A 278,271-nucleotide genomic window follows, 5' to 3' on the forward strand; every position below is an offset into this window, starting at 1 on the left:
TGTGTAGAGATGCATCAAAGAAAACTCGTTTAGGGAGCAAAGTTGGCTCAAATCTGTTGCAGATGTGGTCAGGGTAACTTCAAAACAAAGTAGAAAATACATATGTCCAGCGTGATGGAGGTGTATGTTATAGCTGTAATAGAAGCTTGTCTTTCTTTTCCTTTGGAAACCCTGTGTCTTCACAGGAGTGGATTGTGAGAGAGGACACCTGCTTTTCATTTGAAAGTTGACAGGTCATCAAACATTAGTTGTTCTTTCTTCATTCTTTAACATTCTTTTCTTTGTTCCAATTTTATTTTCCTACTATGCTTTTCACTGTAAATTAATTTTTCAGAGACATGTCCCACGTAGGTTTTGTTTAAAAGTCTTCTAGTCTCTTACCTTTTTTTTGCGCTCATCTTTCCCTCTGTTGTTCAGTTATTCTACTGTCATTTTTTTTATTATTATTATTTTTTATTCCTCAGCTTTGGTCAGTCATGCACCACATACCACTCCCCGGCAGAGACACCACCAAATACAAAGTCAGTTTGGAATGTCTGCTCCTAACTATCAAGGAAAAAAAATATACAATTGAAAATAAGACTCATTATTTATGAGTGGAAGTAGGAGAGAAAAAGTATGCCTTTGTTTTTATATTTGCAGGCTTTCCTGGTTTTGACTCCAGCCTAGGGGTAGAAGATGACTGTCTCCAACAGAGAAGCAGGTTTTATATCCCTTAAACTGAAGGGGAATAACAGGAAATGGTTGTAACTAAGTATGGAAGGACTGATTTTTGCCCATTGTCGCAGTTTCACGGAAAAAAAAAATGCTGAAAAATAGCCCTTTCTCTAAAGTTTTGCAAATCAAATAATTTTATCCTTTCCCTTCTGTTAATTTCCAAAAAACATTGTGAACATGGTAGGCCAGGGCTAGGAAGAGTTCACTTTCTCTTGACATATCAAAATACAATTTCTTTCTTTCTTTTTAATTTCTAAACAGTTTTTCTCATCTATTTTTCCCTCTTCCTTCACATCATAGGATCCCAGAGAGGTTAAGTTACCTCAGGAACTCTTTCAAAACTGACAAATAAGCAAATACATGGAAATAAAGTTAACCACAGAAGTGGATGTTTGCTCAGAGCTGATTAAAGAAACAGAAATTTGATTCAAGGACTCTCCACTCTTCCAATTTGAGTTTGCCTTCAGCAATACAGATTTGACCTATTTCTCTCTTTTTTTTAATTAATGTTTTTAGCTCAGTGATCTGGGACAGCAACCACTTCAGAGCACGGGCAAGCTGTGCGGGGTTGTGGGGTGAGAGGTTTGTCTTCCAGGCTCAGACCAGCGGGGGCCATTCCTGCCTTAGGGACTGAGGGAAGGCACACTGTAATCATGCTGCAGACTCTGGTCAAGGTAAGCTGCTTTTTACCAAACATTCTTGGAAAATAAATCAATAATAGGACTCCTAAGAGGAATTTTTCTCAGCCTTTCAAGGGAATAACCTCTTTGCAGCCAGTCAAGTAGAGATGAAAATATCCAATATATAGAAAACTCTTCCTGCGTGTTGAGGAATACATTTAGGTAAAGAAAAGGCCAGGAAAAATCTGACTCAATTTCCTTACTGAGAAGAGTCACCAAAAGTCTGTACAGACACAAGATAATAAAGGCACAATGTAATAAATGGTGCATAGATTATTCCATGGTTATGTGTTGAACATTACTAAACTAGTCGTTTCTACTCTTCTCTTTTTTCATGACCAATTAATTATAAATCATACATTTGGCATGATGATATAATCACAGCTCGGTATATGACTGAAGCAAATTTTCATAAAACAATAATTTTGCCACCCACACATGGGTATTATATATTGCCTTCTATTAAAAATAAATCATGTTCAAAGCCAATCTTAATCCATGACCCATCCACTAATAGGTAGTGATCAACAAGCCTGTGCTCAATATCAGCTAGTGTATTTGATACTGGGCATGTCAGTATCCATTACAAATTATTCCAATTCTTAAGAAATTCAGAGTCAAGGAAAGGAAAATGACAATGGCACGGAACTGCAAAAGAGAATGCTTTATGATAAATACTTTTATGTACACAGAAACAGAACATCAGGATGCTGTTCAACAAAATTATTTAGGTAACCATTTGAGAGGGATAGTAAGAGTAGATGGGAGAAGGCTTTCTAGAGGAAGGGGCTTCTGAGTTGAGTGTTGAATAAAGAATACCAGGTGAGTCATGAGGTGGAGGGCACATGGGGTTTCATTGTGAACAGCATGTGCATACACACAGCTGACTATACAGTTTTGAAATTGCAAGAAGCTTGATTTGTAAGAAGGGGAGGCTCAGGAAGGGGTCACTGGGAGACACACAGCTAGTTCCGATGTGATCACAAGGGACCTTAGAAATGAAAGAGGGAAGCAGGAGTGAAAGTCAGAGTGATGCAAAGTGGGAACTCAACTACCATTTGGGGATTCAAAATGCAGGCAGGGGCCCGTGAGCTGAGACATACAGGTGAACCTGTGAAGCCGGAAAAGGCAAAGGAGCAGCCTCCAGAACGAACAGGGTCAGCCCACTCTGATTTCAGTCCTCTGAGACCTACTTCAGACTTCTGGCCTATAAAGCTGTAAGACATACATTTGTGCCTGTTTAAGCCATTAAATTTGTGATCATTTGTTACAGTAACAGAAAACTAGTAGAGTCAACAAATTTATTTGATTGGGGGCAGAATGCAGGGAAGGTGGAGTGGTGAGTCCAGTTCATCATGGCACATTCTGTCTCAGGAGGGTCTTGTTGTCGTCCTTAAGGAGCACGACACTTTCTTTATGGCCTGTGGACACTGATGAACTCTAACTAATTTATTTAACAAATTTCACAATTTTTATAAAGTTCTTCTTCATTAAAATCGTATCTTTTCCCATACTTATCTAAATACCTTGAAAGTGAGCAATCCTCTCCTAAATGTTTTTCCTCATTCTAACTTTGAATTGCCCAGCTTATCTTGCATCCTCAGACCTTCTACTCAAGCGTGTCACTCTACTCTTTACAATTCAGTGACTTCTCACTTCACTTCCCACATGATAAATTCAAAATTCTGCATCTGATCCTTGATGCTAACACAAATCCACCTCTTGAGCTGAATCATGTCTTGTGTTCTGACACCAAGTTGTTGAAGGAAAGGGGGGTGCATCATGTTCTTTCTCTGTGCTTTTGATCATCCTACCCCATTTCCTTGAGTGTCTCTTTTCTCCTGATTACCTGGCTAGGCCCTGCTGTTTTCCCCTCCATTCTTCACAAGAGTGGCATGGGGGTCTGCAAAATCCTCTAAGTTTGTGCCTCCTAAAGACTTTGGAAATACCATGCACCTCTTTGCACATCTTCAAGTTGGCATCTTAAAACTTTTCATTTCATGATCAAGTAGTTATAAAACATAATTTTCAAATATTAATATAATTTTCAGATATCAGTATTATACAACAGGAGTGAGCAAACTACTTATCTACTGCACCTGGCCCAAATGAGGCTCATCACCTACTTTTATAAATTAAGATTTATTTATTTATTTTTAAAGATAGCAATATACATCATTTAGATGTGGTCTTGTGCTAAATAAGCAGCCTTTAGTAGTACTACAGAGGACATATGGCCCACAAATTCTAAAATATTTCTGATTGAGTCCTACAGAAAACACTGGCAACACACTATTTTACAATAAAGCTCTTCCTTCTCTTTTTTAAAGTGATCAGATGTAATCTATACTTCATAATTGTTCATACCATTATCTATTTTTGAAATTACTAAACAAGCTTTTTTATAGTCAGAAATCATATATGGGTTCCTTTTCTTTTTGAATTAATAGCTCCGGTTAATTTTACCAGTGTTAGCGAGCATTCTCTAGAGAAACAGAACCAATACAAGGCAGGTACATATAAAGAGATTTATTATAAGAAATTGGCTCACAGAGGATGGTAAGTCTAAAATCTGCAGAACTGGCGTCATGCTAGCTTGGGACGAAATGTAGAACAGTAATGTCTATAGGGCTCCCCCAACAAATGAAGAGCAAACATCAGTTAGAAATCATACTTAGTTTTTGTTGAATCTTAACTGAATAAACATAAAATTCTCTTTAGTTGATGTCAATCTCCTGTAGACTTTTTGGTGCAAATAAAGGAACTGAATACTGATTCTTTTTTTTTTTTTAAACATCTTTAGTAGAGACTACTCTTAACATCCAGAGAGAGGAAAAGAATGTGATACAAGTAAGAAGCCTGGGCTTGAGCTTTTTGAGTTTTCTGTACTTTAATGATCAAAGCAGCTGAAACTTTAAACCTATTTCCTCACTCAGTGCTTATAAGTGAATGTCAATGTTTTGGAGGAGGAAGAATCTTGTTCAATTTAGAAATTCTTTTCCTGTGCAGGAAGCTGCCCCTCCCACTTCCCAGAGAACTGAGTTGTGTACAAACCCACCCAAGCCTTGTCTTATTATTTGTTAACTTTTCTTGCAGCCATCTGCATTTCTACTTCAGTATCAGCTGGGAAATCAATTGAGTTGGCTGATGTTGAAAAGGCTTGTCTCTTAACTTTCAGGTTTCTGCTACAGATGGTTAGTTCCTGTGGAACATCTACCCCATTTTAACCAAACACACCCACTGGAGATGACAGAGAGGCACAGTAAGATGCTCTCTTTGTGACCCAAAGCACCAGTCTCATCTTCCTTCCAGTATGAGTTATTTGTATTCATGGACAAAAAGAGAAAATATTTAGATTTCTATCAGACAAATCATATTGACACTTAAAAGTTTAGAGCATTGTGTTAGCTAAATAGACCCCAACTTGTCAGATTATCTGTAAATATTCTCTGGGCTGGAAAAGACTGATGAATAAAAAAAAAAATCAGTCTTAATTCACCAGAAATTATTACACAAAACTCAACAATATGAGAACACATGCTATAAATAACATATACCAGGTATTTTTTAGAAATATCTCATGGAGAAGGATGAAAAGATAATTATCAATATACCAAAACTATTTGAACACAAAATGTACACTACAAATTAAAATAACACTTAATTCCACGCAGATAATTTATGACCCCCCAAAATCTCAATTTGTATTTTTCATGTATGAGTAAAAAATTATTGACATATTTTAAATGATAAACAATATCCTATACTCCAAGATGTGCAGAGAAATAAATGCAACAAATATATTTTGATACAGAATTAAATATTTTTTAGTTTTCTTTGTAAATGATGTCCAGAAAGCTCTGAGTTATTTACAAAAGTCATCCAAAATAAAATTAGCCTATGAAGGTTTTGAAATAAAATAAACAAGGCTAGTTAAATAAATATTGATCAAAAAATAAGAAATTATATGCAACCATGTGTCATTGACACAGAAACCATTGCAATTACTGCTTGGGAAATTATACTTATATCATAAGTAATTTTTACCAATCATGAGAAACCTATCATTGATAATATTCCACATTTACACTTGAAAGAAATTGAGGCTCTGTATTAGTCCATTTTCTATTGCTATAATAAAATACCTGAAGCTATGTTACATATAAAGAAAAGAGGTTTATTTAGCTCATAGTTTTGGAGACTTAAATTCCAAGTCTGGGAAGCCCCATTTTTTCAGCCTCCGGAAAGGGCCACATGGTGGGATGACATCATGTTGGGGATGCATTTGAGAAGGTGAAAGCACATCAAGAGGCAGGGCGGCAGTTGGTTTGTAAAACAACTCAGTCTCCTGGGAACCTACGAGGGTCCTACAAATGTTATCTAATCCTTTCTGAGGGCAGATCCCCTTAACCATCTCCCACTAGGTACACCTAGGAATAAGCCTGAATGCATGAACCTTTAGGATGCAAGAAACATCCAAACCACAGCAGGCTCCAAAAGCAAAAATCAATGACTCTGGTTCATACAACGAGACATAGAAGTGCTGAACTTAAACCCCCATCTTCTGAATTTAGTGTATGACAGATCATTCTCATGAACAGGGTATAAAATATTTGTCTTAATGTTTAAATTTGGATCCCATGAGAACATGACAACATTAAATGTCCCATCGATACTTGATCTTTAACGACTGGCAATCTTTAAATTTTCTAATTCTCCCATTGATTTGCCCCATTCATTGCTTCATAAAATCATAGATCTAAGTCTCCTGTTGTTTATGAGAACATAGAGAAATATTTTTGTCCTAGGCAACCCAGGTAATTACTGGAAAATTTTAAATAGAATTCAGCATTTTCAATTCCCATTTTGGTGGTCTTCTCATTGTATCTCTAATTGGTCACATAATCATTCAAAAGTATCTACCGAGAATCTGTTCACAGAAGTGACACAAAGCTTGTTTCCTATTTTTGACTTGTGCTTCATAATTCAACTTGGAAAAAAAATAAAAGTATTAAATTCTTAATACAATATCATCAACCATGTTTTCATGGATAAACTTCAGAGCAAAGAGATTAATGCAGGCTGTGGTGGTAAATGAGGAAGAGGAGGGAAGTTGGGCCTTATTTAAACCTCCAGGAAGGATAAGATTTTGATGGGGGTGGGCAAAAGGGAATATTTTAGAAAAGGATCGCAGGATGACCCTAACCTGTTTGCCGTGAACTTTCTACTGATGCTTCATTAAGTCAAGAGTAATCGTTAAATTTATTATTTCTATAAAATACAGGCTTTATTGATGGCCTGTGGGTGGAATGTGGAGCTAAGCAGGGCCAGGTGGACCAGAAGCTGAAGAGTACATGAAGGGTGTAAGAGCATGGCTCAGTGTTGAGCTGACACCAGCACAGGTCGCTTTTGCTTCTCATACTTGTGAGAACTTTGCTTTGTGACGATAATAAAGGGAATAGCCAGGGAAAATAAATGTTTCCACATAAACAGTGGTGATGCACAAGACAGCTGAGTCCAAGAAGAAGCAAAGAGGTGAGAGTTTTTAGTAGCAACTAGTACTGACTCCGGTGGCAGTTTCTACAAGAGTTTGACTAATAATTTTTAATTGTTAAGACTAGCTTCAAAAACTAAAATGTTGCTGGTCTCCCAAGAATACCCATGGAGACTCTTAGGAGTGGGTTAAGAGAGGTTCATCTGTCTGAACCCAGTGGCCTGAATGGATGTGAAGAGTGTGTAGGGCAGAAACCATTTAACATTTTTGTCTATATTGTGATCATGATAAGAGATAATAATAGGAAATATGGGAAAGAAAGGGAATATAGGTACATGGGAGACAGATTTCTAAGTGCTAGAAGGTTAGACTTTGAGTGGGAATCAAAGGGATCCTGGTAATTAAGGCTCCATGAATGAAATTTTGTTTCATTAAAATATAACAATGAAGTTAAAGTGGGTTGGTAGATTCAAGTGGACCTTTCCTGTAACTATTTTATTGAAACTGGAACTTTTATCAAAGACAGTGACCTATCTTGCTTTGGCATGCAACTGCTGTTTAAGTTTCCTGATCTCTGTCTTCCAGCTTGCTGATTTTGAAAGAGGAAGAGAGAGAAAAGTGTGAAAAAGAGGATGTAAAGTATGGTTATTCATTCCCCTCCCCTATTTTTTGCATGTAACATTATTCCTGTCTTGGAGATCTACCAATACACTTCAAATGGAGAAAGAGTGGGGATGAAGGCAAGGCAGTGATCAGATTGCTTCAAAATATAATTTTAATTCAGAAGAAAACATTTAAAAGTTTGATTTCTTGAAACACTTTTCAGATGATTATTCTTGACTCTGCCTGAACCTGTATAGGATAAAATATATCAAGCAATTACCTCAGGTGCCTAAGACCATTCCTACAAATAGACGTGCCTGGTATAATCCAGTTTCCTGACCTACTGCTCCTACTATGTTAATGGGGTTATAAACATGAAAAAAAAAATACCTTGAAGTCCAGTATTTTTCACAAGCTATAGAAAACCAGGTAAATTTCAATCTAGACAAATAACTACCATCCTTTCCATTTTTAACTTCTGACTCTTCCAATTCTGTTGACTATCAGGTTGTCTGTGATAAAGTCAGGTTGCTAGGCAACAAGGGTCATCCACAATACTCAGGGGCACAAAAAGCTGCTGTTGTGCAAAAGCATTTTTAAAAACCTGTGTTTGTCTATAAATATCTTGTAGCTATCGCTGTCTACCTGTAAAGTAACACAAAAGATTATTATTAACTTATTAATAATGCTTAATAAATGAATCTTGGTTTTTGATGCAAAATAGACTTTTCAGATTACAAAGGTTTTTTTTTTCAGTCCACAACAAAGGTTAATCAATATAAATTCATAATCTAATTTCAGAAGGTCAAAAAATTTGCCTCTTTATATTAGAAATCATGCATAGAATAAAATGTTCAGATTTGACCAATTTAAAAATATTTATGTGATAGGATTTCTCCATTTGCCTACCTCAGGAAATGTATGCCAAGACAACTCAGAGTTGAAATTCTAAGTATTTTCAGCTAGTGTTTACCATTTTCTGACAGTGTTTTCCCACCACTCTGTAGCATTGGACTTTTCCTGCTATTTCAAGTTTGACTGTTATCTTGAACCATCTTCAAATATTTATGTTTTTGTATTAACAGATCAAATGTATTGTATCATTACTTCTTTTTTTATATCATCACTTCTCAAGTTGTGACTCCTACCAATTTTTGCCAATATAGATTATCTCTATTGTTTGAATATATTCATATTAAGAGATTTTTGAAAAACTTGTAAAAATTAAATTCAATATCCTTTATTTAATTAATTAAAGTACATTTTGTTTTAAGGTTTGCTTTTTGCTTTGTGAATATAATATCTAGGTTAGCTAGTTTGTTGTCTTCAGTCCAGGGCACATTATCATCACTGTTTTACCTGAGGCCATTATTTTTTCTACTTCTTGCTTCATGACTGACAGGAACTCAGTCTAATGTTTAATATATGGCTTCAGTATGCATATGTTCTTGAAATACTTATGGTTGTTAGTAGCATGTTATTTTCGTGGAAAATGGCTTTGTGTTATATATATATTTTTCTACCCAACATCATGTATTTAGGACCTACTGATAATGAGATTTAACCCATATATGCATGCACACAATGACATTATCATCTTCAGTGCTTCTGGTTGCTACCTACTCTACTGTGATTTATATTCACTATATAAACCTCTCTACCATCCAGAAAATACTCTAATGAACATACACATACATGTTTCCTCATGAACCTGTGAGAGACAGTCTCTGGGATATACTAAGAAAAGAAATTGGTGGATCAAAGGAAATAGGCTGTTGTTTTTCAGAAAGGCTGTACTTATTGACACACTCACTAGCAATTTATGAAAGTTTCTATTCCCCCTTATGTTTTTCAATACTTAATATTGAGCATCCACAAATTGACGTTTGTTTCTATGGAGAAAAGTAAGAGACTAGCATTTCTCTGATCACCTGAGCTGCCAATCCTGCTAATCCTTCGTTTACATCCTATTTTGTGATTTATCTGTGCATGTCCTTGGATCATTTTTCTGTTTTGTTGGCCTCAGTTTTCTTACTGCTTCATGATAATTTTTTTTGTTAATTATAGAGATTATTATCTTCTCAGATTTAGATGTTACTAATAACTTCTTCCAGTGAGTCCCCCTTTACTAGCTCTATGATATTCTTTATTTATTAGAATTGTTCATTTTGATATAATCAAATTGTATAAATTTGCCTGTATTATTTTGCCCTTTGCTTTGTGCTATTGCATTTTGTTAAAGAAATTTCTACTCCCAAATCACAAAAATATCTTATATTTTTTGTCTGCTTTATAATTTTATCTTTCCTGCTTAGATCTTTTTTAATTAATCTGGAATTCATTCTTCTATGCTGATTGAAAGAAGAGAATAACTTTATTTTTTTCATATATAAAAACCAATATTATTGTCAATTAATCAATTAAAAAATACATTTCTACACTTATCTGTGCTGTGATCACAATAAAATAACAATATCTAAATACAATCTGTTTCTGGGCTATTATTTTCCCTTGTTTCTGTCTCTTTATTGTACCAGTACCATACATTTTACATCTGTAGGAAATGTGCATTAAAAATTCATAAGATGAGACCTCCTCCTTGTTCTTATTTTTCAGAAATTTCCAGAAGGAAAGGAGATTTTTGGTCACATTTTTCTTTCAATAAAAAATGTGCTATATTTGAGCAATGTTGAAAAACAAATACATAAAAGTAATTACCTGATTGACCTGATTGGTCATACTTGAGAAGTAAATATTGCTGCCAGTATTCTAATATTTCATTTAAAACTCATGTCTTATGTCTTGAAGGTCAGTCAGCAACATATTTATTTTAATAGACTTTATAATTGTCCATCATTGTTTAAACTTTTTGTGAGAGTTTATAAACTTATGTCACGGTTTGGATGTGAGGTGTCCCCCCAAAGCTGACATGTGAGACAACGCAAGAGGTTTGCAGGAGAAATGACTGGGGTATAGCCTTAACCTAGTCAATGAATTAATCCCTGATGAGATTAACTGAGTAATAACTGGAGGCAGGTGGGATATGGATAAAGAAAGTGGCTCATTGGGGTATGGCTATCGGGTTGATATTTTGTATCTGGAGAGTAGAGTCTCTCTCTCTGCTTCTAAACATCATGTGAGCTGCTTCTGTCTGCCACACAATTGAATACAAATAAAGAATGTATATATTAACACATCATTATTATTCTAAGTCTGTAGTTTACATTAGGGCTCACTCCTACTGTTTATTCTATAGATTGGACACATGTATCAATCATGATTTTATCATATAGAGTACTTTCATTACCCTAAAAATCCTATGCTATTTCTTCATCTCTCTCCTCTCAACCACTGGCAACGTTTTGTTTTTTTTTTTTTTCATTTTCTCCTTATGTTTATCTTTTTCAAAACACTGGAATCTATACAGCAAGTAGGCTTTTGGGGTTGTTCGTTTTGTTTTTTCACTTGTGATATCTAAGTTTTGAATTTGTCCTTTTATGGCTTGATAGTTCAATTATTTGTTGCAGTGAATGATATTACATTATCTGGAGGTATTGCAATTTATTTATTCAATCATTTCAGAGAGCCCTCTTGGCTGCTTATAAGTTATGACAACTCCTCTGGATAAACATTAAGGAAAGCAGTTGCTGGATTTAAAAATAAATTTTATTTAATTACTTACTGTTTTTGATTATACATGACAGTACACTGTATTTTGACACATTATACAATATGGAGTATAACTTCCATTTTTTTTTTTGGTTGTACATGATGTGGAGTTACACTGGTCATATATTCATATATGAACAAAGGAAAGTTATATTCAATTCATTCTACTGTCCTTCTTGTTCCCATTCCCCTCCCTTCCCTTTATTCCCCTTTGTCTAATCCAATGAATTTCTATTCTCCCCCACCCCCACACACATTTATTGTGTGTTAGCATCCATATATCAGAACATTTGGCCTGATAGGCTCTAGTTCTACCATTTACTGTCAAATGCCATAATTCCATTCTTCTTTGTGGCTAATATTTCATTGTGTATATACACCACGTTTTCTTTATTTATTTATCAGGCGAAGGGCACCTAGTTTTGTTCCATAGCTTAGCTATTAAGAATTGAGCTGCTATAAACACTGATATGGTTGCATTACTATAGTATGCTGACTTTAAGCCCTTTTGGTATAAACCAAGGAATGGGGTAACTGATTCAAATGGTGGTTCCATTCCTAGATTTTTGAGGAATTTCCATAGTGCTTTCTATAGTGGTTACACCAATTTGAAGTCCCACTAGCAATGTATGAGGGTTTCTTTTTCCCCACATCCTCACCAACATTTGTTGTTACTTGTATTGTTGATAATTTTCATTCTAATTGGAGTAAAATGAAATTTCAGTGTAATCTAATTTGTATTTCTCTAATTGCTAGAGATGTTGAACATTTTTTCATATATTTGTTGACTGATTCTATTTCTTTTCCTCTGAGGTATCTTTTCAGTTCCTTTGCCCATTTATTGATGGGCTTATTTGTTTGTTTGGTTGGATTTTTTTATGTTAAGTTTTTTTTTAGTTCATTATATATGTTGGAGATTAAGGCTATTAACTGAGGTGCAAGTGGCAAATATTTTCTCCTATTCTGTAGGCTGTGTCTTCGTGTTCTTGATTGTTTCCTTTGCTGTAAAGAAGCATTTTAGTTTGATGTCATCCCATTTATTGATTCTTAATTCTTGATTTTATTTCTTGTTCTTTAGGAGTCTTGTTGAGGAACTCAGTTCCTAAGCTGACATGATAGACATTTGAGCCTAATTGTTCATCTAGTAGGCACAGGGTCTCTTGTCTAATGCCTAGGTCCTTGATCCACTTTGAGATGAGTTTTGTGCAGATCTTCTTAAATTTCTTTCTTTAGTATCTCTTATAGTTTTCTTCATGGGTGTCTTTCACCACTTTTGTTAAATTAATGCCCAAATATTTTATTTTTGAAGCTATTGTGAATGGAATAGTTTTCCTACTTTTCTCTTTCAGTTGATTCATCACTGATTTGTAGGAATGCAATTGATTTATGGGTGTGAATTTTATATCCTGCTACTTTGCTGAGTCCAGTTCTAAGTTCTAGAATTTTTCTGGTGGAGTTTTTTGGGTGTTCTATATAGAATCATGTCATCAGCAAATAAGAATAGTTGTAGTTTTTCTTTTCCTATTTATGTCCCTTCAAGTTCTTTCTTTTGTTTAATTGCTCTGGCTAGAGTTTCCAGGACTATATTGAATAGAAGTAATAAATAGGGCACCCCTGTTTGTTCAAGTTTTTAGAGGGAATGCTTTCATTTTTTCTCCATTTAGAATGATGTTGGCCTTGGGCTTGTTATATATATCATTTACAATGTTGAGGTATGTTCCTACTATCCCTAGTTTTTTGAGAATGAATTGATGCTGAATTTTGTCAAATGCCTTTTCTGCATCTATTGGGATGATCATGTGATTCTTATCTTTATGTCTATAGATGTGATAAATTATGTTTATTGATTTCTGTATGTTGGATCAACCTTGCATCCCTGCGATGAATTCCACTTGATCATGCATACTATCTTTTTAAAATGTTTTTGCATTCAATTTGCCAGTGTTTTATCAGGAATTTTTCCATGTATATTCATCATCAGGCATATTGGTCTGAAGTTTTCTTTCTTTGATGTGTCTTTGTCTGGTTTTGATATCAGAATGATACGACCTTCATAGGAGGGGTTTTAGAAATTTCAGCTTTTTTGTCTTTCTCTTTGTTAGCTTGAATAAGGGTTTATCAATTTTATTTATTTTTTCAAAGAACCAACTTTTTGTTTTCATTGATCTTTTGGATTTTGTATGTTTTTTTGTTTGTTTCAATTTCACTGATTTCACCTCTCATTTTGTTTATTTCCTGTCTTCTACTGTTTTTGGTATTGATTTGTTCTTCTTTGTCTAGAGCTTAAAGACATAATGTTAGGTTATTTATTTGCTGACTCTATTCTTTTCATGAATGAGCTCAATACAATTAACTTTCCTCTTAGAATTGCTTTTCTAGTGTCATGGAGTTTGATATGTTGTATTGCTAATCTAATTTACTCCTAAGATTTTTTTTATTTCATTCCTGATTTTTTGTGCTAGACATTGGTCATTCAATAACATATTATTTGGTCTCCAGGTGTTAGATTAGTTCTATTTTTACATTGTCATTTATTTCTAATTTCATTCCATTATGATCTTATAGAATGCAAAGTATTATCTCTATTTTTTTGTATTTTCTAAGAGTTGCTTTGTGACCTAAGATGTGGTCTATTTAGGGAAGGATCCATGTGTTGCTGTGAAGAAAGGGTATTCAGTCATTGATGGTTGAAATATTCTACATATATATCTGTGAAGTCTATATTATGAATTGTATTTTTTTAGTTCTATTGTATCTTTATTTAGCTTTAGTTGGGAGGACCTAAACAGTGCTGACAGAGGTGTGTTAAAGTCACCCGATATTATTGTGTTGTGGTCTATTCAAATCTTGAAACTGAGAGGGTTTGTTTGATGTACATAGATACTCCACTGTTTGGGGCAAAAATGTTTATGATTGTCATTTCTAGTTGTTGTGTGATTCCCTTAAGCAGTATGAAATGTCCTTCTTTGTCACTTCTGACTAACTTTTGCTTGAAGTCCACTTTAACTCATATGAAGATGGAAACCCCTGCTTATTTATAAGATCCATGTGAATGATATGTTTTTTCCCATCATTTTACCTTTGTTCTATGTGTTAGCTTATGAGGTGAGTCTCTTGGAGGTAGCACATTGTTAGGTCTTGTTTTTAATCCAATCTGCCAGTCTGTTTCTTGATTGATGAGTTTAGACCATTTACATTCAATGTTATTATTGAGAAATGATTTTCATTCCCTGGCATGTTGATTTATTTCTTAATTTTACTTTAGATTACTTTCTCCTTTCATTGACTATTGTTCTAGTGGAATTCCTCCCTTTATTGGTTTTCACTTTTCTTTTCCATTTCTTCTTCATAAAACATTTTATTGAGTATGTTTTGTAGTGCAGTCTTTCTTGTGAATTCTTTTAAATTTTATCATGGATAAACAAAAGGATTTTATTTCATCATGAATTTTGAAAAGTTTAAAAGATGTCTGCTTAATTTCTTTTCATAGGCTTTCTTTATTGAAGTTATCTTTCACCTCCTGAAATTTATCTCTGATTTCACTCCTTACATCATCCTTCATGTTGCGAATCAGTTTAACTATGCATATTCCAAACTCCTTCTCTGATATTTCTTCTACTGTGTTGTCAATGGAATCTACTATTGGAGCATCTTGGCTTGTTTATGGCACTTTTTTTCTCTTGTTTTTTCATGTTGTACACGTGTCTGCACATCTAGCATTGTGGATCTTTCTTGGCTCTGATGTCTGCTATATTTAAAACTAATATGGCTATGCATTGTTTTCATTTGATTAATGTTAGTATGTCATATCTTTCCCCATCATTTGCTTTAAATCTGTGTGTATGTGTGTGTGTGTGTGTGTGTGTGTATTTAAAGTGAATTTTCATATGAGCAACAGAAAATTTGGTCCTGTTATTTGATCCATTCTGATAAATTCTGTCTTTTAATTGATGTGTTTATCACATTGATAGTTAAAGTAATTATCAATAATTTTAAATTAACATCTACCATACATTTTCTACATATTGCCCTTGTTCTCTGTTACCTTCTAATTTTTATTATGTTCTCTGTTTTTAATTGAGCATTTTATGTAATTCTACTTTATTCCCCTTCTGTAATAGTAATTATTGTTTTTAAAAATCTTCTTTAGAGTTCCCTTAGATTTTCTAATATTCATGTACAATTAATCCAGGTCCACTTTCAAATAACACTATACTGCTTCATGGGTAATGAGAGTACCTTACAATAACAAAATAACTGTAATTCCTTCCTCCTGTCCCTCAATCATTGCTATCACTCATTTCACCCATATGTAAGCATATATATATATATATATATATATATATATATATATATATTATGCATGCATATATATGTATATATATTCATACATAATTGAATAAATTATTGCCAGTGCTATTTTAAGCTATTAATCTTAATTGATCAATTAAGAATATGAAAATTAAAAAAATTTATTTGACCTTTATATCTTCCCTTTTTGGTGTTCTTCCTTTCTCCACATAGATCTAAGTATTTTAGTGACATAATTTTCCTTTTCTATAAAGTGTTTCTTTTAACATTGTTTGCAAGACAGCTCTATAGACAACATATTTACTCAATTTTTTTTTTCTTGATCTGAGAATCTCTCTTTGTTCCTCACTTTTGAAGTATACTGAACTCTAGGTTGGTATTTTATTTCTCTAAATACTCCATTTTAATTTACTCTCTTTGTACTTCCTGGTTTCTGGAAAATAAATAGAAATTCTTATCTTTGTTCCCCCTTAGGTTGTTTTTCTCCATTTTGTATTATCAGAATTTTTATATATTTTAGTTTTGATTTTCTGTAGTTTTAATATTATATGCCTAGGTGTTATTTGTTTGCTTGTTTATTTGGCATTCTTCCTACTTGGCATTCTTTGAGATTTCTGGAACTATGGTTTGCTGCCTGATACTAATTATGGAAAAATCCTCAGTTGTTATTCTTTAAACTAGGCCTTCTGTTCTTTCTATCTTTTCCTCCTGTTATTCCTATTATACACTTGTTGCACCTTTTGTAGTGGCTCCAAAGTTCTTGGGTATTCTTTTCATTTTTTTTCACTCATTTTTTCCTTTTCTGATTTTTGGTTTTGAGAATTTTCATTTGAGATGTGTTATAGTTTGGATATGAGGTGTCCCATGAAAGTTTATGAGAAGATTATGAGTGCCATAACCTAATTGGTAAATTAATCCACTTGATAGATGAATAATTTGAAAGGACTACTGTATTTAGTGGCATATGTAGGCAGGTAGGATGTGACTGAAGAAGGTGTTTCACTGGGAGGGTGCCTTTGGGGATTATATCTTGTCCCACCAGCCCCCATCTCTCTCCACCCCTCACCCACTTTGCTTCCTGGCTACCATAAACTGAGCAGTTTTTATCTGCCATTCCCTTCTGCTATGATGTTCTGCCTTACCTTGGATTCAGAGCAATAGAATCAGTAGACTCTGGAATGAAACTACTGAAACTGCAAGCCCTAAATAAACTTTTTCTCCTCTAAATTGCTCTTGTTAGATGTTTTGTTCATAGCAACGAAAAGCTGACTAATACAAGATTGCTTCAAGCCTCAAAAATTCTTCCCTCAGTTTTGTCCAGTCTATTAATAAGTCCATCAAAGACAATCTTTATTTCTGTTACAGTGGTTTGACTATCTAGAATTTCTTTTCTGTCTTTCTTAAAATGTCTTCTCTGCTTGAATTACCTATCTGTTTTTGCATGTCATCTACTTTATCCATTAAAGCTTTTAGCTTATTAATTATAGTTGTTTTAAAATCAGTCTGATAATTCTAACATCTCTGCAATGTCTGCATCTGACTTTGATGACCTGTCTCTTCAATCTGTCATTTTTGGTCTTTTTGTACCTTGCATGATACACTGGGCGAGAGTTGAATATTTCCCTTCTCTCAAAGAAAGCTAAAGGGATTGAAATTACATAGTTTTCTTCCTCGAAATGGAATACTAAAGTTGACTAAAATTGGGTATTTCTCTTCCACAAGGTAGGTTGAACTCTGAAAAACTTAAATAGTTTGGTTTCTGATTCAATAGTTTATCCAAGGAGCAGACACTATTAAGAATAGACTACTCTAACTTCAGGATTGTTCTTTTTTCTCTTTTCCTTCCAGGAGCAGGAATAAATTTTTCTTTACTATTCACCATGAGAAATTGGTAGAACTCAAGAACAGAAGACTCACAGATGTGTGTGCCCCTAGCACCATAATGGGGTCCCTATGGAGATTTTATCTCTCAGACTTGTTCACACTGAGACCTTTGCAAATCGTCAACTGCAGTTCACATATTCCTATCCTGGCTTGTTTTCCTGTGGAGATTTCTATTCAGGTAAATTGCAATGCTCTGTCTTTACCTGTTTGGCTTTCCAATTTTAGGACATGGTTTTCCCTATGACCTTGCTTCTTCTAGGGCTCTAATTGACTGTGTGCTCATTTCCCAGTCTCTTCACCCTTCTACTTTCTGTTAAGACAAAATGTCACCAATCTCTTCAAGTGGTAGAACAGAAAGTAAACTGGAAGTCCAGAAATTTCCGAAATTTCTTTAATGCCCTATTTATTCTCCATGTTGGATATATATATATATATACACACACACACACTTTGTTTTTGAGATGGGGGTCTTCCTGTATCACCAGGCTGGGCTCAAACTCATAAACTCAAGTGATCTTTCTACCTTAGTCTTCTGAGTAGTGGGGACTACAGGCATGTGCCACCATGCCTGGACTATTGTTGGTCCTTCTTTAATTTTACCTCTGTCATCAAAAATTATATGAAAGAGTTTTATAAGTGTGAAGATTGTTATACATGTTGTATTTTCTAATATAAAAGAATTACTTATAAATATTCATCATAATAATAATATATACTTATGTTTTAATAGCAATTTATGCATGCATTTATAAAATAAGGCTTATATTCCTTCCTCAATTTTTATCATCAAGCTCTGACTTAAATAGAATTGTTATTATCCCAAATTATAAAAAGTATCTGAAGCTAGCATAGTACTCTTATTCTTCCTTGATCATATAGTTTAGTGAAAGACAGAGTCAGAATTAGACATCAGGTTTCTCCAGCTTCAATATGCTGAACCATGCTTCCCAAAACATGTGTTGGTGTTGGCAGAAATGTCTTGTCTACTCTAATATATGCCAGAGATGAGTATATCTGACTCCCTCTAGTTTGTTAAAACACCAGTACTTTGGGGTACAAAATGTAATCATGCACAATGTTTAAATGCTTGACTTATAAAATAATATATTATGGCCGTTAGGAAAAATGGATTCTGATAACAAGAACATTAATAACCCCTTATTGACAATATTGTTCTAATATTGCCAAGTATTCAAGTATTCACCCTCCTTCTTAAGTCATTCCCGGATGCTCAGCTTCTATTGTTATACATTTTCTGAGTTTTAACATTGCCATACTAAGTTGGAATTTATAAAAGCTTTCCTTTGCAGACAAAAGTTGGCAAGCACACACTTTAAAATGAAGGCAAGAGGTACTATGGCATTAGTGAGGCTCAGAATATATGAACCATATGATCACTGATGACAAACAGATTAAAAAAATACAAGAAATATGCACAACACACTTTTGATTTTCCAAGACCATGATGTGAGAAGATTGGAAAGTCTTGATTTGTTAACTCTATTATAAAGAATCTCATGAAGATGAAAATAGAGGAATTCAAGTTGCCTCTAAATATTTTAAATATTCATAAGAAAAAAATTATAGAACACATCTATTTTTTCTGTTCTTCTTGAAAAATTTATTTTTTAAATAAATATTTGGGATTACCTCTGCATTAAAAAAAAAATGAAAAGCTTATATTGCCTAAAATGTGCTATACACTTTATATGCATACAATTTAAAGGGGTAAGTAGATCTTACCACTTGTTTTTCATTTCTTTTTATGATTGTCTATAAATTAAGTGATCCATCAGAGATGAATAACTATAAACGATGACCTGTGCAACTTTGAGAGATAACCTTATAATTGTTTTTACTCGATTCAAATGAGCTGCATTAAACATCACTGGTATCTGGTGAAGATCAATATATTTTCAGGTTTTGGAAAATTATTAAAAGTTGAAACCATAGTTGTCTTTAAATGATTGCTTTTTCTTTTTTTAATCTCTAAATAAATAGATGACAAGTCCTAACTCCTATACCTCTGTAATTTTCATGTCTCCATTATTTCTGTCATTGCCTCAATAACTATTTCTCAGGAATAATCCTGTGCCCTACTAAAATAACAACATAGCCTCCTAAGAAATCTCACAAAACCTACAATCTATTTTGTACATTATGCTCATGTTAATTCTCATATAAAACAATTCCAATGAAAATTTTTCCTTACTAAATCAAAACTCACAAGCCTATAATGATAACCACAGGATTTTGTGTAGTCCAGATACTTTGACCATGCTACTCTGCCTGCTTTTTAGGCTATTTCTCAGTCTTGTGTGGATGGATTTTAATTTTCAGAGTAGTTTCCAAGCAATACAAGAGAAGGGTGTATTTCTAATTGTCTTTTCTAGTTACCATGTTTATTAAACATTGAATGCTTTATTTGTGTCCTCAAGGTTAATTCACATATATTACATCTAAAGTCAATTTGCTTCAAGTTTTATTATATTTAAATATCTAATAACAAGCCATTACTCATGCATAATGATGGAAAAATAAGAAATTTATAGGCATTCAAATCTTTTTATAATTTCTTATTTGCAGAAAATTCAGTTACTAGAATTAAGCAACATGAGCTTACCAATAGTACTACCCAAATTTCAACTATCACAGTATGTATCTGTAAGTAAGTTAATAAAACACTATTTTGCTTTGGATGTACTATGTCCCCTGAAAGCTCATCTTTGAGAAAATTCAGGTATATTCAGAGGTAAAATGACTAGATTATAAGAGCTATAATCTAATCAATGTATTAATCCATTAGATGGATTAATAATTTGAATGGATTAATTGGTGTTAATTGTAGGCAAGCAGGGTATGGCTGGAAAAAGTAGGTCGCTGCAGGGTGGGAGTGTAGGGTAACTTTGGGAATTATATTATTCCTGGCTCTTTATATTCAAGCTCTGAGCTTGAATATTCTCATCTGCCTTCCCTTGCCACATCTTCCATGATGATGTTTGGACTTACCTTAGACCCAGAATAATGTGGTCCACTGACTATGAACTGAACCCCTGAAATTGTGAGCCAACATAAAGTTTTCCTTCTCAGGTTGTTCTTTTTGGGTATATTGGTCAGCAACAACACAAAACTGACTAACACGGGTACAAATTTCAATGCTTTTGTTCACTCTACATTTCACTGTATAACTATCAGACATGCCTCATGATCAAGAAATAATCATGCTCTTCTTTCAATGTTGGCCAATGATTGATCACTGCACATCTGTAACTCAGTTTTCCTAGAGGCATACAACAATGTAGCTGCCTCAGCTCCTAGTTTTGTGGTGATAAACCCATGAGATATTTTATCAAAAAATGGATAATAAAAAGACACAACTTTCCAACAAAGATCAAAGTGCAGTAAATGGAAAAAAAAAACATGATAAAGCTCGAAGTAAAATTTGAATCACATGAAAATAGGTATATAGAATAAATAGCTGACTGTGGAAATGTTGACATGGCTAACATTGGAGAGAATCTAGAGGTTTATGGAAAGTAAACTTATTGACATGGATAAGACAGTGATGGCAACAAAAAGGATGGCATTGTCCCAGAGGAAGTGCTGCCAAAAAACCAGCACATTAAAAGACACTCAGAGATTTCACAGTATTGAAAACAACAAAAGATAAAATGTCATAAGCACATAGAAACTTAGAAGTGTGGCTATTCCAAGTCTTCAAAATGATGGTAGCTCTGATTCCTCTGTTAAGTTATAAGAAAGCATGTGATTTTCAAGCCACTCTTGACATTTTTTTTTTAGAAAGAAACACTTTAATTCTCAATGTTTCTGATGGTTTAAATTTAATGTATGTTATAAAAATAATGGTTTTATAAAATTTTTCATTGGTTATACATTTAAAACTGTCATTAAGGGAGTTTTTAATGTTTTGACAAATAGTTTATATGTAAGAGATAATTTTTAACTTTTCTTATTATCACTATCATTTTTCACAGTTTCAGATTGTGTGGACATTTTCACAGCCTTGCATTACTATACAAAATGAGGTCTGCCACTGTGTATGCACAGTACCCCCCACACACATATATATGAATGTGTGTGTGTGTGTGTGTACATATTCAATTAAATCACTCCCAGGAGATGAATATTGGGAATCTTTTCAACTGAAATTTATACATACAGTATTAGTAGTCATCTTAAAATAGCTAAGCCTGGATATAAATTACATCTGAATTATAAATTTCTAAACAAGAAATGTTATAAAATTCAATTTATTTTACAATATTTGTAGCATAATTATTTTATACAACCTTTGTTGGAGCTACTCACCAGCTTGTCTTTTTATTCGAATATTCTTCAAAATAATTTTAAGTTGCTTGCATAGGCAAGTCTTGGGTTCATAGAGCTAGTTTAGTTTAACCTCTCTGGTAGATATTCTCAATATTGAAGTATAGTAGTTAACACTTTCTGGCACCACCTGCCAAGAAGAATGTTAATTGTTTTCTGTGAAAGATGTAATTTAATTATTCATCAAAATGTCTTAAATGCAGTTGCTGTCTTCTGAGAAATAGGCCCTTAGCACATTTCAGCCCTCTAATTTTCTGGCTCATTTGTCCTTGTTTCTTAACATATGGAAAAATTACATTTAATAATGGAATATATATTTCAATACTTTACATAAAAAACATTCATTTTTTTTAATATTGAGATTTTGCAAAAATATACATATGACTCCCTTTATTTAAATAACAAGTTTTTCAAAATTTATTGACCTGAGTGACTATATACTATTTTAACAAACAAAACAACAAAATAGAACCTATCTTATGTTACACAAAAATTTGTGCACATATACTATGAACAGTCTTTGATGTATAGGTCAGGAAATGGGATATTCAAATTAATTCAATCTTCTTAATAACAGTTACTCTATATCTGCCTTCAAAGATTAGCATTTTTGCAGAAAATGGAGCCAATAATTGTCTTCAGTGTAATTCTAAAAAATTAGAAGATATTTTAAGTAATTCTTCATAAAGACTTATAATTGTATATCTCAAGAAATACAATGCTGGTTAATGAAGATTTCTAACTGAAAAGAAAAACTTGCCAGATTCCAGAATATACTGATTATAAACATTGTTCTTTAATTTTTAGTAACTGCTATTTGAGATTTGTGTAGATTAAGAGATTTTGTTGGACAATTATGAGAAAAAAGCAAAAATTATCCAACTAGCTGAGACTCATGCTTAGACCTTTAGGGGTTCCAGTGTGCTCTGAATAGGTTTCAATTGTCTCCCTTAAATCGTGTTTAAAAAGTTACATATTTCCACCCCAATTCCATTACCCCCTACTCACTCTTAATTAGCTGTCCTTAAAGTTGTTGACCCAAGCATGGCTGAATTTCACTCTGTTTCAACACCTGACTTTCAAGGAGATCCATCAATAGCTTTTCCCTTTATAAAGTGGATTTGAATTACTTCTACTTAATTTATTTTTTAAGGATCCAAGGGATAGATCCTTGTTCTCATATTCCCAGACTTGTTAAAGGAACTATCTGCTCTTTCCAAACCCTTCACAGTCTTACAAATAACAATCAGATCCCACCTAGTACTGTAACTGAAAAGCTCAGTCCCTGTTCCAATGCCAATCAATGCCAATGTAATAATGAGGACATGGTTTTGAGAAAAAGAAAAAAAAAAAAAAGTTGTTTTGCTTTGCTAGCAAAGGAGAAACACAGGGAACTCCTGTCCCAGAGTCTGTGACTCACCCAATCAGGAGGGATAAGGGTTTTTTAAAGGAATTTCAAGGGTTACATTCCAGGTGTTCTCTGGTCTAAGGCCCCAGGGTGCCTTGATGGTTTAGGATTCACTTGTTAATTTAGGAGCTATTCACTGTCCTGATCAGCTGGCATCTCCTTCCTGTGTGTGTTTAAGGGCAATTTACTGGGGGAAGAAAAGATAACACTGTCTCCCTGATCTTGTTAGGCATGGGGAGAGGTTTGAAGAGCGAGAGAAATTTTTTGTTTTTGTTGTTTAAATAAGCCTTAGAGCAATAAGGGCTACATTCAGGAGGGTAAGGTACCACAGTTACAATGCTTGTCTTAAAAAAAGCGATTTACTAAATTTAAGGTTTGACTATTGAAGATTATCTTCACAAACACTTATTTGTCATAACGCAATCAAGAAGTAATCATGAAAAAACAGGAGTCAGAAATCCTAAGTCCTTTGCTTAGAAGCAGCGTAATATTTGTAAAGTTCTCTAAACTCCAAGTTTAGTTAATTTTATTTGTAAAATGGCTATAGTAATTTAAAGTGCATAGTGCTATTGAAAGAATTAAATTAGATGAAATATATTATATTTAGACCATATGATCAACACTAAAATGTTGTCAGCTGTTACTAGAAAAACCATGTAATTTATTATCAAATTCTGTTCAGAAATTTTGTCTAGGACAAGTACTAAACTAAACAGGACATGAAGCTTAATATAGAATTTCCCCAGGAAAACCATAATTATGATGACCTTGTTTTTATGATTTTGTTGTGTATTTAGTTTTACTTAAGGCAAATGCAATTTACCTTCCTACCCATTCACACCATCTTGTATCTTTTGGTTTGTGTATCCCAACCTATCTACTATTAAAAGTATAGCATTATCAAGTGAAGTTGGGTGGCAATAATGTGTCCAAAGATCCCATAGACACCTGAGAATGCAGTCGATTGCTAGAGGAGTTCATCCCAGCAGCTTTAAGAACATAATGATGGCTGTAATGACCTGAGCTCTTCATTAGAAACACTCTTATCCTTTTCAAAGCCCTCATTATGTCCATTTACACAAATTTAGGGTAATGGAAGTTCAATTACAACTCACATTATTATGTGAATTCTATCTAATATATTATATACATTATACATTCATCCAAACTCAAAGGTTCTTGTGAAAGGAATGCTTCAGAGTGAAATAATTTCATTTTGCTCTTTGGAATAAATACTTTCTTTTCTTTTATAGTTACAGACTTTAGAAACACGATAGCATTTTTCTTCCTGCAGCTAGAGAGATATAATAAGATATCAAATATGTTTATGCGATGATGATGCTAGCAGCTGGGTTATGTCAAAATTCCTTCATTTATTACTTCAGATTTACCAACAATTATGAACATCTTTAAAACCAGCTTACAAAGTTTGAACATATTTTACTTCTATAACCAGAACATACTCCAAACATATGGATTAAGAAAATGAGAATATTCACTTATATATTACAGCTGGGGGCAATTGGGGGACAATGTAGAAGTTATTAAGGTTGCTTAAAATTTCCTCCTATGTACCAAGATTTTGAGTTATAGAAACATAAAAATCTATTATATTCTTCTGAGTCGTGGTAGAAGCAGTCTTCATTACTCTAACAGGCTAGTTTCAGACTGGGAGAAAGGAAACCTAATCATCATCTAGCATTGTCAATTAACCTCTCTGTATTTTAGTGTCTCCTTAAAATTTTTCAAGCATAGAAATTGTGATCCTATGCTTCTAGGGCTTCTTGCCAATTTAAAAGAAATGAGTCATACCTCTGGAACAAAAAAAGAAAAAAAGAAAAGAGATGACAACCATACAATTCTTCATGAATTGGTATGAAAGAAAATTAAAGGAAGAGAAACAAGATCACTTAAAAGAGCCAAATCCAGCCCTCTGTAATCATACAGCATACCCTTGATGGTGTGCCTATGTTTAGAAATATTTATGACAGCACCATAGGCATCTATTCTTATAAGGTCAACAGTGGCTTCAACGTGACACTTGTCCTGAGTGACTCTCAATTGCGTAGATTCTTTTGTGTGTGTACAGGAATTCTTTCAGAATCACTAGCAGTGATTTGTTTTTCAGTTTCATTTAAATAATATAATAAGAGTTTCTTATCACTCTACTTGTAAACTTTTGCCCAATGTTGTCCTCAGATTACTGAAGAATTTATTCATGCAATCATATCCTTCAGAGTACTATTCATTAGAATGGAGATTACATGTGTCTCACAACAGCAGAAAGGAGAGTCACTGCTTCCTCCTAGATGCTTCCCAAAGGTAAAGCGAAATAGGACCAAGCTGTACTAACCTCCAGGCCACAGAGATTCCGGGAGAGGTTACTCAGTGTCTGCCAAGAGTGGGGAGCTTCATCACGGGTCCCACTAGGAATGCTTGGAAATGAAGGAAACTTTAAAATGATTGTAGTCTCAGAACAAATATTTTTACTTCCAAGAATAATATGCTTTTTTGAGCGAACTGACATATTCTGGCCTGCTTTCTTGCATGAAGAAGCTCAAGTTTCAGTACATTAAATTTATGATGCCACTTGGGCCTTCCAAGGGAACTTAGGAAAGAGACACATGATGTTTTAAGCTGAAATCTTGTTTTTAAAACCAAACCTGGTTTGTATAAAACTCTTCTATGTCCTTTGGTTTAAAAAAAGAAAAGAAAACTCAACAATAACTACCCAACATTAACCCTTTTTTAGGATCAGAGAGCTTAAAGATCCTTTTATAATTATCTAAAAATATGTAATTTTATCCACTACAAGTTGGATTTCAAATTTTATAACCAATTAAAGGTTCCATTAAGCTTGATGTTCCATGAATTTGATCCCTTGTCTATTTCTTACTCTCTTGCCAACTATGGCAACCTTTAAATATTTCCCAATTATAAAACTGTGCTTTGCACAGTAATTCCCCAAAAAAGGCAAATATAAACTTGGCCAATAAGTTTTTTTTCTTTCTTTCTTTCTATCAATCACTTTGGTAAATCAATCACTTTGGTAAATTAATGAATTGGTAAATCAATCACTTTGGTAAATTAATGAATTTCATTTGGGTCCCACTACCAGTATGAGGCCCCAAGATAGGGAAACTTTTCCGGATATTTCTGAGGTACATTCTGTCAGGCTTCCTGGGATTCATATTCAGAAACAGAGGAATGCTTTCCACTTCTCATTGTGCCATCACAGGATCCTTAGGGTGAATAACTATGATGTACTGGGAAGGTGTAGGAGCTAGAAATTTTGCTAATGTGCAAGTTACAGGGCATGGAGGAAATAATGGTAACTGGTAGCTTGAAAAAAGTACTAAATAGAAAGTTCTCCTTTTTCTGGGAATTTGGAAGGATTAAGGTAGAAATACCAACATCACTGGGTAATGTATATACATCAATGCATGACAGGGCAGATGCTTGAGTATTATGTCAAGGGTCTAAACTGGAATTTTCCCCTGAAAACATACAAACAAACAAACAAAAAAGGAAACAATAAATAAATAAGAAAGCAAAAATCTTGACTCTCAGCCTTTGAAAATGAAGAATTGTATTGTTGTTTACTGTTAAGTAAGGACTTAGCATGGTGTCTGACATAGCAGTAAGTACCCTTAAAAAATGTGGAATGTATGACTGAATATACCAGTAGAGAAAAACATTGTAATTAAAAATAGTAACACTAATATTTCCAAGGTTTCCTTTATTCAATGCCCTGCCATCCAAGGTGGTGTCAGTTTTGCTCATTCATTGAAAAGTTCACAGCAACATTTCATTTAACGATTTACCATTCAGTGATGTCTATTTCCTGAGATGTTATTGAAAAGCATATTTTTTAGAGTTAAGAAGAACAATTTCTTGTTTTCTTGATAATTTCTACTGCAGTTATTAGCCAGAATTTCTTTGTATTATAAGTATCTTTTCATTCGTCTTTTTTTTTTAGCCATATGATTTATTTTTATTTTTTTTAGTCATACATGACAGCAGAATGTATTTTGATATATAATACATACATGGGATGTACATACATCAATCATAATGTCTGTTCTATTCTGCTGCCCTTCTTATACTTCCTACTCCTCCCCTCCTCTTCCATCCTTTCTCTCTATCCAATCTAATGTGACACACATTTTTTTTTTCTTTTTCTCATCACAACACCATGTATGTATTCTGTATAACAATGAGGTTCTCCTTCCATCTTCTGGTGCAACTCCCCTTCTCCCTCTTTTTCCCTCCCACTTCATTGGTCTTTTGTTTTTACCTCCAGCAGTCCCATTCTCTTTCAATTACTATGACTTTGTAATGTGTCTTTGTGTCTGGTAGGGACAACCTCACCTTTGCCATCTTTTTTTTTTTTTTTTTTTGGTGTTAGGGATTTACATTGGGTGTGCTTTACCAGTGAACCACATGATTCGTTCTTTTTCTTTTTCTTTCTTTATTTATTCATTTATTTTTGAGACAGAGTCTCACTAAATTTCTTAGGACCTTGCTGAATTATGAAAGCTGACCTTAAACTTGGAATCCTCCCTTTTCAGCCTCCTGAGCTATTGGGATTAAAGGAGTGCGCTACTTCCCCCCACCCCAACCCCTCGCCATTTTTTGCCCATGATCATATGAACTCATGGATATTATTCTTCAACATGCATTTTAGAATTAGTTTAAGTTTTTTCAAAATTCTAGTTGGATATTTCTTTGGAATTGCATGAGTGTACGGGCTTATTTGTGGAGAAATTATCCACATTATATTATAACACTAACTTGTTTCATTTTCTATTATCTCTCTCTCTCTGTGTATGTGTGTGTGGTGTTCTTTAATGACCTTTTAGTAGAATTTTAAATTTTGGTCATAAAGACCATGTGAATTCTCCATAAAGCTAATTTCTATATTTTATAGTTTTTGTCACTTTGTAGATTGTTTTGAAATATCAACTGTATTGTACTTATTAGTTAGAGATTATGTAAATTAGTAATTCTTAACTATGTAAAAATAAATCATTTGGTCAGCTTATACAAAATAATCATGCTCAGACCCTATTCCTGATAATTAAATCCAAATTGAGTCTACATTGGTGAAATACATACGGGTTTGTGATTGTCATTTCCCTTTGATGTACTGTCCATTTTAACAGTAATTATTATCCACACTGTCCTTTATGATGTTTTCAACTTTAACATCTACTTTTCCTTATGTTAAAAATTTTAACATTGACTTTTTTTTAATTTCCTGTGTTTCTGTTATAAGTCTTCAAAATTTGGCTTTCAAACTTTCTGATTCTTATTGTTCTAAATATTGATTTTGCAAGTGAGATGTTGTAGCTTTTTAAATAAATTGGAGAACTCTCTTTTGATTAATTTTATCATTCTTAAAACATTTACTCTTGCCCACTTATTGACTCTACACTTATGTCTGCCATCTCATTTTGTGATTTTTTTTTGTATATATGTGTGTATGTATGTCTGCAACTCTAAGCACTTGGATTTTGATGACCAACTAACACACACCACCTTAAGTTTATGAAATCATAGAGGAGTGCCAGATTTCTGACTGATGGCAGCTCCTAGATTGGTTCTTTGGGCAGTCTGAGAAAGAGAACAGAACATAACTAGAATGCTCTTTAACTTAGGCCACTTCAGTTGGTTATTTCCTTCCTATTTAGAGACCAGCTTTCTTTCTTATCTTTCTACAGTAGCTTTTAAGTATTCCTGTGAATGCCTTAGAACCAATCACCTCTATCCTTGCTATACATTATAACCATTGTGGGGCTAATTAAGAAATATCAATGTTTGAATGTTACCTGAAATTATTATCATTGGAAATTATACCATTTGGAAATTGGTATTTTTCTTCCTTTTAAAGCCCCATATCCTTCAGGGTTCTACTGGGCAGCCAGTGGCTAAACCCCATTGTATTATAAATAACCAACGTCCATGGTTCATAATGTTCACATACAAGATCTTGGTCCTGGGATTATGCTTTCCTGGAAAGTTTTGTAAGCCTCCTACATGGGGAAATCTGTTTGTTGGGTTCTGTGTATTCTGAATTCTGGACCTTCCTGACAAGTCTCATAGAACATTTGTGAGTGAGATAGAGAGTGCACTATCCCGCTCAGACCTTCCACCTAATTACTTCTGGATTAATCTTAACCAAGGTAATGTGGAGGGCTAGGAGCTTAGAATAAGACACAAGAAGAATTTTGTATCTGAAGCTTTGTTGTCTCTCCCAGGCCTTCTCTTGCTCTTCACTTCTATAGGCCCCCTACCCAGGGACTTAACCTCTATCTTTTTTAGGTTCCACATAGGACATTTTTGTTAGGTGTGCCATGAAGCTTTAAATGCTGTCAAAGTCTTTGTGTGTGCTCTGATGTTGAATGCTTGGTTTGGGAGCAGCATTTCCTCTGAGTTCTTTCTTCTGCGCACACTGCCATTGTTCTTCAGCTAGTGTTGATTTGAATGTTGATAATATCTTGTAGGCTACTTTGCCATCTTCCTGAGGACAAGGGCCTTCATCTCTGATAACTACTATTTCCTCTGGCCCCCCAAAAGGCTTTGCTTGGCCCTCAAAATCATCTTTATTCATTGCTGTTATCTTCAAATAGTGAGTTTTTCCTTCTTAAACAGCTTAGATTTTCTAAGTTTCAATGCAAATGTTGGAATTAATCTTGAACAATAGCATATGTATTAATTCAAAATGCAAGTAGACTGCTATTTAGTCATGTAATGAGATGTATGTGACTATGGTTTCAATTTTGGCATGATTCTTAGTAGTTTCAGTGAGTTTATAAATATCAGTTTATACTTAGCATGCCACATTTATTATGATTGATACAAATCAGTCTATTGTGTTTACTCTGAAAAAATAATATTTTATAGAGGACATAGACCTCTAATATATTTTAGTTTCCTGGTTTATTATTATCTAACATTTCTATAATATCTAAATTTTCCATGGCAAATAGTCTACAGGGAAAGTAAAATAGTAAAGGATATTTTATTACACCATGCAACACAGAAAGGGAAAACAGTTGCTAAATTTCTGGTAGCAAATAGAGTCTACAGAGAAAGTAAGATATTTAAGGGTATTTTATATACCATGCAACACAGAAAGGGAAAAACACACGTAAGTTCTGGAGTGAATAAATCAAGTGCAGGGCATACCCTGCAGCCTCAGGAAACAGGATGTGTTTGCAAAGAAGAAGGCAAGTTATGGTACAGGTGATAAAGGGCTCCAACAATCAGCCACAGAGTGGTCCTACAGAGAATTACATACCTAAGGACATGGATGTTGTCTTTATACAAAATCAGTCTGAGAGAAGAGTCTATCACAGTTAATGGAAAGGGAAAGAAGAAAACTCTAAATGGGTTATGAGCAATTTAGTGAAAGAATAAAACAAAAGGGGTAGGGGCAGGGAGAAATTGAGAGAGCGAGAGAAAGAGAGAGAGAGAGAGAGAGAGAGAGAGAGAGAGAGAGAGAGAGAGACAGAGAGACAGAGAGACAGAGAGTCAGAGAGACAGAGAGAGAGACAGAGAGAGAAATTGAGGGAGAGTAAAACAAGCATTTGGTACAACTAAATGAACAGATTGGGAGAGTTTTGTTTCTCCCTTTAAGAAAATGTCACAATTTAAATGGAATTTAATAATTTCTAAAACTTAATTTGTTTTCCTTTTATTATGGTCACCAACTTACCCAATATAGTTCACTTATTGTTATTTTTTATCTTTAATTATCAGTTTATCTGCTCAAATATTAAGGAATAACTTAGATATAAAATAATTATACTTTATAATATCAGTATGAAATATTAATCTCATTTTTTGGAAAGAATAAAAAATACTAATTTCTCATATCTATAATAACATATGCATCACTATATTGTGTTTGAAACATTAAATATCTTTTTAAATTCAAAGCAGACATTTAAATTGAATAAATTCTAAGTAAATTATTTACTCACTAATTTTCTTATAGGCAATGGAACATTTAGATTTAGAGTTCGTTTATGTAATAAAATTAAAATAAACTTTGCACACAATTTTAAAAGATTCAGAAACAGGACAATGGTATGTATCTGACTAGTGAATTGAATTAAAAGATTATGGGCAAAATCTGTACTAATATATTTAAAAAGGAAAATTCTGTGATAATTACCATGTCCTGCTTTCAGTTAATGAATGGAAAGCCTTACTGAAGATCTACAGACTCTTATTACAGAGGTTACATGGGAATACTAATTATTATTGTATTATTATCTAAAAAACATTGTCTTTAAATATGAAAAATTTGAATATTTTAAATAAATTCAAACACTGCCCATCTCTTGAAAAGTCATTGCAGTAGTTTTCCCCAGATTAAATACTCCACCATTTTGCGAACCAGGTATGTTTGGAGGTATCTAAGTGGCTGAAAATAACCAGATAGTCAACAAACATCTATAATCCTACCAAGACAGTTTACTGGTGATTCAGTAGTCTCTCAGTTCCTTGAATTGAAAAGCTAGGCATTTTTTTCCCCTCAGTTGATAGATGTGACTGCTTTCAAACTCAGATTTTGCTCAAAGCTCTTAAGTTGAAAAATAAGTGCACATACTTTATCAGACAAGCATGTTTGAAGTTTGAAGTTTTGGACTTAATTTGTTCTAAGACAATTAGAAATTTTCTTAATTACTGTTTTAGTCTTCTAAAAACTAATGAGAGCGAGCGAGCGAGAGAGAGAGTGTTTGTGTAAATATAACCACTGCTGTGTTTTCTTGAAATAATAGCCATATGTGAATTATTGATAAGTAACCCCATGGGTTATATTCATTGATCCCTTTTTCCTTTGGTGTGGATGCCATTATTTCTGATGTTTTTAAGATTGGTGCCAGGAGTGATACAGACTGAGGGAGCTGCTAGCACAAGCATGGTCTGTGCCCCTGAATGAGCACTTCACAGTCAGGCTGTAGTGTACTTAACTAAATTATTCCCAATAATTTAGACACATGAACTAGAATACAACCAAAATTTTCATCTAGATTCAAATGAAAATTAAGCTAACACTTTAGTGTGAAGATGTCAAAAATAAATTGTCTATTTGCATTCCTGTTCTGGTTTACCACATTTTCCAGTTTTGAATAGGATCAAACTAAAGGAATCTTCATAAATTAGCATGCTAACCCAAGAGAAAGCAATTATCCAGCATCATAAATCTCAAAATAAGAATTCTGCTGGTAACATTTTGTAAATCTCACTGATATATGAGGACCTTGGGCTATGTATTTGGGTAGGGCTTGCACTTAGCGATCATTGCAAAAAATAGAGGGAGAATTAAAACACCAGAAATATAAATTTAAAAAATCCTGAGATGTTTCTACTGTTTAAAGTGACTTTTATCTTTTGAGGGATACAGTAAGAAATCAGTTAATTAGTTAAAATCATTTATTTTTCTCATAATAACTATTTAATCACAATTCCATTTTTTTTTGTTGTTGTTCCAGAGAATGTGTGTCTTTTTATGCAAGACCCTCAGTTGGATCACCAGCACTAAAAAAGGTAAAAGCACAATACTTGCTATGAAAATTTTTCTTCCAATATTAAAGGTCCAATAACAAAAATATAAAAAGCATTAAAAATTCACAGATTTTCAAGGTAGAATATGGTGCATTGATATATACATTATAAAAATAAACAAACATATTTCTTAATAAATGAAACTCAACATAACTTGAGAAAATTGCAAATACATGCCAATAATAAGTTACTATAATAATTGACTACTGTAAACTATAAGTAGTATATATTTATGTACCATAGAGCTCTCCATACAGATATAACCACAGATATATACCATATGTAGCATACCACTGCATGTTAGGACCTAAGTATTTTAAAATCTAAATGATTAAGTATTTTATAATATACCACATTTTATTTTAATGAACCAATCTATACAAATGAATTAGAAGCAACATTTCTCCTACGTGCTTTCTCTAGCAATGTTTTCCTATGCTAGACTTGTTCCTTCAAAGAAAAGGTTTTCATCTCTTTATAATTTTGTTCTGAAAAATAATATTTTCCAGTGCTAGGTCTCCATCTATCATTTTACTCATGTAAGTGAGTAAATATCTTTTACCAAGACAAATGAAAATTCGTCTCCTTTTCGTCAGATCTTTAGCTTTCTTCCTCTCATATTGGAGAAATATATTTCTTCTCATGTTTTAGTTCCCTTTAAAAAATGTCCCTTTGAATAAGACCATCATTTGACCCAATGGTCCCACTCCTCAGTATGTAGCTGGAGGACTTAAAATTAGCATACTATAGCAACACAGCCACGTCAATGTTTATAGCAGCTCAATTCACAATAATTAAGTTGTGGAACCAACCTAGGTGCCCTTCAATAGATGAACAAAGAAAGAAAATGTGATTGATACACACACACACACACACACACACACACACAATAGATTACTCAGTCATAAAGAAGATTTAAATTATGGCATTTGCCAGTAAATGGATGGAACTGGAGACTATTGCTAAGTGAAATAAGCCAATATATATATATAAAAAAAAGGTTGAATGTTCTCTCTGATATGCCGATGCTAAAACACTATAAGGGAGAATTAGAAATTCATCAAATTAAACAAAAACAAATGAGAGTAAGGGAGCGGGGATGGGAATAGGAAAGACAGTAGAATGAATTGTACATAAGTTTCCTATGTTCATATATGAATACACAAGCAGCGTAACTCCACATCATGTACAACCACCAGAATGCAATCCTAATTAGAATAAGTTATGCTCCATGTATATGAAATATGTCAAAATACACTTTACTGTCATGTATATCTAAAGAGAACAAATTTTAAAAATGAAAAAAAAAAACAATTAAAAATGTCCCTTTGTATTGGTAGGTAATGTATTAACTTCTGATATTTTCTCAAGTACAGATGGTCACTTTGTTATTTCACTTTATAAAAGAAGGGTACAATCTCCTCTCCATTGTTTTTCCATTATTGTATGTATTTTCCATTAAAGAATCAGAGTGACGATGTTCCCATTTTTTATTCTGACACTTTGTTTTCCCTGAAGTTTCTAATCATTCTTTTCAATATACTATTTATAATAAATCTACCCTATATTTCTTTTATTAACCTATCCTTTCAACTGTTGTATTATTGTTATTGTTATTATTATTTTGGAAATCTTCATTCAGATTTCTTCTCTGCTTTGATCTAAATCAGTAGCTCTGTTTGTTACATTTCTTTCCTGTTCACTGAATTCTGTCTTTTTCCTTCTTTTGCTTACCTCTCACTGCCCCCACTTTTTAAAAAATAAATTCTGGTGTGCTGTAAAGCATGGAGATGATTCAAGGCAGAGCCAGAGATCCTGCCTTTCCCAGTGGTATAGCTGCCACTCCTCAAGGATGCACTCTGAGTAGCAGTGCTCTAGACTAGTGCTGTCCAATGTCCAATAGAAACAGAATGCAGGTTAAATATACTATTTTAATGTTTCCAGTAGTCATAAAGAAATAGGTGAAATTAAATTTAATAAAATACCTAACCCAATATATCTAAAATTTCAACTTATTGATATTTAAACTTATTCAAAAAGTATCTTCATAGTTTTTCATACTAAATCTTCAACATCTGGAACATATCCTGCACTTCACAGCAAATTTTGATTTGGACTAGCCACATTTTGAATGTTCCCCAGTCCCATGTAGCAAAGTATTGGTCAGTGCAGTCCTACAGAATCCCTTACATGTGTGCATAGGGATACATTTACAAAAAATGCTCAGTTACTGTACAAAATAGTGAAACAATGTGAAAGACAATCCTAAATGCCTGTTGCAAGAAAATTAACGAGTGGACTGTGATATAATAATATTTAATTATATTACCATGCAGAATTAAAACTATAACTTCATACCACAGGGGTGAATTTACAAACAAATTGGAGTAAAAAAAAGTAAATTGCATATAATTGCACTTACACAATTAAAAAAAACTAACCGTAAACACATGCACACACACACACATACACACAAACACATGATAGAGCACAAAAGCAATCCAGTGGAATAATAAAACTAAAGTCGTGGCCGGGGTTTCCTAACTGGCCTTGGGAGATACTGAAAGAACTGCTGGGAATAGAGAGTTGTCATGGGAGGGCATATAGGAAGCTCTGAGAGCTCTGAGTTTTGATAATAGACTAGCTGTTCTGTTGGCTGGTGCCGTCAAGGGTGTTGGATTTTATATAATTATACTGCAAGCCTCTTCACTTACTATATAATAAAATGAGTTTTCTCCAAGAAAACACAGCCCAAGACAATGGCTGAAATGCAGGTGTTTGCTTTGAGAAGTGGTTCCAGGAAACAGAACAAAGCATCTAGGGAGAAACAGGGAGGAAGAGAAGGCCTATAGTTATTGAAAACATCTGGAAGACAGCTGGAGCTAAAATCTGCCAGGACCTTCCATGGAACCAAATAGAATATATACCTCAGAATTTTGGCTCAAGGGGAAATGAGGTGCATTCATCACCAGCTCCTTAGTCCAGGCTGCCCCTGAGGTGCTTACTCTCTCCACCTCCAGGATGGGCAGGAAGGGTGCCAAGGTGGCTTCCACAGGCCTCCCACGCAAGGATTTCAGGGAAGCCTCAGGCTCAAGGTAAGAGGTCATCATTTAGCTGGGGCAAGATGGTTGTGACAGGTGTGACACAACGATAAAAGAAGTCCTAGAGGGTGTGTGACAGGACCAGACTGCATTACATATATTTTTAGGTAGGTGTCTAACATTTTTTAAATGATGTTAAAGGAAAAATTGTCTATATAATTGGCCCTCTGTATCTTCATGTTTCACATATCCAGATTCAACTACTACAGATTGAGAATATTAAAATATAACTGATTTGGTACTGAACATGTAGAGACTTTTTTCCTTGTCATTATTCCCTAAGCAGTGTAACAATTATTTACACAGAATTTACATTGTATTAGGTACTATAAGTATTATGTAATCCACAGATGACAAAGCACATGGGATGCTGAGTATAGAGTATATGCAAATAAATGTACCATTTTAGGTAAAAGAATATTCATAAATTTTGGTGTCTGTGAGAGATCCAGGAACCAATGCCCCACAGTTAGTAAAGGATGACTGCACTTTTCTTTTTCTCTAGGTAAAAATAATTTCAAGGGGATTTTGTACTTATTGGATACTGGAGTGACTCAAACATGACCTAAGGACCTTTCATGACCTTGCGTTGGTGACTTCTATAACATTGTTTTTAAATGCTCTCCCTGTTTTTTACAGCAACATGGAACAATTGACCTGATATTCTTTGAATTCACCAACTCTTGGAGTCATGGTAGGACCATCAGTGCCTTTGCGGGGTGGACCCCACTTCCCTATGGCTTTCCCTCCCTATGGTCTGTACTCATCTGTCAGCTGATGGGAGCAGAATTTCTTTACTGCCTTATCTTCACATGCACTCCCACTTTGCCCACTCATACGTCACTCTCTAGACCATGTGCTGCTTTTCTTTTTGTGGTATTTATCAATATCTAGCATTCCATTATACAAATACTTTTTGCCTGTCTCTCCTACTAAAGTAAAATTTTCATGAGAACAAGGATGCTTTTTGGCTCATGCCTTTACCCCAAGAGCCTAAGAAGTATTTAATGCCTAATAGATGCTCAATGAATATTTTTTGAATGATCTTTCACTCTTTCAATATTAAAAATCCTGCCCCTAGTTAGTTTTTCTTAAATTTTAGATTTATATACATCAAAGTACTTCACTCATTTAGTTTTAAATTTTTACAATTGTCTATCTGAATTTCTTTTGAAAGACTCAATCCAAAGCTAACAAAATATCACTTGCAATATTTTTCAAGAACTTAAATCCAAAGCAAGTGCTTGCAATATGTGGCCTCTGTAATCACTATGAATGTTATAAAAGCTAAGCAGACTGTTGAGTTTTAATGAAACCTGAAATTGAACAAATTCACACAACCTCAGAACTGAGTGCTCTGCATGGTAGTTGCAAGTACTATATGAAGTGGTCATCGGCACCTGCAAACAACACATATCCTGGGAAGGATATTTAAGTGTGAAGAGTGGTTCTGGGATAACTGAGGTGCCAGTCTATGTCTTTGTGAATGTAAATTATGGGAAAGAGAAACAGGCTTCACAGTTTAAATTTAATATAATACTAACATTTTTACATATTAATTTAGCCCTAGTTTACTGTTATAGTATTTTAGTTTCCACTTAGCAGTTTGGGTAGCACCTGGTTATATTTGGAGCTGTTTCTTTTATTGATAAACAGTACATTTAAAATCAACCAAAATCCATTTATATACAAGAATGCTTTCTATAGTATGTATCTGCTTATTTCACACATGGTCTTGCCCCCAAGGCATATGGGAATAAGACCTGGTCAGGGTATATGTATAAGTGTGTGTGGGGTGGGGGCAGGTGGAGAGAGTATAAATAACAATGAGGATTTTTTATACCAGGAAATTAAAATTTTGGAAAGTGGAAGGCAAATGAAACTTCAGAATTGGCACCCCGGACACCCCTCCAGTTGCTTTTGTACTGAATACACATCTATGGAGTCTTGCCTTTAACCTGGGATACACATCATGGGACTCTAAGGAAAAAGACCACTCACATGCAGGACTGGCAAAACTCTGCCTTAGGGCAGCATGAGTGGATCTCTATGTATTAAGACTTAATAAGGATCTGTGGATTGAGTTAATTAAATATCCAATAGCAACAATAAATTAGTTCCTAAAATAAAAGCGTAAATATAGCTTTTGTAGTGCAAATATTTTGTTGAAAAAAAATCTTTTCTTTTTAAGAAACTATACTGAGAGGTGTAAGGAGGTCTTTAACCCATACTCTCAGAAACAGTATCATTACTTAGCTTCAAACTAAAGATTAAAAATAAAAACAAAGAAAAAGTATTGTCAATTTTTTTGTTTCTACAAAATAGTTTGCTCCTTTGAGTTATTAACATGAGTGTGTATGTATGTGTGTGTATACAATTGAAAAATCTCTTAAGAATTTAGAAAATGACACCAAAATATAAACAGACTGAATCCTGAAAAATAATTTGAAGTTAAAAGTGTCTCTTCCCACTATTTCCCCACCATAATATATATATTTTTTCCCCACTGGATTGGTTTACTTTTGTGTTTGTTTGATTTTGGTTTTATATTTAATGAGTCAATACATGTAAGTTTTTCCAAAGTGTGCTGACTTAAAATGACACTTGCTTTTTCAATGGGGCTTTTCAATCATTGGAATGCTGTATTTATGTACATAGAAGAGAAAAAGAGGTACTACACTCTTTCTAATAGTTAATGTAACATTTTACCAAAGATTATAAGATAGAACTGAAGCAGACTGGTAAAATTTAGATTTTAAGTATTTTTAGCTTGCATTGCAGTATGGAGCCACACAACCCTCATTTCCATTGCTATTTCATGCCAAGTACTTTGGCTGCACCATGCTTAAATATCAATTTAGAAAAACATGTCTGTCAGCAGCTCATTATCCCATCAATTTAAGCTACTATATCATAAATTTATTGCAAACTGCAGATGGCCTCAAAGATTGTGTTGACTGTATAGAAAATATGCTGGATGCTTTCTAAATGTATAGCAAAATAAGAGGCTTTCTCTAAGCCAAGACTCTCTTATCTCTTTCAGTGAGCCAAGAAAATATTTGGATTATCATTCAAATTTTCTCTATCAGTCTTTTAGGAAGCAGTATGCTTTCCAATAAAAATGGGTGGAAAAAGAGTTCAGGAAAGATCTCCATGAAATAACAAAATGAAGTTAGAGTACTCTCATCCTCTGAGAGGATCTCTACTATGTGACTCATAATAAAGTTAACATATACAGACAATAAAAATTTGAAAATTTATTTTTCTGCCATGATAACAAGGTTTTAAAAGTTAATTCACTGAGTCACTTAATCAAATGCAGGAAAGAAATTTCAAAGCAATAAGGAAGCAAATCCCCATTTGAATAAGAATCAAAAAGGTACCAATATAATAATACCGTAGACCAAGGAACAACCAGTGGAACATTGACTTATTAATCACATTTTATCAGCTATCAGAATATTTACTACCACTATGCCTTCCATGACTTTAACAAAACTGAAAATTAAAAATTATATTGCCTTCAATACTTGTCAGTATTGTGTACTGCAATAAACAGTATAATAAATCTTATGAAGAGCCTGAAGTATTATATGTAAATATAAAGACTCTCCTTTAATAAAATTCTTAAGAAAGTTAATTTTGAAAATGCATTAACAGAGACAACTCTACATCAAGTTCTGTATGCTTCATCTGATTGAGAAGAAGAGAAAATAGTCTGCTGGACAATAAAATACATCGAAGTCTTCCAAAATATGAGCTCTACAGAATTCTGTTCAGAAGTAAACTTGTAGTTTAGAGGAGAAGCCTTAGGACTAGCAGCCAGTAGGGTGAATTCTCTTACTTGGTGCAATATTTTCAACAAGTCTTCAAACTTCTGTCAATTTCAGATTCTCATCTATGAATTGAAGACTTGAGACCAAATCATGCCTAAAAATCTATTAATAATGACATTCTGTGATTCTAGAGTGAAAACACACTCACTTAACCCAAATTCTTGAAACCTCATCATAATTAAGTTCTTTAAAATGATCTCTTGCATTTGTTAGTTATTATGTTTTTACTTTTAAGATATTTTATATGTAAAATTTTATGAATATTGATTATTTTTGGTTGAGGGGAGTATATGTATATATGTGTACATATGCTTGCACCTGAATGTAGTTTGAATAATTGTAATCAATTTGTATCTCCTAGATTTTTTGTACTGAGTTTTTACTCTTAATATTATTTCACAAAACCATTTTTAGATGTGAGAACTAACTGTGTTGCACACATGAAAATGTCTTGAAACCCTAACATGCATTTCTGAGTTTAGGGATTTTTCTCCATTCGAATGTGGGTCCCTCAAATTCTTTGTTGTTTCTTTGTCCCTCTTTGTTGTTTATCAGATTAATTGTTGCATATAGCAACAAGTTGCATACTGATAATAACACAAATAACTAGGCAAGCTAATATTTACTCAGAGGTGCTTTGTATATGTCATTTCATTTAGTAATGACAATTGAATTTTCAGAAAAACCCTATTGTCACCTAATTTTTAAAATGAGAAAAATGGGACTCAGAACTTACATAATTCTCTCAGTTGCTCAGCCTATAGCACTGGTTTTGAAATCCAACTGAATTTTTAACATCTTTACTATTCTTCAATGCAATTTTTTAAAAAATCTCTATGTGAAATGACATTCCATCCTTTTAATTGCCACTTTTTTTTTTGCCATTCTTTCATGGATAAAAAATTAGACTATTTTTAGGTTGTCAGCAGTATTTATAATGCTAATATAAAATACATATAAACTCTTTGTGTATGCATGTGTGGGTTATTTCTTTTACTTAACTATTCAAAATAATGGATAAACAAAATATGATACATATATATACACATGTATGTATGAGTGTATTTTTGTATATATGTACACACATATTGTCTATACATGTATAAAATATTCAGCTTTAAAAACCAAGGACATTCCAACACATGCTACAACATGAATGAAACTTGAGAACACTGTGCTAAGTGAAATAAGCCACTTACAAAAGAACAAATTCTGAATGATTCTGCCTCAACACGGTGTCTAGAATAGTCAAATTTATAGAAGGAGAAATTAGAATGGTTGCCATTAGGCACTGAATGAAGGAATAAAGAGGTAGTGCTTTATGGGCAGATAATTTCAGTTTAGACAGATGAAGACATTCTGGAAAACAGTGAAAGTATTGGTGGCTCAACAACATGAATGTGTGTGAATCCACTGAATTGTACACTTAAACATGGTTAAAATGGTAAATTTTATGTTATGTATATTTTACCATGACTTTAAAAATGAATCAAAACAACAAAAAAAGAAGCATATTCTTTTTTAAAAAGAACGGTTCTTTTCTATTTAGTAGCTTTCAACACTGTTTTTTTGTTTTGTTTGCTTTTTGTTTTGCAGTGCTAGAGATTGAACTCAGGGCTTCAGGCATGCAAGGTAAGCATTCTACCTCCAGGCAACATCTCTAACCCTCAAGACATTGTTTCTGAGAGGTTTCCCAGTATTACCTGAATGTTTCAAGATCACATGTACTAATGAGATATAACCTAAGTAAGTACAGCTCATAGATGCTTGCTACAGTCTGCCAGGATGATCTTGAAACATGATGAACCTCAGTGGCTTGAGCAATGATGTTTTGGAAGTGTAATGGGTGAGGAGAGACAGGGCCATACTAAATTTTGGTGCATTGATCTGACTGTAGGGATAGTTTCATAGTCAGTAATCAATAGACCATGGAGTTTCTAAAAAGACATAATGAATGAAGGCTTGCTTCAGGCCAGGATCAATACACAGAGAGCCAACCTAGTGGGGCAGCGTATCATCTTTTCAAAGAGTTGACAGGAAGGATGGGACAATCTCTGGGGCAGGAGCAGAAATTGGCAAGAACTCAAATGCTCAAATTTGTTGGGAAATTAAAATATACTCATATTCTTCTGAGTGCTGGATGGCCCAAAACAATTACAAGATACCTAGTTAGTATTCAGGGAAGATCAGTGGCAAAATGGACTCCAAATAGAAAGACTAACTTTGCATTTATTGAATTATTGTACAGTCATTTATTAACTTTTAAGCTTGGGATAGGGCTTTCTCAATAATTCAGTCTACAACTTGAAGATATCATTTTCGTAGACCAAAGGTAATGAAAAAGGAATTTTCCTTCTAATTAAGTGAATTAATTTCCTCCTAGGACCTTGAAATGTATTAAGATAGGTAATCTTTAGTAAATATTCAGCAGAAAAGACAAATTCACTTGCTAAAAATGCCTAGTTAAAAGGCAGAGTTTCTAACCAACTATAGCATCAGTTCCTTGAATATGTTAATCTTTGAAATAGTCTACTAGAGAAGACTTCTATATGTGGTAAACAAATTTAGCAGAGTAGAAGGGTACAAGATCAACCCAGAAAAATCAATAATTTTCTTAAACTCCAGAGCTAGAGTAACAAAAACAGCATGATATAGGCATAAAAACAGAAAGACCAATGAAACAGACTAGAAGACAGAAATAAATCCACATATATACATGTCATCTGATCCTTGACAAAATGCCAAAGCCTATGTAAAAGAAAAGGTAACTTTTTAAATAAATAGTTCTTTAATAGCTGAATATCCATATATAGAAGAATGAAACTAAGTCCCTACCTCTTACCCTGCACAAAAATCTACTCAAAATAAATCAAAGGCCTAGGAATTAGACCAGAAATAGTGAAGCTACTAGAAGAAAACATAGGGGTAACCCTCCAACATACTGGTGTGTGGGGTCTGACGTCCTTAAAAAAGCCCTTAAAGTCAAAAAATAAAACCAAGAATCAATAGATGAGATGGCATTAAATTAAAAAGTTTCTGCACAGCAATGGAAACAAAGGCATGAAGAAAGAAGCTAGAAATGAGAGAACATCTTTGCCAGCTACTTTTATGACAAGGGATTAATAACCTAATATATAAAGAACCCAAAAACTTAATACTGAAAAAGCTAATAAACTCCTTAATAAATGGGCCAAAGATCTAAATAGATATTTATCAAAAGAAGAAATAGAAATGGCCACCAAATATATTAAAAAAAAATTTTGTTCAACACTCTTAGCAATCAGGGAGATGAAAATCAAAAATACACCAGTTTCATCTCACCTCAGAGTGGAAATCAAGATAATTGCAGTAAGGATGCAGAAATATATGTACACTTATACATCAATGGTGGGACTTCAAATTAATATAATCATTTCAAAAGCAGAATGGAGATTCCTCAAAAGACTAAGAATGGAACCAACATATGACCCAGATCCTCCACTCCTTGGTATTTATTCAGAAGAACTGAGATCTGCATACTATAGTGATATGTGAATACCAATGTTTACAGTGGCCTAATTCGCAATAGCCAAGTTTTGGAACCAACATAGGTACACATTGATAGATGAATGGATAAAGAAACTGTAATATCTGTATGTACACATATGTATACACACACACACACACACACACACATATATATACACACACACATTTATACACACACACACATATATATATACACACACACATTTATACACACACATATATATATATATATACACACACACACATTTATATATATATATACACACACACACACACACACATTTATATATATATAAACACATACACATATACACTCACAATGGAGATCTACTCAGTCATAAGGAAGAATTATGTCATTTGCTGGTAAATAGTTGCAAGTGAAAAACATCATGCTAAGTGAAATAAGCCATACCCAGAGAGTCAAGGATTTTTTCTCATACATGAAAGCTAAAGGCAAAAAAGGAATGGAAAAAGGAGATCTTGCTAAAATAGAAGAATGATCAGTAGCATAAAGCAGGAGACCCAGGAGGTCTGAGGAGCGGGAGGCAAAAGGGAAGAACTGGGGAATTAAATTGAACGATTTATACTAGTGCATGCATGAAAATGAAACAATACATTCCAATTTTATATATAAATCATAATACATCAATTAAAAATAAATAAATAAATGAAAGACAATAGAATAGCATACATTCCAGTAGGAATCGTGTTTGAGAGAGGGAAATACATGCCATTTAAATTAGAACTATGAATTTTCTTGTATTTAGATTTTTTTATATTCAATATGAGATTTTTTACACTTGCTTTCTGATGTATTTATCATCATTTAAAAAATCACAGTTAAAATCTTTAGTACATACTCTGCATGATGACACATGCCTGTAATCCCAGCAGCTCTAGAGGTTGGGGCAGGAGGATCGAAGGCTCAAGGCCAGCCTCAGAAACTTGTTTAGGCCCTACGTAACTTAGTGAAACCCTGTCTCAAAATAAAAAGTAAAATGGGCTTGGGATGCAGCTCAGCGGTAAAGTACCCCTTGGATTCAATACCTAGTACCAACGCCCAAAATATTTCGTGCTTAAATTTTGTTTTTCTAAATTACTAGTGGTTTATGTTTGTAAAGAAAATTTATTTGAAATATGCAGGGATCGTTTTTCTTAATTAATTAAAATATTTCACATTCTAGTCATACTATTTGACATTTGAATAGCATTTATACTGTTAACTTGGCAAATATTCTTTTTAGACAATTTGATTCTTAATGTTAATATTTGTTAAATGAGCATTGTTTGCTTGTTGAATTATTATTTTGCCTTCCATCTCTGACATTACAAAATTGCAATAATGGCTCAAAATTGGTTTTAAAAACAGAAATAAAACAGTAACATTGCTATTACAAATGACAATATTGTCATAATTATGAACAATGAAAACATGTACTTCCTCCAGCTTCAATTTATTCTCTAAAAGTTCCCCTTCAGGAATCATCTTTCAGTGACCTTTCCTGAACCCATATCCCAGACTAAGTGCCTACAATCAGTGTTATTTTAGCATCCTGCATAAACATCAATTATTACATTTGTGTGTGTGTGCGTCCATGCGTGTGTGTGTGTGTGTGTGTGTGTGTGTGTGTGTGTGTGTGTGTATAAAATCTTTACTGGATTTCTTTCAGCAAGGACTGTGTCCACTCATCTCAGCTGCCTAGTGTTTATCACAGTTCCTGAAACATAGGTGAATTAAATTAAATGTGTTATAGAAAATGTCACATAAACCTTTCAGACCTCAGGGCTTTTTACACATATCCTTATGTTTTGAAAGAGGTGATGAAATTCTGGCTCCACTCAGGCCTTTCAAATGGCAAAAAAGGAAAAAAGAAATATACACCAAATTAATAATGCAATTTTATTTTCTCTTTCTGGCATTCCATTTCAATGTATGCCTATTTCTTTTCAATCTAGTTGGCATATTTTCTCTTCAATGCTTTTATTATTTTTTTAAAAATAACATCTGTTTTGCTGAGCTTTAAATGAAAGACAATATGTACTTGGTGAGTTTAATTATATAAAAGTATTATTGATGAAACTCTACTAAGACATTTTGTATGTGGTCAGAAACTTTATAAAGAGAATAACATTCGCTGGAAATGTAAAAGGCCTTTGAGGATGGATTGAGATGAAATTCTGTTTAACAAAAATAATTTGCAATTTAAAAAATCTTCCTATCATCTAAAGAAAAAAGGAATATGATAAACAAGAGAGAGACAGATAAAGGCAAAGACTTCTGTATAAAGGAAAAAAAATGATGCTGGAAGAAAGTTTCTGTTTACATTGATATTGAATAAATTTTCTGGTCAGCAAAGTTGCATTTGTTTATTTTTACCAATATTTTTTACTAATATGTTTTCCTGAAAGAGAATTCTCCTATCAAAACTATACTGTATAAATAAATAAATGGGTGTACATGTTTAAGACTTTGTTACAAACACTAAAAAGACTCAGATTTCTAGAAGTAAAACACATGCATCTTATTGTATGTCAAAAAGCAAACTCTAAGAAGAGATGGTCAGTAGTGGGCACAGAATGACAATATCAAATTGTTCCTACCTCTGATCCATCTTCCTCAAATAAATCCATTCCTCATGCCCAGTAAGCAATCTTAAGCCCATCACTTGCCATTTAGTCAAATCCTTTTTATCGTTTCTGTAATAATTAGGCTAGTGCTGCTATAATTTGAAACAATGGCTTCTGGAAGTCTTTTTTTTCACCTTATCTATATATAGGAGTTCTATGAGACACCTGGACAATGCTATCCTTTGATTTTTGAAGACCCAGGTGGAATCACAAAAGCAAGAGTAATTATTCCTCCTATGGCAAACTAAACACACTTATAACCCCTTTGCCACCACATTCCCTGATTGTTGATGTAAATGCATTAATCATTCTGCCAGGAACTGAATTGATATTCCAGTTTGCATAAGTGGATCATGACAAGCAAGGCATTTTATGTTTCAAGGCATCATATTTAATTAAGACTTTTTAACAGGTCTCTTTCCTTCATTGAAGGAAGAATTGAAAACATTTAAAATAATGTGATCTAGCTCTCTTCAATTTATAATAATTTGAGAAGATTTTTATAAAGTGTTACATTTACTTTTGAAATTTTTAGTTATTTTTCTAAAATATAAAGCAAAAAGATGAATTGGAATCACTCCCTCAAAGAAAACTGGTGATAGATTTCCATAACTAATACAATTTATTATTGCCAAATTTAATATTATTTTATTATGATTATAATTACTAATAAAAATTATAATGTATATTATTGATTCATGTACTTCATTACACATACAATTAGCAATATCTCAGATACACAATTAACAGGTACTACAATTATAAAGCTCTTGAAAGTAACATATATCTGTCAATACAGAACCAAAAACTGTATGTAAATTAAAAGTTTATATCTATGACACAGAGTATGCACAAATCTTATATATTGATCTATTGATTTTATGTTTTTGTTTTTTTGGTTTTTTTTTTTTTTTTTTTGTACCAAGGATTAAGCTCAAGGATGGTTAACCACTGAGCCACATTCCCAGCCATTTTTATTTTAGGTCAGTGTTTCACTAAGTTGCTTAGGAGCCTCATCAAATTGGTTAAGCTGGCTTTTAACTTGTGATCCTCCTACCTCAGCCTCCCAATCTGCTGGTATTACGGCTGTGTACCACCCCACCTGATCACTGTTAGATTTTTAAAGATACCTGTGGCTGCTCATAGAAATTCCAATCATTTAAAAAACATTAAGTAAATAATGCTCAGTTACAGACATATCTCCCTGTTAAATGTGTGTTTGTTTTTATGCACTAAAAGGGATGACTTGTACCTGATCACAATTGCTTATTTTTTTTTCCAGCATAAATGAGGGATTATACATAAAACCATCTGAGCTCATCCTAGAGAAAGTTACATGAGTATTTAAACTATGCCCCATGTGTCTGGGTTGGGTCCACAATGCTCTGTGAATTTAGAGAGGCAACAGTAATATTTGAAAATGGAAGCATTCATGTGCCTGGGCCTCTGGTAAAGCCTGAATGGTTAATGTATCCAGTCAGTGGGTCCAGTGGACTCATTCTTCTTCATCCAGTCGGGATGTCAGTCTGAAGAATCTAGTTACCTGTGTGTGGCCCCTCTGTAGATCACACAGTCGACAGCTTGGGCCTCTGTGCTTGTGAGTTCCAGCCAAATTTGCACATTTTTCTCTGTTTGTCTGCAGCCTGTCACTCCTGCCGGCCCCTGCACAGACTTTTGCCTATAACTATGGGACTTTTAACTGTGGCAGTTGTGAGATTCTGCTCTGAAAACCAGTACAATTAACATTTTAAAGACTCGGTTGACTTAAAAAGCAGAAAATAATAATCCGTCTCCTAAAATTTTAATTATTAAATGAAACCATAATGAATGTGTAGCTCCATACCTGGTACAATTGTCTTTCTTTTATCCTTTAACACAAATCATGGCTTTTGCACCATTCTGTTGAGTACTGTCTTATCAGAATTACCAGTTGTTTGTATGTCTGTGCCTAGACTGAGAATGAAAATCCAATATAAACTTGGGGAAACTGATTTTGGAAAACTCATATTTCCCTGCCTCACATTCATGAAACCTGGCACTGCCTTCCGCGCTCTGTCCACTCTGAGTCCTGCCTGCTGCCTCCCTGGATCCTTCCCTACCACTTCTTTCTTGCTTTCACCATTTCTCCACCTTTGAAATTGCTTCTCTTAGTCACAGCTCAAGTACCTTCTCTCTAAAATCATCACTGACACTTCAGGAAGACTTGAGTATCTCATTCCCCAAATCCTGTGTCTGTGTTTTTCAAGTTCTCTTCATGTGAACACTGTTTGATTCTTTTGTGAATTTAAGGAGACACCAGATTAATAACTGCTTGCTATGTTCTAATTCTCAGAAACATAAACATCTTCCTTTTTACAAGCACTATTAATGTCATAGATTTTTCATCAGGCACTTAAAACACGTATTTAAAAGGCTATGTTCCCATCTCAATTTGGATCAACACAAATTATTTTCTAGATGGTGCCAGTTTTCTTGACAATTGATCAAAATGATCACTTTAATCAATGTAAAGATAATTACTTTATATTCAGTCCTATGGTTCCTTTAATTCTTTTAGTTTTTCTATTTGTTCTTCTTGGTTTAGGCAGAAAGATCTAAAGTTTTAGGTTGATGATGACAAGTTTTTTGTTTGTTTGTTTTAATTTTTTTGGTACCAGGGATTAAACCCCAAGGACATTTTACCAGTGAACCACATCCCCAGCCCTTTTTATCATTTGTTTGTTTGTTTGTTTACATTGAAATAGTGTTTCCCTAAGTTACTTAGAGCTTCACTAATTTTCTGAGGCTGATTTTGAATGTTGGATCCTCCAGCCTTCAAGCTGCTGGGATTACATGTGTGTACCAGCACGCCTGGCTGATGAAGTGTTTTATGATAACCATAAGCAATAAAAATATAACATTTTAATATTTTAAAGTTGTAATTAGGTTACTGAAAATAATTTTTAATTCTGGAGAGGTTATTATCAGGGCCTCTTGGTGGTTGTCTAAGTAGCCGATTTATTCTTTAAATGCCACCTATGAATCCTTTGAGGACCTGGTATTGGACCTCAATAAAGGATGAATTCATCTATATGGTAAATATTAGACAATTTACTAGGCTCATTTAAAGTACTATGAGATTATTTGGACAAAATAATGACTACTTTTAAGAGCAATACTCCTTCCATATGTGCATTATTTTTCTTTATTATTGTTTCCTCACCTGTATCTAATCTGATAGCATTTTAAGTACCTTTCTTTCATTAAACCTGCACCAAGCCCTCAATATTTCACCAAGATAAAATAAAATAAACCTCTTCCAAAGCCATATATTATAGGATTTTATAAGACATAATTTATGCATAATTATACTATAAAAAATGCATAACCAACTTAGGGAACAAACGCAACTTCCTCTTGATAAGCATAACTGGTGGAAGAAAATAGATGTAGAGAAATGAAGATCAACATGCAGAGTGGTCACCAGTGTTCAGTGACCTGTGGAAACACTTGGCTAGGGTTTGCACAGGGAATAGGGTGTTTTATGTAGAACTGAGAATCCATTAATCGTACATACATAGAGTGAAAACATGTGTTAGTAATGAACTCACTTAATTACATAATGCCTGTAAGTCAACTTGAACAGTGCACAAACACTGAGTTCAGACGTGCTGCAAGAATATTAGTACAAATCATTCTGTTGAATGAACAAGTCCAAAGAGTATAAAGAATGACAGCTCTCTGATAGTATCTGATCCAGAAGGAAGAGGGATGGTGGAGAATAGCAGACTTGGAAGAAGGCCTGGATTCTAGTCCCCGTGTTACCAGCACAGGTCCAGTGATGGCTCTGAGCCCCTGTTGTGAAACAGGAATCACATCTGCCCTAACACCCAATTAAATAATGTGGTGAATATGGAAACCATATAAAAGCTGAAAGCTGTAATAAAATATATATGATTTATTTAACATATTATATTTAATCCATAAGAAAGCCAGCTTTTAAAATGGAAAAGGCCATTGGATGGTTTCAAATATATGTACTTATCAAAACCTTATTTCAAACATACTCTCATAGAAAGCCTAATACCCACAATAGATAATAGAAAAGCAATAAGAAATCTATCTGCTAAAGGAAACCTCAGTCTTTTTTACTGAGGTTTTCTCTTGTAGGCAGACCTTAGTGTATATTTGCTCAATTCTAAGGCTTTCAAAATATAGTTTAACTCTAGGCATGGTAGTGCACGCCTGTAATCCCAGTGGCTCGGGAGGCTGAAGCAGGAGGATCATGAGTTCAAGACCATCCTCAGCAAAAGCAAGGTGCTAAGCAACTCAGTGAGACCCTGTCCCTAAATAAATATAAAATAGGGCTGGAGATGTGGTTCAGTGGTCGAGTGTCCCTGAGTTCAATTCCCTGTACCTGCCTCCCACCCTCCAAAAATACAGTTTAACACAAGAGATCCAGTCTAGCTCTTACATTTTGCAGATAAAGAGTGTGAGGACCCGAAAGGCCAAATAACTGATCAGTGGAGACTTGGAGTCTTTTACTTATATTGTCAATAGTTTCTAGGTTCTGGAACTTTGCTCATGTAGTGTCTTCTAGTAAAGAGCTCTACTGAATGTGATCCTGTGTTTGCTGGTTCCTGAAAGGTTACTGGCAGTATCTTAACAGATGAAGAAAGCAATGTGTAGGCCAAAATAGAGCACATGCACAGTCATCACTACACCTAAGGCAACCATGCTGGGAGGTAGGTGGTTCATCCACTACACACCTTTTAACCATCCCCCATATGCCAATATTAAAACTATGCTGCTCAGCTATGTTTTTTAAATATCACTTCTGCTTATATAAAGTGACAAGATAATGTACTTTTTTAATGTTTCTACTGAAAATTTTTGGACTTCAAAGACAAAGGATATAATTTCTATCTATTTCATAGGTAGTACTGTGTAATTCCAGATATGAAGACAGTATCAGTCATTGTCTCTTTTCCATGCACACAGACACAAACATTTTTTGACCCAGACTTAAAACACCAGGGAAAATAAAGAAAATTTCTCAAATAGATACTATGGTTTGGTTATAGAAAAATTCCCTGAAAGCTCATGTGTGAGACAATGCAGGAATGTTCAGAGGTAAAGTGATTAGATTATGAGAGCTGTAACCTAATCAGTGGATTAATCCATTTGATGGATTGAAAGGACTACTATATTGGGTGGTAATTATAGGCAGACAGGGGATAGCTAGAGGAGAGAGTTCTTTTGGGGATTATGTCTTGACTCCTGCCTCCTGCCTCTCTCTACTTCCTTCCTATGAGTTGAGTAGTTTTACTCTACTATGCCCTTATTCCATGATGCACCATCTCACCTTGGACCCAGAGTGATGGAGTTGACCCACCAAGTACTGAAATTCTGACAGCATGAACCCAAAATAAACTTTTCTTACTTTAAATTGTTCTCACCAGGTATTTTGGTCACAGTGATGGAAAATGGACTAACACAATGGGTAAGGTAAAAATCCTGTATCAGAATATTATGCAGACTCAGATATCTTAGTTCTGAGCAATTAAAAACTACAAGTTCCAAACTAGACTTTCCACGTGCCTAACACAAGGCATTTGTATGTTTTTATTTTTCATGTTAGTGCATTTCAGTGTGAAAAGTATCACTTCTGTCCTAATAAATTAAATTATAAGTATCCAAATGTTTAGAATAATAAGAGCCAAATTAAGAATAAGTATTGCAAAATTATATGTCAAACTGCTCAACTTTGCTAAAAGAAAACAGTTCATTTTTTTTTAATGTGGGAAAAATTTGAGTAAAATAAGGAGAGTCCTAAGGGACTAAACTTAAATATGCCTGGAAATAATTCTTCAGGAAAAAAGGGGATATTTTGACCTAGTAGGATAAACTAGAATTTAATTTATGTTGCAAAAATATAAACCAAGGCTAGAGTCCAGTGTGGTTAACTAAGAAGTAACTCTAGAAAAAGAAATTAGCAGAGGAATCTTAAAGCACAAACAATGTGGTAAAGGGAACAATTCTAAGTATATGTTATAAAAATAAGCAAAAACTAAATGGAAAGAATAATTAAGAAACAAAAGAAAATAAACAATATTAAAGTCAATTAAAATTTTTCCAATGATTAAAAATGAGTTTGACAGTATGTGGGAGTCAGCGATTTTACCTTTCACAAACTTTGTTTAAAGAGCATATTTGCTCATTGTAATTGGAATTTTTTTAATGATGAAAAACTCCATTTTAAATGTTTCCTTTTATTTATAATTGAAATAGCGGCAGCTTCCTTCCTATTACTGGATATGATTAAAGTTCTCCAGTTCATAATTCTTTTTCAAACCTTTCAAGCAGTTCCACCAAAGAGGTATAATTACTTAATAATATTTTTCACACTTTCAAGTAAACTGTCCTGAAATTTCTCAAGTCAACCACATTTTTTAACTTTTTCACTTCTATTTCTCTTTGCTTTCCCCAGCATTTACTTTCTCTTTATTTAAGATACTGAACCTCAATTGAAATTTCTGTCTCATCCTGTTTTTCTAACTTTTTGCTTTAAATCAAAACAAGAAAGCACCCCAACTCAGCACACTTGAACACATCACACATCAGTGAGTAGCTGAATGACTTCCTTTTCATTGGAATACGTTCTAGACATCAGTTTCAATTTAGATGTATTTAATAATCACTTCTAATAAAGAATTAATGTCTCATTATAATGAACTAAGTCAACAGGACTCTAACTTGAGAACAATAATAATGTTTTATATCATACTTGTATTAATTCTCAATCAATATTTATTGAAAATCTACCTCTCAATTACTATGGCTGATGATGGAATCAGACATTCTATGAAAGGAGACAAATATATGTTCTCACACTGTGTTACAAAATAGAGACAAATTTTATAAGCTTGACCAGTTCTAGGAAAGAATCTTTGCTCCTTAAGCATGAATTTTTCTCACTTGTGCAACAGTCATTTGGTTGAGGCCTGTGTCTCTTCTACTGCTGACGGGTTCTCTTCACAGTGCCCCTTAGACAATGAAAAAATTACTGGGCTGGTAGTCTTCCAGATTCTTTCTCCCAGAGGCATTAGTAGCAGGGGGAGGAGAATCAAAAATTCTAGTATGTCTGATTTGCAGCCAGTGACCTCTGTTCTATAAAAACAGGGAAATACATAACCCTGAGATGCTTATTGCCCTTCTTCCTCTAAGTTATTCATGGGAAGAAATGTTTTCCTCTTTCATAATAGAAGAAAAGTTCATATCTCAAATGCTTTCTAACCACTATAGTTTTAGTACATAAAGGGTCATATTCCTAATTGAAGATAAAGTTGTTATGGTATGGGTTCTCATTTATCACATATTGATTTCATTTGTTTTATAATTAGAATAACACATGAGATTTTAGCAGTAGACACAGTCTGGTGATCATTCTTCATGACTTGGACCAGGATGAGAAGTGAGGAACACAAACTTTAAGGAGGTTGTGGAAAATATGGTAATCAAGACAAGGAATGTATAGTGCCATATCCATAACAATAAAAAATACCTTAAAAATCCATAATGAACAATTTTAAATAAAGAGAGCAGTGTGACCAGTTGTTCCTTTTGTCTTAAGCTATGGCTAAACATAGGACACATTTTCTCTAAATATTCAAATATAATGATTGATGTTGAACTGGTTATTCATTCAACATTCATTTATTGAGTTAATAACTTAGTAACAGAGAGATCTGCATTGGTACAGGTACTCAAGCAATTTTTTCAGCTTGCTCACAAATTTAGTTTATATTAAATTTATAGATTTGACATATTATTTTTATTATTTTAATTTGTTCTTTTGACATATTATTTTAATGAGAGTAGAATTCATGATTATTCTTTTATGTCCTTGCCAAATTTCCAACTCTCCATTTATGGTTGTTGTTGTTGTTTTTCCCCTTGTAATCTTATTTGTCATTTTGTCTTTCTCTTTTGGAGATTATTTTTATCATATATTGTAACAGATTTTTTAAATTGTTTTCCTGGTAAAACTATGCTTCTGTACATCTTTTTCATAAATTTGTATAATCACTGCAAAAAGCACAAAAATGATAAATCTAAAACTTTAAGTCCTGATTATAGACTTAAATTTATATTTTACCTAAATGATTTAATATCATTTCTATAATTTAATCTTCTTTATCACAAGAGACATATTAATTTGTTATTTCAAAATGATTGTAGCTTAGTGGTTAGAATTAAATATAGGAGGCTGTGAGAGGAATGGGAAAATAAACAAGGAGAGAAATGAATTACAGTAGATGGGGTAGAGAGAGAAGATGTGAGGGAAGGGGAGGGGGGAAAGTAGGGGATAGGAAAGGTAGTAGAATACAACAGTTACTAATAGGACGTTATGTAAAATTGTGGATGTGTAACCGACGTGATTCTGCAATCTGCATTTAGGGTAAAAATTGGGAGTTCATAACCCACTTCAATCTAATGTATGAAATATGATATGTCAAGAGTTTTGTAATGTTGTGAACAACCAATAAAAAAAAATTCCCTAATTGCTGGAGAGGTTGGACATTTTTTCATATATTTTTTGACCATTCATATATCTTCTACTGTGAAGTGTCTGTTCAGTTCCTTTGTCCATTTATTGATTGGATTATTTGTTTATTTGGTGTTAACTGTTTTGTGTTTTTGCATATCCTGGAGATTAATTCTCTAATCTGAGGAATGGTGGTGAAGATTTTTTTCCCATTCTATAGGCTCTCTGCTCACATTTTTTATTATTTCCTTTGCTGTGAAGAAGCTTTTTGTTTTGAAACCATCCCATTTATTGATTCTTGATTTTACTTTTTGCACTTTAGGAGTCTTATTGAGGAAGTCAATTCCTAAGCTGACATAATGGAGACTTGGACTTACTTTTTCTTCTAGTAGGTACAGGGTTTCTAGTTTAATTCCAAGATCCTTGATCCACTTCAAGCTGAGGTTTGTGCAGGGTGAGAATTAGGCATTAAATTTCATTTTTTTTTAATATATGGATTTCCAGTTTCCCCAGCACCATTTGTTGAAGAAGCTATCTTCTCTCCAATGTATGTTTACAACATCTTTGTCTAGTATGATGTAACTGTATTTATGTTTGTTTGTCTCTGTGCAATTGGTCTTCATGTCTGTTTTGGTGCCAATACCATGCTATTTTTGTTACTATAGCTCTATCGTACAACTTAAGTTCTGGTATTGTGATGCCTCCTGCTTCACTTTTGTTGCTGAGGATTACTTTGGCTATTCTGGGCCTCTTTTTTTCCCCCCAAATGAAGTTCATGATTACTTTTTGTATTTCTATAAAGAACATCATTAGAATTTTAATAGGTCTTGTTTTAAATCTGTATACCACTTATGGTAGCATGGACATTTTGACAATATTAATTCTGCCTATCCCAAAACATTGGAGATCTTTTAATTTTCTGAGGTCTAGTTGTATTTCTTTCTTTATTGTTCTGTAATTTTCATTATAAAGTTCTTTCACCTCTTTTGTTAGATTGACTCCCAAGTATTTTATTTTTTGAGGCTATTGTGAATGGGATAGTTTTCCTGATTTCTCATTCAGCTGATTTCTCATTGGCGTATAAGAAATGTTCAACATGTCTAGCAATCAGAGAAATGAAAATTAAAACTATACTGAAAGTCCATCTCACTCCAGTGAGAACAGCAATTATAAAAAAAATACAAGTAATAATAAGTGTTGAAAAGGATGTGGGAAACAAGATTTACTCATAAATTGTTGGTGGGACTGCAAGTCAGTGTAACCACTATGGAAAGCAGTATGAAGATTCCTCAAAAAACTAGAACAGAAACCACCATTTGATCCAGTTATCCCAGTCCTTGGTTTATACTCAGAGGACTTAAAATCAGCATACTACAGTGATGTAACCATGTCAATATTTATAGCAGCTCAATTCATAATAGCCAAACTATGGAACCAACCCAGTACCTTTCAACACATGAATGAATAAAGAAAATGTCATCTGTATACACAACGGAATATAGCTAAGCCATAAAGAAGAATTAAATTATGGCATTTGCCAGTAAATGGATTGAATTTGAGACTCTCATGTGGAGTGAAATAAGCCAGTCCCATAATACCAAAGGCTGAATGTCCTCTCTGATATGTGGATGCTAACACACAACAAAGGAGGGGAGGAAGAGGTGAAGATTATAAATCTATTGGATTAGACAAAGGAGAATGAAGGGAAGGTAGAGGGATGGGAATAGGAAAGACAGTAGAATGAATCAGACACAACTTTCCTACCTAATATATGAATACACAAACTTGGTAACTCTACATCATGTACAAGTACAAGAATAGGATTCTAATTAGAATAAGTTATACTCCATGCATATATTATATATCAAAATACACTCTACTTTCATGAGTATCTAAAAAGAACAAATTAAAAAAAAGAAAAATTCTCTCAGATTATACTGGCATTTATAATGCTAAACATTCCATTTCCCTTGACTCATCCTTAAAACTATAAATGAGTCAATGTCACCTAGCTCTAAACATCTAACATCATGCAATTTCAGATGGAGAGTAAGAACTTTTCTCTCTCAATTTCATTTCTCCTCCTCTGTGTTATTGTCATTTATGTATGCTATGAATGCAAAATACATTGCTACTATTTTTACATTAGATATATAATTTTTCTTTCAAGTATTAGAGATAACAAAAATGTCTATCATGATTACTTTCATTTAACCATTTCCAGAGGTCTCCATTTCTTTGTTTATACTTCATCTCTGTCTAGGATCATTGCTTCTATCTAAAGAACTTAATTTAAAATTTATTGTAGAGCTGTTCGGTTGACAATAGTTCTTATTTTTTATTTATCTGGAAAAGGCTTTATATCTACTTCATTTTGATAGATATTTTCTCTAACCACAGCATTTGAGATTCACATTTTTTTTGTTTCCATTATCTTTTTTATTTAGTTCCTTTTCTTGTCTCTTTTTTTCCTCTTAGCACTTTGAATATGTCTCTCCATTTAATTCTTTGTAGCTTCCATAACTTTTGTAAAAAAGTCTGCTGTAATTCCTATTTCAGTTCTTCTATAAGTAATGTGGGGTTGCCACTGGAGACCAACTGGTCTATCAAAGGGATTCCTTCAGTATTTATTCTTGACTCTTAGCATGACGGTAGAGGTTTAAACTCATTCCAAGATAAATAGAAAGAAAAAAAGAAATTAGATATTAGACCAATAAACTATTTGTCAAAAGAAAAAAAAAGAAGAAAAGACATAAAGCATGTGGAAGCTAGAGAAGAGGACAGAATATTTTGATAGCATATATCAAGACAGGAAAGAATATTTTGCATAACTTTTTAGAACACTGAAGGAAAAATAAACAATGTAAGATATGTTGATGAAATACATCACTGCTCTTCCATACTTTGGTCCTTTCAAAATCAAGAATGCGAATGTGAATATAGCAAATACAGTACCTCAAATGGTTTACAAAATGCTTACTCTTCTGTCACTTTGAATTAGGAAATTTTGGAAGCCCTTAGATAAATCCATAGTTTCCAGACATTTGATTTCTGACAAAGATGCAAGAACACATAACAGGTAAAGGATTGTTCCAATAAGCGATATTGGAAAATCTAAAGAGCTATACACAGAAAGGTGAAATGTGATCCAAAATTCATACTTAACATAGAAATCAACTCAAAATGAGTTAAAGATTCAAAGATAAGACTTGAAACTGTAAAACTAGCAGAAGAAAACCTAGGGGGAAGACTCTATAATGTTGCTCTGGGGAAAGTTTTTTTGGATGTGATTCTAAAAGCATGGGCAACAAAAGCAAACATAGACAAATAGGTTTACATCAAACTAAAATGCTTCTTCACGGAAAAGAATATAATCAACAGGCTAAATAGTCAACCCATGAAATGGAAGAAAATATTTGACAAACATATGTCTGATAAGGGGTTAATATCAAAATATATGTGGAAGTTAGTAGAAGAAAAAAATGCACCAATGACAAATTACTCAATTGAAAATAGTCAAATGATATGAATTAACATTTCTCAAAAGAAGATCTACAACTGGACAAGTATATGAAAAGTATTTAAAAATACCAATAATCAGGAAAATTCAAATTAAAACCACAATGAGTTATCACCTTAAACATGTTAAGAGGACTATTATCAAAAAGACAAGATAATAAGCATTGGCAATGATATAGAGAAGAGGGAACTCTTGTGCATTATTTGTGGTAATGTAAATTGTATAGCCATTATGGAAAACTATATGGAGGTTATTTAAAAAATTAAGAAAAAACTTCCATATGATCTAGTAATACTACTACTGGTTTTATATTCAAAGGAAATGAAATCAGTATATTAAGGAGACATCTGCATCCCTGCATTCATTGCAGCATTATTCACAATAATCAAGACATGGAATCAATCTCAGTGTCCATCAACAAATGAGTGCATTAACAAAATGTGGTACATTCACAGAGAAATAATACTCAGTTTAGTAAGGGAATCCTGTCATTTGTGACAGCATAGATGAGTCTGCAGGACATTGTGTTAAGAGAATTAAGCCAGATGCATCAAGACAAATACACAGGATGTCCTTACAAGTGCAATCTTACATTGAATTTAGAGAAGCAGAGAGTAAAGGATGATTTTCAGGGACTGTGGTTTGCCAGCAGTGTGGGGGAGATGTTGGTCCAAAGGTACAATATTTCAGTTAGATGGGAGGATAAATTCCAATGATTGTACAACATGTTGACTGAAGTTAAGAGAGTAGATTTTAAGCTGGGTGTGATGGCGCATGCTTGTAATCCCAGCAGCTCAGGAAGGCAAGGCAGGAGGATCTTGAGTTCAAAGCCAGCCTCAGTATGAGGCGCTAAGCAGCTCAGTGAGATCCTGTCTCTACAGGATACAGCCCTATACAAAATAGGGCTGGGAATGTGGCTCAGTGTTGAATGCCCCTGAGTTCAAACACTGGTACCAAAAAAAAAAAAAAAAAAAAGAGAGAGAGAGAGAAGAGAGAGAGAGAGAGAGAGAGAGAGAGAGAGAGAGAGAGAGAGAGAGAGAGAAACAATAAGCATGTGTGTATCTTAATTAGCTCTATTGAGCCATTATTTAGTGTATACATATTTCAAACATCAGTTGTATGCCACAAATATACACATTTTAAAAATTTGGGTTAATTTTAAAATATTAAAAAAACAACAAAAAAAATAAATTATGTAGTAAATTACCACCATCTCTTTACATCTCTCTATAACTTCACTTAGAACAGCAATGCTTTCTCAGGAAATGAAGTTAAATGCTGGTACCAATTGCCCTTCATGAAAATTCCACTCTTTGGAAAAAAATTTCTTTGTTTATAAATAATTTGTGTGAATTTTAAACTTTCTGCACTATTTTTAAATTTCTCTTTGATTATTTCAATCATATCCTTTAAGAAGAATTTATAAGCCATTTCTAGAAATATATATGACTGTTGCCACTTTACCTACTAGAAATATATGTGACTGATCAAGACAAAAAGAAACAAAACAAAACAAAAAAACATTAGAAAACTATTTCCATGAAAAAAGAAACCAACAATAACAAGATCAACTGTTACAAGTTTACAAGTTTGCAAGTTTACAAGAAAGACTGTTACAAGTTGTCCAAGTTTAGAATCTGTGGTCACTGAAATAATGAAGACCAATTAATACATATTTTGAAATTTACCTTTAATCTTTAAATTTTAAATATTTCTTAAAACTGCATTTTGATCATAAAAATTAGAAATTATAGATTAATACAAAGAGGAAAACAAAAATACCAGCAATCTCACTTCCAATGATTTATTGTACAATATGTTGACTGGAGAAGAGAGTAGATTTTAAGCTGGGTGTGATGGTGCACACCTGTTATGTATAATGTAGAATGTTGGGCTATGACTTTCCACACCCTTTCCTCTAGCTTTTTGAAGTATAGAGTGCATTAGGGTTATCTAGAGGCACCCCATCATGCATAGCAACCAAGACTCCTTGCTCCTGTTACTTTGCACCCATTCACTGGACTTCCCCCATCCCTCCCTGTCTATTCTCCCCAGCCTCTCTGAATATTTTTATCACTTCCCAGCTGAGCTAACCAGTGCCTTTCTCTCCTAATTCTCACCCTCCTGGTCAAGAAGAGTGAAAAGAATTTTTATAAAATGTAGTTCAGATCATGTATTCCGTTCAAGACTGGAGTGATTATGTCCTGGCTTGCTATGTAATTAGGATTCATTTGTTACCAATTGACTCCAAGAGATGAGATTCCAAACAAACACAGAAGTGTTTACTTTCTAATCATCCTAGTTCCAGTGACTTCCACTCTAATAGAACAAAATTGAAATTCCTTTTCATTCCCTAGATCATTGCATAACCTGTCCATCTACATCCACTCTGGCCATACATGCTTGTCATCCTTGACCCTGTGTTCCTTCAAACACAGACTATATTCTGGTACTTTGTTATTAATTATCTAATAATGAGTTCATTGTCTTCCTTTCACACCAGAATATAATCACCATGAGTTAGGAATTCACTTTAGGCATAATAGGTTTTTGGTGCCTAAAACCCTGACACATACATAGTTGAAGCTCAATAAATGTGTTAAATATATGAATAAATATTGGTAACTCTGACAATTAGTTCAACATAAATCAAATAAAAGGCTATAATCAACTCACTGTTTTTCATAAGTAGGTAAAAAAAAAAAAAAGACACAAAAACTCCAATCCAGAGGCATGCCCCATGTGTCTACTGGTTATAAGTAATCATATCAAAGCTTTCACTAGATTATGTAAACACTGCAAAGCTTTTCGTTGGCTCCATGATAGGTCAGATATTTTTCCTCAATGATTGGTGGAGAAAAAAACTGATGCTTCTAAATTTTCACTACTATTGTTCTGTCAACCAATTAAAATGTTTAGAAAAGACATTATAGTGTCATAAGGATGATAATTTATTCAAAGTTTTTATAACTTTTATAGGCAAATTTTTACAGTTAACTAGGTAATTCATTCACCTTCTCTACATGTCTTTTTTATAGATGAGAAGTTAGAAATGCAAAACGCAATTCTCAAATATGTTTTTAAGGTAGTCAAACTTATAATTTATCCATTTGGAATGTGTGAATATAAACATAAGGGAAATAATGTTGCAGAAAAAAGTTCTTAAATACCACTGCATCATTCATTATGACATTAAGTTGGAACAAGTAATATGGTTGTAATATTGAATATAAATAATGAAAAAACTAGGAAGATAGCATTGCTTAATCTATGTACAGTATGAGAACTGAAATATAAACACAAAGTAATTAATATTACATGGGGAGTATGATGGGTGTGTGTGTCTGTGTGTGTGTGTGTGTGTGTGTGTGTGTGTGTGTTTTCCAGACAATCTGTTAAAAATGATCTTTTGTGGTAGAGCAGATAATCACAGGCAGAAGTATTAGGCAATGAAAAACCATCTATAGAAACTTGCTCCTAAATGTTTCAATATTACTTTACATATATTTACATTAAATTCTAGCAGAGATGAAAACAGCACAAATCATCCCGTTTCACAGATGTGAATATAGAAGATGAAGTGTTTTTATAGCTAATGATTCTTGAAGTTTTATGGCACTGTGAAGGAAGTTCTATGTCTATAAACTAGTTTTATTGACTCATAATTAAGTGCTCCATTTCCTAGCCCATGTGTAAATTCAAGAATTAATGTGCTTTAATTGTGAGTTTTATGAACTATGTGATGCCATTTCAGTTTACATAGATTGATAAGATATAAAATAATATAGTCATCACTTAAGACAATACCTACTGACAACATTGGGCTTGTAGATGAGAGATTGACTTATAATGTAATTTCATTTTTCTGATTAAATAATTGATTTTTCACTTCCTTATAGATTAGGTGGCTAGATGAATATTGAGCTGCTTTTCTATTTTCTTCACTTGAGTTAATTCCACCCTTTGCATCATCTTTGAGTTCTCCTCATTCCTTTTTTGCTCACCAAAGCCTGCTGGGTATGGTTCTGAAATGTTGCCAACATATTTCCTTCCCCACTGCTACCCAAGTCAGGACCTCATTATTATATTGTTTTGCTGCTGAAATGCAATTATAAGTTTCAAAAGTTTTAGCTAAGTAAAAAATAAAATCAGATATACTTTCAAATATATTCCCAGCTTTCAAAATTTATAACCACTATTTTTTTTCCCATTAGTACAAGAATGACCAAGCATACAGAGACACACTGTTCTGTTAATTAAAGGGGAAAAATGAGGAATGGATAGGGCAAATCAGATTGCATGCACCTGCCCTTCCCACAAGGGACTCTGGGAAGCCTTCTTCCTGATAGGTGTTGGTGATGAAAGCCTGCCTCTAGTTCCATTCCATTCCATTACTTTTTTTTCTTTCCTTTATATTTTTCTCCTGAAGGTTATACTGTCAAGCCATCTCATTTGCTATTCCACCACTAGCCTCACACCCCAGATCATCACAAGAAAAGAAAGCTTCCTACCACCAATATTGCTTCCAGAAAATATTAGATAACACAGTTTATTTTTTCATATAAACCAATCACCCACATTCTCTGTTCAAAGTTTTAGAAGATGCTAATAATTTTAATTTATCTTAAAAATCTGTACACTACTTAATAATTAGAAAAGAGTACATGCCAGAGGGCTGTTAATCAAAACTGGAATTAAATCTCAGGGCAATTGTATGGATCTTAAATTTCCCACAACAGTAAAAAGATCAACATTTTTTTATTAAGCCACTGAAATGTAACTCAAAGTCAAAATCACCACATTTGGTTTAGGCCAGACCAGGAGAGAAGAGTAAAGGCAAATGAACCCTCAGAGGTAAAACAAAATCAACAAAAGGATCACTACAGTTTTCAGTTGAATACAATACTAGATTTGACTTCAAATACTCTCTCTCGAAATTCATACTGATTATTAAGTTTCAAAACTCATTTTCAAAACCTTGCAAAATCTGTCGAGATGAATGAAAAGAGGACAAGGAATAGAACTCATATAGATCTAGCAACTACAACCAGAAGTTTATCATTGGATTTCACAGAGTCACATCAGTTAGAAAATACTGGAATTCTAGCAGTGGCTTTCTAAAGTTATCTTAGAACTGAACATTTTTATGCAATGCACACAGTTCACCCAGTGCTTTCCCTCAGTAACTGGAGCTCTTTATTGGGTAAAATGTCTTCTACCACACCTAGAAAGAATAGCATACCATCAAGAAAAATCAATTCCATAAAAATTAAGGCCACCTCTTAAAATATATATTAATCTTGTATGTAATTAGACCAATTTCAAAATAGTTTTTGGCCTACTTGCATATATATTTTTTTTTCTGGGAAATTTTATTTTACTTTATTCTGCTAAGTACCCTTAATATAAGATCTACCCTCTTAACAATTTTCCTCCTCTTTAAAAATTGAATTTTAACTAATAACATGAAAAACAAAAAAAAAATCATGTATGTTAATGGGGTAATATGCAATGTTTTGATACATGTGTATATTATATATTTTAAAAGTCAGTTTAGGCATCTCTATTTTCTCACACACTTTTCATTTATTCATGGTCAAAACTTTCAAAATCTTTTCTTCAAGCTCTTTGAAATATGCATACAATTTTTTGTGTTTATTGTCATCCTACAGTGCAATAGCACACTAAATTTTTGCTATTGTGCTACCATAACTTAGTGCCCATCCTCAGCCTTTAACCGTTCCTTTCCCCACTACTGTCTCAGCCTCTACTGCCAACTTTCTAGAGGGGAGTATACACTGCTCACTATTGAAATGAGACTTTAATAAAAAGTCATGCCCATATGGACATAATTTTAACAATTTTGAAAGGTCAAATGCTGTAGTTTCATTTATTACAGAATGCTTAGGAATGAGTAGTTTAGGTTTTGACTTGATTTATACGTGTCAAAATTGTTTGAATTTTTAACATGGGGATTCATGATATTTGTAAATACAATAAAAAATGAAGCTATTTCTTTGGTAAAACAAATCTAAAATGAGAAATGTAGCATCTGTTTATAGCATTTGTTTACTATTTGAAACTTCTTTGGAATTATCCTTTGATTATGAAATCATAATATTTATATTTAAAGGCAATATTTTGTTTTATGGGTCATTGGTTCTTTTTAGTTATATATGGCAGCACAATCCATTTTGATATAATTATATAAGCTTGGAACATATCTTATTCTAATTAGAGTCCCATTTTTATGGATGTGCATGGTGGTGGGATTCACTGTGTTGTTTTCATATATGTATAAGATTCATTCCACTGTCTTGTCTTTGCTTATACCCCTCCCTGGCCTCCATCCTCTATTGTCCAATCTACTGCACTTCTATTCTTGCCCTCACCCCCAATTATTGTGGGTTAGGTTCACCTATTAGAGAAAACATTCAACCTTTGCTTTGGGGGGACTGGTTTACTTCACTTAGCATGATTATCTCCAGTTCCATCCATTTGCTTTCAAGTGTTAAAAAGTCATTCCTCTTTAAGGCTGAGTAATACTTCATTGTGTATAAATGCCACATTGTCCTTTTCTATTAATCTGTTAAAGGGCATCTAGGTTGGTTCCATATCTTAGCTATTGTGAATTGAGCTGCTATAAACATTGATGTGGCTGTATCACTGTAGTATGCTGATATTAATTCCTTTGAATATATATCAAGGATTGAGATAACTGGATGAAATGGGAGTTCTACTTCAAGCTTTCTGAGGAATCTTCATACTGCTTTCTAGAGTAGTTTCACCAATTTGCAACCCAACCAGAAATGTATGAGTGTAACTTTTTTTTTCCACATCCTTGTAAACATTTGGTGTTACCTGTATTTTTGATAATTGCCATTGTCACTGGAGTGATGGAATCTTGGTGTAAGGTTAATTTGCATTTCTCTAATTTCTAGAGATATTGAACATTTTTCATACATTTGTTGACCATTCATGTTTCTTTTTCTGTGAAGTGCCTGATCAGTCCCTTTGACCATTTATTGATTGGATTATTTGATTTTGGGAATAAGTTTTTTGAGTTCTTTGTATAACCTAGAGATTAATGCTCTGAGATGCAGGTGAAAAAGATTTTCTCCCATTTTGTAGTTTCTCTCTTCACGTTCTTGATTGTTTTTTAGTATTGATTATTGATTTTACTATTTGTGCTTTAGGAGTCTTTTTTTTTTATTGGTTGTTCACAACATTACAAAGCTCTTGACATATCATACTTCGAACAATAGTTTCAAGTGAGTTATGAACTCCCATTTTTACCCCAAATACAGATTGCAGAATCACATAGGTTACACATTCACATTTTTACATAATGCCATACTAGTGACTGATGTATTCTGCTACCTTTCCTATCCTCTACTATCCCCCTCGCCCCCATCTTCTCTTTCTATCCCATCTACTGTAATTCATTTCTCTCCTTATTTTTCTTCCAATTCCCCTCACAACCTCTTTTATGTAGTTTTTTATAACAATGAGGGTCTCTTTCCATTTCCATGCAATTCCACTTTTTCTCTCTCTTTCCCTCCCATCTCGTGCCTCTGTTTAATGTCAATCTTTTCTTCCTGCTCTTCCTCCCTACTCTATTCTTAGTTGCTCTCATTATATCAAAGAAGACATTTGGTATTTGTTTTTTAGGGATTGGCTAGCTTCACTGAGCATAATCTGCTCTAATGCCATCCATTTCCCTGCAAATTCCATGATTTTGTCATTTTTTAGTGCTGCGTAATACTCCATAGTGTATAAATGCCACATTTTTTTTAATACATTCATCCATTGAAGGGCATCTGGGTTGGTTCCACAGTCTAGCTATTGTGAATTGTGCTGCTGTGAACATCGATGTGGCAGTATCCCTGTAGTACACTCTTTTAAGGTCTTCAGGGAATAGACCAAGAAGGGCAATAACTGGGTCAAATGGTGATTCCATTCCTAGCTTTCCCAGGAATCTCCATACTGCTTTCCAAATTGGCCGAACCAATTTGCAGTCCCACCAGCAATGTATAAGAGTACCCTTTTCCCCACATCCTCTCCAGCACTTGTTATTATTTGACTTCATAATGGCTGCCAATCTTACTGGAGTGAGATGGTATCTTAGGGTAGTTTTGATTTGCATTTCTCTGACTGCTAGAGATGGTGAGCATTTTTTCATGTATCTGTTGATTGATTGTATGTCCTCCTCTGAGAAGTGTCTGTTCAGGTCCTTGGCCCATTTGTTGATTGGGTTATTTGTTGTCTTATTGTCTAATTTTTTGAGTTCTTTGTAAACTCTGGATATTAAGGCTCTATCTGAAGTGTGGGGGGTAAAAATTTGTTCCCATGATGTAGGCTCCCGATTTACTTCTCTTATTGTTTCTCTTGCTGTGAAAAAACTTTTTAGTTTAAGTAAGTCCCATTTGTTGATCCTTGCTATTAACTCTTGTGCTATGGGTGTCCTGTTAAGGAATTTGGAGCCTGATCCCACAATATGTAGATCGTAGCCAACTTTTTCTTCTATCATACGCAGAGTCTCTGATTTGATATCAAGGTCCTTGATCCATTTTGAGCTAATTTTTGTGCATGGTGAGAGGAGGGGATTCAGTTTCATTTTGTTGCATATGGATTTCCAGTTTTCCCAACACCATTTGTTGAAAATGCTATCCTTCCTCCATTGCATGCTTTTAGCCCCTTTATCAAATATAAGATAGTTGTAACTTTGTGGATTAGTCTCTGTATCCTCTATTCTGTACCATTGGTCTACCCGCCTGTTTTGGTACCAGTACCATGCTGTTTTTGTTACTATTGCTCTGTAGTATAGTTTGAAATCTGGTATTGCTATACCACCTGATTCACACTTCCTGCTTAGAATTGCTTTTGCTATTCTGGGTCTTTTATTTTTCCATATGAATTTCATGATTGCTTTATCTATTTCTACAAGAAATGCCGTTGGAATTTTGATTGGCATTGCAGTAAACCTATAGAGGACTTTTGGTAATATCGCCATTTTGATGATGTTAGTTCTGCCTATCCATGAACAGGGTATATCTTTCCATCTTCTAAGATCTTCTTCTACTTCTCTTTTTAGGGATCTGTAGTTTTCATTGTATAAATCTTTCACCTCTTTTGTTAGGTTGATTCCCAAGTATTTTATTTTTTTTGAGGATATTGTGAATGGAGTGGTTTTCCTTATTTCCATTTCAGAGGTTTTGTTGCTGATATACAGAAATGCCTTTGATTTGTGCGTGTTGATTTTATATCCTGCCACTTTGCTGAATTCATTTATTAGTTCTAGTAGTTTTTTTGTAGACCCTTTTGGGTCTTCTAGGTATAGAATCATGTCATCTGCAAATAGTGATAATTTAAGTTCTTCCTTACCAATTTTTATGCCTTTAATTTCTTTCGTTTGTCTAATTGCTCTGGCCAGTGTTTCGAGAACTATATTGAATAGAAGTGGTGATAGAGGGCATCCCTGTCTTGTTCCTGATTTTAAGGGGAATGCCTTCAATTTTTCTCCGTTCAGAATGATGCTAGCCTGGGGCTTAGCGTAAATAGCTTTTACAATATCAAGGTAAGTTCCTGTTATCCCTAGTTTTTCTAATGTTTTGAACATAAAGGGATGCTGTACTTTGTCGAATGCTTTTTCTGCGTCTATCGAGATGATCATATGGTTCTTATCTTTAAGTCTATTGATATGGTGAATAACATTTATTGATTTCGGTATATTGAACCATCCCTGCATCCCAGGGATGAATCCTACTTGATCATGGTGCACAATTTTTTTGATGTGTCTTTGTATCCGATTCGCCAGAATTTTATTGAGGATTTTTGCATCTAGGTTCATCAGAAATATTGGTCTGTAGTTTTCTTTCTTTGATGTGTCTTTGTCTGGTTTCGGAATCAATGTGATGTTGGCCTCATAGAATGAATTTGGAAGGACTCCCTCTTTTTCTATTTCCTGGAATAACTTGTAAAGTATTGGTATTAATTCTTCTTTAAAGGTTTTGTAAAATTCTGCTGTATATCCATCCTGTCCTGGGCTTTTCTGGGTTGGTAGTCTTTTGATTACTTCTTCAATTTCATCCATTGATATTGGTCTGTTCAAATCGTGTGTGTCCTCATATGTCTTAAGAAATTTATCGATGTCTTCACTATCTTCTATTTTATTGGAATATAGGTTTTCAAAATAGTTTCTAATTGTCTTCTGTATTTCTGTGGCGTCTGTTGTGATATTGCCTTTTTCATCCCTTATATTAGTAATTTGAGTTCTCTCTCTTCTTCTCTTGGAAGAAGGTTTGTCAATCTTGTTTATTTTTTCAAAGAACCAACTATTAGTTTTGTTAATTTTTTTGATAGTTTCTTTTGTTTCAATTTCATTGATTTCCGCTCTGATTTTAATTATTTCTTGCTTTCTGCTGCCTTTGCTATTTTTTTGCTCTTCCTTTTCTAGGGTTTTGAGATGAAGTGTGAGCTCATTTATTTGTTGGTTTTTCCTTTTTTTGAGGAATGACTTCCAGGCGATGAATTTCCCTCTTAAAACTGCTTTCATTGTGTCCCATAGATTCCGATAGGTTGTGTCTGCATTTTCATTTATCTCTAACAATTTTTTGATTTCCTCCTTTATGTCTTCTGTAACCCATTGATCATTCAATAACATATTGTTCATTTTCCATGTGATATTGGATTTTCCCTTCCTTCTTTTATCATTAATTTCCAGTTTCAATCCATTATGATCAGATAAAATGCATGGTATAATCTCTACCCCTTTATATTTATTGAGGGTTGCCCTATGGCATAATATATGGTCTATTTTTGAGAAGGATCCATGTGCTCCTGAGAAAAAAGTATATCCATTCGATGATGGTTGGTATATTCTATATATGTCAGTTAAGTCTAGGTTATTGATTGTGGTATTGAGGTCTATAGTTTCTTTATTCAACTTTTGCTTGGAGGATCTGTCCAATGGTGAGAGAGGTGTGTTGAAGTCACCCATATTTATTGTGTTGTGGTCTATTTGATTCTTGAACTTGAGGAGAATTTGTTTTATAAACTTCGAAGCGCCATTATTTGGTGCATAAATATTGATAATTGTTATGTCTTGTTGTTTAATGGTTCTTTTAACAGTATATAATGTCCTTCCTTATCCCTTTGGATTAACTTAGTCTTGAAGTCGATTTTATTCGATATGAGGATGGCCACTCCTGCTTGCTTGTGAGGAGCGTGTGCGTGGTATATTTTTTCCCAACCTTTCACCTTCAGCCTGTGTATGTCTTTTCCAGTCAGGTGAGTCTCCTGGAGACAGCATATTGTTGGATTTGTTTTTTTGATCCATGTTACCAGCCTATGTCGCTTTATTGGAGTGTTTAAACCATTAATGTTTAGAGTTACTATTGATATATGGTTTGTACTTCCAGCCATATTTGATTATTTATCTCGTTTTTTTTTTTTAATTGCGTTTGTTTCACCATGATTAGTTTTCCCTCCTCCGTCTGTTTTTACTGAGGTACTTCCCACTGTTGGCTTTGGTTATTGTTTTCCGTTTCTTCCTCGTGAAGTGTTTTGCTCAAGATGCTTTGCAACGCTGGTTTTCTGGCTGCAAATTCTTTTAGTTTTTGTTTATCGTGAAAGATTTTTATTTTGTTGTCGTATCTGAAGCTTAATTTTGCTGGGTACAGAATTCTTGGTTGGCATCCATTGTCTTTCAGTGTTTGAAATACGTTATTCCAGGATCTTCTCGCTTTCAGCGTCTGAGTTGAGAAGTCCGTTGTTAACCTTATTGGTTTACCCCTGAATGTAATCTTTCTCTTTTCTCTTGTAGCTTTTAATATTTTCTCTTTGTTCTGTATATTGGATATCTTCATACCAATGTGTCTTGGCGTTGGTCTACTGTGATTTTGTATGTTCGGTGTCCTGTATGCATCCACAATTTGTATATCTGTTTCCTTTTTTAATTCTGGAAAGTTTTCTGTGATTATTTCATCTAGTAGATTACTCATTCCCCTTGTTTGAATCTCTATCCCTTCCTCTATCCAATGACTCTTAAATTTGGTTTTTTTATATTATCACATATCTCTTGTATGCTTCTCTCATGATTTTTAACCAGCCTATCTGAGATGGCTAGCCTCTTTTCCAGATGATATATTTTGTCTTCATTATCTGATGTTCTAGCTTCTACTTGCTCCACTCTATTAATGATACTCTCATTTGAGTTTTTAATTGGGTTTATAGTTTCCTTCATTTCTAAGATTATGGTTTGATTCTTTTTTATAGTCTCTATCTCCTGATAAAGATGCTTAACTTCTTCCTTTATCTGTTTGTGTAATACATTCTCAATGTGTTCTTTCGCTGCTTGAATTTGCTGTCTTGTATCCTCTTTAAGGTTCCGTTCCATCTGTCTCAGGTGTTCCATGAGTTCTTTATATGACCATTTTTCTGGTGATTCTATATCCTCCTGAATATTTAGGCTGCCCTGCATTGTTTGCACTCCTTTTCTTCCTTGCTTCTTCATGCTGTTCATATTGTTTCTTGTTCTGTTTTACTGCTGAGTTACTGTTTACTCCTATAAATATATTTGAAGCTTGGGAGGAAAGGTATTAGAAGGGATGGGTAGAAGTCACTAAAGAGAATAAGAGTAAGCAGGTAGAATTCAAGGAAGGGGGAATAAGAAAATTAAAAAGAGATGTAAAGACAGGAGAAAAGAAGGATAGAAAAAAAATAGAAGATTAAAAGGGATTTAAAGAAAAATAATAATAGTAGAAATGGAAAATGAGATTTAAAAAATAGACTAAAATAAAATAAGATGGATTAAAAAACATTTAAAAAGACAGCAAAAAAAAAAAATTTATAAATGCAGTCCTAGAGTTCGATTAACTGCTCTTCCAGTGGGTGGAGCTATGCCCACCAGGCCAAGTTTCTCCTCTCAGTAGGCGGGATTCAATCACTGTGCAGCGGTACTTCCTCCCGGATTGGGCGGGTCTCCATTCCTGCTGTTCGCTGTGTGGGCGGGGCCTTTTGCAGAGCTGGTCAGGGGTCGCTTGCAGCACTGGGTTGGCAGGTGGAGGGTGGTCGTCTGCAGCTCCAAACCGCCAGAGGAGGTTCACAGAGTCGGGCCCTCAGGGCCGGGCAGGCAGCGCCTGCTCCCCCACTCACTGCAAGGGTGTAGGCAGTGGCCGCTTGGCGGTAGCCAGCGGCGGTTCATAGAGCTGGTCTGCGGGGGCCCAAGCAGCCAAGCAGGCAGCGCTGGCTCCCAAGTTCACTGCGCCGTGTGAGCAGCGGCTGGTTGAGGTTCACCAAGCCAGCACGGGGGAGGGGGGGGGACAGGAAGACAGCCAGCAAGTTCGATGTTACTTGTGGGCGGTTCACAAAGCCGGGCTGCGGGGACCCAGGCAGGCCACTCCTGCTCCTAAACTCGCTGCAGCGTGTGGGTGGCGGTTGGCTTGGGTTCACAGGGCCCGCCCGCGGGGGTCCAGGCAGGGAGCAATGGTTCCCAAGAACAATGCAGCGTGTGGCCTGCGCCGCCTGCGATTCACAGAGCCAGCTCGCGGGGACCCAGGCAGGCCACTCCTGCTCCTAAACTCGCTGCCGCGTGTGGGCGGCGGTCGGCTTGGGTTCACAGGGCCCGCCCGCGGGGATCCAGGCAGGCAGCAATGGTTCCCAAGAACAATGCAGCGTGTGGCCTGCGCCGGCTGCGATTCACAGAGCCAGCTCGCGGGGACCCAGGCAGGCAACGACCGTTCCCACGAATGCTGCAGCGTGTGGGCAGCGGTCGGCTTCGGTTCACAGAGCCCGCCCGCGGGGGTCCAGGCAGTTAGTGTCCGCTCCTATGCTCACTGTAATGTGTAGGCAGCGACCATTCGGCGGCCCCGGCGGGACTGTGCCCCTGCTCTCGGTTGCCAAGATTCAGTATTTTGTGACAATCTGACACCTCCTATTAAACTTTACTAGTTCCAGGAAGGTCTCCTTTCAGAGGAAATTTGCTTGAAGTTTCCCAGCAGGACACATGTGGGTGTATTAATGAGTCTCTCTGATCCCCTTACCACGGAGGCATTGTATGTGCTGACTCTTCGCTGGCAGCCATGTTCTTCTCCTAGGAGTCTTATTAAAGAAATCAGTTCCTGTGCCAAGATGGGGAGTGTGGGGTCTAGTTTTTCTTCTAGTATGTGCAGCATTTCAGATCTAACACCTTGATCCTTGATCCACTTTGACCTGAATTTTGTGCAGGGTGAGAGATAGGGGTTTAATTTTATTCTGCTCCATATGGATTTCCAGTTTTCTCAGAACCATTTGTTAAAAGGTCTCTTTTCTCCAATGTATGTTATTGGCGCCTTTGTCTAGGATGAGGTAACCACACTTTTGTGGGTTTGTCTCTGTGTCTTCTATTCTGTTCCACTGGTCTTCTTGCCTGTTTTGGTTGCAATATCAAGCTATTTTTGTTACAATTGCTTCATAGAATAATTTTAGGTCTGGTATAATGATGCCTCCTGCTTTGTTTTTGTTTTTGTTTTCACTAGGAATTGCTTTGGCTATTCTGGGTCTCTTGTTTTTCCAAGTGAATTTCATGACAGCTTTTTCTATATCTATGAAGAACATCATTGGAATTTTTATAGGAATTGCGATGAATCTGAATGGAGCTTTTGGTAGTATGCTCATTTTAAAAAATATTTTAATTTTTTTTAAATACAAGCCAGCAGTGGAATGCATTACAATTCTTTTACACATATAGAGCACATTTTTTCATATCTCCGTATATAAAGTATGTTCACACCAATTTATTCCTTTATACATATACTTTTTTGCATTATAATTCTTAATACATATATATACCACAATTTTTCATATCTCTGTTTGTATATAAAGTATGTTGACACCCAATTCAAGTCTTCATACATGAACTTTGGATAATGATGTCCATCACATTCCACCATCCTTGCTCCCTCCTTTTACCTGCCACCCCTCTTCCCTATCTAGAATTCATCTAATCCTCCCATGCTCTCCCTCCCTACCCCACTATGAGTCAACCTACTTATATCAGAGAAAACATTCAATATTTGTTTTTTGGGGATTGGCTAGCTTCACTTAGCATTATCTTCTCCAATGCCATCCATTTACCTGCAAATGCCATGATTTTGTTCTTTAGTATGTGCATTTTGACAATGTTAATTCTGCATATCCAAGAACATGGGAGGTCTTTCCGTTTTCTAATGTTTTCTTTAATTTCTCCTTAGTGTTCTGTTTTTTTCATTGTAGAGGTCTTTGACCTATTTTGACAGATTGATTCCCAGATACATTTTTTTTTTAATTTGAGGCTATTGTGAATGGGATTTTTTTTAATTTTAAAAATGATATTTTAAAAATATAAACAAATTTGTAAGAAACTAAAAATGCTGGCTAGAGCTACCATGCTTTCTAGTACAAATATGTGAGCCACAAATGTAATTTAAACTTGAGAGTTCTGTTAAAAAACATAAATAAACAGAAAAGCTTAATTTTAAAAAATATATTTTATTTCACCCAAATGATAATAACATTGTCATTTTAATGTGCAATAATTATAAAATTATTCACAAGATATTTTACATCTTCTATCAGTACTATCTTAGAAATTCAGTGGATATTTCACCATTGAGGAATATCTTAATTCATATTATCTATATTTCATATGCTTAATAGCCACATCTGTCCAGTGGCTAACTTATTAAAAAACAGAGAACCAAGAGTTAGAAAATTAAGCTTTTATAATAATTAATAGCAGGCTCCCAGCAGAAACTCTCAGGTTAAATGTTGTTTATGTAATAAATCGAGCATACACTTTTCTTTGTCAGTTTCAAAATTCCCCAGTGGCGTTGACACATTTCAACTTCAAAAAAAAAAAAAAAAATCTAACAAAGAATGTGGCTTTAATTGACATTTGAATTTTATATAAACTGAAAGAAATTATTCAAGGACAGCTGGTTCCAAAAAGCACTGGACTAGATAAGCTGAGTTACTTTCCTGTTACAATATGAACATGCTAAATAAATTGCAAGAAACACACTTTATAATGCAATGCTGAAAATAATGCAGCAAATCTTTAAGGCTAGTGAAGAGTAAATGTGAAATCAGTCAGCCTGAGGATAGTGGATACCAGCTCCGAGGCTTGGAGTCTCATAGCTTTAGGATTATCTCTCCATGGGAAGAGTAATCCTGAGACATTGTTAGGCCAAGATTCCTAAATTTCATCAATTTAGTCTCAATTTGGTAATGCTCTGTGGCTTCCAATGAAAGCAAATGGTTTCCCTTTGCAAAAAAGCATCTTATATTTGGGCTTTCAGGACATGGACAGATTAAGATTAACCAAATGTAAATTCACAATGAAAAAAGTTCAAAACTTAATCAAATAACAAATACTATGGTTTCATGACAGCTACAAAAATAGACAATTAATTTGAGGCTGAGGGACTTTAGATATTATTAAGATAGGTATTATTTGATTATTTGAATATCTAGAATGCATAAAATTTGATATTTCATAGGCAGGAGAAGAAAGCCTAACTTAAACCAAAGAAGCTAAAACGAAATCCACCCCAAGAAATAGTGAAACTGCAAAGTCAAAATCTTAAAATCATCCTGGAAAGAAGAAAGAGAAGATTGACAAACAACAATTATACTGGCCTCCAGCAAACTGACCAAGAACAATAGAAACTAGAAGACATTGAAATGACTTAAAGGATGTGATATGTAACAACTTTCAACTGGATACTCCCAAAGAAACTATCTTTCAAGATCCAGGATGAAATAAAGCAATGTTAAATCAAAGAAAAACTAAGTGAGGTTACCATCAGCAGATCTTTGCTCAAGTTCAAGGATCTTATACCTCAGAAAAAACTAAATTGACCTCATGCTGAAAGAGACTCATGCAAGCAAGAAAAGTGAACACAGAAACTGAATGACATAGATAAAGCTAGGTAAATGTTGCCCATACAAAATATTACGAAAAAACACTCTCTAGTTTCATGAAATTATGAAACTAAAACGTAGAAGAACAATGGCATTTAAATCAGGAAAAATAGATTTTCATCAAAATAGGAGGATAGATACAAAATTGCATTTATGATTCACCAGGTGTAATCTGCCTCTATATTTATATTTTTTAATCCAAGTTTGTATATGTATTTTCTAAGTCTACTGAAACAGTCAAAAAATAAAGATACCCAAGTGATGAAGGCCTCCTCATTCAGTGTTCAGATTGTGATTTCTATATATCCTTCCATATAAAATGAACCAAAGTTCTGAGAACAATGTGCGATTTTAGAATTGATTCTACTCTTCAGTGATCCACTGAATATTTACTTCCTCTTCCTCGCCTGAAACTTTATGGCTCCCCACCCAGTGAAACCTTTTCCTTTGTATTTAAAACAATGTTCTCCAAATTTCCTTTGCTTTTCTGCCACTGGGAACTTCTTTTCAATGTGCTTCTTTAAACCACTGTACTAATTAAATGAGTGCCTGGTAAATAATAAATTATACTTTCAGAAGTATGTGAATCACCAGTTATTTCCACATCCTCAGCTCCACTTACTTCTTAATCAACTGCAATCTGACTTATGAACTGAAATCTGAAAAATTGCCAGTGAGCCTCCTTTTTTTTGCAAGGCTCATTGAACTGTTTCTTGAAGTCTGTCCAACAGTTAATACTTTTCCTTGTAGTGTAAAGAACTCTTGCCTTTGATGACACTGGGATACTTTGTTTAGTTCTATCTATAACTCTATGAGTCTTTTGTGTTTGCATCCATCTATTTTTATATCCTGCAACTTTTTGTCTGTTTGTTTCAATTTGGATGTGAGGTGTCCCCCCAAACACTTACATGTAAGACAATGCAAGATGGTACCTAGGAGAAATGTTTGGGTTGTAAGAGTCTTAACCCAATCAGTGAATTAATCCTTGCATAGGGATTAACTGAGTCCTAACTGGATTAACTGGTAGGGTATGGCTGGAGGAGGTGGGAATTGGGGCATGGCCTTGGGGTATATTTGTATCTGGCAAGTGAAGACCTCTCTTGTGTTTTCTGATCATGATGAGAGCTGCTTCCCTCTGCCACACTCTCCCACCATGATGTTCAGCCTCTCCTCTAGCCCCAAGGAATGGAGCTGGCCTTCTATGGACTAAGACTTCTGAAACCATGAGCCATCAAATAAACTTTTCTGCTCTACAGTTGTTCTGGTTGGATTCTTTTGGTCACAGAAGTGGAAAAAACTGACTAAAATGTTTGGATAATTTCACTATCTTCAAATAGTGCTAATTTCTTATTTATAAATGATTTAGAATCAAATAATTAGAGGGAACACAACTTTGATCATTTTGTGCTAAATTTGCATCTATAAAGACTCTGTTAAAGAGACTGCCCAGTCTTTGGTTTGCTAGAGAGCATTTGTGATTTGCCAGTCCCTGTGCAGGTTAAGGACTCACTTAATAATCAAAATAGCTCTATGAAGTAGATGCTTAATTAATTTCCCCTTTCTAGAGCTGAGAAAACAGAAGCTTAGAATATATAAGTAGGTTATACAGCTTGTAAGGGTTGGTCTTTAGTAAAATGGCTCTACCTACTCTATATCTTTTCGTGCCTGAAAATCCTTCTCCTGAGGCCATCTTTCCCATTTTCAAATAATTTTTATCATTACACATTTATTTCCTATGTTAAAGTCTGTCCTCCTGTAGTTTCTAGTATTGGCACTAGCTGTGCCTCTGGAAGCATGCAGAGTATGGCTAATCCCTCTGTCACACTGCTGACTTTGAAGCACTATATGTGACGACAGCTATCACATTTCTTTTGATGGATTATCTTCTATTCTAGGTTAAATAGCATCTGAACCTTTATCACATGGTTTTCAATCACCTCGCCAACCTGGCTGCCTTCCTCTGTATATATTTCCAGTTGAACTTTTTCATTTGCCCATAATGGACTATATTGCTCCATGTGTGGTTTGGCAAACTAAGTCTAATTATTATGTTATTCCATCTGCCAACAATACTCTTTCCCTGAATTCAGCTGCTCCTACTGGACTCTTTTACAAATTCGAATGTGGTTCGTTTCAACCGAAGCTTATGTTGAGGCTTGTTCCCCCAAGTGACAGGGTTGGAAGGTGAGGCCTAGCAAGGATATTTAGGTCATAGAAGTGGAGCCCTCAAGAATGGGTTGATGCCTCCTTGCAAGAATGCCCTGATTATTATAGGACCAGATTCTTTATTGCATGTGTGCTTTGTTTAAAAGGCAAATTTGGCTTCCTTGGCTTTTTCTTCTTTCTCGTAAGTGTTTCTCATCTTCCACACATGCCTGCTTGCTCTTTCACTATCCACTGTGAGTGGAAATAGCATAAAACTCTCATTAGAAGGGAAGCAGATCATGTTCTTGAACTTCCCTGCCTCCAGAACCATGAACCAAAATAAACCTTGATTCTTTATAAATCACTCAGTCTCAGATATTTTGTAATAGCAACAGGACCTACACTGGTCCTTCAAATATATTTTTTAACTGTCAATGAAATAAATGTTGTCCCTGGAGCTGCAAATTCCCTCTAACTTCACTAATTTCTTTGAACACTTCACTTCTTTTCTGGCATTACCATGCTCTGTTTTGTACTGTACTTGCTATTAACATGTTTTACCTCTCCTATTAATTAGAAGCTCTTTAAGAAAAAAACCAAATCTTTATTTTCTATTTCCCATAGTACTGCATTGGATCTTTTATATAAGAGTTCTTATGTTATAATCAGTCTCAGCACATATTGTGGGTCAGGTTTTTGGCTCTTTGGCATGATGCCAATATCTGGCATATGGCATAACATTATAAAATGTTTAATCAGTTACAAAATAAAACTAATATTTTTATATTAAATATATTTAGGTGACACAAATTTAATATTTGAAAAATTCTGTTCCTCACAATAAACACTACATGTTTTACCAGAATGTATTTTAAGCCATCTGGATTTTCTCCCATGTTATTTAATAATTGTATACTTAGAAACATCTGATTGACTGAAATAGTTCCTTTACAACAGAATATTTTCTAAAGGAGAACATCAGGATTTCTATAATTACATACAAAACAAAATCTAATAAATTTTATATAGACATTTGGAAAATTCCTAAAACTAAGGGATATTTTCATGTTCAAAGAACTAAATTAAATATAAAAATAGACATTCTCAGCCATAGGGGTGGCATTCAGTCCTTAGCACTTACAAATACAGCCAGAATGTAGAAAAGAAACACTGCATTATTTAGGATTTAGATTTCTGCCTTTAAAGCAAATGGCAGAATCAAAATCTAGTTGTGTTGGTAAATTTTGTTGTGCTTCATTCCTATTTAAACAAAATTGAACGCTCTTAACATGGACAGCTTAGTACTAGAAGAAACACATGAAATTTAAAAGTTGCTGTCACAACCTTTCTCGGTACATTTTTCACCTAAAAAGATCGACAACTCAGAGGCCAAACCTGGCCTGGTTCTTTTGCTCTGTGTTTTTACCGTTTTCTGTTGTTACTGTTTAAACAGTGCATACTTTGTAAGCTGAGATGCTCGTTCCTCAGCACAGAGCTTTGCAGTAATATATAATTAGCTACATATTTTTGAGAACCCTAATGTTTACTTGGTTCACCAAAAGCCTTAGTCAGAGCTAGAATTAAACTCATTTGAGAGAGTCGAGAAAGGGAGGGGCACACACAGCAAAGAACTAAAACAAAACAAAACAAAAATCTAGCTCTGGAGTTTAGCTTTTGTTTGAAACAAAGGTCACTGGGAGTCAGTGAAATTGAAGTCCTGCCTTAGTGACCTGAGAGGCTTGTGCCTTGGCCTTGTGGGGAATGTTAACACATTGGACACAGCACACCATCAAGTGTAAAGAGCCCAGAAATGGAAGCCAGGGAATTTGCATATAGAGTGAAGATTTCCTTGTCTGAGTGACAGCCACTCTTGCTTTGCTTCAACTCCTGTCATCCTTAATCCAGCCAACCATTTACCCTCTCCCCACTATGTTAGTGTTGGCTAGGGAATGGCTCCTACAGAGATTTTCTTTCCGTTTACACTCTGGGGAAATGTGGGAGTTCACCAACTTGCCAGTTAAACAAGCCTGCTTCTCTTTCCAAGAAACCAGAGAGTGACTCCTGGACCACTGGGATACATGCAGCTCTGAGCCTGTCTGTTGCCAGGACCCAGATCATCAAGTGCAGCTCCCATATTTGGGGGTGGGGAGGAAAACAGTATTGGAGAAGAGGACAAAGTCAAAACTGTAGTAGGCGAGTGTGCTGTGCTACATTTGTTCCTTTGTAGACCAATGGGGTCTCATTGATTGTTTCAAATAGAATTCATTCCAGACTCATGCACTGTTATTTTACCCACCGCTTTCACCTACCAGGAGTGGGAAGATCTGTATTTCTAAAAGCCAAAAGGCAGCAGGTTTGTGAAATAACATGTTATGATTTCCATGACCTAAACGATTGACCTGAGTGCACATTATTGAATAGCACTGAATTAAACATGCACTTTCAGGTAACATGGGTTAGAACATGGATTTGGACACATTGGGATGATTTTCAGGTTTAAAAATGTAACGAAAATATGGGAGAGCTGCTCAGGTAGCCCATGCAAATCTTTCCCTTGTTTTGTTTGTTCACACTGTAAGATTTGTCTCCAGTTCCTGCCAATCAACCAAATAAAGCAACTGATGGAGAGCTAAATAGTTTCATCAAGAAGCAACTAATCTTAATCAAAAGGTCTTTCTTAAAATGAAAAGAAAAAAAATAATTTCACTCTTATATACAATTTATTTTTATTTTTACTGGTTACAAAAGTTAACACAGAGCTTAGACATGCATAAAGTGAAGGCGTTCAAATGTAATACAATTAAAAAGATTAAAACCAAAAAAGTGGGTTGGGTGGAGCTCAAGAAGTTTTCTAATGGACTGATAATATTCTGTGTCTTTATATGTGTGCTGTTATGTAGGTTTTCTCACTTTGTGAATATTCATCTTGTTGAGCATCTTATTTTTGTGCTATTTTTTACATATGTTCATCAATAAATTATTTTAAAAGTCAAAGTTTTGTACGTATCCTTTTCTTACCGCAAACATCACTCAAGAAGATTTCCATTACGGACATGATAGCATAGGTTCAATGCCTTTTCATTTTTCCTCTGGAATCACACCAAAGAAACAGGAAAACAAAACGCACCAATGGAAATAGTCACCTTCCAGCAAAACTATGAGATCAGCAGTATGAGGAATCATCGTGATTAAATATAAGAAAACAATCAAATTTATATTAGAAATTGAACTGGTTTACACAGGGGAAAACATACATGATGTGAAGAAGTTATAGCCCCTGATTTTAAGAACCATAGTAAGAGTCAGGCCTAGTAGAGCTGCCACCTGGCTAAGGATGTGCAGGATGGAGCACTAAGTGGAGGAGTGGAAGTCAGGGTGACCAGTGGTGATAAAACTTAAACAAACAAACAAAAAAGTGCCATCCAGCACCCATTACCCTCAATAACCCCCAGCCTGTCACCTCGAATCACCTCGTTTCCCTCCCTACTTTATTGTTGAGCACATCAGTTTGATCTGTTTTGGGGAGTATGTTGCATTCTTTTCTTTGGAATGTCCCACCCCAGATAACCATGTGACTACTTACTTTCATTTTTCATTAAGATTTTGACTTCAATATCATTGTGGCAATTTTTTTTTGACCATTCTAGATGAACTTTCAAAATTTCAGATTATGTCCTTATAGCTTTTGCACAGTTTTCTGTTACTTTACATTTAGCACTTCCTTTATATTCACACACATATACTCATACTCTAACATACATTTTTCAAGTAAATCTCATTTCTGTCTATTCACACATATCCACATCCATATCCATGTTTTTATCCACATCTATCTGCATTTTTTTTCTCACTGCTTCTCTTTCTACAGGTGAGTCAGATTAGATAAGTTTTTTTTTTTTTTTAACTTAAATCTGTATTAGAAGTCTTGTTTATTTTCTATCTCCTCCTACAATAAGAAGTCAGGGCTCGCTTTCTACTTTGTTTTCTTAGTTATCATTGGGTCCTAGAAAGGTTGCTGAAACTTAATCAATGCTCAGTGTATTTGTCAAATGATTTTCTGAAAGAAACCATGTACAAGCAATGATAACTAAAAATTACACTTAAGATAACCAAAAAATAAAAATAAAAAAATTAATAATTAACCAAATAAAAATGGAAAGATCTATATTAAAAAAATAAAACACAGATAATGAAACTTTAAAACATGACTGAAGAACAGAAAGGGAGATTTAATGGGTGATTTTATCTTTAATGGACACAATATCTTTATTTTATTTGTTTATCCTTATGCATTGCTGAGAATTGAACCCAGTGCCTCATACATATCAAATAAGCACTGTACCACTGAACTACAACCCCAGGCCCAACAGGTATTTTCTCATAAGCAGCATCAACAATTTAAATATCAGTTTTCCCTCTGCACAGCAATGAACTTAACACAGTACCCAACAGAAATATTGATAAGGTCTTTGGTAGTTGTTTCTTTTAGCAATATTGCAAATTTTATACAAAAAAAACAATAACAAGAGATGATATCAAGAATCATCATGAATAATGAATACTGATTGTCGTATCATATTAAATATAAAGCATCAGTTATTGATAGAGGTTTTCTATCAACTTTCCTTAGACTTAATTTCACTTCTAAATTATTAAAGAGTTTGAATTTTTCTTTGTGAGCTTTAAAATTAATTGAGGCATTTCCTTCCAGATCTGTTGTCTTTTTTCTAACATTTCTAGGGCAACTTTTTAATGTTGGATAATTAATTCCATATGTAATTTATTTGGCTTTTAAATTTAAAAGAAGGCATATAGTGATGTTTTTCTCCAAAATTCTTGCCAATTTGTCTGACTCCATTTGTCAATTCATAGGTTAACTTATGTACATCCTTTATATACATAAATTTCATATCTATGTAATCATCCACTGTTATCAATAGACATATGTATTTGCTTTCATTTCTTAACTTTTCACAGAAATCAGGAAGGTTTTTGATTGTGTATTCTGGACATATTTCCTTAAGAAAACCAATATGATGCTTTTTTATTTAGAGTAGTTTTATAATATTTTAAATATTTATGTCCCTTTTATTAGCTTTCTCTATATAAATTCTGACTGTTCCACACCATTGAGTTTAAAATATAATACCATTTTTATTAAATTATAGATAATAATTCATTTGTACTCTGATATGAAATAGTTGTAAACCTGAAAATGAGATTGATAGTCAATGTCTTTCGAGGTCTTTCTAACATCAATACTTCCATCTATAAAGAGCATGTTTTTCTTATTTGAAGCTTCATTTGCTCTCAATAAGACATTTTTCCTTTTATTATAGTTTTTTTATGTGTCTTATTAAGTTTATTTTTAGGTGTTTTAAGAATTTAGAAATTCATGGAGTTTTCATTTCAAATGTACATTGTAAATATTTACCAGGTTTTAAGATATTTGGTCTCATTTCAAAATTATAAATAATAATTTAATAATTCACTTTTACATTTTACAATAGTTATTCTACAAATTTCTGTTCCATACTTTACTATTGTAATTGTTGAAAGTTCTAGAAAATATACTTAAATCTCTGATGTGACTCTTCTGTTGCTCCTGAAATTAAAAGAAATTTTTATATTATCATGTAGTTTGAGGGATATTTTATATATCTTCTCTTAACTTGGTAATTTTTTAAAGATTAGTACTAGGGTTTATATTTTACCCACTCAATTTTCCATAATGAACCGATATGGTATATGTTTTTCTTAATTGAGTCACTGGTATATTATAGTTTATAACATTGAATCATTTTTGCTTTCTCATATAGACCTCCTTGCAAATGATAATGTTTAATAAACTATTGATTTTAATTTAATATTTATTCAATTAAATATATGTTTCAGTTAATAATTAATCAATATTTATTTACTAGCACTTTTGGATTTCATATATATATTCATAAGTGAAATTACTATGTATTATTATATGATATCCTGGTATAAAATATATGGTAATTTTATATTATAATTGGAAGATATTTTGAGTTTAAAGGAGTTAGACAATGACCCATATAGCTAATATTTGAGAACAATATTGTCTCATAAAATGATCTCTCATTTATGTTTATCTATTTATCTATTTTGGTACTGTGTATTGAACCCAGGGCTCTTAACCACTGAGCCACATCCTTAGCCCTTTTAAATATTTGATTTAGAGACAGGGTCTCAGTGAGTTGCTAAGAGCCTTACTAAGTTACTGAGGATAGCTTTTAACTCACAAACCCCCTGGCTAAGCCTCTGGAATTACAGGCGTGCACTGCCACGCCTGGTTATCATTTCATTTTTTGTTGAATACCATCCCATATTCCATTTCATTTCTTATTGACTACCATTCAGCTATTTCTCATTTCATTTTGGTATAGTACTGCTACGCTTAAGTGTTATTATTACTAGTTTTATGTGCATTCGATATTTAGTAATAATAAAAGCTGTAACAATAATAAAAGCTGTATGTAAGACTGAGTCTGACCTCAGTCTTACATACCCATAGGTTTTTAGGTAAATAACCTTATCATTTCATTTAATACACTTATTCAATGACTTTTCCTAACAAATAATGCTTAAAACCATGACAAAAGTGCCAAAAAAGCCAATGTTTCAAGTTTCAAAAGTAAATCTTGGATCTCAGACTATGTGAATACAAATGGAAATACATTCGAGGGTGTGTGTGTGTGTGTGTGTGTGTGTGTGTGTGTGTGTGTGCATGTGTGGAAGGAGAAAGAGAGAGAAAGAGAAGAAATGGAAATTCTAACTCCTCAGCTCCTATTTTACACTGTCTATTCTAATATTGTCTTTAGAGATTTATTGTACACACACTGACTCGTGTTTGGCAAGAAATGACTATGAGAGGAGAAGGTATGATAAATTATCTGAGGTCCAGAAAACTACAATTCATAGTGTAAAAGCACATTTATAGTTATTTTTCTGGGAAAGTTGCCCAATAAGGAATTTGCCTTGTAAGTTTAGAATAAGGTGATTTTACACTTTCTCTCTTTCTCTCTCTCTCTCTCTGTCTCTCTCTCTCTCTCTCACACACACACACAGACACATGCACACACACAAACACACACATAAACTATACGTGTGTGTGTGTGTGTGTGTGTGTGTATGTGTGAACAAGCAAAACCAAAAGGAGCTCCTAAAACAATGAAAGACAGAAAAGTGGATCTTTGCTTGATTGTTTCAGGAAAGAAAAAAAATCTCTTTAGTAGGATATCTTTATGTTTTAAAAAAAACTTCAGGATGACTGAACAAAAGACATTTGCTTTTCCCTCCTCTTAAATACTTGAGCCTGTAAGAGATGGACAGTTTAATGGCTTACTAATGAATTAATTTTTTTTCAATTATGAAATCACTTCATTTTCACTTGAGATAATTTATTAATTTTCCAGTTTATCAGTTTTCTATTCCTTTATAATAAACAATCTTAAACCATATTGGCTTAAGACAACAATTATTGCATTTGTTTATGATCTTCTAATGAGAATTTGGGCTGAGTTCAGTTGAGAGGTTCTTCTGCTAGTCTCATCTAAGTTCTCTTCTGTAGCCACAGTATTATTGCAGTTCAACTGGGACAGAATGGTATAGGAGGCCCTCACCCATTTGTGTGGCAGTTGATGCTGTCTGTCAATTGGTGACAGTGATTCCAGTGGACAAGCCTGAATTTCTTCACATGGAGGTGAAGTGTTCTTTCTTTTTTCAGTGTTCCAAAAAGCAAAGAGCAGAAGCTACAAAGTCTCTTCAGATCTCAACAGGGAAAGCGACAGAGTTGTGCCACGTTCTATTGCTCAACACAAGTCACAAGACCAGCACAGACTTAAAGCAAAGAAAGCAGGCACGTAGCAAAGAGTGAGTACAGGAATGAAAAGAATCAATACAACCTCTGCAGAAAATTTACCACAGTTATTATCAAGAAAGAAAATTCTCAAAACTTGTGGTATAACAGAGGTAACAATATGTTTAGCATGTGTATTAAATAAACTTCAAAATAATTTATTATATATTATATTATAATACATTTATTTATAAATTCTTATGAATACATTTTTATAATTTATTATTATTATATTATTACATCACTTTATAATTTATTTTCTCTTTATGTAGAATGTCAACCAGATCCTTTCAAATGCTTCTACGTGTGCATATGTGTGTCCTTGAAAGAGAGAGAGAAAGAGAATGTATGTGTGTTTGGTGATTTGGTTTAAAACCTACCATGAAATGATGCAACAAAACCTAAAATTTTAGCTGAAAAATCAATTTGGAACTTGCAGGCAGAGGTTGGGAGAGGAAGCAATCCGCCTTCATGAGTACTTGTAATATTAGCAAGTGTTTTTATTTATTAACTTGACAGTAATTAGTACATTGACTGAATAGTCCTTATTGGCAATTGTTTCTCATGCTAATAGCATTTCTCTTCAGTGTAGAATTATCTAGAAATGAGTCGTGTTTCTCTCTAACAATTAGATTGTGCATCGATCCAGTGACAACAGGGTAGAAAACAAGTCCTTAAAATAAGTTAAAATGTTAGGTAGTGAAACCTAAGTACTAAGTCCATCTTGACCTGTGATAATTAGAACATGTGAACAATGACAGAATTGTGTTTTTAGAATATTTGTGACTAGAAATCAAGCCTGGCTAAAGGAAAGCTGAGTATCTCACTATACAGTACCTGAGACTTTTCTTAGGTTTTTTTTTTTTTTTAAATAACTCTTGGGTGAAAAGAAATAATTATAAATGTTAAGCTACCACTAGTTATTACAAGTAATTTTTTTTTGTATCACAGACTTAATAGATAATGTCTCCTGTTTCACACCATCCCTATACTTTATGGATGAAGAGTTGATACTCAGTGCAGTTACGTGTCTTACTCACAGCCACTTGCTATTATTAGAAGAGGCTAAAAACCAGATACCCAACTACCCCTCAGTGCCCTGTTTCCTACTCTTTACTTCAATTATTCAAAATTCATAATGAATTATTTAATACTTACCTGATTACCTAATGGTCCAATTTTTCCCTCTTCTTCAAGGTATTTGGCCAATTCCACCACTCCTCTTTTGTTTTTGGGTTGTCATTTTATGTGGATAGACCAGATATTTGGGGCATTTAATGGCCATCTTAAAGAGCTCTCTTTATTAATAACATTTAAGTGACATTATAAAAATTAATTTACTTTGTTATATGTACAAATAACCACCTGATGTTAAATGTTTTTATTAAAATAATGTGTTTTATTCAAGTCGATTAATTTTGTGGCATCATTATACATTATCAAGGGACTGAGTCCGATATAATCTATGTGATATTAAACAGATCTTGATTAAAATGAAATGCTTCATTCTATCCAAATACCAGTTTCATTATCTTTATTATTAATCATTTGTAGCTCAGCCCTTTGAAAGTTGAAAAGGTCTTAAAATATTATTTAGGGCTAAATGGAAAATAATTTTCATGTGAGAAACAATTAAATAATTCATTTACAAGTTTTCTCTTTAGTGTATTTTGCAAATATTACATTTTTGTAGTTATTATAGATAAAGCACTTTTAGAGGGCATGTGCTTATTAGGATGAAATATGTCAAATTGTCATTTTGTAGCAATATTAGCAATTTCACATGATTTAATCTAATGTGCATGTTGGTTGTGCATTAGTCTTTATGATTTGAATAAACTCCTGTTCAATGTATATGCATTTCTAATAGTTAAATTTTCTTCAATATACATGAATCATTAATTCAACAAATATAAAGTGAAATGGATGAAATGAAGCTTTTAAAGGGGCAGATTGCTAGAAATGTGCATTTGACAGAAATATGCAATTTAAGTAATAAGAAAACTCATTCTTAAAAATTATTTATTGGTACAGAATAGAGGACACAGAAACCAACCCACAAAACTACAACTTTCTTATTTTTGATAAAGGGGCTAAAAGCATGCAATGGAGGAAGGATAGCATCTTCAACAAATGGTGCTGGGAAAACTGGAAATCCATATGCAACAAAATGAAACTGAATCCCTTTCTCTCGCCATGCACAAAAGTTAACTCAAAATGGATCAAGGAGCTTGATATCAAATCAGAGACACGGCATCTGATAGAAGAAAAAGTTGGCTACAACCTACATACTGTGGGGTCGGGCTCCAAATTCCTCAATAGGACACCCATAGCACAAGAGTTAATATCTAGAATCAACAAATGGGACTTACTCAAACTAAAAAGTTTTTTTCTCAGCAAAAGAAACAATTAGAGAGGTAAATAGGGTGCCTACATCATGGGAACAAATCTTTACTCCTCACACTTCAGTTAGAGCCCTAATACCCAGAGTATACAAAGAACTCAAAAAATTAGACAATAAGATAACAGATAACCCAATCAACAAATGGGCCAAGGACCTGAACAGACACTTCTCAGAGGAGGACATACAATCAATCAACAAGTACATGAAAAAATGCTCACCATCTCTAGCAGTCAGAGAAATGCAAATCAAAACCACCCTAAGATACCATCTCACTCCAGTAAGATTGGCAGCCATTATGAAGTCAAACAACAACAAGTGCTGGCGAGGATGTGGGGAAAAGGGTACACTTGTACATTGTTGGTGGGACTGCAAATTGGTACAGCCAATTTGGAAAGCAGTATGGAGATTTCATGGAAAGCTGGGAATGGAACCACCATTTGACCCAGCTATTCCCCTTCTCGGTCTATTCCCTAAAGACCTAAAAAGAGCATGCTACAGGGACACTGTTACATCGATGTTCATAGCAGCACAATTCACAATAGCAAGACTATGGAAGCAACCTAGATGCCCTTCAATAGATGAATGGATAAAAAAAAATGTGGCATTTATACACAATGGAGTGTATTACTCTGCATTAAAAAATGACAAAATCATAGAATTTGGAGGGAAATGGATGGCATAAGAGCATATTATGCTAAGTGAAGCTAGCCAATCCCTAAAAAACAAATGCCAAATGTCTTCTTTGATATAAGGAGAAAAACTAAGAACAGAGTAGGGAAGAAGAGCATGAGAAGAAGACTAACATTAAACAGGGATGAGAGGTGGGAGGGAAAGGGAGAGAGAAGGGAAATTGCATGGAAATGGAAGGAGACCCTCAGGGTTATACAAAATTACATACAAGAGGAAGTGAGGGGAAAGGGAATAATAATACAAGGGGGAGAAATGAATTACAATAGAGGGGGTAGAGAGAGAAGAGGAGAGGGGAGGGGAGGGGAGGGGGGATAGTAGAGGATAGGAAAGGCAACAGAATACAACAGACATGAGTATGTCAATATGTAAATCAATGGAAGTGTAACTGATGTGATTCTGCAATCTGTATACGGGGTAAAAATGGGAGTTCATAACCCACTTGAATCAAAGTGTGAAATATGATATATCAAGAACTATGTAATGTTTTGAACAACCAATAAAAAAAGAAAAAAAATTATTTATGATACTCAACTGCTTAGAGTAAAACAGCTTTGTTTTTCCTTAGTAGGTATAATTTTAAAAGTGAAATAAGAATTTGTGCAAAGGTAAAGAAATAAAACAAAACTGGAACATATACAAGAAATTGTGGTTAGAAGAGAAACATGGAAAAACTACTTTTTTACCAAGACTCCAAAGTAAAATTGGGCATATTGGGATATTACACACATTATTTAAAATTAAATTAGAAACAATGTACTGTCACATTTGCTGTATTCACAAAAATATACCAATTGAAAGACTGATCATGAAGAAATTCTAACAATCATTAAATCAAAACTACTTCTAAAACTGCCCGAGAGTCTTTAGAGATTTCACTTTTTTCCATCTCAATTTCAAGAATGTAATTTTCTACTCAAAGAATGTCCATTCGTTCAGTGCTACAACAAAATATTATGAAAATTAAAGATGTGACATAATATTTTGAAGAGTTTTTTTGCATCCCTAAACTCAGCTTTGAGAGTATATCTCCAGGAGTACAATGGCCCCATTTCTATTTTGTGTTTCTTTGGTGTGCTTATAGTTGTATTTGGTAGTAACTTGTGGTGGAGGCTTTTTTTTGTTTAGTTTTAGGAATAATAAAAATCTTATTTATATGTCCCTTGCCTTGTCTCTGCTATCAGATTATTATTTTTTTTCCTAAGGATTTGAGATGTCTGTTTTTTCCAGTCATTATTTCAATAAACCCTTAAAATTTAATGTGGTTTCAAAGCCCAGTGAATCACATGGGGATCATCTTGGGAAAAAAAAATCTACTAGAGAAATGTAGAGGATATGGACAGCATGGCCATGTAGAGAGAAGGACTCCTCCTATGTTCAATACTGGGTGGTCATCCAGCTGTCACCTTGTACCTAGAAGCACCAGAGGTCAATACATTTATCTTTCTTGATCTGTGGCTATTCATGTTTTAAAACTCTCCACTGAGCTTCCAAGAGTAAAGTTTCTATTCAATAAATGTTAGCCAGTATTATAATTATTATTATTATTATTATTATTATTATTATTATATCAAGGCTGTCTTCTAGAAACTGGTGATAATTGTAAATAAAAAGACATAGTTTCTACATTCATCAAAGAGGAAAAGTAACAAGTTATCCTGAATTTGGCATAAAAAGGATAAAATTTACATATTTTCAGTTAGTTGTTAGCTACTCAGGTTCAAGCTGGTGTGTGCAACTACATCATAAAGGGAAACTTTTACACAGATCTTAGCTAGGCTGTTGGAATTAAGATCATAGTCACCTTAAAGGCCTTTTCCCTCCTCTTCTTAGGTAACACTAACTTAATATCCTATCAAAAACACCACTCAATTTAGTTTTATTAGCTTTGAAAATCATCACTATAGTCCTATGAAACAAGCCTTATTATCTTTATTTATTGATGAAGAAAACTGAGACCCACAATGTTTCAATGTCTTGCCAAGACCACAAAGCAAGCATTCTGACCATAGGTCAAGTACACATTGAAGAAAGAAAGGAATCAGACAGTTCCTCACCATTACAGATATAGGTAGCATAGTCAGTAGAATTGGTTCAGAGAACATCATATGACAAGATTATAATTATTCCACGTGTAAAGAACTAAAATTATGAAATAATGCAAGTCTCAAAAAATGGGAATAAAATATGGTCTAAATGTACTATGAAATGCTATTTAGCTATTAAGAATAATTCAGTAGACATGCATTCAATGACATAAATCATTTCACACATTGTTGACAGAAGAAACACATTAAGAACAGCAAGTGGAATATTATCACATTCATGTGAAGTTGTGAGTGTGTGTGTGTGTTTTTGTGTGTTGATGCAGATAGAAATAACTCAAAATTTACTCATTAGAAAAATCTTACTTGGAAGTGTTGAGGTCTCATCTGAGCTTCACATTTTTATTAGTACCTTTGTATCAAATGTGAGATTATTTTTTCTGTACTTCTGTATCAATTTTATAAACTAAAACTGATTAACAAATAAAAGCATAATAGAAAGTGGAGTTTTTATATAAATATCTAAACCTTGATTCTAACTTAAAATCTACCTGTTTGATTGACCTTGGGTAAACTTAATTCTACCTCAGCTTTATCAAGTATTAGTTTTAAAAATAAACTTTGTAGTCTCATTTTCGAGAGACATGATTCATTCTTTGAGATGCCCTTGACTATCTGTGTATTCAGAGTCGGATCATCACCCTGATTGACTTAGAAAATTAAGAAAATAACCAAAGGTTTTCCTAAAACAACAATTTCTCCTGGTCTTCTTCCTCCTTTTTCTTTTTCTTCTTCCTCTTCGCCCCTACCACCCCACCCCGGCCCTTCTTCTCCTCTCTTCCTGTTGTGTTGACAGTGAACCTTGGCTTCAGATAAGCAGAAGTCAATCATTATTGCCAAAAGACAGGAACTTAGCAAAGGTCAGACCCTCACAGCTGTTGTCCTCATGGTAGAGGGCAAGGGTGGAGACTAAGTCTGGAGGATACAATGAGAAAGGACTGCAAAATCAGACCTGGCACAGCTGTGCACAAAGTCCCAACTCTGACCAGAGGGCTTCACAGTTGTTCAGATAATAAATGGATAAATGACAAGGGTATCCTTGGAGTTCATCGAGAAAGTTCTCAGAACCTAGGGATATGTTAGATAAAAGTTGTTTGAGAATTATAACCAAATGTAATTTACTTGAATGTTCTATGATATTCAGAAATGTTATCAAATTGTGCCTTCAAATCTTTGTTATTTGAAATCAAGTATTTAATTTTGGAAAAAGGATAAATGGAGATATCGGACTTGCTATTTTAAATTTTGCCCAGCTCCATTGATAATAAAGTAGTAATAAAGTTTAAAAAACAGTTACAAAATTAAATTATAGAAATTAATATATAAGACAGATTTTTTTTTTCAGAAATCTTGGTAAAATATAATGTTCAGCTGGTATTATACATGTGTAATGCCCAGAGTTGATTTAAAATTTAAAGATTGAAGCCCACATTTTACATGTAAAGATAAATGTTAAAAGAATGTAGAATAAAATTAGTTTAAAGTTTTTTTATTGCTTCATTATAAGTATACAAAATAACAGGATCATTGTGATATAGTCATACGTGCACATAACAATTTGGTCAATTTCATTTCCAGGACCTCCCCTTTTCTTCTCCTCCTCTCACACCCTGATCCTTTTTCTCATTCTACTGGTTTTTCTTCTGTTTTCATGTTCCTCTTTTTCTCTCTAGATTCTATAAGTGACAGAACACACACGACAGGACTTCAATTTCTGAGTCTTAATTCATTTAACATGATATTCTGAAGTTCCATCCATTTTCCTGCAAATGATAAAATTTCATTCTTCTTTATGACTAAGTAAAATTGTGTATATGTACCACATTCTTTTTACCCATTCATCTGTTGACAGACACATAGACTGAATACTGTGAATTGTGCTGCTATATGCATGGGTATGCATGTATCATTATAGTATGATGACTTAGGTTCTTTTCGATAAATACCAAGAAGTGATATAGCTGGATCTCATGTTGGTTCCGGTCCTTGTCTTTTGAGGAATCTCCATACTGATTTCATAATAGCTGTCCTAGCTTATAATCTCAACAGCAGCATATACGTGTTCCTTTTCTGTTATCCTTGCATTCTTTTTTTTAGCATTTATTTTTCAGTTTTAGGTGAACACAATATCTTTATTTTTTTACATTTATGTGGTGCTGAGGATTGAATCTAGTACCTCGTGCATGCCAGACAAACACTCTACCACTGAGCCACAACCCCAGCCCCTATCCTTGCATTCTTGATGATTGCTTTTCTAACTAGAATGAGATGAAATCTCAGCATAGTTTTCATTTTCATTTCTCTGATTGCTAAGGATGTTGAACATTTTTTTCATATATTTGTTGACCATTTTCATTTCATGTTAAATGTTTAGCTCATTTGCCCATTTCTTGATTGGATTCTTTGGGTTTTGTTAGTTTTTTTTTTGGGGGGGGGGTGTTCTTTGTATCTTCTGGATATTAATCTTCTGTCAGAAGTGTAGTTACTAAAAATTTTTCTCCTATTCTGAAGGTTGTCTTTTCATGCTCATAATTATTTACTTTGTTGTGCAAAAGCTTTTTACTTTTATTCCATAATATTTATTATTTTTTAATTTTATTTTCTAAGCTTTAATAAGAGTCATATTGAGGAAGTTGTTGCCTGAGTCTATGTGATGGAGTATTGATCCTCTGTGGTCTTCCAGCGGTTGCAATATTACTGATCTAATTTCTAGGTCTTTGATTAAAGTTCAGTTACTTTTGTGCAAGGTAAGAAATAGGGATTTAGTTTAATTCTACATATGTTATGTTTTGAATGTGAGATGTCCATCAAAAGCTCATGTGTGAGACAACACAAGAAGGTTCAGTGGAGAAATAATTGGCTTAACCCAATCAGTGATTAGTCCCTTAATAGGGATTAACTGAGTGGTAACTGACGTGGTAGGGTATGGCAAGGAGTTGGGAATTGGGGGCATGGCTTTGGGGTATATATTTGTATCTGGCAAGTGAAGACCTCTCTCTCTGCTTTCTGATCATCATGTGTGCTGTTTCCCTATGCCACACTGTTCTGCCATGATGTCCTGCCTCACCTGGAACCCTGAGGAATGGAACAAGCCATTCTATGAACTAAGACCTCTGAAACCATGTGTCCTCAAATATCCCACACCCAAATTGTTCTGGTAGGGTTCTTTTAGTCACAGCAGCAGGAAAAAAAAAGCTGACTAAAACAATATGGATAGCCAGTTTTTCTACCATAATTTATTAAAAAGGCTGTCTTTCTTCCAACATGTTTTTTGTACCTTTGTAATGATTAGATGATTCCATCTGTTGAGATTTTTCTCTGTGTCTTCAATTCTTTTCCATTGGTCTATGTGCTTGTTTTTATGGCAGGACCATGCAGCTGTTCTTACTATAACTTTGTAGTCTCAGTGTTGTGATGTCTCCAGAGTTGTTCTTTTTGCTTACAATTTCTTTGACTATTCTGAAATTTTTATTCTTTTACATGAATTTTAGGACTACTTTTTTTTCTAGCTCTGTGAAGAATTTCATTGGTACTTTTACAGGGATTCCATTGAAAGTGCAAAGTGCTTTTGGTAGGCCATTGTTACAATATTAATTCTGCCTATCAATGAACATGGAAGATCTTTCCATCTTTTAATATTCTTCTTCAGTTACTTTCATCAATGTTCTATAATTTCATTGTAGAATTCTCTCACCTCCATGGTTATGTTTATTCCTTGGTTTTTGTTTTGTTATGTTTTGCTTTGAGGCTCTTGTGACCCTCAGAAAGTTAGTAATATTGAAAAGAGGACCTATATATGCAAAGATCATATTGCAATATAACATGATAAGTGCAAAGATGGTAGACAGAAAATGCTAGAGTAGTCCATGAAAGGAAAAACCTTCATATCTCAAAACCTTAGCAAGAGATGAAAATAAAGCCTTTTGTCTTACCAAGATAAAGCAACAATCTTTCAAAGTATTAGAAAGATTTGAAGACCTTTATAGGACAGGTGCTTTCCCCATGTATTTCTGCTTACATTTCTGTTTTATAAGTTATAATAATTAGATTCCTTTCAGTTATAATATATCTAGACTCATAAAATTCCCTCAATCCCAGGTAACTATCCATAGTTGAAGGTTAAAAAAGTTCCTATTCTTGCCCAGATATACATGCACAGTGGGACCTGAAACAAAAGTTCCTTTTGGCCACCATGGTGTAGTGGCACAAGTTTTCACATGTATTCCTTTTCTAGGCCTGTAGTAACAAATTACTACAAAACAGGTGACTTAAAACAACAGAAACTAGTTCTTTTACAGTTCTGAAGCTCAGATATTTGAAATCAAAAAGTCTTTAGGGCCATTTTCCTTCCATTCGGTCATAAGGAAGATTCTGTTCTGTGTCTCTTCCAGCTTCTGCTAGTACCAGGAATTCCATGGGTTGTGGCCATTCCCCTCCAATATCTCCCTCTGTGGTCACTTTGCCTCTTTCTTTTCTGTGGGTGTCTCTTCTGTGCCTCTTAGGAGGCCACTGGATTCAGTGCCCAGAATATCTAGAGAATCTTTTCTTTTATTTAATTTCATATAAAAGACCATTTTCCCCCTAAATAAAGCATAAATCCCACAGATTTAGACTTACTATCTATAGATGGTCATTATTTAATATACTACACACCTACCTGGAACCCCTTTTAAATTTGAAATTGTCCTTTGGCTTGGTTAATTTTTTTTTTTTTTTTTTTGTACCAGAGACTAAACTCTGGGGCACTCCTTTGATACCACGTGATAGAAATTCCAAAACTGGGGAACTACAAGAGATTTTACAGAAATGGAGCAGGAATGTACTCTTCAGTACATCCTTCTAGGGTTCTAAAATAGCCTTATATGTGACCATTATTCGATATGCAGATTAACTTATTTATTATCCACTGACAAATTCTGAGTAAGTATATGACAATCTAAATGCAACCAATTATAATTTTAAAAAATGTAGTAACTAAGAAATGTTTCACATTATTACTCATTGTGTTCTCTGGGTACTTAATTATGGTTTAGCAAAATCTTATAATATTGGGTCATTGGCTGTGCTTGCTCATTCACCTCTAGGAGCGTAAATTAGCTCAAGCATTTCCAGAAGCAATATGATTAAATCAAATCCAGGAGTTATTTTAATATGACATCAACAATTAAAATCATAGCTGAATCTAGTTTAAATACTGTTTAAGTTACCAAGTGGGTAGCTGCAACAGATTGTAGAGTTGCTAATATTTTTTTGCCATGTTTTTTGCTTGAATAGCCTTCCACATTTGCTAAAATAAAACCGCTATGCTTCATTTAACATTTCCAAAATAGCTAACACTTTGATCTACTTGAAACCAAATTACATTTAATTTATTACTTTTTTTGTAGTATAAACTATCTCTAAAATGATTTGAAATAATTTAAAATATTAAAACATGTTTAAGAAAGAGAATCATGATTTCTTTTAGAAATAAAAATAGAAATGAACATGAGATTGAACCCACGGTTTTATGCACACTGAACACATACTCTACCACAGAGCTACATCTCCAGCCCCAGTTCTGAGCTTCTTGACAAAAGGTGTTAGTTTGTAATAATGATGTGTGGTAGACATACTCCTTTTCTTCTTAAAGAAGACCTTGTTCTTTGGCCACATATGACCTACTTTGGACTCACAATGACATTTTTTCTCTGTAACAATAATCATGACGTCAAAAAATGAGTATGTGGTCTAAACAAAGTGAATCCAAATTTATCCATAGCATTGTTACATTGCCAATGGAAAATGGCATTTCTTTATGTCCACTGAATTATGGGGTTGACAGGAACATAATCCATAGATCCGTGGGGAAACCCATTACTTTAGAATAAGATGTGAAGAGGAAAAGACAGGCCAAAATTGAGAGCAAGAAAGAGAGAGGGAAAAAAAAAAAAAAGTCAGAGAGAAGACAATGAGAGACAGAGAGTACCAGATAACAAGAACTATTTTTCAGCCCGTTGGAGACAGGCTTGCACAGCTAAGCTATTGATTCTATGAGCTACCTCAATATTCTAAGCTTATTTGAACCAATAAATTTTCTTATGTGCTGAACTTAGCTTGAATTTGATATCTGTCACTTCTAAACAAAAAAGCCCAATTGATATCATTATATTGTCCTCATTTTTAATAGGCAATCTGTTCAGTTTTGTCTGATGAGATATTTTCCCAGTAGGATTGAATACTAGAAAATGTTAAAATATTTTTCAAGAGGATCTTTATTAGAAAAAAAATTGCTGAATAAAAACTGAATATGTTGTCTCATTGAAGTTTTGCATCTATAAAAGAATTCTTGGTTTAAATAAGATAACATTTAGTTATATATATTTTTATATATTTTGCAAGACTACAGATGAACTTACCCAATGTATCCTGAATTTCTTTTTCTTTTTCTATTTTCTTTAATCAATCTGGATCATAAAAGTAAAGTTGGAAGAGCTAAAAGCAAAGGTCTGTTACTTTAAGAGGCAGCTTAATATAGCAATGGAGTTCAGAAATGTTGTGAATCTGTCCCTCTCAAACATTGAATACTCAACTGATGTGCCCACACTGGAGTTCTAGATGTGTGAGAAGCATTGCTAATATTCTCTCATGAAGAATTGAACTGTTATACTTCCATCCTTTTTTTTTAGTTGTGTGCCCACTTTTTCATAGAAGTTATTTGAAGGATGCCATAGAGAAACTTAGAATCCACTCCAGTTCTTCAACAGATATTTTGTTAATGTTGCAGGATTACCTAACATAAACTTTATGTAGTTTGAAGCTTAAAGTAGCTAATGTGATTATTAAGGAATGTTCAGTTCTAAATAGGGATAGATCCTGATAGACACACAGGGAAACAGCTCAAAAATATCATGAACATTTATAATGTTCATCAGCACTCTAATGATCCATATTAAGAACCCCCAGAAGCCTGAAGGTCCACAGTTAAAAATTATTTATAATAAATGATTTTTAAATGAGGTACATTAGAAAGCATTGTCATTTGAATAGGATTTAGGATATTTCTAAAATTTTCTTTTTCATTTACAATATAAGATTATCTTCAATAATTATGTTAGGAGCCCACATGAATTTTGGTTATAAAATAATAAGGCCTATTATGGAAATATGGCTTATGGACTGACATATAAAGATAATTAGTCAAGTGTTATCAATAATGAGTGATGATCTTATGAATGTTACTCCCAAACACTTTAGGGTTATAAATTTTTCAAGTAAAGAATCATTGTTTCAGGAAGTTTCAAGCTATTCATTTTTATTGCATGTAAAAAAGAAAAAGCCCTGATCTTTGCAATATTACTAAAACATATATGTAGCATGCATATTTGCAGTTGACACAATAGTACTGAAAGTATAACTAATGTGACGACTAACATTTCTGCTCCCTTGGGACCATTGGCTCCATGTAAAACTATTCAAAATATATAAGATGCTATTCTGTCTGGTCCTTCCCCAAAATGCTTGCTAATGAAAAAATTGCAACTGGTCCAACATTAATTCTTTTCCAACAAAGATGGGATTACTTCCTGAATGATTAGTGTAGATAAACTGGCAGAGTTAGTTAACAGTCAAATTAATTAGAGTTTAAAACAACAGATTAAAAAAAAAGAGCAACATATGAAGATTTAAGTCATGGCATATATTTAATTTCAGTGTTTAACAAAGCCATTATAACTACATTTTGATACTTTACTGACCCATGAAGAAAATCGTTGAAAAATATTATTTGCATGTAAAATTTTTCACTTAGGCATATATTTGGTTATCTACATTACATTTTTAATATATGTATATTTTGTTGCATGTCATTTTTTGTTATGCTGACATGTCTTGATATAATATTGTTCAGAATCAGTTGTCATAAAGTTAATATGAATTGTTTTTTAACCTAATACAGCTTCTCTGTGAGGCTTAAAAGTAGTGTTAAGTTGCTGGATCAAAGAGATAACAGTTCCTGAGTGTTTTCCTTTAAATAGTAGAACCCACTTAGTAATGCAAACCACCTAGGAAAAATGTACTTCTGGGCAATTTCTCACTTCAGTGTACAGTGCCAACATAATAATATTGCACTCCAGAGCTTTAGCTGATTGCCAAGGCCAATGTCTCGGCTTGGCACCAGAATCACGTGGCACTTACAGCTTTGTAGGTTCAAACAGCAATTCTTTATTCCAGCTCTCACACCGCCTCCACACAGGTCCAGGGGCAAACGCGTTCTGCTGCCTCCCGACAATCCACCTACTCCACGAGGCTCTCTCCAAATCCCCTTTTAATCTCACGAGAACTCAACGGGAACAAGCAGCAGGAACACCCTAATCCCAGCAATAATCTTCAACTTCCAACTTCCTTAAAACCCATTATCTTAAACTGGCAACGCCTTAAACTCAAGGAGCCGGTTACTTCCTCAAACCTGATCAGCTCTAAACCCGAATCCGCCTTGGTCCTTGAGCAAGGTCACCTTATTAAAGCATGCATGCAATGTTCCATCAAATGTCCTCTAAGCAGCATGGGGTACGCTTGGCAAGGAAATTTCGATGCGTCATTCCTACTTGGTAATGGCCCTCAGCAGCTGATAACATTTTTCAAAATAAATTTAAAACTCAATATTTTCTCTGTAAAGTATTTCTTTTACCCCATGATATCTGAACTTTTTCTGATGAAAAATTTAAGTCTTTGATATAAAGGATACACATTTCTGATCTCCCCACTACCATGATACATATGTGTTCCCTGTATGTCTCCCTGTATGTCTGTCTAGAAATTTTGATACCTGTAGCATAGAATAATGAGAAAAAGAAGCTTGGAGTGAGTTGAGCAGATAAATTTGTATTAAAGAGCTGAAAACAAAGCAGGGAAAACTGACTTCATATAAATTATATGCAATGACATAGTGGAAATAATGAGATGTGAGTAGAGAGATATGTAAGGGGAAGATCCATTATGCAATCCTAAAACAAGAAAATTAAGAAAAATAATTGTGTCTGTCTCTCGCTGATCAATTAAATAATGGGAACTGAGCCAATGTTAGAAAGGGAAGAATAGCATTGTACTCTTCTGTTGGAAATGATGGCAATGAGCCATTTATCCTGTTGGTTTTACCTTGGGCTAGTGCCCAGACTGGACAATTAATAAAATACTCTTGTCACAGTAATGGCAACTTTGTTTTGCTGCTATTAACAAAGTGTCCTTAACAGCAATGTGCCCAGATCTGATCCATAGTCTAAGTTTGAATGAAATGAAAAAAAAAACAATACAGCAAGTCTTTGTAAAGAAAAAAACCAGAGGATGACAGCGGCCAGTATTTTTTTTTCTTGAGCAGTAACTGTTGAGGAGATGCTAGAATGAAACAACAACAATAACAACAACAACAACAAATCAACAAGGACATTTTTGTGACAGTAAACATGTCTGCAGTTAAATACCCAGATGACAATTGTGTATCTAAATCAAGCAGCAAGATCAATGATTTATAGGACTCCAAACAACCAAATATTTGGAGCTTGATTACGCTATTGTTTGTAAACATTCAGTCACAATAATCTAGGGAAATATGTTTCCTTTACCAATAACAGAAACATATATAGTTAATTATGTCCTATCCCAATAATTAATTACTAATAAGACTCAATATTTTATTTGTCTCTACTTTCAAGTGTTTTGAGCCAAAAATACATTAAGATTTTTTTAATTACAAAGAGAGTCTCCAATATATCATGTATACTTTATGATTTTATTTTATGTTTTAATCTCCAAATAGACGTTTTTATTATTTGCAGTAACAATATGGTTCTAAATATGTATTTCAGAAGTAAATTCAGCTACATTACTTAATATGTAACTTGATGTGACAAATTTGGGTGTGTGGTTTTGTTTTTCTTTTTTAAAAGAGCATTATAGTCACTAATTTCTGAAAATTTTTATATTCTACAATATTGGCTGGAAACTGAGTTCATTTACTCTCTTCCAAAACCAGAATCCTATCCAAGAACAATAAATCACTTTCATTATTTCAGTCTCACTACATAAATACTAGAGAAATGTTGACAATTATGCCGCCGTCTTTCAAAGCTCTTTCAGCCACCAAAAATAAATAAATACATGGCATGTAGTCTAAACAATATAATTCTACTTTTTATAACAACCTATTTTCTTTCCATCATCCTAATCTTAGAGATTTCAAGTAGTATGATGGTTCACCAAAACCAAAGTTTCAGTGAATGTATTAAATTTTAGTGAAAATCTAACTTCCTTTCCATATATTTTTTTAAGTTAGAGCATTTTGATTGTACTAACATTGGGTTCATTTTGAAAAAAAAATCACATTGTTTTGTATTACAGAATAAAGACCTAAAAGAATTAATTTGGAAAACAATATTATTTCTTGATTTTTTCTCTAATGTGAAATTGAGATGCACTTCTCGGTAATCTAAATAATTTTTGAAATGGTGGAAAAGATATCCTCTTTGATTTTCAGACTTACCATTTGTGTGAATATTCCACACATACTATGAAAATAAGAATACAAAATTCAAAAGATTTTAATTATGTTACCATAATAGTTAGACTACTCCTTAGGAGATTGCTTGTGTCACTGGACAAGAAATACCCACACATGTCCATTCATAGAAAATAGAAGAGAGGCTATAATTAGCCATTGAAATGTAGTTCCATTATTGAACATCCTGACAAGACCTATATCCATTTAGATAGATTGGTGAATAAGGAAGGTAAGGCCGTCCAAATCAGTGTACCTAATTATGTACAAAATTGGTGTTATTATTTTTTAAAATAAGACATTTTAAAATAAGGGTTATTAAAAAATCTGTGGTTAGTATCAAGGGTTTGAAGATAAGCTATAAATTTTCCAAATTTAGCCTCTCTCTCAACCTTACTAAAGTCATTGTAAATTTACTTTCATAAAAAGGCCTGATGAATGATACTTATTACAAAAATAACCTTAAAAAATGCAATGATGTGGGCTGGGATGTGGCTCAAGTGGTAGCGTGCTCGCCTGGCATGCGTGTGGCCCGGGTTCGATCCTCAGCACCACATACCAACAAAGATGTTGTGTCTGCGGAGAACTAAAAAATAAATATTAAAAATTCTCTCTCTCTCTCTCTCTCTCTCTCTCTCTCTCTCTCTCTCTCTCTCTCTCTCTCTCCTCTCTCACTCTCTCTTTAAAAAAAATGCAATGATGTGAAATCTTCAGAATAGTGAAGTTTTTTTTTCAGCTTAAGTACATTAGTTTGCATGATTATTTCATGTAGTATTTAAGGAGATATTTTTAAGTGTTGTAGTTGTTTGAAGTATCAACTACACCTGATTTAAATTGGTAAATTCCTACTTAGTGTTCAAATGCCAATAGTTCTTTTAGCAATTATATTTTTTTATATACAAAATCTATCTCTTAGTCCACAGATTGTCATTGCCTTCCAAGCTATGAGGTTTAAGTATTCTGTTTATCCCCATAAAATATTCCCACTGAAATTAGGTGGAGCTCTGATTGATGGTGAAGAATGTGGCTCATTCTAGCACAGGCAATTGAAAAGTTATATGAAATAATTGAAATTGGAATTGGCACACCCATAATGCTCACTAGAAAACAATATAATTAAAACCATGCTGATATATCACATGACCTTGACCTAAAATTGAATTGATCTTGGATGAAATCAGCCATGTCTGTTTATCTTTGCATTTTAATATTTTTGGTCATCCTTTTTCATTACTGAGAAGAAAAGCAAATGGGTTATTTTTATTGGAAAGCATCCGAACATCTGTATGTGATTCTTTTTTCTGTTTTTATTTTTATTTATTTTTTATTAGAGTATTTCAGTTATACATGGTAATTTGGTTCATCCCATCAAAATCGTACACTCATGGAATTTAATTTCAATTCCCATTTCCTACATTTTCGAGATCTCCTCTCCTTCTTCCCCTTATTTTTGTTCCTCTACTCTACTGATCTTCTTTTCCCTCTTTTATTTATTTATTTTGATTGGTTCTTTCTACTTATACATAAAAGTGAAATCCCTTGTGGTCTATTTATATATGTATGTCACATGATTTTTGAAAATAGTTCATTCCACATTTCCTCCCTTTCTTTTCCCACTAACTATCCAACTAAAGTATTGGTCCTTCAATATGTGCAATTCTGTTTATGGACTCTCTTCAAGGTGGGGTAAAACCACATTTAATTTAGCAGGTCAATTTCAAAGGCTATGTATTCTAGTTTGAACTATTCCACTTTCCTGTAGGTTCTAACATCCAGTGGTTGCTTATTTGAATCTAAACTATTTATTTCATCTCTGATAATAATAAAGATGGTTCAACTGCTCTTGTTAAGTATTTTCTACCTTCTTGTTTCATCCCATCCTGCGCTATACAAGAGGCCTAATATAGACCTATATTGATATGGTATCAAGTTCAAGGTTTCTCTGTACCCTCACAAACAGGTGCCCTATAGCCAAACCTCAGGTCAAGAGGTACAAACACTCTGCAGTGTGATCTACATGTGGAAGAAGGGACAGGGGACAGGCCTGCAAAGATTATGAAAATGGTTTGAACTCTTATGCCTGGCTCCTGACCAATGGTTTAGAAATGACAACAGATGTTACAGCCTCTAGGGAGCAGGTTCTCATGGTCCATCATCAGATGCCTCACCCTTTTATGAAGGTCAGATGGAGGGAGGATCAGAACAGGCTGGGTTAATCTATGGAGGCCTGGGGCAGAAACACTACTACCTGACAATATAGAGATCCCAGCAATGAGAGTGGGAGACAGTGAGCACTGTTACCCCTTTGGAGTTCAAATACAGGAACTCTAAACAAGAGGTGGGGTGGAATGTGTAATAAGCAAGGAACTGAATGAGTAGTTTGGATCATAGGATTTTATAAGTTGAATATATTGCACTCCTTTTTTTCTTTTTTTAAAAATTTGTGCTTTTAGGTATCTGTTCTCAGTATTTAACAACATACTTTTATCTTTCAGGCTATCTTAGCTGTGGTCTAGAGAACTAAGTTATCTACACTTGTGTCAGCACATTGAAAAGGTGCAACATTTCCAGATGTAAGCAGGAGAGGGAATCAAGGACAGAGGAAATGTAGGGAGAAATGAAACTGAAGAGACCAAGATTAAGATCACTCATACTCTGTACAAAGATAGCCTTAAAGGCCTTGCCTGTAATTAAAAGATGTAATTTCATTTGACTTTTCATTTTTATATCACTAAATTATTCTGTCTAAATTAGTGACACAGCATACAATTGCTTAGCTGAAAAGGTTCAAGTGATCCCTGATGTCCACTGGGTCATATCTAAAGCTTCTTTCACCCATTTAATAATTAGTGGTGTGTAATAGTGTACATCAAGCACGGTGACAGACTCGGTGTACAAACACAAACATAAGGAACTCATTCTGACCTGACACAGAATGCCACAGAGAGGATAACTAGTAGAGATGATGAGTAATAAATAAGTAAGTAGAAAGAAAGGCGTGGAGTGTTAGGGAAGAGATGATAAATGGAGGAGGGTGGCTTCACATTAAGAAGATTGTATTTATGCAAGTACCTAGGAAAGAGAAGGAATCAGGCATCACAAAGGAGGAAGAAGAGTGTTCTAGGAAAAGGGTAAGCATGTGCAAAAACCCTGAGGTGGTAATGTTTTTCACAAAATTGGAAGAAGGGCAGTGAACCTAGAGTTTCACAAAGAAGAGGGAGAGTAAAGTGGATATAAATCTGGATCAAAAATGAATGATTGGAATTTTATTCTGGAGAAATCCAAACAACCGTGAGTGTATTTACTGTGCAATGATTATAAAATGGACTGTAGAATCCAAGTTGGAAAAGGCATAAAGGAGGAGAGGATGAATGAGTGAAAAGAAAATGATGGAGACAAATAGAGTCGAAATTTAACATTTGTGGAATGAAAGTTATAATGTTAGTATGAATCTGTTAGGTAGTTTTTGTTTGTTTTACTTGTTTTTGTAGTTTGATTGCAAACCAAGTAGCCAACCTTAACTCTCAAGCATGAAAAGAGAAAGTATAATCACATCCTGGAAAATTCATAGAAGAAACTCTTGAAAATTCTAGAAGAGGCCCATGATGACCTAGTGAAGCAACCATTCATCTCTGCTTATTTATTTTCCTAAATTTCCAAAATAAAGACATTTTAACTGACATTAAAATATATGTATATTTCTGTACTCACTGATTATTCATCTACATTTAGGGAGCAGGACTGATAACACAAACTTGCTCAACTAGGGAAGTAACTATATCCTCCAAAAGCCATACCACCTTGAGCAAAAGACTTGCAGTCATAGCTAGCTATAGTCAGAGAGTGTACTGTTGGCAGTGTGGTTTCAGAAGTCATGTAAGTTCTGGTGATAACAAGGTGTGATAAGAGTTGGTAGCTGGGTACTGCAAGAGAAGTCTTAGTCAAGGAGCCAATATTATTCATTACATATGGAGCAAAGAAAAATACGAAACAGGGATTCTGTCCTGGATTATGAAAAAAAATTGAATAGACATAATCAACAGGAAAACTGTCAACCAGAAGACATAATTAGAAAGTATGTAAATAAGAGAAAAGAAATTTTTTAGGTTAAAGATCCTCAATCTGTAATCCTTTGTATTTTATTTATTTTCCTTTTTCTGATACTGAGGATTAATCCCAGGAGAACTTTGTCACTGAGCTGCATCCTCAGCCTTTTTTGTTTTTATAATTATTATTATTATTATTTATTTTGAGAAAGAATTCCACTAAGTTGCTGAGGGCTGGCCTCAACTTTCATGCCTCCTGCCTCAGCTTCCCAAGTTACTAGAATTACAGGACTGTGCCATGGTGCCTAGCTCGATCTGTAATCTTTTTTTTTTTTTTTAATTATGACAGTAGAGTGTATATCTGTAATCCTTTTTGTGTAGAGGGGAGGTACCAGGAATTGAACTCAGGGGCACTCAACCACAGAGTCACATCCCCAGCCCAATTTTTGTATTTTATTAGAGGCAGGGTCTGGAGTTTCTTAGCACCTCATCATTGCTGGGGTTGGCTCTGAGTTCCCGATCCTCCTGTCTCAGCCTCCAAAGCTGCTGGGAGTACAGACATGAGCCACTGCATCTGGCCCTCTGTTTTTGTAAGAGAGCAATGCATTATATGGAGTAGTGGAACAAATAAGTTGTAATGAGTACACACACTACAGGTCTCATCTCTGTCCTCACACTTAGTCAAGGGATGTTCCCTTCATCCCTCCAGGATTCTGCACCTTCCTTTATAGTTCTTCTGTATAATCTCATACCTTTATTGTTAATCTTTTGGTTAATTATTTGGTAAATGAATTCTGAACTCTCCTTTTATTGTTTTAATTTAATTATATCATTGATCTTCTTTTAGGGTCCTAAATGACATGCCAACAAACCTAAGACATCTCATTTTCATTTTTTGTTTCACATGGTAATGATCAAATGTTAGATAATTACCAATAATCAAGTACATAGATTAGGTACTAATAGACATGATCTAGAAAGTGCTATCTTCATATTTGGGTAAGATGATAACTGAGGCTCAAGGATGTTAAGTTATGTACTAAGTTACAAAGCTAGTCCTTGTTCAGTACTTGTACTCTTAAATACAATTGCTGCACTAACATCACAAGAGGAATACTAAAATGAGTGGGCCTCATCTCTGTCCTTGAGAGGAAAAGCATTTATTTAGTTAAAAGTCTTACTTAATGTATGAAAGTTTGTATGTGTGTGTTATGGTTTGGATGTGAGATGTCCCCCAAAAGCTTGCATGTGAGACAATGCAAGAAGGTTCAGAGGAGAAATGATTGGATTGTGAGACTCTTAACCCAATCATTAATTAATCCCCAATGGGATTAACTGAGTGGTAACTAGAGGCAAGTGGGGTATGGCTGGAGGAAGTGGTTAATTGGGTATGTGGCTGTGGGGTGTATATTTTGTATATGGAGCTGGAGTCTCTCTCTGCTTTTTTTAAATTTTTTTTTTATTTTTTAAATACATGACAATAGTGGAATGCATTACAATCCTTATTACACATATATACCAAAATTTTTCATATCTCTGTTTGTATATAAGGTATGTTGACACCCAATTCAAGTCTTCACACATGTACTTCGTATATTGATGACCATCACATTCCACCATCCTTGCTAATCTTCCTGCCCCATCCCTTTCCCTCCCACCCCTCTTCCCTATCACCCCTCTTCCTTATCTAGAATTAATCTAATCCTCCCATGCTCTCCCTCCCTACCTCACTATGAGTTACCTCCCTTATTTCAAGAAAACATTCAGCATTTGTATTTTGGGGATTGGCTGACTTCACTTAGCATTATCTTCTCCAACTCCATCTATTTACCTGTAAATTCCATGATTTTGTTCTTTTTTTTAATGATGAGTAATATTCCATTGTGTATAAATGCCACATTTTTTATCCATTCATCCACTGAAGGACATCTAGGTTGGCTCCACAGTTTAGCTATTGTGAATTGTGCTGCTAAAAACATCGATGCGGCTGTGTCCCTTTAGTATGCTGTTTTTAAGTCCTTTGGGTATAGTCTGAGAAGAGGAATAGCTGGGTCAAATGGTGGTTCCATTTCCAGATTTCCAAGGAATCTCCATACTGCTTTCCAAATTGGCTGCACCAATTTGCAGTCCCACCAGCAATGTGTGAGTGTACCTTTTCCCCCACATCCTTGCCAACACTTGTTGTTTATCTTCATAATATCTGCCATTCTGACTGGAGTGATATGATATCTTAGAGTTGTTTTGATTTGCATTTCTCTGATTGTTAGAGATGATGAGCATTTTTTCATATTGACCATGATGTGAGCTACTTCCCTCTGCCACACCTTCCACCATTCTGCCTCACATAGAACCCCAGGGAATGGAGCCGATCTTCTATGGATGAAGACCTCTGAAACTGTGAACCCTCAAACACACTCTTTCTCCCTTAGAGTTGTTCTGGTCACAGCTGAAGCATAAATGTTTTTTTGTGGTTGTGTGTGTGGTCTAGATTGCAAACAAATATAAAACTTATGTTCAATGTATGACAAGTGTCTTGAGCAGACATAAATATTACCAATGTTTTAAAAAAGTATATGTTCATTATAGATCAAGGAAGACAATGGTATACATTCTAAAGAGTGGGTGCCACTGTTATTATCTAAAATGTGCTTTGTATTTTTTGTGCATGGACATTAGTAGAGGTTTTTAAACTTTTAGTTATACAGTGTGTGTGTGTGTGTGTGTACTTCAAACAACAAACTGATTGGTTGCTATGAAAGAAATCCACTTGAAAACTTTCCTGAATTCCATCAAAATAGGTCAGAGCTTTGAGAAGTTTGCTTAATGAAGACAATATTTATTTGAGTAGTGGGAAGTTTAAGGCATTCTTTGTACACAGTCATGGAAGAAAACAGTTCAGTAAATTCAAAGCATGATGATCAAAGTTGTTATGATTACCTTCTTTTTCCATTTTATCTTACCTCACTGTGCATGCTTATTATTTTCTGCTGTTTATCCAACCTGTTACCTAGTCCCCTCAGTCTGAGGTCAAGAGAATGGCATTTCCCCTTTAGAGCATTACCACCTTACACCCTGTAATTGGCTAGTGGAACAAGACAGATTGTGGTTGTGGGAACAGAAAATCCCCCCCTTCAGCAAAAAAGCAGAATAATCATGGTCTGATTTACTTTAATATACACAAATACTCAGTATTTCTGGGTTTTAAAATTACTTTCATTTTTTAAAAAAAGATTTTGAAATGATGACTATTAAATTGAACTGGCTAAAAACCGTTAGAATAGACATTTACAACTTGGAGAAATTTCAGACACTATCAATCCAGGCATCTTTGTTTTAAAAGAATCATGAGGCATCCTTTTCAATCCATAGTAGAGTCATTTTCCCACAGGGTAGGCTTTATCATTCAAGGTCAAACAGAACACAGCCCAATGTTGGACAGAACAGAAACAGAAGAAATGTTGAGTTTTTAATTTTTAATTTTATTTTTAAAAACAAATAAATTTTTATAATACAGCTTATGATTTGGCACTTCTGTTGTCAATAATTTATAGGAAATGAGAACAGTAGTTGGCTTGTTTACTTCAGGAAAAAGAGGTTTTGATCTTTTCTGAAGACAACAGAACTTGAAAACTAAGTGCAAAGTCTTAACAATTCAAAGTGTATCTTTTAGGATAGAAGCACAAGCACATAAGCTTTTCCTAGGCAATCTTTTTGTATAACACTGAACCATTGTAGGCAAGAGGGTTTTCTACTCAGTTCCAGCAAAGACAGTTAAATTCAAAGAAATTGAAAATAAAGGAGGGTTGAATGGAGGACAGCCACTAATGAAATCCAATAAAAATTAATACAGACACTGATAAAAATAGCTTTCACTTCCATTTAAAGTGGATAATTCAAACACATATTTTTCTTAATGTATTTTGGGGTTTTTAAAGAGTTTCCATTGCATGCCCTGGTTATTGTCACTGTAGAATGAAAATTAAAATTCTAAGATTTGTGGTGAGGGCTCTCATGCCTGTGCATGTCACACACCAGAGGGAAAGTAGAAGAGGAGAGAAAGAGATTAGGAGATGGCAGAAGCCAATGTTCTAGTCTTTTCTCTTCCTGCCCCCACCTCTTTCTCTTTAGTGCTATTGTGGATTGAGCCCTTGCTCATGCCACTTAAGCAATCCACCTCTGAGCTATACCACCATCCCTTCTTATTTTTTATTTTGAGTCAGTCTCACCAAATTACCAAGGCTGGCCTCAAACTAGGATATTCTTTCCTCAACCTCCCAGTAATTAGGAAAACAGGCATGCATGCACCAGTGTGTCTGGTGAGCTAATAATGTTCCTGTGAATATTTAGCACCCTTTTCACTCCCCAAACACCAACTGACTTGGTGAAGATTAATTTATGAGGCAGTTTTTGGGAATTTAGATTATTCCAAGAAGCTCTCATTTCATTTTGGGATTTTCCTTCCTCTCATCTCTCTCTCTCTCTCTCTCTCTCTCTCTCTCTCTCTCTCTCTCTCTCCCTCTGTCTCTCCTTTTCATAGGGTACCAGCATTCCTAAAAATTATGAACAGCAGAACTGCTCATGAATTTGGCCAGCCAGTTTTTGTTGGCATGTATTTTATGTAATGTGGACAATCAAGAAACGTATGATGCACTACTTTGGAAAATGAAAGAACTGAATCGAAATACCAAAATGCCAAAGCATACAGGGCAACCAGGGCTAAGCCAGAGCACAGAGCAATTAATAATCATGTCATGTGAACTCTAAAACCTTACTTTTGGGAGAGGTTAGAGACTCCTTTTAAGCTCTGTCATTTTTTGCAAGCATGTTAGACTTCTTTGGGTTCTTTTAAACCATATGGACCTCAATTTAGGCATCTATTGTCTTATAAATCATGTCTAAAATATACTTAGTATCTTCCCTGTTATTCCACCTATGACACCAATTGCCTTGTAGGGTCATACCCAGAGAGTTCTCTGAATCCTTCTCTAAGTGGTATATACTGAGTAACTATAACCTGATTTTGCATAAGGCAAAACCAATACACCACTCAGGAGCTGAATGTCTTTTGATGTCTGTTGACTGAATTTGCAATGTGCTGCATGTGAATCATACAGTGTCACACTATGACAGAAAAATAAAACCTACAGACGAAAAATCAAGTCTTAAATTACAGTTCTTTATGGCAATAAATTGCTTTGGGTTAATTCTATCCTAAATTGACTAAGTTTTTAATTTCCACCTTGCACCAAAATCACCTGAGAGGATACTTTAAAAATAGGAATGCTCAGTTTCTATTCCTGTAGATTTTGATTTAGTTGTTCTCGGGTGGAACTTGAGTGTCCCCTTTTTAAGCACCTCTCTTGAATCTAAAATGCATACAGAGTTGATAGACTATACACTGGGAGCCAGGCAGGAGGATCCAAAGGCAGCCAACTACAACCCTGGATATGGCTTCTCCCAGATATGCATGTCAACAGCAGAGGGAAGGGACACTGGGACACTGGATATAGAATGTTTCATCACAGGAAGCAGGAATTTTATTAGGCTTTGAAGAATTGATGAAACAGACTAAAGTACTGAGGTGAAAGTCACTATGATGAGCAGAGCAGATGCCAGAGATGTTTCAGGTTGGGAGTTATGAGAAATCAGATTGGCTAGATGCAGAAAGCTTTTGAAATTGAAGAGCTTTAATCCTCACAATGTTTTTTGGTTTTGTTTGGTTTGCAATGGTTCCTAGAAAGTTGTTATAGGAGTATTACAAAAGCGCTTAGTTAGTTTTAGTGGCTGAATAAGTAACCAATGTACTACTTCTAAAGGTTTTTGTTCAGACCAATAAAATGGAGAAATCCTTACACTTGAATGAAATGCTGACGACTGGAAACTGGTGTTTAGATCCCAGAAAGAAGTGTACGTTGCTTCTGAAAATGTTTTCCTGTTAACTAGTGTAAGAATTCCACAATTAGTGAAACATAATTTAACTTAGCATTCAAGTTCGAGAAAATCTATACCCTTTCAAAAAGGGTTACTTTTCCTTCTTTATAACAATACTGAACTCACTGGAGCAGAAAATGAAATTTTATATAGTATTATGTCATTCTACAGCCTAACACAGAGCTTTCTAGAGTGTGAGTATTCAGTATGCAAGTATGAAATTAACAAAACATAATCAGTCCAAGGCCCCTCTGTTTTCCAATTATTACCTCTTTTGTTTTCTTGCATTTGAGTTCTTGTAGCCAAGTCTTTCCCCTAATGAAGGCCTTTCTGTTTTCTCTTTATTTTCCCAAAGCAACACAAACCATCTATTTAGCAAGACTCTTAGTTAGGGATGCATTTCTAAAGCTATTTGTAAGATAATGGGAGCTCTTAAATAACTTGAGGGAAAATCTCAACTTCCCATGAGGTAAAGGCTGGTTGATATAACCAGACCATGCAAAAAAAGAGATTTGCACACTTGACTTGGAGTTTTCTAGCCTGCTAAAAATAACCCAGGCACACCTGTGTTATTAAGTGACACCTTATACTATAGAGTTTGGGTTATACTTTGTTTCCACTAAAGTGTTGATAGCTAGGCAGCTGCTTAAATTTATCTGGTACATTTGAATGATTCCAAGTTAGCACCATTTTTTCCATGATTAAGATAATAATTTAATACTAAATCATTAAACATAAGGCTCTTCATCTGGGTCTTTTTGTGATAGGTCATTATTTTTATTTTTGGCCTTTCTACTTCCGCTCACTGGCTCACAAACAAAAGGTTGTATAAATAATGGTATTACTACAAATACTAGTAATAATAATTCAACAAAGAAAAAACACTATGCATAAGGTATAGGGGAAATATTTTTCAAGCATTTGTTTTTCTTCCTTTTATAGAGAAACTAGAAATATTTTTCATCAGGCTATAAAATTCACTGTAACATCTTAATGTTATTGTGTCTTCTGCTTTGTATTTTCTAAAAACACGGATATAAAGTATATACTGAGATGACTTTGAAAGTTTTAGTTTTGCATGGTGGGTGAATAGGCCCAGAGAGACCACGTCACCATGTCAGCTTGGCCTATCTCTTTCTCTCTTTTTTCTGTCCTTCTTCTCTCTCTCTCTCCCCTCTCCTTTTTTTCTTTTTCTATGCAGTGTTGAGGATTAGATCCAGGGCTTCACAATATGCTATGCAAGCTCTCTGCCCTTGAGTGGCATCCCCAGCTCTAAAGTCTCCTTAAAGAAGTCTATTTGGAAGAAAGGGGTTTCGTTGACCTTTTCACTCTGAATGAATCTCTGCCAGGTCAAGGACATAAATACAATAAGCCAAAAATCTTCCACTTCTTATTCAAATTGTACTTAGATTTTAAAAATTTAATTCATAATATTACTACCTCATACATAACACATCTATATTTCACTATGTATTCCATTCCAGTCTTCTAATCAGTAAATTCTTTTTTAGTCATATGTGATATATATTTAAATTGTTTATATATATATATATATATACGCACATACACATACATGTTCACATAGACATGTATATTTCTTTATTAATGGAAGAATCAAATTAGTGTCGTCTAATGATGTCAATGTATCCAGTGAGTCTTATAAGGTCCAATCTAACTGTTCATCTGATAGACTAGCATCCTCTTCTACTCCATCCCCACAGGCATCTTGTGGGTGAGGCTTGAATAGTCACAGTGATAGATAACTTACCATCACTGGAAATCTTTGGATAACTCTAATCATATTTTAAAATTCTCCATTATTGTACTTTTCTTTCTAGAGAAACTAGAAATATTTTCTTTCTAGTCTTTGGCAGTATAAAGATTGAGTCTAATGAGTTTTCCACATGGGAGCACTATTTCTTGCAATAATTTATCATATGGCATTATTTCCAGATCTCACCCTAATCAAGAAACTTTCCTCAAGAGTATTACATGGGAGGATATTGTATTCATAATTATAAAAAGATGCATCTATCAGTAAGTTCAAATAGTAGAGCATGCAAGTAAAGTACACAAAGTGAACTATTAGTTTGGATTTGTTTTATTTTGTTTTGGTTTGGTTTGTCTTACATTAGTTTCATCAAACTATGTCAAAATTTTTCATTGAATTCAATCAAAGTGCTGCTGGACAGGTGAGCCAGCAGTTCACTTTATGTCTACCCCAACTATGATTTATCCTTACCAGATGAATTCCTAATGTTTTCAGGCATTTAGTCTGAGCATTTGCATTGCTATCTCAAACTCAAGGTTAAATTCTGTTTGCATGCCAATTGTGATCATTGGTTTTCCTTACCTGAATTGATTAAGGAGTAGACACACGAGGCAGATCTAGTTCATTCTATATGTGAGAAGGTACAAAGAGAGGCTTCTGAAAACGTTTCTTGTAAAAAGAGAACACAAGGAGGAACATCCTCTTATTTGCAGGACATTATCTTACACATCTGCCTGGGATACCTGGGAATCTGGCATCCTTCTTTCAGGCTTAAGACAATTAGCCAGAGGGAAAGCAGACAAATAGAGAATGACAAAGCAGTTCTTTTTCCTTTGTTTTAAAATGTATGCAGGTATAATCTAAGTAGGGCAAAAAATGCAAGTGAAAACATTATTAATTTTTAAAAATGTATGTAAAAACACCATAATCAAGACACAGAATGGTTTTATTGTCCCTCAGATTCTCTCATGCCTCTTTGAAATCAGTCCTCTGCAGCTTGACCATTGGTTACCACTGATTTCTGTCATAGTTTGATATAAGGTCAATAGAATCAAACAGTGTGGAGCTGTTGAGTCTAGCCTTTTTCACTTAGCATAATGAACTGGAGATCCTCTCATGGCATTATTTGAAACCATAGCTATTCCTTTTTATTGTGTAGCAGAAGTTCATTTTATCTGTGTAGAATAGGAACATTGATTCTTTTTTTTTTAGATGCTGCTGAACCTTTATTTCATTTATTTATTTATATTCAGGGTTGAGAATCAAAACCACACATATTTTCAAAAACTACTGTCTATAGTACCTTTGATTAAATTCTGTCATGATAGGATGCATAACAATGACTGTTAAATTTACTTTTGCCCTGATTTTGCCATTTAATATGTGTGCTTCTTGCTATTTATGCTGCTGCATATTTACTTGAGATTATCTTCTATCAGCTATTCCAACATATCTATATAATAAAAGTTATATGCAGTAAATTCAGTCATAATGTCATATATATGTGCATGTGTGTGTGTGTATGTATGTATAAAATATTTCTTTTCTAGACAGTATATCTACTTTTGCCAATAGGGATGAGCATGTTATTGCAATTGCTTTAAATTTTCCCCAAAATATTTTTTCTGTTGGTTATGTTTGTATTGAATAATGTAAAGAACTGATCTAAGTTAGTTCTTCTCTACAGTAATGTACAATTATTTTAGGCAAATTTATTAATGATAGAAATTTGCTATGCAAACATATATTAATCCAGAAAAATAACAGCTAATATTCATCAAGCATTTGCTAGGTTATTCATATTCTGATAAATATTTAACTTAGATCCTTTTTTGTCATCACAATGATTATGCCAACCTTATAGATAAGAGAACTAAGGCTTAAATATTGTATTATCCACTGTAATATGTCTTGACTTAAATTCTCTACATTCAAATTTGTGAAATGTTAAAAAATAAATTATGTGCAGAAATTTCTTCTTCCTCCTCCTCTTCCTCCTCCTCCTCCTCCTCCTCCTCCTCCTCTTCCTCCTCCTTCTCTTCTTCTTCTTCTTCTTTAAGGGGAATGGTTTTGTTTTTATTTCATTAATTTTTCAATATATAAGAAATAAATATGCTAGTTCTGTACACTAAAGTCCAATGACTGTGTTCAGTATAAATAGACCCATATGGTTTCTGTATGTTATGTTTTGCAAAGTGTTCCAGCTAAAAGCAGTAATATCATCAACATAACCTATTGTTAACATATAAGGGGGCCCCTTAGATCTATCAACATTCTTCAATACATCTCTATCCCTTGTGACCCAAGTTTTGAAACGTGGTATATATCTTAATAGATTTGATAGCAATGCATTTGTCTCCCGTCACATATTTATTCTTATTTATTAAGAAAGGCACAAAATCATCTACTAATAGCACATTGATGAAAGTAAAAGAGTGCCTCTGTAGGAACTTTATAGAACTTCATTTACAACATGATCAAACTACCATGAGGTGATTTTCTAAATCCTCTGTGAATGTTTGATCAAGGGCATCAATGTCCTTTCATGGTAAGTCATAAAACAAGTTGCCCTGGAGAGCTTGCTGGTATCCTTACCCAATGGCCATTTTTCCCCTAATTTGCTTTTATAGCTAGTTAGTCATGTCTCCATTAATCATCTCCAGGGAAACCAGCCAGCAAAGGTTATGTTGCTGTGTTTTAGGATGTCAGTCTTGGTGTTTACTTGAATAAAAAATCTCCTAAACAATTAGCCATGGCAATTCCAAAGCTGATGCTTGGAGGTCTTCTTTTAATTTAGGAAAGAACCCTGGGAAGCTACAGAAAGGCATGGAGTAGGGGAATGTCCCTATTTGGTTTATGCCAAGACTAATGTGCATAATGAATATGCAAGGAGAAGTCTTCACTAAGCAATTGCCTCTGCCCCAGGCATCAAGGTCTTTATAGTAGTAATGACAGATGCCTCTGCCCCAAGCATCAATGTCTTTACAGTAATAATGACAGATGCCCCTGCCATAGTTTACTGGGGCAGAATAGTGTTAAGTGAAGAGAAGGGACCCTATCAGTGGCAAAGACTATCAACCTATGTGTTAAAGTAAAAAGTTTGATTTCCGTCTCAATTTAAACAGACCTAGCACATAGGGAAAAAAGTGAGCATCATGCAAAGACCACCGTTTTGAGAGGACTGGGAAACTCATGCTTTTTGGATTTTCACTTTTGTTTTAAATCCCAGATCTTCCACTTTCATTCATGTAAACATGGCCAATACTTTAATATCTCTGTGCCACATTTCCTTACCTTATAAAATAAAAATACCACCTTTGTCATAGGGTGAAGATAACTACATAAAATATTTAATGTTAAATGCAAAGAAAAGTGTCTTATATGTTATAGTCACCCAATTAATGATAACTATCATTCTTATTGTTGCTACTGTATATGTGAATTACAATTCTACTCTGGACACCACTTGGAGCTTTTTAAACCTTGTAGGCATCAGAATTTAGCAAATCATTTGGATTTCACAAACAGCAAAATATCTGAATATCAAAAACTTAAGTTTTTCATCTAACTAAAATTTACCAAAGAAAGAATTTAAATAATAAAAAATACTTTTAGATACTTAAATGAAATATATAAATACTGCATGGCTCAATTGTATATGTTATTCAATATAAATATATACTTTCTACATTTTTCTTTCAATTGTTCTCAGAAACGATTTACTCTCTTTTAGATAAGTGTTAATGGAAAAAAAAAAAACATAAACATAAAATGAGACACAAAGGTTAGGCTAACCCCTTATAAGTGTGACATATTGGACTTGAAGTCATCAGAGAAAGTTATCCTTCAATGTAACTTTTTCACTTCTATTTCTATTATTTATTCCTCTTTTTCCTTAAACTAAGAAAATATAGCTAGGTATATGTAGAGCACACGTGACTGTTTAACACTTTATCTCATGAGGTCTTCACAAGGATTTTATAAATTCTGATTATTATTATTCCCATTTTACACATGGAAAATCCAAAGCACAGAAAATTCACAGAACTCATTACAGATCATGTAGCCAATAAGCAGGAAAGATTGGGACTGAAACCCTGAAGAATGTGCTTTTTAGCTGTGCCTCACTGTCCCTAAAGTCAGCAACCTTGACTTGACCAGACATCTAACAATAATCCTCTCAGTTATTTTCTACAGGATTTTGTTTTTCTTTGTCTTAATGTCTTTCAAATCATGTTTTCTATTATAAAAGGAAAACATAACATCTGTCATAATGTGAAGCATGAGGGTTCCTTATATCTGAGTTTCTTCCTGCCCACAGGGGTAGTGAATTTGACTCAGATGGTCACTCAAAAGAAAAACTCAGTCCCAAATGACTGAGATTGGACTCTAAGTTAATTGAATCAACTTTCAAACACACCTCCAAATGATTCTTACTCAGTTTTGCCACAGCTGGGGAAAGATAAGTGATTACCATTTTGACATCTCCACTGTGGAATTTCTGTATGTGAACATTTCTTCATGTTTCTAATTCTCTTCGGTGGTGATTAGTAAGCCAGGAGTTAAAGGAAAAGGGAATTAAATTTTAATACAAGTATATAGAAAAGAATATTTAAGTTTTAGGAAGAAAACAAAAAAGATGGGAAAGAGGGGGTTTGTTGGAATATGGAATCCCATTCAATCCTATGCTATGTCCCTTTTTATTAATATCTTAAGCAGCAAAATGCATCATTTACACATTTTATTTCTCATAGGGCCCACTGCTGTGGAATTTCTTTTTTACTCAAATCCAACTGCATCTGTGGAAAGAGAGTAGTTTAAATAATAGTGGAATCTTACTTCTATTGTTCACATTTGACATCATCCTGAAAACAAAATATATTTTTTGTAATATTCAGCCTTCCATAAATATTCTTTGCTCAATACTTTATTCACAAGTTAAAATAGGAAAAGTACTCACATTTCTTTCAGGATATTTCTTTTCAGGATATTTTTCACATCTCTCAGTTAAATCACCTTCTGAACTGCATTCTTTACCCTGTTTCCCTCCTCCCAGCCAAATAATTTTAAATAGTCTCAGGAAAGAACTTTGGGTTGTGTTGTTCATGGCAGGGTCAGCTTTGCTAATTCTTCCCAAACATTCTCAAAGTGTGGCTTATTTCCAAAGCCAGAAATGCAAAATAATATGATTTCTCTAGTTTCCTGTGTGATCCAATTTAAGGCATTTGGAGTACTTATGTTTTATATCACTAAGAGGTCTTATTATTAAAAAAAATATTGAAATAGTTCCTAAAAATTGTTTGCCTGGTCAGTAATAGATAAATTATGTGGTCAATTAATAGGTATTATAAACATGTGGTTATGTAACCTCCAAACCCAAAGATCTATCATAAATAAATAAGGTACAGTCCAAATCCTGTGAGAACAAATTGCATGCCTCATGTTTCTCTTTGGAAACAGCTGTGGTGAATCAGGTAGATGATGAAGGCCAACTATACTTGGCTTTGAAAGTTGGCCTTAATTAGCATTCATGACTCTTGCTAAAGTTTAGGAGGATAAACTTTCCTTGGACATAATAGTCACTGTTTTTTTTTTTTTTGGTTATCTCATGAAATGCTCATTGGCATCCTCAAAGCACTGTAATATGTACAGGGTTTGCATGGAAAATATTGATAGCATCTTCCTCCCAAGGCTTTTTTAGCATTGTATGATATTTTCTCAGTATATTAAAGAGCAAATTTCCATGAAAATCATGGATTATTAAATAAAAAGTTTTCTGTGTAGCCAGAGGTAATCTGGGGAATTAATCAGAGTAAAAATCCAACATTAGAAAATGTTTATGTATGACAGACATTTAGAGTAGATGCCAGTTACTAAAGACTAAGAAATTTTATTTATCATAGATACTAAATAGGCTAAGGCCTTTCAGATAGTCACTACTATCTGAAGTTGGACATACACCTAAGGTCTGAGGCTTACTTTTATCCTAAAAACAGGAATCTTTTTGCAGATATCTTCAAGAGATGCACTAGGAAATCCATGAACCAAGATAGTCATATACTTTTCATTACTGCCTTTACCTAGAAATTAAAAGATAGTGCTCAAGAGATTGACTGCATAGCTTGACAATATATACAGATGGTTGTGAAAGCAAGTTTGGTAGGACTATGTAGAAGTTATTCAGATTATTTAAGATCATTGGAATATTGGCTTCATCAGACAATTTAATATTGCTTGCTATTCAATTAATTTTTTAATTCATTTTAGTTATATACAACACTAGGTTGCACTCTGACATAATTACAATGCATGAAACACAGTCGACTAAAATTCAGTCCCCAGCACTACCCACCCCTACTGGCTCCCCATTCTCTACTCCAGTGATCCTGCTTCGACCCTTTCAGTTGATTTTATTTTGTTGTTGTTTAATTGGTTTGAGTGTGAAGAGTAAACTTACAGAATGGGAGAAGATCTTTGCTACCTGGTCCTCACATAGGGAATTAATGTCCAGAATATTCAATTTATTTTTAAGAAAGTTAGAGATTTTATGATTTGAGATGAAATAGCAAATAGAATAACTTAAATCATATCAAATGGGTTAACATTTAATTAGTTCAATAATTTACTTACTTAATATTCTGACTTCATTTACTTACACACTTGGGGCCACTTTTTTTTTCTTTTCTTTTTGGTACCGGGAATTGAACTCAGGGGCACTCAGCACTCAACCACTAAGCCATATCCCCAGCCCTATTTTGTATCTTATTTAGAGACAGGGTCTCACTGAGTTGCTTAACACTTTGATGTTGCTGAGGCTGGCTTTGAACTTGTGATCCTCCTGCCTCAGCCTCCCAAGCTGCTGAGATTACAAGTGTGCACTACCACGCCTGGTTTGGGGCCACTTTTAAATCCTATATTATATGACTAAATAAATGTGTGTTTAATAAAGGCTATGTGTTTAATAAATGCTTAATTAGTAGCATTTACCAATATTTTCCCAACAAGGTCCTTGGCAGGATTTCTTTCCCAATTTTAGAGGTAAAAAAATCTCTAAATTTTCCTACTCTGATAAATAATATTTTATCTGTGGATGTTTCAATGGGAGCTCAATATTTTGACATTTATGAATAAGAAGAGTTGAAAGAGTATATCTTGTTTTGATTCATTTTGAAAAGGCTTGGTGATTTTGATAAATCTGTATAACAAATAACCAAAGACAAATTTAACATTATAATGAAATGAAAAATATCCATAATCACCAAGTCGTAACCATTCAATATTTTGGCATGTAGTTAACTCAGGTATTTTGCTGTACACATGATTGCACACACAGATGTGCATTATTTAATGTATAATTATAAATCTATAAAAAGAATTAGAATTAAATGCATAATCCAAAATATGGCATAATAAAACTTTTTGGAATAAAAATGACTATGGTTCTACATTACTACAACTCTTGTAATTTTTCATTTTACCTGCTAGTCCATATTCATATTTCTACTTAACTGCAACCATAAAATTTATATTTCAATAACTACTTTGATTATAAAAGTTACAACTACATTTCCAGAGCTTTAAGGCAATTTTTAAAAATACACATTCATCCCAAATTCATCTAAGAAGTGAACAACCTTGACATTTACATCAGAGGTGTTTTAGCCTTTCAGGGTGACAATTCAGGAGACTTTACTAAAGCAATAACAAAAAACTCCAAACATCTGATTTCCATATGGCTGTTTTTCTTTTAATGCTTGTGAAGGGAGATTTGTGTACCTTCTGCTCTATGCTGCCTCCTGGAGCCTTGACCATTGAATTTCACTCCTGCTCAGATGCATTTTGAGGGTAGGTGATCATATAGATAACATTTATTGGTATGGATTCCCTGACAAACACTGTGCTATGTGCTTGTCACATAGCCTATCACACTCAGTATCTCACTGAATTCTCAGACTACTATTTAAAGATAAAAGCACTAAAGTTTTGAAAGGTCACATATCTTGCCCAGGGTCATACAAGTAATGAGAGGCAGAACCAGTGTTTTCATCTGTGTGATGCCAGAGCCTGGATCACCAGCACTATGTTATTCCGCACACTTCTGAATAGCTACATTCCACTGCTGATTGGGAGATCAGTAATCGAATGTGTTCTGTGAAACCTTCCATAACCTATTAGTTGTTTTACGGCTTGGGGTAAACACTTCTGGCTAACAGAAGATGATTTCTTCTTGGAAAATCTATCATGCAACCATAGGAAAATGCCTTATACAAGGTTCTTTTCCTAGCAATGTTTTTTTTTTTTTTTTTTTTTTTCTTTTTTTTTTTTTTTTGGTGTGTGTGTGTGTGTTTTGGCTCAGTACCTGGAATTAATACCCCATGCAGAGTCATTTCTATCTTAATCCTCACCCCTAGACCCTGAGCTCTACGCTTCCCTCAATCAATTGTTGTATAATTCTCTTATCTTTAATTTCTCAGCCATTAGAGACATTTGAGGTTTTCTCTGAAATTTCCAAAGTAATCCTATTTCTCCAAATCCTTCCATGTAGTTTTCTAGCTGCTGAGGTCAAACTTTTTGGAGTCAACTAGGAATCCCCTTTTCCTCTCTTATCCTATATCCAAACCATCAGTAGATACCGTAGGCACTATTTTCAAAATATTTTCAGGATTCAATATTTCAGAATACAACCATTTCTTATTTTTTTAAATTGTACTATTATCCCTTTCCTTCTCTCCTTGCCTTCCTATTCTATTATCCACACAGAGGCCAAAATGATCCTATTAAAACTTCTGTCAGATTGGGTCCTCCTTTTCAAAGCTCTCCAGTTGCTTCCTATCTCAGAGGAAAAGGCAGACGCCCACAATGCCCTAGACGCCCTGATCTCTTTTACCTCAGAGCAATACCTTCCATTTTGCTTGGTCAAACTGACCACCTTGCACTTCCTCAAATAAATCAAAAAGGTTTTGTGCTTACCCTTGCGAACTTTTTCTGGCCCACAGTTACGTGGGTTGATTCTCCCTCTCAATTCATGTTTCCACTCACAAATTGCTTTTTCAGAAAGGCTGTCCTCCTAATCACCTTACATGCAGTAGCAACCTCCATCTCAATGAGCCCTACCTTCATCCTCCTCATTCTGTTCTCCATCACAAAAGATGTCAAACCTGAAACATATATATTTATTTACTTATTTAATTGCACATGACATTTGTACTGGAAGATAATCTCCATAAGGGCTGGATTTAATACTATATTGTGAGCTTAGAAAAGTTTTCTAACACACAGCAAACACTTATTGAAAACATGAGTGTAATCCACACCATCTTCTTGGAGTATAGTCATGTCACAAAGATACCCATTATTCTGGAAACACAATGCTTAATAATGTAAGTCATCTCCAACATAATACTTCAAATTTAGCTGATATATTTTAATAAGCCAAATTTTATATTGAGAGGAAAATAAAATCTAAACCCCCAAAATCATGACTATTTTTACAAACTAAACTTATCAGAATTTAACATCGATTGGCCAAGTTGTTCTCTAAGACTAATCTGGATACTATCCAATTTCATTTGGAAAACCAACCTAAGAGCATTGGATATTTGTTGTTTTAAATCCACATAAAAGATGACCTAATCCAAATACTGATTAATACACAAAGAAAGGAGGAGATATGGATGAGTTTAAGGAAAAGAAAATAATTTTTTTTTGGTTGATGGCTTATTATGACCAGGGCTGAACCCATCTATTTACAGTTTTCAGGGAAAGAAAATATTTTTTCTGACCACAGCTGAAGAGAGACCCTGACAGAGTTTCCCTGCTCTCCATCTCCCATGTCATCAGTGTTTTCTGGGACAGGAATCTGAGGTGGTTTTCCAGCTAAGTGGTTACAGCTGTTTCCACAGCCCTAGTGAGATGGAGTTTCTGTTCATGTTGACTTTGGCTGACGTCTTCCCCTGGAGCCCAGCGGCATAAGAGCATTTGCTCTGAGGCCTGGGACTCTGGACAAACATTCCAGAGTTTCTAAGTTCTTAACATTAACATTTGATGAATTCTTCTCTTAATTTCTTCTGGAGACAAGTCAAAGGCACTGGAGGGTCCCCTTTGCCCTGTGACAACCTTGGTATTTCCCCCACACAGAATCCTTTTCCTTTTTTTTTTTTTTTTTTTACATATAGCTGAAAACCTGAAAAAATAATCATGTGCATAAACTATGCCAATCTATAAAAATATGCATTTTTTAAATATGTTTTAACACATTTTGACAGTCTTCCAAAATACCATAGTCCTTTGAAGTTTTTAGAAGTGAAAGAGAAAAATAGGCTTTAAAGCCAACCCTTAAACATTTCTGTCACAAGGCTCTCAGAAAATTTAACATGTTCTTACAGAGTTAATTAAGAAGCAGCTGTCATAATCACACTGAAGTTGAAAAGCACTTTTTAGTGTTATTTTGATAATCTACTCCAAATAGTAAATCTAATGCTTACCTTCAGTTGATAGCTTTTATTGTGGATCCTCAAATTAATCATAAGAGGAAAATTGAAGATTGATTCTTTAACATCTAGGAGACTGAATTCAACAGATCCTTATGAAGATGACATTGGGAAATGACCTGTTTTGTTAACTGGCTGGTATTCAATAGGTCTAGGCACGGAGGGATGAAGTCCACCTTCCTTTATGTAGCAGTCAAGGCATAGGCCTTGTTGTCCAGGGAAGAATCTCAGGTATAAATAAGAGAGAATCTTCTGACAAAGGCTATGAAATGATAATTTGGATAACACAAGGGACCTTAGAATCTTTTGCCTGGAAAGTTCCAAAAGTATGCTTTCAAAAGTTATTTAAATACATTTACCAGTATAGTCAAGGTAGGTATTAGAATGGTATTCAATGATATTTCAAAGTTTCATCAAGTACACTAACATGATATTTGTATAAAGATAGGCTAAGACATAAAATGGCTGTGTGCATGGTAAATTTATTATATATATATATATATATATATATACACATATATATATACACACACACACAAATGCACACACACACCTGAACAGACTGAGACAGTTCATATATCACTACAGCATTATATGTGTTTTTATGTATTTGTTATTTAAAAAATAAAGTAACAAAGCAAATCTCTTGTTTCTTATATTGATTCATTAAACAAAGCACAGAGCAAATAACCTGAAATCCATGAGTGTTTTTGGCAACATCATTCTAAGGGGAAACAAAGTACACATTGTTGATGTGATTGTGTTTTTTTATACCCTTGCCAATTTCAGCCCAATTTAAAGTCTTGTAATATCTAAACATCGTAACTTGGACAGCATACTGAGATGCTAAGAGTGTGTTTCTGGAGACAGCTTGTCTGGGTTTAAGTCCCATCTCACCCTTTGCTAGCTGTTTGACCTTAACTTAATTATTTGTCCTATACACCTCAGTTTCTTTACTCATAAAAGTGAGAATAATAATGACATTTAATTCCTAAGTTTTTAAGGATTTGGTCAAGAAAAGGAGCCTTTGTAAACTTCCCAGATTTTCAGTGTTTAATTAAAGGTGCTTACACAGCACCAGGCAAGTAATCAACCCTCAATAAAAAATGATAATAAATATTACTGTCATTTTCTATGGCAATGAAATTCAACTCCTAGTGAAGACATTTATGTCATTGGTGCCTGTGGTCATCTAATATAACTTGGAATATTATAAGCCACTTGATGTCTTCTGAAGGAATCCAGGACTTTAATGGATAGCCCTCAGGGCTACAAGTTTCATTTTTCAATTTAGATGAAAATCTGCGTTCTGAAATTTTCTAGATGTCCAGATCAACTCAGATCACTTGCATTCCTTCCTCATTAAAGCCTTCAAAGGCTTAAAGCCTTCTTTAGTTCTAGGAGTGATGTTCTCCACAGCCACTCCTCTCCAGACCACACATGCTCTGGGCACAGTTGTGTCCCTTCTGTTATTTGATTTTATTAGTCTCTCATAGTGTTAGGATCCAGGTCGGTGAACTTAGTTTTTCAATCCCTAAGCCCAGCAGGTATATTATCTTCCATGACTTGGACACATACTTCTATTGACACTTTGTTAAGGTTTTGGCTATATTGTTATGGTCACTTGAAACTCTTTAGTCCTTTTTGTATAAGATTCTTGCTATCTCAGCCTCCTATAATTTTTTATCATCATATTGATTTTTTTTCACTGTACATACAGACTCTAGGACTTCTGTTTTTTTAATAGTTCCAGAGTAGCTTGTATCAAACCAACCTACTGGCCAAGAAAATCTGTAAGAGCTGGGTAATACAATGAAAACAAGAACATATCCCTTACAGTTACAAACATGAACGATGGGATAAGACAGACTTGACTTGAGGGGTCAATATCACTAAGAGAAAGAAAATGTATTAAGTGACATGGTGCATTCTCTACCATTGCTTTCTTTTTAGGACAGTAACAACCTGGAGTTTGAGTAGTTCCACAGCATTGTGAAAACAAAAATTCCAGTTAAAAGCAGACAAAGCCCAAAGACAAGGGAATTGAGCTTCGTATTTAGTATGTCTTTTTCCCTTTCAAAAATATGCCTACACTAAAATTTCAAAGGATTGAGAAGGAAAGAAAAGTGAAAAGTGACCACTGAGAGGCCAAAAAACCAAACGGAGTTTTGCTTATTTTGAATAACTAGGGGAAAAAGAATGGTCGATTTAGCCAGGGAAGAAGAGCCTTTGTAAATACCTGGGCTTTTCAGTTAAGACTTCGGAAAGGCTATGATATAGTGGAATAAAAAGAGCTAACTTGAAATAGATCAATCTTCTCAGAGCTTGCAAGCCAGCAAACAATGATCTTATTTCTTAGCTAATCCAAGGCAATCTGTCCCCAGCTTCAGAATCCGTACAATTTTTAAGCAAAATAGCTGTGATTTTTTGAATGGGTGTATGGGATGAAATAAATAGGACAAAATAAGTAAAATCAAGAGAGAAACCAATCAAGAGGTGGATCAGAAACATATGTGTGTGTATGTATACACATATATATTAACATATATATTTAATGACAATAAGTCTAAGAAATTCTATAAAATGAATAATCTAATTTAAAATAGAATACATTACAAAAATGAAGGAAAATTTCAAAACTTAGAAAATCTATATCTGGAAATAAAAAAATCAATTGAGGTTTAACAGAATGTAGATACAGGGGAAAAAAAAGATTCATAAACCTGAAGATAGTTCAATAGAATACATGACGTCGTCTAAAACAGACAAGAAAGAGTGAAAAATATAGAAAGCAGCATAATATATATGAAGTGAAAAGGTATAACAACTGCATTACTCAAATCAAAAGAGGAAAATATAGGAAATCTAGGAAAGCAACACTAGAAAATCATCTGGATGACAATATTCTAAAATTTCAAGCTGTACATGATTTTTAAGCATTAAAGTTCCACCTAAGCACATGGAAGTCACACTAATGAAGACCAGTAACTTCAGATTAAAGGAACTAATCTAGAAATCACAGAAAACCATATAAGATTAACGTTCTTGGGAAATGCAAACTTGTAGGTAAAATAATGAGTATTTATGTTAAGCAATAATAATATCTTTTGAGATTTAAAATGTGTTTGTGTGTGAGTATATATAGCAACCCTAGAGGGGATAAAAAGACTAAAGTGTTTGGGATTTTTTTCAATTATCTTGAAAAAGGTAAATGTGACAACTTATTGTTGACATTTTAATGCCTGGAAAGAGGAACAATTTGGGTTTTTCTCATGGTCTTCTTTGATGTGTCTGGTGATAGGGTTACAGGTTTATTTTTATGTTGTTTGTGTTTTGGAGGTGAGGTATTGACTAGAGTAGAGAGGTTACTGTCTAAAAGCTATCTGTCTCCACATATTGGCCTCTGTAATAATCAATTTTAATATTCAACTTGATTGGATTAAGAGATGCCAATGATTAAGAGGATTATGGGTATGTGAGGGTGTGTCTAGGAATGACTGGCATGTGGGATGGCCATCAGAAATGGAGACTCTCCCAAAGTGTGGGGAGCACCAACCAATAGGATGATTATTTGGATGGAATAAAAGTTGGAAGAACAAGGAAGCAGCAGCACATGCAAGTTAGGTTATTCTTGAACTGATTCTTGATTGCAGCTGTGATTGTCAGATGACATCAGATTCTTGATTCTTCACTCTTCTGAAGCAGACTCTCCAGAAGGCTTAGTTCTCAGACTAGGGTAGCATCATTAATCCTTCTTGTTCTGGGGCTTTAGCCTCTTGGACTGTGCAGCTGCTGGTTCCTTCGGCTCTCCAACCTGCAGACGGCTGTTGTGAACTATTCAGCCTCTGGTCATGTAAGCCAACCTAATAAGTCCCCTTTTTATAATTATAATTGTTGATTCTGTTCCTCTAGAGAACCTTAGTTAATACAGATCTTTTTTGGTTTCTTGGCTAGACAGAGCAGACATTTTGGGGGCTTTGTTGTTGTTGTCATTTTTTAGGCATATGTGACAGTAGAGTCTATTTTGACATATTTATACAAGCATGGAGTATAACTTATTCTAATTAGGATTCCAGTCTTGTGGTTGTACATTATGAGATTTTTTTTTTTAATCTTCATTTGGCATAACTGAGTTTCCAACTTTTTCAGTTTTGTGTCTGGGATATATGATGTAACATAAAAACCCAGGAAGTTCAATATTATGTTAGTTGGCTTTTCATCACTGTGACCAAAATACCTGACAATAACAACATAAAGGCGGGAAGATTTAGTTTGGCTCATGATTTCAGAGGTTTGAGTCCATGATTGGCTGGATCCATTCTCCTGGGCCTGAGATGAGGCATAATATCATGGCAGAAGGATGTGGTGGAGGAAAGCTGTTCACTCCCTGGAAGCCAGGAAGCAGGAAGGGAGGCTCCCCTAACTTATTTCATCCAACCATGCCCCACCTTCCTCTTGCCTGCACTAGCTTTGCTCCCTGCCTACAGCTTTCCTCAGCAGATTTTCCATGGCCCATGTGTCTTTAACTTGCTGGGGGTCCTGAGGAAATAATTTCCTGGACAGGTCTGAGCTCCTAGTGCTCTCAAATTTTTTTCAAAGAACTTTTCACTTGTACACCCTTGAGCATTGCAGTTTCAGCTTCACTTTCACAGCATCCCTCTTTCAGGGGACTCCTTCTAGGACTCTGACCCTGACACACAATTTCTGGCCTCTTAGGTTTTCCATTGAAATCTATGCAGAACCCTCAGTGCCCTTGTAATGCTAGCATTTCTGCACCCTGCAAAACCAGCACCATGTGAATGATACAAAGGTGTTGGGATTTGGATATAAGGTGTCACCCAAAAGCTCCAGAACAAATGCAGGAATGTTCAGAGGGGAAATGATTGGCTTGTGAGAGCTATAACCTAATCAGTCTGTCCTAGTTTGAAAAGACTGGGTGGTATCTATAGGCAGGTGGGCCATGGCTAGAGGAGATGAGTTAGTGGGGTTGTGTCCCGAAAGGATGCAAATTCCCTGAGGCCCATTCCCACATCCACTCTCTGCTTTCTGATCCTGCTGTGAATTGTACAGCTTTCCTTCACTGGTCCCTTCCACCATATGATATGGTGCTTCGCTTTGAGCCTAAAGCACTGTAGTTGGGAGTCTTTGAACTGAAACCTGTGAAACCCTGAGCCCCTTCTCCTCAAAGTTGTTACTTGAGATGTTTTGGTCACAAAAATACAAGAGCTGACTGAAACCCAAGGTCTGCTGCTTCTAGAAGCAGTATTTGGGTCCCATAAACCACCGTGACTGCTGTAGCTTCTGAGGGCCTGGGTGGGTGAATACAAGGAAATGGTCCTATTTTCAGAGAGTAGGTTTTTAGTTAGTCCTACCACAAAAATAAAAACAACAAAAAAAGAGTGAGAGAAAAGAAAGAAAGCAAACCATAAGATGGTATGTATGTCAATTCATTTGCCTACATACCATAGGCAAATAAATTTAATGAATAAATAAAATTATTGTTGTCTTCTAATCCCAATCTGCCGATTTGTCTTCTTCCCCAAGGTAATACCTGAAGAGGTCCCATGGATAACATTTTGAAAAATATTATATAATATTCTTATGGTTTGGATATGAGTTATCCCACAAAACCTCCTGTGTGATAAAAAGAATGTTCAGAGGTGAAATGATTACTCTGTGAGAACTGTAACCTACTTGATCCATCCTAGTTTAAATGGACTAACTGGGTTATGATATTTCTAAGCAGGTGGGACATGGCTGGAGGATGTGGGACCCTGGAAGGGTTCATCTTCTCTGCAGCCCCTTCCTCTCACTCTCTCTGCTTTCTGGCCTCCATGAGCAGCATAGCTCCTTCTGGCATGGCCTTCCTCCTATCTCGACTGAACCCAGAGCAATGGATGGGCCAACCATGGACTGAACCTCTGAAACCATGAGTCCAAATAAACTTTTCCTCCTCTAAGTTGTTCTTCTTGGGTATCTTGGTTGCAGTCATGAAGAGCTGACTATCACAATTATTATCTCTAAGTTATCTTTAAAATATCCCTAAATTAAATTTCTATTTAAAAGATAATTAAAATAAAATATAAAATTTAATAATATAATTCTATTAATAATATTTTATTTAATATATTAAAAGAATATAAAGAAAATATTTGTGAATAAAAATACAAAATAGTCAAATAGTTTGTGAGACCCTCTTTTTCAATGACAAAAATACATAATAGAAAAGTGGGATAGTAAGAGAGAATTTGAATATAAAAACTCAAAAGATAATAATTTTATTGCTTAATTTTTTAAAAAATTCTATAGTAAGCAAAGAAGTTATCATTTCTGTCTACAAAATTGAACAAAACATAAAAGTCCTGATGATACCAATGTTGGTGCAAACGTAGAACATTCATACATTATTGGTTGGAAAAAAAATGGTATGGCTTCATTGGAGATATTTAGTAAAAATCAGTAATGAGATGATGAAACTAAGCTGTGAATGAATGATAATACCACATCTAGGTATGTACCAAAGAGAGATCCTCAATCGTGAAGAAACTCTTATAAGGATTATTGCAGATATGGTTGTCCAAAATATAACTTGGTATTAAGCACTGAATTTTGTCTCCTCAAAATTCATTGTCAGGACTGGGTTATAGCTCAGAGGTAGATCACCTGCCTTGCATGCATGAGGCACTGGGTTTGAATTTCAGCACTGCATAAAAATAAATAAATAAAAATATTGTGTCCCTCTACAACTAAAACAGTATTTAAAAAAAAATTATTGGGGGCTGGGGATGGGCTCAAGCGGTAGCACGCTCACCTGGTATGTGTGTGACCTGGGTTCGATCCTCAGCACCACATACAAACAAAGATGTTGTGTCCACCAAAAAAACTAAAAATAAATATTTAAAAATTCTCTCTTTTTTTTTTTAAAAAAAATTATTAGTCAAATTCTTAACTCCTAGTACTTCCCAATGTGAATGTATTTAGAGACAGAATTATTGCAGAAGTAATTCAGTAAACATGAGGTGATTAGGGTGACCCCTAGTCCAATATGACTGGTGTACTTATAAGAAGAGGAAATTTGAAATTTGAACAAAGAGAACACAAGGTGATGGCTGCAATGGACTGAAGGTTTAGGTCCCCCTAAAATGCCTTTGTTGAAAGCTTAACCCCCATTTGGGTGGTATTAAATAGGTAGGAGCTTTGGGAGGTAATAGGTCATGAGGGTAGACCTCTCATGTATGGCATTAGTGTCCTTATAAAAGGCACCTCAGAGAACACTCTCCTATTTCAGTCACATGAGGATACAGCAGGGACACAGCCATCTGCAGCCCAGTAGATGACTCTCAGTGGGACTGAACTGTGTTAGCTGGTGACTAGATCCTGGGCTTCCAGCTTCTAAAACAATGGTAAGTATGCTTCTGCTATGTACATGCTTCCTGATCTGTACTTTGTTTTCTAGTAGCCAAAACTAAGATAATTAATGGCCATCTACAAGCCAAGGAAGAAATCACAAAAGAAACTAAGCCTGAAGACACTTTGATCTCAGACTTATATCCTCCAGAAGTATATAAAATAAATGTCTATGGTTTAAGTCACCCCATATATGGTACTTTGTTGATGCAATCCTAGTAAACCAGTAGAGAAGGTAAATGACACATGGCCATACATTTATTTCTGTATAACAATTGTAACAGATGAATTAGAATGAAATATCTAAATACATAATTTTTAGAGAAATAAGTTGCAAAATGACACACATATGGAATGATTTATAAAGATATTAAACACTCTATGATAAGCATACACATATACACACATTGTTAAAAGACAAACACACTATTGGAAAGATTAAACAACTTCAGAATCCTTACCTCAGGGGAAATGAAACTGGCTAGTGAACATTGGAAAATTCAATTGTACTTATGGGAAGAAAGGGAGGAAGACAGCTAGAGTAAATGTGGAAAATATTAACATTTTCTTAACCTATGTGAGCACATGAACATTATTTTAAATAATTAATATTTTAATATTATTATTTTAAAATAAAATTACATAAACATATTTAAAATCTATAATGCACCACTGGGAGTCTAAGAATGTACTCCTTGGGAAAGGAGTACATCATACTCTTTGCAGGATAGTTGTCTTAGTGGCATTGAACCAATCCAGTTCTCCTCTCTTTCTCACTTATAGTTTTGAAGAATAGCTATAGAAAATGCTAGGAATGCAACATCCTGTCATAAGTAAGGGCTGTTCAGAAGAGCCCAGGCTCAGTTCTGGTCACCCCATGTTGCCAAAGGGACTGAAACCCAAAGTGATCTTTTTTCCTGGGTCCTCCAGCTGAGATGTAAATAGAACACAGGCAGATGAAATTCTATTCTCCTTGGGCAGCTTTTCTGACTCTTGGAGGTTCAATGAATTCCAGGCTTCTCTTGCCCCTTAATTCCCTTTTATAAGTAATAAATTCACCTCATGTAAGGAAAAAAAAAAAGCAAAGAAATAAAGTATATGGGGCTGGGGTATAGCTCAGTGGGAAAGCACTTGCCTAGCACATGTGAGGCACTGGGTTCAATCCTCAGCATCAGATAAAAATAAATAAAAAAATAAAGGTATGTGTCCACCTATAACTATAAAAAAGGAAATAAAGTATATAATAGAATAAAAAGAAGCAGAGCATCATTATCATATGTTGAACCATTGTAGAAGAATCAACTATTAACTACTTTCAAGTCTACTGCAGCAATTTTCATCCTAAAATTATTTCTTGAGATTATTTTTTTCCAAAAAAACCTCCATGAATTGTGTTCTTACATTGATTATCATGTTACACAGCAAAGATAAGTGTACACAGCCATCAAATGTTCTATGGTGGCAAAATTAAAGGTGAATGAGGAAATTTATACTAAAAATACTCCTTTCTTCATCATCATTTTCTGAGCAATGTTGGTTTGCACGTGATTGGGATTGTATTCATTTTCTCCCTTGCTTTTAAAGGAATTTTTACTTTCTTTTATCTGTTTTAAATATTTATTGTTAAAAGAAGAGGAAAAAACCATCGTGGACTTATTTGTATTGCTAAAAGCCTACCAAATACCTTGGTCAGAAAACTCAATGAGTGACATGGAAGAAGGAAGAGAAATTGAGTCACATATTAGAAATAATATGATATCTTTTCAATTAGTAATTATAATAATCAACTTGACAAGTTGAATCAAATATCAGAGGGAACAAAAAAGTACATTACAATTAAGAAGAAAAACAGAAATGTCTCCAAGACTTTCTCAGCATTAGAGAAGTCTATTTTAAAATACATTTCCTGATGGGGTCAGACTAGATCACCCAACATAAAAACTCAAAAAGCAAGTGCTGAACTGCGCAGCTATAGAGTCATGAGATAGTATTTTTCCCCCCTGGGAAGATCATACTTTTGAAGCTTCCCAACCTGTCCTTTAGGAAGAATAACATGTTGGAAGAGGGAGGAACTTTTAAAGAGAGTATAATTTAGCCACTTCAGGATAGTGATGACTGAGAATCCCTAGAGTCTAGGGTTTCCATCACAAAGGGAAAAGACCTAGGAATAAATTACATCTATAATCAAACTTTTGATGAAGTTATTTAGCCAACTCCACTTGGTAAATGTTCCAATTATATACTCAGCCCTTCTTTGCTTTAAAAATGCTTAGAAATTTCCACTGAGGATTTCTGTGGAACTTACTTCTGGATTCCGAAGGCAGCCTAAAGCTGCTGCTGACCAGCTGATTCTGTGTGAGGTCACTGATACTTCAGGGCAGGTGTGTTTGAAGGTACCTAAGACTCTAGACCAGGAGCCAAATTGCCTGGGAAAGCAAAGGCTCTGCCCTCACTGATTTGGGATACCTGACCAAATATTTGTCCCTTCATTTTAAAAATAAGTCACCAAAACATTTGACATCTGAAGAATCCAGTTGAGTATGGTGAAGAGCCAACATCTCTTCTAGGCTGGTCCCCATTTCCTTCTTCTTATGCCTTTCTCTTTTCACTCTTAAGTAATATTTAGAACTGCCAGTTTACTGCTTTGACAAAAGAAAGCTGTTACAAAAGTACATCAGTCTAGAAATATTTTTTGAATGCTTACATTTCCAGGCAGTGTGTTACATATATCTAAAATGTCCTGGGTCCAGCATGATCTCCCCAACTGGCTCTTTTGACTCAGACTTTATAGCTTGTGGCCTTTTACATCACCAGTGATTTGTCACACTTGAAGACAGTGATCCAGTGCACTTGAGAGTTATTTAAACTGTATGTAAACAAGCCCAGATTCTTTATATGGAGTCCTTCTTGAAAGTTATTCAGAGCCCTGACAAATCTCAGATAATGTTCACTGTTACCATTAGCATCACTGCAATAACACCTGCTGGATTTTATGGTTATTCTTCAGCTCCAAGTTGAGTAAAAAAGTAAGAGCTCAAAAGAGAGAGAAAACAGTGGGATAGAGGAAGGGGAGAGTGAGGAATGAAAATAGCCACAATTTCTGTGAGACAAGCCTATGGAGTAAGGGAGTAATTTTTATATTTATCTTATTGTCTAGCAGACAAAATAAAAATTCACTTTCATTGAGAGCAACATTTGAGCGATTGTTATAAAATTTAATTTAAAACTGTAAGATCATCAGAACTAATTATGCCTATTGCTTCTCTAAACAAAATTGGATATCAGGGTTACCAGTGCTGAGCAAGGAGAATTTTATCACCAATAAATTAAATCATGGAAAGCAAAAGCTCAGAATCACTTATTATCATATGTGTATTCATTCTGCAAATATTTAAGGCCACTTGGAGAAACCATTTAAAAATTAGAATTTGATGAGATAGGGCTTATTTTAAAAATTTTGCTTCAAAAGTATTATTAATAAGAATCATTAAATTGCTTAATACATGCTCTGTTCAATGAATTATTAATAGAAGAATATATGGTTTAGAAAATCATTTTATTTCCATATGGACCTGAGACTTAATTAACAGAACATCAAAATAGTACTGAGAAATACTCTACAAAATTCTCTCATCTCAAGTGGCTATAGTAATTACCTTTAAAAAATTAAATACAGTATCAGAACACATGGGATTTTGAAGAAAGGTAAAAATATCTTACAACCACTATGAATTTAGAATGTGAATCAAGGAAGATAACTTAAAAATTTTTAAAGATACAATATAGTGGTTCTTCAATGCAAAATTGAGCAGTGCTTGGTATTTGTAGATCTTTTTTTTTCTGAGTTTGCTTTTCTTGTAGAATGAACTTGGCTCTATAACAGACTTAACAGAAACAGATGACAGATAACACAGAGCCTTAATCCTCTTTTTGGTATTGGAATAGGTCAGAATGGTAGTATGTTGTGAGTCTCTGAAGAGTCATTATGGAGCGGGAGAAGGACAATCTCCTTGCTAAAGGGTATATGACTTAAAATTAACATGTTCCTAAGAAAGGCAAAGCCTGTCATTCACCTTTGGTAATGATTTATCTTAATCTGAAAACAAGAACCCTTCTTTACAGAAGAGCTAGAAGCTTGAAATAATTAATCACATTGAAGTGAAGGCAAGGTAGTATGTACTTGCTTTGTTACCAGCGGGCTGTGTGACCTTGGAAAAATTTTTTTTTTAATATTTATTTTTTAGTTGTAGTTAGACACAATACCTTTATTTTTGTTTATTTATTTTTATGTGGTGCTGAGGATCGAACCGAACCCAGGGCCTTGCATGTGCTAGGCAAGTGCTTTACCGCTGAGCCATAACCCCAGCCCAAGGAAAAATTCTTGAACTTCTCTAAGCCTGAATTCCCTTTATGGTAATGTGGGATAGTGGGATAACAAGATGATCATAAGAGACACTTTTAGATAGTTCAGAGGATCAAAAAAAAATTAAGTAAAACAACTCAATGATCAGAAGAAAGGACAGTTTCCCTATAGGGAATCATTATAATATTTTAGGAGTCTCAAGTCAAGGTAGAAGCGATAGAGAACAGAATCATTCTACTTTAGCAAATAGGAGAAATTTAGCTTCCTCTTCCTGAAGAGGCAGAGAAATATTGGATAAGAAAGAAAACGAGAGAGAGAGAGAGAGAGAGAGAGAGAGAGAGAGAGAGAGAGAGAGAGAGAGAGAATGCTGCCCAATACAAAAAATTAAAACATTGGCAAATAAAGGAAATAGATAAATGAAAAATGCTTTGTGGAAAATATAAAGTGTAAAAGATGGAGAGGATGAAACTTATCATTGAAGCCTGGGAAACTATACAAGATCCCAGTGGCAAGTTGGGAGCAGAGCATGTTTCAGATGTGCTCAGCATGTTAAAGCAACAAGAAAACCAGTAATCCAGGAAAGCTGAGAGTGAAGACTGGCAATAGATGAGGCCAGAATCAGATCAGGTTTTTAGAATCTAATCAGATCACAGTGAAACTTTTGATTTTATTTTCTAAGACTAAAAGGAAATCAGTGGACTCTTCAGTAGAATTTGATATCTTTTATATTTTAAAATAAACATTCTGGTAACTCTGTGGCATATAGTTATCAGGTAAGGGATTTCTGTGAATTTTCCCAGCTACACTGTCTGCATCATGACTAAGACAATGTAGCACCTCTCTGATCACATAGTGAAAATATTATTTTATATATGGGATTCACTCATATAAATGAATTGCAAACATTTCAGTAATTTCTCCTGAATTTCTCTCCATATCTAATTTTAAATGATTAGGATCTATTGCTAAAGGTCCCACTTTGCATTGAACCTTGAAATGCAATGAAATGAAAGCATACTATAAATGAAGTGTGGCAGTATACAACACAATTCAGGGTCCTGATGATAAATATCCTGGGCTTTCAGGATTCAAAAGAATTCTTCCATGGTTTGAGATAATTGTTAGTGGCACTGTGTGGAAGTTTCACAAACAAGACTAATGATTTGAAGCAATACAAGCCTAATTACAAAAATAATTGTAGGATTGAGGTGTTGTTGTTTTTTTTCTATTTCCCCCCTCTGAGTAATACTTGTTCAATATTAAAAAAAGTATATTTTATAAAGTACAGATAATGACAGAATAAAACTGTATTTTCTTGTAACTGTTGAAAATAAATATTTATCTTCCTTTTTGTATCTGAGAGAGAAAGAGAAGGAGAGAGAGAACTCAAATTATAAAGTCCATATAAAGAAGACAGAGGTGAAACTTGGAACAGTTTCCCTGGCAATATTCTTTGGGGAAAAGCATTGTCCTTTGTTTTGGTGAACTCCTGGACTTACTGTTTGCCTGTGAGAGGCTGGAGCTTCTAGACTCAGGCTACGTGGGTTCCATCAGTGAACATTTTTACTAAAACGACTATAAAGAAAAAGCTGTGCTTTGGGTATTGTTTCTGTCCATTAGTGAAGCTGAACAGGCTGGGAAGAAGACATGGAATAGAGTCAGGGGATCTGTTGTTAGAATTATATTTCAACATAATTAGTTTCCTTTGTGATCTTATGTATTTTCTGTTATTAATTTTAAACTTTTAGCAGTCTTCCTTCCCCTGGCCACTTTGCCTACTTCTCCTTATGTTCTTTATTATTGATGAAAATGCTTTATTCTGAAAAATGATTCATAAACCTCATAAGACCATCTTATACACCTTAATTGTGTGTGTGTGTGTGTGTATGTGTGTGTGTGTGTTTTGGACAGCCTGCTTTAAGGAGATATGATCCTAAATAACAGAGCTGAAATAAGGCACTCTCAAAATAATTTAACTGGAAAAAAGATCCCTATGGAATAGAGATGGCTATTGTAAGAATGGACCTGTTTAAAATAGTTTCTTTCCTGAGCTGTAATGATCTCCCAACGTTCTCAAATCCTTGACTAAAAACTTACAGGGAAACACTTAATAGTTGATGTTCTTTAGAAGAGAGAAGGAAAGGATGACTATACTTGATGACTGCCAGCAAATGCAGAGAAAGCTTTTAGGGGCTAGCAGACAGGGGAGAGGGAAGCATGGGGTGACTGGGACATAGTCAGGTGGTCAATAATTTTATCCAAAGTAGGGTAGAGAAGGGGCACCCTTAGAAAAAGGTTAAAAGACAAAAAAAAAAAAAAAAAAAACCTGCTATTGTGGGGGAAGAAAATCTCAAGAGGACAACTCCAGGAAGACAGACAACTTGTGGTTGACCAGAAGAATATATAAATTATTGATCAATCTTTCTCCTGTTTCATCTATGTAAAGAAGATTATGCTGCATATTGTGATTTACTCTTTCCTTTAAAGGTATATTGGGGGAGTTCTAATGTTTATTAAATATATTTCTATATCATCATCAACCTTCAACTATCAACTCAGTGTGTGAATATACCATAATTTTCTTTTTTACTTTTGTATTCAGGCAGCTTCTTTCTGTAACTATTTGTAAATGGTAAATATGATAAATACACAACGAATTATACAGTTGCTGAAGAAACAGGTTGAATTCTATAATAAAACTTCTTTAAATTATTTTTTGCATTTTTGTACAACTATTTCCTTGTGATAAGGCATTAGAGGTGGAATGCTTAGTCAAATAGTATGCACACTTCTTAATTACAGCAATTACACCAAGTAAAATCTCCTCTATTGGCTACTTCTGTTTCAAACTTCAGATGACAATAGAGTTGAGTTAGACTAATTAGAAGATGAAGAACCATTCATAACATCTGGGATAAACTCTAAACATATTTGTCAGAGTTCTGCCTAAACATTTCATCTGGGCTGTGTATTTGAAGTAAAATATTAGTTGCTGTTCTTACTTTACTCAGTGATGAATATGAGCCTGAAACACATTTTTTTTGTATATAAATTAAAGACTTGATGTCTCCTTCATTGAACCGAAATTAAAAGTTATATTTATCTGCTTTACAAAGGTTAATATACTTCTTTTCTTTTTGATATGAACCTATTAATCAAAAGTTCCTTTCCCTGAACTTTTGAATTTTCCCTAGTTTTTCTCAGAGTCTGTATCTTTTGTGGATCTGTCCTCAGTAACCATCTCTGCAAGAGTAAATATTAAGTAAAGTTTCTGAGTATTTATGTGTATGAAATGTTTTTATCTGCCTCTTTCATTTGATTGTAGTTTAGCTAAGTACCCAAATAAGGGTCCAACCTGATCTTCCCTTAGAAAGACAAAGATATTTCTTTGTCTTTTTCCACTAAGATGTTGCTAGTAAGTCCAACGCCATTATAATTTCTTTGCAGATGATCTATTTTCTAGCCCACTGGAAACCAAATCTTCTCTTCACGTTCAGTGGAATTTCACGGGGGATACATTTAGCTGGGTTAATGTGATCATTCTACTGATACTTAGCATGAATCTGATAACTGTCACTTCACTCCTACTAGTCATCTATTCCTTTTCAATTTTGATATTTTATTCCTTCTCCCTAATCTCTTTATAATTCATAATGCCCTTTTTATTAAACATTGTGCCCCCTGTATTGGTCTTGATGTCTCTTTCATTCTTAACCATTTTTTTTCTTCTCTGTTTCAACTATTTCTTCAGTTTTTTTTTTCAATCCTTTGAATATTTTATTCCAGCTATCTCATTTTTAGTTCTAAAACCTCCCAGCTCCATGGAGTTTTACAGAGCTTCAGTTATTGTTATATGGCTGCAATATACTATTTCTGTAATGTTAATTAGATTTACTTACTTTTTAAAGTTCTGAGTCTCTCCAATAGACATCTACTGAATGTCACTCAGATATGGTGCATAACTCCACTACAGTAAGTCTGCAAGCTGCTCTGCTTCTTCATAGCCTGGGTGAGGAGAGCTTGCAATTTGGAACACTACCATCACAGGCATCCATAGCAGAAACCTGCCCATCCCAGAGCAGCTTACCATGTGGATCTGTTCAAAGATGACACAGGTGTAAAATCAGAACCAGCCCAATATTCCAGGGATGATGAGATGTCAAGGCTGGTGCTTTTTCCTTCATGCTTTTGGCTGACTACTCCAGAAGGTCTGATCAGGGGAATTCATTTTTCATCATAAAATTTTTAATATTTCATATAAGGCACTGGCCTGTTACAGGTTACCATAGTTTTTGGTATGCAATATAAGTCACATAAAATTATATCATTTTTGAGAGTATGAGTCATTTACAATAATACATTTCTTCACATTTATAGACATTTCATGTGTGCAAATAGTTTATATAAGACTTCTTACTTGTGTTAGCTCTACTGGGCCAAGAATGTTGAGTTTCTCCTTGAAATGTCATGCCTTAAAGTCTAAAGAAAACATTTTATGGCTCCAGTGCAGTTGCTTTCAGGAAGAGTTATGATTAGTAGTTCATGGTTGCTGGAGTATCCCAGGAAATAGCAAAGCCATGCAGGTTAAGGCCTTCTGAAACACAAAAACCTCTGTATTCACATGGATTCGCAGGGCACTTTTGCTTTGACAATTAAGACGAACAGAAATGGCTAGTTAAGCTCAGATCTAACCTTTTAAAGGAGCATGCCAATGGGGTAAGAGGTGTATCACCTGACCTGCCCATAGGAACATCTCCATTTTGTGTTCAGGAAGACAGCAGTCAGGAGGATACCTACCACCTGGAATTTTTGCCAACTTCTACAATGCCACACCCTTCCTAAATAGCTATAAGATTTTAGGAGAAAGTCTAAAAAACATTCTAATTGAAGTGACACATAAAAGAACAAAAATAGATAGATAGATAGATAGATAGATAGATAGATAGATAGATAGATAGATGACACATTCTCTTTGCAACAGGTGATTATTTTTCAGGATAAGGAATTACAGGGAATGTTTATCCTGCCCTTCAATCACACTCCTATTTCTCCTTGAGGAAGTCTGAGTTACCTTGAAGAGTCATCAAATGTCTGCTTCCTCAGAGACAGGAGTTCTATAAAGCCACAGGAAGTTGACTCACAAGGGTCTTATGAAACAGTACATGGAGGCTGTCAATTCTTGCCAACGGTGGATAACAAAGAAAGGTCAACAGAAAGAATGATTTAGGATGTTGTCGCACTCCAAGTTCTCTCAAGGAGGCTCAAGTTTTAGCCTCATCGTTTCAGTTATTAGTTTCTTTGGAAGATTGTGTTCTGTAAGACAAGAGGATACATTTGAACATCTGAAGGTAGAACATGTGCTCTAATTGGTAATTGTGAACATGCTCTAATATATGAGCAGAGGCCAGATGTGTTAGATGAGTATCACCAAGAGTGCAATTCTTTTGCTGACACACTAAATTCGTTCCAGCAACAATGCAGACACACCCGTGGATAAAATGACAGAAAATTGTGTAGTCACATAATTTCAAAATTCAGGGAAAGTTAGGTGACATCAGTTTCTGAAACCTGCAATTATAACTAATAAGTCCATCCTTTGCTTTCTGCAATGCCATGTACTGTGTTGTTGCTTAGATATGTTAAATAATATGTTGCCAGGGGTGGCTCAGTGCCAAGGTAAGGAGAATTGTAATATGAATACAGTGACCAATACTTCACAGTCTTTCTATTTGGCAGATAAATTTTTAAAAAAATAATAAGTGAAATAAGCCAGACACAAAAAAGACAAATACTACTCATAAAACATTGACCTCAATGTAGAATATTGATTACTAGTGGTTGGAAAGGGTATGGGAGGGGGACAGAGAAACGGAAGAAGATTGAATTTGATTAGTTCACACTGTATACATTTGTGGAAATATCACACTGAACCCCACTAATGTGTATAATTAATACATGGTAATCAAAATATAAAATAATTCCAAAGCATAGTTCCACTTTGAGACAAAAGTAAAAACTTTACTGAATAGTGGCCATTGTAACTATTAAGAGCTTAGTAATGCTAATAACATATAGAAAGACAATTATAACTGAACTCACTAAAGATGTTTAAGAGGAGAACTTAATTCTAAATGTACAGATGTGCCTAAATCCCATGCTTCATGTGCTTGAAAAGTATATTTAGTACCATGTCAGTTGAACAGACAATATAATTTAAATTGGGCATCCTACCATCATCCTTAAAGTATATTATATGCTTAATATCATGTGATAAAATAATTCATAATTCTATTTTTGTGGTATACAAAAGAACACTCTATAGAAGAATTGTGAGCAAAATTCTGGTGGTAGAAACTATTGTTGTCTTTTTTGAGATAAAGCTTATGTTTATAAAGAAAAATAAAAAACAAACCCAAATTCGGAAAATAATTTTTTAAATAAAAAAAATACAGAGAACAAACTGATTTTTCCTTATCATAAAAAATGTCCATTAGCAAGAAATTTTTGGATCACAGATTTAAGTGAAAAAGTGCTAATCAGCAAGATGTAGCCTGAAAGTCACACCCTGGTTCTTTTTTTTTTTTTTTTTTTTAACATAACACATTTTCTTTTTTTTTTTTATTGGTTGTTCAAAACATTACAAAGCTCATGATATATCATCTTTCATACATTTGACTCAATTGGGTTATGAACTCCCATTTTTACCCCAAATACAAATTGCAGAATCACATCGGTTATACACTCACATTTTTACATAATGGCATATTAGTGACTGTTGTATTCTGCACACCCTGGTTCTTGACCACCCTCGGAGCAGGCTCAGGACCTTTGTGAATCACCACAGGCCCTTGCTACACTCCCCAGTGAACCAGAACCCTCCGGATGGAAGCATAGGAGCTGACTCAGCCTGTTGGCCTTACACTTCTCATAATCCACCCTTCTCTACCCACTTTGGTTTTGCTCTATTTATTTATGTTTGTTTGTTTTTTGTTTTTGGTGTGTGTGTGTGTGTGTGTGTGTGTGTGTGTGTGTGTGTGTGTGTGTCTTTCTAAGTAATCTTTATTTTTCACATTGGTTAACAATCTTTAAATCTTATTTGGATAGTCAAATGCAAATGCTAGACTTCTAAAAAGCATATTTTCTAAAGTGAATAAAAATTATAGAAAGACATGAACAATATTAAGTAACCTTTTCAAAGGGAACTTTGAAAGGCATGTTGGTATTTTAAAGAGCAGAGTTTATCTTAGCAGGCTCTGAATGCCTAAAGGAAAAAAAAAAAAACAAGTTCTATGTCCTTTCCAAATTTCTCCTTCTCTTGACAACTAAACTCTCACTATTACCCTCTGCATGAGTTTGTGAGACCTGCCATAATAAAATACCACAGACTGGGTGCCTTAAAGAAAAGAAACTTATTCTGTGGGCTAGATGTCAAAGGGTTGGGAACTTTGGTTTCTCCTGAAGTCTCTCTTCCTGGCTTGCCCATGGCTGTCTTCTCTCTGCCTGTCTGATCTGTGTCCTTCAGTATCCTTCTCTCTTTTTCTTATAAAGGCACTCTACAGATCTTTGATGAGAGTTTCCTCATTATTATGTCATAGTAAATTGCTGTTACTAAAATTTCATTTGAATTTTTTATTATAAAGTAAATCATCCCAAATGCTTAATGATAAAATGTATTTTGCTAGTGAATATTTTGTTTGGGAAATACAAGAAATCTTGCCCTTTCGTATCTACATTATAATTTAATTCAAGTTCCTGAATAAAGTATAAACTTTACATATTACTTTTATTGCATATCTGATATTTTTAAACTGTTTTCATTATTCTGTAGATTAAGATTACATTTTGAGGATTTTTTAAAACATGAAATATTCGGAGTATTTTTGCAAGAATATAGAATGATAGAATGTTATTTACAAAGGCATAAAGGAAGAAAATAAAAGAAATAATAGTTTTCAATCAAAGTGGGAACAATAGAAAACCAAAGATGAAAAACATAGCCAGAAATCACAGAGAAAGCACTGTCAGCTAGGTTGTTGAATTTATCTGAGTGTCATTCAGAGATGATGGAATGGTAGGCCTCAGGCCAGGTGCTCACAGTTCTGTGTAGCACCCAGGGTATTACTCAATTTAAGCAGATTGATTATTGTGACCTTTTGGCATAATGGCAGTGAATTTAATTTTTAAAAAATCAATGTCAGGTTAAAGACTCATTTAATCTAAGGTGGTTTTCTGTTGATGGGGAACATTCTTTACAAAATATGGCCCTGTATTATCTTGCTCACATTCATGATATAGATACTTATAAATAAAAAATTTTTAATCCTAGCATTATGTGTGCTTTTCTCTTTTTCTTTCCTGAGCAAAAGTTAAAAACTTGGAAGTGTTCTGATGTTGGATGTTGTACAGGAATTATCCCTCTCCCACCCCTACGCAAAAACGAAAGAACCTGTTTCACCAGTGATTGTTTATCCCCAGCAGGTAATACTGAGGGTTGGAAGAGACTTCCAGAGAACTGTTTTATTAGCCCTATATTAATTAACATATTAGAAGCAGTCTTCTGGTATCTAAAAGGTATTGTGGTTTAGGAATAGGGTGTCCCCTGAAAGCTCCTGTGTTAATACAGAAATATTCTGAAGTGAGATGATTGGATTATGAGAGCTGTGACCTGACTAGTCCATCCTAGTTTGTATGGATTAACTGGGTGGTAGCTATAGGCAAGTGGGGTGTGGCTGGAGGAATTGGATCATTGGGGTATTCCCTGAAAGGGTTCATTGTTCTCTGTGGCCCTTCTGCCCACCTCTCTGCTTCCTGGCTGCCATGACTGGAGCAAATTCCTCTGACATGCCCTTTCCACCGTGATTTTCTGCTTCACCTTGGCCTCAGAACAATGTAGTGGCCTGGCCATGGACTAAAGTTCTGAAACCATGAGTCAAAATAAGTTTTCCTTTTCTAAATCCTTCTTGTCAGGTATTTTGGTTACAGCAGAGAACAGCTGACATAAAAAGTACGTTTTCTTTATCTGTATTGTTGTTGTTTAGTTTTCAACACTCATAATTATACTTGCCTAAAATGCCAAAGTTAAAACAAACAAACATTTGCTAAAATGCTGACATTCACTCAAGGGTTTACTATAGCTCAATATGTAAGCCTACTCATCACCCTATTACTAAAACAAAGAATAAAGTTGAAAATTACGATTTTATGAAGATGAAACAATCAGTTTAAAGAACAAACAACAAGATAAAAGAACCTGATCATCCAATTATTTTTAACAACAACAACAAAAACAAGTATTATAGTCTGATTCATGTTTGTGTGTAGGCAAAAGCAGAATGCACTTCATTATGTGTATGTAGGTGAATATATTGTCTTAGCAGTAGTATTTGCACATAGAAACAGCATTGCATCCTTTCTATTCATATAAATTTACACACTATTTTTCTGTAAGCTAAAGTGACCTTTCTAAGTTGATCAATAGTCACAACTGTAGAAACATCTGTTCCTGGAGCGTGTATGGGTGTGTGCACATGCATGTGTGTGAGACATTTAATTTACCAACAAAATAGTATAGGGTACAGTAGCATGACTTGAGCAGGTGTTTTGATTACAAGTAGCTCAAGTAGAGCTTTCATTTGAAATGTTATCTACAAATTATCCAACCAGAGAAAATTGCTGTCTTGAGATTTCAAACAGATATCCATTTATTGCTACATTTGCTATGGAGCTGTCTAATTCAATAGAGCCCCCAATTCATTTCTCATGGTAACTTTACTGTACTGACATTTAAATCTGAGATTGGGATCTAGAGTGGCTTTCTGATTTCTCTCTTTTCCCCTATAATTAAGTTGTAGTGACTTAAATTTAAATCCAATTGCCCTGAGAAAGACTGAATAAAGCAATACAAAGTAAAATTCAGGATTGTTTATTTATCCTCTACTTGTCCCATCCTGGGGGACACAGAGCTATGTGTCAGGGCATCTGTCAATAAAGAGATTCTGCTCAGGTCACTGTCAAAAATGCTCCACCAGGAGACTCTGCCCAAGCCCTTCCTTTCAGGAGTTCCCAAGCCTTCAGGATGAGGCTGATACAATAATAACACTTATGAAGGGACTTCTATTCTTAATACACTAATATTCCTGTCTTGGTCCATGAGGTAGAGAAGTTCATCATTTGGAAAGTGAGCATCCCTAGTTTTTTCTTTACTGACCCCAGAAATAGCACACCTGACTAGCATACCTGATGCAAGGGATCAAGAGAAGAAAATGAATTTGCTCTGTTCTACCTTGGACTCTCCTCTACTCCCAATAGTGGGATATTCCCTGCTTTAGGATGCCTCCACTCTGTTCTTCTACCAGGGGCTGATTTGCATGAAGCAGGGATTGTGTGTGTGCTTAGCAGACCCACATTCTTCCTCAGGTGGCTTATTGCTCCATCTACATAAGAGGAGAAGGGATAGGGTAAGGCAAGAGGCATAGAAAGGCAGTTTGTTTCCATATATTTTAGCCAGATTCACCATGCTTATCAGGAATAAAACCAATAAATGATGATTGCATCTAATTTTTAAATTTCAATTTCAATTTTAGGGGAATTAGATGTGCGATGCAAATTGTTCAATACTCAGGTGACTAAACATCCAACAATAGAAACTGAAAATTCTCTATATAATCGACAGTTCCTGGCAAAGTACAGGAATATGGTAGTTTTCTATTAATGGACAGATTGATTTACTGATGTTGTAATAAAAAGTCCATGTTTAACTGTTTTTATCAAATGGGAAAACTGAATAACCATCACTTCAGTAATCTTCCAATTTATTTACAGAAATCTGTGAAGTGCTTCTGTCAATCCACTCTGGTCTTCTCTAAAAATTATATAAATATAGGATCCATGTACTCTCATTGCTACCATATAATTTCGCTGCTAAGAAGACAACACAATTTTTAGTTGTCTATGTTTGTTAAGAGAATTTTCCAGAAAAAAACAATGTAGATCTGTCTGGTAATCAAAACATTGCAGAATGTTTTAAAAACAGATCAGGGGAAAATGCTCAGAAGATAAGAAAATAGGCAAGTCTTAATGTTGGAATTTGAGAACCAGTGATCTGTAGCTTACTTCTGATACCTTAGCCAAAATAACTGTAAACTTGTTTTCAGTGACTCTTAAAGGTCATTATCAAGGCACTTAGTAGCGTAGTAAATTTAGGAATGTTTACTTGGAATACATTCTGACCCCGCTTTTATATTTCCTCCTCATTCCCAAGGTGTTTTTCTCCTCTTCAGGAAGCTCCACAACTTGCCCTTAGGCACTTGAAAATTCCACATAGAGAAAAATAATTCACCTGTGACTCCAGACTCTTTAGAATCCGACAAGCCACATTAGAATTCCTTCCTATCCTTCTTGAGACTCTTTTGAATTTTGCATTCCCCTTCTCTGGCCTCGTTTCCCAATTATGTAACGTTTTCCCCCTTCCTCGGAACACTTCCCATTTTATTTGCATGTATGCTTCATTTAAGGATCTGTTTTTGAAAACCACCACCTAAGACACTGAGTTGTAAAGACTGCATGCAATTTATGAATAGTATTTAAATAAAACAATGTCTCATTCTTATCTATGTTTGAGAATTTAGCCCTTTCAGGATCAGAGTTTTAAGGCTGGGTATTGATCATGTGACTAATTATTATCCATTTGATCAGCAATGTACTGTAGGTGCTTTTAAGTTTTTCCCTTGATTTAAAAAAAAAGAGAGAGGTGTGGGTTAAGAATATTTATCTACTATTAATCATAATGGCTAATATGCCAGGTAAAGTTTCCCATGTTTCCCCCCAATTCCAGCAACTCAATCAAACTGGCATTATACACCCCATAGACAACTGGAGAGGACCTGGAATGAGTCATAGCACAGTGACTGATAAACCAATAACACTCAGAGCTCACGGCTCCTAGTTCTTCCATGTTTGGTCATTTTGTTTTGACAAATGCTGTACACAAAACTCAGAAAGAGATGTTACTTACCTTTAATTCAGAAAGGGACAAAAAATGGAGGGGGGAATTATTACTGGTCATCTTTCAAATTTAACCAAGTGTTGAGAGCTCTGCTCCCTGTATACAACTTTTATTACTAGATGAACTCATAGCAGGTACAAGAGTTATAAAGTAGTGCTGTAACAAATATACCCGGGATTATTTAATGCAAGTCATGATAATTCATTGAAAAATAAAAAATCTGGAGGAAATACTTAACTAGATGGTACTGGGGAAATAGCATAGGCTCTCTCTTTTCATAAAGTATTGGTGAGATGTGGATTAAGAGTTAAATAGACAAAGGGGAATAAAAAGAAGGGAAAGGGGATGAGAATAGGAAAAGTAGTAGAATAAATAAGACATAACTTTCCTATGCTCAAAGATGAATACACTACCAATGTAACTCAACATCATGCACAAGCACAAGAATGTAATCCTACTTAGAATAAGTTATGCTCCATGTAAGTATAATGTGTCAAAATAAACTCTACTTCCATGTATACCTAAAAAGAACATTCTTTCACCTATTCTTTCAAAAATGGTTTAATAATATCAACACTATTTCTAGTTGAAGGCTAAGGGAACAAATAGTAAAAAGAAATAGATCTATCCTTGCCATAGTATATTTTAGAGTTCACATGGGAGACACAACATCAGGTGATGACACACCATGTAAGTACAATTTTCATAGGTACTGTCAATGGGAAGTACAAACAGTAAAGGAGAAAGCAATAAAGGATTTTGTTAAGGTCAAAGACATAAGGGAAAACTTGAGTAAGCGGTGACTGGGTTGGGTTCAGATGTGAATGAGTAGTGATGATCGAGATGAAGATGGTAGGTAAATGTATTCTAGGAAAGGGAAATAGGTATGCAAAGGCCCTGTGATAGGAGTCACTGTGTAATATACAAGACATGGAGGTGTGGAGTGGATAGAACACAGAAATTAAGAAGCTTCCTGAGATTAGAAGCTGAAGACAGAGGTAGGACTCTAAGGCAGAGTTATTAGGCAGAACTTTAAGTCCTTGTGAAGATTACATTCATTAATCACAGGATGCAATGGGAAATCATTGAAAATTTTAAACTGAATATGGTATTTGTTCAGATTTTCATTTCAAAAATATCACTCTGGCTGCTGTGATATCTGTGTCCTTTATTTAAAAAAATTGCCAGTACTTTTTTGGAAGAAATAAGGGCATCATGGACTTAGAGACCTACATATTTCATGTGCAAGAATCTTTGGAGAAGGTGACTTCATGTGTTCTACTTATTTTTTACCTTTGCAATCAGGGGATTTTAGGAATCTATTCATCAAATTCTTCCTGACATATATTTGAATCCTTGATATCATAACCTGACAAGCTGTCCTTAAATCTATTTGACCTTTCCAGGGGCAAGAGACTTAGAAAATCAACAACAACAACAACAAATAAAACCCTTAGTATTCTATCTTTGGGTATATATAACCATGAGAAAGATCTTTAAAATTTATCCTATATCATTTCCACCAATGAGTCCCTACAGTATTATATTGTGATCAACTTGGGGTAAACTTCACATTTTGGTCATGTAGGTAAAAGAGGTAGTGAAAGTCTTCTCAAGGCATCATAAAGACCACTGTAGAAGAGGAAAACAAGGCACTAGTAGTTTCTTTACGTTCTTAAAAATATAAAAGTCAATTCTTGAATTCTATCCTCTAATAGACAAATTTTGTACATACATAGTATGATATAGTGCGTGTGAATACACACATATGTATATATATATATATATATATATATATATATATATAACATTTAGGTTTTACTCTCAGTATGGCATAGTTTTCCCTATGTGTCTACTTTGTGTGTGTGTGTGTGTGTGTGTGTGTGTGTGTGTTGTGTTTTGCTTGAGATCATATGCAAGGCCTCAGACATGCTAGGCATCTGATCTACCACTGAGCCATATGCTCAACCACATAAATTTGAATTTAATGTATCTGTTCTTTATGTTTAAAGTTTTGGTTTCCTTGTAGAAAACATAGGTATTTTTATTTTAATTTTATTGTGATAAGAACACTTAACATGAAGGTATCTTGTTTTTTTTTTAAATTGGAGTATTTAGATTATTCACATCTAAAGTAAATAGTGATTTGCTTGGATTACTCTCTACCTTACTTGCAACTTTTCAATTTATTGTCCTTTTGTTTGTAACTTTTTCCTTCTACTCTTTTACTGTCTTCCCCTTTTTAAAATTGAGCTCTAATGTGATTTAATTTTGTCTCTTCTCCTAATATCTTCATTATACTTTAAAAAGTTTATTTAGTGGCTGCCTTAGGTTTGCAATATTCACTTATAAGTAGTTTAAGTCCATTTTCAAATAACACTTTACGGGAGGGCAGGCTTCATGGGCACAGCTGGGACCTAGCACAGAACATTCCCAGTTCTTCCTCTTTTCCCTTACAACATAGTATACACCTCATAGCCACGCCCCCCAGTGAACCACTTCCTCCAGCCACAGCCCACTTGCCTCCAGTTACCAGTCAGTTAATCTCATCAGGGATCAATTCACTCATTGGTTTAAGTCTGTAATCCAATCATTTCTTTCTTTTTTAAAATTTTTATTTATTTTTTTAGTCATACGTGACAGTAGAATGCATTTTGATATATAATACATACATGGAATGTACATACATCAATCATATTGTCTATTCTATTCTGCTGCCCTTCCTATCCTCCCTACTCCTCCCCTGCTCTCCCATTCTTTCTCTCTATCCAATCTAATGTGACACATTTTTTTTCTTTTTTTCATTACAACATCATACATGTATTCTGTATAACAATGAGGTTCTCCTTCCATCTTCTGTGCAATTCCTCTTCTCTCTTTTTTTCCCTCCCACCTCTCTTCCCTATTTAGTGGTAATCTTCTTCTCATGCTCTTCCTCCCTATCCCATTTTGAGTCACCCCCCTTATATCAGAGAAGACATTTGGCATTTGTTTTTTAGGGATTGGCTAACTTCACTTAGCATAATCTGCTCTAATGCCATCCATTTGCCTGCAAATGCCATGATTTTATTATTTTTTAGTGCTGAGTAATATTCCATTGTGTATAAATGCCACAATTTTAATCCATTCATCTATTGAAGGGCATCTAGGTTGGTTCCACATTCTAGCTATTGTGAATTGTGCTGCTATAAACATTGATGTGGCTGTGTCCCTGTAGTATGCTCTTCTTAGGTCTTTTGGGTATAGTCCAAGAAGGGGAATAGCTGGGTCAAATGGTGGTTCCATTCCCACCTTTCCAAGGAATCTCCATACTGCTTTCCAAATTGGCTGCACAAATTTGCAGTCCCACCAGCAATGGATGAGTGTATCTTTTTCCCGCATCCTTGCCAGCATTTATTGTTGTTGACTTCATAATGGCTGCCATTCTTATTGGAGTGAGATGGTATCTTAGAGTAGTTTTAATTTGCATTTTTCTGATTGCTAGAGATGGTGAGCATTTTTTCATATATTTGTTAATTGATTGTATGTCCTCTTCTGAGAAGTTTCTGTTCAAGTCCTTGGCCCATTTGTTGATTTGCTTTTTTGGTGTTTAACTTTTTGAGTTCTTTGTATACTCTAGAGATTACAGCTCTATCTGATGTTTGAGGGGTAAAAATTTGTTCCCAGGATGTAGGCTCCCTATTCACCTCGCATATTATTTCTCTTTTTAGTTTGAATTTGTCCCATTTGTTGATTTCTGGTTTTATCTCTTGTGCTATAGGTGTCTTATTAAGAAATTTGGGGCCTGCCCCCACGTGATGAAGATTAGGACCAACTTTATCTTCTATTAGACGCAGAGTCTCTGGTCTGATTCCTAGCTCCTTGATCCATTTTGAGTTGACTTTTGTGCATGGTGAGAGAAAGGGATTCAATTTCATTTTGTTGCATATGGGTTTCCAGTTCTTCCAGCACCATTTGTTGAAGATGCTATCCTATCCCCATTGCATGTTTAGCACCTTTGTTTAATATAAGGTAGTTGTAATTTTGTGGATTTTTCTCTGTGTCCTCTATTTTGTACCATTGGTCTACCAGCCTGTTTTAGTGCCAGTACCATGTTGTTTTTGTTACTATTGCTCTATAGTATAGTTTAAAATCCAATCATTTCTTCTCCATACCTTCTTGCATTGTCTCACAGGTGAGGTTTTAAGGGACACTCACTTCCAAACCATAACAGTCCACTCCTGGCCTCCAAAAGCTCACAACCATCTCACAGTGAAAAATATATTTAGTCCATTCTCAAAAGTCTCCATAGTCTCACCAGTTTTAAGATTGCTCAAAATTCAAGTCCAAAGTCTTCCCTGAGGTTCAAGGCAATCTCACATTATGAGCTCCTGTAAAATTAAAAGCAATTTACAAGTATCCAATATATAATGGTATATAATAAATATTTTCATTCCCAAAATAAGGGGTATAGAAAGAAGGGATAGGACCAAAGCACCACTGGAATCCAGCTGGGCAAACAAGTCCTGTAGTTCTACATCTGGCATCTGGGGCACATGGCATCATTATGTTGTCTCCAAAGGGCTTGTGTAACTCCACTCCTGTGGCCTTGTTGGTTGCAGCCCAGCAGAAAGTGACCTTTCTGTTGACTTCTCTCTGCTCAATTCCTGCAGCTTTCCTGGAATGATGTCCCACATTTCTGGCATTTCTTAATCTTGGTGGCCTCCACTGCAGCTTTGGCTTCCTCCTCACATCTTCTCACTTTGACGTCTCAGGGGGTTCCCCCAAGGACTCTGACCCTTCTGCACTCTGCTTGGCTTCCTAGGCCTTCTTCTGAAATCTTGGTGGAAGCCTCCATGAAGCCCTAACTCCAGCATCCAGAATTCCTACAGAACCAGCATCATATGGTTGAAGCCAAGGTCTCCTACCATCTCCAGCAGTAGCCAAGCCTCCAAGGACCTTGGCTGCAGCAGACCATGAGTGTCTAGATGGCTGAGCATATTGAAAAAACTTCTTGGGCTCCCCTGTGCAAGGATTCCCCACTGATCTCTTCTCAAGAGAGTTTTCACTTTTACTCCCTGGAGTTTGAGATGGGTGTCTTGCCAGCTCCTGAGATGCCCTCAAGCCATCTTTCTTTTTGTGACTAGGCAAAGTCTTTAGCAATTCTTTACTGGCAGTAATGTCTTTAACAACCGCAACTTCCTTAGCCCTAGGTTTACTCTTGCTTTTCAAGTCCATGTTTTCCAAATCTTGTTGCTCTACATTTTGCTCCTGATTATCAAAATAAATTTGGCTAAAAGCTGCCAACAATATCCATGCCACTGCCTGAATGCTCTGTTGTCTAGAATTTTCCTCCGCCAGGTTAAGAAGTCCGTTGCTTTTAAAAATCAGCCTCCCAGAAAGTCTTAGCACAAGGGAAAATGCAGCTAACTTTTCAACTAGAACATAACAGGAATGGCCTCTAGTTCAATTACTGAGAGTGTCCTCCTTTTCTTCTAAACCCTCTGGAGCTATGTCCTCACTGTCCATGGTCCTACTGGTATTCTGGTCTTCGGAGCTCCCACCAGAATCATATATTAATCTCCACTGAAAATCCAAGGCATTTTCAGCAGGCACTGTTTAAGAATCTCAGTGTTCCTCCAAGCAATTTCAAAAAGTTCCAAAAGCTTCTGAACCACATATTCAGGTTAGTCAGCAATAACCCCACTTCTTGGGGTTTTTGGTTTGGTCAGCTTTTTCACTGTCATGAATTAAAGACCTGACCAGAACAAGTCTAGAGGAGGAAATGTTTATTTAAGGGCTAATGGTTTCAGAGGTCTCGGTTCATACACAGCCAGTTCCATCACGGTGGAAGAGTATGGCAGAGGGAAGCGACTCACATGATGATCAGGAGGAAGAGAGATGTCCCTCCAACACACACACCTTTTAAAAATTTGACTCAGGAAGTCTTTACTTCTACTTTACTTTTGAAAAGTAAGATTTTCGTTTGCTGATTTTTTTCTTGCAATGCTTTAAATATTTCTCTCTCCATTCTTCTTGATTGTGTGGTTTCTGAAGGCAAAAATTCCCCTAGAGTAAGGTTTCTGCTTTCTCCCTTGGCTTCTTTCAAAATTCTTTGTTTTTGATTTCCTAAAGACGTGACTAAGTGAGGATTTCTTTGGATCTGTTTTGCTTAGTGTTCTCTGAATTTCTTGGATCTATAGTTCGATGACAATTGTCAGTTTCAGAAAATTCTCAGTCATTACTTCAAACATTTCTTCAACTGTTTCTCCCTCTGGCATTCCTCTTGTAATGTTCCAAGTTCTTGGATCTGCTATTCCACTTTATTTTTTCATTTTTTTTAGGTTTGAAAAGCTTCTAGTAACATATCTTCAAGCCCACGGATGCTTCCCTTAACTGCGTCCAGTCTACCTATGAGCCCATCAAAGTCATTCATCATTTGTTTCATTTTCTTTTTCCTTTCATCTTTGTGTGCTCTATTTTGTTCCTTTTGGTTTCCAATGCTTAACGTTTCTTTTTTGTTCCTTCTTAGAATTTTTTTTTCTCTCCCAACATTAGCCATCTGTTCTTACTTGTTGTCCACATTTTCCCATTATAGCCCTTAGCATATAATCACAGATATTTTAAATTCCTAGTCTGATCATTCTGAAATCTCTGCTATATATGAATTTTATTCTGACGCCAGGTGTCTTTCCAAAACTGTATTTGCTTTAGCTGTAGATATTAGAGGCTAATATGGCCTTGAGCATCCTTTTCTTTCCCTCTATTTTCTTTAGGTTTCTCTAGAGAAATTAATTCTGGATATTCGTTTTTTTTAAAATAATCAAATAGCAGTTACTCAAAAGGTGAAACACAACATTTGAATTCTTTACTACTAAAGGAGAAAAGAGTCTCATACTTTTTAGTACACACAATCTGTTTGTTTCAAGCATGAAGTAAGGAAAAGACATTTAAAAAAAATTTTAAAATCCATTTATGTTTTACCATTGCTATTTTATGTCTTAAAATTTCTCATCCTCCCCCCACCCTCCAGAGATGTAAATAAGACTGGATAGTGATATTTGCCCTTTCTCTATGTATTGCCAGAATTCCCTAGCAAATCCATCATTTCCATAGTTTATGCTATTAAAAATATCTGGTAAAGAATTCTCAACAGCAACAAGATAAATGATTTGACTCTAATTAGATCACCAATTATAGCTTCTATGAAAAGTTTACATTCTGGTTAAGAAAACCTAATAGTGCTATTTAAGAATATAAGTTAATAGGCATTATATATATATATATATATATATATATATATATATATATATATATATATATGAAAAATGAAACCCTATTCATCTGAACCTGACACAGAAGCAAAAGACCCCCTTTCTCACTTATTAAGCCATCAGTGAAATAATTCCCTTTGCATTCCAAGACACAGCATGGAAAACACTAGTGACTTTCAAGCAAACTTAAAGAACAGAGAGATGATTGCTTCTCACTGAGAGGTCACCAGGGCTCTGCTGTGTTTAATGCAGACCAACTGCCCTTCTAGGAAAATGGCTTTTTTTATTACCGTATTAACTTTTAGATCACTCTTCCGTAGGGTCTCTAGTACTATGAATGAAATGCATTCTCACCTTTGAGTTAAAGTTTTCTGGAATCTATGCAAACATAAAAATTAGAGGAAAAAAATATTATCTTGATTTCCTGTTATCTTGGAATTAGTGACAGAGAATTTTTCCAACCTTTACACAATCCATTTCTAGCCAATAGTTTGTGAACCTGACTTCCGTGAACAGCTCCAATTATAAAGAACTTCATTCCTTATCAGGCAGCCTGTTTCCTTTGAACAAATTTTATGTTAGATCTGATATTTTTCATTCTTTTATTCATCATCCATCTTTCATTTTGTTTCTCTCCTAGTATCCTATATGATAGCCTTTTAAAAACTACGTTTGTTATTCTGAACCCTAGCACAATGAATCTCCTCTTCAAGGCAAGAACCCAGTTCCCCTCGTACCTCATATGTCATCCTGTTCCCTCTTGAACTGTGGCACTCAGAACTGGATCTGAAGATATGTGATATCAGTGGGTGAATTTGAGATGACCAATCCTATGCTCCGCTTCTTTTTCTGTATTTGAAATTGACTTAAAGGCTGATCTTTCCCTTGGCCACATTACAACCCATGGCAGATGGGTAAGGAAATTACAACAGGAATATGAGAATCTGCCTTATTTGGGATCCTCATTTCTTTCTGATCGCATGATTTTTGTCATGTACATTGGTATTCTTCGGTCTTGTCAAGGCTACCTTTTGTGTGTCTTGTCCCAACAGGAACCTGGTCTTCACTGAAGAAAGTGGATTAGTGTTCAGTTAATTAGAAAAGTTAATCTTAGGCTTAGCTGGCACTGTTTTCCTGTCAGCACCAACCACAGAGCTGTGCACCCTTAGGTACTTTATAAATTGCTTTAAATAGACACATTTACCTCCCTGGTATGCAAATGTACCGAGAAAGCATTTAAAAGATGGCTGAAGAGGCCATATTCCATTTTTAGAAAGTCCCAATTTACCTCTATTTGGGAATAGTAGGCAGAAAAGATAGGACATTTCTAAACCAAGGCTACTAAAATGTGATTGCTGAACAGACATATGAGAAACATTTGGGATTTAGTGAGTGAAGACCTGAGGTCCTGCTTCAGAGCTACTAGATCAGATTGTTAGAGGATAAGACACAGACTTGTCTCCAGGAAATCCTTTTTCGGGATACCATGAGATGCATGCTTCTCAACCATTTCAGTCTCCTTCTGTGTCCCCTCATGGGACTGTGGCTTGCTGATGACTTGGCATCAAGTGACTAACCGGAAAAAAGAGCATACTGTCTATATCATTTACATGCTCATAGTACTCACCATCTTCACATATCTGATTTATTAGCCTTACCTCCTATTTACTGTTCAAGCTTCTCTCCTAATCACATCCAATGATTAATTTAATTTGCCTTCACACTTGTGTTCTTAACATCATTCAATCTCAGCAATTCAGGCCAATTGTATCCATCTGCATCTTTCAGGATGATATTCATCTTTCAAAATAAAATTTAATAACCCACTTCCTTCTTGTCACTTTCCTGACACACCTAGAAATAAATCTTACATCATACCATTCACACATTTCTGTCATGTCTGCCATATTTCTGTTAGGTATAAAATTAAATGTTCCTAGAAAATGGAAGCTGAGGTAAAATTTTATAGGTTAATTAATTACAGGTTATAATTGCAGGCAGAATGAGGGGAAAGAGATAGAGAGGACTGTAGGGGAGGGAAACTCCAAGTGGTGAATTCCTGAAATGGGTACTACTTGGTATCAAGTACAACTACATGGTTATTCTTGAGCAATCATCCTCACAGAGTCCATGAGGGTGACTGCTTCTGTCCAGAGTGAAGAGGGGAGAAATAATTATCCTCTGACTTCTGTCTCCCAGGGACCAAAAATTTGCTCGGGAACTTGTTCATTCTCCCCCTCTTCTCAATTGTGCTTGAACAATACTTCCCACAGCCTGAGATGCTGAGAGGAGAGTGGTGAGCACAAGGAGCCAAAGCATTGTCAGCTTTGTATAAGGCCCTTTCATAGTTGGCCAACTGCAAGGAAACTTGGATACAGGTGGACAAAGGCCCCAGAAAGAAGTCATGATGAAGGGATTTAAGTTGTGTCTAAGAGTATCTGGCACAAACAATGGGTATCCATGACTTATCTGCCCATAAAGGTTGTGTGGCCCACAGCTACTAGTGTTTACTTCAAACATCATTGATTCTTTATAAATGTTCTGCAGAAATACAAGATTAAATTAATATTAAATGCAATGTTTGCTCAGTATATTGCATCATAATTAATAAATCCTCCTCTTTACTCCAAATATTTGCAGTCTAGAAGTTTAATCTTTGAGGCAGGATTGTTTGGCTGCGGTTTTTTTCACTGTGCATCCTAAAGAGCTAGAATAGTACTTGGTATATACCTGGGATTCAAAAAAATATTTGCTGGATGATTAAAGCATATCAAATTCTAAAGCAAGTACAGAAAAAATAATAATAAAATCACATGAACTTGAGCACAATCAAAATGGAAGTTACCAATATTGATTATTAGAAAAGATGGAGGATGCATCCGTGGCCCTGTCAGTTGCCCCCAGTAGTAAAACAGAGTAAATGTAGAGTAGTGGAATTCATTGGAAGTTCCTAGTTTGAATGTGCAGGACTCTTAATCATACTTGAGTCCTAGTCTTCTCATATCCCATATCCGTGAAAGAGATTAAATATCACAAATTTTATTTAATGTCATTGTTAATATAGAAATTAAAATATGATTCCAAAGCATACTGAACATCAACATCCAGCTGGCAGAAATAAGAGGAAAGAAAATAGAAGATAACAGAAAGATTTTTGAGCATGTGAAACATATCTGCCTGCATTTCTTTGGCTCAAACACAGTCACACAATCACATTGAACAGCAAGGGCAACTGAAGAATAAAGTTGAACTATTATCACTGTGGTGTGCACTGTGGTCAGATTTTCATCACTGTGACCAAATACCTGAGAAAAATAACTCAAAGGTGAAAGGATTTACTGGTGTTCATGATTTTAGACGTCTTAGGCCATAGCAACCTGGTCCATTGTTGCTGGGCCTGTGTGATGTAGAACACGATGGTGGAAGGTCAGAGTAGGGTAAGCTGTTCACCTTCTGGTGATGGGGAAGCCATGGGTGGAGGGGAGAATTTCAGGGACAATATGTACCCTCCTCCTAGGGATTTCCCCAAGGACCTACTCCCTTCAACTAGGTTCTAGTTCCTACAGCTTCCACCCCCTCCCAGTAGTCCCATCAGCTATGAATCCATCAATGGACTCATCCATTGAGGAAGTTAGAACGCTCTTATTTAATTACTTTCCCAAAGCCCCATCTCTAAACATTGTTGCAGATATGCCTAAGTCTTCACCATATGAGCCTTTGGGGGACATTTCATATCCATACCATAATACTGTGCACCCAGAAGAAAAAGAATAATGCCTAGTGGATAATGAGCTCATTTCTGCCACCAGAATTGAAGAATATGATTTACATTGCAGACCTCTTCCTGTATGTCCCCTTCGTGTAGACATTTTGCCCAGACATTTCATGTGATTTCTGATACAAAGATATTTGGTTGGAGGAAGGCTTTTCCTCCATCAGTGTTGTGTTAGGATTTAGTATAAAGTGTGTGCTGATCCTTTTTCAGATTTGGTCCGAAATGTATGAGAAGAAAGAATAGTAGTTTCTGTGATTCTAGGATCCACTTTCAGAATTTTCTTAGACATAACATACATTCCCAGTCATCTTCATTAAGTGAACAATTGGGAGCTGACCACAGTGTCCTGATCTGATGCTGGGGTGACCAGTCTGATTCTACAGAAGGAAATGATCACTGGTGCAATCAATTCCTACAATGCAGACTTTAATTCATATCCAGTGAATGCTTTGATATATTTACAACATTTTATTTTTTCAAGTGTATGATAATAACAACTGTTTCCATTTTAGCACAGGAACTGGTTGTTCCAGCTAGGTTTAGTATAAAAATGGCAAATTATTTCATGTTTACGTTTGGTTAAGGAAAGTAAAAATTCTATGAATGAAGTGAAATTGAGCTTTTCTACTTACTCGTATTTAATTAAATCAAGTCACAATTTCATTTTGCAGCAGGTGAAATGATTCATAAATAATTATTTTCCAGATATTCAACATATGGATCTCAAACAATCACACCAACATTTACTATTAAGTGTTTTATATTAGAAAATCTAAATAATTATAGAGGTATTTTTAAATCAATGAATGCCATATACAGAATGATTGGAAATTCATAATATCTATAGTATCTTGTGAATAAAATGAAAATTCAATTAATAATCAATTTTAGTTTTGAGAATTTAGCTTCCTAAGATAGGTATTTTTTAAATTTATATATGACAGCAGAATGCATTGAAATTCTTATTACACATATAGAGCACAATTTTTCATATCTATCGTTAAATACAAAGTATATTCATACCAATTTATGTCTTCATACATGTACTTTGGATAATAATGATCATCACATTCCACCATCATTAATAATCCCATGCTCCCTCCCTTTCTCTCCCTATACAGAGTTCATTTATTCCTCCCATGCTCCTACTCCATATCCCACTATGGATCAACCTCCTTATATCAAAGGAAACATTTGGCATTTGGTTTTTTGGGATTGGCTAACTTCACTTAGCATTATCTTTTCTAACTCCATCCATTTACCTGCAAATGCCATGATTTTATTCTCTTTTACTGCTGAGTAATATTTCATTGTGTATATATATATATATATATATATATATATATATATACCATATTTTTTTATCCCTTCATCTATTGAAGGAAATATAGATGGGTTCCACAGTTTAGCTATTGTGAATTGTGCTTCTATAAACATTGATGTGGCTGTGTCCCTGTAGTAGGCTGTTTTTAAGTCCTTTGGGTATAGACTGAGAAGAGGGACAGTTGGGTCAAATGGTGCACCAATTTGCAGTCCCACCAGCAGTGTATGAGTGTACCTTTTTCCTCACATCCTTGCCAACACTTATTGTTGTTTGTCTTTATAATGGCTGCCATTCTGACTGGAGTGAGATGAGATCTTAGAGTGGTTTTGATTTGCATTTCTCCAGTTGCTAGTGATGATTAAATTAAATTAAAATCAAGATAAATAAAATCAAGATAATAAATTAAATTAAAATCAAGAATCAATAAATTGGATGGATTCAAACTAAAAAAGTTTCTTCTCAGCAAAAACAATATGTGAGATGAATAAAGAGCCTACATCTTGGGAGCAAATCTTTACCCATCACACATCAGATAGAGCACTAGTTTTCTAGGGTATATAAAGAATTCAAAAAGCTAAGCACTAATAATAATAATAATAATAATAAACCAATCAGTAAATGGGCCAAGGACCTGAACAGACACTTCTCAGAAGCTGATGTGCAATCAATCAACAAATATATATAAGAAGGTAGGTATTTTTTAAAGCTTTGAAATTCTTAGATCATGAATGATATATGCTATTATTTAGGTGTGGTGTCCCCCAAAAGCTCATGTGTGAGACAAAGCAAGGTTTGGGTTATAGCCTTAACCTAATCAGTGAATTAATCTCTGATGGCATTAACTGAATGGTAACTGGAGGTAGGTGGGGTGTGGTTGGAGAAAGTGGTTCATTGGGTATGTGGCCACGGTGTATATATTTTGTATCTGGAGAGTGGAATCAGTCTCTCTCTGCTATCTGATCACCATGTGAGCTGCTTTCCTCTGCCACACTCTTCCTCCATGATATTTGGCCCCACCTTGAGCCCCGAGGAAAGGAGCCAGCCTTCCATGGACTAAGACCTCAGAAACCATGGGCCCTCAAAAAAACTTTTCCTCCTCTACAATTGTTCTGGTTGGGTCCTTTAGTCACAGAAACAAAATGCTCAAAACAATATGTATGGTAAGTTTAAGATCAATTTTCTTAAAAGTAGGCCTCTTGCTTTTTCTATACATCTCTTCAAAACTTGTCATTGGAAATTCCACTTATTATTGAGTTCACAGTTGACTCCTGTGGTTTATAGCTCTGTAACATGAATATCCTTAGAGGCATTACTCACATAGATGCACATTTTAAATTCAAACCCACATTCTTCTGAGGTACTATGTTCTCCTTTAGAAGAATAGTTGGAAAAAAATCCATATAATGTTTCAATAATAGAATATGTGTGTGTGTGTTTGTGTGTGTGTGTGTGTAGAGGCAGGGGGAGGGGGAGAGAACTAACCACTCACCTTCTTTCAAGGATTTCTTCTTTCTCTCTCACAGACTTCTGTCCCTCTCACCATGACATCTGTCCCTCCTCAATCAGATGAACTCATATTAAAATTAAAAAGAAATAAATCTATGGCTAGATTTGTCCAGACAGGAGAAGGAAGTCCCCTGATACCTTACAAAGGGAAGCATTCTAACTCCTACTTGTCTTCACTGTTAGGCCACCAATAAATTCCATTACCTTTAGCATCAGCCACACAGTCATGGAAACAAAAGAACATCTAACACAGAAATTTAAAAATGGCACATAAGAACTCAAAAATGACATATAAGAAATGCAAGCAAGTCTACCTTTATATTTTCTTCTCATTTGCTTCATGTATTTATTGTCTGCAAATTTTGATGTTGTTAACCTCTATACCACATGTTGTGAAATTAGCAGCCAGAATATGGACGTGTCATATATTTTTTTTAAGGGAGTACTTAGTGTATACTCAGAAGTCATTAAATGAAGTGGTTGTTAAACTGAGTACATTTTTTTTTCATGATTGTTTCATAATCCTTAAGGCAGCTAGTTTTTTCTATTGCAGAACTACTACCTAAGATATGTATTCTTATAATATTCACAGGATGATAAGTATGGTTGACAAATTAGTTTATACTGATTCATTATAAAATTTTGAAATATATTTTCCTCTGTTTAATAATCATTTAAAAATATGAGAAAAGGTAATTTACCTGGAACACTTCCTCCATATCAAAGCACATTGTAGCCAGCTTGAAGAGATGGAGTCCTTTCAGCTGCAAATACTTTCACTTTAGAAAAAGTGCCTGTGCTATGAAGAAATCATCCTTATAACACTGCTGCTAGCTTTCATTCCCTACAGCATCAACATCAGGAACAGATTCTGTTTGTATTTCCCTACATCTTTTTATGTGTTTGTCAGGAGAAAGATAAAAATTTATCTTGTGAAGCCTGTTTTATTTCAGGTGCTAGCAAAAAGTAAATGCAATCATTTTCAGTACAGGCATTTTTCATTAAATTTGGAATAGAAAACATATGAACACTTCCCAAAAAAGGCATGAACAAAAAAGTATCCAATACTTAATGTCATGACTGGAGGTCATCATTAGAGGAAAAAAGTTCTGATTAAAAATAAATTACTTTAATTCATCTAATATTCACAAATACTTATAAAATTATTATTACAACTCAGGCACTGAGAATCAGACACTAAATTAGAATTTGAAGATTTATTCCTGCATTCAAGGAGACGAAAGTAAAGTTGGAAAAGCAAATAGGCAAGAAAATAAATTATAGATCAGAGTGTTTGTAAGAATGGAGATGCATCCAGAACACATGGAAAAAGAACAGAGGACAAGCATACAGCCTGCATTGAGACCAAAATTCAAAAGAGGAACAAGTGATCATAACTTTCAGGATATCTGAAGCTGGACAAATCCATGTAGATGTTAGAGAGACTGTTCTAGGCAATTGGAAATACAAGTATAAAAGAAAGAGAGATCAAGATATGTGTAAGGAACAAAGGCTGCTCAGCTTCACTAGAATTATAAAGTGCAACATGGGGCTTGGTAGAGCTACAGATTAAAGCTGGAAAGATTGTCAATGGCACCAATGAAGAGGCTTGCAAAAGATGACTCCCCTAGATAAGGTCTTGAAGAACTGTGAGTAGAGAAATCACATAGTGAGTTAAGTGTGCATGTGTGCTATAAAAAGCATCATCTTGGATGCATCGAAGAGGACAGGCAGGGTGTTTGTAAAGGTGGCAAAACAATAAGCAAGGTGAGTCAATTTGAAGTGATTACAGTTTCCAGAGGTAGGAGTGTAGACATGTTGAACCAAAAGTGTTTGGTGATTGCACAGATATGGGTAGAAAATAAAAGTAAAGAAATGACATGGTCCTTAGGTTTAAATGTGTGCTTCCCTCACCTACTTTTCCCTGTCCTCACTTTCTTGGTATGTGTTTATTTCAGGGGTGTATCTTTCCTCTTCTCTTCTCTATCTATAGCCCAAGGGTGAGGGATGGGGGATATGTAGTGAAGGACTGAATTTTAACTTTATAATTCAAGTTCAGTTAAGGCTGAGTCTGATGTTTTTTATAAGTATTTATCTTAAAAGGTATACCGTAAAAGGTAATACCTCAGACCCAATCTTCTTGATGTAGTTAAAGGGGATATCACATACTCATGACATGTTGAGATAATTCAAAGAAACACATCATATGTGAAGTGCTTGGTAGAATGCCTAACAAATGATAGGCATTCTATATGTGATAGTTTTATTATAATAACTGTTACAAATACTACTGGGCAAGTAAAATAATTAGGAAAACTTCAGTTTACTATACTTGGGAATAGTTTAAACTGGCACTCTTAAGAGAAAACACCCTTTCATTTTCATTTTGAGATTAACATTGGTTTAGACTTGCTCAAAATGAGTGACATATTTCTCCGACAGTGAAAACACTTGTAAAAACAAAACTGTAATAGGTTAATTCGAACCAGTTTTCTATTTCCCAAGAGTACTTTTATTATGTTTTTATTTCTCATAATGATATGGTTATAGAAAGAACAATCTGAGTGTTAACCAAATTAATGGTACTCATAAAAATTGTTAATTTGATGATGCGCTGATTTTATTATTAATGGTTTTTAATAAAACACTCTCAAATAGATGGTAACAAACAGCTCATAATTTTATAAAACTAATGTAATAATTCATAAAAAATACTATCATTTCTCTTGATTTCAATACAGCTGATGTTCTTTTGCTCAATAAAATAGTTATGTGGAATTCATATTTCCTACATGTTTTGACATGCAACAAAGAATTGATTTCTTGTCTACAGAAATTTAAATGAATGAATGTCAAGAAAACCTAAAATTCTTTTTTCATGTTTTTATTGCACTTCTTACATGAAGAATGCTTCTTATATGAAATGCAGAAAATATGCATTAATAAGTAGTAAAGAAAGTCTTTAAAAATGAGGATATTAAAGAGAACAGTCTGATGTACTAAAATGTAATCTCTGAGCAGTACAAATAGTGTCTCGTAAATTACTAAAGTTCCAGGAAGTTTAGATACATGATAGCAGAGTCACTGCTAAAAATCTCTAAAAAAAAGGAAGAACAAGAAAATTTCCATATCTTAAAAGATGGACAATGTAATAGAATTTTTTTCAGTATGAATTGAAATAAAAAACAAATTCTTTCTACAAAGTCATAATCAAAGGATTTTTTATTTAGTTCTTCAAAGAGAAACTTGCATGGATTCACTAAGGCCAAGGCATTGCCTACTGGTCCTTTTTCTGACCTTGTTTAAAATAAGACAGAAACTGGTGATTCAGATAATTTTAACAATATTGCTTCACATAATTTCAAAATTTGAGCATGAAATCAAAAAACATCTTGCTATAGCTTTCAGAATAACATGAAACATTATATTCTTTGCAAGAATGCAGTTTGGACTGTTTATGTTGGTTTTAATAATAATAAGGATAATGAGTATTAATTAGCAAATGGAGAATCTGTTTCATTGAATAGTTTATTCTTTAAAATTTTTATCTAAGTGACTTACAAAATATTTATTACTCTCCCAAATATAGAGTAGCTTATGATTAAAAACCATAGTTCCTATTCTCACCTCAATCACACACCTCAGAATCATGCAATTTTGTTTTTTCATCTTCATTTTCTAAATAACGTATCCACATTGCCATTAGTTGCTCCCATTCTTTTAAATGGTATGCCCATATTACCATTTGTTGATGTACCAATTTGTACGTTAATTTATTTCATGTAATTTTATGGCTTTAGATATTTAGCTTATATAAAAATCTGCTTCATTCTCACCTCTTCTCACTAAAGTCACAGTACCACTTTTTATATCTTAAAAAAAAATAAAACAGGTATTGATAAATCAAATCCTATTGGGCAAATCAAGCTTGCTACCAGCTTTTGTAAGGAATTTTTTTTTTAATACGACCTTAGCCACCTATTTGTGGTTGTATCTGTGCTATAATGGTTGATCTTTGTAGTGTAACAGAGGCCACATTACCAACAAAGTCTAAAATATTTACTACCTGGTTTAAACGTCTGTTTTAGTTTGTTGTTTGCTTATCAACTATAGATAGCGTTACTGAGTCCCTTTATTGCTAACCAAGTAAATACTATTCATAATCTCTCCTACACTCCCCTGTCCTCCTCCTACCTACCAACTGAGAGAACCCTTAATGTTTCAAAATTTGAGCAACAACATAGTATATTAAATTAAAAGCAAAAGTTTAAAATAAATATTTGTGACTACATATTACTATGATTACAAACTAAATGGTACAGAAGAGAAAAATGTTCCATACAGGATTCTAAACTATTTATAGGGCAGGTGCTCCCTAAAGAAGTTGAACATAAGCCCTCACCCCTCATTGTGGCCTTTGCTTACTGACTGGCTTCCACATAGTTCAGCAGATAAAAGAGGAAAATATAATAACCCTGCAGTAGAGGAACAGAACGCGGAAACACTGCCTAATGAGAGGAGTAGGGCCAACAGCTTCAGTGATGAGTCCTGTTCCTTCACCACATTGTGGAGCATGGCACTTTAGCTCTTTGGACTTCCTTCTCAGACCCACATAACCTCAGGAGAAAAAGATCACCTCAACTCAAATTGAAGGCCATTCTACAAAATATCTGACCAATAATCCCCAAAATTGAAAAACAAATGAAATATGAAAAAAGTATGGGGTTTGGTTAATATCACATCAATACTGGTTAATATCACGTCAATTGACAAATTGTGACAAATGTATTAAATTGATTTATGATGTTAATAACAGGGGAAAAGCTACAGAGTGTTCATTATTGGGATGTTATACTCCCTTTGCAACATTTCTGTAATTTTTAAATTAAATTAATTTTTAGCAATAGAAAAAACACAAAAAATTATATAATAACGGGTTGCCTAGATGCACGTACACATTTGTCATTGTATTAAACATATCTCCTGACACATTTTTTACTTCTCTTTGGTGAAAACATTCAAAATTCTCTCAGTCTTTTTTTTTTTACACAGTACACAATTGGTGTCTATAATCACCCTACTATAGAATAGCACACTAGAAGTTCTTGATCATCCTTTCCTTTTCCTTCTCTCCCCACACTTTCCTGAACCTTTGGTAATCACCATTCCACTCTCAATTTCAATTTAGATGTCTGTAAATTTAAATTCTAAACTAAAATGTTTATTGGGGGAGAAAAAAAAGCTTTCTGCCTTTCTCTCTCCCTTGGGATATGTGCCTTAGGATCTCTGGGTTAACGTGTAGGGTGTTTAGTAACCCCAAAGCCACCATGCTGGAAGCATCATATGGACAGACTGTACAGAAACAGAAATGCCTGAGGAGACCCAGCTGTTCAGTCCAGATGTTTGAGCCTTCCCAGTCCCAGGCATGTGAGAGTGAACTTCCAAATGACTCCAGTCCCAGTCTTTGTACAGCCCCAGTTCACACAACAAAGAACAGAGATGAGGAGCCCTGCCCAAACTGCAGATTTGTGAGTAAATTAAATGTTGCTGTTGTTTGAAGTCATTAAAGATTTTAAACTTTTTTTTTTTGCATTGACAAACAAAAATCATGTATATTTATGTATACAATATAAAAATTTGATATATGTGTATATTGGGGAATAACTAAATCAAACTGATTAACATTTCCAATGTGGCTACTCGTGCAGCATTAGATTCTCAGAATATTGCTGTGTACTATGATTTTACAAAGAGATTTTATAATTAACACTCATTTTTCTCAATATTTGTCAAGCTCTTTTAGTTTGAACCCATCTCCCATATTATAGAATTTTTTTTCTATTTTTATAATAATTTCTTCCCCATTCTTTTTTGTCTTCCTGTCTTAGAATTCCAGTTCAATGCTGAGTACCTTAAATGGATACTGCATAAATAACTGCTATGTTTACTCTCAGATTTTTCATAATTTTGTGTTTTAATATATATATTTTAAGTATATCATCAAGTAATGTTTTCTATTATTAATTTTGACAGTATTTAAAATTTTAAATATTTTCCTTTGTTCCTTAATTTGTTATGAATTATTTGTATGTACATATAGTATATGTAGGTACATATAGTATATAGTGTGCATATATTTTATATCAAACACACACATAAATCATTCTAAGGATAAATTTTGCTATTTATTTCATGACCTTTATATTTCATATTTCATATTTCAAAGTGATATAATAAAGTAGCTGACCTATTCCACTCTGTTCAAAAATAGGTTTTATTAAGTGGTAGATTTGCCAAACTGTGACTAGGGATGGATGTTAGTCACTGGGGCTGAAGTTTCCTAAGTGGCAAAATATACTAATCGTATTTAATCAGAGAATAATTTTTCTTTGACAAATTGTTTTGTTCCATTTTCTTGGGTAGTTATTGCCTGGAGTTTGCATCAGAGATGGAGGAGGATTGTTACACCTACAGGAAATCAATCATTCTTTCTCTTTCAGACCCATTTCTCACTCCAGTCCTCTATGGCCATGTACTCTGTTGTCAGGGGCAGCTTTGCTCTCTCCTTGGTTGGTTGCAGCCCTCTCTGGGCTTCATCAGTACATTTGATTTTTATCTTCAAAGTTCTGCTCTGCTGACACCTCACTTTCTGTTATGTTTGTAGTTGTATAATTATATCATCTTCATGCATTTAATATCATTTTAATGGGTGTCAGTAGATAGGAGATAAAACTCTGAATTAAAAGTTGAAAACTTTGTTAATGACCCAAGAAAGAATATTAACTAAATGCAATTCAAATGTTCACAGTACATGAAATTGAAAGGGAGAGCTAAAGAATAGAATTCTCAAGGCTGAAATGGTTGCTGAATATTATTATTATGCTATCATTATTGCAATTACTATTTTCATCATCATCATTATTATTGCAGGTGCTCTACTAAAAGTTTTACAGATATTGTCCATAAAACCATCTAATTCTATTATATCACCTGTTGCCATTCTAGTCTAAGTAACTATAATTTCTCATTTGATTCCTGCAAATGCCTAGTAAATGTTTTCATATTTTCTTTGCTATCCATAAGCAGAGTCATCAGAGAGATCTTTTAAAAATAAAAAAACAAAATCATATGACTTCCTTGCTAAAACTGCTCTAATTGGCTTACCAAATCCTTAAAATAAAACCAAAGTCTTTTTTTTTTTTTTAACCTTTAAACCAGCTCCAAACAGCTCCTCCTAGCTCCAGCCTCCAGCTACCTATTGTGGCAGCTAGGTTTACTGAAGAGGTTAGCAAGAGAGAGAGAGAACACGCCAGGGAGTGGACTTTTATTGGGGAACAAAAAATTCTGGGGAAACCTCATCCAATGAAGATTAAGGGGGGCAGCATCCCAAGGTCAGGGGCAACGACTGGGTCTTCAGGGGTAGGGCCAGACACGCCTCTGCACGGACAAGCCCTCTGACCTGAGAAGGGTAGGGAAAGCTCTGACACCGCTGTATCTAAGCGCCTCTCACCCAGCCAGGGAGATAACTCAAATCACATGTGAGGATGGCCTCCCACATATTCCCTCTTTTTTCTTTTAAAAAGTAGGCAATGATTTACTCTCTGGAGTCTCTGCACTCTCGCTCTGAAGACTCGCCACCCTGACAGCCCAGCAGGGCAATCACTGTAGCTACCATCATCATTAATGGGGTCCTATTTTTCCCTACCAGTCGAATCATTTGTGAAGCGTGTGTGGTCAGCTTTTTCACGTCTTCCCATGAGATCAGCTTTTCAGCTGGGTCTTGCTGGGTCGTCTTCATTCTTCTTTAATATCTCTTCCTTTTGAGTGGAGGCTTCTCCAGGTGGATTTTCAGTCGCTTGACTCTCGGCTCTATCTCCTCCATGTCTCATTGCGCATTCCGGAGCAGGCCCCGTTAGGCATAATCTGTTAAAATTCTCTGATAGACTCGTGGTCCTGACATCTAGTAGGGACTCAGGAATAAATGATTCAATGATAGAATTATATCCATTCTTATTCAGATTATATAAACTTAGTTTAAATAACTCACCCAAATTCATATAGCTAGTAAGTGGTAGAACCAGAGTCAGTTTGGATATTTAGTTTTGAATTGGCAAGTTTATAGTACAATGCTAAAATAAATTAAAATTTTGTTCCATTCCAAGTTTCTCAAGATTCTCCATACTGCTATCCAGAGAGGTTTGCACCCATCTGCAGTCCCACCATCAATGTATATACGAGTGTACCTTTTTCTGCACATCATTGCCTACATTTACTGTTATTTTTATTCTTGATATTTACAGTTCTGACTTAAGTGAGATGAAATCTCAGTGTAGTGTCAATTTGCATTTGTCTAATTGCTTGAGATGTTGAACATTTTTTTTCATATATTTGTTGGCCATTTGATTTCTTCTTCTATGAATTGTCTCTTCACTTCCTTTACCCTTTTATTAGATTGGGTTATTTGTTTGTTTTTGGTGTTTAAGGTTTTTTTTTTTTGAGTTCTTTATATATCCTGAAAATTAATGTTCTTATAGGAACTCAATTCACAATAGCTAAGCTAAAGAATCAACCTAGGTGCTCTTAAATAGATGAATGGACAAAAAAAATGTGGTATATATACACAATGGAGTATTACTCAGTCATAAGGAAGAATGACTTTATCACATTTGTCAGCAAATGGATAGATCTGAAGACTATCAGCTAAGTGAAGTCAACCAGTTCTGAAAAAAACTAAAGGTCAAATGCTTTCTCAGAAGCTAACATACAATGTGGGGGGAGGGTGAATAGAAGTATGGTAGATTAGATAGTGGGGAATAGAGGGAAAGAAGGGAGAATAGGAAAAGGAAAGACAGTGGAATGATTCCGACATGATTTTCCCATGTATGTATATGAAAACAATACAAAGAAACCAACCATCATGTATATCCGCAAGAAGGGGCCTCTGTCTAGAATCCATGCTTGTATATCAAAATAGATTCCATTGTCAACTAAAAAGAACCAATAAATTAAAAGAAAAAAATCAAATAAAATAAGAATAATGTCTCAACATAAAAAAAATCAATTTCCAAACCACCTAAAGCAAGTACTGCTACCCCAGGGGTGACCTCCTCCTAATGGTGAATTGGAATCCCTATGTCATTGCTTCATATGACTCTTCTTTCTTATTGTTGTGTATAGCTAACAGAAAGGAAAGAGAACATAGGATAGTTTTGTAGGTCAAAGCAGAAGTTGTCACACCCCAGTGGCTTTCACACTCTACTAGCTAGAACTATCATATAACCTATATTATATATGCAACTGCAGGCAAGTTTGGGTAAAGTGGTATTGTGGGCTAAAATGTTCCTCTCCTAAAAAAGATATGTGAAAATCTTAACATCCAATATACCTCATACTGTGATTGTATTTGAAAATAAGGTCATTGCAGATATTATTAAATTTAGAAGGAGTTCATACAGGAGTAGAGTCAGTCTATAATCTATTATGTCCAGTGTCCATATCAGAAGATGGTCATGTTAGCACACAGGGAGAAGCACCTCATGAAGAAGGAGGCACAGATTAAAGGGCTGCACATACCAGCCAAGAAATGTCAAAGATTACCAACAACCACCAGAAGCTAGGAGAGAAGCACGGGACAGATTCTTCCACAGAGCCCTTAGAGCTGGCCAAACTTGACACACCAGCTTGATTTCAGACTTCCAACTTCCAAGACTGTGGCAGAATAAATCTGTGATTTTAAACCACACAGTCTATGCTACTTTGTACAGCAACCCTAGGAATCACCCAAATGACCTACCTGGGTCCCCTAGGAAAGTAATCCATGTGGCCTACCTGGGTGCCTGGAAAAAATTAGAAATAGATGTTGAATGCAGAATGGTCTCTGCCACACCAAGTCTAATTTCAAAATGTATGCTGTCACATGGCTTCATAAGATGAAATTTAGTAAATAAAAACTGACTTGAGTTCAAATAAACATGTGGGTAGAAGCAGCTGGAGGAAGCATCAATTTACATCAAGACTAAAAAAAAAGAAAGAAAGAAACAGAAACAAACAGTGGGAACCTGTGCTTACTGTGAGCCGAGCCTGAGTGATGTATGGCATTGTAGAAATGAGACAATAAAAAACAGACACAGAAATAGCAATGTATCCATAAACGTCTCTATTTTTTTTTCTAGGACGTTCAAACCAGGAATAGTGTGCTCAGGTGTGAAAACCTGAATATAACAAAGTCTACACAGAGGAACCCCTAGCCCAGGGTAGAGAGGGAACTGAAAAAATCTACCCTTATGAGGACCAAGTGAAGGGACTGAAACATTAAGCAAGAGAAGCAGCCATTCAAGAATAATGTGTTTTAGGAAATATTTTTCAAGAGAAAGAGATAATTCTTGTTTTAATTAGGTCCAAATGGTGAAGCTGGGGCTAATAAATACAAATACAATAACAAAGATAGAATTTGACTCAGGATAAGAAGGCATTCTATTGAAATCAAGGTTTTCCTGAGACCGGCTCTGTTAACAACTATGCAAGTGAATTTCAATACAAGGAATATATTTAAGGAAAGGCTGGAAAGAGTAGGGACATCACAATGAGAAACAGACACAGAAGGACAAGGAGTATTACATCATCTCTATAGAGTCTTCCAAATTAATTAACTGATTTTGGTGGTATTTTAGTGGAGATCGTTGGGTTTAGTGTTTTAGGTCAAGGTATATTTTCATGAACACCAAATTCTAGAACACAATATGATACAGTTGGGCAAAGCTCACAGATTGGAGACCTGCAAACCCGGGTCTAATCCACCCTGGGCCTCAATTTCTTATCTAAAATGAATCTAAAGTACTCTGCTTTCTCAGAATTTTGTTGATCATATTAAATATACTTAGGCACATGTTTTCTAAAATACTAAACAAGTGTCAGTTACTAGTAATAACATGCCTAATTTAGAAGGATCTCTGTGTGTGTGTGTGTGTATGTGTGTGTGTGTGTGTGCATGCCTGTATGTGTGTGTTTGGGTAAACTAGTTTCTAGCAAACCTAACATTTTAGCTGAATTATCCATGTCTGTACTTCTTTTGAACAGATATTCATTCCACCTACAGGGAATCTTTGCAGAATATTTTTAAAATTTAATAGAATATTAACATTTCCATTTTTAAGAAATAAATTATTACTCGTTAGGTCAGCAATCCACAGGACTGCAATTATAAAGAGGTTAAAATGGTACAATTAAGCAGATTTAAATAGAATTAGGCTAACAGAGATGCATCTTATATGCTATCCATGCAAGGAGATATAGAAGACACTCAAAGGAGTGAGTTCAAAATTCTTTCTAGAAATTTGCTAAACTTCTCTTCCGTTTTCTTGATGTAAGTAAAATATTAGCAGGAAAAAATAAAAATAAGCAAACAAACACCTCTTTGGATTTCATTAAGCCATTATCTGATGCATTCACCCCTGAAAGCACAGTTAGAAAGTGATTGAGGATTCATAAAGCCTTCTTTAATCTAATCTACATAAATACACAGAATCTTCTTCAACTTCATTTCATTTCGATGCTTTCTAGTTAAATCAGGAGAGCAGAATCATTTAGGAGGACTATGATTGTGGCTTCAGGTCGTGCGCCTGCACTGCAAAAATACACTTTCCTCTTTTCATCTTACAAAGTTGATTTAAGGAATTGTTTTTAATGATCAGAATCTATGACTGCTCTGCATACTTTATAGTTAACTTGCTCTATTTAACAATTTTATGAGTTAAAATAAATTAGTATTTCATTCTGGGTCCATCCAGCAAAATAGAAACCTTTTAAAGTTGAGAAAATTTAATGTTGCAAATTAATGATGGAAGAACCAATAACTCAGTTTGTTAAGGCAACCCAAATATTAGCAATAACTTTAAGCCTCTACCCTCTCCTAGGCTGGAATGAAGAAGAGGGGAAGAGATTTTATTGAAGTTTAGAATTTGGAGTTACTCAACAGAAGTCGGAAAAGTGGCAAACTTTTCTTTTTCCTAATAAAACCTGGAGCCATAAACAAGATAACAGCTTCTGGACACACTTCCTGAGGCAGGAAGAATTGCCCAGACTTTTCCTTGTCCTTGCATTCTTCAATCTCCTCCATGACATCTGTTGGGCAAACACAAGAAAGTCCAGCTTGATCAAGAGGCTGGGAAATGACACATGCAAATTGGGTCCTCTGTGACCCAGAGCTTAGCAGAGGAAGGGAAGGAATTGAGATGAGGGCAAGTATATCCAGGAGCAGCACAGAAGTGTTCCCACATAGATCCCTAAATTGCAAGTATTAGCTCAAATCTTAATTATGTCTCCATGCTGAAGGGCCTTATAAAATCACATTATTAAATTAACTTTACTAAATGATAACTATGAACTGAAATCTTAGCAGAAAATAATGAAGTTTTTTTTTTTGGTTTGGAAAGAAGAACATTTGAGGCACACTAAACTTTTCTATTTATGAACATGTTCCTCTTTAGCTGGGTCCTTAAGATAATGTATTTCCTGCAACTCATGTTGAGTCAGGTATAAAAACCTGATCTTCATAGAGATCCTGCCAACCTGGTGATCTTTGCTTTTGCAAGTTGATAGTGCCACTGTTCTTCTGTGGATGGCATCATAAAATGTACACTCTTGGCCATAATGAGCACTTGGATACAGCCATATAAATTAGTCCCAATGGTATGAAAAACTTATGTCCCACATTCACAGCACATGTAATCTTCATATACAAGAACCAAACAAATAAGCTTTTAAAATTCTGATAAACTAACCATTATTATAAACTATTGTGACCATGAGAGAGAAACTAAAAACTTTCAGATATTCAATATAAATTGTTGCTTAATCTCAAAGTTCCTTGATGAAAAAATATGTATGGAAATTTTGCCTCCATGATGTCAACTATCCAGATGTTTGGGGATATTCAGAAGTTCCTCAGACTAATTTTTAATATTCATCAAGCTAACATGGAATTAAACCTGAGAAGATAATAAGTAGCTAAGACAAGATATGACTGTTTTCTTTCCTTATACAATTTTTTAGTTTTTGCACTTATAGACTGTGCAGTACCTAGATGATTTTTAAATGTAGATGAATGCAAGTAAATAAGTTTCAATATAATTGAAATTAATCTTGAAAGCACTATACCATGAAGCCCATACCTTGGCCCCTTTCCATTTATCTTGCCCTAGCCCGCTAACAGGATCTCTTTTTCATTCTCTCTTCCCTTGATCAGTGCATCACAGATTTTTGAATACTATTTAGTGAGGGGAGAGCACATATCTAGTCCTGTAATGAGCACTTTACATGGATATTTCCATTTCCCTTAATCTTCAAAATAACCTATGCTGTAAGGACTCTGTTTATTCATTCATTTAATTATTAATCCAGTGGATTGCTTTTGAGTGTTTTTTTGTGCTACGTGATGAAGATCATGATATTATTACCATTTTACTGGAAGAAGATGTTCATTTTAAAAGTTATTCCCATTTTAATGAACACTAAATTGAGCTTTAGCACATTTAGTGAAAAATCTAGTGAATGCAGTCGCTAGAGTTCCAACATAAAATATCTGATCTCATTGTCAACAGTCTTAACTATTGTATGGTTTGAGGTCTTCTGCCTTTATGTTCTCCATGTAACCCTTTCTAAAGACAGACTTTAAGTCTGCACTAAGGTGCAACAGTGTGATAAACATCAAGCTAGAGTGGACTATAGGTATTGATTTTTCTTGCCTAGCAAGCTCTCTTGCTCGTTTTCCCTAATTATACACCTTGTCCCTTGGTCACATGGAGGGGACAAAAAAATCTATTCCAAGCCAGCATGGTCAGTCATGGAAAGCTTTGTAATCCAGGTAACAGTTATTGGTTCACGGAAAGTACATGTGACACAAATCAAGTAGATGAGATTATTTAAGATCAATATATGGATAACACGAGAAAAAGAGCTCTCTCTTGTTCTTTCATGATTATTGATAGGAGGTTGCTGAATACAGGAAAGGCCTGTCTGCAGAAGAGAATGAGGCATGCACGCAAAGCAAATGAAAGACATGAATAGAAAAAAAAAAGAGAGGGAGGCAGGAGCAAGAGAGGAAAAGAGAGACTCTTCTGACAGCATTGAACTCCAATTCCAGGTCTTTTTTTTTTTTTTCTGTGAATACCTACAACATCTACAGAACAAAATGATTCTTTTTTTGTTATTTTTGGAAATTTTAATTAAATCTATTTTAAAGCATGGAATCACCACTAATCCTCCCTTCAAATATCACTTGTATTTGTATAAGATGTAAAGCTTAAGTAAGTGAGTTTTGATTGTAGGATATCTGACATTGATAAGGCAATGCAGAAAGTATCTCTTTGTGTTGGAAGACTCTTATCAAATATTCTTCTCGATTTCTTTGATTACCTGTTGTCCAGATATTTTTTACTTTACTGAATCAAAAAATTCTCTGGGCCAGTAACCTTACAGTGAGGATTCTGGGCTGTTTTATTTGGCTGATAAAACACACTAGACTTCTATGTTTTTAGGTAAGATGGGAACTATTGGGTTATTCATAGTTTCTACCATTACTATTTTTTAGCATCATTCCTATGTGATTTCTTCCTGACCCTGAAGACATTAAACATTTGTGTTTCCTGGATTAGCTATTCCCTTGCCATGCTGTATCTTCATCAAAACTTCCATATACTTCCCATTTCATAAAGACTGGGCTCCACTTTTCAAGCTGAAGTTTGTTTTTCTGTTAAATTGATCTATTAGATATCAATCTTAGTGTGTTTTTATCCTACCCAGACAAGGGAAATACAGATCGAAAGGTCAGAATATAAATGAACTAAAAATACCATGCCTTACATTGGAGAAATAATAAAAATAATGGAAACTTCAGAACTTAAAACAAGAATTTGTTTGGGGATTGATAAAAACATTTATTGCTCCTCATATTTATCCAAAAGTGAATAATTTATTGTCTACCAATTGATAACCCAATATTTCTTATTTTCCTGTCTGGGGAAGGAAACTTGAATTTCATCATAAAAAATCAGCAAACCAATAATGGGATCCTAATTGAAACAAGTTATGTAATATCTCAAAATACATTCTACTTTCATGTATCTCTAGAAAGAACAAATTTAAAAAAATACACCAGAAGTCAGAGATTGCAAATTAACATATCCACCAAAAAATCAATAAAACTGATCACCCAAAAAAAGCATATAAAATTTTATCAATTAGTATGTATTTTATAACTGTGAACATGTAGTTGATAATATTACAGCATGCCGCTGATGCCATACATTTTAATTCCAAGGTCAAAACACACACACACACACACACACACACACACACACAAAACCACATTTTTGTAGGAGAAGTTTGAAAGAAAATGAAGAATGCTCTACCTTCTTGACTGCCAAATATTTATTTCTGTCAATTTCCTAAATATTTAATATAAATTCTTAGCCAATAGCATTTTATTCCTTCCTGCAGAAAAATACTTGAGGAATTGTATTGAACACTGTAGCATGCCCTGCGGTGTTTTTATTATGAGACTTAATTTTGGATCTCCTGCTCCTTGTCAGTTTTAAATGTGAATACTTCCTAGATGTGCCACACATAGTCAATATCTTCTAACTTTAAAGTGTTATTTTTCCCCATCCCACAAGAACAGAAAATTGACACTGTTGAAATCTGAATGGGTTGAATTTTTAAAAATGGACTACTCCATTTATTCACGCAATTCTTGAAAAGTATTAAGAATAGAGATCCTAATAGGACATTGTTTTTCTGCTATTTAGAAGCATAAAGTCCAGGAAAGGAGTCAAACATGTACATAGTGAAATGATGTAGGTATAAGTAGAGTTCACTGGGATCTCAAAAATGGGAAAATCTCACTACCTGCTAAATTAGAGGTTCGTGAAATAAGCAACATTTGTGCCAGATCTTGATGGTTATGTCTTGAAAGAGGGTGTGTAGGATTACAAGTACTGATCAGAAAATAACCACCTCTCTGCTTCTACTCTTTCAGCTAGAACTGCTCATGTTGATAGTGGCTTTGTGTCACGGGTTTTGCTTTAGTTAGTGGAACTGAGCAGAAGGATAAACTCAGAGCAGAAGGATGAACTCAGACTCCTTAAAAAGGGTGGGTGTGGTTTAGCGTGACTGCTTACATCTGGTAAGAAAATGCACTCTGTACAGCTGCAGGATCACGGAGAACAAGGAAACATATGGAGCTGACCTAATTCTAATCTACAGCCTGGAGCCAAGCCCAGCATATCACAGCTGAGCTCAGCCTGAGACACAGTGACACACTCAATGCTTATGTGGCAAATGAAGACATGTGCTGCTTTAAGTCACTGTGATGGATTTTAATGTAGTTTCTTGTGCTATGCCACATAACCAAATAATACCCCTCAAGAGGTTGGTTGTTTTTTTAGGGTGAAGAATACTATGTGAAAGAGCCTGGCTATTACTTTTCTCTGATTAGATATTAGATGACAGTAATGGAAAGGTAGAAACTGTCAGTCAATTTAACTGGTGAAACCTCAGCTGGACCTCAGCTGGACTAGATTTCATTGATGATGGGAAGTCATCAATGAAATCTAGTCCATGCAGAAAGAATGTCATCGGCATGCTCCACAGAGTTAATCCTCTAGCTTTCTCTGCATGGCTATCTACCAGGAAACTCATTCAACAAATATTAATGAGCACCAATAATGTAGCGGAATATTTGAGATATAATAGTAAATTGAAATCAGACCTCTACTTCCAAGGGAAATGGACAAAGAATCATAAAACATAATATGTGACAAATATGGTATATTTTAAAAGAGACAAATGCAACGGAAAATATAAGAAAAAGCATAGCGTGAAAAGGAGGCTTTCCATTTGTTCAAGTTTGGTTGGAATGGGCCTCAGGGAGAAAGCAAACCATCTTGGAATTGCAATAATCAAGGAGGCTTTAAGATTAGCAGCTATCATGTAGCTATAAACATCTAGCCAAAAATTCTGTGCAAATGACTCTATAATTAAAGGTGTAAACTCTTCCTTAGAAAAAGCTTATGATTCACACAAACATCAGATTGAGAGAAGTTGTAGAACGTCATGACTCCCACAATAACAGCAAAGATGTCTCTGATAATATGTACATAGCTCTATTCTGTGGTAAAGTGGTTCATGAATAGGCAGTAACTGCTGCTCTGAGGCCACCTGGCATCTTGTGAAGGAACATATTTTCAGCACCATAATCCAAATCTTCACTTGTGAGAAACTGTGGTTTGTACTCATCACAGTGTATAGCAGAACATTGGCAATCAACCCCTATTTGGCATTCTGTTTTTATGCTAGAAAATTCAAACATTGTCAGGTTCTTCTCCAGGAAATGGTTGAACAGGCTCAAGGTTGAAAGCTAAATTTTATATTAAGAAAAATATTATGAAATTATTTGAATTTTGCTGAAAGGGTCCAAAGTCCTTTCTCTGCTTTACAGTGACACAATATGGATCACAAGTATCTTAATGTTTTGTTTTGTTTTAAATGAAGCTAAGCTTGTAGCAGCTGTACAATACAGATGCTGTGGAGTAAGATAATACACATTCTTTTTCCATTTCTGTCTCTCTAAGTAGTACAGACTGATGGACATCTTATAGCAAGTCATTTCTTAGCAGTCAGCCTTGATACCTCCCTCTTGATCCCTTTAATGTATATATATATATAATATATATATATAATATATATATAATATATTAATGATAATATTCAAATGAATCTGTCAACCAAATTTAACAGAATATTGCCACACTTGCTATCCACCTTTCAGTTTTCTTTTATTATTATTTTTATAAACTAAATAAAACCAAAAAAATGCATGTAGTGCTTGGCATAGTTCCTGATATAGATAAGCATAATAATTTTATTATATGTAATTTCTTTTTCAAGTACTCATCCATAAAATAATTTTAATTTTACCAATTATGGATTTTTTTGAAACATAAAATTCTGAAAAAAGAGATTTTTTTTAAATCTGAAAAGTGGAATAAGACATAGATGTAATTTGTATGATTGAAGAGGACCACTGTCAATCACAGAAAAGGACAAACAAATATCACTGGAACTGGGTAACCTCAACAAAGAGGAGATGTACTCTCTACATCTTCTTAACTGGCATATACATCTATTTCCCAAATTTCAGAAAAAATATGTCAAAGAGATAACCCTCAAATCTACCTGACCCCACCCAAGCTCCAATCTTACATTCCCCAAGGCCACCCAGACAATTGCATCTGGAAGTTCAAGTGATACTTCAAATAGCTCCCTCTCAAACAAATCATTGTTTTTCTTGTCCCAATTTACCTGAATGTAAATTCATATTTCAAAATTATATGATCAATTTATATTTGCATTATAATAATCCTTTTTAGAAGGTGCATGGAATAAGAACCAGTCTCTGAGTTTAAATCTCATTCAAGCCACTTGTATCAAATGAGCTTGAGCAAGTTCTTAAATTCATGACTCTTAGTTCTCTACATCTAAAAGAAAGGTAATGGTATCCATCCAGAAAAGTTGTTGTAAAGATGAAGTAAAACATATATAAAACAGCTAGGGTAGCATTTGATATATGAAAGGCATATGTTGGATGATTAAATAAATACATTTACCTGAAGATGGTTGTTTAAATTAGTTATACTTTTTAAGTTCTACTTTAAGCCACTGACTATTTGGATATCATGATCCATAGACATTGTATTCATAAGCGGCTGTTTGCTACATTGTCACAATACTCATATGGTATGGTACTCTATGAGTAAACAATTCTATAGAGGATATGTGAATTTTGCAAAATTAAAAATGACGACAGCATAGCAAGAATTTAATACCTGAGGTATTTTGTCTTTCTACTCCAAACAGCTATGACCTTGATACATCTACTTACTGCTCATGAAGATCCAGCCAAGATCATTACAAGGAGTGAGACCAGCTGAGATAATGCAACAAATGCTCCTCAAAAGGCACCAGCAAGAGGTTGAGAGGGAAGGAAGAACACATGCAACTGAACCACCACTCCAAAATGCCTCCTTGCCATAATAGCAGGTGGACAGTTGCTGGAGGGTACTGGTGGCAGATGAAGTGGTGGGAGAAGGTAGGGTGGTGGGCAGTGAAGGAAGGGTACATAAAAGGACGGAGAGTTGAGGGAGAGTGGAGAAAGGGAGATGGTGAATATTGGGGCAGAGGAAGGGGTTTTCTAAGGAAGGAGAGATGATGATGCGAGGAGGGGGAAGAGGAACCTATAGGAAAGAGGAGGTGGGTTGTGGAAATCCCTTTGGATTGGAGGAAATGATGGAGGATAGAGAAGGTAGTAAAAATTACAAAGATTAGATAGTAGTGCTTATTTATTGATAGATACATTAGCCAGAGTACCCTAAGTAACATACTTAAATATCATCTTTGCAGCAAACTTCATTTATCTTCTGCTGATAATTATCCTTGAATTGATGACTATGTGAAAACATTGATGTATACTACCATTTGTCTTTTATATGTGACCCCTTTATGTGACCTTGAACATGTTTTTGTCTTTTACATGAAAAGAAGACAAAATTAAATACACACACACACTTACTATATATGCATATATTTATTATATATGTATATATATAATAAACTTACTATTGTAAGAAAATGGAAAGCATTTATAATGTTTAGTCCAGATTTTGTATATATAAGACAAGTTACCACTTTAAGTGACTCCTAAACAAGAAGCAGAATGGTGTATATTCTTGTGCTTTATGATCACACTAGACAGGACAAAAATAACTCAATCTTTGGGTATTCTTGGGTAAAGTCTTCCTCATGTCTGAAAATCTATTGACTTATTTTACATATAAGTAGGTGTCAAATATTTCATATGACATACAAATATTAAAATTTATTTACTGTTTATCTAAACTTTCAATTTAACTGGGTCTATATTTTATCTGGAAACTCTATTTTGAGCAAGTCATTTGATTTGCATTTCATGAGGCCCTCACACAGTAGTGTGGGATATTCTCTTAGCTAGTCAAAGCACAATGTATATATTTTGTTTTTCTGTAAACATGGGGAAAAAAAGAAGGGATAAGGTGGTTATTTAGGAATTTTAACTCAAATAGATCAATATTCATGTGCCCTCAAGCTCAGGGGTTGGCCTTGAGCATCCCAAGATATTTGTAGCCTCTCACAAATCATTCAGAAATCTCGATTCTGTGTTTTAAAGATGGATTCTGCTATATATTGGATTCTGAGCCAATTCTTGAATATTCTTAATTCAGTAATAAAATAGGTGGCCTTTATTGAGTACTACCTGTAAAAGTAAGTGTTTTAAATACAACAGCTAATTTAAGCCTCACAACAGTCTTATGTGTTAAATACTACAATTTTATTTCTCATTTTTAGGGCAAGAAACCGAGGGACAGAGAAATTGAACAACTTGTCCATAGTCACACAGCTAGTAAAATGTGAGCTAGGATTGGCACTTAGACTTTCTGACTTAATTTTCTTTCCCTCTTGAACACCACTGTATCCTATCCCTGAGTTTTGATACAAAAATTTCATGGACACATTGCACATGTTAGGGTACATGATAATGATTTCTTTTTAAAGCCAAAAAGAGTAGGAAGGATGGAGCCATCAAGTCAGCTCAGTAGTACTCCTTGTTCTACTGTACCCTTTGTGCTTTCTAACCTGTAAAAGCAACTTAGAAACTATAGAGATCACAAAAAATCTCCACCTCATTTCATACTAGAATTTGAAATAAGGCCTGCAAATTTGTGGTCAAAAGGAAAAAGTGCTAAATGAGCTTTTCTTACTTCAATTGACATTTGTAGTTTGATCCAAGAGTCTGAATAGGGATTGTCTCCTTTCAGTTCCTCCTAGACTTAGACTATGGAGACTTCCTGCCCCAGCCAGAAACCAGCTCAGTCAGCTCCTGGGACAGTGCCATTTGTCAGACTGTTTCTCTATAAAACCAAATTATAGATCAGTGGAGCAAGTGGCAAATAATCATTCTCTTTACAGAGACAGAATGGGTTCATTTAGCCTGAAGAAGATAGCCCTTTCTTTTGATAGACATTGATCAAAAATAATATGTACCTCAAAAACAAAGTCTTTGTTTAAGAAAAGAATATGTATTATCAGATACTTGAGTTGCCAGTTCAGCCTTTCTTGTTTTGAGTTGAAGAGAAATTGTTCAAAACTTACTGCAAAGCTCAAACATGAACATGCAGAACTGTCTTCTTGTTAAGATCCAGAACAAGAAGCAGGCTTTTCTATTTACCTCAAAATAATAATCAACAGAAATTTAAAACTTGTGTTAAACTTTTTCCTAAACCATTACTGTACTTTATTATGTCTTAGTGATATCCTGTACTTTATTATGTCTTAGTGATATCTAGCATGCACATCGAGTAGAGATAAATCTCAAGTTACAGGATGAAATGGATGATTCTATTTCAAAAATTCTTTTCTTTAAAAAGTGATTTATTTCTACAGTATACCCTGAAAATATCCCTACCTATTTGAATAGTTGAGGATACAGGCTGATCACTTATAATGCAAAAGTGAGAGAATTGTTATGGAGAACACCATAGAACTTTTTCTTTCAGAATATCCCACAGGCTTGTGAAGATGGTAAAGGCATGAGAAATGGTTGAGAATGCCATGTGGGTGAATTTTCACACAGGACTTCTTTTCAGAATAAGAAAGTCTGGTCTCCGTAGAAGGCTTCAGAGAAGGGGCGCCAGTTTTCTCATATAATGCCACCCAAAATGGTCATCAAGCTCACCTATCAAACAGGCAATTGGCTTAAAGTGAAGCTTAAAAACTAAGAATAATCTTAGCAACTAGCTCCAAATGAATGTATTTACTTATTATTCATCAAATATTTTTTATGTATCAGATCCTGCCCTGAATGCTTCACATCTGTTAAGCCTAATCTCTGCAAGAGCTCTTCCTGATGAATAGATACCATTGCTAGTTTTACATGTAAGGATTTATTTATAGACTTATTTATAGATTTATTAAGTTGAAAACTTGCTGAAGGCTATTGGATACAAGTAGCTTAAATGGGATTTAAACTCATACTTAACTCATTTCAAGCTCTTTCTAGAAAGGATTATTATTTTAAAAAATATAAGGTAAGTATATGCTTTTAAATATCCGAGTTTACATTTAAGTAAGTTGGAAAAAGTCCAAGTTTGCTAATGACCTCCCCAAACCTCCATGACATATATAAACAGATAAGTCCTTAATATTTTTGAAGAAAACATCCCACTGTTGAGACCACAAAACAGTGTAGCCCATACAATGAACTTGGATGACAATCTTATTATTTTGATAAATTGGGATAAACTAGGTAAAAGAAAACATCCTGGAGTTGATGTGTTGTTATTATTATTATTATTATTATTATTATCATTATTATTATTATTAATTTGCCTTAAGGGTAGGAAGAATGGTTGAAGTTTATGCTGACATAGGTAAATCTTAGGATTTGGAGTGGATGCAGTGTGGGAAACAGGGAGATGCTCCATTTGGAGAATCTTACACTCCTGCCTGTTGCTATTCAGAATTCTCAGTCAGGCAGTCAGAGGGAAATGTGCATTTATATCTCACCAATTCTTTACCTTGAACTTGATTTCTCATAGTGATTCAGTTGGCTTCTACTCTTGAAAGTAACTCCTGACCTGGAGAAACTAGGCATGAGGAGCTGGGGGACCCGGGGCAGGGGGAGAGGAAAAAGAAGAGAGAGATGAGGAAGGAGGAGAGAGAGACAGGAAGGTGAGTGAGGCAAAGAAGAGACTGAGGGACAATTTCTTCCAATTGATTTTAACATAAGCTGCAGCAGCTACATTGAACAAAAAGTTCTCTTCTCTCCCTATCTTCTTCAGAGTGGCTAGAAAGAAACACTCGAGGGACACCTCCACAATCGAGAAAGGATGTGCTCCCACTTCAGAAAAACTGGCTTTTGAAAATGAGCCTGAAACAAATACAGAGAGGAACCCAAAATATGAACTTCCCATATGGCAGACCCTCAGGACCTTGACCATTCTTTCCTCCCTTCTCACGCACCTGAATGATTAAATAGAAAACATTAATATCAAGTCTTCTTGCTCAAATTAAAAAGAAAGAAATCAAACATAATCTAGGTACATAGAGAGGAATGACTCAAGCAGAATTTAGTTATATTATTTTGAAACCCAAAGATAGACCCAAAAGATAGATTCATATCCAAATTCATCACCAGAAATAAAGGAATTATATCATTAAAAAGTTCAAAGAAGATACTTTGGAAGAGTATTTCCTCCAGAAAAATAGCAGAAAATGTTATTCTACCTTCTTGAGCAAAGGGGTGTGTGTGTGTGTGTGTGTGTGTGTGTGTGTGTGTGTGTGTGTGAATGTAACATACATGTATATGGAGACAGTCAAAAAAAGAAAGCTAAAAAGTAGCCTCAAGCTTTTTTCAAAGTACTGTTTGCAACAGCACATTGCCCCTCTTTGTTATTCTGACAAAAACCATTGGTTTTTTACATTACTTTGAAAAGGACACAGACTATTGAAAGCAAAATTTCTATACTTATCCTCTAACATGAGTTCCATATACTCAGTGGATAAATTTTTATTATGTGACAAAATATAAGGAATTATGCCAACTTCTTCAAAAGTTCCCAGCAGCACATAACAGCTAATAAGTCATAGATAAGACTAGGTGATATTGACCCTCATGATTTGTGTGTGTGTGTGTGTGTGTGTGTGTGTGCACACGCACGCGCGCGCGTGCGTGCGCGCGCAATTTGACTTAGGCAAAGTTGGGGAAAATTGGTAACATCACATGTACTTGTTTGATTCCATATGACTTCAGAGTATGTAATTAAAACCAGTGATTAAAAGAATCCAGAGGAAAAGACTGCCTGCCACTGAGGAACCACTTCCTGACAATTCAGACTGCCAAGAAATGAATGTGCTCCTATTAAGTTTCATTCAAATCCAGACTCAGTCATCCTCTGCAACAATAACACTGAAGAGAATTGCATATGAGTAGGCTATAGGACTTGATTTAAATCCTGTCTAAAGCTCCTTCTGGTTTAGAAGTTTGGGAATTCTTCTAAATGAAACTCATGTTGAGTGAGATAATAGGGAAAGAGAGCAGGTTATCTGGAGGAAGATAAAACATAAAGAGAGAGGTGGCTCCACTTTAAAGCTCCTTTTGAAGATCTATTTGTCAATTTCAAAGCTTTTCTCCTGAGAGTTTGATGGCAATTCCACGATATTAAATCATATAATGTATCCTTTGGAGCAGAAAAAAATTGGAATAATAAGCATATCATAAGAGCACAGTAGTACATTTTAATATTAGTGAGTATACAGGGGGAAAACTATAGGCAGATACTGACTTGCAAGAAATGTGAAGTGATGTGATTCTAGCTTTTACCAATTATACTTCAAAGTGTGTTTGTGATGTGATGAAAAATAAATACATGTAAATTTAATATTTTTGATTTTAGAATTATCCATCTGATAGTCTCTTTACACCAAATTATTTTTTTAAAGAGAGAGAGAGAGAGAGAAAATTTTAATATTTATTTGTCAGTTTTCGGCGGACATAACATCTTTGTTTGTATGTGGTGCTGAGGATCGAACCCAGGCCGCATGCATGCCAGGTGAGCGCGCTACCACTTGAGCCACATCCTCAGCCCAACACCAAATTATTTTAAGAATGATTATGCTTATGGAAACATACAGATACTAAACTTGATGAATTTTTATTAACTATTGGCACAACCTTCTAATTTCAAGGAAACATTTTCCTGTTTTAATTTTATTTATTTTTATATAAATTTTAAATTTGTTTTCATTAGTTATACATGACAGGAGAATATATTTGTGCACTTTGATATATTGTACATAGATGGGATATAATTTCTCTTTTTTCTTAGTGTACATGTTGTAGAATCACATTGGTCGTGCCTGCGGTCACATATATACATCAAGTAATAATGACTGTTTCATTGTACTATCATTCATATCCCCACATCCCCTCCCCTCTTTCCCTCACTTCTCTCTACCTGATCTAAGGTAACACTGTTTTCTCTAGTGCCCTTCCCACTTTATTGTGAATTAGCATCTTCATATTAAAGAAAACATTTAGCCTTTGGTTTTTTGAGATTGGCTTACCACCTAGCACGATATTCTCCAACTCAATCCATATACTGGCAAATGCCATCATTTCATTCTTCTTTAAAGCTGAGTAATATTCCATTGGCTATATATACCACATTTTCTTTATCCATTCATCTATTGAAGGACACCTAGGTTGGTTGTATAGATTAGATATTGTGAACTGAGCTGCTATAAGCATTGTTGTGGCTGCATCACTGCAGTATGCTGAGTTTAAGTCCTTTGGGTATAAATCGAGGAGTAACAAGTGGGCTCTGAGAGCATCACTTTTTTTTTTTTTCTTCAGGTCATTGCCTTTGTTCTTTTTCAGGTAAACATTGGCTTTTGATTTGGTAAGAAGGGGTGAAAAGGAAATTTGACAATTCTTGTGGAGGAGAAGAAAGCCAGGTGTAAAATTGGAGAGATATTTAGAGAGGTTAATTCAAATCAACAATTAACTATGAGATCATAGTTATATTGTTGATCTTTCAACCCCTGCTGACGGTCCTTAGCTAGAACAAGAAAGGAGAGCACCAGAGGCAGAGGCACTAAGCAACTCAGTGAGACCCTGTTTCTAAATAAAATAAAATAAAATAAACACCTGGGATGTGGCTCAGCAGTTGAGTGCCCCTGAGTTCAATCCATGGTAATCCCTGTGCCAAGAAAAAAGAAAAAAAAAGAGAGAAGGAGAGCACCAGAGACATGGCATGAAGGACATCACACTGCTAAGTTGAGACATTTAAATCTATAATACCATGGATAAGTGTCATTCTTTCTTAACATCAAAAATCCCATAAATGCACAACACATACACAATTTACTAGGAATTCTTAATAAAATGTATTCCATTTTTTTTTTAGGTCTAATGTAATTTTTTGTCTTCTAATGACCTAAGTTAATGTAAGTAAAAAGGATATTGGTAATGATGATTAAGGCATGTAAAGCATTAATTTATTCATTCACTCAATTAATGCATATCCTGTATATTAAATTATTAGACAGTTCTCTAAATGTCTCTGACATGCACCTGGGTTTAGAAATCCTTGGTGTATATAAAATAACACAAGTTATATTAGCTAAGCTTCTTAGGTATCAGACAGAAAAATAAAATAGCGACAAGAATGTAACCCTAACATCTTTCTATTGCCATAATGCCACGTTTGGCTTGCATTGGCACTCGCCCTAACTTTAATAGAAGTCTCTTAATTATTTTCCCTTTCTTCGTTATAATTGACAGTTAAAATACCCAGGTTACTAAACTTCAGTCCTTACTCTGAAGTGGCTGTATGGAGGAACTCATCCAGGCTACTCATTGCAATCATTATCTTCACCAAGATAACTCCTCTATTTTTATGACTCACCCAAGTCTCTTTCCTTAGTTTCATACTCAAATAATTCACAGTTTAATACACAGCTCTTAAAAGAGGTTCAAAGCTACCCTAAACTCAACTTGTTTAGAATTATATATATTTTCTCTCCCAATTCCCCTAATGCCCTGCCAATCTGGTTCTGTTCCACCTTTCCTAAAATTCTTCAGGGACGATTGTTCTCTAAAGATTCCAGAGCTAAGTCCATGACTCTTAACACTTTTTTTTTTTAAAAAATTTACCAAACTTAAAAAATATTTTAAAGACACCCACCATTTCTTTCTGTCATTGCACCGTTTTGAATGTTAGTGCTCATCTGGACATACTTCCTCTCATCGTCATCATTTTTGATGGTCATGATGGCCAATCTTATGAAAGAATTTTGTCACAACCAGAAACTAACTTCCCTACCTTTGTAATTCAGTTTTCAAAATAATTTGCAACATTCTGACTTTAAATATATTTACCTTAATTAATGCAGTTAAAGATAGGATTATATTTCATTTCTTTTTGAAAACTTGACACATTCTACAACAGTCTAGGAACATGTAAAATCTAAGTAATTATTATAAAAGAAACGAAACATTCATTCTCTGCAGGTATATTTTACTCTTAAAGAAATATTTTTCCAGTATTTTAGTGATTTTCTGTATTCTTGTTTTTTTCACATTTGATGGCAATTGGAAATATTTAACAATATAGAGAAGAAATCAAAACTGCCTAGGATTTCATTATCCTTGTTCATTTCCTTATCAACTCTATTTTAATGCTTCTATTTAGTTTTTTGTATAGTTGAACATAGCATAGATATTTTTATGATATATTTATTTTATGGCTTACATTTCCACAATTTTTTTCAAGCTACCAGTTTAAATTAACATCATCTTATTAATCATAAATACAGATACTATGATGTTTCCAATGTCTTTTAAAAGATGAATTAGTAAACACCTAAAGTATTTTAGAAACAGCATACAGTGAGTGCAAATAAAGGCTCCAAGAAGAAAGGAACTAAGATAGCTCCATGTATATTCCTTTGATTCTTTATATAAATAATTCAAGCTTAGAACATGAAGACTCTGGGAAATTTGTAATCATGTCTCCAAGAATAACAATAAGAGAAAAACCATAATTATGAAATAAATGTGCTTTTTATTCATTTATTTAAGTTTTGAACACCTGACATTGTAATAAATATCCAGTGAATAGGTCTTGCAAGATGATGTCCTTATGAAGCTTATATTCAAACTGGGGAAATAGTATGTGCTTATACAAATAATTTAAGTTATAATAGCTGGTAATAAGTGCTAAGAAGGGAATATAAAGGGAGCTATCTTTAAAAATATGTAGAAGGATACACTTTAGAAAGGACCAGCTACAAGAAAGGCAGAGGAACTATTCCTGAGAAAAGAATATAAATGACAGAGTGCTGAGGAAAGGCAGGCTGTGCTATCATTTAGGAATACGCAGAAGGCCATCTGCATTACTGAAGCTAGCATTAAAGTACAGATCAGTGTGGTAGTGTATTGAGAGAGGTAGGACTTTGATCACAATGGGCCACATATTTCATCTTAGCTATTCTTATTCTGCATGAGTACAGTGTTTTACATATTAGATAATTACGTGTATAATACACCTATATACAAAGCTTCTTAGACTTTGTTCCCATCATCTCACTGAGTTTATTTACACATGTAAAGATAGCAGTTAAAATCTGCAGATTTGATTATAAATCAGTACATTTTCTAATTCAGACATTTCTGTAGCTCACTTTAAAAATACAGATTGAAAAAAAAAACTTTGGATGAAACTAAATGCATTTAATTCAGTGATGTGCACAGACATGTGTGAGTCTGAGTTACCACAAAAACAGATGAGGAAGGCTGGGGTTGTGGCTCAGAGGTAGAGAGCTCGCCTAGCACTTGTGAGGCCCTGGGTTTGATCCACCACATACATAAATAAGTAAATCAATCAATCAATCAATCAATCAAGGGTATATTAAAAAAAGATGAGGGAAAATTCAAATATATTGGAGGAATTTTATACCTAATATCGATTAAAGCTGGTCTGTATTCCATCTTACTTAAATTAAATAATAGAAATAAAAGTCCATGGAAATGGAAAATGTCTGAATATTATCTTGATAAATTTTTTTAATTGTTTTATATCACTAACATCTCATATTAAATCACATGGATGACTCTAAACAGTATGAATTATTCACGATTTTTAATCTGTAGGCTATTTCTTACTACTCTGACATTCCTTGGCTGCCATTGCTCCCATATATTTCAGCTGAATTATGAGCTGCCTGAAACTTAGTAAACCTGACCAAAATGTTCTTAGCGCTAGTGCCATTGTAGATATGCAGCGTTTACATAATGCATACGATACAACTGCCCTCCATCTTAATCTTTTCAGCCTGTATTTCTACTGTCTTCTTTTTGTCAACTTCCCATTCACCCAGCACACCCATATTCGTGACATGATGCTCACTTTCAGCTTCTCACATGATGGTAGTCAGATGGAGAAGCAGCCTAAAGTCAAGAGGGCCCAAGAGCTGAATTTTTGGTTTTTTTTTTTGCTTTCTCCCGCAAAGGTTTTTGATATCTCCCTTTTTATTCTGTTCTTAGCACTTATTACCAGCTATTATAACTTCAGTTATTTGTATAAGCACACACTGTTTCCCCAGTTTGAATATAAGTTTCATAAGAGGTGGGGGGAAAATGGGCTACAGTGGGTTGGGGTAGAAATGAGATATGAGTCACCATCCTTTGGAAAGGTGGCCATGAGGTGATAGAGGACCTCATGACACTCAGGCTGAGGAAACTGTCAGGCACAGTCTCTGGCCAGAAAGCAAGAAAGTGAAGCCTCCTTGGGTTGGAAAGAACAATAACCTCAGCTGGAAATGAAAACTCACTTTTAAAGAACTGGTATTCCCCTGAAAAGCTTAGAAATGCATAAAAATATCAATTTTATACCTTAAAATTGCAGTAATACAGACCTGAAAAACATACTTACCTTCCCGAGAGAATTCTTTACCTATGGGAGAAGTAAGAAATATGTTAGATGGGTGTTACAAAGCTGCTTTGACAAGGCGGTGGGCTAAGTTTCCTGGAGGAAGTGACTCCAGATAAGTACTTCTTAAGAAGAAAAAGGCATGCCTAATTTCTCTGTGAAAGAATGTTGTTAAGCATGTTTCAAAGCACTGAGCAATATTGCTTCCAGGGATCTCATGCAAAAGGAACAAGGAGATTTACCTAGAGTCTTATGAAGTAAAAAAGTAAAAAAAAAAAAAAAAAAAAAAAAAAAACCTAAAAGATTATTTAGAATTTAAAAACTCACATAATTTACTGTATTGTGTTAGAACAAAATGTCTTTCTTTTGATCACCAAAATGTTTAATAGAATGTTTGATATCATGTACAAATAGCCAGAGGGCGGTCCCAGCACTGTCATTGGATAAGCTAACCTACTTGAGATAAAATAGATTCAAAGCATCCCTCAGGCCAAAAGGTGCTGAAAAGTGAGTCTCTGTGCAAGCTAATATTCTTGAATGAGAAACCTTGATCCCCAAACTATTATCTTATTTGCTGACTAGGCAATCTTAGACAAGCTGATTGACTTCCTCATCTGAAACAAGAATAATAATACCTACAGAAAAGAGTCAATGAGAGTATCAAATGTATGTGTAAATTTCTCTAATGCTATTAATGACATAGGACCTGACATAATTAATATATTATCAAAATTATCTTAGCATATATAACCAACTCTTGGTTTTCAAATGGCTATGAAGCACCTCATTGTTTTCTTTTAAAATGGTATTCTCTTGTGTGTTACTCATTTCTGCCTTGGAAGTAGCAATCCAAGAAGTCTGTTATTTAATATTTATGTTCAAGTCCTCCATTAAATCATAGTATCTCTCTTCCTTACCAACATGTGATACTAAAGGCTTGCTATGTATTTTATATCTCTCCTCTTATTAATTACATTTTAAGTATAAAACTGAATTATTCTTGAGTGATTCATAACAGCTTGTTTTTCTTCTTTTTTTTGCTATTGTTAATACTTCCAAAATGCCCAGAGCTTGTGGAACATTGGACCATAATTTAGCACATTCTTTGTACTTTAGAGGTAGTTAAACATCCTTCTCTCTCACCATTGGCTCTAAAGCTAGCTGCCATTTTTCAGAGTCAGCCAGAAGTGTGATGAGCTTGCAACACGCGGGATTTAAAGACCTACAATCAAAAAGGACACTCAGCATTACGGCACTACATACCCCAAAGGAATGGCAAATGGCACATGAGCGGGAACTAATGGCTTATGTCTTATGGAGCATGACAGTGATTTTCCAATAGTTGGCTGCGTGGATTTTGAGGCTATTCTTCGGGAGACACATTATACCCATCCACAGAAATTTTAATCACTGCATAATGCAGGCTGAAATTATTTGAACTAGCTTTATTGTTTTATGATTTGTTTTACATTTCCTCTGAGAGCTTATAAAATAAATATTGTGGGTCAGTGCACATACACATAACCACATACACATGAAGAAAAAAAAGAATTATAATCAATTTCAAATTCTAGGTATAGAATAGATTTATTCAACACATATGGTTTTCCAGTTCCAGGGCCAGAGCAAATTGTTCAATACTGAATCTACATGCCATGGTTTTTTTTTTTTTTTTTTTTGTCTTTTTGCTGGAGGTTCTTCTGATGGCAGGTATGAGAATATGCACATGTCTGGAGGCAGAAGGATTCACCAAAACCCCCTTTTGCAAAATTGAACACATTTTTAGCAATACACAAAATTACTATTACTTGGTTTATGAGCTTAACTCCATTGAGGTAAATAAGCACTTAATTCCATTTTCACTGGGAAAACATTTGCTAAGCTAGTCTGATACCTCTGAATGTTATCTGCTTCATCTCCCTGAGGCAACTGAGCTACTTAAACATCTCTCTTTCTAACATTTAGTGATACTAAAAATGATGCTTGGTAATGTTTGTGTGCCATTAACAAATAATTTTTGAGAAAGTAAAACAGTCAAGAAACTATGAAACATACTGGAATAATTTATTTAGGTGAGGGGAAATGAAGGTTACTGCATACCCTATTATTTTAGCTGCTATTTTTCTATCATTTTTTTTCCTGTTCCTAATCAGTTCCACGAGTACTTACAGTGACTCATCATCTTAGAAGAAAACTATGTTATAATCTTTCCACTATGTTGAGAATTTTATTTTATTTATGTACTTAATTTGAAAGATCCTACCCTTGAGAGCTAAAAAATAGTTATCTGTGTATTTATGGTTCTAATCCATACCTGATTTCTACTTTTATGGGGGAAATCTGGGCAAATCATAAGTCTCAAGTTTCTTTTTTAATGAAATGCATTTAGCAATTCCTTTGGCTTATTTATCCTCATTCTGTTACACATTTGTGAAACACACACACAAAATAAGTGGAAATTTATATAGATACACAGTTCTTATATATATATATATATAGCTCCACATGTATTATCAAATTTGTTAACATATATGAATTATTCAAGCAATGTATACCAATATTATCTCTATCATTTAAAATATTTTTTCTTTTTTTTTTGTTTTTTTTTTGTTTTTTTTTTTGTTTTTTTTTTATTGTTGGTCGTTCAAAACATTACACAGTTCTTAATACATCATCTTTCACAGTTTGATTCAAGTGGGTTATGAACTCCCAACTTTACCCCATATACAGATTGCTGTTTCACATCAGTTACACTTCCATTGATTGACATATTGCCTTTCTAGTGTCTGATGTATTCTGCTGTCTGTCCTATTCTCTACTATCCCCCCTCCCCTCCCCTCCCCTCCCCTCCCCTTTTCTCATCCCTGTTTAATGTAAATCTTCTTCTCAAGCTCTTCGTCCTTACCCTGTCCTTGTTTACTCCCCTTATATCAAAGGGGTCATTTGGTATTTGTTTTTTAACGATTGACTAGCTTCACTTAGCATAATCTGCTCTAATGCCATCCATTTCCCTCCAAATTCTATGATTTTGTCGTTCCTTAATGCAGAGTAATACTCCATTGTGTATAAATGCCACATTTTTTTTATCCATTCATCTATTGAAGGGCATCTAGGCTGATTCCATAATCTTGCTATAGTGAATTGTGCTGCTATGAACATCGTTGTAGCAGTGTCTCTGTAACATGCTCTTATTAGGTCTTTAGGGAATAGACCGAGAAGGGGAATAGCTGGGTCAAATGGTGGTTCCATTCCCAGCTTTCCAAGAAATCTCCATACTGCTTTCCAAATTGGCTGCACCAATTTGCAGTCCCACCAGCAATGAACAAGAGTGCCCTTTTCCCCGCATCCTCTCCAGCACTTATTGTTGTTTGACTTCCTAATGGCTGCCAATCTTACTGGAGTGAGGTGGTATCTTAGGGTAGTTTTGATTTGCATTTCTCTAACTGCTAGCGATGGTGAGCATTTTTTCATGTACTTATTGATTGATTGTATGTCCTCCTCTGAGAACTGTCTGTTCAGGTCCTTGGCCCATTTATTGATTGGGTTATTTGTTATCTTATTGTCTAATTTTTTGAGTTCTTTGTATATTCTGGTTATTAGGGCTCTATCTGAAGTGTGAGGAGTAAAGAATTGGAAATAATAACTACATTAAAAATTTCAGGAAAGATAAAAAAGAAGAATTAGCCATAATTCCAACTAAATAACCATTTGTAATCATTTTCAGGTTTCTCCCATCAAAGAGTAAACTGATCTCAGTGTGTTTCCTAACTATATGTATTTTACTTTGCCCTCATCCATATTTTCTAAAATTTTATCCCGACTTAAACTTTCAAAGCCTTTCCAACTTTTATCTCTGAGACTATTAAAGATGTCTGACAAATTTCCTAAACTCAGAACTTGGGTAGCCAAGAAGTCTCCTGTGGAAAAAAAAAAAAAAAAACAGTTCATACTGAGATGGTCATTTTGGAGACATCCCACTCTCTCCCCACACTGACACTCTTGTCACTGAGCCTGCTAGTAGCTGAAGCAGAATAAAACAGCATCAAAGTGTAGCTGACACTGACTCCTTCTGTTGCCGTCAGTTTCTGGCACCAATTTTGCTGAATCCAATCATGCTGATTTGTACTCTTAGTCTCTCAATGTGGTTTTAATAAAATAGCTGGGATTCTAGATTCTTCCAAGATTAAGCATAAATCCATAAAGAAGGGGGCCAGAGGATAACAGTGCTGGTGATGATGCCAATGAACAAGGTTGCCATTGTCATCTGTACTGCATTCCTACATATTCCTCCAGCTTGGCCCGTTGTCCTTGCACTTCTACTTTGCCAGCTTAGGCATTGTCATGCCAGGCATTCTTTCAAAAGAGTCAAGGTCTATTGTACCTCTCAACTAAGCACGTGCTAGGCTCCTGTTAGGACACTACCAAAAGTACATTTCCCTCCATTTTGTTGTGGTCCATTCAGAAATACCATATGCAAAACACTGCACTTGGAACTAGGGATGCAAAGTAAATAAAGCAGTTTAAGTTTTATTCACAGGGAGTTTATGTCTTTTACAGGGAGAAAGATGGCAAACAAACATTTGAAACATTGATGAGTGTTGTAAAAAGCAAAACACAGGTTGTTATGTGACACTGTAGAAAGGGGATCTGATGTCAGGCAAAGACTGCAAATCAGCACAGTCATGTATGAGCATGTGATGGTGTGTGTCCATTTTCTGACCTATGTCTTTATTTTGTTCCAAGTATGACCCACATGAAATGACTTCATAAATTTAAATTTCCAGAAGAACAAGATGGAATTAACCATAAAATATGAGTGTAGACTATTGGAAAACAACATTTTAGTAAAAAAAAAAAAAAATCTACATGTAGAGCACATAAAACTATTAACAATAGTAGAAATAATAACCACCATTTTTTTCACTCTCAGACATTGTTCAAATATTTGATGTGTATTTCTTCATTTGTTTTTCACATCGACAATATTAGGAAAATACTAGTATTATATATCTTTTTAGATGAAAAGAGTGAGATTCAGAGATCCAATGATGTGGCAAAGTTAACACAATCCAGCTACTGGTCAATTGAAGATATGAATCCATTTTTGCCAACTCAAAAATATGAACTCTTAACTACTATGAAAGTGTTTTCTGGGCTGGGGTTGTGGCTCAATAGCAGAGTGCTTGCCTCGCATATGTGAGGCACTGGGTTCGATCCTCAGCACCACATAAAATTAAATAAATAAAATAAAAATTAAAAAAAAGGAAAGTGTTTTCTGAACTGAACACCCTGACCCAGTAAAGAGTCAAGAAATCAATTTACTGAGGTTCTTTTTGTTTTAAATGAAAGAGTAAAGAGATTAAAATATTAGAATACATCATGTCTAGGAAGAATAAACATGTTTTGGAAAAAACTTGGTTTCAATAAAACAGTGCAAGAACATGAACTTGTTGTAATATAAAAATCTAATTTTATTTTGGGAATTCAAGAATGTGAAGGACAGCATTATTTCCACAAGCAGGTAAAATAAGACAAAAACTAAAATCATTGTGTAATAGAGCAAAAGGGAAATGAAGAAAAACTGTTAGAATAGCAAAGATTCAACGATGGAATGTTTTGCAGTTTGTGTTATGAATTTGAACTTTTTCTAAAAGCAGTGGAACTCTACTCAGGAACTTAGTTGAGGGAGTGATGTTATATATTTTTCAAAGATTATTTTGGATTGAAGTGAGACCAGAAGGATCCAGAGATATTAGCCAGGAAAATGCTATAATTATCCAGGAAAGTAAAGATGGTATTTTGGATAAAGACATGGCAGTAACATGAAGAAATTTGGAAAGAGGTTAGAGGTATTTGGGGGGAAGTGTTGGAAAAACAAGTATTTGATAGTTTTCTCCACTTTTATTTGCATGCTGTTAGAGTGTGGAACCAGTTTTTAACCAACCTTTTCATGTTTCTTCATCATGAACTTCATTTGATAGAGCTTTAAAATGTTATTGAAAACTATTTTAAAATATGTATTGCTCATAATAATCAATTTTTTAAGAGAGAGAGAGAAGAGAGAGATAGAGAGAGAATTTTTTAATATTTATTTTTCAGTTTTCGGTGGTCACAACATCTTTATTCTTTTTTATTTTATGTGGTGCTGAGGATCGAACCCAGTGCTCCGCGCATGCCAGGCAAGCATGTTACGAGCCACATCCCCAGCCCAAGGTACAATTTTTATAACGAAAGTACCACATGCAAGTTTTAAGGAATGAAATCTACACAAAAGTGATTAGGTAGTAAAAATTGGAACTCAACCTTGAAAAAATGTTTGCATAAATGAAATTTTTATTAAATACACATAATACCCTATTCTCAAGTTGAGGTGAAGGTGATACAGTTTCTCTGTATTATGCAAAAATTACGTAAACCTTATGTTCATGACTTTATATATTTTGAAGGATATACCATAATTCAAGCAATCATATATCAAAATTACAATTCTGTTTGGTTGTAACTTATTTCACACTAAACTGAACTAAGAAGTAAAAATTAAAAAAAAAATAAAAAACTCTGATTTTCTAAAAACTGTAAAGTGAAAAAACAAGAGAACTCAATAATAGGAAAGAAAAAAGAACAAAAGAAAGGAAAAGAGAAAAGAGAAAGCAATGAAGGAAGTTGTTTTGTAAGTAAGCCTATTATATTGAGCCAAAGAAAGAAAGTCAATATCAGAACCTGATGAAAGAAGTTTGTATTTTGTTATATTTTCTCTTTTGGTTAGTGACTAAAGGTTCACAATTCCTTTACACAATCAAAGAAATTCTCAAAATCACAAGGAATTTCTATTCTTTAAAAAAATAAAATACAAAACTTAGCTAGTAATTAATTCAACAAAATTACAGATTATCTAATCTATAAAATAAGGACAATAGTACCTGTGCCATAGGCTTATACTGAGGAGTGGATGAGTTTCTGTTTGTGAAAAAGTTGGCACAGAATTCACATTATGAAAAGAGAGAAAGGATGGCCATTTACTGATATTTCTATTTTGAAAAAGACTTAAAAATTCAATTTTAAGTTTGTTTATTTAAATGGGTGTTTGAACAACAACTGGAAGAAGCACATTAGTATTAATTTACTTCCAGGATTATGAAAGTGTTTATGTGAACAAAACCAGCTGAAGAATGCCCTGTTTCATCCCTCTGAAGGTTCACTAACCCTGTGATGACTTCAGGCTCCATGGTTTTCACCACCATTTAGTGTGCTGAGACAGGGCCCTGAAGCTTCTCACACTGGGAATATAGCCCGCAGCTCAGAGTAACATTCAAAACCCAGAATGTCTCATTAAATAAAACTTTTTTTTATACAAAATACAAAATCATTATACTTCAGTGCATATAATGATCACATTTACTACATTTATTTGGAGAATACTTGTTATTTTGACATCATTATAAAAGAAAACATTTTCTCTTGTTTTCCCTTGTTTTTTATTTGTACAATGAGGCAAGAAATTTTGCAAAAATAAAAAGAAAATAGATAATTTTCCCATAAAAAGTAGTTTGTATAAGTGCTTGCATAAAAGTAACTAGTTTTAAAGCCAGTCTACTGCTTCAACATGAGAGGAGGTTTATCTATTTGTACCAATACACAGATACTTGTGTGCACATACACACACTTTTGTACAGACATATGTATGTGAATATATGTTAGTGCTAGTCATTCATATTTTTATTACTCTGTACACACCTGTAAACATACACAAGTAAAACCATAGATGAAATAAATATATGGTAGGATCATGCAAATAAAATATACTTGCAACCAGATGATAATGTGTTATATCTTGAAATGTTAATAAACACTTAAGAAGTCAGTAATTCTGATTTAACACTTAAGAAGTCAGTAATTCTGATTTACTCTATTCTATTTTCAAAATTATACACAAAGTAATATAGTAGAAGTTATCACTTATTGATTGGTAGCCACTAGAAGTCATTTTACTAGGTTATCACATTTCTTTTGCCAATTTAGTGATGTCAGAATTTTTATTTCATTTTTACATTAAAGAAGCCAATTCATAGTGATGGTTAGTAAATTACAATCAAAATAGAATGCTTCTTACCTAACTTTAAAAATATCCTCCAATTTACAACCATACTGGATGTGGCATTCTTCAAAGCTATTTGAAAATTCAAAACTTATTGTCACTCATCAGTTTACTCCTATTGGTGATGAAAATATCCTCTTATTGTGCCTTCTTTTGTACATTGTACTCCATATATCATTCTATTATTTGAAACTCTGTTCTCTATTTTTATTTTGTACCAAATAATGCATCACAAGTTTAAAATTTGACTTCAAATAAACTGCCACATGCAACGATGCTTCCACTGGGCATGTCTTTCCTCAACAAATAGAAACTCTAATGTAGGCAGAGTGTTAGTCATACAGTGAACTCCTTAGCACCCAGGTTAATGCAAAGTATATTGCTCTTCATTAAATAACTATGTGTTCATAGTTTACTTTTCATGAATGTTACCAGAGACATATAATAATTTGCCAACAGCCCATTCCTTAAATATAAGATAACTTTGAAGTATGTTTAATTCATTCCAGTAAATCCAATCAGTGTTTAGATTATTTCTCTATTTGTAACTTAGCAAGACCAATAATAATATTTTTAGTCCCTTAACTTACCAGACTAGCTTAAACAAGGACCACAATTATAGATTTATATATATATATATTTTCAGGTCCCTTAATACACTTCTCCAGGTAAAGTGCCAAATTACACAGAGTATGTAAATAAAGAAATTTATGTAAAATATGCACTGAAATATTGTATCTCTTGACATCAGTAAAATGAACAAAAACTACTATTCTACACTTTGGAAAATTCAGTACATATCTAAGAACATTTATCACTGATAATTTTAGATAATGCAAGATTAGCAAAACAGAAATACTGCCTTCAACAAATATTAAAACCTAACTAATGTGTGCTCACATAATCTAATATAGATACTTATTTAAGCATATTTTCTTTTACTGGGAGACCACAAAGTTCATTTTTCTTTATACAAAGAAAATGCAATGTCAACAAATAAAATTACTAAGGATGATTGGAACTTCTAGACAAATAAGAAATGCAGTATGAAGTAATTTACTCTGAGAATAACTTTCATTTTTGTATGGTTGTGAAATCTCAGAGGTGTTCTGCTGGAGAGGCCCTTTAAAACACAGATGGCTTTTCTAGAATTTTAAATTCTTGGACATGCCCCCAAATAGCCCACATACCTGTAAACTGAGAACAGGATTCATCATACATGAGGAATGCAGTAATATCAGACACAGGGAAGGAAAACACATATGGTATTTCACATAGCACAACATTAAGCTAAGTTCTCTTTGTATTCAAACTTAAGATGAAAATTCGAAACCTATCAAATCTAAAGACCCAAAACAATAACAAAAGTCATTGAGGGATTTTCAAACTTCTCCCAATTCTGGGATTTTGAATCAGTTCAAATGCAGAAGATGCAAATTTAATTGGTTATACTTGAGTCAAATTTCACTTCTTGGCAGCCCAAATTCTCTCTCTCTCTCTCTCTCTCTCTCTCTCTCTCTCTCTCTCTATATATATATATATATATATATATATATATATATATATATATATATATATATATAAAGGAAAGGGAAAGATACTTTTAATTTTAAAAACATTAAAAATTTCACTAAAACAGTAAGCTTGACTTTATGGATTATTTAGACAGAAATAAGACAATTATATTTAAACATATGTATACACATATAAATCTTTCTCCCTATCTCTCTCTTTCTCCAACCCTCAGAAGTGTGTGATGAGTTTAAAATTAAACTATAGGTTTGTAGGTTTCAGGCAAATGGATTCAAGTGCAAAGCATTGTTATTTCAATCTTGGGACATATATTTTAGTTGCTCACACATTTTTTTCCCTATTGTTTGTTTTGCAACTATGTTACAGAGGGTTGAGTTTGAGAGAAATATAAACTTCAGGTTAAGGTTTACCATTATAAACTGACTTTAGTGTAATAATTTTCTAAAACTGGAAAAAAAAAAATAAAAGCTTTCTCTGAGTCTGTCTTCCCACAAAAGGCCATCTACAAAATTTAACTGGACCTGATAGTACTTTACCATATCTTCCTGAGTGTGATTAAATATAGCAGAATAAAAGACCATTTTGAAGAATTGAATTGTTTGTTTCATTTTTAAAAGAATATTAGGAGAATGATGATGTTGATGAATTATCTTAAAAATTGGCTTGATACATTTTGTTCTGTTAAGTGATAAGAAATTACCTGTCTTTCTTACTCTTCTTTTTAGACATAAATTAGTCTAAATAGAAATTACATAAAATTTTAAAAGATTTATTCAAACTTAGCCTTTTATATTTATGCTGTGAATTGCAATTTATTTAAACAAAGTATAACAATTTTACATTTGATATACGTTTATTTTTTAGATGCATTCTTTGGGGAACTAAAAAGAAAAGAAAAACCAGACCAAGAAACAAACCAGAAATAAAAAACCATTACTTTCTCATAATTTCCTCTCAAATTAATTCCCCTCCTGCATTTCATGTATTTGTCCATTCATAGAACTCTTTCTTGAGTGTCCTCCATGTTTCAAGTGCTAAAATATTCTCTGGGAAAATAGAGTTTAAAAAGCTACAGATCTCACTCCTAAAAAACTTTTGGTAAATGTAGGAGAACTCCAAGAACTGGCAACAACATAATTTGAAAAGTGTTCATGGTAGAGGAACACAGTTTACAAAACTTTTGATGGAGCAATTCACTTGATCCAAGAAAGTTTGAGAAGGCTTCTAAAACAGGGTAATAATTTAACAGACTCTTTAATAGCAATCATTTAAGGGAAGATCTCTAAGGTAAAAGAAACTATCTGAAATGACTTAAAAGGTACAAGAGGGCATGCCTCACTCAGGAAATTATAAGACTAACTAAGAAGCTGGATAGAACTTACTTCTTGAGGCTATATGAAGATATTAAAATAGAAATGTATAAAGACACAGATCAAAAAAGGTCCTTGTAAACACTCCTAAAATTTTGGACTTTTGCTTAAATGCAAAAAGGAGCCACTGGATGATTTTAATCAGGTGTTAATATAAGTTTACATTTTAGGAATGTCACTCTGGCAGTTGCTTGATGGATGATCTGACAGAACAGGTTAAGAGAAATCAACTAAAAAGCTCTTCTAGTATCCTGGGTAAGAGCTAAGGCAGACCTTGGATCCTATTGAAATGGAGAAGAGAAATATTTATAACAGAAGACAGGACTTGGTGACAAATTGGATGACATAATGGAAAAAGAAGAGTTTGGGGTTAGTCCCAAATTTCTGACTTGGAGGACTGAATGGATGTGTTACTATTCAATAAGATAAGAAATACAAAATCCAGCCATGAAATGTTGTGGTTTTGGGTTGAGATATGGTGAGTACAGCCTTCGAAATGTTCTTAAGTCTCAGTCTGATTTAATACCATAGAAATGTCAATGAAGAAGCTGAAAATAAGGGTTTGGATCACAATACACAAACCTGAGCTAGAGAGAGAAAAAACAGATGATAGATTGAAAAAGTCTTTTGTGCATAAGATCTCTGGGAAAATATTCAGAATAAAATGAGTTAAAAGCCACTATAAAATTACATACCCTCCCATGTATTAAATTTGTTTTCAAAGTTTTTTTTTTTTCAGAGAAAAGTAGAGAGAGAATAGTGAACCCAAGCCTCAGTCATATTTATTTTCCTACAGAGGATATCAGAGTGCATTGAAAGAGTCACTGAAGCTTCACAAGAGGGAATAATTTTAATTCCATGCCTGTTAGGTTGTACATAAGCTCTTCTCCCCAGGTATTCTATGAAAGGTTGTTTTTGTCCTTTCGTGTATGATTTGGATTACTCACTGCTGTTTTATAGAAACAGAAATGAAGCATAGTGGTTAAATAACTTGTTGCAGCTCAAATAATATATTAAGATGAAAATCAGGCCTAAATATTCACATTGTTCTCTGGTGATCCTGTGTTACAGCTATTACATTTGTCATTATTATGAGAAAAATGAATGAGCGAATCAGATTTAATACTATTTAACCATCAGAATGACTCTTTTAAAGGTCCCAGAATATTGGTTAACTTTGGCTAAAGTAGATAATAGTGCTGAAGTCATAGCTATGTGCTCACCAATTTATTTTCTTTACCTTCTAGGAGCACATTAATCTACATTTCCCAGCCTCTCCTGCAGATAGATGGTTTACGTGCTTGAATTTGGGGTATACTGTGGAAAGTTAAGCAAGGTAAGTCAGTTTTGAGTCATATTAGTTTTGTAAGTCTACATGCAAAAGCCAGCCTTTATTGTGAAATCTTTATTATGGTTTCACAACAGTACAAAAGTGGTTTCTGTCTGAGAGAGAGAAAGGCCAACAAAGCCAGGGGAACTGAAAGTCACACAGAGAAGTCCTTTGCAATGGAGGTTAAAATGCTGGAGGAGCCACTGTGGGTGGAAGTGCTTGTGTGTATACACCAGAGTCAGTGCTGGAAAAGTAGATGAGAATCCCAAAGTGTTTTCCAAAATGTTGCTTAGACTGACAAATCTGTAGGAATCAAGAATAAGAGCAAGGCTCTCAGGGTACATGTATGATTTGCCACTAGAAGCTAAGGCTGAGCCAGTGAGAAAAGAGGCTGATGCTCAATACCAGGCAAAATCAGGGACACCTCTGTAGAAGCTAGAGAAAATAGAGACTGCACACATTGCAGACAACCTTCTCCTAATATCACAATGACTATATTATAATTTAGATCAATGTTCATCAGTCATTCATTGCTGTGACAAAATAACCAAGAAAATTAAGTTAGAGGAGGAAAGATCTATTTGAGTTCACAGCTTCAGAGGCCCCAGTCCATGGTCAGCTGGCCCCACTGCTGGTCTCGCATTGAATAGAACATCATCTCAGAGATGGTGTGATGGAGAAAGCTGCCCACTTCGTGGTGATGAAGAAGCAGATGGGTCGGGGCAAGGAGGCAGGAACAATATTTATCCTTCCATAGCATCCTTGAGTGATCTACTTCTTCCAATTCAGCCCCACCTCCTAGACTTTTCACTACCTCCCAACCATCCATTCAATTATGAACCCTTCAATGGATTAATCCATTAGTGAGATCAGAGCTCTGAGGATCCAATTACTTCCCCAAAGCCCCACCCACCTCTGAACATGGCTGTCCTGGGGACCAAGCCTTCAACACATGAGCCTTGGGTGGGCATTCTAGATCTAAAGTATAACAATCACCTTCAGGAAGAAAGGGGAGAATGCGGAAAGAGGAAAAGGAGAACAAATTAATTTGAGTCTTTAATTGTCCACCTTAAATTTGGAAGTAAATAGTTTCCAAGACAACATTAAAACAGGCAACTGAAATAGAAGCCCAGATTGAAGTCACCATGGAGAAATATGTAAAATTGCATCTATGATGTCAAGGTATAACATCTTCCCTAAAGCACTCAGATACTTTAAAATGTATCTTGTAATAGCTACGGATATTTAAAAGATTTTTTAAAAAGAAAAGAAGAAGAAAGGGAAAAGAATGAGTCCTCAAATAAAATCCTACTTAATTTAATGGAGTTCAACGGAGGCATGCTGACCTCATATCCTGAGGACTTCCCTTTTCATCTGCTTAGCTTGGGTTTTTCCCTTGGATTTCATTCCTTATTTCATGAAATAGTTTTGTGTTCCAAACACCTTGTAAAGGAAATCTTACCTGCACCACATCATGAATAGTTGACTACCAGATGGCAGGTCTCAACTCAGGCCTTGCTTCTGAGCTCCACACCTTCATGCACAGCCTCAGGGACCGCATCTTCATCTCCCAGGGAACTCCAAATTGACCTGTGTTCTTTGCTGCAACTCCTCTGGATTTTTCTTTCTCTATGTTAATTGAAATTTACTTTCCCTTTTCCTGCTGATTCTGATCCGAATTCCTCTTCTCCACCCTCACCCTGACTTTTCATTTCCTCACTGACTGTGTGCGATTTCAGATTTCAGTTATTTCTTTTCAGGCTTATGGCATGGGCCTTCCCATATTGGATTTGGGTGTCTTTATTCCCCAAACTCAATGCCCACCCCTGCCCCAACCCAGTCTCTATATTCTTTTCAAAATGATATTCCTATAGTGCAATGTGGTCATGTTACTTTCCTGTGTTAAACTTGTGCAGCGGTTGTTCCTCAGGGTAAACTCCACTGTTCACTTTTTATGGGCCTTCATGATCTGCCTCTTGCCTAAATTTGAAACATCCTTTTCCCCCCAATATAGTAACCTCTGAAGAGTTCCTTAAATGTGTTCTGCTTTTAAACCCTCTATATTTTTTATAAGCAATACCATGCCTGCTTTCTTGAAAAAATCTCTTTGCTAATAGTGTTGTCCATCTTTCAAGATTTGCTTGAAGCATCATATCCTCCTGAATTTTGGGTGGGGAGTGCTAAAAACCATTGCTTTGATGAAAGGCCACAAAAATCATCTTCTCCCTAACTCAGGCCCCACCAAAAAAGAATACCTGCTGATTTTCTATTAATTTCCTTTATAATTGCATGTTGAAATAATTTAATTTATTTTTGTTTTAGGTAATAATAGATAGAATTGTTATTATATCTCTCTTGTGAGGTTTTATAATCACTTCCCAAATAAAATTGGGTTTTAGTTTCTTTTAACATTATTTTTTTCTGTTATCCTCACCTTACTGCAATTCCCTTCCCAGCACACTTAGCCCTTTGCCAGTGATTCCAAATGTATGGGTTAAATACAACTTTTATATTTCAGAATTTGTAATTACACATACTGTCCCTACAGGTAAATATGTGTGCCATTTTCCATATGTGAGATGTTGCTTTATTTCTTAAATGAAATTATGTCACTTACAGGAAAATGGATGGAATTAGAAACCATCATGATAAGTAAAATAGGCCAAACTCAAAAGGTTAAAGGTCATATGTCTTGTCTCACATGCAGAAGCTAGAGGAAAAAGGAAAACAAAGGTGGGGGTGGATCTCCTAAAATTCAAAGAAAAATCAGTAGCAGAAAGGGACCCAAGGGTGGAAAGGGGAGGGAGAGAGGGGAAGTGCTGTGTGTGCATGTACAAATATGTCTAACAGTAAATCTATCAACTATAACACATTAATAAAAAATGTGGAAAAAAATAAAGACTGTGGTTTCTTGATATTTTCAGCAACAGTTTTTTCCCCAGTTCTATCTATGCTGCTATATGTAAATCTGGTTCTTATTTGGGAGTACTGCATGGTATTCCATAGTATGCATACCCCACATTTTAAACAACTCCATCCTCCTGAGAATCAATGAAGTTGCCTTCAATTTATCTACTCTAAACAATGGAATAAAAAATGTGTTCTAACATTTCTTCCAGTGGGAAATTTACTCTGCGATGTGCTGAGTGGAACTGGTTAATCTTGAGGAATACGGATACCTTATTTTATATAATATTTCTTAATTCCTCTTAAGAATACCTACTCCCATTTATACTCCCAGAAGCAATACATAAGTGTCTTTGTGTGTACAGGTTAACATTTCTTACAAGTTTTAGGCATTGCAAATAGTTTTTATCTTCAGTTCTCTTGTGAAATAGAAAACTTCAATTTTGATGAAAATCACAACCTTATGTTTTTATCTTCGGTATTTGTACTTCTTGGAGTCTTGTTTAAGCTATCCTTCCCAATCCAAAAATCACAATCATACTCCTGTTATTATGATTCCTGTTATCTAGATGTTCAAAAATTTTGCTGGAATCCATTATTTTTACTTATTTACTTTTACTTTACCCATTTCTCTTGTCACCTCCAATGAATTCCTCCTACGCCTTCTTGGAGAGTTCTTTTTTTTTCTTTTTCTTTTTTTAACCTAATTTCCAGCTCACTAATTCATTCTGCTGCTGCACATAATTTCTCATTCAACCCACACATTGTTTTTGTGTATTCAGTTTTTTTTCCTCCAATACCTGCATGTATTCTTTAAAATTATTCTGTTAATTTTTCCTTACCTTTTGAATAATATTTATAATAGGGACTTTAGATTTTTGTTATTTCTGATGTACTAATATTCAATTTTTTAGATGGCAATTTTTCCCTTAGTGATTTTTATTGCATACTTATTGAGCTTCTCAATAACTAGGAACTTGTATTTTATTGAATCTATCAATTGCTTTGACTATTTTTTTTCCAAAGAAAAGTTATGAAAACCCAGTGTATAACTTATGCTTTTCTTGCTTGAGAGAGATTATTATTTTATTTCATTCTAGATTTGAAGCTCTTCCAGACCTGTTCCACTTTTAGGAAACTTCCAGCAACTATTCTTTCATCATAGCTTTCATCCTGGATCTTTGCTTATACTCTGATTAGTTCATAGAGAGGGAAACAAAGCCTTTAAGTCCAAGAATGTTCTGGAACTTTGTGAACTGTGTACTCCCTGATAGAAAACCCCCTTTATAGCCAGACTACAGTGTTCCTCTTTCTTATCCTGCTGTGCCTGGCAATAATGGTGTTAGCCCTGCTACATTCCTGCAGCATGAAGGTGGAGATTTAGGCAGAATAAGGAGCACAAATAGAAAGTGTAACCTAGACCCTATCTCTTTGGAAGCTCCCGAGCTTCCCCAATTTGTGAAATCCCCCACCTCCTTAGTTTTATCAAGATCCAACCATCTTTGGTCTTTTCAAAGATTTTTCAGTTTTGTTATTGCTGATTGAGTTTCTCATGACTGTAGCTTTTCATATTCCAAGAAATTCAATAATTCATAATGTATTGGACACTCTGGTGAGGAATCCTTTGCTAAGAACACAATGTTATTCATAGCATCCACTAGAATTTCTCAATGATGGACTCGCCTCTGAATTCATTAACCTCCTGTTCTGTCCTATAATATAGTTCTACAGAGGAATAAAGGAGCCCACGGTAGCAGAAGAAACCAGTAGTTTTTATATATGGGACCTTTTATCTACTGATAGTTTCTTTAGAATGAAGACTATTGTGTCAATCTAGAGCCAGCATGAGCTATATAACTAACACTTGACAGAAAATAAAAAAAAGAAATAAGAACAGAGAGTAACTGGAAATTTTAGGGTGAATAACACTGTCAATGTGTTACACTCTAGGATTTACTAGCATTCAAAAAAAACCTCATAAAAATATTTTTCTTAAATATATTCATAGGACACGTTTGTTACCAATTGTCATCAAAAACGTAGCATCTCATATCATTCTCCACCTTATTGCAAAGAACTAATAAAATCCACAACTTGCCCCGTAAGTGTCTTATAGAAAGTTTTAAAAATAGGACTCAGATTATTAAAACTACTGGCTTCAGTGTGATTTTATTAACATATTGTTTTCCTTAAAATACAATTAGTTAATTCAGGGCTATGCACATCAATGAAAAAGACTTACTAAACCATACCTATGTGGTTCTTTATTGCATATGATCATGAATATCATAAGTTTCCTTTGTCTAGGATATATAATATGCCTACAACATGGCCTCACAACTCACTCTCTGAATCCACAATCACACAGAGACCATTATTCAGAAGACTATTGTCAGAGCAGATTTCTTACCACAGGAAATCAATACAGTTGGTGTTTAATATGCACATTTTATTCTTCAGATTAATAAAGTTGTACTAGTGGATTTCTGCTCACTCTTGGAAAAAGATTTTAAGTAAATGTCAGTCACAGGTACTCTATTAGGATCATCCTGACTGAGTGAAGTCTTGCGAAACCTAAGCAGATTTTTTTTTTTTTTTTTTTTTGGCTTTAACTCACAGGAAGTCATAGGTTTTTAACTAAACCTTCAGATTAGTTTAAAAAGCATAAGGTAAAAGTGCACCAAAACACATTCGGGGCGTTTCAGTGCCAAAAATAACTTTAACCTAAGAAAGTCTTATCTATCTAGAACACAGACTTCAAAAGAATGTGGCAAGGATCAGTGCATACAGTCAAGCAGAGAGTTATTGACGTGGGTATAAATGACTTCCCAGAACTCAAGGAGACAATTTGGATCAGAGCCGCTTAAGGAGTCATTAGAGGAAGAAGAGGTTTACATAATTTCAGCTGCCCTAAATATCCAACACTTCGGAATCGGGGAAACGAATAAATTAAGTCATCCGTGGGGAAAAGAAAAAGGTTCTGCAAGTTGAATATGAATGAAGTTAGTCAGAAGGCAAATTTGGGGGGGATTAATTTTGTTCTTCACTAGGTATTAGTCATTTCTTCTTAATTACTTTTTAAAAAATATGATAGCCCCTGTGTACATTTGTTCCCCTGTAAGAAAGAAGTATAAGCAGACTGCTTACATTTTATTCAAAATTTTCAGGCAGATTTAATTTTTTGTTCTTATCTGACAAATGCATTTATTGAAATCGTGGTTTATATTTCAGGTAAATAGAGTACAGAGACATAGGAAACACTGTCAGCATCAATCAATTTTCTGTTCTGCTTTGAATTGGAATAAGACATTCCTTAGTGACATGAAGAAACCACACTTTATAAAAGGGAGACAAGAGCCAGATAGGTTTTGGTTTTTATCTTCAAATCTTGTCAGATTTTTCCAGCTAAAAATTCTTTCTTTAAACTAAAACAGATATGGGGTCCTCATACATATATTTAAATTCTGGTTGTTTATTAAAAAAAAAAGTCTCCTTCTTTCCTTCAATGAGATGGGGTCTCAGGTAGTTGCCTTCTAAGTCTGCTTCTCTTCCTTAATTTAGTGACAAATGATTTCCATTATATTGTGCTCATAGTGTCTTTAAAAGGAAACAACAATTGACTGCATCATATAAATAATATTCTCACATTGTAAAATCTAGTCAACTTCACAGAATATTTACCACATGCTATCCTCAGTATAGAGCTCTTTCTTTTCGATCTTTTCCAACTATGCTATATGAATATGAATATGTACATGCATGTGTATAGATAGATTGTTTTGTTATAAATTGTATCAGAAAGTTATAAGCACAATATAGCAAGTACATAACATTGGCTTAAAATGAAAGCAGATATAAAGAAGTCCACTAATTTAGCACAATTTAATTCTTATAAACAATTTTAGGTGAGTTTTTTTTTTTTTAAGTTCAGGCAGAAGGCCTTCAAGTAGTAAAGTTTGGGAGTTTATGTACGTACACTTTTATGGTGTGTATGTGTCTATTGTGTCTGTTTATTAATTAATTTTTTCAAAGATATTATGTTTAAGGGGTAAAACTGTAAAAAGTTTTCAATATGCTATTGAAGTTTAGATGATGATTATATAGTCTAAAGAAAGTGAAACAAGAAAGTTACCATCAGAGTTGCATGAAGAAATACATAATTTCATGAGATATTTAATTGATTTATTTTTTATTTTGAAAAATGAATTAAGTTATGAATACAAATTGTTGGACAAAGTTAAATAAAATCTGAAACCATTTGTCACAGATGTGGCAGAAAAAGTCACTATCATATCAATGACATATTTAAACTGAATATATAGGACTGATAAAAAATAGAAAACCAAACAAAGAATATCTACATTTTTAAAGAAAATAGAATTTAAATTTTAAAATAACCACTCAATTGTAACTAAAAATAATTATTATAATGACCATATTCATACCTACTTTTTCTCCTTCTCTTGTTTTTTTGAATGATTACTCATATTCATCTAGTGTAATGAGGGAGTCCCCAACACTGTGATACCATCCTAGAAAGTAAACAAGGCCTTTAAAAATGATCATGTATTTTGACCAATAATTCCATTTTCAGAAATACTTCTGTAGATAAGAATATAGGAAAAAAGTCATTTTATAAAGCATTTTTTCTCAGCCTTATCTATATTAACAAAACTTTCAACAGGTAAAATACCTAACCACAGAGGAATCATTAACTAAACTGATAAAATGTTCTGGAGCCAAACCAACTTATGTTTTTGAAACATTTTCAATGGCACATTCACTAACGCTGTAGCAAGTGTGAAAAACAATTCTTGATAATACAAAGGTTCGCTGAGCTCCTGGGCAATTTTTTTTCATCTCTAAAATGGATAAAATATGAGTATCTAACTCATAGAGTTATAGTGTGTATTAACTAAAGCCCTACATGTAAAGCTACTGATTGTAAAACTTGAACATAGTAAACACCATTTAAATTTCAATTACTATTGGTTTTTTTTGTTTTGTTTTGTTTTTTCTTTTTTTTTATTATTTTTTTTATTGGTTGTTCACAACATTACAAAGCTCTTGACATATCATATTTCATACATTAGATTGTTAAGGTTTAGTTTTTATTGGAGTCTTAGGTCAGAAACAAATAAGAAAAAAATTGTTTGCACTCTGAAGTCTCTTCTTTCTCTGTGTATAAAGAAAAACAATGATAATCAACAATTTCAAATTTAGGAAAGGGAAACTAAATAGTGGATTATCTGTTTCCAGGAAATGAAAGAACTGACATCATCAGTAAAGCCAGAACCGTCAAACATCAGATACTCAAGGCACATTGAATCTCAAATGAAATACCAGTTAACAACTGTGTCCATTAGCTAAAATTGATGAGTGAAAGAGCCAGTTATCCATATATTTGGCCTAGCACCAGTCTCTGTATGTTGGGCTCCCTCAGGATAGTCCCCTGATGTTCTCCACCAAGGTTCTCTGGTTTCTTCCAGAAAAGCAGAGCACTATTTCCAAGGCTACAGGGAAGGAAAATTGTAGTCCAGCATCCTATCGGTGGTTAAGATGAAGTGAAGTCAAAAAATGGAAACTAACCTTCTTTGGAGGGAGAGATGGATGACTCCACCTCTGAATGGATGAAAGAGAGAAAGAGCAAAGGAACTCATCTCCTGTACAGGTGCTGACCACTCCAGGGGGAGTTCCTTCTCAGCATGCATGGAAGTGCTCTAGCGCTTCCTGATTTTTTGACCTTTTTCTTTTGCTTGTTCATCAACAAATCTATTGAGCAAGTATTTTGTTCCCTATTTTACATATATAGAAATTGGGATTCAGTGAGATTACATGACTCATTCAATGCCTCAGCTAGTAAAGGCAGGAGCAAGATTCAAAGAGGTGCCTTGATATTTCCAGTTTTCTTTTGACTGTGTCGTGCTAAAAGCACAGGTCACCTTCGCTGGGCTCACAGACCACATAGCTCTGCTACTTAGTTCACATTTGAAGTCTCCACACTCCTACTTCTCTATAAAGCCAAGAGCCAGCTTCACACTGTGACGATGCTAAAGAGAGAGGGACATGGATGTCCTTTCTCTGTTTCAGGCTTTCACTAACACTGTGCTTCACAAAGAGTGTTCTTTCTCATGTCCATTCTAGGGAAATATTTCTGAAATTGTTTTCTTCCTAGAATGGGGTAAGCAGGGTCATCACCAATCCGGGAGAGGAAAATGAGATCACAGGTCAACAAACAACTCCTCCCCAGAAACAAATAAAGAAGACATCTGCAGAATGACAGCTCTGATTCCCACCATATGTAATAATTTACAAACGGCTCATTTTCTTCTCAGATCATTTCACAGTCTTTTCCAAGATCATTGATGAGTAATTGCTCCTCATTTTTCCAACAAAAGAAACATTTTAGGATTTTTCACAAAATGAAGATGACTCAAGTTTCCACTTCTAGAAGGATCACTGTGAAGTAGCACTTTTTCAGCTCCCACTCATTGAAGTGTTAAACTTAGGATTTGATTTCCAGCCCCAGCCCCATGACATCAAGTACATAATATGGTATAGAACATGGCTTATTTAGCTCTGGCTTGAAAAACATGTATTGTAATTGACTCAAGAGTTTTCTCGTTGAAAGCAGATATATAGTGTTAGGATTAGAAACACTAGAAACTCTACAGAGGAATTTTACGTAAAGCCATTGCATCTCTTAAAATAAATCTTTTAAAATTTATTCATGCCCATCTTGAAATATGCACACCATATTTTCAATATTCTTTTTTTCTATAATCCAGTTAAGACCATTGGGTGATAAATGTCCAACATTGGATGTTGAGTTGAGTGAACTTCAGGTAAGGACAGGCAAGACATCTTCACCTAGCTTTGAATAGAATGAAAAGGAGAGTATTTGAATAAGTAAGAACATTTTAAAGGATAGCCTTTATAGTCAGCTCTTGATTATATCATTTATAAATAGGGAGGAATTATTATTAGAATAATTCATACTATTAGAATAATTTATTTCCAACCTAAGTTTGAGAAAACCTTCCAAGGTCTGAAAGGTTTGTATAAGAATATTATTTTTTTTTAGTTTTTATTATTATGATCATAAAAAATCCATATTCTGGATTACCCAGTGCACTTACTTGCAATCCAACACTAAAAACAAAAGTCAGGATTTGCATTTCTTATAAATAACTCCAAAGCTATATGAACAAACATTTTCTAATACTATGATTTAGGGGGAAAGTAGGTATTGGAAGAATTGAGTTATCACACAGAAGATAAGGAATTTGAACAATAGTAGCCACAACAAAATGTGCCACAGCAGATAGTTGTCATATTGAAGGGGATTTATTAATAAGTAGAGCAATAAATATGAAGCTAAAATTTTTCTTTTTGAGACAAACATTTTTCTTTTCCTAGAGAAACTATCCATTCATTTATTGAATTAGTGTTTTAGTAATACTATCACATTAAAGTGCAGTTGACAGCTTTGCAGAATTATTAAGTGATTTCTCATGAAAGAGATATTTAAGAATTGATCACCACCAAATTTATTTAATTAATATTTCCATTTACCCTAAAAAATCAGGGGCTTGAATCTTTTTTTTCTTTTTTATATGGCAGAAAATAATTTTGCATATATGGGGTACAGTGTGGTATTCCAATACATGTATACAATGTGGCAAAGTGATTGAGTCTGCAGGACTTTATATAAAGTGTGATAAGTCAAGCACAGAATGACAAACACCACATGAGCACACTCATTTGTAGAATCTTTCAAAAATGATCTTATAGAAGTAGAAAGTAGGATGGTGATTACCAGAGCCTGGGAAAGATGTAGAAGATGGAAGATTGGGAGAGGTTGGACAACAGGTTCAAAATTAGAGATTGTAAAGTTTCAAATACTATTTTAACAATATGCCCAGGCAAGCCAGCATCCTTTACATTAATATTAATGAATTTAAAATACAGAAATTTATTCCATGTAGACCTGAGCAGAAGTGCCACTATTCAGGTAACTTAATGTGGTGAGGAGGCCAACAAGGGGGCTTTCTGAAACCTGGTCTCTGGTCCCACAGGGCCCTCATTCTATGATTAAGAGCACAGTCCTCAACCTTCCTGAGCCTCCACATTATCTTAACACAATTTAGATTATTATGAAGCCCTAGGCATCTGATATAAATCTGTGTATCCCATTTTTAGTTCTGTAAAATATTTGAACTCCACAGATAGTGTATTTTTATCATATTCCAACAGAGTATCTTCATCTTCAAATTGAAGAATCGGTTGAGTAATTTCAATGGTATTCCAGATAAAATGCTTACAAGAAAGAGGCCTGGCAAATTCATTAATCATTATCATTTGAAGACTCTTGTCACAATAATCTTTTAAGAGAGAGCATACATAATATATATAATTGTTGATGTTTCAATACAATGGAAACTTCATTAACCATTTAATTGTCTGATAAAACTTCAAAGGATAGTCATTTGTCTTTGAGAAACATTATCTGTTTAAATTTGGTGGGGATAATGTGTGCATGTTTGAGCAAAGTCAACTAATAGAGATGAATTACAATGCTTATGTCAACAAAAGCACAACATTTCTAGGTCCTCTGGAATATTAATTTCTTAGAAAACAAACTTTTACTATACATATGAATAGCTTATAATTCTCTAATATGCAGATGCTAATTCACAAGAAGGTGGGGTTGGGGGAGAGGCACTAGAGAAGAATAGCCTTACCATAGATTAGGGAGAGGGAAATGAGGGAGGGGCAGGGAGGTGATGTGGGGATAGGAAAGATAGTAGAACAAAACAGAATTCCTTTATGCATATAAGTGATTACATGACCAATATGATTCTACAACATGAGAAATTATATCACATCTATGTATAATATATCAAAGTGCATAAATATATTCTACTTTCATATATAACTAATTAAAACAAATTACAAACTTTTTAATATACTTGACTAATGCCTAGTAATTCTCAATTTGGGGAAATTTTGTTCCTCAAGGAACATTTGACAATGTCTTTATGTGGTTTTCTTGTTAGAAACTGAGGGGAGTCGAGGAAGTGCTACTGGCCTGTAGTGGGTAGGACAGGGACATTTCTGAACAGGCCACAATGTGTAGAACAATCTGTCATAATGAAGGATCTTCTCTCTCCAAATTCCAATAATGCAAAGATTGAGAAACCTTGCTGTAAACTCCAAGCACAAACTCCCAAACCCTTCTTCATCAGGTCTTTCAAAGGCTAAAGAATCCTTTTCTCTGCTTCTTCTCCCTACTAATCCTGAACTTAAGGTTTTTATTCAACAAACAATCTTTTATTATTATTATTATTATTATTATTATTATTATTATTATTATTATTATGTTTAAGTCACACTCTATCAATCTCAAATAAAAAAATCTGAAAACATTTAAAGTTCTAATATGGGGAATCATTTCAGTTATTTGGCAAATGCAATCATTTCATTTACAGGGCCTGTAGAGTGTCTTTTTTTCCCCCCAGATAGGCTTAATTTTAAAAAATTTTATTATTATTATTATTTTTGATTGATCTCAATATTTTACTATATTTTTGCACTCAATTGAGGATGCCAGTGCAATCTTCTTTATTGTACCCCTGGTTTTTAATGTGTGTAAATTGGAGTTACCAAGGCCCCCAGAAGAATAAATTGAGAGGATTAGGATTGAGAGAGATTTTATATTGATGTTTAAAAAGTGTTGGACATGCCTGTGTTTATTTCCAGGCGTATCTAATACGATTTATCTCTTTTCTTTTAGATTATACAAATCACCATTGCTTACACTTAACTAATTTTTCATTAGTGTTTCCATTTTCTGAAGGAGTCCCAAATCAATATCTGGGTAAACCATAATGGAGCCTCTTGGTGGCTCTGCTAGTCTCACAGGATTGCAGCGCCACCTACAGGGAGCCATGTACATACTACTATTTGAGCTAGAAAGCATTGATAGGCAAATCATAAAAAAGAGTAATGAACAAGTTCAGAAAACAAAATAAGCAAACAAAGAAACAAGGTAAACGCTTGCATTATATCATCTGTCTTTCAGGTGTGAATTTCCTGAGGCATTTTAAAAGCAAGAATTTCTTAATGTCCAACTCCATAGGGAAAGATTGCTTCCAAAAATCTGGCTTTAAAACCAAACAAAATAAAACAAACAAACAAAAAACACATCCTTAAAATAAGAAAAGCATTCCTTCATTTTAAATAAAAATGATTTGAAAATAATTTAGATAAAAATGGGAACTGATGAAATTTTGAAAAATCAATATAACATTATATAAAGTGGTCTGTAATTAAAAAAATAAATCATTAAACTCATATCAAAATAAAAGATTCATTGGAAAATGCTATTGTTTTTCCTTCCATACTCTCTTCAAAATATAGATTTATTTAATTGAGGACCCTCTTCTGTTTTGGGGAAAAGCCATTTTGTTTTCAGATTTTAAATTCTAACTACTATTTATTTATTTATTTAATAATGACAACAAATATCAAGTTCATGTTTTAGTCTTTTTGTTCCTTTTTATTATGCCTGTGGAACTTAATAATGGAAGATTGTTACACAGGCACATTAGTGTAAAACAATAGCTATGGAAACCTCTAGGAGAGTCAAAGGTGTTTTTGGTCCAAGACAACAGTGAGATTGTAAAAGGTATACTGAAAGAAGGACATTTAACTCCTGAAGGCCAAGTTTTTACACCAGCCAGAGAGGTAAATTTTGGTAATAACATCATTAAAATCTGTCTTCCCACTCTGTATGGGCCATGCAATTTCACTCTGTGATAAAGTGGAAGATAATATACCATAAATCTTTTTCACTAATAGATGCTCATTGGTTCCTTTTGGTAGTTTTATGTAACATACTAATATTAGGCCTTGTCTGTTCCTATCAGGGAGGAAAAAGTAGGAGGAGCAGAAGATAATTTTAGAGTAAAAACCAGCCAAGCAAATTATTACACTATTAAGCTTAATAGAGTTTGAGAGACCAAGGGCCAATTATTAGTTCATAATAATGACCTTCAATCTAATGTCAAAGAAATGTGTACTCATAGAACTAACTTTCCATTCCTGCTCCTGTCCCCCATCTAGAAAACTCTGGAGCTTAATCACAGAGACTTAGAAGAAATGGAGAAGACAGGGGTCCATATTCAACTAAAATGACCATGTTGTTTCCTTGTGTAGTTTAAAATATATGTATTCTCCCAACTATAGTAATTCTTTAATTAAGAATTAAAATGACATGTCAAAAGTTAGCCATATGGAGCCTTCCAAGAATCTAGGTAAAATAATTTTCATCAAAGTTGGCCCTGGATGGATTTACGATTATTTATAATCTGAAAGAAATATGCTGGTTGCAATAGAACAAAAGCTATGGGTGGTAGTGTTGGTAAAATAATTAAAAGTGTTGAATGGCCTTCACAGAGTGATGTCAGTCTTGGAAGTGGTAAAATAAACTTATCCTTTCTCTGTCCTTTTCTGCTGAAATAGGATATATAAAGCAGATAGGCTGTCTAATTTAGAGAAATTTAAATTGACCCTAGACAAACATGTTAGAAGTAGAATGTGGCTTTATCTTTGCAAACTTAAGATCTATGTTTATGTGTATTTTTAAGTTTATTTTTAAGTTTAATTTAAATATAGTGAATAGTAAAATCAAACCACTGAATGAAACCATTCTTCTTACGTTGCAAAATTGCCTCAGTAACCTTCATATCTAGTTTATGTCATGGTGAATTATAACTTGCAATATAGATTTAATATGGAATATTTATATAATGTCATTGCTTACAACTTTGCAATAAACAAGCAGAATTTTTCTTTCTCTACTTTAGATCAACTTCAGAGCTGAAGTTGTCTATTAAATACATAGAAAGTGAGAGGAGATAACATCCATTTTCTACATTTTATTTAAAGTTGTATAAATCTATCAAAATTTTTTATGATCCCTAGAGGTGCTTATAAATACATGAACAGATTAAAAGATTCTCTGATTTGGAAAAGCAAAATCTTTTTTTCAAAAAAAATGAATATAAAGCAGCAGGAAAATCAACATAAAATAAGTGTTCGGTCTTTGCTTGGGATCAAATGTATTTTTCAGATAATTTAAATAAAATTTACAGAGACTAAGATGCCAGGTTGATACATGACTTGGAATATATTGAAAGCTATAACATAAATTCTAAAACACTGTTGAAAGGAAAAAGAAAATGCTATTAAATTTTTGATGCTACACATAGGAATACTTTCCCATCTTTTAACACCGTAGCCTAAAAAGTGCATTTTAAGAAAGGTACGTAGGTTTAGATCCATTTTCTGGATATCATTTTTAAGATAATAGGTTTTTAAAATCAACAGTCATGTTATTTTGCTAACATATATTCTCTTCGATTCATTCCTCTAAAAATGGATTTTCAAATATCTTCTGTAAACATGCTGAGTTATAAATTGCTTTAAATAAAACAGAAGCAGGAGGAGATCCTATTTACTTAGTAACAAAATCACTTTCTGTTAGAAAATTTTATTTGATTTATATCAGTCTAAATAAGAAATAGTTCAGAGACTAAAGCCAACTTTGGCTAGTGACTGAGCTTCAGTCTTGGCTGTGCTATCTATTGATGGGTGACTTTGACCTATCCTAAAAATGGTAACAACAATAAAAACACTTTCCTCATGGGGTAGTTTTAATAATAATAATACTAACAACAATAAAAACACTTACTTCATAGATAGTTTTGTGTATTAGGCGATAGACTTATATTAAAGCCTGGCATACTGCCTAGCATAATAGATACTTAACAGAAATGGTCCCTCAACCTTTGGAGCAAAAGCCTTAAAATATAGCTCTTGTGTACAAATTGTGTGTTATTAGATGTACATTTACTAAGATAATAATATACAAATGCACATATGAAATTCCTAGTGAATGTCAGTGCCTGTTGGTCTAACCAATGAGCCAGTATATTACATAGAATTGGCAATATGGGTTACTTAGAAAATTATACAATACAATATTGTAATAGCAAACTCCAAAATCATCGTAACCAAGTATAAAAAATTTAATTATATAATTTGGAGTGACCATGGTCCTATTGACTCTCCAGGGTAGCTCCCTTGCAGTGTTTAGTGAAAAGACCCACACCAATATCATATTCTTCCATGTGACCTAGAACACTTAAACAAAGGAAGAGGCAGAGAGAGCATGGGAAGAACTGCTGTATGCCTTGAACTTGGCTTGGAATGAGAGTGACATATACCACTCTCTACACAGAACTGATCACAGACAAACAACAACTACTTTTGGGAACTGGACACATGAGGAATATTTAGGGAACTCAATTGTGTCTCCTGTGTTACAGCAAATTGTTCACAAAGATATTTAGTGTATCTTACTATACTGTAGTATTTATGGTCTATTTTTTAAAAATAATATTCAATATTGGTTCTAAGTCTATATTAAAACCATGATAGTGAACATGGATTTCATATTTTCTATTTATTTAGAATATTTATCTTTTTATAGAGATCTTATAGGGTTTTTAAATATGAATATAGATTAAAATATGTTCTATGGCATTATCATATTTTATCTTAATGTCCTGAATTAAAATCATCTTTTTTCTTTTATTGTAGATGGACACAACAAAATTAATGGTAGTATCTGGACTGAAGTTCTTTCATAGATATATTTAAAGCATTTACTGACCCTGATAAATCTGTAATTTATCAGAGAATAATCATCATCTATATGAATGCATCATTATATAAATCTAATAAATGTAATTTTTCATGGGAAAGAGAGGCAGCTATTTTGAAAATTAATAGTATAACCATTTGTTTAAAAAGTGGTCAAGATAGGTAACTCTGAAACTTAACAGTATCCACAATTATTCTTTGGATAGTAGAAAAAAAATATACTAACTCTACATTATTCTTACCAAAAATAAAAATTTCAAGAAAGTGTACATACAGTGTCCTAATAACTGAGTTAAAGGTGTGATGGTATAATTTCATGGAGCACTAGTATAATTTCAGACAAAAGTTGATCTCCTGTGGTTTGTCTACTAAGTGAAATTTGAGAATATAGGCTATTTCTGTTAAAATTCTGCACAGAAGCCTGAGCTGGCTTGACCAAAGCTGTCATGTGAAAGTTTTGAACTGTGCCATGATGCTCAGATTCCATTCTTAACAAAAACACTTCTCATAGCAAAATCTAGAAACTAATTCTTCCTAAGTGTATTTTTCTCTTGCCATGAAAACTATCTATCTCTAATTTGTCAGAGAAACACTTCAAAATGAAAAAGCTTTAATCAATTAACAGTGTTTAGGTTCATAGACAAGTATCCAATTTAGCTTAACTTCTTCACTGAAGGGACAAAGGTTTTAAACTCAGTTCATCAGTTACCATCACCAGCTATATCATCAGCATCTCAAAGCCAAATCTTTCGATACCTCTGACATGTCCAGGCTTCTCAGAAAGTAGCACATGTGCCAAATGTAACTTTAATGTAGTGTCTGTGTGGGTAGGTAAGGCACCTGGCACCACCCCTTACCAGGAAGGACCCTGAATTGCTAAAGAGATGCTTAGGAAAGCTGTCGGAACCCAGGAGATGGTAGAGCTGTTTTCACTTACCCACTGGGCTGCCCTTTGGTTATGCCAAGGTTGCTGCTCATAGGCATCCCAAATGCCCTTCTCATTCTTATCTTCTTCCCCTCCATTTACATCTTCACCTCCCTCTTCCTCTCCTCTAATACACACACAAGCATATGTAAGCCTATATTTTCAGTTTCCTCTTGTCATCTTTATCACCGAGATGCTCTATCAGCAAGGTCAAGTCCTGCTTTGCTCTAGAACATCTTTTGTTTTACAATAAAATAAATATAATCCTTTGGGTTCATGAGTATCAATTACTTCTCTCAGCATTATTCTGATATATGATCACATTAAAACCTATTCTTATCTTGCAGAGGATCTAAAACTACTAGAATACTTCTGAGTCTTTTAAATGAAACTATTAAGGGAAACAGAGTGAAGGAGAAAGGAAATTGGCTCACACTATCCTCCTCCCACTAATTGCCCATCAAGTCACTCTCCAGGACCCAAGAACTATTGGCCCAAACATCTGGCAGACAGTTTTAACACTTCCATTTTATCATAATATTGAAAGTTTTATTTTCCTAAGATGCTAAAATGATAAATGATGATGACTCAGTAAAAATTTGCTTGAATTACAAAAAGTTAAGGTTTACCCATTTTAATTAATAGATAAAGTGAGATTAAGCCAATATTTTCTGTTCCAACATATAAAACTGCCTATTTGGAAGTGTTCATTAAAAGGCAGAGATGATCACTTTTTAGAGAGAATTGTGCACACCAAATCCAAATTAAACTATTTGCTTATTTCTTTTATTCTGCTTCCTGTTCACTATTTTAATTACTCTTATTTAGGGGTCTGCATTTACTCATCAATCTGAGCAATCATGGAATAAAAAGAATAGGAAAGAAAACCTGCCATTTTGTACCTCAAAGTCAAAAATAGAATACTAAATCTATTTAACAAGTCCTCCTTGAAAGAATTTAGTAAATTTCCCTATCAATTTTTCCAGGAGTTTGGACCAAAGAGAATGGCTTTAATTTTCTTTTCTTTTTTTCTTTTTTTTTTTTTTTTGGTCCCTAGCATAGACATCTCTTGCTGAGATGTGACTAGCTTTTCAAGTGTCTTACCTTGGGCAGGGAGTGGGGAGGAAAACATAATTTGAATAAAGAGCACCTCTGAGTGCATTCATCTACTGATTTCCATTCAGAACTTCACAGATAATCAACTGTACAAAATAAATTTCTTGGTTGGGAGTTTAATCAGTCAAAGAAAAACAGTCTTCAAAGATCTAATCAGTGCTCAGTACATAGAATTATATAAAGTCTGTACATTGACTCTACCAGTTCCACTTCTTCACATTTTTATTCCATTTCTACACACACACACACACACACACACACACACACACACACACACTTTAAGAATTAAATTGAATTAAATATATTGCCATATAGTCCCCCAAATCAATGCAATGCTTATGAGAAGGCAATAATTTTTTAATGCTGGTCATGGTAAAAAACTAAGATATGAATCAATGATGCAGAACTGTCTAGAAATAAACTCACTTAACAGAAAAGTCATATGTAGGTTGAGTATCCCTTATCCCAAATGCCTGGGATCAGAAATATTTCAGATTTCAGGATTTGGGGATTGTAGAATATTTCATATAAATAACAAATTATCTTAGGGGTATTTATCTCATACACATAGCCTGAGGTAACTTTTACAATATTTTTAATGTACCTGCATTTGAATGCGACCTGTCACATCGGATGAGGTGTGGAAGTTTCCATTGTGGTAAGAACCATGTTGGTATTCAAAAAGTCTTGGATTTTGGAATATTGAAGATTTGAGGATTTTTTTTTCAGATTAGAAATGCTCAATCTGTATTATTATGGGCTTGACTGCAGACTTTGGGACTCATACTTTACAATCAGCTAATCCATTTCAATTCATTCCCCCACCCCACCTCTTTCTCTCTCCTCTTGGTTGTTTTCTTGGCAAACCTAATAGAGTAATAAAGACAATTACTAGCACTACTTCTTGTAGTAGGTGTTATATAAATACGTTAGGCTTAAATGTGTCACCCTATGTAACTTCCATGACAACTCTAATAATAGTTGATCACCATTTGAGATAAAAGAAAACTGCCCAAACCAGACAAAATTCAGGTCAAAGATTTCTATTCATTCAAGCTACTTCCAGCACTCACTTATCTTCTACTCCATGGTCCATTATGACTTAAAAATAAATAAATAAATGACTATGGGTAGGAACAATAATGAAATAAGAGAGACCATTACAAGGATTTTGACATTCATAAAAGAAATTACATTGGTTGGTTTTAGAGAAGACTCTAATCTTATATTGAAAGGGTCAATTTGTAACTACAGCATACCTAGCCTATACCTTAAGCTTGTTTATAATTCACTTATTAAAATTTTGAGTTTTTTTTCACATCTTGGTTTAAGATGTGAAATTTTTATGTTTATTTAAAAATTTACATATACATGTAGCACATATGTTTATTTATATAGCAGGTGTGTGTGTGTGTGTGTATGTGTGTGTATAAAGAGCGAGGAGGAAGGGAAAGCAATTATTGAATGTGAATCACTTACGAAGGGAGAAAGACGGGGGGCGGGGGGAGTTTGGGCAGGAGCAGGAGTAATGGGACAAAGAACCTGGAGTTCAGTTTTGAACATTCTAGGATTGAAAGTCTGCATACATCTAAGCAGAGAGCTAAATAGTTTCATATGTCTCCAGAGCTCAAGGGATAAAAATTTTAGGATTACCAAGCTGATGGATGCTATGTAAAAATCATGAGACTAGAAGCCACAAGACTAGGAAGAATGTGTCAGAATAGAAAGCAGTTCAAAACCAAGTCATTCCCACACCTGGAACGTTGAAATAGGAGGCAGCATTAAGAAAGGAGACTTAAAAGTACAAAGTTCAGAGGAAAATCATGAACTGGCAATATTACACAAGTCAAGGGAGGAAAGTGTTTCAAGGGGAGAGTTCAACTGTGGGAGATGCTGCTGCTGCGTTGAAGAGGAAGGATGAGAAGTGATATTGGGCAAGACGGAGGCTAGAGTGATCTGGATAAGATCTGTTGTGGCCCAGTAATTGGGAAAGAGACCTCACTGGAGCAGGCTGAGAGGAAACTCAAGGTTAAAAGAAAGCCAAGAAATGGACACAGTTAAGTTATGCAAAGAGAAATCATTATAGCATACACGTTCCCAGTATCATTTAATGAAAACTCAAATATCTTTTCATTAAAGATCTTAAGGTTTTTCAGCAGGAAAGTCTCAAATGAAACACTGTTGTGTGTGTGTGAGTGTGTGTGTGTGTGTGTGTGTGTACAATTATATATTATTGTCCTTTGATTTTGCACTCGCCATATCCGTTCAGGCAGTGTCTCTGAAACCACCTCAATTCTAGGGGTCCACCAGGAGGACTCACAGGACTCAGTGTGCAGTCAGGCTCATGACTGTGATTTATTACAGTGCAAGGATGCAAAGCACAATCAGCAAAAGGAAAGGCACTTGGGGTGTAGTCTGGAGGAGGCCAGGTGCAAGTTCCCAACAGTCCTCTCCCCAAGGAGCCACACAGGACATGCTTAATTCCTTCAGCACTGAATTGTGACAACATGTGTGAAATATTATCAACCAGGGGAGCTTATGAGAGACTCACTGCCCAAAGTTTTTATTGGGGGCTGGTTGCATAGGCACTCTCTGTCTAGCACATCCAAAATTCCAGACTCCCAGAAGAAAAACAAGTGGTCAGCATAAATCACATTGTAAAAACAGTTTAGGCATGGTGAGCCCTCTTATCAATTAGGAAATATTGAGAAACCTCCTCGAATCTAAGTTCCCAAATCAGCCAAGGGCTAGGCTTAAAAGGAGGCCTTTCTGAAGATGGCAGTTTTCCAGGCCTGTTCTTTTAACTCTTTTCTGTATACCAGTCGAAGTTGATTAGTTTCTTCTCTGCATCTGAACATCTTTCAAGCAGTTTTCTGGCATTAGTGCATACCCATCAGAAAGGCTGAGTGAGGAGAAAGGTAACCAGCAAGCAAGCATTTCTTGGTTTCAGCCAGTCCAGCAATGGAATCTGGCAGCAGTTACTCAAGCCCACATACAGATCTGAGGAGCAGAATCATGGCTCAACCTTCCGAACCTGTGAGAACATGGGAGGGCCAGAACTTAAAACAAATAGAGTATTTGGACAATAACATCATTTTACAGTGGAGATTAACAAATCATTCTAATTCTCACCTTTTCTCTGGCATCCTAATTAATAAACCTGAATCTATTATTTTCCAATTGTTGGAAATAAGTCCAACTACATCCACAGGATGGAAGTCAAAACAATAAGGTTAAGCTACTACCCACACGAAGAGACATTCCCTGTATAAAAAATGTGGTAGACATAATTAACCAAAGTACATATATGAAGACATGAATTGGTGTCAACATACTTTATATACAACCAGAGACATGAAAAATTATGCTGTATATGTGTAATAAGAATTGGAATGCATTCCGCTGTCATTAATTATTTTTAAATCAATAAAGAAAAACAGAAAAAGAAAAGAACAACAACAAACCAACTCTAGTTTCTGGTATTCTATTTCCATTATCTATTCCAGCATAACCCCACAATTCTGTGGATTAAAGCAACAAATACTTTATTGTATGATTTTTGTGGGTCAGAAACTTGGGAAGGACTTGGCTGAGTGATTCTTATATTTCATGTGGTGTTCATGAACATCACTTGCTAGTATTTAGTGGATGCACGGCTGGTCTGAAGGGCCCAAGGGGCCTATACATACATGACATCTTGGTAGAGAAGACTGGAATTCTGGGCCCAGCTAAGAATGTCAGCAGAAACACCTGTACAGGACCTCTGTAGAGTGGTGGTCTCAGAATCCTGGATGTCTTATGAGCACTGTCAGAGGATCTCCTGACAGAGACACAGAAATCCCAAATATTATTTCTGCTACATTCTATTGGTCAAAGACATCACTAGAACCAGCTCAGATTCAAGAGGAAGACAATTGGACTTCACTTTTCAATGAGAAAAATAGCAAAGAATTTGCAGTCATGTTTAATCTATCACATTCAACATTTCCAAATTTCTTCTCAATTAAGATGAACTTTAGGTCCTTCTTTCCCTATTTTCATTCACATTTCATTCATCAGAAGGTATTATTTTTCAAAGAAGGATACATACCAGCTCTTTAATGAGTTGCTACACTAATTAGTTTGACTTCATACTCATAAAGCATTAATGTTTATTTTGAAAACTAAAGGACTTTTTAAGAATTCATCTCAGATCTATATATTTAGTAATAATAACAAATTGGTTTTATTTATAAACAATGGGGGCAAGATGCAGCTGTGTCCGTTCTTTTAATGGAATAGTTAACTATTTTTACCATGATAATCTACAACCCAGAGTTTAATTTATTACACTAGAGTAATATGATAGGACAGGGCAAAGCATGATTACTTTAAGAGAAATGACAATGGTAAAAGGTGATTTAAAATAAGGAAGTATGAACAATAGTAGCACGAATGAATGTGTAAGCCAGGTGCAGTGGCACATGCTTATAATCCCAGTGGCTCTGGAGGCTGAGGCAGTAAGATCACAAGTTCAAAGCCAGCCTCAGGAAAATTGAGGTCTGTTTACAAATGACAAAAAAAAAGTAAATATAATTCTCTTTCAATATCATTTGGAAATTAGCAACTTGTCTACATACAGGCTATTTTATTTAAAAGGTAGCATTAATACTCAATGTGAATTTGAATTGTAGACATTATCCTAATTTTCTTTATATAGATACCTGTTAAGGTCTGTAAACAAGTCAAAATAACACCTGGTATTTTGCCAGAGAAATGTTAGAGTTCTAAACAAGTCTGGATGGTGCCTGGCAAAATGCCAGAGGGAGTGGTTTGAAAAGTAACAAAAGCGAGCCATTAAGTGTGGAGATTCCTTATTGGTTGACTGAGGTATCTAGTTTATGCTAATTAAGATAAGCTGTGCAAAATGTATAAATACCTCTGTTGTCCTACAATAAACGGCTCCTACTCCTGCTGTATCAACGTACACCCCCTGCCCTACTATTCTGCTGCAGCCGGACTGCGGCAGATACCAATTGAACTTTTTTTTATACTGACACTCAATGTCATTATATAGTATATGCTGAAGATAAAGTTTTCATCTTCACTTTTAAAAATTGTTATTTGTTCTAATGTTAGTTATACATGATGGTAGAATGCATTTTGACATGTCATATACAAATGGAGTGTAACTTCTCATTCTCCTGGTAGTACATGATGTAAAATTACATAGGTCATGTAATTCACTATTGTTTTTATAAAGTATCAGCAAAGCACTAAGAAGAGTTTCTGAAATTTTAAGTATCCATATGATAAATGACAAATTATAAATGTGTTTTTATTAGTCTTAGTTATACATAACAGTAGACTCTATTTTGTTAAAATTATACAAGCATGAAAAAATTATTTATATCTTTTCCTAGTTAGGACTCCATTCTTGTGGATGTACAGAGGGGTGGAATTCACTGTGGTATATTCATATATGTACATAGGAAAATTATGTCAGATTCATCCCACTGCCTTTCCTTTTCCTATCTCTCCTCCCTTCCTTTTGTTCCCCTTTGTCTAATCTATTGAACTTCTATTCTTCATGCTCCCTGTCCTTATGGTAGGTTAGCTTCCACATATCAGTGAAAACATTTGACCTTTGTCTTTTGGGGACTGCTTATCTCACTAAGCACGATGGACTCCAGATCTATCCATTTACTGGCAAATGTTATAAACTCATTATTCTTAATGACTAAGTAATACTTCATTTTATATATATATATATATATATATATATATATATATATATATATATATATATATATATATATATATATTACATTTTCTTTATCCATTCATCTGTTGAAGGGTCCTTAGGCTGGAAATCAGTATGGAGATTCCTCAACATTGAATAGTTGCAAATTAATAATAGACTTCAATTCTCGACAGAAATATACCTCTCAGGCTTTACTTGAAATTTTATGGAGATTCTTCAGAGTGTCTTGCCTCTTCTCTCTGGAAGAAAACTGGAAGTGGAGACACTGGTTGTACCCATACTCAAAGAACAGCCCTGGCAGATGGTGTTGACTACTGCCTTTTCATTTTCAACTCTTGGCCAGCACTCAGATGCATTTTAACACAAAATTTTATTTCTGGACTGTTATTTACTATTTTACAGAAAAAGAATTCTATCTCTGATGAGATTTATTTTTTTAATTTCCAGGTTAAACTTTAGTATAACTATCATAGAAATTGTTCTGTTCTTAGATTCCTAATCACCAGTAAGGCTGATTGGCAGTTATTTTACCTATGTATGAATATTCATTATAAAGTTAAAAAGCACGATCCACAGTTGATCTCAATTCATCTTTTCTGGATCCACAAAACATAAAAACTTCATTGCACTATCTTGGTACAGAGCTAACTTGAAATTCAGAAGCCACATGACCCAGTGGGCTCTATCCCCAGGGCTTCTGCACCTCAGAGCCAGGTTCATGCCCTAGTCCCACAGCCCTTGTGCCATGTGGCTAAAGTCAGTTGCTATGGCTGCCAGAGGCACCTATCACTGTGAAAAGTGACCCTGCTCACATTCACCTGACAGCCTCCAGCCTTCAGCAAGTTCTTTATAGAAACCTGAGGAGAGTGAAATGAAGATGAACAGAGAATGAAAAAAGAAGCCTTTTAACTTGACATTTGATGAGATTTTTATATTTTAAAAATCACTCCTGCCCACGTAACTTTTCCCTGATTGGGATTTAATGACCCAATTAATGAGGACTCTGGCCTTCTTCATTGAAATCAACCAGCCTCTAACATAATGAAATAAGAAATGTGTCCAGACACTTTAAGAGCAATATCACTCTTCATTTATTTGTTCTGCAGGTTAAAGTCTACAGTGAGGAGTTATAATCTTTGGTCAGTGACGCTAGAGATCAGTTTCATATAGGATCAAGACTTCGTAAATTAAAAAACCAAAAATGAACAAAACAAAAATCGGGATGCCCAGTTAAATATGAAATTTGGGTAAACAAGGAATGTTTAGTATAAGTATGTTCTATGCAATACATGGGACAAAGTTAAACTAACATTATTTATTGCTTATCAAAATTTAAATTTATCTGGACCTCCTGGATTTTATCTGAAAACCCTCATTATTTTATGCCTTTCAATATGTGTTTCACTTCCACAATTGAAGATAAAAATCTCTTTTGAATTACAAAGGAGAAAAAATGTCCAAACGGAGAAAATTTTTTAAATGAAGTTGAGAGTTACCATGTGACAGAAATCCTTATAAGTAAACTAAAACTGTTCAACTTAATATTGTTTAGATTATCTTTTCTGCCCTCAATCAATAACTACAGGATTGGTTGAAATGTGAATGGCTTGAATGTTTTGAGGTCAATAAATGAAGCAGTAAATTTTCAGGATTTGCAAGGCTCCTCTTATAAGAAAATATTTGTTTTGCTGACAGAGTTGTTTATTCTAAATTAATAGAAATATTCTCAGAAAATAAGGCAGGTGATAGAGAGGCAGAAAGACCCATGAGTGGTTGGGCACTGTTTTCATAGAGAAAATCAGATTGAGCATTTATTCAAGATTTCAGAATGGTCACAGAATACTAGAGATCCAGTCTCCATAGTACCTTTATTAAAATGCATATTTGAATTTTGAATGGTTAACTAAATCAATAGTATTATATTGTATATTTTATATGTTATAGGTGTTTATATATGCATGAATGTATGTAATTATGTATAAATGCATGTGTATAAATAAATATATAAATACATATATCAATATGTGTGTACATATATAGATATTTATACATATGTACACATATACACAGAGTCACTCCCCAGACCAATAATGACAACATTTTATCATAAATTTCATATATGCAACTAAAAGTTGATAAAAGCAACAAAATAAGTTGATTATATAAGAGAGCCAGGATTCCAAATGTATAGTGAATTCTTTAAATATTTCCATATTCAATTAGTATTTGAGTGTTTCTGTGTTCAAATCACAATATCTAGTTATCCACAAAGTATACATTTTCTGGTGCTTCTACTTATATTCTAATTTTACTCCTATTTTACAGGTTACTACTTTTCTTCCTTTCATCAAGCTCACTCATTTATTTGGAGAAAATAAAAGGCATTATAGTTAAAACACACACACACACACACACACATACACACAGCAGAAAGTATTTCTTAAACGACATATGCTACCGTGGAAATGGTTATGAGATTCCATTTGAAACAAGTGCCATTCACCCTATAAGAATAGGTTTTTATGAGAGAGAATAAATAAATTAATGCTATTGATAACTGTTATGAAAAACATTAATCTAAAAATTATGAAATAAAAGAATACACAACCTTAGAAACAAGGATTTCATAATGACAAAACTATTCTTAGTCATCAAGAGGTCTATTATAAATTTTGTGAATTTGCAATCTTGGTATGTAATTACATTAGTAAATTCAATTTTATTTTGATAATATGCTGCAGTTCTGACTTCATAAATTTAACTTGCAACTACACTGCAGTCGTGAAATTTTGATACTGCATGTGCACATGACCTTTTACATTTATAAATTACTAAGGTGACTCTATGTTTGACCAAAGGGACTTGTGTATCATTAATCTTCTCATTATTTAAACAATAAAGTTTTGTGCTTTTGCTTTTTCAGGAGTAACATTCAGTCACTTTAATACCTGTTTTCACTTAAAAGATCTATTTTCCTATTTCTCACCTTGCAGCTGTGAGGTGACAAGCTGTTTTATATGCAGAGAAATGTAAGAGTGATGGCCTTAACTTAGGTGAGTAGGTGTTGCCTCATGCATTATGGTCTTAGAAAAATTACCATTAAAGCAGTCAAGGTGGGGTATGTGAGGAGGCAATGTCTGACTAAGTGATAATTTATTTTGTTGAAAACTCAAAACTCCATTAGAGAGTTCCACGAAATTTCACACTCCTAATTATTCTAACTTTTGATCCAGGGAAAAAGTTCCTGTAGGTATTTGAGGGCAGAGCGTTGAAAGGGTCATTTGTCAGCAGGGTCACTAAGCTGTAGAATATGTTAGGAAAGCTTGATACCGTTTGGCCACACATTGTTTCTGTCTAAAATACCCAGGGCATCTAGCAAAAGCAATTAGGCACATTCTGATTTAGCTGAAATCTATCCTTTCATATACTTTGAAACATGCGTAAGTAGCTGCCAAAGTCTATCAGTAGGCTGTATATAAAGATAAGAAGGATGCTCTTGGCAATGCTCCCTTCCTCCTGAGAATTGAGACTTAAGGCCAACTCACCCTCCTACAAAGCTTTGCCAGGAGAAAGGTCATTGAAGGAGGCAGCAGAGTGATATGGAAAGCCTACAATTCAACTGCATCTTCTCATATCTCTGCATTTGGTTCACCTTGTGCACTTCGCATATTCATCAAAGTTAAATCATAAAGTACATGAATGCCTTTTTCACAATTGAACTATTTATAGCTCCTTCGTATATTTTAATGTGTTTTAGTTTGCAATTTAAGTTCACATTAAGTTGCAAACTGTGATCCTTGAAAGTGGTTGCCCGATTTCATTATTGTTTTGTATTGTCGTATCTTTCAAGCGATGATGAGAGAATGTACACGTGTACACATGAGGTACATATCCACAAATGCATGAAGGCATGCTTATATTTTTCTAGTACATTTCAAATGAAGAGCTCATCAGATATTTATAGCATTTCTCTGCATCTTTAGGAAGACAATCTTAATTTCAGCTAAATTTGAAAATATAACAATTAGGGATTTATGAACTTGAGATCATGTGTACTCTGCAAAGCTGTTAGCTTTTAGGTCATTTTCCTTAGACTCTACGATATCAAATTAATTTAAAAAAAAAAGAAGAACTGACAGGTATGTTTCTGTTATTTATTTCTTCAGGAAGCACATATTTCCTGGAGGCCTTACATATTCCAGCCACAATTTATAAAAATCTATAAAGTCTATAAAAAGGCTGAAGAAGATAGAATGGGTCCTTGATCTCCCAGAATTTAAAATCTAAGGAGTAAGTCTTAGTTAGTATTAGTGGATTGATCCTGAAAACTTCAGTGTATAAGTACAGCTTTCCTTCTGGATGAATCACTGGTTTAAAAGAGACTTTCTTTAATATCAGGGTATTGAAAAAAGATCAAGCTATAATTTTATTACAAATGGCACCTGATTTTTAGGGAGCCATGTTGCTGTTGGGTACTTACTCAATTTAAATAATTCCAGAAAATGAGCGCACACACACACACATAAACAAGAAATGGTTGACATAAATGCATATAGATCAGTTAAATAAATTTTCTTATGACAAACAAACATTTAGACTTTTTTGCCAACGAAATCATATCCTGTAACAACCTCCCAGATAATCTTATTTAAAATAATAAGTTGTATGTGCATCCTAGGAGTATACACAAACAATCAGTCTCATTTGATTGAGATGCTCTATGGCCTACATGTGAGAAATATTGACTTTAAAAAATGAACTCCATTTATAAGTTATCAAAATAAAACCAAGATCTATTTCCATCCATAAAGATTTACCTGCTAAGAAAGTTACTCTCTTATTATTAAAAAAAAAAACTAAAAATAAATATTTAAACTTGAAAAAAAACCTTATAATATGAGTGCAAAATAATGATTGCTAGATATTTCAATCAGGAAATAGAACACTGATTCGGAAAAGGAAAACAAATGAGATGAGTCCTATGATTATGCCATGGAAAGTAACTTTCAGACTCCAGGACAAAGGAAGGTAAACTCAAAACTCCCTGAGGTGAAGAGAGAGAAACTGTACTTTATATGAGCTTAAATGGCTAGAAATGGGTAAACAGAATACAATGGGATCCAGAGATGAATACAGAAAAAGTTGTGGACATGTGTAGGAGTTGTGGACATGTGTAGGAGTTGTTGACATGTGTGGACATCTTTGACTGAGTATCAGAACACATATGGGAATGAATTCACTAAAACTCTGGGAAAAACAAAACAAATAGAAACTCCACCTGGAATCAGACTGAATAAGTCTCTAAGCTCACAAAGACATGAAAATTACATCCCCAGAAGGCCCAATGGAGAAGTAAAGTACTGGGAAAAGTCAAAGAAAGGTGCACTTTGGCTAAGAAAGCCAAAGACTTGAAGTAAAAGTTGTTTGGGGTTGGTCCTAACAAACCTTCAAAGAAAATTGAAAGGATCCACTTGGTCCTGAATAGTTCCATTGAACCAAACAAAGCTCAACTTACCAGTAACCAAGAACTTTAAATTCATCAGTTAGGTCATTCAAACCAAAAGTCTATGGCATATAGACAAGAAAATATAACCTATGGGAAGTATAAATGTTAATCAATGGAAACAGATCTAAAAATGACAGAAAATATGGAATTACAAGATGAAGACTATGAAACAGAAGTTGAAATGTTATAAATAACATTCAAGAGTAAAAAAGAAAATTTAGATATGTTGAAAAGGAAAATAGAAGACACACCAAAAAAAAAAAAAAGCATATTAACAATGAGAAATTTGTTAGATGTAAATGCACTTGATGGCATTAATAGCTGACTGAGCACCACAGAGGAAAGGATGAATGAGTACACGTCAGTAGAAACTAATGAAAATGAAGTTCAGAGCAAAAGCATGCTGAAGAAGAAGAGAGAAGGCAGTGTCCGCAACCATGGAGTGACATGGAGCTGTCTCAAGAAAGTGCAATTGGAACTCTAGGAAGTTTGGAGGAGAGGAGGGCTGGGAGACAGAAGAGTGTGTTGACATTACAACAGGAGGAAACGTTTTCAAAGTGATGGAACATCTAAACCCTCAGATTCTCAGAACCTCAAAAAAGACTCCAAGGAGAAAAAACAGAAAAGTATTCCAAGGTACATTAAAATCAAATTTCTAAAAAATGGTGACAAACAGAAAATCTTAAAAAGCTGACAGAGGAAAGACACAGGATAGGGAAGATCAAAGATACGATGACACACTTCTTGTCAAGAGTTGAATGGGCTGAAAGATGAAAATAGCACCTTTGGATTACTGCGGGGAAAGCTACCAACCCTAAGTTCTGTACTCATGAATTTTTTTTTTCACAAATGGCAGCAAAATAAAGACTTCTCAGACAAAAAGGAAAGAAAAGAAACAAGAAAGAAAAATTTTGTTTTATTTGCTTTATTGTCATCAGACTGCCTACAAACAGAAGGAAAATAACCAGAGATTTGGATCTTCTAGAGGGAATGAGCAATGTCAGACTACTGGCTGTTTAAGTTGAAATATAAAAGTATATTGTGAGATTTATATCATATGTAAAATTAATATACATGACCAAATTAGCATCAAGTCAAGGACTAGATGTGAAATGTGTTATTTGAAGTGGTAACATAAAAATGATAGGGATAAGTCAAAGGTGTATATTGCAAACTCTTTAGGGAAAACTAAAATATAAAACAGAGAAATACATGCTAAGAAGCCAACAATGGAGACAAAGTCTCATCATTATATAAGAATTGATAGATATATAAACAAAAGAAAGGAGGAAAATGACCAAAGAATAAAAGAAACATTTAGTATGATAATTGATTTACAATTTACTATGTAAATAATAACATTAGATTTAAGTAGTCTACATATTCCAATTAAAATACAGAAATTGTCAGACTGAAAAAATAAGATTCAACTATATGTCATCTATGTGAATCCCAAATTAAGAGTACCCTACAAATAAGTTAATATTCAGAAGATTCAGAACTATATACCATGTCAAGAAAATTACTTTAAAATGCTTCAAAAGGCTGGGGATGTAGCTAAATGGAAGAGTGCTTACCTAGCACGTATGGGGCAATGGGTTTGATGCCCAATAAAAAATGAAAACAAAGAACCACCATAATGATTCAGAATATAGAATATTACCAGAAAAAAAGGTGTCATCTCATAATAATAAGAGAGTCAACTTATTAAAAAGATACAACAACCTTAAATACACCAATTGGCAGTATCAGGGGAAAAAAAGGCAAGTATTTAGTTCACATCCTGCACTGAAAAGCTAACAAATAGTGTAACAATGCCAGGAACATCATCTTTATACCCACACAGTTTAAAAACTTAGATATAAGTGGACAAAGACCTTGAAAGACATAACCAGAATGTACTGAAGAAGGAAAAGAAGTATGGTTAAAAAAAAAAAAAACACCTATATGTGGGCTGAGCATATAGCTCAGTTGGCAGAGTGCTTGCCTTGCCTACACAAGGCCCTGCGCTCAATCTCCAGCACCACAAAAGAAAAAAAAAAAACACATATGTATAAAGAAATTGAACTCTTATTTAAAAGCCTTTGTACAGAGAAAAATTCCAAGTTTGAGGTAACACAATGATGAAAGAAGACTCTTTTCCATAAATAGACAGCTGGATCTCATATGCAACAAAAGAGCAGGGGCCACAGGAATTGTGACCCTTACTTCACATTATATGTAAATATTAACTTTATTATATCATGTTTTGAAATATAATGGTAAAATTCATAAAATTTCCAGAACAAAGCAGAGCAGATCCTTTATCTGTCATGAGGTTAGATAAAGATTTTCTACATAGGATACAGAAACATAATGTTTCAGTGAGCTTTTTCACTGCTGTGACTTAAAGACCTGACCAGAACAATTTTAAAGAAGGAAAAGTTGTTTTGAGGGCTCACAGTTTCACTCAGTCCATAAGAGGCTGGCTCCATTCCTTGGGCTCAAGGTGAGGCAGGACATCATGGCAGAAGAGTATGACACCCTCAACCAGCTCACATCGTGACCAGGAAGCAGAGAGTCTCAGCTCTCTAATACAAAATATATACCCCATAGCCACAACTCTGATAAACCACTTCCTCCAGCCACACCCCACCTGCCTGCAGTTACCACTCAGTTAATCCCATTAGGGTTTAATTAGCTGAATATGTTAAGGCTGTGGCCAATTATTTCTCCTCCAAACCTTCTTGCATTGCCTCACATGTGAGATTTTGGGGAACACCTCACATCTAAACCATAGCACATAAATCATAAAAGAAACATGATCAACAAATAGCATTTCATATTTTTTTTTTCTTAAACACTCATCAGAGTACTATTTTAAGCAAATGGAAAGGCATCTCATGGATTTGGAGGAAATAATTTCACAGTATGTATTTGTTTCGAATGCAAAGATTTCTTACATCTCAATAGTAAGAAGAAAATCCACTTGATGTTAAAAACAGGAAGAAATATGAATACTCTACAAAATAGGATATGTAAGTAAAAAAAAGCACATGAAATATGTTCAACACCATTAGTCATTAAGGAATTTAAATGAAAATTTCAATGAGCTACAACTATATTACAATAAAATACTGTTAATATAATTTCCAATAAAAATTAAATGTAATCACATTACTAATTATTGAAAGAATATTTTTGGGGGGTTTCCAGAGAAATAGAACCATAAGGGAATATATAAGTATATAAGAAGAGATTTTTTTTATGAAGGATTAGTTCATGAAATGATGGAGTTTGAAGAGCCCCACAAATGCAAGATGAAGACCCAGGAAAGCCGGAGGATTATGTCCAGTACTAGCCCGAAAGTCCGAGAACACAGGGAGCCAATGGTGCAATTCTAGGTCAGAGTCCAGAGGTTCAAGGATCAGCAGCAAGAATGTCCAAGGGCAGGAAAACATGGACATTACAGCCCAAGAGAACCAGTCCACCCTTGTTCTTCTTTTCTGTTCTATTCAAACCCTCAGTAGGTTCCCTGTGCCAAACCACATGGGTGAAACCTATCTTTTTTACAAGGCCACCAATTCAAATGCTAATTTTTTCCAAAAACATCCTGTAGGCACATCCAGAAATAGCCATGCTATCTATGTGAGCATCCCTTAACTATCCTAGGCAAGTTGACACACAAAATCAACCATCTCAACAAGGCTGTGACGTATACCATTTTCACCTCATTAGCAGCAGCCTATTTGAGTTATGTGCTGCTGCTGTTAATGGAAGTGAAAACAGTACACACTTTTTCAGAAAACAATTTGGCAGTTGTTTTAATAGAGATAATTATTCATCTTCTTGAGGATCCAGCCATTCTACTCCAAGATTTTTCTCAATAAAAATGAAAATACATAGATGGCCATAGAAAATTATACATGCATTTTAACAGCAGCTTTAATCATGAGACCACTGCTCCCCCCAACTCCCCCCCACACACACACACCTGGAACTATGTCCAGTACAAGCCCTTTATGTCCATTTATTTGTGATTGGATAAACAGATTCAAACAATGGAATACTTTTCAGTAATATAAAAGAATGAACTATTAAACATACCACAACTTTGGTGAACCTGAAAAACATGTTTCCAAGTGAAAAAAAAAAATGAGACACAGGATGTCACGTGCCATATGATTCCATTAATATGCAATTTTGAAAGAAGGTAAACTACAGTGAAGGAAGGTAGAGAAGATGTCCTGGAGAGAGGCAGGGCAGGTGGACAGAAACACAATTTTAGATGATGGAAATTTACTATAAAGTGATTTGGGTCGTGATTATGGGAATATAAATTTTTTTGAAATCTACTTGCATATTTTAAATAGTAAATTTTGCTGTTTGTAATTTTATCTTGCTGTGGATGTTTTAAAAAAGGAAATGTATGTTGGTGTTGATCACATCTAAAGATTTTTCCTAGTAATTAAAATATACACTCAAAGAAAAGCAGCCTTTAGCTAAACATAGTTCCATCTTATAAAATAAAGTGACAGTTTCTTTGTGACATTCCATTGAGATTTATAGGTCTACATGATAAAATATTACTATAAAATTTTGTTTAAAGCAAATTATTCTTAAGGTTGTCATCTTCTACTTAATAAATCAAATAAGAGGGGCTAAAAGCAGCAATATTTTATAGTGAAATGAAGGAACCTCTCTCCCCAAACATAAGGTTTTTTTTTTTAGAAACACATTTTTTTTTCTAATTTGAAATTATCTCTATTTAGAATGATATGTTCTGAAGTGGTTTTGACAAGGGAGGCTCAAATCTACTGGGAAGTGTTGTATCATTAGGGCTACTGACGCTGAGGAAGTGGAAAGTTCCTATTTCTGATCTTTATAACAGATTATTTTACAAGGAGTTTATTTCATCAGTTGGTCATTTGGAATAAGGTTTTTAAAAAACATAATGGACATGCTTTATAAATCAGAAGTTCAATGCAACAGCTGTTAATTGTATGAACAGTCAATGGATGTGGAATTTTACATGTTGGTAAAATGGAAATAACATATTTGTGCTCACCTCTTATGAAATTTAGTCCTTCTCTCCATAAATTCAGAAAAAGAATATTCATCTGTCTTTATTTAAAAGGTCAAATGGCTGGTAAATTCTAACCTCCACAATTTCTTAGCTGAAAGGGAGAAAAAAGTTATTAAATATGAAGTTATTTTAAAAATCTCTATATTAAAACTTTGTATTTTACTCTTGAGTTCACTCTTAGAAGAATCTAGGGAAATGAATAGCATGTCATCTACTAGGGCAAAACAAGTTTTGCTGGGTTTGCTGTCTTCTACCTGTAATCTTGGGCAGGTACCATAATTTTAATTGACTTTTCTGAGGAAAATTGGTACTTTTGAATGCTGCTGAGATGAACAGACATAATATCCCCAGACATAAAAACTTGCTTGGTATTATATTTGTGTGTCATTTACTCTAGATATTTACTTAGCCTTAATCGCTATCTCTAGCAGATCAGAAGCAGCAAATAAGAAACAAGGTATGGGCAGAAAAAGGGAAAAATTAAACAAGATTTTCTTTCTTTCTTTCTTTTACTTTTTTTTTTTTTTTTTTTTGGTACTAGGGATTGAACTCAGGAGTACTTAGCCTCTGAGCCATATCCCCAACCCTATTCTGTATTTTATTTAGAGACAGGGTCTCACTGAGTTGCTTAGCGCCTTGCCATTGCTGAGGCTGGATTTGAACTTGGAATTCTCCTGCCTCAGCCTCCTGAGCCCCTGGGATTGCAGGCATGCACCACCACACCAGCTCAAATAAAAATTTTATAATGACATTATAAAAGAAATGATAGACAAACTCAAGAAATACCTGGGGAGCTGTTACATCCAAGAAGAGTCAAAGGAGACAAGATGATTTAACACAATGTAGTATTATGATGGAATCTTAAAAAGAAGGACATTAGGTTAACACCAAGTAAAATTAAGAAAGGAATGGAATTTATTCATAATATAGTCAAATAATTCATTGGTTATGTCTAACATAAAATGTTTATAATAGCAGAAATTGAGTGTTGTATGAGAAACAGGAATGATTTTTGCAACCTTTCCATCTAAAGTGAGCAAAGCTGTTCTAAAATTGAACTAAAGCTGTTCTAAAATAAAAAGATTATTCAAATTAGAGAAATATTCTCATTTATGAAAAAAGATGTGGGAGTCTTGAATATTTAAATTTTTAATAAAATAATGCTTTGAATTAATTTATCTAAACAGGACAGTTTTATTCTAGTCATCAGAGTGACACAGTGTACTCTGTTAATTATTCCCAAGAAATTATCTCCCCTCCTTTCCAATTCTGAAACCATTATAAAGTCACTTGATCTCAGAGTCTGTATAACAGACCTAATGATGGTATTCTTCAAGGATTAGTTACATAATGTAAATTTCTAAGTACTACTCTGGTACATGATAAACATTGAATCTATGGTAGTGATGATATTTTATTATAATTATTGTTAAAGCTATTATATTGTTAAATAAGGTAAAATACCATATCTCATCAATAGACTAAATATATGACAAATGATCTTCTCCCAGAATAATAGAGTCATTCCATCAATGGTATACTATTTACTATTTATACAGTGCACAGCTTTGAGATATCAAAAACACTTAGAATCTAACATTTTCCCTATTAAACATTATATTAGACATAAAATATGCAAAGATGAAATGATAATGTGTTTAACCAACATAAAATTTTATCATTTATTTCTTGTAGGCAACATTGAAATAAAAATTAGTCTTACAATAATTTTTAAAGGCCTTAAGCTAATTTAAGTATACCCAATATATTCCTATCTGGGATTTTTATATCATTAATGCAGGACATAGAAGTAATACTCTGGATAACTACATTTATACAAATAACTAATTTTACTTTTCTTTTAATTGCACACACATGCTCCTTTATAATTACTTACCAAAAAAAAATCCAATTACATTATTTTTCTTTATCTGTCATAGTTTAGATCTGGAATGTCTTCCAAAGGCGAAGGTGTTGAAGGCTGGGTTCCCAGCTGTCCTAGCTGGTGGTGCTATTGGAATGTGGTGGAAACTTCAGAAGGTGGGACCTAGTTGGAGAAAGTGGCTCACTGGGGCATGCTTTTGAATATTATATCATCTTCCCAATCTGTCTCTCCCTCACCCCTGCTTTTTCTCTCTCTCTCTCTCTCTCTCTTTTCTGGCCACCATAAGGAGATGAGTAGCTTTGCTCTACCACTGCTTCCTGCCATGATGTTCTACTTTTCCAAAAATCCAAAGCAACAAGACCAAGTGGCCATGGACTGAAACGTCTGAAAATAACCAAAATAAATCTTTCATTATTTAAGTTGCTATTTTGTCATAGCAACCGAAGTTGACTAACACATTATCAAATAACATTTTTTTTTAATTTTGAATGATGAGAGATGTGTAATATAAGAAATAGGGATCCCCACATATGCAGTTTCAGGAAACAAGTACTTTCCCCAAAAGATTGATGGAGGGTCTTTCCCCAAAAGACTCTGGTCTTTGGTCCATCAGGGTCAATGCTGAGACAATCCTTTTCTAGGCCCATGTTACCTACTCAAAGACACAATACCCTATTGCCCATAGCATCCAGTCCCTGCTGTCTATATCAGAACAGAAAATCTTCATACTGCTCCTCAAGACTACCAGTATGAAGGATAAGTTCCCTCTCAGTGTCGAGACACATCTTTCCTGTAGTGAATAATCCAACTCTTAATTTTTTTCCGCCTAAAAGCCAGGAAAGTAGATATATGTATTCATTTTTCTGGAAGAAGTGAAGCCTTAGGTTTTAGTTAGTAGTATTCTTGCTTCAAACTTTTATTAGATTGAAGTGAAAATAACTTCTCCTCATTTATGAAAATGAAATGTGGGGAAAATAGTTCTCTTCCCATATTCTTATGAATCAAATTCTGAATAGAGATTTTTAAAATTCTTTTAATTACATAAAAAAGAAATATTTCCACATGTTTCCAGATATGGTATTTGACTAAATTTACCAAATTTATGGTATCAGCACAAAGGCTTATTCATCATCAAAAAGTTAACAGTTATGTGAATATAATTATATAAAATTATTGTATGTGTATGTATATGTGAATACATATTGGCATGTGGAAAAATTATGCATTACATTAAAATACTGATATGTTAAATATTGTGAAGCCATCATTTAAGTGGTGCAGTTAAATTAATTCTTTTTTTCAACAGGTAGTTTTTATAAATGCTACTCACTAGTACTTTCACATTTCTCCAAAACATTTGAATATGAGCTATTCTCCATTCGATTTTCTTTGACCTATGAATTGGAAGTTGATGTAATTTCAACTACTCCAGTGTAATGTGGCATGATGTCACTAAGACAATATCACTGACATACTAAACATTGGGAACATGGAAATCTCTGTTCTCTCGACAATCAGAAGAATAAGCCCTACCTTAAGTAAGTTGATAATCTTCTAAGTCAGGATGCCATACCTAAGCAAAGAGTAAGCTATGAAAAAGTATACTCAGAGACCCAAGATGGGTCTGTTTCAGGAAGTGATAAAACGTACATAGGCTGGGGGTAGTGATGCACGGCCTGTAATCCCACTGGCTCAGGAGGCTGAGGCAGTAGTTACCTAAGCAACTCAGCAAGACCCTGTCTCTAAATCTCCAGTACCAAAAAAAAAAAAAAAAAAGTACGTAGAATAAACTAAAATGCTGTTTTAGAGATGAGAAGAACCAATTCAAATACACTAGTAAGACTTGCTCCTTTATTTAAAATCAAACTAAATGCTATAGAACATTCTAGTAATGATACTTAAAGGGCAGAGAGATTAGGTTTCATGATCCTATTCTCTGAAGAAGTGTACCTGCTTTGATGTAGGGAGGGGTCTACTTACTAAAGTCTCCTGTTCAGAGTATTTCTCCCTCAAAGGGAAGTAAACACTGTGACAGAGACTTTCACATAGGTTCCATTTCTCTGGCTTCTATGTAAATATATCCTTTGTTCAGATGTTCATATCACTGGCACAGTTACAGATTCCTAATTGTCAAGATGGACTTAGATTTTACTATCATTTTACCAACTTGGAATTATGGAGCCATTTAAAGTGATTTCTGCAGCAAATTCATAACATCTATCACATGTTAATTCTACTATTCCAGATCTCAAAGATTGAGTAATGTTCACAGCACTCTTATTCAATACATATGGATCACCTACCATGTTTCAGGCATGGTTCTAGGTGATGGGGGATAGTGTTGAATTAGCTGAAGACTCTACTTATGGGACTTACATTCTCAAGGAGGAAGACAGACAATAAACAAATATGTGATGTAAAGTCAGTAGAGTACTATAAAATATTTTGGTATTTAATCCTTTGCATTATACCTTATACCTGCAATGGATATTGGATTCTTTACTACAATTTTTTAAAGAAAAAATCTAATAATATTGTCAAATTTAAGGAAAACAGTAGGTGCTAATTATATTATCAAACTTGATCCATTATATGATATCACATATATAACACAAATATCACATATATATCTATACATTACACACACACACACACACACACACACACACACATATATATATATATATATATCACACATATATATAATACTGAAAGTCAGAGTATAGAACTTTGGTTGAATGATCTTAATGTCTTTAGAAGATGCATCTGCTTTTGTGTGTATAGTATATATACTGTAAAATGAATTTATTTTTTCCCAAATATATGTGAGAAGAAACATTCTATAAATGGAATAATAATTAACACATTTCACTAAGTTTAAATTGAAAACACTTACAAAAGTGTTTTCACAGCTCCAAAGCAGTTCCTGCAGATGAAACACCTAGGGAAAATGTTCCAGAGTGCAGCCCTACTGCTTCTTATTCCTTAGTTTTATTGTGCTATAGATATATTTGAAGGGAGTTTGCAAATAATGAAGCTGTTATGCTACACTGATTTATCCAGGAAAGAAGATTTGTTCTAGTTAGGGAGAGTGTGGATGATAAGAAATCATATCACTAAAATATCTGTTAAAAATCATAGGTTAGTAAGTAGTCCCATATCACAATGTAACTCTGTATCTTACACCATAAAGAAACAAAAGAATGAACTACTGTACATCTTTGCAGGCCTCTTAAATCACTGCTAAATTAAAATTATCTTCCCTAAATATTTTTCAAGGTGTAACCTCAGACAAGACCATTAAGCAACTGATAAGTTTTAGCACATGCGTTTTTAAGGAGAAAAGGAAAGAAAATCTCTCCCCCCACCCATACACACTCCAAGAAGAGAGAATTAGAAAAAGCAAGACTATCCCAGGTCTGATTGAGAGTGTTTATCTCTGGATATATTCTAAAATACCAGCTCCAATTCTAGGTCCTTTGAATACAAAGGGAAATGTGGTGTTCTTTCTCTCTTATTGATCAGATTTTGTTTTTTTCTTTTGTAAATGACAGGAGAAAGTATTAACATGAGCCAACACAGAGGATATTAGGTATTTGACTAAATTAGTTGGTATCAGCACAACATTTTTTCAAGATGTTAGGGGAAGAGCCAGCAGAGAAAATGTTGTGCCCAAATTGGAACCAAAATAGGGAAACTGAATGAATGATGCAAAATTAGGACTGAGAATCAGCTATAAATAAAAGAATTCCACCATTCCAAGGGTCAGTAGATGTTTTCTGTGTAGGGTTAGCAGTAAGTATTTCAGACTTCATGGGCCATATGTTCCCTGTCACAACTAATCAACTACTGTGCCAAGGCACACACAGACAATGTGTAAATAAAGGAGTATAGCTGTGATACAATAAAACTTTATTATAGATGCTAAATTTGAATTTCATGTCATTTTCATGGGTAATAAATATTTTTTTCTATTCTTTTCAGATATTTAAAAATATAAAACCATTTTCTTAACAAGCATGTTGTGAATCAGGCTTGATCTGCAAAGCATAGTTTGCCAACTTCTATACTGTCTTAAAAATTCAACCAGGTAAGTGACCATATGAAAATTTGGATTTGATTTATGATATCTTAAATGTTACACTTCCTAGTGAATCATGCACATATGATAGTGCATGAATCATTACAGATTTTAAAAAAGTAAAGGTGCGAGTAGGAAAAGAAAGTCATATATCTTCTAAAAATCTTCCATTTTGCTTTTAATTCATTATTGTAATTGTATGTTACTGAGTTACAGAGTAATAATTGATACATGTATACAATACATAATGACGAAATCAAGGTAATTACCATTTCCACCTCCTTAAACACTTATCATTTGTGTGTGTGTGTGTGTGTGTGTGTGTGTGTGTGTCGGGATGCTTCAAACTTCTTTTATTTTAATACTGAAGAATGAGTGCTTTTTTTTTTTTTTTTCCAGGGGTGAATCTTGTCCAGCAGGGCTTTATGTGGGGGCCTGGGTCCTGGGGCTTTGTTTTCCAAACTCTAAATCTATCCAGTGAAGAGGGATTCTGCTGGAGGACCAAATAAATGGCGAAGTTCCTTGTTCAGAACATTTAATTTATTCATATGGGGAAAGCATTTCTGAAGGCTTTGCTATCCACAGAATAAACAACAGTCAAACCAACAAAACATGATCTCTACTTAAGAAATGCTAGATATCTTGCTGGAAGGCTCAGAATAGCCTGAAAAATTAGCTTATTTTTATAGTTTTTGCCATTGTATAACATTCATGTATGACAGACATAACTAGAACTTGAATTCAGTGACTTGTAAACCATATTTTTTTTATAAATTAATAGTTGCAATATGAGAACCAAACAGAAAACCTCAAGATGCAAATCAGTCAAAAGAGGGGTTGCTCATATTGACTGGATAGAATTCCATTGCTTGAAACGCCTTCATTGAGTTCGGTGACTTGTGAGACTCCCTGGAATGTAATTTGAACAGCACTGATTTAGTTACTTTTGTATTTTACCTTTGCCTCATTGGTTTTCTCTAGTCTTATGTAGAAACTATGATCTATTAAAAATTCTCTCAGAATAAAATTCCACACAACTTTATAAATTTATGACAAATTTCAAATAAAATGTGTTCAAGTCCCTTTACTTTCTGCAATAACAAATAAGATTCCTTCAGTGCTTCTCTTTGTCTATGACTGGATTGTCTATTTTTTTCTTTTCTTTTTGGTTGCTTTTGGAAATTTTCAGATGTAAAAATGAATTTTAATTTCAAATACTTAATTTTGGAAATAATTCACATGGTGTGTTCTTTTTGCATTGGACTCAGAAATATTTCTATAGAAAACAGAAGCTTCAGAATGGGTAGGGGAGGAAAAAGACAGAGATATCTTGCTAACAGGAAGCATCTCTGTGATTCATTTGGAAAGATTTCTAGAGAAGTCTGTGAAACCAGGGAGAGAGAAGCAACCCCCAACTGTGAGCAGTCATGGGAAATTGAAAGATAGGAGGACATGCATAATTTAGCCTGGCTGACAAATTAGCATTCATTCCAGTCTATGAATACACTGCTTTGGCCTGACCACAATTAAAGTGCCAGCTTAGCTTTAATTCAAAGGGCATTATAAAGATCAGAAGAAAAAAAATAACAGTTTCTAAAGTCTTTTATTTAGAGTACTGAAAACATCTTGAATTAAATTGAAAGAACAGCTCATTTACTTTCAACTACTTCTGCCACTTGCTTCTCATACACCAAGAGGAACGCAACATGGAGAGCTCTTGGGACAGTTTGAGGGACTTCACAAATTATTAATGCATTTCTCTGATGATCACTTCTTGCACTCATTTTAAAAATATTAGTTAGGATTCCAGGTAATTTCTTTGGATCAGTTTTATGTATCATTTAACTTACATAATTTTTTTAAAACTTTGTATTTAAGAAATGCTATATGAAATATGATTTAGAAGCTCTTAATATTAAAAAAAAAAACCCACAATTATATTAGCTGTTCAGTATAGGACTAAGAATTCAAGAGGGGGCACATCTGGAGATGAAGTTAATAAGTTTGTTCCCTAATCTCAAAGTAGCTTCCTCAAGAATGTAAGAATTTCCTTTATAATAGCTTATTTGGACTTCTTTCCAGGGTTTGTTTTCTCATCCTGGGAGGTCAGTCCTAGAGGAGATCAACAAGAGCAGTCAGTTAGGCAATCACTGGTTTTCCAAATAGGAAACTTCTGAAGTTATATTTTTATCTCAAATTGTGTGTGGGGGGGTGAATGTGTGCATGTTTGTGCCTATAATATAAACTTACACTTTTAGTAGATATGTTTCTTCTAAAATCATATAACAGGATTTTCCAAAGATAGAATTGAGGATATAATAAAAGGAAGGATTGTATATTGAAGTTTCTTAAGCAAAATTTAATTTCTATTTTTCTGATAAGCTCTTGATAATTAAAAGCATATTATATGTGTGTATCTTTATATGTGTATAGTTAAATAAGTGTATGTGTGTATACATACATGTGTTCCTTCTGATATTGTATGTATCTGGACACTCTTCTAAATGCAGTTCTACATAAAGGTCCCTGGGTGTAGAGTGGATCTTCATGTGGTCTATGGCACAATAAAATATACTTGATAACGAGATAAAAGCATATGTGGGTATGATTGGGAAGGGTCAGAGTATACTCGCTGAAGAGTCACTGAATGAAATTAATTCTGAAATAAAGTAGAATCTTCCAGGCACTAAAAATAGCCAGATGAAAAATAAAACTCAAGTCAGTCACTGAAGTATTGTCAATGTTTTCCCCGTATGTTATTTTCCAAAGTGTCCACAGATAGTTGACAGCATACACATCAAAGAAAGAGGAATTTTCTCAAGTAAACCAAAATTGTACTGATCATCTAGAAAATTGCTATATGCTTTAGAAGAAAAATGCACACATTTTATTGTAAGAATCTCACCATTGTGTACATCCACAAGACTGGAGTGTTAATTATAATAAGATATATTCCATGCTTGTATAATTATATCAAAATGGATCTACTGTCATTTATACCTAAAAAGAACTAATAAAATTTAAAAAATAAAAAATAAAAAATTTAAACTTTCATATACTACTCATTTAATTATAAATAATTCAACCACTTTAAAACATAATGGGCAGTTTCAACATCCACCAGCTTAAGATCTAACCATTTAGCCATGATAAATGAAAGCATATATCTACATAAAAGATTTGTAAATGACTATTTATAATAGTTTAATATGTAGTAGTAAAAAAAATAGAAATGATTTATATGTTCATTAACAGGTAAATATTTGAACAAACTGTATTCCTAAAAATGAAATGCTATTTATCAATGAAAGTTATATATTATTGGTAGATGCCACAAAAAGAATACATGTCAAAATAATTGTGGCAAATAAAAGAAAACAGTCAAATGACACAGAAAATTCTTGACAATGCAATCTACTATAGAGAGAAAAAATAAACTGTGATTTCCCAAGGATATGGGGGAAGGAGAGGGATGGCTGGATGGACTATCCAGGAGTAAGAAGAAAATTTACATGTGATATGTACATTTGCTTGATAGTAGTGAGGTTTCACAACCTACTATAAACTTAAGTTTAACTTTGTCTAGTCATATACTACATAGGTGTATAGTTTAGTGTATATTAGTAGTTGTTCAATAAGACTGAAAATAAACTACTTTATTTACCTTTTTGAAATTCATTGAATTTGAAATATATTGGTGTTTGAAAAATTTTCAACATTATCCAGGCTTGATGGCACATGCCTGTGATCTCAGCAATTCAGGAGGCTGAGGAAGGAGGATCCTAAATTCAAAGCCAACCTCAGCTACTTAGTGAGGCCCTAAATAACTCAGTGAGACTCTATCTTAAAATAAAAAATAAATATATAATAAAAATAAAAAGTGCTGGGGATGTGGCTCAGTGGTTAAGTGCCCCTGAGTTCAATCTCTGGTTCACCCCCCCAATTCTTTTTCAACATTTTCATTATTAATAAAAATGAAGTTTTATGTTATTTAATGTGATTCCAATTATAAAAAGCTTAATGCTTTTAATAAATAATTTTATGCTACCAGTAACCTCCTGGCCTGAACATGTCTATTAGCATGCTCACTGAATGGCAGGCACTGTAGAAGATACTGGAGACATGATGGGAAGCCATTATACACAATCTCATCCCGGGATCTAACCGTCTGAGTGAGAAAGATGAATATAAAGCCAGCATCAACTGTGATGGGCACTAGGAGAGCAACACACACAGAGGGTATGAGAGTCTACACAGCTACTGGGTCAGGCCATGAGAGTCAGGGAAGGTAGCCTGGAGGGAGTGAACAAGAATTGGTGTCTGAAGTTTAAGTAAGACTAACCTAAGTGACAAGAAGAAGGGAGCACTTTCTAATATGTGGAGTAGGTTGTGAAAAGAGCACATGGGAAATGTGAGGAACTGAGAGAGATGCAGAGAGGCTGGAATGTGAAGATAAATAGAAATATTTGTGCCAAGCAAGGGTCCCAAAAGAAAAGGGTCAAACTGTTCATTACCAGTTGTCTATTTTTTAATAAGGGAGTGAATTATAGCTGAGGCTGTAATATGAAGGATGCATCTGAGACAGACCAACATAGAAGCTTAGGACAGAGCAGTGAACGAGATGGGGAGAAGAAAACGTGATAAATTTCAGAAGCTGTCAATGGGTCAGATACGGAAGAGGAGGGAGACAGCAGTCAAGGAGGACCTCTGGGCTTCTGACTTGCTGAGTTCAGGTGGATTCCCAGCAATGGGTCTACCATCAGCCTGACAGCACAGCCTGACCATGCAGTGTCTGTGTCCACCAGCACCTCCCTCAGGAAATGAGTGTCCTGTCCATCCATCTCAGGCCTGCATGAAAGAGGCATGAAAGTCCAAACTCCCTTGTTGTCACCCTTTCATTGGGATCATGATTCAAGATGGTTACTTTGTCTTCGCATATCTATTTTAATATTTATTTTCTATTAAATACCACGACAGGAGATATTTTATTCTTGAATAAGAAATAACTCTGCTTCTAGCCACTTTACTCCATAAGAGAAATTCTCACTTTTAGGTAGCAAAATAATGATTATTATTTATTGATTACCTCTAGTGGAAGATCAGTTCTTCATGCTTCTAATGCATTATCTTCAAACACTATCAAAAATTCCCACCAGATGCTTCTTCCATGGAGCACAAATATAAAACATGGTACCTGTATCCCAGAGTCCTCAGAGCCAGCCAGTCTCTTGTAGGAATTCCATAAAGCAGTAGATAGCAAAACCCTGCTTACGGGCAGCTCCAACACCTTGTAGTTTATTCCTTTCATGCAGAGGTTTAGGGACAGTGCATGGGCTGATTCTTAGTTTCCCAATGTACCATTTTGAAACTGGCTACTTCCAAACATCATTTGTTCAATGTATAGGGAAAAAAGAAGAGTGGTGAAAGAAGCATTGGTAGACACTGCACAGAACAGTATTCCTTGAACACTTTTATCTGCAAAGGAAGCTGGGATTTTAACACTTGTTTTTATATATTACAGGAAGGAAAAGAAGTTGAGTGGAAGAGTGTTAAATGGGTAAATGCACCATTTCTGCTGCACAATATATCTTCCACCTCTGCCCAGTGCTTTGGGAAATATAACCTAGGAAGATTTCCTAAGTTAGTTCTTTTTCTTGAGTATGGTCTAGAGATGCTCTCTTTCGTTCAAGACATAAAGGAAATTTTTTCACAGAAAAAGTATCCACAGGTGTTGAAAGAATTAATCAAGACCCACACAAGTTATACTAAAAATTAAAAAGAAACAAAGCTCTTTTGTCTATGATTTGTGCATCTGTGATTTGTGCATCCTCTTTACTGAAACATGAGATCCTTGACAGCACACATGTAAATCTGGTTCTCTGATGTGTTCTTAAGGACAGTGTTTTCAGTGGGTGAGTGAGCATATGAATGAATGCCTTATTTTATGTATAGATATTCCCCATCCTGGGGATTGAATCCAAAGGAGCTCTACCATCAAGATACATATCCAACCTTATTTTATTTAGTTTGAGACAGGATCTTGCTAAATTGGTGAAACTGGTCCTGGAATTTGCAATCCTGCCTCAAGCTACTGAGTTGCTGAGATTAAAGGTTTGAGGCATCACACCCAGGAGGTTTGGGGCATATTAAGCAGCTACTTTTGCTAAAGTTGTTACTCTCAACTTGCCAGCTGTGTGTATTTAACAGTATGAGGATCTGTAAATAGTAAGATCACTGATCCATCCACATGAAGACATTTATATTCATGTTTTTTAAAATGATGTACTGCTCTTTTCAGTTTGGGACTACCTGCCTCTAAGAAAAAAAAAACTGAGATCAGAACTACATGACATGCTTAGAATAATATAGAACAAAATTTGTGGCATTTGTTGTGTGATCTTAAGCAAGATATTAAATCTTCTGAACCATGCTTCTACCATCTGAAATGAGACTTTCATAAATATACCAGAAGGAGGCTATGAATGTCAAATGAAAGGACATTTGTCACCGTATATGCAAGGAGTTTTTATTAAAGCATGGTTTTATTCACAGAGAATACTTTGAAAAACAGTGGAAATGTACTGACTGTATATCAAATGAGATTTCTCAACCTCTTAAAACTATCATCTGCCAAAAATAGTAATAATTATCATTGACAATAATTGTCTAGTATTATTACCATTATTACAGTTAACTCAATTTCTGTAGCTTCCCAAGTGTCAGGTACTTTACTAAGAACTTTAGCTCTTTTGCTTCGCCCAAGAAATCCATATTACAGATGAAGAAATTATGGAGTCAAACCAGGAGGCCAAGATTTCATTTCTATTAGGTTGTGGCCCTGGATGCAAACTCATGTTTTTTCTTGCATGGAGTTAAATGTATTTCCCAGGACCTAGAATATCAGGTATTCAGTTAAAATAAAATAAAATAAAACTATTCCATTTTTTTTGTCTATGATTTGTGCATCCTCTTTGTTAGAACATGAGATCCTTGACAGCACACATGTAAATCTGCTTCCTTGATGTGTTCTTTCAGTGGGTGAGGAAATGAATGAATAAATGTCTTATTATTAGAATCAGGATACTTACTTATAGAAAGCTTCCTTTGATGTCCTGGCAAAATTTCATACAATTTTCCCCAAACTCTTTCAATTGCTAATAAAGATCATTCATATGCTGAATCATAGGATACCATAGAACATTTCCCATCTTTGAAAACTGTTGTTAACAAAAAGTCTCAGAAACACTTCCTGATTGTATTAATGTTTACGACCAATATAATGCTGCATTTGTTGCTTTAGAAATTAGACTACCATAAAAAATTAATTAACCTATACAACTATTTACACAGAAGAAGCCTAAATATGTAAATATATATATACAGGAAATAAAAAGGCTAGAAGAGACTTTTTCAAGACTAGCAAAGCCAGTTGCAGATATGCTGCCAACTGGGAAGGGTAAGAATAAGTAGACCCTGAGAAATTTGGAGGAAAGAACACAGGTTTGTGTGCCCAGGGGATAAATGCAAGCATGTTACAAAAGACAAAATTTGAAACGCTGCTTGTAGTCAGATATGATAATGCTAGACAAAGACGACCAAATATTTCTTTATGAAAATTTGGAGGAGATTGTGGGGAAGATGGTGACAACGCTTTTGATTAAATTGAATTCCAAGACACTCAATGTCAGTTGCAAAGATGTTTCAAAGCAGTTGAGAGATTTGAACTGAATAAAGAAATGTACGTGACCTTGCCATAACACTGGCTATATAAATTCCAGAGAGACAGGGAAGAAAACAACAACCAATTAAAAAAAAAAAAGTGTATAATCCTGGAGCTGAGTCTTGTGGTGCCATAGTAGCTGATGGATAAGGAAGCAGGATGGAAAGAAACCACCTAGGAGACTGCTTAATAATCCAAGCGAGGGCCAATGAAGACACTAGCATGATGGCAGAATACTGGAAGGAAAGACAAATCAAAAGATACTCATCATTTATTTTTGTAAAATATGAAATCAATTTGTGAGCGACTGGTATATCTACGTCAGTAATTCCCCAAATTGACTGCCCATCACTATCACACGAGGATGCTTTAGTAATGAAATTTCCATATTTTAACTTTTTCCTAATCTTTTTCTCACAAATATGATTCAGTAGGTATGTAATGGAATCAAGGTACTCTATAAGTTTGGTTGGTGATATCAATGAGCAGCCAGATGTGAGACCTGCTGGTCTTGGTGTCTCAAGTCAATCCCACCCTAGCTCTGTGATCTAATGAAACTTTTCTCAAGTTAAATAGAGTTGAAATTTTATTTTCCTTGTGCAAGTAGTTGGCAAAAATTGTCACTGTGTAAGTGCCCCTCTAAGTTACTTAAAATTGAATCACTGAATTTAAATCAAAAGCCTTGTATGAATAGTTGATCCTCCTTAGCACATTGCTAGGTGATAATATGGTGATATTGGAGATTTTTCCAAAAACAAACGTAATGTGGAAAGAAGAAATCAGCTGGCCAGAGGCAGTAAACAGCATATTATGTATAATCTGAAAAGAAATCTGCCCCTGAAATGGGGAATAAAGAACAATAGAGTTTAAACCGAGAAAATACAGAACAGGCTGCAAAATTTTTTATTCATATCAATTTTATCAGAGAAGGATATTAACAACAAAATTAAGTATAATATGCACAATTCTGTGTGTGGTAACCATTGGGAAGTAGAAGTAACTTTATAGCCTACATTGGGAGGGGGCAGTTAAACAAATTAAAATACCATCAACTTAATAAATGGTGTCATATATAAAGTAATTAAAATGAAAAACAAGAAAATTGGTGAGAAAAAATTTAAATTATAACCAAAGAAATGACTTATGAAATATTAATACAGTGAAATAAAAATCAGAACACAGATTAGTACTATTGCAATTTAGTGTAGCAATACTGTAGCTAAGGAGAGAATAGACCTTGATAGGTTGGTATGGTAGGTAGTCAACAAATTCTATATTAATTGAAAATATGTTCAATTGCATATAGCAAAAAATATATAACAGTGGATTAAAAACCATAAAAGTTATTTTTTCTCTTATAGGAAGGAATTCCTAAGGAAGATAACCTAGAACTATAAATTGTCTTCGTAGTATGATTGAGAATGTGGTTTTCTCTCTTTTTACTTCATCATCCCCCGAACATACCTGCCATTCTTAAGGTAAATTCCTGACCCAACATTGCATTTAGAGACCTAATTCTTCTGTGTTTTAACAAAGGCAAAAGAGAAAGTGAGGGAGAAGAAACCTCATCATCCTTTAAGAGACATCTGGAAAGATCCAAGAAATACTTTCACTTATACCTTATTAGCCATAATTGTATTACATGACCACATATAACTGCAAGAAAGGGCAGGAAATACAGCCTTTTAGCTGGGCATATGGCCACCCAGGATTCTATTACTGAGGAAAAAAAGTAAATGGTAATTGGAAAACCCAAATTTACCATCCCATCCCATTGAGAGAATTCTAGGTATTTTGCATAAATCCTACCATTGAAAGTTCCAGAAGCTCAATAATTATGGAAGGCTTGGGGAAACTAATGAATGCAAATTTTCTAGTCATAAGCTTCAAGGTGTTCTAGGGAATAAAATTTGAGGCTAGCTTCAAATTTGTGTTCTGGCATCTATGCATTTGTTTCCTGGGTACTAATCAGAAAGGAGTCTAGGAAAGCATCTCAAACTGGACAAAAGTCATTTAGCTCTGGTGGGGTTGACTTCAGGAACAGGGAAGAGCTATGCCCATGCATGCTGACGTAGCATGCACTCCTCTAATCTGACCCCCTGTTCTGAACTCTGATCAGAAGTTGGAGGAACAGAGAAAGAACAGCATGACTACCAGCTCAACACTTAGGTAAGTCAGGAGACTGACTGACTCTTGGCCTTAAGATTGATGTGTCAGAATCCTTCCTTTAGCACTTCACCCTTGTCACTTGAATGCACAGGACCTGGTTGTTAACTACTGGAAACTGCATTCCTTGGCCTGAAAATGTTCTCCTGCCTCCAGAATGTGGCAGGCAGAAAAAGCCAGGGAATTCATGCCTCAGGGAGCAGCCCTTGATTTGTGACTTATTGGAGTTTCTGCATAAATACTTTAGCTTCCTGGGAACTTCCAAGTGGAATAACTCTGAGGACATGCTGTTCCTTATTTTCCATGGTTTCCAGTGGCATGAAACTCAGTTTGCCTATGGTGGTGGCTGACTTGACAAAGCACCTCTGTTGTCTTTCCTACTAGTCTCAATTGTTCCTTTCTTTATCAATCATTAGGGACTAAATGTTTGTGTACCCCTCCAACTCCAATTCAAATACTGAAACTCTATCCCCAATGCAATGGTATAGGAGGAAGGGTTTTTAGGAGGTAACCAGAGTTAGATGAAGTCATTAGGATGGGTCCCTCATGAATGACATTAGTGCCCTTTCACAAGTCCCAGAGAAATTGCTTTTATCTACTCTTCACCACACAAAGACACAGAGAAGGCAAATACCTACAAACTAGGAAAAGGATCCTCACCAGACACCACATCTGTCAGCTCAAGGATTTTGAACTTCCAGCTTCCAGAAATGGAGGAAATAAACCCCTGTTATTTATAATCGACCCCATCTATAATATTTTTGTCAAAGCATCCCCAATACAATAATACACCAATTCTTCTTTCACCATACAAGAAAACCATTTTTATTCAAATCTTTGACTTAGAGCTCACTCCTGGGAAACCTAAACTAAGACACAGGGATTTGAGGTGTAGAGATAGTGCTTTGGGACACTGAGGCAGGAAAGTGCATGTGCCCAGAAAATGGCAAAGGAAGTTCACTCTTTCCACAATTTGCCACGTCTGCTTGATCCCAAGTTGATGTTGGGTCCAGTGAAAAGTGCACTAAACATCACTTATAGAGGTTAGCTGATGAGGGGACAGAAGTAACATAATCCACAGGGGGAGCCCAGATGTTAGATTCCAAGGTGGGGCAATGCTTCCCACAGATACTTCTAAAATGTGTTTGAGTCCACACACATACACCCACAGTATGCACACATGAAGACATACCCACAATTTCAATAACTTGTAGAAGGAATTTAAATAATGCAAAACCAAGGAAAGAAGACTGGATTTTGTTAATCCAATGTATGTTGTTGTGGATGGCCTGGTGCCTGTGTATGTGTGTGTGTGTGGGGGGGGGTGGCATGTTTGTCCATGTGATGCATTTTTTCTCCCCATGATAAAAACCTGAAAAATAAAGTGGTACACACTTGTAATCCCAGCAACTCAGGAGGCCGAGACAAGAGGATTTCTGAGTTTGAGGACAGTTCTAGCAATTTAGGCAGGCCCTAGACAAGTTATTGAGACCCTGTCTAAAAATAAGAAATAAAAGGGGTTAGGGATGTGACTCAATGAAAAAAAACCTTTCTTGGGTTAAATCCCTAGTACAAAAACAAAACAAAACAAAATAATTTTGATAAATACATATGCTTATGGAAAAAGATCAACATAAAAATACAACAAAATCAACATATCTTTATTATAATTATTTCTTTATTTACTCGAAATTTCTTAACCATAAAATGATAATAAAATCAGAACTAAAGATGTCTGTATGCACAATGGCAGCAGCTTCTTCAAATCTGAAGGACAACATGAATTTGAAGGACTCAGGATGAAATCTGGGTCAAACAGACGTGGTAACTGTGGACTGAATTAATTTGCCATCTCCTAGATACATGCACGTTCCCCAATGTGAATGAGCTCCAGAGATTAAAAGGCCCAAGTCAGGGGTTTTGCACCTGAAGGAGAGGGTGCATCTCTTAGACAGTGACCTCCTGCATAGGTGTGCAATCTTGGACCTAGACATTATGTAATCGATCCTAAACTACCATGAAAGCTTCATGGGGCACTGGCAGCTGCAAGAACATATATCATATATGCATCATCATATATCACATATAAAAGAAGAGCCCAAGTAGAAGTCCATCTGAAGTAAGAATGAAGGAAGTTAGAGCAAAGCAAGAGGATGAAGTTTTAGTTATACATACACTGATATTTACCAGTCAGGGTTTCCCTATTTCACAAAGTGGAAGGCTCTAATCTAGTCTCTGTAACTGTGCAACATGCTGGTATAGAAGGAATTTAAAGAATGTTTCTCATTTGGTTAAACTATTAGCAGAATCTACAAGAGAACAAGATGTAATGGTTTATGATATAGATGCCCAGGAGCATTTGGATTGAATAATGGACAAATGAGCTTTGTTATGGTTAATTCATTTTTCAGGAATTATATTCTCTTTCATTCTGCCATGTTCTTTCTGTGGAAAGGAAGGAAAGTTGTGTTGACTTCATAGAAGATGTTCTATTTAAAATATATTTGCCTCAGTCTCCCTATGCAAAACAGAAATGAAAAGTCTTGTGGGGATTGAGTATGGATTTTTTTATCCATCCATGTACCATTTTTTCATTCATACATCGACAAAAACTTATTGATTGCTGACCTTTTAGTAAAGATTTTGGTAAAGTTGATAAGAATACAAGTGCTTTATTGGAAAAAATTAAAATAACAATAACTGACAGCTTTAAATGATTGCATTATTTTATAACTATCCCAGGGGATATCCTGGGATATCCCAGGGGCTCTTGGCATTTATTATTGATTAACATGTATTAAACAGGAAAGATAATGCAAGCATGTGGCCTTAACTTTACTAGTTTTATAACTCTTGCACAGAATTAAAATTTAAGATTTCGCTCATGAGGAAAATTATTTTATTGTTTAGAGGGATTAATCATTAAATCTTACTCTCTGAGTAGACATAATTTTAGATTGTACACTTAAGATGTATTAAGTAAAAAATAAAAGTGATATTAACTCTCTTTAATTGAAAATAAACTATTATTTTATTCATCCATCAATTTCCTGGTCAAATGTAGTATTTGTAATTCTCATAGTCAATGATAGGCAGGTCATCCATCTTGACAAACTGAAAAAAATATATACTACTAGAATTCTTTACTTCTGTAGACTTGTGTATATTTCTAATGTTAAAAACAGATCTAACAGATGTTTATTTTTTTCAAGAATAAAATAAAGTTTTAAATGTCTATGTTAATTTGTTTTCCCATGCTAATTCCCCCCAAACAAATTATGTTCTCATGAGAATCACAATTGAGATTGTCTGGGAGAAAGAAAAGAAAGAAAGAGATTCAAGTACAAGCAAAAAACCCGTTCTACACCTACACCTGGAGGTCTCCATAAACTCCCACATGGCTGGAGGCAAGTATCTCTGACGTAAGAGGGCCCAGTTTATTTTAGTACTCAATGAGAAAATGACCTTCGTGTGTTGCCTCACATTTCACAGTCCCAATTTCCTCACCTATGAATTAGGAATAGTCACAGTTACAATGAAGTTTGTAGTTCAGCATTCATGGATACTATTAGAGAACTGAGTTGGCAGTGACCCTTGATATTAATGATAGAAAATTAATTCTGCATGGATTCTAAATGTGAGAATGAAGTGAAATAAACATCGGTAGGCTATTAAATTATAATATATCGTACAAATGCTACTAGTATTATTACATCCATGTAGTTAGTTTTTATTACATTTTGAAAGAATAGAAGTGTTATCAGACCCTCGAGGGTCTGATAAGATACTTCTGATAGAATGTTATTCTGGAAATATTTGTAGTAAAAGACACTATTTCCCTTCTAGTACAAGTATAGGGGAAAAACATTAGGGTCTTTCATAATCCATTTTCTGCCGTGGGTATTACATTTATTAAGGATGGCCTTTCTGTAAGAGATGAGATTCAAATTCATAATCTGGTTCAGAGTTTAAGATAGGAGCAGGGACTGAATTATATTAAGCTGATGTGAATGCTCACATTTGACAATTGTCTCAGAAATGTTTATTGTATCGTAGCTTGGGAACTAATCCTCCCAATACCAGAGATTCTCATGTCAAACATCTCTTTCCATTAGCTGTTTCTAAATCATCATGGGTAAAAAATGAAATTGAATAATTTCTTCAATCTCCCAACCCCCATAAACATTATTTGTCTCCGGGCAGTACAGATGATTAAATGGTTGGAATGCTCTGAGTAAATTAATTTTCATGCACCCCCACCTCTACATATTTTAGAAAATAATGATATTCAAGGAGATTGAGAACTAAAGCAGTAATTCAATTCAGGTCTGCTTTAAAATCCATACAGGAATAGTATTTGCTGAATGTTTTATGGAATAATTCAGGAGGATTTGATCAGAGGCTTTTCAATCACTCTTCTTTTTCATTATGCTTTTTCTAATACCATGGGAAGTAGGTTACAGTAAAATAGATATCCTTAGATAATGTATTTGCTTAAAATCTATGACCTCCCCCATTTTTTTAATCATTGTAGCACTTTAAATGAACAAAGAATCATTTCTCACTCATCACACATTGCTCAAATCCAAATGAAATATCAGAAGATGGTCTATTCTTTCCTTGAAATGAAAACTGCTCCACTGTGTATTTCACTTTAGTATCTGATCACTTTAGTATCACATCATATAAAAAATTATAATATTTTGATTATGCCATTATATATAAAAATGAGAGTAGGCTGCATTTCAGGTAACTCAAAATAATTCAGACACCTCATTTTCAATACTTTCTATTAATATCTTGTTATTGATAGTGGGAAATAAAACATGCAGCTCTTATAGTATAAAACTATTTCTGTAAGAAATTATTGTGATGCCTCATCTTAAAAACTATTTATTACACCAGGAAAATACACTTTAAAAAAAACAATGTTAACTGTGCCAACAGATCTAAGTAAAATGTAAATACATATAAGCGATGCAAGTGAGGCATGAAATAATTGGAAGTAGATTTAAAAAACATGCAAAGCAAATAGTTGGGTATCAAAATTCTCTACTCTTTAATCTTTTTATTTCTGTAATTTTCTACTGTTTAATCTATTTTTTCTGTGACTTAGATAAATCATTTTCAGTTAAGCATATTTTATAGTTTATAGTTAGGTAATTCGCTCCACAATGTTAAAATTTTTAAGGCAAAATACAAGCTCAATCTTAGTATCAAAATGATTTGGAAACACTGGAATTCAAAATGATATTCCTTTTGAAAGCAGAAAAGGGGAATACTATTGAATTTCACTTTGGGATTATAAATCATGATAGGAAGTGTGTAAAGGAAAATTGGGAGGAAAGGCAAAATATCATTTTTTCCACTGAAATTTGATTATTTTTTTAAAAAAATTGTTTTCATCTGACTGAGGTATCATAAAGCCATAACTTTATGATGCTGCTACAGACATAGCCTCTGTGAACTTCTGTCATGTTTTTCTCTTGTGTATATGAATTCATCAATATTTCATCACCAAATAATAAGCTGATAAGCAAGTGTAATTTTACTACAAACTTTGTTATTATTTTGTTTATTACTATTGACTAAACTTGAAAGATAAAATCTAGATAGTAGATCAAAAGTGTTATCTTTCTGAAGTCTACCATGTTCAAGTCAATAACATTTATTAGACTAACCACATGTGCATATTAATGAGTTTTACTTAGAAGCATTATAGGTTTGTTCCCACTTTTATTGTAAAATACATGTAGATTTTCAAGAGATATATCCCTAAATAATTACTTATTTACAGGTACTTCTAGAGATATTTACAAATAAGTTAATTGCTTTGCTGCTTTTACTATCATTTTTGGTCTTGACTTATCTATTTTCTTTGTTTTTTGTATCATAATAATGTTTACCAAAATCATGAAATTTGAAGTAAATTTCCAGAATCAAGTTTGTAGCCTGTGATTCAGGATCAATATTACTTGAAAATGAAGAATGTTAGCATTTTAGTTTCTTTACTTAGGAAATTCTCTCAGATCCATGCCCCAGGTTCAGAACTGAAACACCACCCAAAATCACACACACTCAGTTTGTGGTGGAAGAAACAACAAGAGGAAGGTGTGAGGGGAAGATAGCTCTGCAGGTGACAATGCTAGGGCCATGGGGCTTCACCTTTCCTTTCAGCCTTCTTTCCAGAAGGGTATCCCATACCTTCTACTAGAAATTTTTTGAGTAGATGTATAAAGATAAGAATGTGGCTACTGCATCTTTCTTCTTCCTCTAGCCTTTATGCTCTCCTTGTTCCATTCCTACTACCATCACCATAGCAAAACTTGTCTGGGCTAGCTTTGAAGGAGGAAGAGGGTTTATTAAGGCACCTCAAGCATGAAATCAGTTTCTCCTGTGATACAGTTTCAAGGCCTCATAATCTTGATGGAAAAGGTGCCTTTCCATGTCAACAAGCCTCACATCTCTGATGAACAATTATGTTCAGTAGACATATGGAAAAGTTTAGTTTGAAGAGATACAAATCATTGAGTGGAAGAGTTGGTAGAGTAACTTTTCACTATCATTGTTTAGAAAGTTCCTCCTGTAGGTTTCATGTTCAATAGTTTGGATTTACAGGTACCATGACACGACAAGTGTAAAATCTTAATATGACTTAATAAGACTTCAGGAATTTACCACCTACAGATACAAGAGCAAAATTTACACCTATATTGTTTGATAGCTAACTCCCTCCAATACATAGACAATATCCTGACCTCAGACCTGTCAGTCATTCAATAAGAGTAGTATTGGTTTGTTGAATCTGTTTCCTGTGCTATTAACTATTCAAGTGAAACAGGAGTTCATTTGCTTTGGAACCAAGGATTAAGGGACAATGTAGTGTCTGGTGTCTTTTGACTTTATGTCATCAAGTCATTCATCTAAAGAAACACAAAGAAGCTTAAAAGTCACAATTTATCAGCAACCTCTTTGGATTTTATTGTTCTTTATCAGGTTTGAATTTCCTGTGAAAATATCTTTTTAAAAAACAATATTTATTTTTGAGTTGTAGTTGGACACAATACATTTATTTTATTTATTTATTTTTATGTGGATTGCACCCAGGGCCTCGCATGTGCTAGGCAAGTGTTCTACTACTGAGCCACAACCCCAGCCTTCCGATGAAAATATCTTACAAAGAGTTTCCGCAGGCATTTTACTTAGTGTTTAGTGTTCAGCCATTGCTATTTCCCTCTTGAGGGATTCATGCTGCTGCACAGCTCATTTCATAGCTTGTTCCATCCAAGCACCACCGTGTCTTTGGTGGGTTTTGCCTTTTCTTCAGTCATCTGCTTCTCTTTAAAATGGAATTTATCTGAAACTTTGCCTAACTTCCTTGGTGAAAGGTGCCTCTTAGATTTCTATATCTATGCCCAGGTACTGAGTAAATATCTGCTGGATTTATTTCCCACAACTCAATTTGTATTAATTTTTGTTAAGGCTCAGCCTTTAAAATATTGAGGTAGTTAAAACAATTAAGCAAGGTTACTTGATACTATGTCTTAGCATCTTGGTTTTCAGATGGTAAGATAAAGTTTACCTGTTTGAGCTATTGCCTTTGCAAAAATGTAAAGCCATCTGATACTCATTTTAACAGTGCATAAATCATGGCAGCATACATAAATCAAAGCAGTGTTTTCAATTTAAGACTCCAAGAGCCAAGAGAGATAAGCAGATCTTAAAAGATCCAAATAAATGAGGGAAACAGATGTCAGAGACTTTGTATTTCAGATTTTTTTTCTTCCATAAGAATGTTAATTTCTCCAATTGGTTATAAATCCCCAAGAAAGAAAGAAAAAAATAGAACTGCATGCTATACCTTGTCAGATTAAGTGCCCCTATCACCTGGAATTAAAGCACAGAGAAACATAGATAAATTGAGAACAGTACAGGTTGAATGGCTGATCAGAGACACTGCATTTCAGTAGCCCATTTAAAATTCCCAAGAATATAGCACTGCTTCATGTGAGTTTCCTTTGAGAACTATTTAACGGGTGCTTGGAAAACAAACATAAACAGACAGGTATTATAAATTACAATATATCATAGATGAACTAGTGTGTATTCAACTTGAGATTGCATTAGTAGTATATTGACAAAAAAGCACTGGAATATGTCAGACGTGGGTTCTAATTCTTCTGCTTCCACTATTTTATACATAGTTCTCAGACAAATCCCTAACATCCTTCTTTGATTCCTTTAGTTCCTAAATTAGCATAATAATACTTCTGCCAGCCAACTAGGATGGATATTGTGAAAATCAAATATGTATTTTTAAATGTTTTGAGAAAATAAAATATAGATAACAACATTTCTTTTTAAAAAACATATTTATTTATTTTTAGTTGAAATTGGACACAATACCTTTATCTCACTTATTTATTTTTATGTGGTGCTGAGGATCGAACCCAGGGTCTCACACATGTGAGGCAAGCGCTCTACCGCTGAGCCACAACCCCAGACCAGAGATAACAACTTTTCAATATAAAACCTATTTTGTGATTTGGAAAGAGAATAAACACTGGCCAGGTTGAGTTTAAGGTGCCCATAGAGACATTCATCTGGTTGTGTGGTCTAGAGTTTAGAGGAGAGGTCTGAGTGAAGTAGAGGATCTCAAGTCCTCCACACCCCTGAAACAGTTTTAGTCATCAGAATGGCTGCGGTGACCCAAGGAAAATGTGCAGTGGCATGCCCAGCAGATTTATCACTTTTCAAACCTTTTTAAAAATAATTATAGATTTACAGGAAATACTTCGTACCGTCACTCAGCTTTTCCCAGTGTGATATTTGTATAATAGCACAATATCAAAACCATGCCACTGCTCCAGGTACAATGAAATGAACTGGTATAGTTGTATGTTGATTGACCACATATGTAGATTGTTCAGCTACCAACAGAATCAAGATCTTATCACCATTAAGATCTTCTTTATGCTTTTATTTTCTAGCCATATCCCTACCATCACTTTTATCAATAGGCATCTTGGGTTTTAATCAGCCAGTGAGCATGGACTTTTCAAGGAGTAGAGGTGAGCTGAACATACACTCTGGAATTTTCAAAGAAACAAAACTAATGGCTTATGGTGGCTCTATCATGTACAACCATCTTGAATCTCTAAAGTGAGACCCCCAAATTCAAAATCCTGAAGGGGAAGACCCAGAGGAGTCAAAAATTCAGATTGAACTTTTCAACAACAAAAAATAATTAAATATCTCTCTCTCTCTCTCTCTCTCTCTCTCTCTCTCTCTCTCTCTCTCTCTCATATTCATTAAACCACAGTTAGAAATAATTTCTCATTTCAACAGTTCTCAGGAAAGACTGAGCAAAGGAACTTTTAATGAAGTCATATTAGTTCTCCTATCAGGTTTGATATCACTAAGTCCAAATAAAAATTGTTTCTTTCAATTTATTCAAATCCTGTGACTTTCACTAATTAAGACAAAATATCATTGGACAAATTTAACCAAACCTCTTGCTTTTATGCAAAAATTATTCTTCATTTCCCCAGTTCTACTCCTGCATTCTGTTCCGTCCATTCCTTAAAAGCATCCAGAGTAATCATATGAAAATGTAAATGAGACTACAACATCAATTTTCAAAACTCTTCAGTGGTTCCCCATTGTGCTTGAAATAAAATCCATATGCCCAGCTCTCCCGTCAGGAATAAGGATATATTTCACTCCCTGTTGGGAATGCTGCCAAGTCAGCCCTCAGGTATCAGCATTCTTAGTGGATTGCCTTGGCAGAAGAAAGCTGCTTCTCCCAAGGTCACACCTCCTCTCAGGAGCAGCTCATCTCCAGTGACTGAGCAGCATTGCAACAAGACTTGGGACCTCTCTGGAGGGCCATCCCAGCTCTCCCGGACTTAGTGGACACCTTCTGCCTGTGCCCCACCCTGTATCCTGCACACCTTCCAAAGTTGATCTGGAGAGCATCCCCTCAAAAGTGACCCACATGCTGGTTTGTGTCTCAGAGACTGCTTCCCAGGAATTCAACCCTGGGACCATGACACACCTACAGGGCTTGGCACATATTTCCAGTTCATCTCATTTCCCTGCCTTGATGCTCAGTGCTGCACACAATATCTTATTTTGGGTTTCTTAACTTCATCCCCTTCCCACATCTAAGACCTCCACATTTTCATTTACCGCCACAGAAGGAAGCATCCTCCTGGCTCTCTAACTGAATGTTTCTCATGTTTTTAAGACATTGACTCTTCAAAGTCTTTTCCAGAGCACCCTAATTCCAGTAAATCCCCCCAAACCTCTCCTTCCCATGTCATGCTAATTTCTTCCATCTTTATTGCATTTATACCTTTGAATTGATCTGAATTGTTTTCTTCCACATGATTAGAAGCTTCAGGAAGGCAGGGACCTTGTCTGTTTGGCTTATATTTCTATTCGCAATGCCTAGAAAGGTACTTACTAAATGGAAAAATCCATTAATATCTCAGAAATAAAGTTTATTTTTATGACTTCTTAAAAGTACTTTGTAATGTAAGTTTTAAAAGTAGTGTGAGAGCAGAGTCATTAAAAACACAAGTATTTACGTCATTAACACACACAAACACAAACACACAGGTATTTAAGTTTCAATGACTGCAAACAAATCCACTGTAAACTGTGGTAGTATTCAAATTTGAATTTGGCTCAATAAACATTACTCATATATTTAGCATTCTTCTGGAGTTATTACAATTTTTCAAAGACTTTGCAATCATTTTGAAGTTCATTTACTCTGAGGACATTATTTCTCCTAGTTGTGTTATGGAGCCCAGAGTCTTTCAGTAAGTAGAAACCAGATGCCTCCACCCACTGCTTCTCTAAGGTGAAGGGATTTTGCAAGTAGTGACAGAAAAGCATGACCCCTGACTCAGAGAAAATGCCATAACCCTGGAGAGGCAAAGTACATAAAAGCATGCTTCAGAATAAAGAGATAAGGGTTCCTTTCAAACATTCACAGGTGAATTCACTTATGGAAATAACTCTTTTAATGAATTAGAGCAATCACTCTGAGGCAGACATATAAAGTGAAAGGTAGAGCCAGCTTATAAATTCTACAAAATGTGCATCTTAGAATTTTCCTGGAACCTGGATCAAATAGCAAATAACTACCTTTTAGATGATGGCAGCAGCTATATTTTGCTATCAATAATCCTAGGACTCATTTTTGTTCACATGTTATTTAGTCTTGTTCCCTATTTTTTTACATACCAACACCTGGCTCTGGCAAGACACCAGAAATAATACTCAAAGCAATTCTATGCCTTTTCGAATGAGAACAAACAGCTTTACTGATGGATATTTCACTTATGTTCCTCCAAGTTTGAATTGCAAAAGGTTGAATAAATCATCCCAACCTCAATATACCAACATCCTTCAACATGACTAATTTACTTTGCAACATAGGAATCTTTCTGAATAGAAGGCACTTTTCAATGGAAAATAAATTTCCTCTAGGTGTAAATTTCTGAAATGTGAATGTTAATCATATTGGGACTTGGGAGAAAATTTTAGGAGGGTATCTAGTTTTGTTCATTGAGGCACACACAATTCAAATTAGGCTTTATTCTTTTTCATCAATACATTTTTATGCTAATGCATTTTTTAAGCAATGACAGGATATTTTTACTTTTCAGAATTACAGTGTAGAAAAAAACCCTATCTATATAAACTCTACCTTTCACTTTACATATAAAAAAGACCACAATTTGTAATTCAAGTTCAGATTATTAATGACAATTGCTAGCAAAAAATCTATATATTGTATTAGGTCATCCCATAGCTTATATGCTTGAAATTATGAAATAAATACTTTTATTTTATATTCAAAAAAGTGTGGCTCTTTTTGTCCTTTGTGAAATAGATTTATGTCCATTGATGAATATTTTAGATGGTTCACAGAAAGCATTCATTAGAAAACAAGGGATAATTGACACAGGTTACAGAATTTTAAAGAAGTTAAAAAGATAGTCTTACAATACTAAATAATAGCAAGATGATGCAGAGGATAAAAATAATATGTATAAATGTCAAGTGTTTCTATTCTCACCCCCATTTTTAATCAGTACCTTATACAACTATGGATCATTATCTATTGAATTTTAACATATATCCTCTGAAGGTGAGTCTTTACTAAATTTTATGTACTAGCCTACATCCTAGAGTGATCATAGATTTAACTATGAGGTGAACAGTGTTGGAAAAAAATGCTGAAACACAAACTTATTAAATGGTACATACAGTAGTATACAAATAAGTTATTTCAATCAATAAATTAAGAAATTTAATAGTATACGTGGAAAGAAGGCAATATGTATACACAGGAAATGAGAGTATCATCTCCTAGTCTATGATAGATATGGAAATATATCTTTGCATCACTGTAGTGTGACAGATCTCTTGCAAATTTGTAGTGGGATTTTATGGTTTGGATGTGAGGTATCCCCCAAAAGCTCATGTGTGAGACAATGCAAGAAGGTGTGGAGGAGAAATGATTGGATTATAGCCTAGACCTAATCAGAATTGATCCCTGGTGGGATTAACTGAGTGGTATCTGGAGGCAGGTGGGGTGTGGCTGGAGGAAGTGGTTCATTGGGGTCATAGCTATGGGGTGTATATTTTGTATATGAAGAGTGGACTGACTCTCTCTCTCTCTCTCTCTCTCTCTCTCTCTCTCTCTCTCTCTCTCTCTCTCTCTCTCTCTCTCTCTCTCTCTCTGCTTTATGATCATCATGTGAGCTGCTTCCTTCTACCACACTTTTCTGCCATGATGTTCTTCTGCCTCATCTGGAGCCTTGAGGAATGGAGCCAGCCTTCTGTGGACTAAGATCTCTGAAACCAGGACCCCCTAAGAGACCTTTCTTCCTTTACAGTTGTTATGGTTGGTTCCTTAGTCACAGCAGTGAAAAAATCTGACTAAAACATGAGACTTAGAATTCTAATTCTCTAGGCCAGGCTCAAAATTTCCTGAGCAGAGTCTATTGTGATGTTCTGATTAATTTTCTTGATGTTTGATGGGTAACAATTTAACTTGTTATATGAACCACCATTAAATGAGGTACTCAGCTGGTTTTTATAGTAGATGAAAGCTAAGTTTTCCCTAAATACGCAATGATGTATGATGATCCTACTAATTGGTATAAGAGAATCATCAGAGGGTTATTAATGATGGTGGAATATGATGATCATTAATATCCAAAGTACAGGTATGAAGTCATGAATTGGTGTGAATATACTATATATTCAACCAGAGATATGAAAAAAATGTTCTCTATATGTGTAATAAGAATTGTAATGCATTCCACTGTCATAAATAAATAAATAGATAGATAGATAGATAGATAGATAGATAAATAAATAAATAAATCAGAAAATCATCAAAACATATTGTTTGTTTCTGGGCAATTATATTGTAATTGCTTGAGGAAGAGTTATGCCCACCCAATACAGTGAGCGGATAATCACTCTCCATGAGAATGAAGAATTACCCTTTTTAGAGTACTTGTTCAGAATTTGTAAGACATGAAAGATATTGCTAGATGAAAAGATGGAAATGCATTTTTATCTTAATTCTTAATAGTAATCGGACTTGGGATGTGCCTCATCCCCATTTCCAATATAAAGTTCTAATTCCCCACTTATCTGCAATTAACGATGGCCATGTGACTATCTCTGATCAGTGAAAATGAGCAGATACAAATGTGCAATTTCTAATGACCTAGTACCAAACTTCCCTTTTAGTGGATTGAAAGGTAATGACTGTGATAACCTTAGAAGTCATCAGTAGAAGTTAGCAGTTCTCCGTTCAGATTGCAGCCCCAAATTACCATAGGGCATATGAAAGTTTCACTTCAGAACTGTTAAATGAGCCAGAAAGGAAACTTTAAGGTTATTAAGCTACAATATTGGTTGGGCTTCTTTATTGGGCAAACCAGCCTTTTCCCCTAACTCATGTAATAATTAAGACGTCAAATTTATTATCTTTGATTAGAATTTCCTGGGTGGATAATGATACTGGGAACATTTTTATGTATTTGTTGAACATGTTGAGAATTATCTATTGAGACCATTTGCCCATTTTTAAGTGGATTACTTGGGTTTTTTTCATTAAGTTTTTGAGTTTCTTGTATATTCTGGACATTAACTCTCTCAGATGAAGAGCTGGCAAGTATTTGCTCTCATTACATAGATAGCAATCACTCTGTTCTGTTCTTTGCTGTGAAAAAGCTTTTTAGTTTGATGTAATACCATTTGTAAATTTTTTGCTTTAGTTTCTTGTGCTTTTGTGGGCCTATCCAAAAAAAGCATTGCCTGTAAGGATACCTTGAAGTGTTTTACTATGTGCTTTTCTAGTAGCTTCAGATCCAAGTTTTACATAGTTTTTTTTTTTTTTAATCTAATTTGAGATCATTTTGTTTACATTGGGACACAGGAGTTAAATTTCAGCCTTCTACAACTGGATACCCAATTTTCCCATTACCTTTTGAAAAGGCTGTCCTTTCACAATGTACGCTTTGGGAAATTTCATTGAAAACTACTTGGATATAGAAGCCTGGGTTAATTTCTGGGATCTCAATTATCTTCTATTAGTCTGTGTGTCAGTTTGGGGGCCAATACTATGCTGTTTTGATAAATATGGCTCTATAGTCTATTTTAAAATTAGAACTTGGGATGCCTTTTTTAACTGTTCTTTTGGATCATATTGCTTTATTTATTCAGAAGCATACTTTTATGCTTCTATCTGAATTTTAGGATTTTTAAAATAGTTTTATGAAGAAAAGTCATTGGTATTTTCACGGGGATTGCTTTGAATCTATTGATCGCTTCAGGTAGTATATACATTTTAATACTATTAATTATTCCAATCCATAAATATGGGAAGTCTTTCCATCTTTTTAAAAATTTCTTTTTTCAGTGTTTTATTTATCTATCTATCTATCCATCTATTTATTTATTTATTTATTTATTTATTATGTAGAGGTTTTCCACTTAAGGTTAAGAGCTATTATGAGTGGGATTGTTTTCATGATTTCTAAATTCATTTATCTGTTCTAATACCCTTGGGTGAAGTACTTAGGTTTTTCCTGTATGTATGTAATCACACTCATCTACAAACTGGAATAATTTTGACTTCTTTCCTTCCTATGTCCATGCTGTTTTAGTCAGCTCTTTCGCTGCTGTGACTAAAGGATCTGACCAGAACAATTTTAGGGGAGGAAAATTTGATTTCAGGGCTCACAGTCTCAGAGGTCTTAGTCCACAGAAGGATAGCTCCATTCTTCAGGGATTGAGGTGAGACAGAACATGGCAGAAGAGTGTAGCAGAGGAAAGCAGCTCATATCGTGATCACAAAGGACAGACCTCACTTACCAGCCATGCCCCAATTCCTACCCCCTTCAGTTAGACCCTATCACTTCAGATACCACTCAAATAATCCCTATCAGGGGATTAAATCACTGATTGGGTTAAAACTCTTACAACCCAATCACTTCTCCTCGGAACCTTCTTGCATTGTCTCACATGTGTACTTTTAGGGGATACCTCACATCCAAAGGATAACACATGCCTACTATTTCTTTCTTGCCCAACTGCTCTAGCTAAAACTATTAGTATTATGTTTCTAAAAAGAAACTGAGAGTAGAAAATCTTGTATTTCCCCTGATCTTCAAGATTTGTCATATCTGTAATGGGTTTGTCAAAGCTATGGGTTTGGCATATAGAGGCTTTATTGCTTTGGAATATGTTCTTTCAACAACGAATTTGTTCAGATCTTTTATCATGAAAGAATGTTGAATTTTATTAAATGTTTATCTGCATCTAGTGAGATAATCTTATGATTTTTATCCTGCACTCTATTGGCATATTACATTTATTGATTTATGTTGAACCATCCTCATATCCCTGGAATGAAACTAACTTGATCATGATGAATGATATTTTTGATGTACTGTCAATTTTGTTTTGTCAGTAATTTGTTGAGAATTTTTGCCTTTATGTTCAGATATTGGTCTGTTTTTGTTGTTGTTTACTTGTCTAGTTTTGATAACAAGGTAAAGCTGACCTCATAGAATGAGTTTGGAAGAGTTCCCTTTCATTTATTTGTAATAGTTTGAGAAAAATTGATGTTAGTTTTCTAAAAGTTTAATAAAATTCACTAGGAAAGTTATGTGGTCCCAGGCTTTCCTTTGTTGGGAGAATTTTCATTATTAATTCAATCTCATAAATTGTAATTGGTGCTCTCAAATAGATTTTTTTATATCTTTATGACTCAGTTTTGTTAGTCACATATGTCTAGAAATTTGTTCTTGTAATTTAGGTTTTATAATTTTTTAGTATGTATGTTTACATAATAATCCCTAATGATCTTTCTTATTTATATGGTTTTGATTGTAATTACTCTTATTTCATCTTTTTTTTTTAATTAGAGTCTTCTCTATTCTTTTTCTTAGCTTACCTAACAGTTTTGTTTACCTTCTCAAATGTCAATTCTTTTTTTTGAACTTTTGTAGTTTTTTAGTCTCTATTTCATATATTTCTCCTCTAATCTTTGTTCTTTCCTCTTACTAAATTTGGTTTTGGTTTGCTTGTGGTTTTCTAAATCTTTGAGATGCATCATTAGGTTGTTTATTCATAATCTATTTTTGATGTAGGTACTTTTTGCTATGAAAGCCTGTCTTAGTACTACTCTTTTGTATCATATGTTTTGGTATTTTGTGTTTCTATTTTCATGTGTTTCAAGAGATTTTTAAATCTCCCTTTTGATTTTTTCAATCACCTACTATTCAAATGTGTTTTGTTCATTCTCCAGTTATCTGTTAAAAAATTCTTTTGCTGTAAACTTCTAGTTTTATTCCATTGTGATGACAAATAATACTTGGTATAATTTCAATTTTTTTCAATTTGTTTAAATTTGTTCTGTAGCCTAGTATATGGTCTATTCTAAAGAATGTCCCATGTGTTGATTGAAAGGTTGTTTATTCTGTAACTGTTAAATGGAATGTTCTTTGGGGTTTTAGTTTTATATCCATTCAGCTGTAGTCTGTGTTTTTTAGTTGGAGAATGTAGGACATTTACAGTGAAGACTACTATTGATGAATAAGTAGTTATTCTATAACTTTGTTGATTTTCATTTAGTTGTTTTGAAAGTTCTTTACACATTTCTTTCTCTCATTTATCTTTTGTGATTTGATGGATTACTGAATTGATAGTATTTGATTCAATTTCCTGTTGTGTATCTACCCTTCTAGTAGGATTCATACTTTTATCAGCTTTTGTGGTGATAGATATCTTTCTTTCACTTCTGGATATGACTTACATAAGCATCTTTTATAAGATTAGTCTGATGGTCATGAATTCCCTCAGTTTTTGCCTGCTTTGGAACAATTTCATTTTCATTTAAATTCTGAAGGGTCACCTTACCTGGTATAGTATTCTTGGTTGCAACTTATTTTGTTACAGGATATGGAATATATTCTTTCATTTCCTCTTTGCCTTTACTATTTCTTCTAAGAAATCTACTGTTAGTCTAATGGGGATACCCTTAAATGTGACTCAGCAGTTTTCTCTTACAGATTTTAGAATTTTTTCTTCAGCCTCTACTTTTGACAGCTTAACTGTAATGTGTCATGATGAAAATCTTTTATTGGTCATGTCTATTTGTTGCCTTATAAGTTTCCTGTACATGAACGTCCATATCTTTCTCAAATTTAAGTATTCTTATATTCTTTTTTATTGCACTGAATAACCTTTCTGGGCTCTTTTAATTTTTCTTTCTTTTTTTTTTTGTATGTGTGTGTGTGTGGGTGTGGGTGACTAGATCATTTCAAAAGATCTGTCTTTTCAAATTCGTTTATTTTTTTCTTCCACTTGGTCTATTCCATTGTTGAGACTTCCAACCATACTTTTTTTCCTCCAAGCAATCAATAGTATAAGACCAGATGTCTTTCCAGGGATGGAGAAACACTGGAGTCAAAGCTTTTCTCTTCCTGATTCCTTTAGCTGTAGCATTCACCCAGGTTCAGAGGTAGATAGAGCCAGGAGTTGCTCGTAGCTCCCTTAGATTTTGTTTGTTGGACAGCGGTGGAAACCAGGGTGTTCCCTCTGTTCCCTGTCAGTAACATGCACCTGAATGTGGTATCATGGGGAAAGGTGGCAGAAATTGTATGGGTGTCTGACTTCATTTCTGGTACCAGTGTTAGTCCACATGCGCTTAGACTTACATGCATGCTGTCTTGGAGAACAAAGTGCTCAAGGAGAACAGAGTTCTCAAGGGTTGTTCCTTCCATTCCATTCCATGTCACAATATCCATCACTTTTAGTGCAGGGTACCCAGCAGACTTAACTTACAGTCACGAAATGGATAAGGTAGGGTTGACAAGGCAGCTACCCCCTCACACCAGTGCAGTAGAATGTGGAATCTCAGGAAATATGTGGGAATTTATGACACTTAGAGCAGCCCAAACTCATAATAGCTCATTTCTCAAGATGGCTCCTGGCTACAGCACCCTAGGTGTTTGCTGGCCAATGGCTTAAGGTCCTTTCCTAAAGCAAGGTTACCGTGCAGATGATAGGTTAGTTATCTAAATAAGGGGTGGGGGCTGGGGCAGCCTGTGAGGGTCAAAAGACTTTCCAGTGGCCAGGATTTCCAGTTTCTATACTGATAGAGTTTAGTGGGATTTCCTCTTTCTCATTTACCCCTCCTCTGCTTCCTGCTGTGGAGTGGGCTGACATATGCTGGTGTATTTTGTTTCTCTTGCTATACTGTTCTCCCAGATCTGTGAATCTTGCAAGGTTCTACTCTCTCTCTTGCTTGTTTCTGGTGTTTTTCCACAGTCACTCACCTCAAAATGTAGCTGTGCACTTGTTACTTGGGTTGTTCTTTGTGGAGGAGCAGGCAAGTTTGGGTGCTTCTATTCTGTCACCTTGGATTTCTGAACATCTGTGTTTCTTGATAAGTGCTTTTCTGATGATACGTAGGTCATCATGCTACCAAAGTGGGAGGTAATTCTATTGAACAATTTCTCCTGCTTATTCTAGGAGCAGCGTCAAGCCTGTTGAATGAAAGCCTGAAGCACAGACTTTGATTTATAGTTACATGTGCCTCTAACAAGAACAGAAGAGGGCCAGATGAGGTGGCAAACACCTATAATCCTATTGGCTTGGGAGGTTGACACAGAAGGATTGCAAGTTCAAAGCCAGTTTTAGCAACTTAGTGAGGTCCTAAGCAACCCATGAGACCCTGTTTCTAAATAAAATATTAAAAAAGGTGTGGGAATGTTGCTCAGTGGTTAAGAACCCCTTGGTTCAATCCCTGGTTAAAAAAAAATGCAAAAGAGGCTTTTTCTTTCTTATTCTTAAAATTCATATTAAACTGCTATCCTTCTAAATATATCATTAGGCTGAAACTTATTAAAAGAAATACAAAGAAATAAAGCAGCTATACCTATAGGTTTTTTGAGTGAAAGCAATAAAATTTTTACTATTTTTCTACAATTTTTTTTACATCAGAGCAATAATTACAGTACTCTGAAATCTAGTCAAGGGTCATTAATTTAGAATTTTAAGTACATTTACTAGGGCTTCCAAAGTTTACATTAAAGGTGGTGCTATTTTGGTATGTTTATCAAAAAGAACACCAAAGAAGTATGAAATTGCATAAAAACATTGAATTGCAATTGAAAAATCCAGCTCTTTCTATGTTTGATAAACACACACACACACACACACACACACACACACCCCAGATCTCAAAACTCTGAAACCAAATAAACCAAGCTCCCTTTCAAGCCAACTAAACCAATTCTAGAATAATAGACTGTGTTGGGAGGGTTGGCAACCAAATAGGAAATAGGAACAAAGGAGGTGCATTAGGGGTCACTTCAAGTGACCATAAATCAAAGCAGTTCAGACCAAATAAATGCCTTTAAAGTAAAGCCAGTGAAGAGAGCCAACAGTAGGTCTACCAAAGGAGTTCTTGTATGTGTTTTAACACTTCCTTTTCAAGAAAAAAATGACTAATGTCATTTGTTTTAAATGAGAGTAACTTTAAAGTGACTTATGAAATTTTATCCATGCTACACATACAACTCCAGAAAAAGCCACCCCAAAAACCCTCACTGATGCTATATTGGGAAGAAATCTGTGCCTCAGCTGGAACCTGTGGTAGAGGATGTGAAAAGGCTTCATAGATCATTCATGACACCCCAACATCAGTCCAGGGGTCAGAAATTCAGGCTCATTAATTTAATCATATGCTAGTTGAAGCTGAAGCACTTCTTTCTTCAGTGTATTCACTGTGTTTTCAAACCTCTTCGACAAATGTCAATTCCTAGAATAAAGAAAAGTTCAACACACAATCTATCCCTGCCAATAATGCTTGTGGGAGGCTAATTTTGATCATTTCTCAGCCTTTTAAGTGGAATCCAAAGATTTTTCAAACAAAAAATCTTGTTTTGAAGTTGTTTTCCTCTAATGCTAACACCACATCATGAATCCAAGAGGACACGCCTCTCAGTCTTGAAACACACATTCAAATGCACATATGGATCTGCCCTGATGAAGAAAAAAGAAATTCATGGAAAGTTCTCACAAAAGGAAACTAAATGGCATGGTGAATTCTAAATTCCAACATTCTGGTTATGAGGACTTCTTGCCAAAGATGAGGAAATTTGTGAGCCATGTGAATTGCTGAAAGTAATGCCAAGGCAAGTGTGAAGTGCCATAGTCTCAGGCCAACATGCACATATAGATGTCACCATTATTACTTGTTGGCAAGACTATATCTTTCACTAATTATTTTGGTAAAATAATTAATTACCAAAACACAAGAACTTTTGTAATATTCTTTTACACACACACACACACACACACACACACACACACACACACATTTTTGCATAGTTAGGCAGACCATACCTACAACTTTGCTTTTGATAGTTTCATGTGACATTTGCCTGTAACGTCAAATGTTCTGTAATGTCTGTGATGTTCTGTAATGTCTCCTAAAAGCCCAAGTGTTAAAATCTTGCTCCCCAGAGTGGCACCACTGGGGAAGCAGTGGAATCTGTAAGAGGTAGAACCTCATGGGAGGTTTTATGTCATTGGGAGCTTGCTGTTCAAGGGCACTGTAGGACCCCAGCTCCTGCCTCTTCCTTTCCCTCTTTTGCATCTGGTTAGAAGGTAAACGGGCTTCCTCTGCCATGCTAGACTGCCCCCACACACCCAAAGCAATGAGGCCAATTAGTCATGAACTAAAACATCCACTATAAGCCAAAGTAAGTTTTCCCTTTTTAAAAATTGATTTATCTCAGGAATTTGTTACAATAATGAAAAGCTGACAAATATAATATGGTTTAGCATAATTTCTACTTCACTCAAACTTATAATTATTATTTTAATGACAATATATTAATAGGCATATAATATTCTATTTTGTTGTTGGAATAGGATGTGCTACATAATTTCACATAATGCAAGATATATAATTTTATTTTTATTATAGATAATGTCATAAGTAATGTCTCCATCTTAATTTTCCATAGCAAGAAATGTATTTATGATTCTCATAGCAAATGTCCATATTGTTTTTCTAGAAGTTTTTAACAGTTATGATCCTACTAAAAATTAATAAGAATAAAGCCCTCACAAGAACTTTTTCAATAGATTATGAGCACCATAAGCAAGTTGACAACTTTCCTATATATGAATTACATTATTTATTTAGCTTATTTTTATTTTCTTAAAAGATTAATTTTTTTTCTCACATATAGTTTATAAATTATTTATATAGTGAATGAAATGAAAATATTATATGAGTTATGGTTGTTAGAAGACCACTTTTTTATTTTGAATTGTTTGTTGATATTTTCAAGTTTTTTAAACAAAGCTATGGGATTTGTCTAAGAATTTGAATTGATAGAATGGTATTTATCTACAATCTACAATAATAAATGAGAATATTTTCCTAGTCTGTGTTAGGTTTTATTTAATTGTACTTTTTTAAAGAATTGTTAATTTTCTTTATTTGGAAAATTTAAAGTTTATAAACTCTGTTGTGTTCATGTATTTAACAAAGATGCATTTAATTTTAAAATAATAGCTCTATACAGATTACACTGGCATTCAGAGCCAGGAAGATAAAAACACTAGATATGAAGCCACTCTATTTCTGACATGTGGTCATAAACATATATAAAACTTGTAAAATGCAAATAGCAACCAGAGTAAGAGAAAAATGTGACAGAAAAGTAAGGAAGCTCTAGATGGAGACTTTATTTTATATAGAGAGCAAATGTTCAGTAATGGAGTATATTAAAATCTGCTCATATGTTCTGAATCTCCACAAAAGGTAGAGTTTTCCCATGTCTGAGTAAAAATAAAGATTTGTCAAAAATTATAATTAGAAAAAAGCAGATTGGAGAATTCACACAGTAACACAAGGCTCTCCACTGGGCTCCTGGGCTCCTGACTTCCTCAAGTACTGAGGTTAGTTTTCCTTTATACTCAGAGTTTGCCATAGTCTCATGATAGCAGGCCCACCTTCTTGCAGCAGGACTGCCCCTGAGCATCTCTCTCCTACCTGAAGGTCCCTAGTCCTCTTTTCCTCTTGGAGACTACACTTTCCTATTTTCTCCAAAAGTCCTTATTTTCCTTCCCTCTTCATGGAATCATTAGTAGTGTAACTACCCATTTTCTTGATGTAAATCTCACCTCTCTGTATTTTGGAGGTGATCTATCCCCAGGACAAACTACCCAAATACAACAAAGTACAAAACCTTTTCTTCAAAGAGAATGCATTTTGCATCCTTCAGTCCTCCCAAAGACAGCCTTTAAGTACTGCATTAAATCAGCATAATTAATCAGATACCCTTAGAGGGGGTTTCCTTCCAAAAAGAAAACTTATGTCTTTATCCTAGAAAATTAATATTTGTAACTTTTATAAATGATCAACCCATTGTTTTCCAATTATAAAGCCCCAGTCTAAGACAATCCATAACATTATAAATTTGTGAAACAATAATGAAAAGAGCTACTGTTTATTTTGAACAATTTATTTTACAACAGGCAAAATATATTTTCATGTTTCATTAGGTAAGAATTGAGCTTTGGATAAAACTCATAATATTTCAACTTAATCAAAAAAGTAAATTTTGTAGCACAAACTTGCAAGAAAGTATTATCTATTTTACATAGATAAAGAAACAGGTTTAGAAGGATTTCAAGCTTACTAAATGTTGCCCAACTAGTAAGTGGCCCAATCAGAATCTAGTTGGTCTAATGGAAACATCTGTTTTCTTTCCTGTCTGTATCAAGGCAATCTACATGAGAAAGACTGTGTTTGGCTCTGCTTAGTGATGATTCCGTTGAGGGGAAAAACATGCATGTTTCTTGAATATTTATTGGTGATTGATATTAGCTGATTTAGTTATCAAAACAGTCAAAGTAAAGGAAACTCGGGATTATGCCCTTGTCATGGCAGGAGAAGCTATATAGAACCCTTCATTGAGAGATTCCTGCTGAGAACTCAATAAATTATCTTGCTAGCAACAGAGTAGGTTCCAACCTGAAATGCAATGTGTTTAAAGTTTTTCTTTCATTAAGAATAGATCTCCTTTCAGTATCTAAGCATGTAGAATATGCTTTGTCTACTTTTGAGCCTGTTTGATCATTTCCCTTTTGTAAACATAATTTCTGCCTGAAATGAGATATTTTGCTTTGCATTAGAATTTTACATTTACATTCCTTAGTTCTCCTGAATGCTTAAAATATTCCATGTGCAAAGAAACAAGCAATCCTAAACAAATAATTTACAGCCCTGCTTTCAAGGATACTAAATCTTAATTAGCTATTTGTTTGCTTGTTTGTTTGTTTGTTTGTTTGTTTCTCTCCTTGCTCTTTGGAAGAAAGCCCAATACAAACAAGGGTTAATGTAAAACCCTCAATTTTTTGTAAAAGGAGCTTTCTTCCTTGGATTTGAATAACAACATATCTGGCCTGCAAAATAAACCACTCAACTGTCTCAGATATTTGGGAATGAATGCTTATCCACTAATTGGCTTCAGCTGTTTTTTTCTCTTCATTATTTGAACTGAGAAAACAGCTGTTTGGCAAATGGTTAAGCCCTAAGTCACATGGTTAGTGATTTATGCACTTCAACGCGCTAATGGATGCCTTGTAGAGTATGGTTTTGTTTATTTGATTGTTAAAGGCCATAGTTAATGAATCGTGACTTTGTTTAAACACATAGTGCACCCAATCTCATGGAGCAATTTGCAATTGGGGAGATTCATTTTCAGATCATTTTTTTCAACTTATTTTAATTTGCTTGGTTTTGCCTCTTAAGGATAATATGGAAATGAGGAGAAATTGAAGATAAAGACATGCTTTTATGAAACCTGAGGTGCTTACATGTGAGTCACCAGTTATCACAGAACAGAAAAAAAATGGGGACAGGGGAAAAGAAACTATTCATCTTTTGAATTATTTGAACTAATCATACTTCTTATGTAGTATTTTCTTTTGAGCAAGAAAGTTAACAGCAAGAACACTGATATTGTACAATGGTGACCTCTTAGGGCATTAATTGGCCCATGTTGGAATAAAGTTGTGAAAGTTATTAAAAGGTATTTTTCCACTAGTTTGATCAGAACAGGTCAACCACAAATGCTGATGTTCTTTTATAATTAAAATTGCCTGTTATCCCAATAATAAGAATAAATTGCACTTAGATTCCACCAGTTATAATCACATTCACCATTCATATTTAACATGAAGTTAAAGCAATGATTAGAATAGCAAAATTTAATATCTGAAACCTTATATTTAAAATCTGCTATCTTTAGCTGATATTTATCTAAAATTATAGACACTTTTAAAAGACTTTCAATATGGGTTGTTTAAATTTCCTAAAGTACCCAATTCTATCCTTTAACATTTGATGTCAAATAAATATTATTTTACCTAACATAATTCAGCTAACTTGTGACCAATATCCATAGAATCATAACATATAACTATTTTAAGGAACAATAGAAATGTAGTAACTCACTTATTTTACAGGTATAAAAGCAAAATCTC

General features: G+C 34.5%; 1 protein-coding gene across 5 annotated transcripts; it reads left to right on the forward strand.

The window, feature by feature from the left end:
* The first annotated feature begins 1,257 nt into the window (after positions 1-1,257).
* Positions 1,258-180,792, forward strand: LOC110599396 (uncharacterized). 5 transcript variants are annotated; one of them, XR_013424949.1, is made up of 6 exons: positions 1,258-1,391; positions 17,323-17,536; positions 32,620-32,674; positions 36,433-36,487; positions 41,226-41,261; positions 179,313-180,792. XR_013424949.1 is itself a non-coding variant. In XM_078019427.1 (5 exons), exons 2-5 carry the CDS (start codon positions 17,417-17,419, stop codon positions 179,384-179,386), a joined length of 285 nt encoding a protein of 94 aa, XP_077875553.1. In that variant the 5' UTR covers positions 1,258-1,391; positions 17,323-17,416; the 3' UTR covers positions 179,387-180,792. The 5 variants fall into 5 exon arrangements, 2 of the variants coding, with proteins under 2 accessions (XP_077875553.1, XP_077875552.1); XR_013424948.1 differs by lacking the exon at positions 179,313-180,792 and adding an exon at positions 84,672-86,209; XR_002485341.3 differs by lacking the exons at positions 41,226-41,261; positions 179,313-180,792 and adding an exon at positions 37,640-38,178.
* The last annotated feature ends 97,479 nt before the right edge of the window (positions 180,793-278,271 follow it).

Source organism: Ictidomys tridecemlineatus, chromosome 8 (assembly GCF_052094955.1).
Source record: "Ictidomys tridecemlineatus isolate mIctTri1 chromosome 8, mIctTri1.hap1, whole genome shotgun sequence".
Classification (NCBI taxonomy): Eukaryota; Metazoa; Chordata; class Mammalia; order Rodentia; family Sciuridae; genus Ictidomys; species Ictidomys tridecemlineatus.

Excerpts from the sequence above, each read along its gene's own strand:
- LOC110599396 (XM_078019426.1), top strand. The coding sequence starts at position 17,417 with ATGGGGTCCCTATGGAGATTTTATCTCTCAGACTTGTTCACACTGAGA. Across the intron at positions 17,537-32,619 it reads CTGTGGAGATTTCTATTCAG|AGAATGTGTGTCTTTTTATG; the intron begins GTAAATTGCAAT and ends TTGTTGTTCCAG. Across the intron at positions 32,675-41,225 it reads GATCACCAGCACTAAAAAAG|TGCTAGAGATTGAACTCAGG; the intron begins GTAAAAGCACAA and ends TTTGTTTTGCAG.